Source organism: Stenella coeruleoalba (genome assembly GCF_951394435.1).
Source record: "Stenella coeruleoalba genome assembly, chromosome: 13".
NCBI classification, from domain to species: domain Eukaryota; kingdom Metazoa; phylum Chordata; class Mammalia; order Artiodactyla; family Delphinidae; genus Stenella; species Stenella coeruleoalba.
Genome location: NC_137159.1, coordinates 51,020,048 through 51,295,932, shown reverse-complemented (window position 1 = coordinate 51,295,932; position 275,885 = coordinate 51,020,048). Strand labels below are relative to the sequence as shown.

The window sequence follows — 275,885 nt, the reverse complement described above, 5'->3', positions numbered from 1 at the left end:
TTCTGCTTGGATTGGAAGAAATGAGAAACCGCCTCCTCTCCCATCACCTGCCCACCCCAAACTCCTTGCCAGCATGCAGCAGTGTGGCACCGACCACTTCTTCTTGATCTAACACTCTAGGTTACTGCAGAAGTATAAAATATTCATGCTGAGAAAGGCCTGGGAAGCTTCAGGAAATGCTTCCCAAGGTTTATCTGTGCCAGGGGCTGGAATTCAGGGAGAAAATGAACTGCCTCTCCCTCCTGGGAGCGATGCTGGGAGGAGCAGGACACGGCTCTCAGAGGACTTGATGCCTCCAGAGGGCAGTGATCGGTGGTTCTCCAAAGGAGGGGCTTGGGGAAACCCGGCGGAGGGTCACAGAGAGAGGCTGTGGCCCCTGGGAGAGGGGTCTTCTGAGCCCACATATCCATGCTGACCCCGAGGATCCAGGAGATGAGAGGGAGGTCTCGGCTGCCTCTGAAGGGATTAACCTGCCAGCTGAACGAGGAGGAGGCGAGGATTAAGGGTCGGGGCTCACCAGCTTTCTTTGCTGGTGACCCCTCTGGGGACGGGTCTTGGGCCAGGCCTTCCTAGGAGCAACCCTGTGGAATGGAATCTAGTTCATGACTTTTACAACACGCCAAGGACAGGGCCAGGTGCTGGATATAAAACGCAAACGAAAATGCAGCCCCTGCCCTTTCCTCCGTTGAAAACATGGACCCAGACTATTGAAATACAGATTAGCTCAGTGGTGAAAGACAAACCACACCAAACTAAAACATCCAGCTAGGGAGGAACATCCACGTGGAGGAACGCCAAGCAACTGTTGGAAAACGAGGCACTCCCTCATTTACTCATCTGCAGAGATGTACAAGGACCATGAAGTGGAAAAAGCACTGGACACAACAGTTTGTAGAGCAGAGTCCCATCATGTAAAACCAAAAAAATATGCATGTGGTGTGTGTGTGTGTGTGTGTGTGTGCGCACATGCACATACTTGCCTATGCATACAATATTTCTTGGAAAAATACTCAAGAAAATTCAAATGTCTATCTCTGGGATGGCATTAGGCTGGTGAGGGAAGAGGAGGAGTATTACTTTTCACTTGTACCCTTTTTCATTGCTTGGATATTTTAATTATATACATCTTATCTTAGTCTGTTTGAGCTGCGATAAGAGAACACCCTAGACTGGATGGCTTATAAACAACAGAAATTTATTTCCCACCATTCTGGAGGCCGGAAGTCCAAGATGAAGGCACCAGCAGATTTGGCGTCTGCTGAAAGCCTGCTTCCTGGTTCATAAATGACTGTCTTCTCGGTGTGCCTTCACACGGCAGAAGGGGGAAGGCGGCCCCCTGTGATCTCTTTTATTAAGGGCACTAATCCCATTCATGAAGGCTCCACCCTCATGACATAATTACCTCCTAAAGACCCCACCTCCTGATGCCATCACACTGGAGGTTAGGATTTCTACATGGGAATTTTGAGGGGACACATTCAGTCTATAACACATGTATTACTTTAATAATTTTAAAATAGTTTAAAAAGTTAAAGGAATGTAAAATACAATCACAGAAATATACAGAGAGCACATTTTGGGGGTGCAGAAGTGGGATGTAGAGGAAGTACGAAGCTTTAGAAGAATTTTTCTATGAAATTGAAGGGGTTGGGTGAGAGCTTAAGGTGATGTTGAAGAGGTCGGGCAGGCAATGAAGTTTTAAGAAGTCAGGGGAGGGGAGATGGAATAGGTAACCAACCCATCAAGTAAAAGAATTCTTGAAGGCCCCTAAAGCCACAACTGAATGAGGGCAGCAGATATTTGTAGAAGCATCAATATGCTGGGTTACAGTTAGAGTCATAGGTAAGGACCTGGAATGCTAGGGCTTTTCCCTTTAATCCTTACAACAGCCCTTAGAGATAGGTAGCACTTTTTTTTTTTTTTTTAACAGATGAGAAAACTGAGGCACAGATGAGTAATTTGCTGGTGGGAGGTAAAACTGAGTACCCCACTCAAATATGACTTCAAAACACGTGCTTTTCCCAAAAAGCTCTACAGAGATGCATTGGAACCCTTCCTCTGACCATGTATATGCACAAATCCCCAATAAACAGTGACCTGGCCTCTGCTTCACCACCAGTACTACATGTTCAGGCAGAGTAACTATAAAGGAAGAAACGTTGGGTAGCACTCTAAAGAATACCCTAAGGCCGAGGGAGAAGGACCAAGGAAGAAACAACTTAGGAGGGAGATCTCTTCCCAAGAGAGAGATCCAGACCTAATTTCAACCCACTCAACGGTAGAAAAGTTCTCTGGGTTGCCCAGGTCAGAGCTGGTCTACAGTTGGTGGGAAAGTAGAAGACACTTGCTTCCAGGGTAGAAGTGGGCCAAAGTTTGATGGGTGGGGATGCAGAGGGAGTCAAGGCATCAGGAGCCAACTTAGCAGCAGGGCAGTGTGAGGCCTGGGTTGTATGGTGTCCATGTCAAGAGGGCCATGGGAAGCAACCACCTGGGGTACAGGGCTGAGGCTAGTAGGTGGGTGCACAAGGGAGTTGGGGTGCTGGGAGCCAGTTGCTGGTAGGGTGGCCTCAGGCCTGGGATTCATGTTGTCCACATCAGGAAGACTGTAGCGAGGAGTTACTTGGCTGGGGCCAGTCCTGCAAGCTTGCCGAGGAACTGTGTGCTTTGGACGTGAGGTTGGCAGACATGCAACAAGAGCAAACAAACAAAAACAGAAGCACTGGAACTAGGAGAAAACTCCCTCCTCCTGCAAAGTCCCTCCAGCTTCCTCTACTGGAGGAATTGATTTTTGACAAAGGATCCAAAGAAATTCAATAAGGAAAGGAAACTTTTTCAACGTATTGTACTGAAACAACTGGATAAATATATGGGGGAGAATAAATTTACCACCACACACAAAAATTAATTTGAGCTGGTTTATGGTCCTAAAAAGAAAAGGTTAAAATACAAAGCTTCAAGAAGAAAGCATAGGAGGACTTCCCTGGTGGTGTAGTGGTTAAGAATCCACCTGCCAATGCAGGGAACACAGCTTCGAGCCCTGGTCTGGGAAGATCCCACATGCCGCGGAGCAACTAAGCCCATGCGCCACAACTACTGAGCCCGCATGCCACAACTACTGAAGCCCACGCCCTAGAGCCCATGCTCTGCAACAAGAGAAGCCACTGCAATGAGAAGCCTGCGCACTGCAGCGAAGAGTAACCCCCGCTCGCCCCAACTAGAGAAAGCCCACGCACAGAAACAAAGACCCAATGCAGCCAATAAATAAATAAATAAATAAACAAATAAATTTATAAAAGAAAGAAGAAAGCACAGGAGAAACTCTTCATGATCTTGAGCTAGGCAAAGATTTTTTAGACTGGACTCAGAAAGCAATAACCATAAAGATTGATAAATTGGACTTCATCAAAATTTAAAACACCTGTTTATCAGAAGACACCATTAAGAAAATGAAAAGTCGGAACTTCCCTGGTGGTCCAGTGGTTAGTACTCTGAGCTCCCAATGCAGGGAGTGCGGGTTCAATTAATGGTCGAGGAATTAGGACTCCGCGTGCCACACAGCACAGCCAGAAAACAAAAAAAGAAAAGAAAATGAAAAGGCAAGCCATGGGCTAGGATATGTCTACATCCTACTCTATGTTTGTAACTCATATTCCGCAAAGGATTTGTATCCAGATTGTATAAAAATGTACACATCAATTAAAAAACAATAAATAGTGAAAGAACTTGAACTAACACTTCACAAAGAGAGATGTACAAATGGCCATAAGCACATGAAAAGCTACGTTGCATCATTAATCATCAGAGAAATGCAAATTAAAACCAAATGATGTCTATCATTTCACCACTAGAATGACTAAAACTTAAAAGACTGACAGTAACACTTGTTAGCAAAGATGTAGAGAACTGGAATTCTCATAACTGCTCGTGGGAATGTAAGATGGTATAACCACTTTGGAAAACAGCTTGGAAGTTTCTCATACAGTTAAACACATACCTACTCTATGATCCAACAATTCCACTCCTAGGGATTTACCCAAGATAAATGAAATGTATTTATTTATTTAGCTGCGCCAGGTCTTAGTTGCGGCACGTGGGATCTTCATTGCCGCATGTGGGATCTTCATTGTGACATGCGGGATCTTTAGTTGCAGCATGTGGGCTCTTAGTTGCAGCATACAGGATCTAGTTCCCTGACCAGGGATTGAACCCAGGCCCCCTGCTTTGGGAGCACGGAGTCTTAACTACTGAACCACCAGGGAAGTCCTTATTTATCCAGATTTGTGACCAAATGTTCATAGCTACTTTATTCCTATGAGCTAAAATCTGGAAACAACCAGCTGTCCTCCAACAGATAAACATTAAAAAAAAAAACAAACTGTGGCATGTCCATAAAATGGAATATTATTTAACATTAAAAAGGAACAAAATGTTAATTCAAGCGACAACATGGATAAATCTCAGAAATATTATGTTGAGTAAAAGAAGTTAGAGACAAAAGAGGACATATTGCACGATTCCATTTCTATGAAAGTCTAAAAGAGGCAAAACTAAGCCAGATGATTGAAATCATATCAGTAATTACCTGGAGGGAGTGGTCATAGATTGACCACAAAGAGGCAGGGAATAACTTTCCAGGGTGATAAAGTTCTCTACCTTGATTGGGGTAGTGATGACATGGGACTATGCATTTATCAAAATTCAATGAGTTATATACTTTAAATGCCCATTTCATTTGTAAATTATACCAGAATAAATTTGATTTTATAAAGAAATTTATTGAGCATCTACTAGATGCCAGGTTTGTGAACTGTGAAGAAAGAGTGAACATAAAATAAGTTTTATAGAAAAAAAAAAAGAATGAACAAAGGGGAAGTAGTTGAAGATATACAAGAAAAGGAATAACAGAGAGGGTCCTTAAGGAGAAAGAGGGAAACTTAGAGCCCAGCTGGCTGTGGTCAGCATGGTGGACACTGAGACACAAGAAGGAGGACAATGGAAGGAAGAACTGGTGAGAAACAAGTGGAAGGACTGTGAGGCCATGCCATTGTCCCAGCTGAGCCTGGGAATCTCAAATCTCTGATCTCCCCTAGGGTAGGATTTCTCCAGCATTGCTGGGTAACCTAGTGGAAGGGGCAGGGAGACGGTACAAATTTGGGGGTGTTTAAGAGCACATGGCATGGAAGGGGAAAATGATAAGAGTTGGAGGCATTAAGTAGTTGAAATGATACCCAGGGGCTAAGCTGGGAGGGGAAGGAAGTGAAGCCAGGAGGGGAGCAGTTGGAGAAAATTGAAGACTTGAGGGGCAGGTGGAACAGGTAAGAGGGCTAGAGGCAGTAGGTCAGGGTCAGGCTGGGACTGGAGCTGACGATTTCTGGTCTGCTCCTTTCCTACAGAAAAAACACCTAGGATTTCTTTGGCACTCATCATTTCAGTGAATTCCGCACTTTTATTGAAAACCTATTGTATAGTAGTCCAAACTGTCATGAAAAGGAAGGTGTGTGTAGGTTGTCTCCACCTAGTAGAAGACACATTCTCCTGAGGCTGTGTTCCTACAGAGCTCTGTCTGCCCACCTCGGCAGCATGCCGCACACTGTATTTTTAAATGGAGAGCGTAAATATCTATCCAACAGTAAATTCCTCATACCCTTTAGCAATTTCACTTCTAAGAATTTATTCTTACTGGTGTGCCTGTACACACACAGGCTGTTTGTTTTAATGCCATTTGTAAAGCCATTTGCAACTGTAGGAGGAATAAGGTCACCAGGAGGCTGGTTAGATGAACAAGAGTACTTCCATGTAATGAAATACCATTGCATCCATTACAAGAAAAAGAAAGTTCTTTCAGTATCAATATGAGCTGGTTTCAAATATGTATTGTTTAAAGTGAAAAGGAAAATAAGGTACTGAACAGTTCGTATGATGTTTTATCATTTGTGTAAAAATAAAAGCACATGTACATCTAGAAACTGGACACAAGTCACTCCTGGAACAATTCTGCAGCTGAAGGATGGGAGGAGGACTTACTTTTTACTGTACAGCCTTTGTTCCTTTATGATTTTGTGGTATTTTACCTTTAGAATTTTGAGCATAAGAGAGAAAGAGAGATTGAGAAATGGAAAGAGAGAGAGAGGGAGAGAGAGGGGGGACAGGGAGAGAAATGAGAATATGAATGAATTACTTGTTAGTGTCTGGAGGACAGAGGGAAAGCTCAACATAAAAATGAAGCCCTAATGATGGACTTTTAGGACTTGACGGCCCAGGGCCCCTCAGTAGTCACTGTGCTGCCGACCTTTCAAGCACCCCCCCAGCTCCAAACGACTGCACTTCAGAGGGCCGGCCTCCGGAACTGGGATCCACCGCTTACCTCTGTACAGACACCTCTCCATTACTAAGCTACCTGGCAACCTCACCTGCCCAGAGCACAGCTAAGAAACAGAACATTTTTTTAAATGTCTCTGAAGTGTCACCATAGATGTCACTAAAGCTCATACCTTTTGTTGATCCTCAGTTAGAGCCCATTTCCCTTTGTAGGGACCCACTCAGCCCCCCCAGAGTTGGCTGAGGGGAAGGCAGAAACATCTGTGTGTGTGTGTATATATATATATATATATATATATATATATATATATATATATATATATATACACACACACACACACATATATATATATATATCTCCTCAAAGAAGTGCAGGTCATTTGCCACTTCACATGACTGGATGTCATGAGGGCATCTGGAGTTATCCCACAGCTCAGCCACTGGTGTCTGTAATCAAGGCCCTTGTTTTAGCACAAAGAGATAAATTCTTGTTGGGGTTCTCCGATGGAGAAGACAGACAAGAGCAGTGCATGTCAGGAAGATTTCTATATAAACCTTTTAAAACTCTCTGAGGGTTAAAGGGATAGACTCCATCACCTAGACATCTTGGCTTTTACAGAATGACTCATTCCCCCAAGGTTTCACTTCAGAGCAATGGGAGGGGCAGGGGGAAGGTGTGTCCAATGTTTAGAAGATTATAAAATCACAGAATTCAAATAGACAAAGGAAAAGCAGCAGCAGCTTGTCTCTGTGGGGCTCTTGAATGAGCTCATTAGGGGAGGAGTCTGTCCTGCCCAAGAGGCAGAGGGGCTCAAAAACAGGATCCAAATTCTTGCTCTGCAAAAACCTCTAGATAAACACAGTCACTTAACTCTCTGAGCCTCTGTTTTATCTTCTGTACAATGGGAATAACAATCTCTAAGCTCCCAGTATTACCAAATCATTGTGATGATTTAATTCAACTCAACGCATTTCAACAAGCATCTGTTGAGAATCTACTACAGGCTCTGGCTGCTGCTAGGTAAGCCCTGTAGGGAACAGAAAAATGAATAAAACATAGTCTTTAACTTCAAAGAGCTTGTGATCTGGCAGGTCCAAATTAACTAACATATGGTGTGAGATAACAGAAAATATATGTTGGTCTCTGTTCCCCATTTTTGACACAGAGCTCCTGAAACTCTTGTAATTTCCTGAGTGATAGCAGTGAACTGTGTTCTAATGAGGAGACCCTGCTGGGTGGACTCCTACATGGCTCCTGGATGGAAGGACCAAACCATTATCAGAAGCTTGGAATTTTCAGCCCTGCCTCCCATTCTCTTGAGAAGGGAGAAGGGCTGAAAATGGAGTTATTGGTGGACCATTCGGGTGTGATGAAACCTCTATAAAGATCCCAACTGTATGGTATTTGGATCACTTCCGGGTTGGTGAACCCATGCAGATTGGGGAAGAGAGATGAACCTGGAGAGGGCATGGAAGCTCCACATCTTTTCCCTGTATCTTGCATTATTCGTCTCTTCCATGTGTCTGTTCCTGAGTTATATTCTTTCATAATAAACCAGTAATCTAGTAAGTAAAATGCTTCTCTGAGTTCTGTAAGCCTCTCTAGCAAATTATTAAACCCAAGGAGAGGGTCGTGGAACCTCTGATTTATAGCCAGTCAGTCAGATGTACAGGTAACAACTGATGTCCGAAGTCCAAGGAGGTGGTCATTGGAACCTCCACTCTATAGCCAGTCGGTCAGTAACACTGGTGATAATCTGGGCATGGGGGTGGGTAGTGAGGGGGGGCAGTCTTGTGGGCCTATGGGATCTGATGCCATCTCTAGGTAGATAGTGTCAGAATTGAAGTTGAATTGTAGGACATGCAGGTGGTGTCTCACGAACTGCTTGTTGGTGTGGAAAGACACCCCTCTCCACACATAGAAAATTGGGTCCCGGAACATAATTTACATAGGAAAGTGCTTCAGAAAGGAAACCCTCGTTCACAAAAGAGAAATGTCAATACTTTTTCTGGAAGCTTGGAGTTTGTGGTGACACTCTTAGTAAAGGAGCAGCATAGCATAAAACCAAGTTTAGCAAACAGAGGCCTGGGGGCAGCACCCTGTCCAAGCTCCACCACTCAAGAATCCATCTTTCTTGTAAACCTTTCCAAGGAAGAGATGCATGTCCACCCTCCAAACCAAGAGACCACTTGGTCCTGCTGATCTATCCTCTTAAAGCCTCCGGAATCAGCCCCCTGGCAAAACTGGTGTCCTGCCCACAAGTTGTTCCTATGGATAAGGTCTTAGTGGAACACAGCTATGCCCACTCATATTGTCTGTGGCTGCTTCACACTTTTAACAGCAGGACTGAGTAGTTGGTAAGAGACTGTATGGTGCAAAGAGCCAAAACCATTTTCTCTCTGGCCCTTTACAGTGTGGAAATAAACAAGAGTTAGCCACTATCACCTGTGGTTGGCAGAGACATAAAGGCAGGATGGGAAAAGTTTATGGCGGAAAAGGTACAGGCTTCAGGTGTGTCCTGACTGGAGGCTGCTGGCCTGGGGAAGCTGAAGATGAGAGGCTAGAAGCCGGGGGACCTATGTGACTACTTAGAGGCCCATATTGGCTTCCTCTGCTTGGTCCTAAGTTGGAAGCAGGGACAAAAATTAGGGAAACTGTCAGTTATTAATCAAATCCTAGTTGTTTGGGGCCAGTTGTTGCCAGGGTTGTTTTTTGGCTCCCTGAGCTGGTGGCTATGACAGATGATGTTCTGACGTCCTGCAAGGCTTAAAGATAGCAAGCTGGCTTCCAGGGCTGGTTACTGTAGATAATGGATTGGTTTCCTGGACTGAATGCTGTAGATTATGTGTCTGGGTCCTATTTTTATACAGGGTCTGTCCATTTGCCATTTGTATATTCAGTCTCTCAACAGAAGTTTGCATATTCCAGTGGTGATCATTTTGTAATGTATAAAGATATCAAATCACTATGTTGTATACCTGAAACTAATATAATTTTGTAAGTCAATTATGCTTCAATAAAAGTAAATATATATTTATATATCTTAAAGTTTGCCTATTCCACTATTTACGGTGAAGTGTTTTATTAATTTATTTTATTTTATTTTTTTTTTCATTTTAACATCTTTATTGGAGTATAATTGCTTTACAATGGTATGTTAGTTTCAGCTTCACAACAAAATGAATCAGTTATATATATACATATGTTCCCATGTCTCTTCCCGCTTGCGTCTCCCTCCCTTCTACCCTCCCTATCCCACCCCTCCAGGCGGTCACAAAGCACCGAGCTGATCTCCCTGTGCTATGCGGCTGCTGCCCACTAGCTATCTACCTTACGTTTGGTAGTGTATATATGTCCATGCCTCTCTCTCGCTTTGTCACAGCTTACCCTTCCCCCTCCCCATATCCTCAAGTCCATTCTCTAGTAAGTCTGTGTCTTTATTCCTGTTTCACCCCTAGGTTCTTCATGACATTTTTTTTTCTTAAATTCCATATATATGTGTTAGCATACGGTATTTGTCTCTCTCTTTCTGACTTACTTCACTCTGTATGACAGACTCTAGGTCTATCCACCTCATTACAAATAGCTCAATTTCGTTTCTTTTTATGGCTGAGTAATATTCCATTGTATATATGTGCCACATCTTCTTTATCCATTCATCTGATGATGGACACTTAGGTTGTTACCATCTCTGGGCTATTGTAAATAGAGCTGCAATGAACATTTTGGTACATGACTCTTTTTGAATTTTGGTTTTCTCAGGGTATATGCCCAGTAGTGGGATTGCTGGGTCATATGGTAGTTCTATTTGTAGTTTTTTAAGGAACCTCCATACTGCTCTCCACAGTGGCTGTATCAATTTACATTCCCACCAACAGTGTAAGAGGGTTCCTTTTCTCCACACCCTCTCCAGCATTTATTGTTTCTAGATTTTTTGATGATGGCCATTCTGACTGGTGTGAGATGATATCTCATTGTAGTTTTGATTTGCATTTCTCTAATGATTAATGATGTTGAGCATTCTTTCATGTGTTTGTTGGCAATCTGTATATCTTCTTTGGAAAAATGTCTATTTAGGTCTTCTGCCCATTTTTGGATTGGGTTGTTTGTTTTTTTGTTATTAAGCTGCATGAGCTGCTTATAAATTTTGGAGATTAATCCTTTGTCAGTTGCTTCATTTGCAAATATCTTCTCCCATTCTGAGGGTTGTCTTTTGGTCTTGTTTATGGTTTCCTTTGCTGCGCAAAAGCTTTTAAGTTTCATTAGGTCCCATTTGTTTATTTTTGTTTTTATTTCCATTTCTCTAGGAGGTGGGTCAAAAAGGACCTTGCTGTGATTTATGTCATAGAATGTCCTGCCTATGTTTTCCTCTAAGAGTTTGATAGTTTCTGGCCTTACATTTAGGTCTTTAATCCATTTTGAGCTTATTTTTGTGTATGGTGTTAGGGAGTGATCTAATCTCATACTTTTATATGTAGCTGTCCAGTTTTCCCAGCACCACTTATTGAAGAGGCTGTCCTTTCTCCACTGTACATTCCTGCCTCCTTTATCAAAGATAAGGTGACCATATGTGCGTGGGTTTATCTCTGGGCTTTCTATCTTGTTCCATTGATCTATATTTCTGTTTTTGTGCCAGTACCATACTGTCTTGATTACTGTAGCTTTGTAGTATAGTCTGAAGTCAGGAAGCCTGATTCCTCCAGCTCCATTTTTCGTTCTCAAGATTGCTTTGGCTATTCGGGGTCTTTTGTGTTTCCATACAAATTGTGAAATTTTTTGTTCTAGTTCTGTGAAAAATGCCAGTGGTAGTTTGATAGGGATTGCATTGAATCTGTAGAGTGCTTTGGGTAGTAGAGTCATTTTCACAATGTTGATTCTTCCAATCCAAAAACATGGTATATCTCTCCATCTATTTGTATCATCTTTAATTTCTTTCATCAGTGTCTTATAATTTTCTGCATACAGGTCTTTTGTCTCCTTAGGTAGGTTTATTCCTAGATATTTTATTCTTTTTGTTGCAGTGGTAAATGGGAGTGTTTTCTTGATTTGACTTTCAGATTTTTCATCCTTAGTGTATAGGAATGCCAGAGATTTCTGTGCATTAATTTTGTATCCTGCTACTTTACCGAATTCATTGATTAGCTCTAGTAGTTTTCTGGTAGCATCTTTAGGATTCTCTATGTATAGTATCAAGTCATCTGCAAAGAGTGACAACTTTACTTCTTCTTTTCTGATTTGGATTCCTTTTATTTCCTTTTCTTCTCTGATTGCTGTGGCTAAAACTTCCAAAACTATGTTGAATAAGAGTGGTGAGAGTGGGCAACCTTGTCTTGTTCCTGATCTTAGTGGAAATGCTTTCAGTTTTTCACCATTGAGGACGATGTTGGCTGTGGGTTTGTCATATATGGCCTTTATTATGTTGAGGAAAGTTCCCTCTATGCCAACTTTCTGCAGGGTTTTTATCATAAATGGGTGTTGAATTTTGTCAAAAGCTTTCTCTGCATCTATTGAGATGATCATATGGTTTTTCTCCTTCAATTTGTTAATATGGTGTATCACGTTGATAGATTTGCATATATTGAAGAATCCTTGCATTCCTGGAATAAACCCCACTTGATCATGGTATATGATCCGTTTAATGTGCTGTTGGATTCTGTTTGCTAGTATTTTATTGAGGATTTTTGCATCAATGTTCATCAGTGATATTGGCCTGTAGTTTTCTTTCTTTGTGACATCCTTGTCTGGTTTTGGTATCAGGGTGATGGTGGCCTCGTAGAATGAGTTTGGGAGTGTTCCTCCCTCTGCTATATTTTGGAAGAGTTTGAGAAGGATAGGTGATAGCTCTTCTCTAAATGTTTGATAGAATTCACCTGTGAAGCCATCTGGTCCTGGGCTTTTGCTTGTTGGAAGATTTTTAATCACAGTTTCAATTTCAGTGCTTGTGATTGGTCTGTTCATATTTTCTATTTCTTCCTGATTCAGTCTTGGCAGGTTGTGCCTTTCTAAGAATTTGTCCATTTCTTCCAGGTTGTCCATTTTATTGGCATAGAGTTGCTTGTAGTAATCTCTCATGATCTTTTGTATTTCTGCAGTGTCAGTTGTTACTTCTCCGTTTTCATTTCTAATTCTATTGATTTCAGTCTTCTCCCTTTTTTTCTTGATGAGTCTGGCTAATGGTTTATCAATTTTGTTTATCCTTTCAAAGAATCAGCTTTTAGTTTTATTGATCTTTGCTATCATTTCCTTCATTTCTTTTGCATTTATTTCTGATCTGATCTTTATGATTTCTTTCCTTCTGCTAACTTTGGGGTTTTTTTGTTCTTCTTTCTCTAATTGCTTTAGGTACAAGGTTAGGTTGTTTATTCGACATGTTTCCTGTTTCTTAAGGTAGGATTGTATTGCTATAAACTTCCCTCTTAGAACTGCTTTTGCTGCATCCCATAGATTTTGAGTCTTCGTGTCTCCATTGTCATTTCCTTCTAGGTATTTTTTGATTTCCTCTTTGATTTCTTCAGTGATCACTTCGTTATTAAGTAGTGTATTGTTTAGCCTCCATGTGTTTGTATTTTTACAGATCTTTTCCTGTAATTGATATCTAGTCTCATAGCATTGTGTTCGGAAAAGATACTTGATACAATTTCAATTTTCTTAAATTTACCAAGGCTTGATTTGTGACCCAAGATATGATCTATCCTGGAGAATGTTCCATGAGCACTTGAGAAAAATGTGTATTCTGTTATTTTTGGATGGAATGTCCTATAAATATCAATTAAGTCCATCTTGTTTAATGTATCATTTAAAGCTTGTGTTTCCTTATTTATTGTCATTTTGGATGATATGTCCATTGGTGAAAGTGGGGTGTTAAAGTCCCCTACTATGAATGTGTTACTGTCAATTTCCCCTTTTATGGCTGTTAGTATTTGCCTTATGTATTGAAGTGCTCCTATGTTGGGTGCATAAATATTTACAATTGTTATATCTTCTTCTTGGATCGATCCCTTGATCATTATGTAGTGTCCTTCTTTGTCTCTTCTAATAGTCTTTATTTTAAAGTCTATTTTGTCTGATATGAGAATTGCTACTCCAGCTTTCTTTTGGTTTCCATTTGCATGAAATACCTTTTTCCATCCCCTTACTTTCAGTCTGTATGTGTCTGTAGGGCTGAAGTGGGTCTCTTGTAGACAGCAAATATATGCGTCTTGTTTTTGTATCCATTCAGCCAATCTGTGTCTTTTGGTGGGAGCATATAGTCCATTTACATTTAAGGTAATTATCGATATGTGTGTTCCCATTCCCATTTTCTTAATTGTTTTGGGTTTATTATTGTAGGTCTTTTCCCTCTTTTGTGTTTCTTGCCTAGAGAAGTTCCTTTAGCAGTTGTTGTAGAGCTGGTTTGGTGGTGCTGAACTCTCTCAGCTTTTGCTTGTCTGTAAAGGTTTTAATTTCTCCATCAAGTCTGAATGAGATCCTTGCTGGGTAGAGTAATCTTGGTTGCAGGTTTTTCTCCTTCATCACTTTCAATATGTCCTGCCACTCCCTTCTGGCTTGCAGAGTTTCTGCTGAAAGATCAGCTGTTAACCTTATGGGGATTCCCTTGTGTGTTATTTGTTGTTTCTCCCTTGCTGCTTTTAATATGCTTTCTTTGTGTTTAATTTTTGACAGTTTGATTAATATGTGTCTTGGCATATTTCTCCTTGGATTTATCCTGTATGGGATTCTCTGTGCTTCCTGGACTTGATTAACTATTTCCTTTCCCATATTAGGGAAATTTTCAACTATAATCTCTTCAAATATTTTCTCAGTCCCTTTCTTTTTCTCTTCTTCTTCTGGAACCCCTATAATTCCAATGTTGGTGCGTTTAATGTTGTCCCAGAGGTCTCTGAGACTGTCCTCAGTTCTTTTCATTCTTTTTTCTTTATTCTGCTCTGCATTAGTTATTTCCACTATTTTATCTTCCAGGTCACTTATCCGTTCTTCTGCCTCAGTTATTCTGCTATTGATCCCATCTAGAGTATTTTTCATTTCATTTATTGTGTTGTTCATCATTGTTTGTTTCATCTTTAGTTCTTCTAGGTCCTTGTTAAATGTTTCTTGCATTTTGTCTATTCTATTTCCAAGATTTTGGATCATCTTTACTATCATTATTCTGAATTCTTTTTCAGGTAGACTGCCTATTTCCTCTTCATTTGTTAGGTCTGGTGGGTTTTTATCTTGCTCCTTCATCTGCTGTGTGTTTTTCTGTCTTTTCATTTTGCTTATCCTACTGTGTTTGGGGTCTACTTTTTGCAGGCTGAAGGTTCGTAGTTCCTGTTGTTTTTAGTGTCTGTCCCCAGTGGCTAAGGTTGGTTCAGTGGGTTGTGTAGGCTTCCTGGTGGAGGGGACTGGTGCCTGTGTTCTGGTGGATGAGGCTGGATCTTGTCTCTCTAGTGGGCAGGTCCACGTCTGGTGGTGTGTTTTGGGGTGTCTGTAGACTTATTATGATTTTGGGCAGCCTCTCTGCTAATGGGTGGGGTTGTGTTCCTCTCTTGCTAGTTGTTTGGCATAGGATGTCCAGCACTGTAGCTTGCTGGTCGTTGAGTGAAGCTGGGTGCTGGCGTTGAGATGGAGATCTCTGGGAGATTTTTGCCGTTTGATATTATGTGCAGCTGGGAGGTCTCTTATGGACCAGTGTCCTGAAGTTGGCTCTCCCACCTCAGAGGCACAGCACTGACTCCTGGCTGCAGCACCAAGAGCCTTTCATCCACACGGCTCCTTAATTTGGGATGATTCGTTGTCTATTCATGTATTCCACAGGTGCAGGGTACATCAAGTTGATTGTGGAGCTTTAATCCGCTGCTTCTGAGGCTGCTGGGAGAGATTTCCCTTTCTCTTCTTTGTTCTCACAGCTCCCAGGGGCTCAGCTTTGGATTTGGCGCGTGTAGGTCGCCGGAGGGCGTCTGTTCTTTGCTCAGACAGGACGGGGTTAAAGGAGCCGCTGATTCGGAAGCTCTGGCTCACTCGGCGGGGGGGGGGGGGGGGGGGGGGGGGGGGGGGGGGGGGGGGCGGTGTCACGGAGTGCGGGGCAGGCCTGCGGTGGCAGAGGCCGGTGTGACGTTGCCAGCCTGAGGCGCGCCGTGCGTTCTCCCGGGGGAGTTGTCCCTGGATCCCGGGACCCTGGCAGTGGCGGGCTGCACAGGCTCCCCGGAAGGGGGGTGTGGAGAGTGACCTGTGCTCGCACACAGGCTTCTTGGTGGCGGCAGCAGCGGCCTTAGCGTCTCATACCCGTCTGGGGCCCGCGCTTTCAGCCGCGGCTCGCGCCCGTCTCTGGAGCTCCTTTAAGCAGCGCTCTTAATCCCCTCTCCTCGTGCACCAGGAAACAAAGAGGGAAGAAAAAGTCTCTTGCCTCTTCGGCAGGTCCAGACTTTTCCCCGGACTCCCTCCCGGCTAGCTGTGGCACACTAACCCCCTGCAGGCTGTGTTCACGCCGCCAACCCCAGTCCTCTCCCTGGGATCCGACTGAAGCCGGAGCCTCAGCTCCCAGCCCCGCCCACCCCGGCGGGTGAGCAGAAAAGCCTCTCGAGCTGGTGAGTGCCGGTCGGCCCTGACCCTCTGTGCGGGAATCTCTCCGCTTTGCCCTCCGCACCCCTGTTGCTGTGCTCTCCTCCGCGGCTTCGAAGCTCCCCCCCTCCGCCACCCGTAGTCTCCGCCCGCGAAGGGGCTTCCTAGTGTGTGGACACTTTTCCTCCTTCACAGCTCCCTCCCGCTGGTACTGGACCCGTCCCTATCCTTTTGTCTCTGTTTATTTTTTTCTTTTGCCCTAGCCAGGTACGTGGGGGGTTTCTTGCCTTTTGGGAGGTCTGAGGTCTTCTGCCAGCGTTCAGTAGGTGTAGGAGTTGTTCCACGTGTAGATGTATTTCTGGTGTATCTGTGGGGAGGAAGGTGATCTCCGCGTCTTACTCTTCCGCCATTTTCCCGGAAGTCCCCTAAGGTGAAGTGTTTTAAATGAGTGGGTCCTAGATACTTGGGTAAGTTACTTTAGGTCTCTGTGCCTCAGTTTCCTCATCTATAAATTGGGGATCATGACAGTTCCTCATAGGGTTTTGGAAAAATTAAGTCCACATAAAATACATCCAGCAGAGTGCCCGATACACAATGCATCTCAATGAATATTATTCACTGTATTATAATCATCCCACGAAACTCCTTTAAGGCAAGGTCTGTGCCTTTTGTCCCAATAGTCCCAGCTTCTATCAGAGGGTTTGACACATAGTAGTTATTCGATAAATATATGATAAGTAAATGAGTGAATCATAAGAAACCAGGGATGGAGGGAATCTTGGCCGCCTGTCTCAGAGAGAGGATAATCTCTTTGATTAGTTTATATTTAAAAAGGCCTAAGCTTGGGGACCCCCATTCCCACCCTGAAGCTAAGGGAAACCTGCCCTCTACCCACTCTACCCAGGGAGGCCCAGTGAGGGGGCAGTCTCTAACTCTCGATGGTACTTTGACTTTACTAAATAATTCGGGTGTTTTCTGAATTACCAAAGGCTTTAAACTGCCTCTCTGTCTTTTGGGGAGCCTTCCCACTCCTGCAGTTGGTACTGTGGAAGTGGTATCAGTATTTACAGTCTGACTCAGTAGTTTTCAAGGCTGCCCCGATCCTTCCATTTACTAAGAAACAACAGCCAAGCAAGGTATCTCTTCCCCCTACATCTCTAACCTTGACAGAGCCTGCCCTGCAAGGAAGTGCGGCCTTGGAATCCAGCAGCTGCTGCAGGATCCTCTCCCAACCTCCAGTCCCTCTGCCTGGGAGGAGCACCCTGTCCAAGCTCCACCACCCAAGAATCCATCTTTCTTGTAAACGTTTCCAAGAAAGAGATGCAACTCCACCCTCCAAAACCAAGAGACCACTTGGTCCTGCTGATCTATCCTCCTAAAGCCTCTGGAATCAGTCCCCTCCCCACCAGCCCTTCTGTATTTGCCATGCTTCAGACTCTCATAACTCCTCCCTTGAGCTACAGCAATGTCCTTCTGACCGCAGTCTTCCTCTGCTCCATCGCAGCCCCTCGTCTAGTGAGATGACCCATGTCACATTTCAGTTTGCAGCCCTCCAAAGACTTCCCATCACCTACAGGTTAAAGTCAATACCCTTCAAATGGCATCCATGGCTCTTCCCTGTGCTCTCCTGGCCTGCCTTGTCTCCTACCACTTCTGCCTTGCACTTAACTGCCTAGAGCCGCCGAGCTGTCCAAGGTGGTAGTCACCAGCTTCATGCAGCTCTTTAAATTTTAATTAAAATGGAATCAAATTAAAAATTGAGCTTCTTAGTTGCACTAGCCACATTTCAAGCGTTTAATCACTGGAGGCTGCGAAATGGACAACATAGAGATAGAACGTTTCCATCAACACAGAAAGTTTTACTGGATTCCTCTAGAAAAAGGATCTGTGTTCCTCTGCACACATCATGAGGTTTCACCCTGCCGGGTCTTTGCTCACGCCTCTGCCCAAACACCCACCCTCCCCCCTTTCCACCTGGGTGATTCTTCAAGACTCCGTTCAGGGGTCATTTCCAAGAAGCCTTATTTGAAGCCCTAAGCTAGGGTGAGTGCTGGGCTTCCGAGTTCTTCATGTTAGCTAATGCTTGTCTGACCGCTTACCATTTGCTGACACATCTGTCTCCTCCACGAAACTGTGAGTTCCTCCAGGGCAAAAAGCGTGTCTTCATGGGCCCAGTGTCCCCAGTGCCCGGCATGAAGCAGGTGTCCGTTACTTTTGGCTGAACTCGTATGAACAGAACTCTCAGCAGTGCGTGACCACAGGACAGGATTCAGCTGTGTGTCAGTGAAGACCCTCAGGTAGAAGGAAGTTAGTCAAGAGGAAAGGAGACTTAATGGTTCAGTAATTGGGAAGTTTAGGGGCAGTTCTTACTCCCCACATGACCGGATCCAGGGGCTCAGAGCATGTTATCAGAGCCCTGGCCCCCTTCCCAGCTCTCAGCTCTGTTGATTACCCTCTCTAGGCAAGATGACCACCTTGGTTCTAAATATTCCCAATTTTGTAATCTCCAGGAAGAAAGAAATTCTGTCTCCCAACATCTATCTAGTGGTCTCCAGTAAGATGCTCTTTGGCCTTGCTTGGGTCGTGTGTCTTCCCTGAATGAATCACAGTGGCCTGGAGTAGTTGCCTGACTATATCACCCTGACTCATGTGTTTGTCCTAGGGTAGGGGTGGGATGGGACACAAGGTCATCATGATTGACAGCTCCCCAGGCCACTTGGAAAAGGAGGAAGTCACCCAAAGGAGCCAGAAGAGTGGGGTTGAGAAATGCTGGGAGACAGGAGGGTCAGATGGCTGGGCCGCTCACTCTGGGAGCTGGACTCCCACTTGCTTTCTGCTTCCTTTTGCACTTTCCCCATGTAGACCAGAGCCTTAGGGGAGTCAGCCACGCTCAGGTTTCAAGCCACCTAGTAGCAGCCAGCAAAGGGTCTTGAGTTGAGGTTTCTCTGGCCTGGAAATACATAGTTGATGGAGCGTCTAAGGGCACTGGCCGTATTCTGGGAAGATCCCTTTGTAGAATTCACCAGCTCTGGTCAGTGCCCCACAGGCTGCTGAAACCTTCGTTTTTTTTCCTCCATTAAAAATATTAAGGGATAATTTACATACAGTAAAATTCAGCCTTTTTAGTGTATAGTATTGTGGGTTTTGACGACAGTCATCTATCACAATCAAGATATGGAATAGTTCCATCAGCCACAAAAAAGTCCCTGGGTCCACTTTGTAGTCAACCTTTCCCCCATCCCAGTCCCTGGCAATCATTGATCTGTTTTTCTGTCCCTATAGTTTTGCCTTTCCCCAAATGTCATATAAATGAAAGCATGGAGTATGTAGCCTTGAATCTGGCTTCCTTCACTTAGCATAAGGCAATTGATATTCATCCGTGCTGTTCTGTATATCAATAGTTCATTCCTTTTTATTGCTGAATTTCATTGTACGAATGCATCACATTTAATTTACCTATGCTCTACTTGAGGGCCATTTGGGTTGTTTCCAGTTTGGGGCAATTATGAATAAAGCTGCTATAAACAGATTTTCATTTCTCTTGGGTAAACACCTAGGAGTGGGTTTTCTGGGTTGAATGGTAAATGTTTAATTTTGTACAAAACTGCCAAATTGTTTTCCAAAGAGACTGTATCATTTTGCATTCCTGCTAGCAGTATATGAGCACTCCAGTTGCTTTGCATTTTCACCAGAACTTGGGTTGGTTGGGTTTTTAATTTTAGCCGTTCTAATAGATGTATTCTGTATCTCATTGTGGTTTAAGTATGCATTTCCCTGATCACTAATTAGTTTGAACATTTTTGTATGTGCTTTTTTGCAATCTATGTATCATCTTGGGGAAAGTGTTCAAATATTTCACCCATTTAGTTGAGTTGACTATTTTTATTATTATTGAGTTTTGTGAGTTCTTTATATATTGTAGATTCAGGTCCTTTATGAGATATACGTTTTGCAAACATTCTCTCCCAGTTTGTGGCTTGTCTTTTCATTTTTTCAAGTGTCTTTTGAATAGCAGTTCTTAATTTTGAAGAAACACCAGTTATTACTTTTTTCTTTTATAGGTTATGCTTTTAGTGTCATATCTAAGAAATCTCAGCCTAACCGAAAGCCATAATGTTTTCTCCTAGAAGTTTTACGATTTAAGTTTTACATTTATGTCTATGATCCATTTGGAGTTCATTTTTTATAAGGTATGGAGTATGGATTGAGGTTCTTTTTTTTGCATATTTAATTATTCCAACACCATTCCTTGAAAAGCCCTTCTCCATTGAATTATCTCTGCATCTTTGCCAAAAATCAACTGACCAAATATGTGAGGATCTATCTCTGGACTCTATTCTTTTCCACTGAAGTCTCTCCTTCCTTCTCCACCACACTGTCTTGACTACTGCAGCTTATAGTAAATCTGGAAATCAGGTAATGTGAGTTCTCCAACACTGTTCTTTTTCAGAATTGTTTTGGCTACTCTAGCGCTTTTGCCTGTCCATAAGATTTTAGAATCAGCTTGCCGGCTCCACGTTTCTCTGAGGGGTCCATAGGCTCACAGGGGCTACCTGGTCAGAATCGATACCACTGTTCATGATTTATCACGAGATGGTTCTAGGACAGGGTGATGGTTAGTGGGACCAGACTGCCCGGACACAAATCCTAGCTCCAATTCTTTCTAGAACTTGGGGAAGGTACTTGATATTCCTGTGGTTCAATCTCCTCTTCTGTAGAATGAAGAAAATGGCCATACTTTATTTTATGGGATTTTTGTGAGGATGGCAATAACAGGTGGAATACAAAACAATACCTGGCACTTAGTAACCCCCTGATAAGTGTTAGCTATTATTTATCTTATCTGTACTCCTCTCAGTCTTTCCCCTTCTCTCCACACTCCCGCTAACTTCCCACAGCTGCTGAACTACTGATTTTTCTTTCAAGGACGTTTCTCAGGCTTTTAAACCACTTAATAGTCAGCTTATCACATTGCCATTGCCCTCCGAGAAGTTCAATATATCAGTGTTTGCTGTTTCACCTTAGCTGTTCCTTCTCATTATGGCATTTATAGAAAATCCGCTTTGTGGACCACATGATTTGGCTGGTAGTGAAAGGCCAGGCTGAGCTCTGCCTACTGTGTCCCTAAGGCTGAAGGCCAAGCACAGTTATGACTCCCACACCTGCCAGCAAGCAAGGCCTGTGCCTCTCCTACTGAACTGGTCCATTCTTCCTCCATCAGCCTGGCATATCCCAGGGGCAGGGACTTGATCTCTCTGGTTCTAGCAGGCTCTCCTCAACAGTGGAATCTAATTCCCCTGTAGGACCGGGAGCTGTGCAAGAGTAAAGTCCCAGGGTCTCTGATCTACCAGGGATCCCCAGAAGTAAGCTTACCTTTCCCAGTGGAAAGGCTGGGGGCTATATCTACTCCAGTGCTGAATAACTTTTTTCTAAATATTCTAATAATTTTTACAGTTATAGTTCTAAAATGGATTGCTTTTTCACTGTCTCTTTAAAGGAAGTCACTGAGTATCAGTTAACTTTTCCTTGATAATTCAAGGCCATAATCACATACATCAATGGCTACACTGGAACTGTAGCCAAAATTCGGCCTCTGTACGCTGGTATGGAATTGAATTTCAGAGACAGAGTTATGGGTGAAGCGGAAAAGAATAGCTTTATTGCTTTGCCAGCCAAAGGGGTCACAGCAGGCTAATGCCCTCAAAACTCACTTGAAGGGGTAGTGAGAAGTTTTATAGTAATGATTCAAACAGGAGGGTATGATCAGCTCGTGGACATTCTTTTGATTGGTTGGTGGTGAGGTAATTGGGAGTCAGCATCATCAACCTTCTGGTTCAACCGTCTGGGGTCTAGTGCTTGTGAGAAGTGTGCAGTTAACTTCTTCCACCTGGTGGGGGTTTCAGAATCTGCAAAACAGCTCAAAGATACAGTTGTGTATATCCTTTGAGGGGGAACCAGCACCCTGCCCCGAGGCTGCCCTGTTGTTTCTTGACCGCTCCTCCCTTGTCTCTGCATCACCTCCCTTCCCTGATTAGCAAACTGTTCGAACCTGCCCTTTGGAGCTCAGAAGGTCATAGAGGCTGAATGCAGCACATTTCCTACAAACGAGAAAGGGGAGGGAGGGGACACAGAAAGGTTTTGTGGGCTTCCCTGGTGACGCAGTGGTTAAGAATCCACCTGCCAGTGCAGGGGATGCGGGTTCAAGCCCTGGTCCAGGAAGATCCCACATGAGGCAGAGCAGCTAAGCCCATGTGCCACAACTACTGAAGCCCGTGCACCTGGAGCCCGTGCTCCACAACAAAAGAAGCCACTGCAATGAGAAACCCGCGCACCGCAACGAAGAGTAGGCCCCTCTCACCACAACTAGAAAAAGCCCGCGCACAGCAACGAAGACCCAATGCAGCCAAAAGTGAAGGAAGGAAGGAAGGAAAGGCTTTTGTGCCCGGGAGCCCCACAGGGTCCTGCTCAGTTTCAGGATGTCATGACTTAGGCCATTTGAGGCGCATAGGCTGTTCCCACCCAGTTCTAATGTCTCTCAGACCTTCCCACAGATTAAGTGCATGGGCTCCCGCCTCGATGGTGCTTGCCTGTTTCAGGGCCCATCCCTTTGGTTGTCTAAACTGAGAAATGAACCTGAACACTAGCAATGTTCCATTAGTAATGACAAAAACAATGAGAAAGAGAAAAGCAGCCGCTGGGAGCTGGGAGCTAGCGGGGCACCTGGAGCTGGGCTGTAGTGTCCTGCTGTTGAATGTGACGGCCCCCACGTGGCATCAACACCCAACAAGACCACTGTGGGAGCCGAGTCAGAACAAGACGATGTTGGGGCCCAGGGCAGGCTGCCCCAAAATGTGCCTCAATGGCATAGTGATTATTTTGAATTAAAGTTACCTAAGAAACAGCTAATGCAACAGAGACACCCTGACCCTCCTCTCTGTCTCCCTGGAAGCAGGACATAAACCTTTCATGTGAAAGGTGCACTCCCTGCATCTGGAGGTAGGAGGACACCCTTATCGCCAGAAACGGGGATTACAAGAAGCCTTATGTAAACACCTTGTTACTTCTTCAGCTCACTACCCCAAGTCCAAATTCTGTTTAGTTCTTCACTAATGAAGCCCAAGTTTCTTTGTCCTGTCAATTCCTCACAAATTTATTTTTTTGTCTAAAAAGTATAAAAGCTGCCTTCTTCTGCCACTTCTTAGGTCTCATTTCTTTTTTTTTAAAAATAAATTTATTTATTTATTTAATTTATTTTTGGCTGCATTGGGTCTTCGTTGCTGTGAGCGGGCTTTCTCTAGTTGCGGCGAGCGGGCTTCTCATTGCAGTGGCTTCTCTTGTTGCGGAGCACGGGCTCTAGGCGCCCGGGCTTCAGTAGTTGTGGCACACAGGCTCAGTAGTTGTAGCTCGCAGGCTCTAGAGCACAGGCTCTGTAGTTGTGGCACACGGGCTTCGTTGCTCTGCAGCATGTGGGCTCTTCCTGGACTAGGGCTCGAACCTGCATCCTCTGCATTGGCAGGCAGATTCTTAACCACTGTGCCACCAGGGAAGCCCTTAGGTCTCATTTCTATGAGACCTCCATGCATGTGAATTAAAATTTGTTTCTTTTCCTCCTGTTAGTCTGTCTTGCATCAATTTTATTATTAGTCCAGAACTCAAGATGGGGAGAAGGGGGAAATTTCCCCCTCCCTGACAACATCATGGACTACTCACCCGTCATCATGCCTGAACACAGAACAAACGAGAACATTGTCCAAACCACAAAAGCGACCAAACATCCCTCTTATTTATTTGTCTAATAGGAGTGACGGCTGCTCTCCTACCAATTACAGCTTTAACCTCACTTCATTCCCCTGTCTTCTAGAGAAGAAATATTAAGATTCCCAGCGATAGAATCACCTCCACTTTGTGATACTGCTCAATTCAGAGCAACGCCCTCCTTCTTTGAACTCTCCTCAAAATCACCTGTCACAAGCCCAAATCCTTAATAAGTCCTTAATTCAAAGAGGAGGCTCTCAGTGGAATTAAGGAAGGACAGTAGGGCCGTTGGGAAGTTTTGTGTGTCCCTCAGATCCCAAACCTTTGTAGAAACCTGGTTATGCTTCAAATGTGGGTGAAGAGTTATCCATGAATCTGTTACACGTTTTGGACCAACACAAAAATCCAATTAGGAAAGTGATGTCCCCCTCTTGCCCACCCACCCCTGCCCCACTCCTGACTATCCTGAGAGGGACGTTCTCAGTTCTATTGAATTAAAGAGAAGAAAAAAATTTAACCGCTCAAAAAATTATTGGTAGAACAATGTTTGCCAACAGAGATTGCTTCAATAATGGAGCCCAAAATAGAGTGAACAAATAAAGCTGTCGAGACGTCTGTGGGTTTAGTTTCAGTGAGCATTCCCCACTATTTAGAAGATATAAAAATGATCTTTGCAATGAGCAAGTAGCTTTTTATTTCCGTAGGGAAAGTATTTCTCATCTAAACCATTTCATTTCCTTTATGAAACAGGAAACAAACGTCTCAGTCTTTTGGAAGGTGGTAGCATATTAAAATGCATCTGAGTAGTAATGTGAGGCTATTCGGTCCATCGCAGTTAAAAGTTTGCAATCTGGGCTAATGTTTTAAATGTGAGAAGAGAGAATACATAGTCCAGATAATGTGCTTCATTTCAGTCTTCTGCTCCCAGGGTTAAGAAGGAATGTAGGGCCCTAATTTAATCAGAAGGGAAGCTGGCGTTTCATCTCAAGTTGGAGACGGGAGCGAGTCAGGACCCACGGCAGGGGGCACTGCCCCCCTTCTCCTTCTCTTACGTTCTAAGGAACTCAGTGGATCAGGAAGAAGCCCCAGACCAGAAGCGAAGGGTAATTTTCCATTCGCCTGCAGACTGTATTCCTAGCCGCTGTGCCTCTAGAGTGCCCCGGGTCTGCCTACGAGCAGGAGGAAATAATTGTTTTCTCCAACCTGACAGTGTTTTCTTTTTCATTCCTTATTGAGCCGTCATTAAGTTGTGGAATTCTCTGGGGAAATCACTTTAATCTCTTTGGGGGTGGCTTACAAGCCCCTGAAGGTGATTCAAGTACATCCAGGCAATATTTCATGACTGAATCAGGGAATGAGCTGTTAGAAAAACTCATTTGGTATTTCACGCAGATGGCCCTCTCTCCAGAGGTGGCCCTCCGCTGAACGGCCTCCTGCCACAGGCTGTTCCCCTCTGACTGCCTTCTCAACAGCTGCATTCCCCACTTTTGCTCTCCACTGGCTGACCCCTAGCCCCCCCTACTGTCTCAACTGCTGACTGCCTAAGGCTCTGAGAGACCACAGTGGGAGCCGGAGACCCCTTTCAGGAGGTTCTGCAGTTAAAGACACAAGAAAAACCTTCAGGAATCAAAGTTACTGGGGCTTCCTTGGTGGCTCAGTGGTTAAGAACCTGCCTGCCAACGCAGGGGACGTGGGTTTGAGCCCTCATCCGGGAAGATTCCACATGCTGCGGAGCAACTATGCCCGTGCGCCACAACTACTGAGCCTGCGCTCTAGAGCCCATGTGCCACAACTACTGAGCCCACGTGCCCCAACCACTGAAGTCCACGTGCCTAGAGCCCGTGCTCCCAACAAGAGAAGCCACCACAATGAGAAGCCTGTGCACCACAACGAAGAGTAGCCCCTGCTCGCCACAACTAGAGAAAGCCCACGTGCAGCAATGAAGACCCAACGCAGCCAAAAATAAAATAAAATACACACGTTTATTTAAAAAAAAGAAAAAAGAATCAAAGTTATAGTGTTGGGATCGTAGGGGAAAAAAAGATATCTTTTACTTTCTACCCTTCTTGGTTCTCTGCTGGAGCTCTTGTAACAAAAGACAGATTAACAGGAGAAAGGCATACACATTTATTTAATATAAGTTTTACACGGTGCGGAAGCCCTGGAGCCCTCATAAGGAAATGACCCAAAAAAGCAGAGAGCATTTTGTTGCTAGGTTTCATGAGGAGTGGGAAATCGTGGAAATATGTGATAGGGTATGAGCTAATGTGTTAAGCTGGGGGAAACTTAGCAAGGCCTGTTCAGATTCCTCCCAGTCATCCCCCCGTCTCTGGAGATAAGGATGCTCCTTTCCTCCCAGTACAGGGAGGGCACCTCTCACATGAGGGTTTTATGACCTGCTTCAGGGGAAGGTCAGAGAGTCCTTCCCACAATTGCTCTTTCTCAAATTCCTTCAGCTTAAAATAGTCAATAGGCCAACGCGCCACATTTTGGAGTAGCTTGACCTGAACCGCGTCAGGATTACTGGCAGTGGGGCTGACATTCTGTAGCAGGGGACACTGCTCCAGACATTGGGGCAGTCTTTCTCTCTCTGTCTCTCTCTCTTTGGTTTCTTTTCTCTGCTTCCAATCCTGATGAGCTCACCATTAACTTCCTGGATACACAAGGCTACCAAACACTTCTTTTAAACTTGCAGGTTTCCCACCCAATCTCCACCTTCCAGAAATTTCTTCTACACAGAAGACATTTACTGAACAGAATTGTTAAAAACGCTAGGCTCCCTGCTACAGATTCTGCCAACAGCCAGACTTGACTGTCTTCAGGACTTTTCCTCCTCTCATCTGTGAAATAGGATAATCATGGACTAGCCTGTAGTCCTTATAGGACCATTAATTGGAGGGGGTAATGGGAGCCAGGATATTTCCAGAAGGCGGAGAAAAACTCTTTATAATTTTTTTTCTTTGAGGTCCGAGAGTTTAACTGTATACTCCTGGAAATAATTATTATATACTCTGTTTTCTCAAAGCAATATAATGGCGTCTCTACCTCATTAACTTGACCCAATCAAGGCTCACAGATCATGAGAACTGAAAGGGACCTCAAGGACTTTTTAATTCAGGGGTTCTCAACTGTGGCTGCTCTTATAATCACTGAACTTTTTAAAAAGTACTGAGCCTGGGCCTCACCCCCAGATCTATTATATCAGACTCTCCGGAGGCAGGGCCAGCGCCGCCTTGTCTTAAAACTCCCAAGGTGACTTCAGCGTCCAGCCAGAATCAAGCAACAATGATTTGGTCCAACAGTCTGTACACAAGGAAAAGACAACGTGGGGAGGTGATGTGAGTCAAACCAAAGTCTCACAGGAATGGGATCATGTGGCTTGTGGGTGCTAAATGGAGGCAAAGGTCACCCAAGGACAAGGAGGATAGAGGATTGCAGGAGAGCACTGTCACCATAAGCCATTCAGTCACCCAGTTTTGAACCTGCTGTGTGCCAAGCTCTGGACCAAGTACTGGGGTAAAAGGGTATAAGAATGAATTACTCACAGTGCTCTCAAGGAGCAATCTATTTTCTGATGGATTTCCTCCAATAACTGAAGGAAGGGGAGAGTGGGCATTGTGCTCAAAGATATTCATTGCACTGTTATTTACAATTCATTGCACTGTTATTTACAAGGTGTCCAGTCATAGGAGAATTCTTAAGTAAACACTAGGTTATATCTACCTGGTGCGATATTTTGATGCCTTTAAGCTCAGTTTTCCAAGGAGACTTTAAGATCACAAGGAAGTGTCCTCATTATAAGTGGAAAAAATAAGATATAACCTCATACGTAGGCTATATGTCTATGATTATAGGTTATATGCATAAGTGAAAGGCTAAGAGGAAATGCACCAAAAGTTAACAGGTGCTGGTAACAGGGTGCTTCCTCTTTTTCACTTCTTCCTTTCTTTTCTCTATTTTTTCAATTATTATTATTTTTAAATTTATTTATTTTGGGCTGCGTTGGGTCTTCGTTGCTGCATGCGGGCTTTCTCTAGCTGCGGCGAGTGGGGGGGGCTACTCTTCGTTGCGGTACGCGGCTTCTCATTGCATTGGCTTTTCTTGTTGCGGAGCACGGGCTCTAGGCGTGCGGGCTTTGGTTGTTGCGGCTCATGGGCTCTAGAGTGCAGGCTCAGTAGTTGTGGCGCACGGGCTTAGTTGCTCCGCGGCATGTGGGATCTTCCCGGACCAGGGATCGAACCTGTGTCCCCTGCACTGGCAGGCAGATTCTTACCCACTGAGCCACCAGGGAAGCCCTATTTTTCAATTATTTTTAAATGAGCTGGACCAGGGAGTTGGAACTCACTGGGTGAATGGTAGGGGCCATTCCTTGCCTCTGTAATCTTCAGAGTGCCCTGCAGTTTGTATCTCATCCATGCAGGGATCCTCATCTGTGGGCATGGGCTCAGAGAGACCTGCCAGGGGTCTCCCAGTGGGCTAACTGGAAAGTCAGAGATGGAACCCAAGTCTCCTGCTCTGTAGTCTGGACCTTGGTGGAACCGCACAGTCTGAACACGTGGGCAGGCCTGAGGGGTAGAAGAGAGGCTGTGACGAAGGGAGTGCCCATTCTGAGGGGATGGGCCTGTTCCTGGAGTTTCCTGGGGCTCGCTCCCCATTCCCCTCACTCTCCCACACAGGAACGAAGGCCTGTGGGCAGCAGACCCTACAACCAGATCATGCAGGAAAGGCACCTGTGGGACACTGGCTCCTTGGAATGATCAACAAAACGGTCCTTCAGACCAGTTGTTCTCATCATGGTGAGGCAAACCAGTCCTAGGAGCATCTTGGAGGGGGAACAGCAAAGGCTGGTTGAAGGTGGGTATTTTAATGCCGAGACTTGATTAGAATTGAGTGAGGGGACTTCCCTGGTGGCCCAGTGGTTAAGGATCTGCCTGCCAGTGCAGGGGACACGGGTTCGAGCCCTGGTCTGGGAAGATCCCACTTGCCGTGGAGCTACCAAGCCCGTGTGCCGCAACTACTGAGCCTGCGCTCTAGAGCCCGTGAGCCACAACTACTGAAGCCCATGCACCATAACTACTGAAGCCCACCCGCCTAGAGCCTGTGCTCCGCAACAACAGAAGCCACTGCAATGAGAAGCCCGTGCACCACAATGAAGAGCAGCCCCCGCTCGCCGCAACTAGAGAAAGCCTGCGTGCAGCAACGAAAACCCAACACAGCCAAAAATAAATAAATTTAATAAATTAAAAAAAAAAGAATTGAGTGAGGATTGTACTATAATAGTTTAGGATTGACGGATGTATGACCAGGCCACCCAAGATGGCTGTTCTCTTGCTCTCTGCACATCCCTTGTTCGACCAGTGCCTGCTTCAACTACATCCTACTCACCTGACAGACCTTCCCTCTTAATCACAGAGCCTAATCAGTAAATGCCCATGTACTGGTCCCTGGCCCCAGCTAGTGATTGTTCTAATCTTTAGCTCAGAACTCTCTCCACTATGATAGTGTATCAAAGGAGCCTTGAGTGGCAGGGCCCTCTGCTGGTTTCCCTGGCAACCGATGAGCTAACCTGATGTCATCAATTCCCCCTATAACTGGTAACCTCCCTCTCCCCCCGGGGAGCAGAGACTGCCACCATGTCCTGCCCGCCTACACGGTGGGGTGTGGCTCTAGGACCTTGCTTCGGACGTGTAAGCTCCCCCATCCATGAAACCACTGAATCGGGGTCACTGACTCCAGGCTCTTTCTTCAGTCTCCAGGCTGCGCAAGTACAGAGCTTGCAGGCCTGCGGGGTGCAGCCCAACAATGGACGCAGCAAGGCAAAGGTTTGGAGACAAAGATTTTTAAGACTCTTGGCGAGTAAACTGTCTTTTGATGTTTTTGAACTGTTAAAAGATAAAATAAGGCCTATTAAAAATTTAAGAACTTATTTGAGCAAAATTGATTCCAATTATGCAGCACCAAGCCAGAGTGGTTAGAAGCAAGCACTCCATGGATGGGAGCTGGAGGTGAACTTTTTTTTTAAATTTTTTAACATCTTTATTGGAGTATAATTGCTTTACAATGGTGTGTTAGTTTCTGCTTTATAACAAAGTGAATCAGTTATACATATACATATGTTCCCATATCTCTTCCCTCTGGCGTCTCCCTCCCTCCCACCCTCCCTATCCCACCCCTCCAGGCGGTCACAAAGCGCCGAGCTGATCTCCCTGTGCTATGCGGCTGCTTCCCACTAGCTATCTACCTTACGTTTGGTAGTGTATATATGTCCATGCCTCTCTCTCGTTTTGTCACAGCTTACCCTTCCCCCTCCCCATATCCTCAAGTCCATTCTCTAGTACGTCTGTGTCTTTACTCCTGTCTTACCCCTAGGTTCTTCATGACATTTTTTTTTCTTAAATTCCATATATATGTGTTAGCATACGGTATTTGTCTCTCTCTTTCTGACTTACTTCACTCTGTATGACAGACTCTAGGTCTATCCACCTCACTACAAATAACTCAGTTTCGTTTCTTTTTATGGCTGAGTAATATTCCATTGTATATATGTGCCACATCTTCTTTATCCATTCATCCGATGATGGACACTTAGGTTGTTTCCATCTCCGGGCTATTGTAAATAGAGCTGCAGTGAACATCGTGGTACATGACTCTTTTTGAATTTTGGTTTTCTCAGGGTATATGCCCAATAGTGGGATTGCTGGGTCATATGGTAGTTCTATTTGTAGTTTTTTAAGGAACCTCCATACTGTTCTCCATAGTGGCTGTACCAATTCACATTCCCACCAGCAGTGCAAGAGTGTTCCCTTTTCTCCACACCCTCTCCAGCATTTATTGTTTCTAGATTTTTTGATGATGGCCATTCTGACTGGTGTGAGATGATATCTCATTGTAGTTTTGATTTGCATTTCTCTAATGATTAGTGATGTTGAGCATTCTTTCATGAGTTTGTTGGCAGTCTGTATATCTTCTTTGGAGAAATGTCTATTTAGGTCTTCTGCCCATTTTTGGATTGGGTTGTTTGTTTTTTTGTTATTGAGCTGCATGAGCTGCTTGTAAATTTTGGAGATTAATCCTTTGTCAGTTGCTTCATTTGCAAATATCTTCTCCCATTCTGAGGGTTGTCTTTTGGTCTTGTTTATGGTTTCCTTTGCTGTGCAGAAGCTTTTAAGTTCCATTAGGTCCCATTTGTTTATTTTTGTTTTTATTTCCATTTCTCTAGGAGGTGGGTCAGAAAGGATCTTGCTGTGATTTATGTCATAGAGTGTTCTGCCTATGTTTTCCTCTAAGAGTTTGATAGTTTCTGGCCTTACATTTAGGTCTTTAATCCATTTTGACCTTATTTTTGTGTATGGTGTTAGGGAGTGATCTAATCTCATACTTTTACATGTACCTGTCCAGGAAGCGGACTTTTACAGAGAAAAAAAAAAGAAGCAAAGTAAGGAGTTTACTTATTGGCGTAAAGCCTAGTTAGCTGTGATTGGTTGTCCTTAGGTTTCGGTTTGTGACCGTGAGGCATTTGCAGGCTTAGATTTTGGTTTGCTTGTGTAGAACACCCCCAGCATTAGAGCCGCTTCAGCCTAAGGGTCTCCTTGTCTAATTAATCTAACAGTATTGAAGAGCTGAACAGTTTGATGTTCATTTAAGTCAAAGATTCTCAACCTCGGAACTTTGGACATTTGGGGCTGAATCATTCTTTGTGGTTGTCCTGTGCGTTGCAGGATATTTAACAGTATCCCTGCCTCTACCCACTAGATGCCAGTAGCCTTCCCTACCCAGTTGTGAAAACCAAAAATGTCTCCATGCATTGCCAAATGTATGGGGGGCGTTTAAATGTAAACAAGTCTTTCAGGAAGTTCCTGGAATGAACAACAAAGTTATTTGTAACTTGTATATCTTTGGCAAGTTTCCTATAGTGGTGTTGTAGGGTTGATAAAGACAGTGGAAGAGCTCATGGAGTTAATGTAGTAGACTGTAAGGGGTGGGAGCGTAGATGGTCTCCATTCTCACCCTTAGCCTCCAGCCTCGCCTCTCCTGCCTCTTGCAGTCTCCTGTTGATAGTCAACTTTTAGCTAGAAGATATGACATCTCTGAAGTAAAAAATCAGTAGCTTCTGAGGAATGAAAAGAAAACCTGCTAAGGTTTATTGAGCTCTTACCTGAACACGATAGACTTCATGTAACCCCATGAAGTATCATTACCCATTTTATAGATAAGGAAATCGAGGCTCAGAAAAGCAGAGAATTGCTCCTATCACTCAGTGAACGATGAGGTTGGAATCTGAATGCAAGGGTCTGTCTCCATGCTAGGATGCCAAATCTAGCAATACTATTGTGTGGGACATATTTTTACTCAAAAAGTATTCGTTGTTTATCTGAAATTCAAATTTAATTACGCATCCTGTATTTTATCGGTAACTCTACTTCAATAACACTTCTCTGACCCCATGGGACCAATGCAAGGGGTGTTGGGTGCTGACCACTAAACTGTCGCAGGGGGGACAGACCCAGGAACCCTGGGAGCATTGGCGAGAGAGGAGGTGGGGTGTAAAGCCCGGCCCACCGGTCTCTGCTTTGAGAGCCTAGTGAGGAGTGACCCCTGGTGGCCACGCGGCGCCCTGCAGCCACAGGCAGTCCGGCCCCTGCGCGGAGTATAGGGCTTCAGGGGCAGACATCTGTTCTTAGTTCTGACCTCCCCCGAGAGCTGACATCCACCCAGGGACTGTGGGGAAGGAAGCCAGGCCCAGAGCCACCTAGGAGCTTTTTCAAACCATTCAGTTGGACTGGAAGTTCATTCCCACGCTGGGTCAACCACTCTGTCGCCCCCAGGTGGCTGATCTGCAAAAAGCAGGTCCTTAAGCACCTGAAACTTCAAGGACCAAAGGAAGTGGTACCGAACCAAAGTTGGGTCTGCTTCCCGACGCGCAGCAAAGCCAAGCTCCTGACAGCGGGCTGCGGGGAAGAAAAGTGCAGCACTTATTGTAAAGCTATACGATAGTGCGGGACAGCTAGCGCTCAAAAAGCCTGAACTCCCCTGAACTCCCCGAAGGGTTTCAGGAAAGCATTTTTAAAGGCCAGGTGAGGGAGGCGGGGCTCTCAGGGTGTGTGCAGCTCCTGCACGATTCTCTGATTGGTTGATGGTGAGGTGACTGGGCGGTGTCGTAGGGGTTAATCCTGTGTTATCAATCCTTAGGCTCCAGTAGGCCTGGGGACTATGTGCTCATGGTCATCAGGTAGTTACCGGCTTCCATTTGATGAGGGTTTTCACATTATAAAACAACTCAGGAAATGGGCATCAGATACAATTAACTAGGCACTTCTGAGAGGAGCTAAAGCAGAGAATAGGGGGGAGGGGTCTGTCCCGGGAAGGCCCCCTAGGGTCCTGCTCAGCTTCCGGACTGCTGAGATTTGTGTCCCCCTACCCACTGCTGCCCACAGGGCCTCCTGGGCCCTCTGCCCACTCCAACGTCTGGGGGGTCACATGCAAACTGAGGGCGGCACTGGAAGGGAGGTCATTATTTAAACTAACTTCAGGAGTCCATTCCTAGAGTGGAGTCCCACAAATTACCTTTGTGTAAATCTGCTCGTGAGTAGAAGCCTTTGTTGTTTAAAGGCTCCACGTGGCCGCCTGGGGACTCTTTCCTTCCCCAGATGTTTGCTGTGCCCTAACCTGTGCCAGGCTTTATCAAGTGCTGAAGGTTAAAAACATGATCCACGTGGGGCCCTGCTTTCTCTGGCTGTTGAAGCAACAGGCCTGGACTCAGTCACATAGCTCAGAGAGTGCCACCTGCCCGAGGCCCTAAGGAAATCCCCCTGCTGCCCTTTCCTCTGAGAATCCTTGGGGAGGTGGAGGGGATGTCTCCCCAGGGCCCCTCCTCCGTATAGACCCAACTGACCATTCACACTCTTTTTATGTGTCTTTGGCCCCTAGTGTTACCCAATGAATAGGGTGATTCGGTCCCGCTGCTGCTCGCCACTTTCAAAATCAATTACAAACTCACAAACGTTAGAAGAAAATGTGCCTTTAATCAGAATGCCGGCAACCTGGGGAGACAGTGGACTCAGCGTCCCCTAAAAACCACCTCCAAAGATTCTGCTCAGCCGTGAAAGTTTTAAAAGGAAGCATAGAAGTCATCTCAGTCGATCACTGAGACAGAGGGTCAGAGTCGGCGGCGTCCACCACTGTGTGCAGGCTTGTCGACTCCTCGTGAACACCCTCCGGATGTAATCTTGTTCATAGTTTGGTCACACAGTTTGTTCGGAAGATTACTGAACAAGAAGCTAGGGAACAGATCTGGTCATCTGTTAATTACTTATTCTTCATTTCTACTTCTGTCATCTACGGAAAGAACTGACAAATTAGGCAAGGTATTGTGTGATTAAAAGATCTGAAAGACGTGGTTGGGCCAGAGCTGAGTAGAGCATGGGGATGCCTGGGTTAAAAGTTAGTTACAATATAGCTTTGCTAAAGTGACAGGAAAAGGGGCTTCTCGCTGAGGGCAGTTTCCTGTAAAGAGTTGCTTACACTGAGGCCTCACTGAGTTTGGAAGAGGACTCAGAAGGGCACAGGTGAGATTGCAGCCCTGGTTGACACCTTGACTTCCGACGGGTGAGATCCTGCCCAGGGGACACAGCTATCCTGTACCCAGACTCCTCACAAAAACCGTGAGATAATACATTGGTATTATTTTGAACTGCTAAGGGTGCGGTAATGTTACACAGCAACAGGAAACTAATATAGGCAGTATCTACAGGCTTCATCCTAGCCCTGGGTGCCTCCATTCTGGAACATTCCCACTAACCCCCGGCTTCCTTCATAACCAGGAAGCACAGCTAACTGAACCCACAGAAAGGCCCCCACATTGGATGTGCTGAAAGGGAGGTCCCTTTGAAACTGTACTTCTCCTCGGATGGAACTTGAACCCAGCCACACCGCAGATAGGGACTTGAACCCACGGGATGGGATGTGAACCCATTGTCTTTTTTTTTTAAATCAATTTATTTATTATTTTATTTTTGGCTGCGTTAGGTCTTCGTTGCTGCACGCGGGCTTTCTCTAGTTGCGGCGAGCGGGTGCTACTCTTCATTGTGGTGCACAGGCTTCTCATTGCAGTGGCTTCTCGTTGCGGAGCACGGGCTCTAGGCGCATAGGCTTCCGTAGTTGTGGCTCGCGGGCTCTAGGGCGCAGGCTCAGTAGTTGTGGAGCCCAGGCTTAGTTGCTCTGTGGCATGTGGGATCTTCCCGGACCAGGGCTCGAACCTGTGCCCCTGCACTGGCAGGCGGATTCTTAACCACTGCACCCCCAGGGAAGCCCCCATCGTCTTGTTAATTAAAATCACTCACCTGGTCTGAAACCATAGAACTCATCTCAGAACTTAGTGAAGCTCAGGTTCTTTTGTCTTGGTGCAGAAAGAATTCAGTGAGAGGCAGAGCGTCGGGCAAGAAGTGAGTTATTTATATAGGACGCTTGTGAGAGATACAGGTGGGCAGGCAAGGGAGTGCTGCCCTGAAAGCTAGGTAGGCCACATTTTTATAGTCAAAGGAAAAGTGGGGAAGGGAGAAGACCACCTTCTTCCTCATTCTTGAGTAGACATCAAACTTCCATCATGGGCTTCCCTGGTGGTGGTAGACATCAAACTTCCATCATCAGTTCCTCCTCCACATCAGGCGGGAGAGGTTTTTTGTCCCGACATGGTCAAACTGGGACTTTCATAGCGCTATGGAAATGGGCAAAAAGCAGTAACATATACTAACGTATGGTAAATCATCTCAGGTTTCAGTATAACGTCACCTTTCCCTATGTTTTTATTTTTAGTGTGCACAGCGGAGCATGTCCTAGGAATCATTAACTTACAGACCTCACTGGGCAGGATGCAGGTCTCATTCCACCATCATTTTATTGTTTTGGGGCGTGTCTCATGCTTCTGCTGCACGGTTTTGTTGTTAAGCAAGCCTGCTTTCTTGAGTGATCATTAACTTACAGGGGTCTCCCATACCTTTTTTTACTATTATGATCCCCTAGTAGGATTAACTATTTAATCACCTACTTTGTTCCTTCACTCTGTCCCTATCACCTTAAGTCCAAAGAAATCTGCCATATCTCCTGCCCTGCTCTAGTGTCTAAAATTCACTAATACTCATCTAGCCAACAAATATTTGAGTGCTATATCAGTTACATTGTCCCAATAATGCTGTATTACACAAAAACATAGTGAGCTAAAATAATCATTGTCGCTCATGAGTCTATAGGTTGGCATTTTGGTTTTTGTGGTCTCAGGTGGCTTGATTAAGAGTCTACAGTCAGCTGTGGGTCAGGTGGGTGGCTCTCCTGATCTCAGCTGGCTCCGTGGCACATCTGAGGGTCAGCTGGCTATGAATGGCCTCAGCTAGGCTGATGCAGATCTTCTCTACTTCTTCTCACATCCCTTCAGCAGAAGAGCAGGGAATGTTCTCTTGGCAATGGCAGGACCCAAAAAAGAACAAGCCCAATTGTGCAGGAGGGCAAGTGGAACTGCACGTGTGCTTTTCAAGCCTCTGCTTACAGTCACGTCTGCTAACATCTCATTGGCCAAAGCCACACAGTGAGCCCAGAGGCAAAGTGGGAGGGGCCTACAAAAATACAGGAAGAAAGAAGGACGTTAATGCAATCAGCTTGCCACAAGGGCCGAATATAAACACATTGTTCTGGGTGTTCACTGTACGGTGGTGAACAAGCTTTTAGAGCTTGGGGTACAGTGGAGAAGAAAAGCAATAAATAAATAGAAAGTGTGATTTGTGCTTTGGATGAGAATAGTCAGTAGGACCTACTTTATGTTACTGAAGATCTGAAGGGTGAGAAGGAGCCAGCGATGGAAAGACCAGCCAATGTAGAAGCTCCGAGATGGGTGGCTGAAGTATAGTGAGCAAGGAAAGTGATGGCATAGAATAAGATCGGAGGGAGTTCCCTGGTGGCACAGTGGTTAAGAATCCACCTGCCAATGCAGGGGACATGGGTTCGAGCCCTGGGCCGGGAAGATCCCACATGCCGCGGAGCAACTAAGCCCGTGCACCACAACTACTGAGCCTGCACTCTGGAGCCTGCAAGCCACAACTAATGAGCCCGTGTGCCACAACTACTGAAGCCCACCCGCCTAGAGCCCATGCTCCGCAATAAGAGAAGCCATCACAATAAGAAGCCCGTGCACCACAACGAAGAGTAGCCCCTGCTCGCAGCAACTAGAAAAAGCCCGCGTGCGGCAATGAGGACCCAACACAGCCATAAATTAATTAATTAATTTAAAAAAAGATTGGAGAAGTGACAGGACCAGGGATATGGAGTTTGGATTGTAATCTAAGGGTGATGGGAACTCACTGGAAAGTTCTAATGGGGGAAGGTGACATGATGTGATTTGTGCTTTTTTTTTTTTCTGGCCACACCGCGCAGCATGCGGAATCTTTTTTTTTTTTTTTTTTTTTTTACTATTTATTTATTTGTTTATTTGGCTGCGGCGGATCTCACTTGTGGCATGCAGGATCTTTAGTTGCAGCATGAAAACTCTTACTTGAGGCATGTGGGATCTAGCTCCTTGACCAGGGATCGAACCTGGGCCCCCTGCATTGGGAGCGTGGAGTCTTAGCCACTGGGCCACCAGCGAAGTCCCAGCATGCGGAATCTTAGTTTCCAACTAGGGATCGAACCCTCACCCACTGAGGTGGAAGTGCAGAGTCTTAACCACTGGACCGCCAGGGAAGTCCTGACTTGTGTTTTTAAAAGGTCACTCTGGCTATTGCATGGAGAATGAACGAATGTTAGGGAGATAAGAGCAAAAGCAGGAAGACAAGTTAGCAGGAGGTGTAGGGGTTCAGAATGAACCCCGCCACCCCCAACATGTGTCAGTTTTGCATGAGGATTATTTTGAGCTAAAGGCAATTGAGACCTTGCGGGTTCAAGAGAAAATACTGCCCCTCCCTTAACTACCTAGAAGCATTTAAATTTGGGATTTTTCCCAGAAAATGAGTTATTCCCAGAGATAAATTTTATCTAAGTGGCCCCATCTATATGGCAAGACAAACGTCTAATTACCAAACACTTACTCTGTTTATCATCCTGTGAATGACCCTTCTGTCCTTGGAAGCCCGTATCCCATTCCTTAGCTCAGGATGGAATACAGACCTCATTTTACGTTTCTTGTATGTGGGGTTCCCGTACATATAAAATTAAGTCTGATTTTTTCCTTTTAATCTGTCTCATGTCGATTTAATTCTTAGACAAGCCAGAAGAACCTAGAAGGGTAGGGGAAAGTTTTCTTCATTCTTGACAGAGGATACTAAGAGTAGTAGAGAGATGGGAGGGGACGGTTTGTGCTGTGTTTGGAGTAGAGCTGGCAGAAGTTGCTGAGGCTTTTGGATGTGGAGAGGAGGAGGTATCAGGGTTTCTTTTTTTTAATTAATTTATTTTTGGCTGCGTTGGGTCTTTGTTGCTGCACGCGGGTTTTCTCTAGTTGTGGCGAGCGGGGGCTACTCTTTGTTGAGGTGTGCGGGCTTCTCATTGCGGTAGCTCCTCTTGTGCGGAGCATGGGCTCTAGGAGCGCAGGCTTCAGTAGTTGAGGCACGCGGGCTCAGTAGTTGTGGCTCGTGGGCTCTAGAGCGCAGGCTCAGTAGTTGTGGTGCACCGGCTTAGTTGCTCCATGGCATGTGGGATCTTCCCGGACCAGGGCTTGAACCCGTGTCCCCTACATTGGCAGGTGGATTCTTAACCACTGTGCCACCAGGGAAGCCCCTATCAGGGTTTCCGACTTGAGCAACTGAGTGAACAGAGAGGCGCCACTTGCTAAGATGGAGAATAGGCAGAGAACAGGTTGGAAGGAGGGATCAGGAGTTCAGCTTTCAATATGTTAATTATGAGATGCCCGTGAGACAACCAGGCAGTTGGATATATGGGGCTAGATCTCCAGAAGGAAGTCTTTTGAGGTTGGGTCCTGCAAAGGAGGAAACTGATTGGTTGGGCAGAATTCACGACTTAATGGATTGGTGGGTCCTAGACGCAGGGGTGCTGAAAGAGTCTTAATGAGCCAGCTGTTAGTCTCCATAAGTCATCTACTTTGTTTACAATCTTATCTTTCAGGAGCAGATATTTCCTGGAACAAGCAGCAAAATTATTTTTGCTTGGTCCTAGTATTGTTTAACACAGGGACAGGAAAATACGTTCATTTCAGTTTTAATCAGAAAATTGTCCTCAGGCAAGTGCCTTAAAATAATAATAAAAATAATAATAATAACTACTGGGACTTCCCTGGTGGCGCAGTGGTTAAGAATCCTCCTGCCAATGCAGGGGACACGGGTTTGAGCCCTGGTTTGGGAAGATCCCACATGCCGCGGAGCAACCAAGCCCGTGCGCCACAACTACTGAGCCTGCACTCTAGAGCCCATGAGACACAACTACTGAGCCCGCATGCCACAACTACTGAAGCCCCCATGCCTAGAGCCCGTGCTCCACAACAAGAGAAGCCACCGCAATGAGAAGACCGCGCGCCACAATGAAGAGTAGCCCCCCCGCTCGCCGCAGCTAGAGAAAGCCCGCGCGTAGCAACGAAGACCCAACACAGCCAAAAATAAAAATTAATTAATTAAAATAATAATAATAACTACTATACAGTGCTTACTCTGCTGGCGAGTTCTGAGCACTTTATGGGTATTAATTCATTTAATTCTGACAACAACACAGTAAGAGTACTGTTATTTGCCCCATGTTATAGATGTGCCTATTTTAAACAAAGGTTTATTGACCTGTCTGATGTCACATGGCTGATAAGTGGTAAATCTGGATCCCAGGGTCCAAACTCTTAATCCCTCCCTGGTTTGGCTGATTAACTTCAGTTTCTCCGTATAAACAGTGAGAGGTCAGCCTAGATAAGAGCTCGGTGGGGAGGGGTGGGGAGATGTTAAAAGAAGAATCATTCACGACACTTGTTAAAGATGATAAGGCAGGGACTTCCCTGGTGGTCCAGTGTGTGAGACTCCCTGCTCCCAATGCAGGCGGCCTGGGTTCGATCCCTGGTTGAGGCACTAGATTCCACACGCATGCTGCAACTAAGAAGTCAGCATGCCTCAACTGAAAGATCCCACATGCCACAATGGAAGAGCCTGCGTGCCGCAGCTAAGACCCAGTGCAGACAAAATAAATGAATTAAAAAAAGAAAAGATGATAAGGCAGACTTCACTCAAGAGGGACCTTTACAATGGGGTTTTGTAGTAGGGAAGAGAGATAGTGTTCAGCTCAGAGTATAATAAGGAAAAGTGACAATTTATAGCCAAGGAGCAAGACAGCAGGTCAGGTGATAGAAAAATACTAAGAGGTAGGGTAATTCTTTGCTAAACTGACCTAACAGCATTTTTACTGAAGGCAGGCCAGGGTGAAAAGATATCAAAGGTCAGACCAACAGTGAGGGATTTTCAGTAAACTGACTCAGCAGGAATCTTGCTAAAACTGGACAATGCAGAGATGAACACGAAGCCCAAAAATCAGGGCCTAGTTGAGAAGAGAGTTCAGAGGAACCTGACTTCAGGGTTTGGTCAAGCAGAGAATCAGAAGGAAACACTTGTCCTCTACCATCTTACATTAAGTAAATGGGGCCTGAAAATTAAACTGCCTGAAGACTGAGTAGCAAGAGAAAAACAGAGTTTATTTACGCATGCACTCCCATACACCATGGGAGTGTTCAGTGAGTAAAAGGGGTGGTTAGGCTTTGAGGCTTATATATTGTTGAAAAACAAAATTCAACTGAATAAATTGAAAGATCTTATTGGCTTTACTCAATGATTCATGAATCGGGCAGCACCCCATCGTGGGGACTCAGAGCACGCTGCCCTCAAATATGCCAAAGTGATTATTTTGAATTACAGTTACTTTAAAAATAGCCTGTACAAGAAGGACACTCTGACTTTCCCCTCTGTCTCCCTGAAAACAGGAAATAAATCTCCCATGTAAAAGGTACCCTCCCTGTACCAGGAGGTAGAGAGACATCCTGATCACCAGAGATAGGGAATTTAGGGCCAAGAAGCCTGTGTATGTCTGTTAGCATAATTGATGCTATTTTGGGCCCATAAAACAAAGACAGTTGCTTTTAATTATCCAAATAATTGGTCTGGTCTGCCACCTAAGAGATATCAAATTTTGATTTACCCAACTACATTTTCTTTAATTTTCTTTTTTATATCAGTGAGAAGGTTTCCAAATAAACTGGAAATCGAGCTGTATGTTCTAGAACTCTAGAGTTCAATTTATCATGCCTTCAAAATTTGTGCAAGGCATTCAACAAAAGTCTTCTTTCTGAATGCGCGAGTCAAACCTAGACCACCCTAGGGGCAGAAAAACCCCTCCATTATTGCTTTTATTAGCCCCTGAGTATTAGCCCCCAGTTTTTATTTCATATTGTGTAGAGGCTCAGGTAAACTTATTGGTTTCCTTTAATATTAATTTAATTAATATTGCCTTAGGGGCAGATTTATATGCTCTGTCTTATAATACCAGGCAGGGGAAGCACTCCCTAGTGAGACATAATGTCTGTCTCACAATATAATCAAGCAAAAGAGATGTAACTGTCTTACATAAAGCCCATTCAAATACACTAATTTTTTTTAATAAACTTTTATCTCAATTCTATCAACTATGATACCTTTAAGTTTAGCTTCCATTAGGATCCCACCAACAAATCTTGGTCTTACAAAGAGTCCCAGAAACTTTCCTTTTATCCCCCGACCGTTTTATCTATTTTTGTATTAAAGGCTTTGGGGTCCCCAGTGAGGGATAGAACCAAGGGACTCGGGTCCTTTTCTCAATCTTTAACTCGATTAATTAACCTAACTGTAGCCCCAAGCACTTGCTTGTCAGGGATCTCACTGTAATTTTCTTTCAGCCTTTAACTTATTTTTCCAAACTGGGGTAAATAGAGCAGACTCATTTGGGACCCTTTAATGCTGGGGGGAGAGTAGAGGGTCCCTTTGGCCCTACCAACCTTAGGTAGTTTTGTATCAAAATTTTTTTAAATCCTATCAACATCCATTTTATTTATCCCATTTTTCTTTTGAATTTTATTTTATTTTTTTTATACAGCAGGTTCTCATTAGTTATCCATTTTATACATATTAGTGTACATATGTCAATCCCAATCTCGCAGTTCGTCCCACCACCACCTCCACCCCTCCACCACTTTCCCCCCTTGGTGTCCATACGTTTGTTCTCTACATCTGTGTCTCTATTTCTGCCCTGCAAACCGGTTCTTCTGTACCATTTTTTTGTTTTTTAATTCTAGTTTTATTGTATTGTGAGATGTTTGTTTGTTTTGGGCTGTGTTGGGTCTTTGTTGCTGTGCGTGGGCTTTCTCTAGTTGCGGCGAGTGGGGGCTACTCTTCGTTGCGGTGTGTGGGCTTCTCATCGGAGTGGCTTCTCTTGTTGCGGAGCACAGGCTCTGGGCATGCGGGCTTCAGTAGTTGTGGCTCGTGAGTTCTAGAGCCCAGGCTCAGTTGTGGCACACGGGCTTAGTTGCTCCGCGGCATGTGGGATTTTCCCGGACCAAGGCTTGAACCTGTGTCCCCTGCATTGGAGGCGGATTCTTATCCACTGCACCACCAGGGAAGCCCTGCAAGTTTTAAATGAATGAGTGGGTTTCCCAATGGGACTGCTGCACCGTGTGCAGAATCTGTCTCCACCACTCCCATAAGTTTCTGAGCTGCTTAAGAAAGCCATAACCAGCTAAGAGGAGCCTTGTCTCTTTTCTTCACAACAAAGCTCTCATGTGGTAGCTTCACTTTATCCTGACAAATTCTGTGAAGGTGCTGAATTAAGGAAAGACATCAGGTCAGCCTCCTACCTAATCAGCCAGGCCAAGCCTCCTCAGTATCTTTCAGCTGAGCAAAATCATTCCAGTGTTTTACAGCTGGGGGTAACTGCAGTGTCTTTCAACTAAGCAAATAATAGGTAACTCTTCTATTAAAAAAATTTTTTTAAACACTTTTAATTGAAGTATAGTTGATTTACAATCTTGTGTTAATTTCAGCTATACAGCAAAGTGATTCAGATTATATATATATATATATTCTTTTTCATTATGGTTTCTCATAGGATACTGAATATAGTTCTCTGTGTTATACAGTAGGACCTTGTTGTTGATCCATTCCATATATAATAGCTTACAACTGCTAACCCCAAACTCCCATTCCATCCCTCCCCCAATCCCCCCAACTCTGGCAACCACAAGTCTACTGTCTTTGTTTCTGAGTCTGTTTCTGTTCTGTAGGTAGGTTCATTTGTGTCATATTTTAGATTCCACATATAAGTGATATCATATGGTATTTGTCTTTCTCTTTCTGACTTACTTCACTTGGTATGATAATCTCTAGTTGCATCCATGTTGCTGCAAGTGGCATTATTCCATCCTTTTTATGACTGAGTAGTATTCCACTGTATATATGTACCACATCTTCTTTATCCATTCATCTGTTGATGGACATTTAGGTTGTTTCCATGTCTTGGTTATGGTGAATAGTGCTGCTATGAACACAGGGGTACATATATCTTTTCGGATTAGAGTTTTGTCTGGAGTGGGATTGCTGGATCATATGGTAATTCTATTTTTAGTTTTCTGAGGAATCTCCATACTGTTTTCCACAGTGGCTGTACCAACTTACATTCCCAACAACAGTGTAGGAGGATTCCCTTTTTTCCACATCCTCTCCAGCCTTTGTTATTTGTAGACTTTTTAATGATGGCCATTCTGACTGGTGTGAGGTAGTACCTCATTGTAGTTTTGATTTGCATTTCTCTAATAGTTAGTGATGTTGAGCATCTTTTCATGTGCCTAATGGCCATTTGTATTTCTTCTTTGGAGGAATGTCTATTTAGGTCTTCTGCCCAGTTTTCGATTGGGTTGTTTGATTTTTGTTGTTGAGTTGTATGAGCTGTTTGTATATTTTGGAAATGAAGCCTTTGTGGGTTGCCTCGTTTGCAAACATTTTCTCCCATTCTGTAGGTTGTCTTTTAGTTTTGTTTATGGATTCCTTTGCTGTGCAAAAGCTTATAAGTTTGATTAGGTCCCATTTGTTTATTTTTGTTTTCATCTCTATCGCCTTGGGAGACTGACCTAAGAAAACATTGGTACAATTTATGTATAGGTACCTCTTCTTGAACCTAAGTTCAAGAATGACCTACTCCTCACAGTGAGGAGTTTAACAACCTCTGAATAAACTCAGGATCTTCAACCAGGAGTGGGAGATCAGGTATCAGGGGAGATTCACCCAAATTAATCTGGACTCACTGAGAAGGTGAACAGGCACAAGGGGTCCTGCTGGTACCAAGGCTCCAAAGTTGAGGCAAAGGAGAGAAGTCTGCTCTGGGTCCCTGAATTGTTGCCAACACTGTCAACTTGAAAAAAGCATACAACATTAAGGGCTCTGAGTTGAGTTTATCCAGCATCTTACTAAGGACTATAGCCCAGGAGAAAGCCTCTCAGATAGCTCTGAGAAACTGTTCTGAAGAGGTAAGGGTGGAGCCAGGACATACATAAACCTTTTTTTCCTTTTTGGGGGCTGGGAAAAAGCGTAGTCAAGCATAAGAAGATGACTGCTAATCACAAAGAACAGACTCTCAGGTTAATGGCTTTAGTGCTTTCCTATGTATGGGAAGATGCAAGAGTCTGGGGTAACTGACATTTTCCCTTAGATATGTATATTAACTGTCTAGGGGCTTGTATATCTAAAGCACAGAATGCTTCTTGTTCTCTCCATCCTGGACTCCCTCAGGCACATGGTTGGTGGGCAAAGGCAGTGGCTAATGGCTTCATCCTTGTAGAACTGGAATGGCAGGAAACATCTTTTTCTTTACAGTATTAAGTCTTGGTTTGCTGACGTCAGGGAGGAAGAATTTTTCCTTCTAGGTTCTCTGGCTATCTAAGAACTCAACTGACAGGAGACAGATTAACAGGAGAAAATCAAACAAGTTTAATAACATGTATGCATGGGACAGACCCAGGAAAACTGAGTAACTTACAATGGCTGAAACCACCATGTTCAGCTAATGCCAAAAGAGGATGTTGGGGTAGTGGTTTGGGACTTCAGAGGGGAGGAAGGCAATTCACATGGAGATGGAAAGGCAAGTGTTTGGTAAATAAATGTTTGCTGGGCCCTGCAGAGAAAACAGGACACAGAGTGGACTCTAATCTCTAGGCCCTGCGGATTTTCCCCGACCAAACCTAGCCCATAGTCTTTGCAGATATCTCTGGTGACAGCTCTATTCCAGGGACAGGCCCTCTATCTAAAAAATTTTTAGGCAGTTAGGGGGAAGGTCAAATTTTCTTCCTGAGTCTTTTGGACCTTGATTGTTTTCAGCTTGAAATAATCCACATGCCAAAGAGACATTTGGGGGTGGTAAGTTTTGTCCCCTACACTGATGTGGGGCTTAGCACAAGTGACTCCATTTTTTTTTTTTTTTTTTTGGCCACACCTCATGGCTTGTGGGATCCTAGTTCCCCAACCAGGGATTGAACACGGACCTTCGGCAGTGAAAGCGATGAGTCCCAACCACTGAAGTACCAGGGAATTCCTGTGACTCCATTTTGAGCTGGTTGTTTCTTTTTTAACAATATCGAACTTCGTAGGTGAAGGGAAGAAAAGTATACCACCCTAAAATGTATCTCTCTGGCATATTGATTATTTTAGGCTGATTATTTATAAGAAACAGCAGACAGAGGAAAAGCTCTGAAAACTGAGTAGAAGTTATCCTTTTGTAAGAAACATTTACATTTATAAGGGAAATCTGTATTTGTGATGGTGTCTCCCTCCCTCTACCATGAAGAGGAGGATGACCAAACCTCTAGAAACTGTTAACAATGAAGAAGGCATATACTTAAACCTGCATAACAACCTTACCCTGTTTACTGTGCTTTGCCTGATAACCTTCCATAATTGATCTCCCTGCCCGCCACCATCTTCTTTTGTATTTAGCTGAAGATGTATTTAAGGTGATGGCTTTGTCCCTTTCAGAGACTTAGTTTAAACGAAGTATACATGTTATTAAAGGAAGTATACAGGATATATAGTATAAAGTATACTTTATATAAAGTATATAGTATATATACTTTATATATAAAGATATAAAGTATAAAGGAAGTATACATGTTATTAAACTTTTGTTTTTCTCTTCTTAATCTGTTTTATATCAATTTAGTTACTAGACCAGCCAAAGAACGTAGAAGAGTAGAAGGGAAACCCACCCCTACATAGGGAAAAGGCAGGGATAGGAAAGGCTCCTATGAGAAAACCAGATTTCTTTTGGAAAGACAAATGGGTTTTTAGGAGAGCAAAAGAGAGATAAGAAAGTCTGTGATAATGTTTGTTTATGTAGATACTCCTGGTCTGTCTTCAGGGCCATAAAATTTCCCAGGAGAGGGGATTTATGGTACATTTCCTCTTGGTTTTTCTCCTGGGAGCAGACTCACCCCAAAGAGGGAATTTATGGTAGTCCTCGTTTCTCAGAAGTTCCTGCTTTTAGTAGATGAGAGACACTCTGAGATGGCTTTTGTCTGCATTTATTGAATCTCAAATGTCTTCAGCTTAAAATAATCTTTATACCACGTTTCGGGGTCTGGGTGGGTCCCAACAGGGCTTAGCCAGTTCAATCATTGTTTGGCTCACCATGAAATGGCAAATGACAACCTGAGATGTGTCACAGGACCAAATACATGCCACAGCTGTTGGGGCCAAGACCGTGTATCTCAGATTGGGACTTGAACCCAGGTGGCCGGGACTCAAACCCAGCCAAAACCCAGTCTTCCAACTGAGATCACACACCTGATTTTAGGACTTAATGAAGCTCAGGTTCTTAATGTCTCATCAAAGAAAGAATTCAGTGAGAGACCAAGTGATAGGTAAGAAGTGGATTTATTTAGAGAGAAACACACTCCACAGACTGAGTGTAGGGCCATCTCAGAAGGTGAGAAAGGCACCAGGGTCTGGGGTTGTCAGTTTTTATAGTGGTGGGTAATTTCATAGGCTAATGAGAGGGAGGGGTGTTCCAGCTATTTCGAAAGAAGGGGCGGGGATCTCCAGGAATTGGGCTACTACCTGCTTTCTGACCCTTACTCGCCTTAGAATTGTCATGGAGCCTGTGGGTGTGTCATTTAGCTTGCTGATGTGATACAATTAGTGTATACTGAGGCTCTAAGTTCTAGTGGAAGTCGACTTGTCCACCATTTTGGACCTATTTGGTTCTAATCCGTTTATGTCATGACTTCGGGCTATGTAATCCTTTCAAAGGTTGTGCCCTGCCCCCTTCCCTCCTGTTTCAGGGCCACAGCTCTCAAATCACAGCTTTATATCTGGGAACTTAAGAGGCCATTCTTTGAAACTAAAGCTACCTGATTAGGGGATGGTGTGTTCAGAGGAGGGACTTGGCTGGGCAGGTACTTCAACTGAGCTGGCAAAGGCTTTTTGTGTTACCGAACTCAGGTCCACCTGCTCACCACCTGAAAATCAACACTCAAGAGGCAAGTATTGGTAGAAACTGAAAGTGTTGCTTTTAATCACAAAGCTGACATTCTGGAGAAAAGGTGGACTTGCATCCCAAATCCAGCTCCAAAGATTCTGCTCAGCCCTGAAAGTTTTTAAAGGGAAAAGGGGAAGTAATCTCAGTTAATCAGGGAAATAGGGGCTCAGACTCATTTCCATCTTCCACTGCAAGCAGGCTTGTCGACTCCTAGTCATCTTTCTTTAGATGCTATCTCGTTTACACAGTTTGTGAGATTACTGAAGGGGAACTTAAGGAAGAGATCTGGTCATTGGTTAATTACTTATTCCTCATTTCTATTTCTTCGATCTATGGAAAGAACCAACAGTTTAGGCAAGGTATTGTGTGATCAAAAGATTTGAAAAGTGTGCTTGGGCCAGAGGTGAGTAGAGCATGGGGATGCCTGGTTTAAGGTTAGTTATAATACAGCTCTGCTAAAGTGACAGGACAAAAGAGGTCTCCTGTAAAGAGCTCTCTCCTGCCAAGAGCTGCTTACAAATCCCCACTTGTCAGAACATCATTCCACTTCTATGGGATTAGGGGTGAAGATCCACCTTCCATAATTTCTTCATGCTGACGTAGGGTACTGTATTCTCAGGATGGAAGATGTCAACTTGGGACGGTAGCGTCTCTTTGCTGACAATTTCAGTTGCCCGCTTACATATACGGGCAGAGCAAGCTATAATTATTTTGATGTCCACCACAAAGATATAGATTATTATGAGCAATAGTGTTAATTCCATTCTCTTAAGGCCAGTTCTTGGAATTGTGCGTGCCATAGATCCAGTACTGCTCCAGACGGAGCAGCTTATGTCATGGCTATAGTCTGGTCATCATGCAGTTAGCTTTTCCCTCTGGTGGCAGTTACAGTATTTGTAAAACAACTCAGGAATGTGCATCAGACACTGAACGATGCTGTGACTTTAATGTCCTGATCATTAGCTGCTTGAGCCTGCTCCTTGGTGACTCAGGGAGGCCTGGGAGACTTCAGCTTCTCTACGAACAAGAGGCAGGGGACACGGAGGGGCTTTGTACGTGGCGGGGCAGGGGGCACAGGGCTCTGCTCAGCTCCGTTTGTGTTGGGATTAGCGAAGGAAAAGTGAGCAAGAGCTTTGCAGGGGGCAGAGACAGCATGTGAAAAGGAAGGGACTTATAGGGCACAGATTACATTCTTGGTAACTGTCTTCATCTCATTCCATTCTCCCAATACCCCTGTGAGGTAGATATTAGTCCACCCCATTTATCCGATTGGGAGATCAAGGCTCCAGTGCAAATAATTTACCCAGGCTGCCACCGTTTGTGTGTGAGGTCTCTGGGATTGAGAGCAGGTCTGTATGGCTTCAGGGGAGAAGATGAGGCCAGCACAGAGAAGGCAGAGGGTAGGAATGGCAGTCAGCTGGGAAGGGAGGCTGGGGCCAGACTTGAGAGATCAGAAGCTGAAACCACATTCAGTGCAAAAGGGTTGCTCTAGTCATTAGAAAAGTATCTGGCAATTCTACCTAGGAGGGCTCTGGGAATCAGAGAAATGCCTGGGCTAGTCCTCCCCCTTGGTGGTCTGAGATAACAGGGAAGCTTCCAAGAAAGAGGAATGGTGGGATGGGGGCGGGGAGAGTGCTCCAGGCTGTGTGCAAGGCCTCTGGCCTGTCTCCCCCTCTCTCCAGGTGGTCTAGGCCCCATCCTCCCCAAGCCAGTCACTCAGCCTCCACCATACCTCAGGGCCGTAGGCAATGCACTGACACCTTTGATTTCAGTCCCCTTGCTGCCCGAAAGGCAGGATGCAGCTATTGTCTCCTTCTACCTGGCCACCACCAAGTTCCCCTCCTCCTCATTTCCAAGACTGAGAAAGCAAAAATTAGCAATGAGAAGGAATGAGAAGTTAAAAATGTGCCCTGCCATTCATCCAGCTGGGATAACAAAGATAAAGCCAGTTGCAAAGTTGAACAGGAAACACTATTTCTCTCAAGGACAAGCTGCAGTGGCAGAAGGACTCCTGCTTTCTTACTCACTGAGAAGTCTTTGTCCTCTAAAATCAGAGACCGTCAGAAACTTTGCTGTTTGAAATTTTGTCAGCAGGAATGAAACACCCCATTCTCGCCTGCACGTTCTAACTCACTCTGACACAGAAAAGCGGCTTCTATTTACAACCCAGGTGCACCGCATTAGATAAGGGATTTTTTTTTTTTGGACACACCATGCCACATCTGTCTTAACTTTGTAGTTTCCACCTTTTAGTCTAGGTTTGACTTTACACCCTGCTTTGCTTTGAGCCTATCCAAACATGGCTTCAGGTAAATTTCTCCTAAACTCCACCCTCCCCCAAAGCACATAATTGTAGGTTTTCTTTTGTTTCCTTTGTTTGGTCCCTCCTATGCTATGGAGTCTCCTTCTGTGCAGCTGGCCAAAAAAACCTGACTTTGTCAGACTATAGGCTTGTCCCTGGTGATCAAGGGCTGATTGGGCTAGGACAGGACCTCACAAAACACTCCCTTCCTTTTCCAGATTTGACTTTATCTCCCAAGGCCTAAGACAAAGGCAAGGGCTGTTTGGTCAGCCTGATCCTGAGATGGGCGGAGCGGGAACACAGAGCGCTGCATTCTTCTGGAAAATGTTCAGAGCTTTCTTTATGTAACTGTGTCCCATTAATTGGTGTGCAGGCACTGGACTGAGGGCTTTACAAAGCCATTCCACTCAATCCTCACCACAACCCGATGAAGTAGGTCCTGTTATCATCATTCCCAATTTACAGGTGAAGAAACTGAAGCAAGGAGAGAAGTTAAGTAAATTGCCCAACAAAGTCATACAGTCAGTAAGCAGTTCAGCTGGGATTTGAACACAGGAAGTTTGAATGCAGAACCCTTAACCACTAGGCTGGAGGTTCATAAAACTAAACCCTGGTGCTTTTAATATCTCATCACCTTCTGAGCCAAGCCTCCTAGGCCAAAGGAAATACTTAACAGTTCCATGTATTAAGTTTTATGCCCATACAACTTTTTTTCTTTCTTTCTTTATTTTTGGCTGCATTGGGTCTTCGTTGCTGCGCGCAGCTTTCTCTAGTTGCGGCGAGCGGGGGCTGCTCTTCGTTGCGGTGTGCAGGTTCCTCAATGCAGTGTATGCCTATACAAATTAATAAGCATTTATGTCCTAATAATTTAGTAGCTGTTTGGGGAAAAAATACAGATAAATTAAAAGGAAAAATTATATATATATATATATATATTTTTTGCGGTGCGCGACCCTCTCACTGTTGTGGCCTCTCCCGTTGCGGAGCACAGGCTCCGGACGCGCAGGCTCAGCGGCCATGGCTCACGGGCCCAGCGGCTCCGGGACATGTGGGATCTTCCCGGACCGGGGCACGAACCCGTGTCCCCTGCGTCGGCAGGCGGACTCTCAACCACTGCGCCACCAGGGAAGCCCCTATTTCATTCTTAAATAACCTATACATAGTATTGAAATGTGTGTGCTGGTTGGGCACTGTACAACTTCTCAAACTTTAAAATCAGATTTGGATACCACCACACTCATTCTACATGGTACTCGCTTTTTACCACAGAAAACACCAAAAACTCAGTGTCACAAAGATATGTTGTTGTGGGGACCTACTCAGAATACCAGAGTTTGTATAAAGATTTTAAGCTGAAGACATTTGAGATTCACCAGATGCAGAAAGAAGACTTCTTGGAGTTTACTTTGACTAAAAGAAGCAACTTCTGAGAAATGAGTCTGCCATTAATCCTCTCTCCAGGGGGCATTCCCTGGTGGTACAGTGGTTAGGACTCTGCTTCCACTGCAGGGGGCATAGGTTTGATTCCTGGTCGATCCCACATGCTGTGGGGTGGGGTGGGGTGGGGCGGGACGGGGCGGGGGTGGGGTGGGGGGGTGGGACGGGAGAGAAAATCCTCTCTCCAGGGGAGTTTCACGGCCGTGAAGAAGATAGAAAAAGAACTGGTACCTGCATAATCTATTACCACAAACTTTCTTGTCTTCTAAAAACCCATTTGTCTTTCCTAAATAAACCGATTTGTCCTCACTATAGAAGTTGTTTCTTCCCCCACTCTTTCCCCCAGTAAGTTAGATGTATAAGCTCCCAGTTCTAACCCACCCCTTTGAGTTACTCATGGAGCATGTCTGCATGTATTCGCATTGCATGCAAAAGTAAACTCTTTCTTTTGCTAATCTCTTTTGTCAGCTTAATTTGCAGACACCCAAAACTGAACCTAAGAGGGTAGAGGAAATGCTGTTTTTTTCTTCCCCAACGATATCATTAAAAGAAATGTAGCATGAGTTTGTGTTGAAACTGCGAACTAACTGCAGTTAGCAGTACAATGCCTGACAGGTGTTGTTGAATTTCCCTTGAAACTTAAAAATACCTCATGGTGCCCCTGTGAATTTGCTCTCATTCCCTGGGGTGCCTTGGTGTCCAGTTTGGGAACCATGGTACTAGCCTAAATTCCTATCAAAGTGATCTAACATAATCTATGAGCCCACTGGGACTGGCATATAGTAACTGCTTGTGTTTTCAGCAGTGTCAGGGAGGAAGATATTTTCCTCTACCCTTCTAAATTCTGGCTGGTCTAAGAATTAAGTTGATGTGAGTAAGATTAACAGGAGATAATCCAATAAAAGTAACATGTATACATGGAAGAGGCCCAGGAAAACTGAGTAACTCATCAAAATGGCAGAAATTCTCACCTTAAATACCATGTTCAGCTAAAGACAAAAGAGGATGTTGGGGGTAGTGTTTTGGGACCTCAAAGGGGAGGAAGGCAATGCAAGTGGAGATGGAAAAGCAAATGTTTGGTAAATAAATGTTTGCTAGTCCATGCAGAGGGTGGGACAGAGTGGACTCTGATCTCTAGGCCCTGCTGAGTTTCCCCCACTACACCTAGCCTATATTCTTTGCAGACATCTATGGTAATAGCTCTATTCCAGGAATAGGCCCTTTATCTAAATTCTTTTAGGCAGTTAAGGGGGAGGTAACAAGGAAAATTTTCCAAGTCTTCTGTTTCTTAAAAGTAATCAGGCTAAATTAATCCTCATGTCAAAGAGACACATTTTGGGGTAGAAATTTAGCTCCCCTACAGCAATCTCCATACATCTCTGGATGTATCGGTCTGGTCCACAGCTATATCTGTTGTACCAACATCAGTGCCTGGCACAAAGTAAAAATGCAGTGGAAGGAAGTGTCACATGAGTGGGGAGCACAGGTGCAGAGCACACATGGTTAACTCTTGAGGGGTATTTCACCCTCCCCTATTCATGAGTCATCGCAGGGTGAATGTGTCCAGAATTTTGGATATAAATACCACGGATTCCTGCTCTTCTGGTTCTTTTCCCCCCTAGACTTTATGCTTCCTATTTCCACACTCTTGCTTCTGTAGAGAACAATATAGCTCAATTAGGTTGCTGTTTATTAAATACAGTTTATTCTCAATCTAGCAGTCCGTGTCAGATCAGGTCATTCATCTACTCAAGACCTGCAGTGGCTCCCCAGCTCACTCAGAGTCAAAGCCAAAAGTCCCATAAGGCCTTGGATCATCTGCCCTTGCCTTTCTTCCCTGACCACACGTCCTACCGCTCTCCCACCCCACCCCAGTTCATCCTCCTCCAACCATTCGGGCCACCTTGCTATTCCCAAACTCAAGGTGTTTGCTTTTCACTTAGAGGCTGTTGACCTCTGCCCGGAAGGCTCTGCTCTCAGACATGTGGAAATAGTTAAGACCACCCAAATGAGAACAAGCAAAGGCTGTTTACTCAGACCTTGCTACAGCAAGGGAATCAGCCATCATTATTTGCATTTGGCAGTGAGTTGACAGGCATTGCTACAAGGGCTGTTGTTTGGCTCCCTGGACTGGTTGCTGCAGCTACAGTTGACTTCCTGAGCTCGTTGCTGCAGATTGAAGCCAAATCACAACTTCTGCAGCAACCAGTCCAGAAGACAAAGACCTCTGCAGCAACTGCCCCAGAACTTTCAGGACTTGGTTGATAGCTGGTCAGCTTCTCTCTCTCTCTTTTTTAAATTTTTTGGCTGTGTTGCTCTTCGTTGCTGTGTGCGGGCTTTCGCTAGTTGTGGCGAGCGGGGGCTACTCTGTTGTGGTGCATGGGCTTCTCACTGCGGTGGCTTCTCTTGTTGTGGAGCACGGGCTCTAGGCGTGCGGGCTTCAGTAGTTGTGGCACCCGGGCTTAGTTGCTCCGTGGCATGTGGGATCTTCCTGGACAAGGGCTCGAACCCGTGTCCCCTGCATTGGCAGGCAGATTCTTAACTACTGTGCCATCAGGGAAGTCCCCAGCTTCTCTCTTTTTTTTAATCCCCACTTCCAACTCAGGACCAATCAGAGGAAGCTAAGTATGCTTCCCCAAACCAATCACAGAGGATGCTCTACTTCTAGTTAGCCCACCTCCAGCTACCCCACGGCCAATCACAGCACACCTGATGCCTCTGCTTTTTCACTTTGAAGCTTTCCTACTCCTCTGTCTGCCTTTAAGTCTCTGCCAGACACAAGTGGTGGTAGCAAACTCTAAACAAGTATCTTGTTCTGTTTGTTCCGAGTTGGGTGTTCTTCACACACAGTATGTGCCTTCTGCATGGAGAAGGTTGGGTGACTTTACCTACCGAGGGATTGTGTGTTTGATGATTCTCAGATGTGTGACTTCTTACTCGTTTTACCTGTTTGTGGGAAGCATCTAACGGGCCTCCAAAATTTGGCCCAAAGTTATTATTGTTCTCATTAATGATGAGGAAACAAGTTGAGAGAAGTAAAATTGCTGTTACCTGCCTGGTGAGTTAGGTCAGAGGCCAGGTCTTGAGTTACCCCAAGCACTGGCTCTTAACCTCTGTCTTATAACTGGCTCATTCCCCCTGAGCCTACATTTCCTCTCTGTAAAACAAGAATAATAACATCATATTAAGTTGAATCAAATGAAACAGAATTTTTGTACTTTGAAAAAGTTTGAATACGGAATTCCCTGGTGGTCCAGTGGTTAGGACTCCACGCTCTTACTGTTGAGGGCTCTGGTTCAATCCCTGGTGGGGGAACTAAGATCCCACAAGCCGTGTGGCATGACCAAAAAAAAAAAAAGAGGTCGAATATCGGCAATTTTATACAGTTCAACCTAATATAATGTTGTGAGGATGAAATAAAACTTGTTAAACTGAAGGCAATATAACATTTCTATTAGTAACACAGGACTCCAGAAACACTTCCCAGGATTTAAATTCCTACTCCACCCTTTTCTGGCTGTTCGGTCATGGGCCATCTGACCCATCTGTGCCTCAGTTTCTTCAGCCATAAAAAGGAGATATAAGACAGGTCAACAATGCCTTACTTGCAATTCTGAAATCCAAAAAGCTTTGAAAAACAAGTTTTGTGCAAACTCATTTGGTAGCAAATTTTGACCTGAGCTGACCCGAGGCTATTTATAGTCTATATTTATCCCACTTAGTGTGAAAAAGCATATGTTCTGCTGAAGGAATATTACGTTTGATTTTAGGGTGTTGCCCCAGACTCTCTGAGGGTGTCATGTATTATACTCATGTAGGGAAGGGTATTATTTCAAATACTGCTTCTGAAACAAAGCTGATTTTATTACATGCCTAGCACAGGAGAACGGTGTGGCAGAACACAGCCTCCTGAACAAAGCAAAGAGCTGATCTTTATATGTTCGCACCAAAGCACAGCTGTTGCTGATTGGGGCTGGTTTCTGGGATTCTGGATTCCATACTTACTTATTCACAGTTTGGGATTAGGGCCAAAGAGCTGTCAGTCTTCCAACGTCTTTCTTCAATTTGGAGAACAGGAACTTTTTATTCACACCTTGTGACTTTTCTAAAATATAAAAAATCCTGCATTCTGAGACACACCTGGCCCAAGAAGTTCAGATAAGGAACAGTGGACCTGAAGTACTGATACTTACCTCACAGGTGATTGCGAGGATTTAATGAGTTAATCTATGTGAAATGACTGGATTGCTTCCCGGCAGAGGAAAGCTGTGTGGCTGGCAATTTGTTTTTTAAATCATCAACTCATACTGGGCCAAAAACTTAGCGTTCAGTTGTAAAGTATTTATCAAGTGCCTACTATGTGCAACGCTTTGAGAATACAAAGCGAACAGAAGACTTGATCTGCTGCTGATTTAAGTCTGGATCCTTTTTTTCTTTTCCGGTTCCTTGGGGTAAGCGTTCTAACAGCGGGATTGTTCATGCAGGCTCTGGAAGGCGTTTCTCCGCCAGGGCTTCTTTCTGTGGCCGTTCGGTTTACCCCTTGCACTGCGGCCACTCATGCTTACGCGGTGCACGCACTCGGCACACACCTGCCCCTGCGTGACCGCACCCCCGCGACCGCCAGATTCCCTTCCAAAGAGGAACGCCTTCCCGAGGGGGTCAGCCCCGCAGCAGCGCCCAGCTTCGCTCGGGCCGAGGTGTTCCAGTCCTAACCAGCCCCGGGCCATTCATGCCGCGGGGAGAGGAGGCTGGAGGCGCCAAGGGCAGCTACCCCGCGCGGCGTGCTGGCCCCTCCCCTCCCCACGTCTCCTGGCGCCCGAGGGGGCGGGGCCGGACGCGCGCCGCCCGGGACTCCGCCCGCGAACGGCCTGCCGATTGGCCGATGGGGCCAGTGTTCCTCCGGCGGAGCGCGCCTCCCCCCCGATTTCCCGCCAGCAGGCCCCTCGCGGTACTTGCCGTGCCTCTAGTGGCTCGGTCCGACACAGCGGCTGGGCCTCGGCGACCGTGGCCATGTCGCGACAAAGCACGCTGTACAGCTTCTTCCCCAAGTCTCCAGCCCTGAATAATGCCAGCAAAGACCCGGTCAGGGCCTCAAGTGAAAGCGCCGCCGCCGCTGCCACCGGGGCCTCTCCCCCTTCCCCAGGCGGGGATGCGGCCTGGAGCGAGGCCGGGCCTGGGCCGGGGCCCCTGGCGGGCTCCACTTCGCGGGCCGAGGCGAGGAACCTCAACGGAGGCCTGCGGAAGTCGGCAGCCCCTGCGGTCCCCGCCAGGTAGCGGGGTGTCGGGACGCAGGGAGGTCGCCTCAGGGGCCTGGGGGGTGCGCGGCCAGGCCCTGGGCTCGGAGGAGGTGGTGCAGTGGGGGGAGGCGCAGGGAGCCCAGGGAAGGGAGGCTCGCCTCGGGGGGGTGGCGCTGGAGTGCTCGGCCAGCGCCTGGGCTCGGAGGAGGTGGGGTTGCATATTTGGCTTGAAAGAGCGCAGGGAGCCTTGGGGGTGTAGCTTGTAAACAGGGTAGGAGGAAATCGGCTGTGTACGAAGGGTTGGAGGGGAAGGGAGGACGCGCTTAGTTCGGGGGTAGAGGCGGTCCGTCAGGTGGGGGAGGAGGAGTGGAAGGTGCTCGGGGCAGGGAGGAGAAATGAGAGACGGGAGCGCTAAGGGTGCGGCGGGAAGAGAAAAGAGCTTGCCTGCTCGGCGTGGGGTGCGCTCCCTGGGCGAGGGAGGGGCTGGTGCCTACCCGGGGCGGGGGAGGGGTGGCGGGAAGGAGGAATGCCCGCCGGCCACCTGCAGGTTGTGGGGCGCGGCGTACTGCGAGTGGGACTCCCGGAGGACGTTTCTCCTTCACAGCTGGGACGCTGAATTACCGGTCCAGTAGTCGTTGGAGGAATACGCTCGATGTTTGGCTGAGCGCCTCGGACTCGAAGCCTCTGGCGGGGTGGGTGGGCGGGCCCTCGGCCTGGGTATGGGGGTTGGGGGTGGACGACGAGTTTAGAGCGCGAGGGGTGTGTCCACTCGTAGACGGAGGCGTCTGATTGGTGATAGTAAGGATTGCAGGGGCGGGGGAGCAGCAAGTGCAGGGATCCAGTTGGCTCATCCTGTAGGTAGACAGCATATGCCCCCAAACAGATCAAAGTTTAGGAACAGTGTCGATTTTGACACCTGGAAGTATTGTGCCAGTTGAAAATAATGTTAGTTTAAGGAACAGTGCATCTTTTTTTTGGCCGCCCCCCTCCCCCAGGCTTTTGGGATCTCAGTCCCCGACCAGGGATTGAACCCCGGCCCCAGCAGTGACAGCCAGGAATCCTAACCACTAGACCACCAGGGAACTCCCTGATATAGTGCATCTTTTGCTGGCGATTTCAGGGCAGGTTGGGGCTGTGTAATTTTTCCGGAATTGAGAGTGAGCCTCCAAAGGCCTTGCTCTGACTCTGGGCGGGGACGTAGGGACGCGATTATAGGGAAGCCTGCCCAGAGGTGTCTTCCTCGCCTTCTCGGCAGTTCAGCGCTGTTCCAGGGCTTGGCTGGCCTTTGTTGGAGCAGCGGGCGACATTTTGAAAAGCTCACATTTACTGTATCCCAGGTATTGTATTAGGCATAGTGTGTAATGGTAGCCATTTGAAAGGATGAAGAAATAGTGGTACAGAAAAATAAAGAACGCATTCAGGATAAGAAACTTGAGTAGTTGATTTACAATGTCCTGCGTTTTAGGTGTTACACAGATTTTTCAAAGTCTACGTGGAATTACAGTGTTATTCTCCTTTAAGCGACCCTCTCAAGAAGTTTATGTAGTTGTGTGAAGAGTAGCAGGATATGCCACCCCATAATGTGCCTCTGGCATAGAGGTTATTTTGAACTGATAATTTTTGAGAAACTGGGGGACACTGGAGAAGCTCTGAGAGCTATAGAAGTTACTCTTCTGTAAGGGAAATTTACATTTAAAAAGGAAATCTCCATTTGTAAGGATGTCTCCCTCCCTGTACTAGGAAGAGAAGAGTGACTCTAAATCATCCGAAACTTATTAAATGGAGAAGGCACTGACTGAAATCTGCATAACAACCATACCCTTGTTTTTTGTTCTTTTCCTGGTAACCTCCCTTATCTGTCCCCGCCACCCCACCTTTCTTTTGTCTTTATAAAGCTGCAGATGATGTTTTAAGATGGTGACTCGGGCCATCTCTAGGAGTTAGTTTTCCTTAGTATCTCCCACGTTTATGGGGAGGTATACATGTTAATAAACTTTTGTCTGTCTTTTTCTTGTTAATCTTTTTTTTTTTTTTGCGGTATTTTGGGCCTCTCACCGCCGCGGCCTCTCGCGTTGCACGGGCCCAGCCGCTCAGCGGCATGTGGGATCCTCCCGGACCGGGGCACGAACCCGCGTCCCCTGCATCGGCAGGCGGACTCTTAACCAGTGCGCCACCAGGGAAGCCTCTTGTTAATCTTTTATTACAGGGGCTCTTAGCCAAGAACTCAGAAGGGTAAAGGGGAAAATATTTTTCCTTCCCTACATGTGCATCCTCTGTAACAGACATTTTTCATGGTGAGAGATGCACAATGTGTTAATAATGTTTACTTAAACATGAATTTGATTCTTCCTGCATCCATTCTAAACGGATGGAAGTATTTATTGTATGGTTGTGCTTTATGTGTTGTATAGCATATGCTCTTTGTTTTTTTGAGGTCTGAATTTAGGAGACTTGTAAAAGCATAACATTGTTTACACTTGACCACCTACTATGGGGACTACTTCCAAAGTATTCAGGAAAGATGGGCATTTGATACTAGGCTTCTAAAGAAACTCTCCATTCAGTATATAGATTTGGCTTTCTTTTTTTTCTTAATTTTTGAATTTTACCTTATTTTTGTATACATAGATTTGGCTTTTATTCAACAAATGTTAACGTATCTGCTCTGGCAGGCACAGTATTGGGCATTGTAGATCCTGGATATAACAGTGAATGGGACAAGCAAAAAGGCAATTCTAGAGCAGGAGCAGAGTTGGTGAGCTCCGTGTGCTTTGGGGGGAGGATGGGGTATGTGTGGGTCCGGGTAGGCTTTCAGCTCTCTAGGCTGAGACTAGAGGACAAGAAGAAGTTAGCCAGGCTACTGTGGAGGTGAGGGAGTTTTAGAAGCTGGTGCAGGAAGAGGAAGGTCCTGCAAATTGAGAATGAAGAGGAGGCAGGAGCCTTAGGTATGCAGAGATCCAGTCACCAACAGGCTAATGGGCTACAAAGACATTTGGACTTTTTATGAGGGTCGTTGAACTCTTTAAAAGAAGTTGAGCATCTTTTAATGGTTATTTGTCATTTAGTTTTCTCTTGTGCTCCAGTGTTAAAGTGTTTTGCCTGTTTTTTTTTTCCCCTTAGTTACTTTGTCAGTCAGGTGTGATGCAAAAGTATTTTTCCACTTTTGTTGATGAGAGAAATGAAGGAGTCGAGGTGACATCAGTTTCAATAAATGGCTACAGGATGTATGTTTATGCACTCTAGGCCTGCTTGTCAATACTTTATTTCTTCTGTAGTTTATTAAGACCATAATTGAAAGAGCTGTGAGCAAGGCTTCTGACAACTAAATCTGGGTTTTTTAAGCAAGTCTTAGCTAGTTTATTTTTCACAGTCTCATTTCAGTGATAATTATCTGTTGATTATGAGGGCAGTAAAAAATTTTAAGTGTATGACTTGTACTCATTTATAGGAGTGGTGTGTCAGACATTGACAAGTTTTTTTTTTCCTAAGAGCCTTTAGTTAAAGGTAACTATCTGCCCTAGTTGTAGGTGCCTTTCCTGAGAATTTTCATACAATTAAATCTATAGTAATACATTTTCCAAATAATATCACACCTAATATAATATTATTGTAAGAAAAGTATTCAAGCTTTTAAAAAAGTATCATTGTGGACTCAGTTTCACAGACCTAATTTGATTTAATCGATACTATTAAAACTGGTATTTAAAAAGATGCTGAACTTATACTTTGGTCAGTGGGAGCCTCTTTTAAGCTGGCTTTTATGATTTTTAAAATTATTATTATTTTATTATTATTATTTTTTTGCGGTTTGCGGGCCTCTCCCTGTTGTGGCCTCTCCCGTTGCGGAGCACAGGCTCCGGACGCGCAGGCTCAGCGGCCATGGCTCACGGGCCCAGCCGCTCCGCGGTATGTGGGATCTTCCCCGACCGGGGCACGAACCCGTGTCCCCTGCATTGGCAGGCAGACTCTCAACCACTGTGCCACCAGGGAAGCCCTTTTATGACTTTTTAACATTGCCCTCAGAACTTTTAAAAAATTTTTGGTTGTGTTGGGTCTTGTTGCTGCACGCGGGCTTTCTCTAGTTGCGGAGAGCAGGGGCTACTCTTTGTTGTGTTGCGCGGGCTTCTTATTGCGGTGGCTTCTCTTGTTGCAGAGCACGGGCTCTAGGCGGGTGGGCTTCAGTAGTTGTGGCGCACGGGCTCAGTGGTTGTGTCTCATGGGCTCTAGAGTGCAGGCTCAGTAGTTGCGGCGCATGGGCTTAGGTGCTCCGTGGCATGTGGGATTCCTCCCGGACCAGGGCTCAAACCCGTGTCCCCAGCATCGGCAGGCGGATTCTTAACCACTGCGCCACCAGGGAAGTCCCTGCCCTCAGAACTTTTGAAAACATCTTTTCATTCTGATGAGGATGGTCAATGTCCCTGCTTCTTAAGCTGCTCTCCGAAGAACTCTGGTTTCTTTTAGTATTTTATGTAGACTTCCTTTCTAATAATATTTAGGAAACAGTTTCTGAGGCCAGTTTGGATGATAATTTATTTAGGAAATAGTTTTAGAGGCCAGTTTGGATGATAATTTATTTAGGAAATAGTTTTAGAGGCCAGTTTGGATGATAATTTATATGGTCACTGTAGACCTAATGCGTAAGTGATGGGTGCCATAGTTATGCAAGCTGAAAGAAAGCAAGCCAGGTATGTGGGCAGAGGTACAGGTGGGCAGGTATGATGGGAGCCTTTGTTATTAATTGCTCTGATTACTTCTCTTTTCTCATTAGCTGTTTGAGGGTAGGGGAATTCTGCTCTAATGGTCCACCTTAAGAGGTAGATACAGACACTGATCGTTTGATTTCTAAAGTTGGCTTGAGAGCATGTTTCACGTTTGTGAAACTTGTATTTACATACACAAGTTTTTGTTAGACATACCCAGTCTATCTTTTATTGTTTATAGGAGCAAATTCTAGCAGTACATTGCTATCTACTGATTCTTTTTTAAAAAGTAGATAGCCAAAAATTTTGCCTACAAATTTGGGGCACAACTAGTAATCAACACCAAGGTAATGGGCTGAAGAGAGAGCAAAAATAATGTGATTTTTAAAGCAAAAGCTTAAAGATCTGTTCACCGTATATTTAGCTTAAGTCATTTCTTATTTTTAATTGTATGAAGGCTTTTACACTTGTTTTTCTGAGCTGTCACCTTTTCCTCTTACTTTTTTTTGGTTTTTTTGCGGTATGCGGACCTGTTACTGCTGTGGCCTCTCCCGTTGCGGGGCACAGGCTCCGGACGCGCAGGCCCAGCGGCCATGGCTCACGGGCCCAGCCGCTCCGCGGCCTGTGGGGTCTTCCCAGACCGGGGCACGAACCCACATCCCCTGCATCGGCAGGCAGACGCTCAACCACTGCGCCACCAGGGAAGCCCTCCTCTTACCTTTTTAAAACTGTCTTTAAAATCCCAAGAATATCAAACATTTGAGATATATTGTCATTTTAATTTTTAAATTTATTTTTAATAACTTTATTTTTGGCTGCGTTGGGTCTTTGTTGCTGCATGCAGGCTTTCTCTAGTTCCAGAGAGCGGTGGCTTCTCTTGTTGTGGAGCACAGGCTCTAGGTGTGCGGCTCAGTAGTTGTGGTGCACGGGCTTAATTGCTCTGCCGCAGGTGGGATCTTCCTGGACCAGGGCTTGAACCCGTGTCCCGTGCATTGACAGGTGGATTCTTAAACCGCTGCGCCGCCAGGGAAGTCCCAGCTTGTGGTTTTCTGATACCAGTGTGTGATAGACTTTGTGGTTAAGTGGCTACCTGCCTAAGTTAAGGGAAAGCCTGCTTGACAGTTCCACACGGAGATAAGGGTCTTTGTATCCTGTTAATTAATGGATATGTTAGGAAGGATGAAGCACTTAAGGTAAGAAGTCTGAATGGTGCAGACACAGCTCCCTGTTTGAAGATGAGCCTTGTGGTGTTTGACAGCAATAATTATAAAGTTGTGCTGGTTGCTATAGATTTCTAAGTTGAAAGAAGAATGTACCTTAAAGGCCCTTGATATAAGCACCAGCTGAAGCCACGCTCCTGTTCTGGTTTCTTTTCTAACTGTCCAGCATAGGAATTTCCATATTCACATTTTTTTGAAGAAAGAAATACTTTAATTTTATGATTGGGCCTGATTTTATAAGGTGGCCTCAATTGATGATTCAAAAATGTCTAAAATATTCTTTTTGTAATGTGCTTATTTTACATTTGTAGTTATTCAGCGAAAACCTGTAAGCGGGCTTAGAAAATCTTGGTATATAGTACTTGAGCAGGGTTTATCAGTTGTTGTCCCTCTCCATCACTGAGGGACTCTTGTAGTCTGTCACTGGACACTGCTACCCTCTCCCTCTCCTTTCCCCTCCTCTCCCTTTCTCAGGAAACCTTTAGGGCTAAATCAGCTTTTGTGAAGATTGAATCTCCTGTTGATTCTGCAGGCATTATGTACTCAACTATTTTGGGTACATTAGGCACTTATCTCTTGACTTAAGTTTTTCCATAAAGCTAGATTTTTAGGGTGAGGGTGGGGGTAGTAGTGTGCTATAGGCAGCTTTTGGAGTATTTGGAATACATTGGAGCAAAGTCGATAATATTGAATATAAGCAGCAAATTTACACAGTCGGTATGTTTGGTATTAATACTTTGGGTCAGATCCTGTTCCTATGTAGACCATATTTGTAGTACAGGTGTTACTCATTATAATTTGGATCACAAGTACAATGAGTTTATGTCTTTTTCCTGCTATCAGTAGTCTATCAGAATTCTGCCACAGTTTTTAAACCTTGAATAATTCTGAGATAGTCTCTAACCTTGTTTCTCTTAATAAACATTGTGATATTTGCTTATGTTTTTAAAAATAACTTGAAAATGTTTTTTAAAAAATCATTAATTCTAGAATTTCTGTTCCTGTATATTAATGCCAGAAAATTTCAAAGGAGTCTTAGAGATACCTTCCTTAAAATTGCTTCTTTGTAGGTAATTGCCTTTAATGTAGCTTAACAAAATATTAACCAAATTATGTATTTTCTTTTGGCAACAGTTCTTGTGACTTCTCACCAGGTGATTTGGTTTGGGCCAAGATGGAGGGTTACCCTTGGTGGCCTTGCCTGGTTTACAACCACCCTTTTGATGGAACATTCATCCGTGAGAAAGGAAAGTCTGCCCGAGTTCATGTACAGTTTTTTGATGACAGCCCAACGAGGGGCTGGGTTAGCAGAAGGCTATTAAAGCCATATACAGGTAAAAGATTCACTCTGCAGATTGTGTATGTTTGTGAGAGAGAGAGCATGCACGCACACATGAGTCTGAGTGTTAGTGTCTCCCATACAGTGGAATTAAGCATATTTTACTCAAATAAATTGCAGGAGTGGTGTGGTGAAAGCTTCTAGCATGGGAAAAGGATAAGATGCAGCTGGTCTTAAGCTGCATTTCCGTCCTTCTGAGTGAGTTATAGCAATATCATATCATTAAAGGAAAAATGATTTCATGATTGGATCTCGTGATTTGGACCAAAATGCCATACTCAGACATGAAAAGAGTAAATTAAAGTGTTCCCATCTTAAAGGTTCCAAAAGAAAATAAATGCAGCCAAGATGCACAGAATATAGATCAGTGACATTCTTTAGGACAGATGGAGATGCATGCTACCTGGCCTTCAAAATCCTCACCTTATGAGCACATCTGCATTGAGGTTCACATCAGAAATCAGATTTCTGGAACCTTAACTTTCTCTTCCTAGGCCCGGCCTTATTTATCACAGACATCAGCAGTCCTGCATTTATAGCTTCACTTGGGCTGGGTGCACCCTATCAGTCTCTTGGATTGTACAGTGCATGTACAGTATGACTGCAGGATGCAGTGCCTGAACAGTCCAGCATGTACAGGTTTTTCTCCACTATCTTCAGACTCTCCTGGCTAGGACATTGTTGAACTCAGTGTTTTGGAATCAGAACAATGTTCATTTTCCCAGAAACCTCTAGGAATCATGCCTTTTGGTCATAGTACTCTTCATCCTGCAGGGCAGGGACGGCACACTGAAGAAAGTTAAGTCCACACAGAAATCTGACATGCAGGATGGAAAGAAAATAAGGGAATTTGGTTCAGTCTTCTCCACTAATTTGCTGTATAATCTTATTTTCTGATTCTGTTTGCATATATATAAAATGAGAGAGAGTTGGACCAGATGATAAGTGAGGTCTTTTTCCAGGACTAATTTTGAGATTTTAAACAAAGCTTTGGCAAAAAAGGACTTTAAAAAGAGATCAAAAAAGTTTACATTTATGTTGTAATTATTTTATAAAACCACCCATGTGCATACTGCCCTCTGCCCTTTAAATATCCAGATCATTGCAATACATGTATGTGAATAAATCAGCAAAGAGGCATGCATGAAAAAAAGTAGGCCTTCTTTGGGGGGCATGGTCTTAGAGTTGTAGTTTGCATCAGAGGTTTCGGGGAATGACGATGACACCAGATAGGTGTGTGGGTGGGGTAAGTACAGCTGCAGCAGGTACTTTGGGAAAAGTTCAGAGCTGCTCTTAATGATTTTGATTGTTGCAGTTTGTAGTTTTGGTGCAGCTCTTTAGAGAATTGAGAAATTGCAGCTTTGTTTTAGTCAGCTTATGAACGTTGCTAATTCCATGGAAATTTAGGATGTCCCATCAGTTTTAGTATATAGAAAGAAGGGTGTAATTATAACGTTTGGATCTGTTAGACAAATTCAGGTTCATTTTCCAACTATAGGTATATTCAGGTAGAAGAAGAGAAAAAGACATTCCTAGTTATGCCTCTTGGAAAAGAACTAAAACAATTCTGTATTATTGGTCTTGTGGATAGAAATTTTGCTCAGTGGATGGAAATGTCATTTAATACTATAGCTCTTTGAAATGAAATGAATAAAGGAAAAGTTTTACTTTAAAGTAGAGCAAGACATTTTGATGCTACTGTTTTGAAAAAATTTAACATTACAAGTCTGAACTGGGTTACTGCCCCAAAATGTAGGATTTTTTTTTTTTTTAACATCTTATCTAACTGCCTTGGGAACAAACATTTTTAATATCATTGCTTCATTTAAGTGACAGTGTAGTTTTTGCCTTCCTTAAGTAATGTTTTTTTAAAAAGGGTCTCAAACCCCCTTTAGATCTCATGCCTCACCTAAAGAGGAGGTGTGCCTAGGTGTTTCGGGTCACAGTCCCAGGTCATTATAGAAGAGAGACTAAGTGGTCCTGGGTGACCAACAGTTAAGGCAGCTTAAATGAGGTAAAATAGGTAATTTCAGTTTCACTGGTAGTTTTTCCCTGAAAATTCCTTCCTTGTAGGCTTTATTGATCTATCTGTATCAATCAGAAATAATGGGAGATTAAAAATTATACTTGATTGTTGTCACTCTTGTTCCTTAGGGCAAGTGCTATACATTGAGCCAAATATCCAGCCAACAGTTCCTATTTGTAAATAAATATATATATGTTTTTTAGGTTCGAAGTCAAAGGAAGCCCAGAAAGGGGGTCATTTCTACAGTTCAAAGCCTGAAATTCTCAGAGCAATGCAACGTGCAGATGAAGCCTTGAATAAAGACAAGATTAAGAGGCTTGAATTGGCAGTGTGTGATGAGCCCTCAGAACCAGAGGAGGAAGAAGAGACGGAGGTGGGACAGTGCTAACAGGCGGTTGTTACTTCTGTTAGGAGAGTGATGAAAAAGGGTCAGGGGCATATTAGAGTGGTATTTTCCATGTATCTATTTAGTACTCAAACATGCATACTTCTATACATTCCTGGACTGTAGGTCATGTTATATTATTTAGAATCTCAGCAGCCTAGCACCTCTTTTTACTTAAGTTCTCAAGCCTGCTAGAAAGACACATGCTGTAAAAGGCAGGACCATTTTGGTAACCAGTATAGAGAGCTTAGGGACAGTAAGGACATGGTGATAAAATTGGTCCTGGTGTCTGGTAATAAGCTGCTGTATGAGGGTGTGGAAATTAATATCCAGTTTTATGCTCTAATACTTTTTGTTGTATTTTGGATTGGTAAGAATAGAGGTTGAGTAACCTTGAAATACAACCTTGGTTTCAAATATTAATGGTCACTATTTGAGTGAATTAAATCTTGTTAAGGAAATGAACAAATAATTGGTATATTTAAAACAAACACAGTCATCATTCTCTAATTTAGTAAATTAATGCTGTGTGCTTAAAAAGATTCATCTATAAGTTTGATTTTGTTTTATTCTATTCTAGATGAGATAGGCAATAAGTAAGTTAATATAATGAGTATTTTAAGAGAAATGAAAGAAGAGTTTCTAATCTTATTTTTGAGGTTGAAACCAGAGATCATAACGTTACTCAGATGTTTAGACCTGGATGGTGACTACAGAAATCATTTAGCCTCATACTGCTTTACGTATGAGGGAGGCCCATGATAATATGTGAATGTGCCTTGCCCAAGAAGGTACAGCTGGTTTGTGGAAAGCAAGGACTAGAACTAGGTTGATTTACTGCTTTTTTATACTAAAGAGTTTATAAAATGGTAAACTTCATAACATGTCCAAATATAAGAGGAGAGGTGACCCCGGAAGAAAGATAACAGAAGAAGCCTGAAAGTTTTTTCCACAGCTATGACTGTTAATGAGGACATCGTCTATGGGTATTTGTGCTGTGTGGTCATCCTAAGGACTTCATCAGTATTGAATAGGATAGAACTCTCATGACAGAATCACTTAATCCTGTATTGTGATACTTGTTTTAATGTTAGGTGAAACTGAAATTGATATCCCTTGAGAAAGAAAATAGTTTATTTCTGGAGGTGGGTTCTCTTGATAGATGAAGTTGCAGCATATTGAGAGATTCCACAGCAATATTGTCATTTTCCAAATTTTACTTTGTTTTAAAATACTCTTCTTTGCCTTCCAGGCAGGTGCCACTTACGCATCAGATAAGAGTGAAGAAGAAAATGAAATTGAGAGTGAAGAGGAAGTGAGGCCAAAGGTGCAAGGATCTAGGCGAAGTAGCCGCCAGATAAAAAAGCGAAGGGTCATATCAGACTCTGAGAGTGACATTGGTGGCTCTGATGTGGAATTTAAGCCAGATGCTAAGGAGGAAGGAAGCAGTGATGAAATAAGCAGTGGAGTAGGGGATAGTGACAGTGAAGGCCTGGACAGCCCTGTTAAAGTTGCTCCAAAGAGGAAGAGAATGATAACTGGTAATGGCTCCCTCAAAAGGAAAAGTTCAAGGAAGGAAATGCCCTCGGCCACCAAACGAGCAACTGGCATTTCATCAGAAACCAAGAATACTTTGAGTGCTTTCTCTGCCCCTCAAAATTCGGAATCCCAAGCCCACGTTAGTGGAGGATGTGATGACAGTAGTCGCCCTACCATCTGGTATCATGAAACTTTAGAGTGGCTTAAGGAGGAGAAGAGAAGAGATAAGCACAGGAGGCGACCTGATCACCCTGATTTTGATGCATCCACACTCTATGTGCCTGAGGATTTCCTTAATTCCTGTACTCCTGGGATGAGAAAGTGGTGGCAGATTAAGTCTCAGAACTTTGATCTTGTCATATTTTATAAGGTGGGGAAGTTTTATGAGCTATACCACATGGATGCTCTTACTGGAGTCAGTGAACTAGGGCTGGTATTCATGAAAGGCAACTGGGCCCATTCTGGTTTCCCTGAAATTGCATTTGGCCGATATTCAGATTCCCTGGTCCAGAAGGGCTATAAAGTAGCACGGGTGGAACAGACCGAGACCCCGGAAATGATGGAGGCACGATGCCGAAAGATGGCACATATATCTAAGTATGACAGAGTGGTGAGGAGGGAGATCTGTAGGGTCATTACCAAGGGTACACAGACCTACAGTGTGCTGGAAGGTGACCCCTCAGAGAACTACAGTAAATACCTTCTTAGCGTCAAAGAAAAAGAAGAAGATTCTTCTGGCCACGCTCGAGTGTATGGAGTATGTTTTGTTGATACCTCGCTAGGGAAGTTCTTCATAGGTCAGTTTTCAGATGATCGCCATTGTTCCAGGTTTAGGACGTTAGTGGCACACTATCCTCCAGTACAAGTCTTGTTTGAGAAAGGAAATCTCTCAGTGGAAACTAAGATGATTCTCAAGGGTTCATTGTCCTCTTCTCTTCAGGAAGGTCTGATACCAGGTTCCCAGTTTTGGGATGCAGCCAAAACTTTGAGAACTCTCCTTGAAGAAGGATATTTTACGGACAAGTTAAATGAGGACAGTGGGGTGATGTTACCCCAGGTGCTTAAAGGTATGACCTCAGAGTCTGATTCTGTTGGGTTGACACCGGGAGAGAAGAGTGAATTGGCCCTCTCTGCTCTTGGTGGTTGTGTCTTCTACCTCAAAAAATGCCTTATTGATCAGGAGCTTCTATCAATGGCTAATTTTGAAGAATATATTCCCTTGGATTCTGACACGGTCCGTGCTATAGGACCTGGTGCTGTCTTTGCTAAAGCCAGTCAACGAATGGTGCTAGATGCTGTGACATTAAGCAACTTGGAGATTTTTCTGAATGGAACAAATGGTTCTACTGAAGGGACCCTGTTAGACAAGATTGATACTTGCTATACTCCCTTCGGTAAGCGGCTCCTAAAGCAATGGCTTTGTGCCCCACTCTGTAACCCTTATGTTATCAGTGATCGTCTAGATGCCATAGAAGACCTAATGGTTGTGCCTGACAAAATCTCTGAGGTGGTAGACCTTCTAAAGAAGCTTCCAGACCTTGAGAGGCTACTGAGTAAAATTCATAATGTTGGCTCTCCCCTGAAGAGCCAGAACCACCCAGATAGCAGGGCTATAATGTATGAAGAAACCACATACAGCAAAAAAAAGATTATTGATTTTCTTTCTGCTCTGGAAGGATTCAAAGTACTATGTAAAATTATAGGGGTTATGGAGGAAGTCATTGATGACTTTAAGTCTAAAATCCTTAAGCAGGTCCTTACTCTGCAGGCAAAAAATCCTGAAGGCCGCTTTCCTGATTTGACTTTAGAACTAAACCGATGGGATACAGCCTTTGACCATGAAAAGGCTCGAAAGACTGGACTGATTACTCCCAAGGCAGGATTTGACTCTGATTATGATCAAGCTCTTGCTGACATAAGAGAAAATGAACAGAGCCTCCTGGAATACTTGGAGAAACAGCGTAGTAGAATTGGCTGTAGGACCATAGTCTACTGGGGAATTGGTAGGAATCGTTACCAGTTGGAAATTCCCGAGAATTTCATCACCCGTAATTTGCCAGAAGAATATGAGTTGAAATCTACCAAGAAGGGCTGTAAACGATACTGGACCAAAACAATTGAGAAAAAGTTGGCTAATCTGATAAATGCTGAAGAACGGAGAGATGTATCATTAAAGGACTGCATGCGGCGACTGTTCTATAACTTTGATAAAAATTACAAGGACTGGCAGGCTGCTGTGGAGTGCATCGCAGTGTTGGGTAAGGTTTTCAAGAGGCTTGTTCCTAAAGCTTTGGTTAGTAACGTCCTGTGTTCCAACTGTATATTAAGATTGGAAAGTCCATTGCAAAGTCCTCATTGACTCGTATCCCTAAACTCAAGGGACACGTATATATTTTAATCAAATTTCAGTTGAATTTGTAGTATTCGATAAATGCTGTTTTTTAAGCTATTTTTTGTCACACTAATTTAAAGCTATCCCTTGACCTATCACTCAGTTTTTGTTTATATATATATATATCTATATCTATATATACAGATATAGATATATATATATATACACCCTTGCATTCTTTTTTGTATTTCAGTGAATCTCTTTACATGAACGTTTCAAAAGATTTTAATCCTCCCTTTTTCTTTTAGCCCAAGTTGTCACACTTGCTTTTCTACAGTTGATTTCTAAGAGCCCTGATTTATGTATTTGTAATTTGGTAACCTTTTCAGCTTCATAAGTAATTTCCTTTTTCTTTAAATTTCATGGCCAAGTCATTTGGAGCCTTTGCTTGTTTTACAGTTTTGGGTTTTTTTCTGTTGTAAAAATGCAGCAACCATAGTTTACCCAAATTTGTACAAAACTATTTTAGTCTGAACACAACTGTCCAGAATAAAATGGCATCCTATTCTGTTTTTGAGTGTGTATATCTATCATGGTTTTTGAGTGTGCCACATTACTTAAGCCAATACAGTTTTAAACAGTTTGGTAGGTAATGTAAAATCATCCCTCAGCTCAGGTGTTCAAAATTGGTCAATATATTTTCCTCTTAAGATTTTGCTTATTGTCAGAATATTCTGCTTCTAAGAAGTGTTATAGCTCCATGGTTATATCAAGGAGAGACCACTACAGCATCTCTCTGTTGTATCTTAGCTTTCCTTTGGCATACCTCTGGTTTAGATATTAGAGGACTTAAAATCTACTTTGAGGGGATATTTTCTTGGGCTGAAATTGGAAGTTAATTCTCATTTCAGTACAAGTGCTATAAGACATGTAAAACATTTAGGCTGATGACTTATTTTTGTGCAGTTAAAACAATGTCACTAGAGTGCTTACTTTTAGAAAAAAAGCTGCCATGTCTAAAGGGCAAGTAGAGCATGCCACCTTCACTAAAAACACATTTCTGGAAGACTTATAGAAGTTGGGCCTTTGTGCTTATCAAGAAACCTCAAAAATAATGACGCTTCACTTTTGACCTCTCTTTAACAGATGTCTTACTGTGCCTGGCTAACTACAGTCGAGGGGGTGATGGTCCTATGTGTCGTCCAGTAATTCTGTTGCCAGGAGAAGATACTCCTCCCTTTCTAGACCTTAAAGGATCACGCCACCCCTGCATTACGAAGACTTTTTTTGGTGATGACTTTATTCCAAATGACATTCTAATAGGCTGTGAGGAAGAGGAAGAAAATGGCAAAGCTTACTGTGTGCTTGTTACTGGACCGAATATGGGGGGCAAGTCTACGCTCATGAGACAGGTAAACTTGAAGTTTTGTTACACCAAATTATTTGTAACACTTAAAGAGTGAATATGGTACATATTTAGGCCACCGTTTCCCAAGGAGCATATGATAGAATTCAGTCATTGACTTATTAGGAAGCAAAGGGAAACTCCTTGAGTCATGAAACTAAGAACTGTATTCTTATTGGTCAAATATTGCCTGATGTTAAGGGAAGTATATTAAGAAGGTGAAGGTGGTTTCAGGCCATGAGTTTTTTTATGACCTCTGACTTTGATTGAATCCATTTCCTGTGAAGGCAGAGGTATTCATAATGAATGAAAATTATACAAATGTTTTATGTTTGTTCTTAAATTAGGTTCATTTCTAGGAACCCTTATACAAGAACCATTGCACTTGTTCATACAGGAAAGTGATTCATGACCTCTAGTTAACTGTTGGGAACTGCTTTTAGGGAAAACAATAAATATATTTTTCTGACCATCTGCCAGGGGTTAGCTAGCTACTGAGCTAAATATGATTTAGATTTTAAAGGGTTGTAGAAAAAGAACGATGTGTAACAGACATTGGGCCCTTGACAGAAAATGTTTGCTGACCCCCTAACTCTACTGCACTGTATTATATTTCTGTACAAATTTGCTAACTAGAGAGGAGCAATAGTGTAGTAAGGTGGTTTTCAACCTCCTTTTCATTTTTAAATCAAAAATCATCTAGAGAGCACAACAAAAAAGTACCTGGGAGTTGGGGTGTGTTCATCCTCTGAAACTGATTGTTTGGTCTGGAATTGGTTCTGGGCATCAGTAGTTTTAGGTTGAGAATCACCAGTGTAGTTGGTTAGCATATAGGTGCTGAGGTTTCAAATAAAGCCAGTTAGACCCTAAGCCTCATGCCTTCCTAAGCCTCACTTTTCCTACTTAGGTTTGTGAAGAATTTTTTTAGAGTGCCTGACTACTCCTAGTTAATAAAGATTTATTAGGGCTTATTATCTCTGTCTTCTGGATATACATAGAGATATCTCTATCTGTTCTCTAACACCAGTCATAAAAGACCTTTTTCTCCCTCATTCACAGGCCGGCCTACTGGTTGTAATGGCCCAGATGGGTTGTTATGTACCAGCTGAAGTGTGTAGGCTCACACCAATCGATAGAGTGTTTACTAGACTTGGTGCCTCAGACAGAATAATGTCAGGTGAGTTTTTTCCCCTACCTAAGGCTCTGTTATTTGACAGTTCATTTCTATATTTTAGGTGTTAAACACATCTACCTTTAAATAGGATGCTTTATTTAGTTTTTTCTGGTGTTACGCAAGGCAGAATGCTTTCAGACATTTGAAAGCATTATGCAATTTTTAACATACTAGAAGTAATCTCTTAGTATCATGGTAGTTCATAATAGATTCAAAGGATATGAACCTAAAAGATGAATCTACTGTTACAACAGGATTCTTAAAATGATCACCTATTTGTGATTTTTTTTTTAGGTGAAAGTACATTTTTTGTTGAATTGAGTGAAACTGCCAGTATACTTAAACATGCAACAGCACATTCTCTGGTGCTTGTGGATGAATTAGGTAAGATACTAAAATTTCCAAAACATTAGTACAAAGAATTATTTTTCTGGAAAATGGTCTGAAGGACACATCTCTTAAAGACTATGAATACACTCACCTTCGTCCATAGACCCCACAGTTGGCCCTAAGGTGGCAATTTTACAGGGATAATGAGAATATTTATTGGATAATGAGGCTATTTAAAGAGAACTAAAAGGAAGTTTCTGAAGCGCAGTGGTACTCGAGTAGTATTCCTGAACTCCAAGCAGACCTACTTAGCTAGAGAGGGCCTGTTTACAGAATGCTTTTGGATATACTAAACTGATCTTTAGTACATTTTTTTCCATTCCTTTGTGAGGCATGTCCCTTCGAATATAATATGGCAGATTGTGTAACACATAGTTCATGTATATTTTATTTTCATAGGAAGAGGTACTGCAACATTTGATGGGACAGCAATAGCAAATGCAGTTGTTAAAGAACTTGCTGAGAATATAAAGTGCCGTACATTGTTTTCTACCCACTACCATTCACTGGTTGAAGACTATTCTCAAAACGTTGCGGTGCGCCTAGGACACATGGTATGTACAAGTTGTTTATTCAAAAGTTATGTTTTTGAATGGGTACTTCCGTTGCCAGCATGTAATTTTTCTTTTTTAGGCATGCATGGTAGAAAATGAATGTGAAGATCCCAGCCAGGAGACTATTACCTTCCTGTATAAATTCATTAAAGGAGCCTGTCCTAAAAGCTATGGCTTTAATGCAGCAAGGCTTGCTAATCTTCCAGAGGAGGTTATTCAAAAGGGACATAGAAAAGCAAGAGAATTTGAGAAGATGACTCAGTCACTGCGATTATTTCGGTAATTATAACTGGGTATAATTTTACCATGTAGTTGATTAACAAAACAGTAAAAGGAATGGATGATGCACTGTGAAAAAATGTAAACTAAAACTTTCTTTTAAATTTATTTTAAGGGAAGTTTGTCTGGCTAGTGAAAGCTCGACTGTAGATGCTGAAGCTGTCCGTAAGTTGCTGACTTTGATTGAGGAATTATAGACTACATTGGAAGCTTTGAGTTCACTTTTGACAAAGGTGGTAAATTCAGACAACATTATGATCTAATAAACTTTATTTTTTAAAAATGACCATTTTTCCATTTTCTTTCTAGGAAATTAAACCCTTTTAATTCTTACCTACCTTCTACATAATGGTTATTGAATACTCCACAATATATTAAGTCTAGATGTTATGGTACATGCATACACTTTCAGGCTGTTTATACCCACTGTCACCAATACACATAAATGGGGTGGGGGGGAGCTATGAAACTGTATAGGGCTGTATATATACTTGTCTCAGCTTAATGCGGGAAATTCTTTTAATTTCCAGCAATTTGTCTAAACTGTTCAAAAAAAAACTATGAACAGAGTTCAAATACAGGACTGTTTTGAAGAGACTTTCTAAAGTGTACTTTTAAAACATAGTAGTTTTTACCTTTCACAAAACTGAGTTACAAGAATACTTTTGTTTTACAGTGCATCCCTTCCTAGGAAGTCTCATTAAAACACTCACTTTGTCTAGGGGTGATTTTGAATGCTGCACAGGGAAGGGAAGGAAATATAGTCTTAACTTTTCTTAAAGGATACCAGAAACATTGCTGGATATAATTTAAGATTAGTGTTTTCTCTTTCATAGAAAGAACGTACATACTGGGACATGAGTACAGTTACAGCAAGTCTAGGTGTGCTAACAAAACAGGGCACATTCAAGTACAATAAGATTTTGCTTGAAATTAAAAACAAACTACATGAGATTAAAGCATTAAAATCATATTTCTCAATCTGAATACATGTTAAAAAAAAATCAAAAGAAATGCAGAAGTGCTAGCTCACATTTTTACCATATTACAAAAGCAATTGGTACCCACGTCCATAAAGGCAGCAACAAAGCTGCTTGTCTATTGAAGAGTACTACTGCAAATTGGACTGCATTCAATGCTAGTTGTAAAAACACCAGCTTTTTTCAGAAGTTGGTATCTGTACAAAATTGCAGCTTATTTTCTTCACTTCTGTCCCTTCAAAAGTCTTTACACAGTAATGCTAAAACACCCAGCTTTGAGATCCTGAGTCAATATATTGCCACTTTCTTTTTGGTAGCTTGAGCTTCATAGTGTCAACTGACCTTGTGTATCCATTTTTAATACAGTCTCTTCCTGTAGCATGGGCAAATATTTTAAATCTTCTTCCAAAAAAAAAACGTTTTAAGTTATGATGTTAGAATGGCAGGACTTTTTCTTTAGGGAAGGAATTCAGTTGTGCTGCAATGTATTAGATTCTATAGGTGGAGCAGAGTCATATAGTGTATCTGTATCATGTGTAGGCTCACCAGCTAATGTACAAGGATTAGACAGTGTTCCAGCACCACAGTCACAGAAAAACCTAAAGCAAAATGAAAACCCAAAGATTAGGAAAGTGAGGGGAGGAAAATAATCGGGTAATACAGCAAGCAAGTGTGCTACATACATACCTATCATGTCTAATAAATTCTACATCATGTCCCTGATGGCACTTCTTAATGCAGTTCACACATATGGCATTTCGATCTGTGGTGTTACAAGTGTGACATCTAAAAAGCAAAAGCTTACATTATTTTCCTTGATCATGTTATTCAAAATACTGCAATTTGTTTATCTATTACCCTATGGCCTTTGGCTTATAAAAGAGGCCCCCAATTTTTGTGGCTCTTATCTAGGGACTTTAATGGAATAAGTGAATTTCCTATTTTGTGTCTTCTGAGGAAAACAATTAAGTTCCTATCAAGTCTTCACTGAATCAGTATGGGGGAGGGGAAGTCAAAACCCACTCATGGTGGCTGGGATATAAGGAACACTTAATGACAGCTTTACCTTGAAACTCCTAGGAAAGCAGTATGTTTCACATTTTCAGTGGTATCAGTAGTTACTGCAGTATTACATTTTCCCATATTTTACGGTCTCAAACAGGATCCTCAAAGTAGATTGATCACGTAACTCAATGTGGACAATTAATAAAATTTTCAGTTATATTTTTCCATTAGCAAAAACCCAATTTACTTTCTTAGCTCATACATTTAAGGGAAAGCTAAGTATGTGAGTTCTTGTCAGTTTAGAAAAGTACATCTTACTCTCCCATCTCAAGACTCACAAATAATTTAGAAATATACCTGTAGAAATCATGCATGGGGTAGCTGGTGTAACTTGATATTTTATATAAACATTGGCCTCTACTAACAGCCTTTTCTATGGCGTCTTGATTGTTCATTATTTTGTTATCTGTAATAAAAAAAATAAGAAATTCTAGAGTATAAAGGCTTAAGATAACAAATTACAGGATTATTTTAATAGTTTTTAAGAACTTTAAAAGAGGCTAACCAATGAAGTAAAGAAGTCGGCTAAGAATAGAAATGAATTTTCCTTGTACAAGATACTCCAACTATTTAGGACAAGGTGAAACAAAGCTCTTTCAAAATAGTTCTCTTGAATTGCTGGTTAACTACTATACAGTGACAGAAGGTATTAAGTTACTGAATAACAATGGCTTCTATCATCTTTTCATGGCATATTTAGTGCATTATAGGCAGAACACAGACTCCAACATACCTTTCATTGTCACATTAACACCAGATGCTAAAAATAAGCCTCCAAACCGGTTGTTAAAAATCTGATTGCCTTCTAGTGTTGCAGTTGCATGATTTGTAATTTCAATACCTGAAGCAAAATTTACAAACAGCATATGCATCACTTTATATATAGTTTCTTAAAAGAAACCTGAAATATAGCAAATATAGTGAACTACTTCTTTTACATAAAAAGTATATTAACTGTTAACATCGAAAGAAATAAATGCAAATGTTTATTTGAATTGTTTATAGTAACATTCAGTTCACTTTCCACTGTTGATAATCCTCTGTCCCTGCTAAAGGAATGATAGAGATGGTTTGTAATTTATTTTTATTAATAATGACATTTTAAAATTTCTTTGCAAACTAAGAAGAAGATAGGGCCCAGAAATATGTGTAGGTAGGAGCTAGATGGTTATTTGGAATTATGAAGAGAAATCCTCTTCAGTGGCAAAAAGTTGAAATATATGCATGATACTTGGACTTCACTTACCAAGATCTTTAAAAAAACATTCTGTTTGGCCATTTGTGAGGCCAGAGGGCTTGCATTTATCTGAATTTATTTCTAATGGTAGTACTAGCCTGTTATTTACTCTATGCAATTGATGATTCATAACTACTACTGAACTACAAGAGCAATATTATAAAGTTGGCGTAGAGTGGAAGAATCCAAAACTTGGATTAGGTGCTCTTATAAGCAATTGTTAACAGGCATTCAGCCAACTTCTGCAGCATACTTTTGCACACCTTAGTTATTAAGCAAAAGAGATAATATACCAAGAATCAATTTTATGTACAGAAAACAAGCTACAGGTAACAAAGGAAAATACAAACCTGCAGCAAATCCATCAAATATTCTGTTTTTCCTCAAGACTGGATGACTATTAGTGCTGATGAGAACACCTGCTTGAGCATTCCTGAAAATATCATTTTCTTCAAGGAGACCTATAATAAAATATTTCCCCAGATTAAGGCTAATGCGTATAGCAAATTTTACTAGCCTTTTTGGTGGTATTTAGGTTTTCTTTTAGTTTCTTATTAACTGGATTGTGAAATTCATAGGACTAATTTTTCAACTGAAAAGAAATTTTATTAGTAATTCATAGATATTTAAAGTAGAATTTAACCAAAAATTGCTAAAATTGGCTGGTAACCATTCTAACCAAGAAACTGAAGTTCCATGGTTGCAAGGACCATTTCTAGCTTATGAATCAATCCCTAGTGCCCTGGCACAAAGCTGATTCTTACTGAACACTGCTGAATTAAAATTAATTCCTTTGAAAAATTTTAGAACCTTTGCACTCTCCATGTTTTAGTTCAAGCCCTGATTCTTTCTGGCCCCTATCAGCATTCCTTGATCCATTTCTTTCACTCCAACCTCTCTTCTGCTGTTGTGTTTCCCACCACTCTATCATATCCCTTATCTGTATAAACTATCAGAATAAAGTTTAAAATTAATTTGCTATTTACAAAAAACTCGGGAACTTCCCTGGTGGCACAGTGGTTAAGAATCTGCCTGCCAACGCAGGGGACACAGGTTCCATCCCTGGTCCAGGAAGATCCCACATGCCACAGAGCAACTAAGCCAGAGGGCCACAACTACAGAGCCTGCACTCTAGAGCCTGTGCGCCACAACTACTGAGCCCGTGTGCTGCAACTACTGAAGCCCGCACGCCTAAAGCCGGCGCTCCACAACGAGAGAAGCCACTGCGATGATAAGCCCATGCACCGCAACAAAGAGTAGCCCCCGCTCGCCGCAACCAGAGAAAGCCCGCGCGCAGCAATGGAAGACCCAACACAGCCTGCATGCATGTATGCATGCATAAATAAATTTATAAAAAAGAAAAAAAAATATTCCCCCAACCTGCTCCTCTGTCTCACTATATTACCTACACTCTGAATATGCTATACATTTTTATCCCTAATGCCTTTGGTTTATATTATTTCTTCTTTCTGCAATGTCCTGTACTCTTTCTTCTTAATGACACTTCCTCTGGGAGGTTTTCAGTTTTCCTCCATCAAATTAATTATTAATTCTCTGCTGGCAGGATAACAATGATTAAGAGGGCTGAGGAATGAGACTTCATGCCTTCAAATACTGACTTCACCACTTCCAAACTCTGAATGGGAAAATTACTTACCTTCTCTTTGTCTCAATTTCCTTATCTGTAAAATGGGCATAATAGCACCTACCACATAGGGATGTTGAGGGTTAAATTAGTTAACACATGTAAAAGTACACAGTACTAAATAAGTATTAGTTAATATTACTCCTATAAAATCTACTTATGTATAGTGAATCATATTTAGTTGTGTTCCAGTGTTTCTCTGCTCCCTGAAGACATGAAATATGTTTTTATTTCTGTACATATTTGATCCATCTGTAGTAGTTCACAGTATTGACCTCTAAATTCCCTTTCCCCTAGAAAACACTATTCCAAGACCCTGCCTCTAATCTTTTTTTTTTTTTTTTAATATTTATTTACTTATTTGGCTGCACCAGGTCTTGGTTGCGGCAGGCAGGGTCCTTAGTTATGGCATGTGAACTCTTAGTTGCGTCATGCATGTGGGATTAGTTCCCTGACCAGGGAGCGAACCCAGGCACCCTGCGTTGGGAGCACAGAGTCTTAACCACTGCGCCACCAGGGAAGTCCCCCTGCCTCTAATCTTGCATATGTCCACTATAACCTCCTCAAATGCTATTGCCAAGATGTAGTCCAAACTGTACCGCATATATACAAAGCCTTTTCATTATACTGTATACATAAACAAAGCTTTTTACGATTTGGGCGTTGCCCCCTTTTCCGGCCTCGACTTTCAGTATCTCTTGCCTTACTAAACCACTTTGTTTCCTTCAGACTTTTGCTTACAGTGTGCCACTCTATTAGACTATAAACTTTCTGGATGTAGTACTGTTTTATTCACCATTTTATTTTTAGCATCTGTATCACAGTGTTTGCTACAGTGATGTTCAATTAGTAAGTATGTACATAACAAATGAAAGAATGAAGTAACTATACTTTCTACACTTGGAATGGTCTTCAACCCCCTACCCCCCAACTTACCAGTAAATACTCATTTTTCAAGACACAGCTCAAGATTTTACTCCAGAACCCTTCCCAACACCTTACAAATAAAACCAACCATTCTGTACTGTGTTTCCTCATTATATCTTACAAAGAATCCTATCAGAGATAATGTCACTTACTGAATTGCTAGATTATAAACTCCTTGAGAGTCTATGTCATTAATGGAATCATCATTGTTTGGTGGTAGTAGTAAATTCTGTTGATTAAATCTTGGTATATTAGAGTAATGACTAGCTAACCTTCTATACAAGATATGTATAATGCTAGGTTACTGATGTTTCAGGAATGGTGATAATTTGCATTTGACAGTCTCTCCCAGTCTCTCTTTATGAACAAATTATGCCTTTGCAAGGGGCAGGGACTGTGAACTTTTGCCTCAATGTAAAGTGATTTGACCTTTATGGATACCAAACTGAGCACATATTGGCTTAATTCCATTCTCCAACGAAGACAGTTGTGAACAGGTACAAAGCAATCCTTATTTACTACAGACATTTATATATATTCGCAGACCAATTAATTTTCCACACCTAGTTCTATAACTTGACTTTGAAGTTTATTATAATCATATCACTATTCTGAATAATAAAAGGTCCAGAGAGAGGGTGTAAACAAATTCTGCTACCTTAAAAAAGCCTCGCTAACAAGTGGCACACTCAAGGTGGCTTGAAGGAAAAGGAAAATTCTGTAAACATCTCTCTCCTTTAACTCTAGGCACTAACCCCCTAAACCATCTTGAGACTTGATAAGGAAAAAGACTGTGATTCCCTCATTTATAACACATTAAATGGCAATGTCATTGATCATTAAAGATATGGAAGAATAATGGAAAACTGGGTTTTTTACTAATGCAAAATTAACAACAATACCTCGACCCCCATTAAATATACAGATGCCACCATCTCTTCCATCATGGATTTTATTTCTTCTTAGTGTAGGATTACTATCTGTCTTAATCCAGACTCCAGCCATTGCATTGTCAAATATTTCATTGTCTTCTATACAACCTAGACCTATAAATGCAAAAATTTAGGTTTTGTTATTTAGAAAGTATATTTCTAAAGACTAATAGCACCAAGAAAAAAACATTAAAAGATTAAACATACCAGAATTATAAACTAGAATTCCACCATTTTGTCCTCCCCAGATTTTGTTGCGTCTAATTTTGGGGTTGCTTCCAGTCCTATGGATAGAATAGAAAATAATGCCATTTCAATTGCTTCTACTCCCACATACCATGTTAGATAACAGTAGGAAAACCCACATTAAACATAGTAAGAATTAGCTAAATAATTAAGCATCACCTTCAAGATGCTCTGAGAAGTCTGTCAGTAAAGAAACTGGTTTAATTTTGCTTAATTCTATTTACCACAGAACACACTTAGCTATAGATTATGTTATTACGACAGAGTCTCCTAATATGTAAACTAAACTGAGGAGGTTAGATTAAGTAACTTTTGTTATTATATGCTCCCCTCATATATAAAATAAAGGACTGAATTATATGATCAGGAGTACGACAGTTCCAAACCAAAAACTGTTAATATACAAGAAAGAGGGGTGTAAGAACTATTACTTTTGCGGAAATAGCATAAAAACAGAAGCTCCCATTTAATAAGCCAGGTACAGCATGTCAGGTGCCATTGGCTGCTGTCCTCAGCCAGTCTAAGAAAAGTTATATTCTGACAATTTAAGCCATGCTTAATTGCTTAGCTTTAACTCTTACTGTTTTTCCTAGACACCTGACTACTATACTGGGGTACGCCATGCCTACCTCACATACAACTCCCTCCCCAAAGAAAGCCAAATATGAAAACATTTACCTTATCTGAACCCCTGAATACATATGATTATAGATATCATTGTCCTCTAGTACTCCATGTCCATTGTCATAAAAATAAACACCAACCTAAAATTAAAAAAATAATTTTTCAAATTAAAAAAAGTGTTTACAAAACAATATATTTCCCGAGAGTCTAACATAATCTTACCTGCTTGCCACTGTGTATCCTGTTTCTTCTCAGTACTGGAGTGCTGCCAGTTGTCACCCAGACCCCAGCCAGAGTATTACTGTAGACTTCATTCTCTTCTATTACGCCTTGTCCTTTCTCATGCTAAATAAAAGTTACATTGATTTACAATATGTATCTTGTGTAAACCAAGTAGTTTATAGTGTATTCCCTCTTTTAAGACGGTTGTGACCAAAAAAATCTCAATTTTTGTTTTTTAATCTGAATAAGGAGATAAATGGATAACATTCTTTCACATAGCCTCTACCTAAGTTTAAGCTCTCAGAGTTTTTATACTGTTCTTTATGTGGTTTTGCACTTTTAAATCTTAGAGTAGTAGCATTCAATTTTGTTTAACAAAAGAACTTATTTTATTCTAAGATATATAACAAACTGAAGATCCCTCACTAGGAAGTTAATAGTTATTTTAACTTATCACTGGCGAAATCACTCCAAAACAAGGTTCAAGTTACTAAAAATTTTTTTAGAAGATTTAAGACATGAATATTTCTAGAACTGTGAATAAAAATTAGTCACACCTGGCATTACACAAGGACCTTTCTGAAACTCCTTTACGTTTTCTTACTTGAGTGACAGTTTCAGATACCATGATGACAGGAGACATAGGACTAATACATAGGTTTTTAAACTTTGCAAGATGCTTACATTATGTTTCAATATAAATTCAAATGTTCGGCTTTTTCAGAAGATAAAAATATTCAAGTCTAGTATTATTAATACTCAGTGATATTATGATTTTACTTAATACTTCTGGAAAATTTCAGAGACTCTTATGGTAGTCACATTGGCAAAATCCCAGTGTAACGAATATAACTCAGACTGCCAAGCAGTTGTTGTTATGAGTTCAGCCCATATTGCCAATTATAATTAGAAGCTTTTAAGTCATTCACACACTGGCAGACAGAAAAAGTTGAATATGGCCTACCTAAAGGTAGAGATAATTCTGCCCTCACCCCCTTTTCTACCCTGATTTTGATGAATGAGATTCTAGAACTGTATTCATTAACTTACCACATAAATTCCACCATGCTGGCCATCATGAATTTTGTTATGTCGAACAATTGGACAACTGTTTGTCCTAATCTGAATTCCTGCTAATGCATTGCCTATTTAAAAATAAAAGTTACAATATCAACATATGGAGCCTAATGGAACACAGTAAGAGCACAGTTCTGTGAAATATGTCATATTCAGAAAGATACTTATGATCCATGAGCATTCCAAGACAAAACTAAAGGAACTAGGAGTGTAAAGAAGATGCAGAAGGACTGCAGGCAGTATAGGTATAGTGGTTAAGACCAAAGACTCTACAGCCAGGCTGTTAAGTAACTTTGAAGAAGCTGCTTAACCTCTTGGTGCCTTTGTTTTCCTGATCAGTAAGTGGGGATATTTAATAGTGTCTACTTCACAGGGTTGATGTAAATATTACATGACTTAATTCAGGAAAGGTGCTCAAAAAAGTGCCTGGCACTGAGTAAGCTTTATGTAAGTATTATCCAGTAAGTGTTAGCAAAAGAGGAAGCCCAGGAACATTTCAGTGTCTAGCACATAGATAGCTAATAATTGTTTCCTGAATTAATACCTCAGAAGTTTTAATGAGGAATAAGGGTTTTCCCTTTCTAATTAGTACCGAAGTGTATTAAACTGTCACAGAAATAATTTATTAACTGTTAAACAATGGCGTGAATGTAAGAGAATCATAGATACTCTGTGAGACTAGGGTCTTAAGTTTTATTTTTATCCCTGTTATGTAGAATACTGCTTAGTACTTAGAAGGTACTCAGTAAATGTTTGTTAAGTGAATAAATGTCACAGAATAATCTTTATTGAGAATTTAAAGAAACCGGATCAGTTCTCCTACTCAGAACGTTTCCAAGCGGTCCTTTTGCTAATGTCAGGAACACAGGCCAAGCTCTAAAATTTTATAGAAAACGACATGCTTACCATAAATGTCATTTCCTTCAATAAGGCCTCGTCCATCACCAAAGATGTAAACTCCACCTTGATTTCCATTAAATATAGAATTGCCCCTATAATTATGTGGAAAAAAACCCAAAACACAAAAAAGCATCTATTCAGAAAACTTGCTTGTTTTATACAATAATCGTAAGGCCACTGATGTTTATGTGACCTTAGAAAATTATTTAACTTCTATGGGCCTCAGTTTCTTAATCTATGAAATGAGGGAGTAGGTGATTTCCCTTCCAGTTCTTTCTAAGACTTAAATCTTTGGAAAAGCCACCTAGTATTTGAGACGAAATAGCATTCTTAAAAATTCACCTCGGGCTTCCCTCATGGTGCAGTGGTTGAGAATCTGCCTGCCAATGCAGGGGACACAGGTTTGAGCCCTGGTCTGGGAAGGTCCCACATGCCGCGGAGCAACTAGGCCTGTGAGCCACAACTACTGAGCCTGCACGTCTGGAGCCTGTGCTCCGCAACAAGAGAGGCCGCGATAGTGAGAGGCCCGCGCACCGCGATGAAGAGTGGCCCCGGCTTGCTGCAACTAGAGAAAGCCCTCGCACAGAAACGAAGACCCAACACAGCCAAAAATAAAAATAAATTTAAAAAAAGATTCCACATCTTCCCCCAACGTTGGCAAAAAAAAAAAAAAAATCAACTCAGAAGAGCTAATCCAGGGAGTTCCCTGGTGGTCCAGTGGTTAGGATTCCACGCTTCCACTGCAGGGGGTCTGGATCCGATCCCTGGTCAGGGAACTAGGATCCCACAAGCTGAGCGGTCAAAAAAACAAAACAAAAACAACAACAAAAAACCCAAAACCTATTAAGATTAAAAAAAAAAAAGCTAATCCATTTAAAAGAACTTTTCTTAGCTCATCTATACACATTTGCTGAATAGTAATTAAGATGGCAATCACATAATCAACTTTTATAAAGCTAGTGGAAAAAAATGTGACAAAAATAATTCATGGTCTTTGATTAAATTATAATAGCTCTGTTCTACAGTCTTAGCCAATGCCTTCAAGACTGGATCTGTTTGTTTCCTTACTGTGGCCAGAGGAAGTGGTAGGAACTATTAAAGAAAGGTGACAGCTTGAAGTTTTGACTCTCTGTTATTCTTGGTCTAAGTATCTTTGAGATAATTAATTTCCTGGGTTATTCTATCTGCTGACTCTCAGGGGGAAAAAAAAAGGTCATTCAGATTTCAAGGGAAGATCACAGCCCTATTTACTCATCTATAATGCAGTCTGATGAATTTAAAATAAAAATCACAGCATTTTCAATTTTTCATAAGAAGTATCTTACATGGCTTACATCATGGATAAAAAACAAACAGAACACCTCAAAATAAATGCAATAGCTATGCTCATTCAGATGCACAGACTTTTACTAGGAAAATCTATTTTATAGTAGTCAGGTGTCTAGGAAAAACAGAGTTAAAGCTAAGTACCTTAACTTTTCTTATAGCATGAAACATAAAGTGAAAACATAATTTCCATCCATAATTATATATAAATACCTTATTGTTGGGTCACTATTTGAGGTAATCCATACACCTGCAAAGTTGTTTGCATAGATTTTATTTTCAATGAACTGTCCTCTTCCTTTTTCATGAACATATATTCCTCCAGTCTGCCCATGATGAATTTCACATCGAACCACTGTGGGGTTAGCATAAGCTTTTACTTCAAAGCCTGCTATCCTGTTTCTGTGTATGTTGCAACTTTCAAAGTAACCCTGGAAAATAGAGAAATTAAACCTGTAGGTAAAGCTACTTTCCAAAAAGAAATGACATTAAAAAGTCTTTTTAATGTATACCTCAAAATTATCAGAAATGTTCAAGAGTTAAGAATGAAACAGACAGATATATACTAAATTTCAAATGATACATATTTTAAATGTTTTAGTAAAACAGAGAACTATAAATTCTCTAATTAATGTGAGTATATTCAAACCCAGGAAAGAAAAATAGGGGAAGATTTATCCGATAAATGGACGTAAATACCATTACCAGTAAGAATATATATCCTTCAACAAAAAGTTTATTTAAGTACTAAAGAAAATAAACTCTCATAGCCTTAAAAATGCCCCAAGAAATCAACTTCTAAAAAGTTGACCCAAGGACATAATCAGAGACTACAGAAAAAGACACACAAAATAATGTTCATCTTAGCCCAATAGGGAACTAGCTCAATAAAATGTTGTGAAGGCTTATGTTCATGTTACACATACTATCATGTTAAATGAAAAGAACAGTATATACTTCAAGATAGACTACATTCAGTATGATGTCAATTGTATTTGAAGAAAAACAACTTGAAGGATGAAAAAAGAATATGAGCGTGATTAAATGAGTAGTGGTATTATGGATGCTTATGGTATCCTTTATACTTCTCTAAACTTCTTAAATTTTCTATAACAGATAAATTTACTTATTTTCTAGTGAGGATAAACGTTACTGTAATACTGATATCCTAAATTCTAAGACTCAATCAGACTGAAGGTTAGAGGAAAAAATGAGATAGTTATAAGATGGCACTTCTAAAAGCCATTTCATCCTCCTCGTCTATCTCCTTTCAAAAAGTGAATGTGTTCTCTCTTTAAATTCCCTTTAGCAGTAAGTATTTTCTTATGCTACTTCCAGGTACTGCCTTATACTGTATTTGCCATATCCATTTTTACCTGATCATAAGCTCCTGAAGAGAAAGGACTACACTAACTTCTGGAGCATCTATATAAAACTTTACACATTGTAAGCACTCAAAGTAGGGCTTTTTGCCAAATTCAGTATTAAAACAGGATGTAATTCTGAGTATTCTAATACACTACATAATTAACTCTTTAAGAAAATGGTCCTCTGAGAATAACATTTAGAAGTAGTTTTCAGGTTTCATTTTCCACAAATAAAGTACAAATCACTTATAACTTACCTGTTAACATATAGGTTATAATCTTATTCTTTTAAAAAAAATTGGGGGATTGCATCAAAAATGGCTTCTTAAAATATAAAAAAAGTTTTTTCTTCTTTGATTTTATACCACATAAAAATGGATGGACACCACGTGTATGTATATAGACTACTATGGCAAAACTGAGCATCAAAGAAAGAAAAACAAATTCTAAAAGAGGCTAGGTTGAAAGAGCTTAATGTCAGACTGGAACAATTCAACATTTCTGGTATTTTCATCATTGAGAAGAGAGTGCAACTTGTCTCTCTCTGCCAGGAGTTGCATGACATGTCTGAATGGTAAACTTGGGAAAGAATAAACTGAGTATGCTCAATTCAGCTTCACCCTTTTCCTCATGGAAATGAGCTGCCCTTAGGGAACATGCCTTCTGTTACTACCCCATGAATACCGCCTGTGAAATAAGCCTATTTCATTTTGGGATTCAGTTAAACAGGCTTATTTGGTTCTCATTCTATGTTGTATCTTCCGATTTAACCTCTAAGAGTAATGAAGTTGATATTTCAGCCTCTTCATGCTACTTCATGGCTTTGATTTTTTTTAAAGAAATCCAGTTGGGATTTTTTTTTTTAATTAATTTATTTTATTTATTTATTTTTGGCTGTGTTCGATCTTCACTGCTACACGCGGGCTTTCTCTAGTTGTGGCGAGCAGGGGCTACTCTTCATTGCGGTGCGCGGGCTTCTCACTGTCATGGCTTCTCTTGTTGCAGAGCACAGGCTCTAGGCTCATGGGCTTCAGCAATTGCGGTACACAGGCTCAGTAGTTGTGGCTCGTGGGCTCTAGAGCACAGGCTCAGTAGTTGTGGCACACAGGCTTAGTTGCTCCACGGCGTGTGGGATCTTCCTGGCCCAGGGCTCGAACCCGTGTCCCCTGCATTGGCAGGCCGATTCTTAACCACTGCGCCACAGGGAAGTCCCTTTGATTTCTTAATTTGTTCAGAATGCGGCAGGAAAAGGTATGCTATTTACTGAGCTTCCATGAAGACTGCAGTAACAGGTAGTGTCATGTCCTGGCTATACTAGTTCAACATATAGTACTGCAAGTATACTTCGCTACAGTATACCTACTAAAAAATTTTCAAATGCATGGATGCTCTTTCTCTGTTTTCTTTCTTTTTTTTCTTTTTTGGCCACACTGCACGGCTTGCAGGATCTTAGTTCCCTGACCAGGGACTGAACCCTCGCCCTCAGCAGTGAAAGCGCAGAGTCCTTACCACTGGACCACCAGGGAATGCCCTCTCTGTTTTCTTTAGGTTTCAATTTTGCACACCTAGGAGAGTCAAATAGATCCACAAGTTTACTAAGGCAAACAGCAGTCCCCCTCTCTTCATTTTCCCTTGTCCAGAGGCCCCCATTATAAAATCTGCTCTAATCTGAACTGGTTGCTATGGTCATAGTCACATGGTCATTTTACCATACTGTAATTTAGATTAGAGGTTAAAAATATCCCCTAGTTCCATCAGAGATGGGAGTTTTAATCTGTAGTTTTTGTTTTAAGGTAATTTTCAAGAAAAGAAAGTAGCCAAATTTTTTCGAAAAGAAAAAAAATTTTTTCCTTCATGCTCTTAAAACCAGAAGCCTCTTACATTGCTACAATGGTGATTTTATTACATTCAGAAAGGGAACAACTGATTGACTTATAGTTTTATAATATCAGAAGAAAACCTATCTATTATGGATTAAAGGATTCAGTTAATGTAATTTTGCTTTAAAGCACATTTAATGAAGTGCACCTGTTTTGTTAAGAAATGCCTTTAGTGCAAAATGGTCTAATAATACAGGACTGTTAAGTAGAAAACAGAACTCTACTTTGCCTCTTAAGATGCAAACCACAAAAGCTCCAACACAAATATAGAACTCCAAAGGCACAGACATTCTACCGGACTACCCCATATTATAAAATGATTTATTTCCCTACCAGAAGATACCAGATTGCTAAGAGCTTCTTCTATATTTTAAAATAAGAGGTTGTTAACTTTTCAGCCCAAGCATTTCTAAATCTCTGCCATATACATTACAATAAGTCCTTGAAAATTATCATTCTCTCAAGTTACAAACTTAACACTGATATAAAAATAAAAGGTGAGATTAAGTATTTTTTCATTAAAATTTTTTGAAGAGAAATCTTTATTAAATAAATATTAAAAATATTTATTAAATATAAATAGGGTGAAAGGCATTCAAGAGTTTCTCTTAGAACTCTCCAAATAAAACAAAGAATGAAAAGTAAAGAGAAAAAAATATGCTACCTTCATTGAAATAAATGTCTACAACTCCAAACTATAATCAATCAAACACTTGCCAAATACTGTGATATCTGGATAAGGAAGAATAAGGTGCTGAGAGCAAATGTTACCGTACACCTTTAAGCAAGGTGTTTCCCCAAGTAACTGTTCTTTTTTCTTTTTTAAATAAATTTATTTTATTTATTTATTTTTGGCTGCATTGGATCTTCGTTGCTACGCATGGGCTTTTCTCTAGCTGTGGAGAGCAGGGGCTACTCTTCGTTGCGGTGCACAAGCTCTAGGCGCACGCGCTTCAGTAGTTGTGGCTCGTGGGCTCTAGAGCACAGGCTCAGTAGTTGTGGCACACGGGCTTAGTTGCTCTGCGGCATGTGGGATCTTCCTAGACCAGGACTCGAACCCGTGTCCCTTGCATTGGCAGGCAGATTCCTTTTTTTTTTTAACATCTTTATTGGAGTATAATTGCTTTACAATGGTGTGTTAGTTTCTGCTTTATAACAAAGTGAATCAGTTATACATATACATATGTCCCCATATCTCTTCCCTCTTACGTCTCCCTCCCTCCTTGGCAGGCAGATTCTTAACGACTGCGCCACCAGGGAAGCCCGCAAGTAACTGTTCTAATAAGCAAGCCTAGCCAATGATCTTTTACTAAAGTAGTGAGATCTAGTGTTCCGAACAGAACACAGGAGAGGAAGGAAATACTCTCATAGTAATATTTTCATAAAAATAATTTAGGCACACGAAGTAAATCTGAAGAAGAAACACACTAATGTGCAATTTCTATCACCTAAAACTTGTATTTCCTATCTAAGGGGGACTATCCGAAGTGAAATGAAAGGAGAGGAAAACCATATTTCTACAGAGTCTGTCAACTGTCAATCTATCATGAGTTAAACTCATAAACTTAGAATAAATGTCTCAAAAATTTTATAGCAATTTGGCACTGCTATGATATTTTAATTTTACTTTATGAAAATAACACTCTGTAATAGATTGAACATTAAACAACAAAAAACAAAGAACTGGGGAACTGTAAACACTGATAGAAAAATTACTTTTAGCAGTGAGACTGGCATTGTTACGTAAAAGAAAAAGAAGGAATCCCATCTTTTAAAGAAAGACATATATGCTGAAATATTTACAGATGAAATGATGATGTCTGGGATTTGCTTCAAGATAATTCAGAGTAAAGAAGAAAATAAGCAATGTATGAGGAGGTACAGATGAAACAAAACTGACCATGAGCTGAAAGTTTTTGAACGTGGAGGACGGATATACATGGGAATTCATTATACTATTGTCTCTAATTTTACATATGCTAGAAGGATTCCATAAAACAAAAATACATTAAAGAAATCAGAGATGAAAACCACATTGGAAACAAAACAGAAAAGAGACAAAACTATGTAGACATAGTAAGAGACACAGATTTGAGGAAATCACACAAAATTTAAAGGAAAAGAACAAAGCAATACAGAGCAATGTAAGTAATAGAGAAAATAGCCAAGTTTCTAAAGAAAGGAACATATGGTCAGAAAAACAGTAAAAATTAAAACAACACAACATTAACAACAACATATGGATACTGAAGTAGAAAAGCAAATCCCACCAGAAAGAAAAAAAAAAACCCAGAATGATCTCAGACTTCTGTCACACTCAATTCTAGAAATATAAAAATGACTACACAATTCTGAGGGCAAGAAAGTATAATAAAAAACTGTATACTCAGCCAAGTTAAAAGGTAAATGGTAGGCATTCTCAAGGGGCAAGAACTCAAGCTACAATACCCATAAGGCTTTCTTTTAAAAATAAAATCAAAACAGCTAGATGACAAAATGGCCATACCAAGAATGAGCCAAAATTTTAAAATTCAGGAATGGAAAAACTGTGATAAAAGGACTGAAGGTAAATAAATATAAATATAGACCAATAACTGTAGGAATGTAAATGTTATAAAGCTTTACAAAAGAAAAATAAGAATAAAAATGATGGAGTAGAAATGGGTTGAAATATAAAGTATTTTCATCAGTTTTCAAAGGGGGAGTTCATACTGTATTCAAAGTTTAAACATGCAGTTAACAATGACAAAGTCTAGTCATACCCTTTAAAATTCTAGGTTTGTCTTTTATACTGGGCATGTAATATTTTAACAAAAACATTAATTTCTTTAAAATAAAAAAGTAAAAATTCTTTCATGATTCATTCTTGCCAATACAGGAGTTTAAATTCTAAGTAAGTCATAGACAAGGAAAAGGAAAGACAATTTCAGAGAACAATAAATATAAATATATATAAAGATAGAGAACAGTACAGAAACTAGTTTAAATGTTTATTCTGATGTCCTCTGAAATTCTACAGAAAACAAAGTCAAACTTTAAAAGGTTAACCTTAGTGATGTCATCCTACCAATCATGGGCAGCTGACACAAAGAATACTTGGAATGAAAGAACATTCTACCAAAGGATTTTAAAGGATTGTATCACAATACTAAAACAGATGAGAGAGGCCCAAGATATACTTTTTTTCCATCCTTCCTTTATAAATCTATAATACCTTACAAATCTCTTCATCAATCCTTAATATCTATCTATCTATCTATCTATCTACAGGACTGGCTAAGATTTGCTTTTTAAAAAAGTTATAAAATTTATAAACCTAAATCTATAAAAAGTAAACTGTATTGGGGGGGTGAAGAGTAAATTATTATAATGAATTTTAGTAACTGACCATCAGCATTAGGTCTTTTAAAAATGTGGAAATTTACTCAGGTTAAAGTTATTTTGGTACCTCAAATCATTTGTGAATGAGACCAGAGGCATGCATAAATATGATACTTGAATTGTAGGTAACTCTGGGACAAAGTCTGAAGGCAACACAGGCAAAGAAATATTAGCATAGTATAGTTCCATTACAAAAATACGAGCTCCATTTAGAATTCCACTTAATTATTATTTTTTAATAAATTTATTTATTTTATTTTTGGCTGCACTGGGTCTTCATTGCTGTGCGCGGGCTTTCTCTAGTTGTGGTGAGCAGGGGCTACTCTTCTTTGCGGTGCGCGGGCTTCTCATTGCAGTGGCTTCTCTTGTTTCAGAGCACGGGCTCTAGGCACATGCGCTTCAGTAATTGTGGCACACAGGCTCTAGAGTGCAGGCTCAGTAGTTGTGGCGCACAGGCTTAGTTGCTTTGCAGCATGTGGGATCTTCCCGACCAGGGCTCGAACCCGTGTCCCCTTCATTAGCAGGCAGATTCTTAACCATTGTGCCACCAGGGAAGCCCCCACTTAAGAATTACTGCCAGAACTTCTCTGGTGGTCCAGTGGTTAAGACTCTGTGCTCCCAACGCAGGGGGCACAGGTTCAATTCCTGGTTGGGGAACTAAGATCCTGCATGCCGCACAACGTGACCAAAAAATAAATAAATTAAAAAAAAAAATTTTTAAAAAGAATTACTGCCAATGTGGGCGGCACTCAAAGGGGCGGGGAGGCAAATTCTCAAGACTCCTATGTTTTGATAACCTCCATACCTTTGCCCAGACTCCCCAATTCCCAAACTCCCCTCTTCCCCACTCCTTGGAAAAAAGAGCTACAATTTGCAAAAATATGTCAATTTTTAAATTCTAACTGGAGAAGGGCAAGTGGTCATCTCCACTGTGTTTTCTTATCTACAGGCCCAAACTATAGCCTGAGTTTTAAGTGAACTGTTTTTCTCAGGTTACGGTTACCCCAGGAATATAATAAGCTGGACGGTCTGAAATTATTTACAACTAATCAGAACTTGATAAAAGGGTACTCCTCATGGTCTAGTTCAGTTTTAAAAAAAAGAGCTCTGCATTAGGGTTTTAGACACAAAAAATGGAAATACAAAATTTCCTTCGCTGACAATTTGTAGATGTCAATTCAACGTTCCAAAGTTGCGTGATTAATATCATATAATAGCAATAAAACTTCACCATATCCTTGTTTGTCACCACGTCAAACCTCCTCTCCTAGCTCTGACTTCGTAATAAAAAATGTTGCCAATGCTATACTAGGACTTGAAAATTACTTCAACAAAAATTAGACATTAGGGAATTCCCTGGCGGTCCAGTGGTTAGGACACTGTGCTCTCACTGCCGAGGGCCCGGGTTCAGTCCTTAGTGGGGTAACTGAGATCCCACAAGCTGTGCAGAGCGGCAAAAAAATAAAAATTATAATTAAATGAAAAGAATACCTGAATAGGCACCCAAGAACATTACTTTTGGCCTAAGAGAGCTCAAAAAGTCATGTCTCTATAAAATTGTGTAAAATGACATAGTAGTAACTAAAACATAATATCATCCATATAAAGATGCCTAACTGCATAAGAATTTTAGAACTGATGTATTATCATCACTGTATTTCTTATTAAAGTTCTACCAGTTAAAAAAAATTTAAGAGGAATGAAATGAAGTCAAACTAATGATGAAACTATTGTCTCTCCAAGTGTAGTCTACAACCTGCATTAAACTCACTTATGGTGCTTATCAAAAAACGCATATCCTGGGCCCCGTCCTTAAAAATTCTGATTTATTGTGTCTGGGTGATTTTTATGCACAGTTACATTTGAGAACTACTGGATTAGACCTTACTCCCCTCAAAGATCACATCAATTCCCTAAGGACTCCATCTTCCGTACATATATATAATGTTAGATTCAAGAATTTATAGAATTCATACTGCATACTGACTTTAGAACATAATGCTGAAATCTTTTAAGCCTACACTTTTCAATTCAGCATTTTGGTGATGATAAAATGCTGACACCTATTTGAAATTTTAACTGATATGACGTCAATTTTTCTATTAAGAATAAATGTTCTTACCATGCCATGATCAAATGTGAACACACCAACGTCACGTCCATGATGAATATGATTCCGTCTAATAATTGGGTTTCCATGATTTTTAACCCAAATCCCAGCTAAAGCATTATTGGAGATTTCATTATCTTCGTATATTCCCTACAACAATTAACCAGAAATAAACATCAGTAGAGCTAAAAAAAGAAAAAAGAAAAAAACCCACAAAATTAAAAAATACCTGTGCATGGTCTGTTATATAAAGTCCAACATTTTCACAGTCACTGATGTTACAGTGCTTGATAGTGGGACATGCTCCTTGACCACTAACACATACTGCAGAGCCAACTGTAAGACAAATAATTTATTTAAAAACCTACTGGGCAACACAGTGACTCATTTTATAATAAGACGTAACGGGAACACTAACCTGTACATGTACTTCGGATGATACAGTGATCAATAATAGGGCTACAATTTACTGTAATCTCCAAGCAGTGGTGTGCATTGTGGTGTTGAGCAGATTTGTCATCAGGGTTAAACTGAAAAGTAGAAATTTTGTTTGAAATAAACAACCACTGCCTTAATGATTTCCACATACCTACTTAAAAATTTAAAAATGTCTTACCCTTATTGTCATATATCCAACATAAGCATCCTCGGAACCTTCCATAAAAACGAAGGTTGAATCTCTAGTGTTTTCAATTATAACTTTGTCTGCTACTTTTCCAGGTGCTACGAAGAAAATATTTTAAAGTATATTACCTTTATCAGACAGATAGAATGGACATTTAAAAATTACTTTTTTAATCAGTAAAAATACTCTGCCATAAAACTAATAATTCAGTACTGCCCTTTTTACGGCTTTTAAATTGGGTACATTTTTTGGAGAGGGAACTTTTAAAGAACATTAATATTGAGTAGATAGGACTAATATTCATTTTATCAGATAGATAACTATGTTTCATTGGCCTTCATAAGGCAGTCATACTTAACATGGACATTATCTGAGTACCATTATACACAAATCCATGTATAGTAATACTTCTATTAAGATTCAACTACAAATAGTATTTAATATCAAATGCAATGGCATATTAAAAAGTGGGTTTCTTGTGGAAACCAAATCACAACCAGCAGCACCAGAAAACGAGGCTCAGGGAGAAGAAAGAAAGGGATGATGAGCAGGGAGAGAAAGAGAGAAACTTCTTTATTTAAACTTATTTCCAATACTGGCCTTGATTTGGAAAGTAATGGAAATCAGTAGGCAAAATTTTTCTATACTTTCTCCTACTTTTCTTTGAGGTGGAAATGGGGGAGGGAAGAAAGAGCAGTAAATGCAAATTTCATTAACTAGTAACAATTAACTAGTTATCTTAAAATGGTCTCGTACTACAGTATCCTTAAAAAAATCAGATATACCATAAATCTTCAAATAACTGATCAGTGCTCAACAACTACTACATTTATTCTTAGAAACCTGACCATAAAAACAGCTTTGAAACAGTACAGAAAGTATTTTAAAAGTACATTTGTTTCATTAAAAATACAGCAATAAAAACATTATCCTCTGTATTTTCAAATAAAAGATAAAATTAACCAATATTTTTCTCTAATGATCAATTAAAGCAGCTGGACAAAGTACTGACATCAAGAAATATACACATCCCCCCAAAAAGAAATAGGTACATTTATAATTTCTGAACTCTAAAGTTTTCATTTCCATCATATAAAATATACATGATATTTCCTATTTTTTTCTACAATTAAGATATTATCATGGTTCATCTGGATTTTAAGTAACTAGCATTTTAAAAACCCATCATGTAAATAAAATATTAAAATTCTAATGACAATGCATTTACACGTACCTGCACCAATCATAGTGATTGGAGATTCAATATATATCCATTCATCAGTATATATTCCAGAATGAACGAAGATAAGTCCATCAAAATGAGCTTCTTGTACTCCACCAAGAGCATCTTCAATTGTATCGTAATACTAAAAAAAAAAAAGAAAAAAGTCAGTACAGAACTGTAAGATCATCATTTTAAATATTAGAAAAAGACAAATCAAACATACCAACATATTTTCTCTTCCTTTGTATCTTGCAGGGTTACTGTAGAAATGTTCAGCAAATCCTGGCTTTACATGCGCACCTTTATACTAAAACATCAAAAAAAACAAAAAAACAAATACTGACTACTAACATAAACACTACAGTCTAAATTAATTTAGTACTATATGAATTTCTCATTAATTATCAAAAACAATTATCAGTCCAACAAATTTTCTGTTGCATACTGCAATGTAAAATCTAGAACAGTTTATGACTCAGTAATATCCAGTAAATAGGACATGGTTTTTCAACCTCAGCACTACTGATATTTTGGAACAGATAATTCTTTGTTGTGAGGGCTATCCTCTGTAGGATGTTTAGTAGCATCCCTGGACTCTAACCACCATGTATCAGTAGCAGTCTCTTCTCCAGCTGTGACAACCAAAAATGTCTCCAGACAATGCCAAACATCCCCTGTGGAGCAAAATCACCCTTAGCTGGGAACCATTCGTAAAGGACCATGTGAAAATTAAGCTAAATGTGAAACTTTAAATAACTACTCAACGGTAATAATTTAAATGTAAGTTCAAACAGATCCAGAGAAAGTGTAACTGCTCTCAGGCTACTGATACTTACTGCTACTGTTTAAATGATTAATAAATATGTCAGTAGTGAAAAGAATTGTTGACTTTTTTGTTGGTTGATAAATGTCCACTGACTTGAAACCTATTCTGTTTTTTTTTTTTTTGCGGTGCCATGAGTCTTCTGGGATCTTAGTTCCCTGACCAGGGACTGAACCCAGGCCCTCAGTAGTGAAAGCGTGGAGTCCTAACCACTGGACTGCCAGGGAATTCCCTTGAAACCTATTCTTGAGTTTAAATTTTTAAAAAGGAACTTTTATTTAAAATATATAATATAAATCAGTGTTTTCCATTTATACTTCATACCAACTGCTGGAAACTCTCTTTCCAAGGATTTGGATGTTCATATTCTTCTGGATTAATCTGGTAGAATTTGCCAGGTTCAGGATGCATCATAGGGCGGGTATATTCAAATACTTCCATGTATAATCGTTTCCTGAAGGGGGAAAGGAATGAAGATTTCTTCATAAAATGTCCTTTAAACAACTATAAAAATTATTTGAGGCCTCAAAAACTTCTAGGAATATGAAAAAGCAGAATTTTAAATGTAAAAATAAAATTTTTGTCTAAAACAATGTAACTGCATATAAAACACAGTCCATCCAAAAGAATAAGTGTCAATTCTTTAAAATCTGACTGTTTAGTCAGGCGAAAATAAAAGCCACTCTTACTGTAAAAGCCACATACAGTTTCAATTTTCTTCTTCTTTTTTTTTTTTTTTGCGGTACGCGGGCCTCTCACTGTTGTGGCCTCTCCCGTTGTGCAGCACAAGCTCCGGACGCGCAGGCTCAGCGGCCATGGCTCACGGGCCCAGCTGCTCCGCGGCATGTGCGATCCTCCCGGACCGGGGCACAAACCCGTGTCCCCTGCATCAGCAGGCGGACACTCAACCACTGCGCCCCCAGTTTCAATTTAAAAGGATTATTTTAAATAATGATGAAAAATAATGATGCTGCTTCATTTATGTCCTATCAAGAACCATCAAATCTTAGAAATGGAGTGATAATAACTATTATAACTTCTTGTACAAAGCAAAATGTTTCTTCTTCTGCTCTTCGTTCTTTTTCCTTTCTAACACAAACATAATTTTTTCTTAAATTTAAGGTGTACCTTATTTTTAGCATCATAGAAGTAATACATATAAGCTGTTGTAAAATACAGAAAAGTATAATGATAACCTAAACAGTCTACTGTATTTCCTTACAGTCTTTTTCACTTATAACAGTTGTGACTGTAACACATAAAATTCTGTATTCTGCTTTTTACTTTTTATAACATAGCATATTCCTATGTTATTAAAAACTGTAAAAATCACTGTTAATGACTATATCACAACCCTCTAAGTAGACATTACATTGTTTACTTTTAGTCCCATCCCTTATTGCTAGACTTTTCCATTATTTCTAATTTCCCCCCACTGTTAACTATGCTATTATGAAAAATTTGTAAATAGGGTAAACAAATTTTCAGAAGTGGAATTGCTGGGTCAAAGGGCATGCTTTTCTCTTTTTTTTTGGCTGCATTGGGTCTTTGTTGCTGTGTGCGAGCTTTCTCTAGTTGCAGTGAGTGGGGGCTACTCTTTGTTGCGGTGCACGGGTTTCTCATTGCAGTGGCTTCTCTTGCTGCAGAGCACCGGCTCTAGGCGTGTGGGCTTCAGTAGTTGTGGCTCGCGGCTCTAGAGCACAGGCTCAGTAATTGTGGCACACGGGCTTAGCTGCTCTGCGGCATGTGGGATCTTGCTGGACCAGGGATCGAACCTGTGTCTTCTGAATTGGCAGGCGGATTCTTAACCACTGCGCCACTAGGCAAGTACCAGGGTATGCCTATTTTATGGTTCAAAAATACAAATGTCCAAACTATTTTCCAAAAGTGATATACAAAATCTACAGTCTTACCTAACTATCAGATTTAATTAATTAGCTGTTTTAAATCAGACTTCATACTCTTTCTAAAAAGCAATGGAATGAAAAACTTCTCCCATAATCACTGTTGCTTTTAACTGACAAGTAGCAGAAAAAGTACTTATTTTATTGTTTTAAAAACACTGCTGGGCTTCCCTGGTGGCGCAGTGGTTAAGAATCCGCCTGCCAATGCAGGGGACACGGGTTTGAGCCCTCGTCCGGGGAGATCCCACATGCTGCGGAGCAACTAAGCCCGTGTGCCACAACTACTGGGCCTGCACTCTAGAGCCCGCGAGCCACAACTACTGAAGCTGGTGAACCTAGAGCCCGTGTTCCGCAACAAGAGAAGCCACCACAGTGAGAAGCCTGCACATCACAACAAAGAGCAGCCCCTGCTCGCTGCAACTAGAGAAAGCCTGCACGCAGCAACGAAGACCCAACGCAGCCAAAATAAATAAATAAATTTATAAAAAATATATTACAAAAAACACTGCCTGGACTGACAGCCAACATTTGTGATAAATAGTTAACTTGGAATTTATAAGCATTCTAATTTTCTTCTGACTATTTAATTGTAACCATCAACTCACACTCCAAATTTCCTACCATCTACAGCATTTTGGGCAACAAGTAATATATCTCAAGATAATAAGAAATAAATTTTCACTTACCACAAAATTGGATCATTAGCAAGCTCACTGAAGCGTTTACACACACAAGCTGCTCTACAAAGATCCTGTTCCAGCAAGTAAGAGAAGATTTTTAGAACCACTTCATCTGGCAGTTTCTCCTGAAGATACTGTTCAGCAGGTGCTGCTATAAAGAGATTAACAAACAGAATATAAACAATCTATCATGCTAGCAAAGACTTTCTCATTATTTAAAGAGCACAATTTCCATTTTGTCTAATGAACAGCTTTTATTTTTTGACAATCATTTTATAAGCATTTGCTTTCATAGACGACACACATTTATTTTCTTTTATCTTGACAGTATTCTTTCTTTTAGCTAGCTAGTATGCACCATTTCAAAAACTGGCTACACTAAATATACAAAAAGGATTTTTATACAATTACAATCAGAGATGGAGAAGGTGACGGTTCTCATGTTTATTCTGTAATAATCACTTTCTCAATCTCAAATGTACAAATAAACTACATTTAAGTTGATATTAATTTTTTGGTATCAAAAAATAAAAATTATTTGACCCTATTTCTTAGCTTTCCATAGGAAATACCTGATAGATCTTGAGATTTTCCAGAGACTCTGGCACGCTTTGCACGATGACCAAAGAAGTTTTCTGTGGTTGAAGTTGAAGCACCCTTTAAAAACAAAATGAAAACTAAGCAAATATTTTTACCATAATCATTACATCTAAAAAATGACTGACGGTCCCCTTTCTGTTTGTTTCCTAACAATTCCTTCATTACACACACAAAAAAAGCAGTTACACTGAATTTACCTCCATACTGCTCTTTGTAGGACACGCTGTTCTTTTTGGCAAAAGAGTTTTCCTACGAAGTTGGTATGGACTATTTTGTGCACCAGGACCCGATTCTTCTGCAACCATATCTGCAGGTACATCATCATCTGTTATAAACAAAAACAATATGAAAAATGATACCCATTTTTAAGAAAAAGCTCTATGAATTCAGTAACTTTTTAAAAACTTTATACATTTTTTTGGGGGGAGATACAGTTTTTATACAAAATTCCAGGCAACTGGATAACCATCTGAGAAGTGCTGGATTTCTACTTTATTTCTTACTTCAAAATAAATTCCACAATTGACCATATGCTTAAATACAATATAAATAAATAAAAATCACTAGGAGAAAACAAAATTATTTTTTATAATGTTAAAGTGGAAAAGCTCTTTCAAGGTATGACACAAAATTGGAAGGCATTTAAAAAAAAGGTGAGGAGGATGTTCACTTGATGAGTGAGTGCATGGTTAGAGTCCAAGTGGGGTGAGAAAGGTGTCAAAAGAGAGGGATAGTTCAGTATAGGGTATCAGATACCAAGTAGGATAAAAAGGGCATCCATGCAGAGAGTGGTCTGGCATACAGTGTTGGAGCTCAAGAGGGGTTAAGAAGGAAGTCCATGTGGGGGAAGGTGGCCTGGAATGGAGAGTCAGAGCCAGAGAAGGGAGAGAAGGGCATTGCACAGGAGAGGGGATGGTGGAACTGGAAGCTTGGTAACAAACAACAGAGGGACTGATCAAATGGAAGCCAGGCTTCTGAAAGAGAAGAGAGTTAAAATATTAAAAAAGAGAAAGCTAGAGTAAATCTTACAGTGTTAGACTGGAATTATCAATGTGAACTCATTGTTTTTAAAAGATAGATAGATATAGAAATAGGTATAGTTACAGATGTTTGAAAATGTGTGGATTATACACGCGTATATTCCCTAGCTCTGTTCACTGACAAAGCCTGGAAGCAATGCCACTCCAACAGCAATGAGCATGACTAGCATTTGGATCTTTGCTTCTGAATACTTCTCTATAAAAGGAGTAAGGGCTCCTTGGAGAAATGGCTGATTCTAGGCTGAGGGAAATACAGAATGAGCCTGGAGTATCTTGTGGCAGAAACAAGAAAGTGCTCAGTAATGAGGACATGTCAAAAGAACACTGAAGTCAGCCTGAATGGCCACCCACTAGCAAAATTATGCTGAAGTACCAAAACTCATGACAGTAAAGGGATTATAACCCACTGAATGGACAGCAACCTATAAATTCATCCTACTATAAATGAATAAATGGAAAGTTTGATAAGGAGATGTTTAAAGTACCTCCCCCACAAAATACTGATTAAATAGAAAGGGAAAAACCATTAACAGTAGAGATGCCAATCAGATGCTGTCTTAATTAAGGGATCAAAGTGAACAACATCATTCATAGGACAAACTGAAACCGTGTGTCACCTGATAGCATACAAGATCACAGAATCACTTCTATGATATTCCTGACAAAGATGCATAACCTAAATCTAATTATGAGGAAACATTAGAACAAATTCTTGTTCTAATTTGTTTTGAATAATCTTCAAACTGTCAGTTATGAAAGTCAAGGAAAGCCTGAGGAACTGTTCCAGATTGAAGGATACTGAAAAGAAATGTCAACTCAACGCAACATGTGGTTCTGAACTGGATCCTTTTGCTAAAAAGGTTATTAAGACAACAGTGAAATAATTCATTCAATTAGTGAAACTTGAATGGGGGGTCTAAAGACAGTAACGTGTCAATGTTAACTCTCTGATTTTAATAGGTGTAGTATGGTCATTTAAGGGAATATCTTTGTTTGTAGGAAATGCCCACTGAAGTATTAGGAGGTGACAGGACAAAAGCTGCGAACTTATTCTTGAAGGGTTCAGGGAGAAAAAAAAACACACACTTCTTTGTACTGTACTTCTCAACTCTTTCTTAAGTTTGGATTGTTAAAAATGAACTAATAAATTTGAGTAGTATTTTAACATTTAAAAATTCTGCTTGGAAAATGAAAACCATAAACATAGTCAAAAGAAGCAACACAATTAGGAAAAAATATTTGCAACACATGTCACGAAAGGGTAATTTCCTTATTATATATGAGTGCTACAAATCAATATGGAAAAGGCTAACAATTCAATAGAAAATTGGACCAAGGACACGAACAGACAATTCATAATTTAGGAAATACAAATGAAATACTAATAAAAACTATAATGAGATTTTTTTTATCAAAGCAGATTATCAAAGATCAAAAAGTCTGATCACAGGACTTCCCTGGTGGTGCAGTGGTTAAGAATCTGCCTGCCAATGCAGGGGACATGGGTTCGGGCCCTGGTCCGGAAAGATCCCACATGCCTTGGAGCAACTAAGCCCGTGCGCCACAACTACTGAGCCTGCGTGCCACAACTACTGAAGCCCGCGCACCTAGAGCCCATGCTCCCACAACAAGAGAAGCCACTGCAATGAGAAGCCCGCACACCATAACGAAGAGCAGCCCCGCTCGCTGCAACTAGAGACAGCCCGCATGTAGCAACAAAGACCCAATGCAGCCAAAAATAAAGAAACAAATTTATATACATAAAAAAGTTTGATCACATACTAGTATTATATATCAAAGGATAGTATGAGGCAAAAAACCAGTTCTTAATTGCTTTAAGGAGAGCAATTTGACAATAGCTATTATTACTTAACAATTCCATTTCTGGGAATTGATTCTGCAGCTATATTCACACACATGGGCAAAGTAGTAAGTACCAGGATATTCACTGCAGTACTGTTTATAATACTGCTGGGTAACAATCAAAATGTTCATCAGTAAGTGTTTGTTAAAAAAACTATGGTATAGCTATACTATCGATGTGGCCATTACAAAATATAAAGCAGTTCTATACAGAACAGATAAGGAACTATTTCCAATATACAGGAAGTATAAAACCCAAAATATACAGAACAATGTGTTTAGTATATGTGTGTGTTTCAAGGCAATACATATACATATGCTTATACATGCATATATTTACTAAAATATAAACTCCATGATGGAAGAGAGCCAACTTGAAGAAGCTCCCACTAGCCAAAGATGGGACAATTTGAGCATCAGTAAGGATAACTGAAAAGAACCAAAAGCAATATATTTAAATCTGTGAGTTTATGACACTTAAAAAAAAGGGGGAAAAAGGTTACTTTGAAAGATGCTAGTGAAAAGCAACTCATCGTTTTGAAAACTGCTATACAACAGGAAATAACAAAACATTTACTCTTCCTCTCTTATATAAACTAAACTACCAGGTAACTATTAGATGAGGGGAAGCTTCTTTACAGAAACATTCCAGCAATAAATGAAGAAGAAATAATAAAATTAGAAAAAATTAAAATCTGCAATCTCTAAAGAGTTAATGGATATAACCACTGAGTATCAATAGTTCTAATATCACAAAAAGAAAAACCACCAGATATTATATATGATGAAAGAACACACCACCACCTACAAAATTTTGCCAAAACCATCAAATCTCAAATTGATCAAACCTGTTAAAAATTCTAGAAGATTAAACTATACCAGTTTCTTTGACAAATTATGTGGGAAAAAATGGGGGAAAAATAAGCAAGACTAAAGCATACTGTTTAAAAATGTACACTACAGTATTAAAATTACAAAGAAAAAAGCCAGAAAATGATTATCATAAAAATGCTTTTTGTGGGGAAGGAATGGGGCACATAAAAGGCTTCTGCAGTGGCTGGTAAAGTTCTACTTCTTGATCTATTGGTATTACAATACCAACCTTAACAATAATTCAATAAACTATATATTTATGTGAGCTTCTCTATCTGGCTATATTTTCTGATAATAAAGGTGTTTTTAAAAGATGGGAGGTTTTAACAGTGTATTTAAAAACAGAGGTTTTGTCCCAACCCCAGACCTTGGACAGATAAACTTTTAAAAATCAATCAATAAATCAATTTTTTGGCCATACCCTGCATCATGCCGGATCTTAGTTCCCAACCAGGGATAGAACCCACGCTCCCTGCAGTGGAAGCTTGGAGTCTTAACCACTGGACTGCCAGGGAAGTCCTAGGCAGATAAACATTTTTACACCTAAATACTCTCACTAGTAAAGATGGTAATGCTATCTTACAATTCACTGGGATGCTGAAAGTGTTTAAATAGAATAACATGTGCAAACCACTCAGCAGTATGCCTGGCTCACACTGTGTTCAATAAATGTTTTAACTATTATTATTCCATTTAAATATTATTCAAATGAAACCTGGAAAACCTAGTAAGTTTTCTATGTACTATGCTGTAGTCAGAAAATATAGCCGGTGTTACATGCTTGGGTATTTGTGAGTCATCCCACTGTAGTTTAATATGTGGTTAATTTCTACGTTTCATGTGTGATTGAAAGGAACATCTACATTCTATTTTTTGAGAGTAAAGTTTAAACACATCTAAAATATCAAGTTTGTTAACTGTACTGATCAAATATTCTATGCCTTTACTTTTGTTGGAGGGTGGTGGTAGCAGTGGTCTGATTTATCTGTCAGCTTCTGAAGGAAATGTGCTAAAATTTCCCACTACCTGTAAGTAGTCCATTTTTAGTATGTAAAATTTTGCTTTATATACTTTGACATAATATTACTTGGACATAAAGGTTCAAGATTATTATATCTTCCTAGTGAATTATTCCTTTCCATCATTATGCAATGGCTCTCTTTATCCTTAATAATACTTTTGCCTTTAAAATCTGTTTTTGCCTGATAATATTTTTCTAAGAGCTTTTTGTTTTGTTTTGTATCAGCCTAGCATTTTGCCAATCTTGTATTTTCAACTTTTTAATTTTGGGTCATTATATTTTAGATTTAGTTCTTCTTAACCATTTATTGCTATATTTCTTTCCTTTTCAGCCAAGCAAGAATATCTAATATGCTATTTAATCCATCTAAAGCCAAATTCCAAGATTATATTTTTAATTTCTGAATGTAATTTGATTTTCTTTTTCGAGTCTGTTTCTTTTTCATATTGGCCTGTTACTTCATCATGCTTCATTTCCTTTTTTTATCCTTTTAATCATTTCATACACACTTATTTTATATTCTCATTTAGATTGTTCTATCATTGGTCACTTTAAAAAAATCTATGTACAATTAGGAAAGCTCTTTCAGGTTCTAGGCTGCATGACTGGGTCTCAGAGCTAGCTCTATTTTGAAAAGGCCCAATCTCCATTCTCCACTAAAATTCCACCCCAGACTTCTTAGGACATATATCCAGGACCAAAAGGGGCCTGTACTATTTTATACAGCAGCACCAGTTCCCACTTAAGGTTTTGATTTGATTTCTTTCATACCTGGCACCTGGGAATTTCCTTCTTTTCTTCCTCAGAGTTTAGCTATGCATTTACAGTTTTGCGTTACATTTCTATATGTTTGCAGTGTGTATGCACGTGCGGGTGATACTTCTATCATCTTGGTTTATCATGCAGCTAGTAGTCAGTCAGTTTCTACAACACTCAAAAGAACATGCTCAAACTTTTCATCCTATACAGCCCTCTCTCTAATCCCACTCCTGTTTAAAACCTATACATCTCACTATTACAGATACCCACCCAGACACCACCATCTTTCCTTTTCACCATCAACACAGCAAATAGTAAGGACTGAAAAGTAAGGAATGCAGAGGTAATAACAGGAAAGAGAAGGTGCTTGTTAATTCAGGTGCAAGCTGAAGTTCACACCAAATAAATACATGAAGCTACATGATTTGAATCATGTAATGCCACAGTAACCTCAACTTCTTATTCAGAACACTGTCCTGTTCTAAAGCACTCAAAGCTCAGTTCTAAAGTAACTGTATTAAACTCTTGTGCTGAGATAAAGAATCTGTGCTAAATTCTATACAGCTCTCATAATAAATTACCACTGACTGTTCTGAAAATTACATACAGTGCCAGAAGGTATTTTTACAAAGGGGTCATTCTGAAAAGATCATCTGGCTACTATTTTAAATAAGAAGCAAAAGGAGAAAGCTTAGAAGAAACAAAAACCCAAAACACACACACAAAAAACAATCTCTAGGCACTAGTGTTCTCTTCATCTTTTTTTTTTTTTTTTTTTTTGCGGTATGCGGGCCTCTCACTGTTGTGGCCTCTCCTGTTGCGGAGCACAGGATCCGGACGCGCAGGCTCAGCGGCCATGGCTCACGGGCCTAGCCGCTCCGCGGCATGTGGGATCTTCCCGGACCGGGGCACAAACCCGTGTCCCCTGCATTGGCAGGCGGACTCTCAACCACTGCGCCACCAGGGAAGCCCTCTCTTCATCTTTTGAACTCCTATAGTACTGTATATACACCATATATTCTTTACCTTATTACAGCTGCCTTATCTGTTTTTTACTTTTTTGGCATACACCGTTATTTTCCTAACAAAATTTAAGCTCTGAGGGCAAGGTCCCTATTTTATATTTTTCCTCCATGTTCAGCTTAGTGCCCAATAACGGCTGAATAGATGTTGATTCTTATCCATCAAGAACTCTTTAATTTTACTCAATTCAAGGAGTTTTTCCCAGAAACCATCACTAGTGGTAGACTAAGATGACCTTACATACTACTTTACAGAAAATAAAAAGCCAGACAGGAACTGCTCACTTCTTCCTACCTCCAACTCTGCAAACTCATTTACATGCATATCCATTATTTTTTGTTCCCTCCTGAAATTATGATAGATTTGGCACATATGAAGCGAACAAAAAAATGTTAAATAAATTATACAATAACTAAAGTAAAGATCTATGATAGCTGCCAAACTGTGTCCAATCGGGAACCAAGAAATCATGAAGGACTGGTTATGGTATTGTTCTAACAACAAAGTCTAAAAACAAGACCTCAAAATAATATTTTGTTAAAAATTTTTTAACTTTATAGCCTTTACTTTTACATCTAACATTGGAATACCAGTATTCAAATGTCAAATTGTAATCTAAGACTAATAAAAAATAACTCTCAATACCAAAAATGTTCAATTTCAACCGTAACTAACAGAAAATGTAGTTTTCAATTAGAAAAACAATTAGAAAAAACGTTCTTAACCAGAGATGCCCAATAGAAACAGCATGTGATCCAATTTTCTAGTAGCTATATTAAAAAAAAAAAATCAGTGAAATTAATATAAATCTAACCCACTTATCTAAAATTTATTATCTCAACATGTAATCAATATAAAATTATGAGATATTTTACATTCTCTTTTTTCATACTAAAGCTCTGTATTTTTAATACTTACAGTATGCCTCAAATTCAGATAAGCCATACTTCAAGTGCTCAATAGCCCCATGTGGCTAGTGGGTACCCTAATTGGATAGTACACACACATACATACACAGTTTTATTAAATTCTTATCAGTTCTCTTAAAGGATAAATAGTATCATGCAGTTTAAAGGGATGTTATACCCACATATATACATAATGTCAAAATTTATTTTATAATTTTTAGATTTTACTACAAATCCTATATAAATATACTAGAGTCTTCACTACCAATAGGAACCACAGGGATAAAGGCTTCTGGAGAATAAGCATGCTTATTTAACTAAAAAATAATCTTTGAAATCTCTGATATTAAATAGTACTGAAAATTTATATTAAGATGCACTTCAACAAAAGATGAGACTTAAGTCTATACACCTTAAGCAGAATACCTTAATTTTTACATAGCCTTTTAACTATCTCAAAGATGTACAAAAAATTATACTATTGATTGGCTGGGGTTTAAAGTCTATACACTTTAGGTTTAAAGACTAACCTAAAGATAAAGGGTAGTTTATGGAATTTAATGTCTAGAAGTTTTCCCCCCCACAAATCTATATGAGTTCCACATTACTTACCCATAGCCAGAGATCAGATTGGAAACTTAGGCAAATCTGTGCTAGTAACTGTGTGTTTAGAAACAGCTCCCAGTCTCACAGTGTAAAGAACCACACTTGACAACTGTTTCTAACACAGTTCGGAACTACCACAGCTTTTTTCCAACTACTAAAAAAATCCATGAATAAACTGAAATCAAGAAAAAAATTTATCTTAAATGCATTTTAATTTAAATATTTTACTTAAAACTTAAATATTTTACTTTAAAAACTTAAATATTTTAAGGGAGGGAGCCCAGAAGTAAAGCTATTATAAAAAACTGCTTTTTAAAAGTCTGACTTGACATAATCAGATATTTATAATTGTATTTTATATACTGTTAAAAACTCTAAAAAATTTAACTATTCAGGATACTGCTCTATACTTCCATTAACATATTCAGTTATTATTTATACACATACATACATACACACGCACATAATTCTACTGAATTTTCACCACAACATGAACTATAGGGATTATCTAAGACTGGTCAAAGAAAATATATTTGACCACTGAATAATAGTCTTTAGAAGCCATCTTTGATATTATAAAGAACTACTGAAAACTCAAACAAGGCTTCATTTCAACAGAAAAAATTTAGACCACTCTTCATTCCAAGCTGACATAAAGGATGTTCAACAAATATTTGCTGGTGGCACAGTGGTTAAGAATCTGGCTGCCAATGCAGGGAACACGGGTTCAATCCCTGATCTGGGAAGATCCACATGCCACAGAGCAACTAAGCAACTGAGCCCACATGCCGCAACTACTGAAGCCCATGCTCTGCAACAGAGCAGCCCCTGTTCGCCACAAGTAGAGAAAGCCTGCATGCAACGAAGACCCAACGCAGCCAAAAAAAAAAAAGAATAAATGAATGAATGTGCCGTGCACTACGTGAGGTACTGGTAAAACAGAGCAACCAAACAGAATATTGTACTTACCCTCCAAGAGCTTAGACGAGACATAAATAACTAAGCAGGCAATAATAATACAGTATGTCATACGCTGTAAAAAGGATAAGCAGAAGGTACTATGGGAACACACAAGAATATCTAATCCAATCTTTGTTAGGGTATGATGCTGGGATATTAGTGAAGGTTTCTTGAAGAAGGTCCAAGGTGAGATGATAACTACTGGGAGTTAGTTAAGCAGAAGGAATAGTGAAGACCTGAAGGTGCTCACCTCCAGAAGTCTCAAAGAACTGCACGTTGGTCCATACAGCTGTATCACATAGCAGGGTCCAGATCACGAAGGGTGCTACTAACACTTTAAAGAATTTAGATTTTATCTTGAAGGCCAAGGATAGCCACTAAAGGGCTTTAAATATAGAACAGTGACATGTTCTGATTTGTGTTTTAGGGAGATTACCGGAACAATGTATAGATAGATAATTGGATGACACTGGTGGCAAGAGGCCAATTAGGATACTATGGAGTAGTACAATGGAGAGATGAACATAGCTTGAACTATGGTAATAAAAATGAAAGAACTGAATAGATCTGTGATATATTCACAAGGTAAATTTGCAAAACTTGGTGAATGAATGGATATGGGTGGGGTGGAGGAGAGGATGGTGCCAAGAATAATATTGATTTGGGCAATCCAATGGATGGTGGTGCCATGTACTAATAAGGAAGGAACGTTTGTAGGTAAGACAGGGATGTGGAGGGAAAAAAAAAGGTTTGGATTTTTCTTTTTAATGAGAAAGTTTTCTCTTTTGTTTTGTTTTGCTGCGTTGGGTCTTTGTTGCTGCGCGCAGGCTTTCTCTAGTTGTGGCGAGCACGGGCTATTCTTCGTTCCTGTGTGTGGGTTTCTCTTTGCAGCGGCTTCTCCTGTTGCAGAGCAGGGGCTCTAGGTGTGTGGGCTTCAGTAGTTGCAACACGTGGGCTCAGCAGTTGTGGCTCATGGGCTCTAGAGCGCAGGCTCAGTAGTTGTGGTGCATGGGCTTAGTTGCTCTGCCGCATGCGGGATCTTCGCGGACCAGGGCTTGAACCCGTGTCCCCTGCATTGGCAGGCAGATTCTTAACCACTGTGCCACCAGGGAAGTCCCCAGGTTTGGACTTTGAGTTTTGAGGAAGCTGTGGGACATTCACGTGGAGACTCTCAACAAAACTAAATATATTGATCTCAGGCTCCAGTGAGTGATTTGGGTTGGAGATAAAAAATTAGAGAATTTTGCCACTCTGAAAATATACTCTGGTAGGAGTGAGACTCAGAAAGTGTAGATTAGCTGTCGTTATTTATATATGGTACAATACTGGTGTTTCATGGCAGATGTGTCATCCAACTCTTGAGAATTAGCCATATGATGTAAGTGGATAGTTAGCAATGTCAAAATTATCATTACTGTATATATAAAAATGTATCTGTGGGTCCTGAATTGACAAGAATTCATACTCTAGCTTGATAAAAAATAAAAGAATATCAACTGACAACTACTAATTCAAGGATTAATATCCTTTGGGAGTAGCTTAGCTTTATCTTCATTCTTTCCTGTTACATATCACATTCTGTTCTCCTAAGACATTTTCTCCCACTGCTTTCAGGGAAAGGAGTATTGAATAGCCTCCCTCGCAAATGGAACATTTTAAAACTCTTTCTTCTATTCTCGTATCTTACCTCCAGTTTTGCATTTTCAATATTTCCTAAAGTGACAAAATTCATAAAACACAATCATTCTTTTCTATTTTATCAAACAATAAAAACTATTTTAAAGTAACTTTCATAAATTTTAAGTATTTTTAAAGTTCAATGGAAAATTGAAAATCTGCCATTGAGGGACTTGATCTAGTAGGGAAGCTAGACATGTAAACAAATAACTGAAGCAACGTAATTCAAAAGTATCATTACATCCAAAGTAGAAGCTGATATGACAAGAATATCAAGTGCATCATTAATTCAAGATCAGAATGACCATGGTCCCAAATCAATAATTAAGACAAACCTAATTAAGGCTAACATAAGATTCATATAAGTCATTAATTAAAAGCTATTAATTTTCATCTATTTGCTAGTCACTATGAATATAAAAATCTGCCATTGAGGGACTTGATCTAGTAGGGAAGCTAGACATGTAAACAAATAACTGAAGCAATATAATAAGTGCCATACTAAAAGCACTCAAGGTGTTAGTAAAGTATAAAATAGGACACACAAATCACCACATGCATGCACACAGCTTAAAAGGAAACAATTTAGCCTGTCCCTAGTTTTATTTTCACATGAAATTTAGACAATTTTAGAAATGCCTTGTATTAGTTTAGTTTTATAGAAAAGTAGTAGTGAAAGCCAGGGGAGTAAAGTATGAAGGTCAAAATGAGAATAAGGCTATTATATTCTTACAAGCATTAAATGCTTAACCTTTGTTGTAAATTCACACAACTACTTAAATGAAAGAAGGAAAATGGACCGAGAGACTAAGCATCATCAGTTCTCTTTCTTTCACAGTTCCATAGTTAGACCACAATTCTGAGACTGCATGATTTCTAGCAATATTTTACAGATCAAAAGATCAGATGACAGGGAAGATATTATTAGTGGTCATCTGAGGTCCACAAGGTTCAGTGAAATGCTGAAGGTTAGAAAGCTAGTAAGTGGTAGCAAAATAATTTTTAGCTCAGTGGACTCCAAGTACAATGTTTTTACTTGTTTTCACAAAATGTAACTTGGATGTCTCAAAAAAGCTTATTATATAATCAATACAGATGATGATGATAATGATAGTAAATGGAATAATAATAGTACTATTACAAACTAGCGTACCCAACACTGAAAACTTCCATGTGCAGGCACTATTATTTCAAGTTTTCTATATGAATTAACTAACTGAATCCTTATATCAACTCTTTGAGGAACATATAATTCCTATTTTACAGATGAAAAAACTAGGCACAGAGAGGTTAAACATCTTGCCCAAGGCCACAAAATATTAAGAAGCAGAGGCAGAATGTGAACTCAGCCTAGCTCCAGAGCCCCATACTCTTTACCACTGTGCTATCTAAATACACATTAGTCATGAGAAATACTATTGGATACACTTATCACTAGGAGTGCATTAGCATATAAAAGAATACTATAAATGGAACATATACTTTTGGAAATGTTAAAGAATTTTAAAAAATGAAATCATAATTTTTCATGTCTTATTTTATTTGAAGTGTTAATGAGTTGACTTTATATAAAAATACCACAACATATACATCAGACCCTTTATTTTCATAATGAGTATCTCCTTAGATCTTTTTGTATTGTAAATATCAATAACATTTTGATATTTTATTTTACATGTTAGACGGCATAGCACAATGTTTACGAATACAGGCTCTGGAAAGACTGTTTAGCTCTTTGTTAGAATACTGGCTTAGTGGTTGTGCAATCTTGGACAAGTTCCTTAACCTGTTTGATTTTCAGTGCATCTATAAAATGGAGATAATGGTGCGTACCTCATAAAATTTTTGTGAAGATTAATACTTAACACAGTCCCTGGCAGAGATAACATTCCAATGTTAGCTATTAAAATAATTGAGATGGGATGCTGAAAGTTAGCAAGATGCACTCCAAATATATTTCAGGGCTCCCCTGGTGGCGCAGTGGTTGAGAATCCGCCTGCCGATGCAGGGGACACGGGTTCGTGCCCCGGTCCGGGAAGATCCCACATGCCGCGGAGGGGCTGGGCCCATGAGACATGGCCGCTGAGGTTGTGCGTCCGGAGCCTGTGCTCCGCAACAGGAGAGGCTACAGCAGTGAGAGGCCCGTGTACCACCAAAAAAAAAAAAAAAAAAAAAAAAATATATATATATATATATATATATATATATATATATTTCAAATTCTAGCTAGAGGCCTTTATTATATTATCCAACTCAACCTTCAAAAAAACCTTTAAAATGTAAAAATAATGATTCTTAACACAAAATATTTCTCATGATGAGTGATTAGAATAGTTCTTGACTAGCTGAAAACACAAGGTGAAATCCACAAATGCCAAGGCTGACCACTGATAAAAATGAATACTGATCATTTCATTTTAGGAGGCTATAATATTATTCCAATGATTCTGCCACAAATTTAAAGTATGTGTCACAATTTTTTCCCTAATTATAAAAATGTTCACAGTTGCCAAGATATGGAAGCAACCTAAGTGTCTGACAGATAAATGGATAAAGAAGATATTGTACACACACACACACACACACACACACACACACACACACACACACACACAAATGGAATACTACTCAGCCATAAAAAAGAATGAAATCTTGCCATTTGTAACAACATGGATGGACTTTGAGGGTATTATGCTAAGTGAAATGAGTCAGACAGAGGAAGAAAAATACTGTATGATATCACATATATGTGGAATCTAAAAAATAAAACAAACTAGTGAATATAATAAAAAAGAAACAGACTTAGATACAGAGAAGTAATGGTTACCAGTGGGGAGAGGGAAGGGGGGAGGGGCAAGATAAGGGTGAGGGTTTAAGAGGTATAAACTACTATGCATAAAATAAGCTACAAGGATATACAGTACAACACAGGGAATATAGCCAATATTTTATAATAACTATAAATGGAATATAACCTTTAAAAATTGTGAATCACTATGTTGTACACCTGAAACTTATGTAACATTGTACATCAACTATATCCTAATTTTTAAAAAGTTCACTTAGAAAATGTGAATAAAGAAAAACACAAAAGGAAAAAGTTACTAAAATCTCATCACCCAGAGTTTATTACCATTAATATTTCAGAATATTCAAGTTATTTTTCTCTATACAAATTACATAACTGAAACACTGTACGCACTGTTTGTATTTTGCTTTTTTATTTTCATTATATCATGAGCATATATCATGAACATATAGTTCATGATACAGGTCACAAAATTTCTTTCTGAAACATGTTTTCCAACGGCTACGGAATAAAAATGTTCCATAATTTATGTAATCAGCCCCTTGTTAAATTTATTTAACCAGTCCCCTCTTATTTAAAGTTTCCTTTTTTTTTCTTGGTCATATTTGTGAACTGCTTTAATCATGACAACAATTTACCCTTTCAGGACTGATGATTTTTGACAAAGCTTTATGTCATTCAGAGTCAAACAAGATGACTTACCAAGCTAGGAAGTAATAATAGCTATTAGTTAAATAATAAATAAATAGACTTTTACTAAAGTACCTATTATGAAGCAGGCACGTCATCAACAAACATTATTTCATCATTACTACTATCCTATAAGGTTGATACTACTATTCCCATTTTAGAAATGTGGAAACTGAGGTCTAGAGAGAGTAACTTTCTAGCAGTCAAAAAGTCAGTGTTAGGGCTGGGATTTGATTCAGGAACCCAGTCTTAACTTCTGTTCCATACTACCTTCCTAACAACAACAACAAAATCAATAATACAACCAACAATACCAGCCCAACAACAACAAAGTGCAGCTAACATTTTATCAACATGCCAGGCACTGTGATCACTGTTTTACATACATTATTCTCTATATTCCTATAAAAGAGACCTACTGATTATGAGTCCAACTTGTCTATTTTGTCCTCAGAATATGTTTGTATACCCAGTTGACCCTGGAACACATGGAGTTAGGGGCACTGATCCTCCTTGCAAGGTTGAAAATCTACCTGTAACTTACAGTCGGCCCTCCACATTGGCAGTTCCTGATCTGTGGATTCAACCAACCACAAATCATGTAGTACTGTAGTATTTACTATTAAAAAAAAACCACGTATAAATGTACACATGCAGTTCAAACCTGTTTAAGGGTCAACTGTATGTTTTTATCTTCATGCCTTTATTCACGTGGTCTTCTTGCTTACAATATCCATCTCTTTTGTTTCTACTTACATAAGGTTATAGTTCAGTGTTCTGTCAAGTCCCTCATTCTCTATAAAGCCTTTCCAACTTTCCCATCTCAGACTGCTTTCTGATTGCAACTAATAAAAAGTCAGTCAAGTATAGAGTACTAGAAAGAAAACTCTACTTAGTTGTATGAGTTTGGACAAGCCAATTAACCTCTCTCTATATACCTCAATTCTTTGCCTGCAAAATGAAAAGGGATGGACTAGACCAGCAGTCCTCAAACTTCAGCATCAGAATCATGTGGTGGTCTTGTTAAAACAAGCTCTTGTTGAGCTGTGCCCCCAGTGTTTCTGAATCAGACAGAGGGGAGGGGGATTTAGAATTTACACTGCTAACAAGTTCCCAGGGATACTACTGCTGGGAAAGGGATGACACTTTGAGAACTACTGGGCCCAAACAAAGTCAAGTCCTTGAATGCCAAGGTAAAGGGTTCAGTCTTTATTCTGTTAAGAAAACATGGAAAATTTTAAATGTGTTGTAGCATTTATAAAAACTTTTGTTAAGAGGTGGCTAAAGCAGCAATAGGGCACAATAAAGACTCCTTCAACAATGGCAACAAATCAGAAAGCCCCGGATTAGGGTGGTGGTGGTAAGAATAGGAAAAAAAAAAACCCAAAAAAGCCTCAAAACATATGGCTCAGTCGCTCTTCCCTGCTAATGTTTTTGCCATTATCCACTGGAAAGCTACATGTATACATACTACTATTATCTATAAAACACAACATGAAATCAGGAATCACTTTCTGGCATAGCAAAGTCACTATAATGTAATTGTTAGGGATCTAATGTTCAAGTTACTTTCTAAGTATATTTCAATTCCAAACTTTAAAAAATAAAAACCTAGGGGAAAATGACAGTATAGGTAGACTCATTTTATCTCCAAGACTCCTTAACATTATGAGTAGGGAAATAAAAAGATATAAACCCTTACAACAAAGAGAACAGGATAAAGCCATCAATACACGAGATTTCAATGGATTTCTAGAAGACACAAAAATAAAGGAATGTTGACTAGTGAAGCAAAGTAGAGGAAGCTACTGCCTAGTAAAGCATGTTACAGGCTACAAGGAGGGAACTGTCAAGTTCTCTCAAAACCTCAGAGAAGCTTTGAACTCTGAAAATTCAAGTACAAAACAAAGGACAACAGTGATATGTGGATCTGAAAAACAATGGCATTCACTGCAGATCAGTAAAAGTCAAAGTCTCATCAAACTACCAAATAAGAGTGAAGGTAGAATAAAGAAATTTCCAGACATGCAGAGACTTACAAAGTTTTTCTCCTGTACAGGAACTTACTTGAGGACATATTTCAACTGAAGCAGGGAGTAAACCCAGAAAGGGGAAGACTTGGGATGTAGTAATTAATGAGGTCATCACAGAAAAGCAGCAAAGGGAAGACAGTCTAAGGTAAAGGGTGTGAAGGAGGCCCAAAGAAACTAAGTATAGATTGGTCCAGGGCTCAAAAGAGCTATAGGAATGAAATTTCCTGGAAAAGGGGGAAATTAATAGGTTAGATAGTAGGGAGCTTAGAAAAAATTGAGGACGTGATAAAGGCAATAGGTGAAATATAGAAAAGAATCCATCAGAACAGTTAGGCATGATTTCTTTTGGTGGCCCAAGAATATATCAGGTAGTAGAGAAAGAAACAGAATCTAGCATATGCTTGGCTCGACAGAGAAAATATCCCCGTAAGTATAATAAGATGAACACTTGTTATTTTTCAACTTCTAGAATCAACCTACATACAAATCAATAATATTCCATTCACAATATGATGTTATCAACCTTGATAATGAAAATGTAGAGCCATTAATATTCTCATCTTACAAAGGAGTCTACAGATACTGTCCATAGTTAAGGAAAAATAAAATTAAACTTTAAGTATGTTGTTTAAAGTTATATTGGGATGAGGTGGGTGGAGGGAATGCTGTAAGTAAACCATCATAGCAGAAATCAACAAGCAATGTTTAAATTTGATAGAGACAAAGCAGGATAAGCTTTGAGCAGCCAAAATAAACCTCATGTTATTTATGCACAGAAATTCATCCAATTACTCAAAGTTCACTGCTCAGGATCCATCTATTTTTACTCTGCACACAATTCTCTTAATTAAGGCATCAGATTTCCAAGTCTTCATACATAATTGTGCAGGCCGAACTGTTATTTAAAGACTACAAAATCAGTATATAAATTGTCCCAGTCAACAATGAACATGCCACTTGTTTGGAGAGAAAAGACATACATGGCAATTAATGAGCAAAACAGTGTGTGTGTGTGTGTGTGTGTGTCGCTGTACCAGAGCACCACCATATCACACGAGACAATTAGAGACTATGAATATAAAATAAGATGTTATCTCTGGGGAATTCCCTGGCAGTTCAGTGGTTAGGACTCCGTGCTTCCACTGCAGGGGTCCAGGGTACAAGCCCTGGTTGGGGAACGAAGATCCCGCAAGCCGCGCGGCGGGGGAAAAAATGTTACCTCTGTAGAGCAAATAATTTACATAAAAGAAAAGCAATAAAAATAAAAATAAATGTAGTTCAAAATCATAGGGGAAGATTTCACAGAATGAACAGAGGTTAGGCTTGAGGATAAGATACGGGCAGGCAATGAAACATAAAAAACAAGGTGTTCAGAAAGGAAAAAGGATACTAAAAACACAAGCAAAGATAGGAGTCCAGTGAACCTGTGTTACTCAGGAGCTTTCACGGCAAGACAGGGAGCTGAGAGAAGGAAATCTTGAGGAATGCAGAGGCATTGAATAAAAATGCAAGTGGCAGAGGTAAGAGGATGGAAATATTTTTAAGACAAGCCTATTTCTTACCACCAAAATTACGAGCTGGAAATATAGGAATCATAAGGCAGCTCTAGCAGATTAAAAAAAACCACTCCATTATTTTTGTGCTTTATATGGATAAATATAGAAAAAACATATTCGAATCCACCTACAAGTTTTACTGAAGTAGATGAAATATCACACTAATGAACAGCAGATGGCGCCAAAATATTATTTTTTCCACAACTGCCTTCCCTGGGTCACATAAACGATTAACTGAAATTAAAAACTCTTCATACCAGAACTGAAGAGTTACAAAAAAAAAAAGACAAATTATCCAGGTTTTCATGTGGTATACTAACAGATTGATAATAACAATATCCTGGAGTGTGAATACATACAGAAAAACAAGGTTGCACCAAATGCAAAAAACTTCATCAGTTGTAAACACTTGCTTTTACTAAAAATTTAACTATACTTCTTACAAAGGAGTTACTAGTCCAGAAAAAGTACTGATATCTATAAAACCAAAGGGATTCAGAGCAACATTTTCATAATAAACCTTTAATTAATGGCACTAACGGAACTGATCAGCAATATGGGTAATTTAAAGCTACCCTTCACAGAAATGTATTTCCTTTCTGATTCTAAGATGTGTAAGGGGGAACATTACCACAATAAAATATACCCACCGATCTCAAGATCACCCGGAGTTCAAAGTATTAAAATGTAGACAAAAAAATAAATGGGTAGGTGGGACTCCCCTGGTGGCATAGTGATGAAGAATCCACCTGCCAATGCAGGGAACATGGGTTTGATCCCTGGTCCAGGAAGATTCCACATGCCTCGGAGCAACTAAGCCTGTGTGCCACAACTACTGAGTCTGCGCTCTAGAGCCTGCGAGCCACAACTACTGAGCCCATGTGCCACAACTACTGAAGCCCCTGCGCCTAGAGCCCGTGCTCTGCAACAAGAGAAGCCACCGCAATGAGAAGACCGCGCACTGCAATGAAGAGTAGCCCCCCCCTCGCTGCAACTAGAGAAAGCCTACACGCAGCAACAAAGACCCGATGCAACCAAAAAATAAATATAAATAAATAAATGGGGGATTTGGGGAACAATTGTGTCAACATCAGTGGTTCACTTTTATGATGCATGGGTTATGTTAAGACAAAACTAGTTTGCCCTGATTGGGGTGGGGAGAGAGGGAGGAAAACTTGGCAAGACTTTAATAGGTGCTGGATGACTTACCCAGAGAAAAACACTACATTTTCACAAGCTATATGAATATATAGCTTTCAACCCTTATCCTTAACAATTATTTTACCCTGGAGCCTTAACCAAGGCTAACCAAAACTTTAGGCTCTTCAGCAGAAATCAAGAAGATAAGTTAAACCAAACTGTCCTTTTGTTCCATTGGAAAAAGGAAAAGTATCTTTTTTCCTCCCCCCCCCCCTTTTCTTTGCGGTACGCGGGCCACTCACTGTTGTGGCCTCTCCCGTTGCGGCGGAGCACAGGCTCTGGACGCGCAGGCTCAGCGGCCATGGCTCACAGGCCCAGCCGCTCCGGCGCGCGGCCTGTGGGATCCCGGATCGGGGCACGAACCCGTGTCCCCTGCATCGGCAGGCGGACTCTCAACCACTGCGCCACCAGGGAAGCCCTCCCTATTATTTTTTGAACTGGGAAGTACAGCAGTGCTCAAACTTAGTTGTGCACTGAGTCATCCGCAAACCTTGTAAAAACATATATGTTTTTACTTCTTATGAAGTGGACATTGTAACTGACTTTATAATATCCACTCCACCACATATGAACATGGCTATTTATGGTAATTCCATACTCCTCAAGGGTGAGCAGGCCTGAGCTAATATGGCCTAGTGAGACATAAGAAGCAGCTTGCTTTTTTTTTTTAATTAATTAATTAATTTTTGGCTGTGCTGGGTCTTGGTTGCTGCTCATGGGCTTTCTCTAGTAGTGGCGAGCAGGGGCTACTCTTTGTTGCGGTGCGTGGGTTTCTCACTGCGGTGGCTGCTCTTGTTGCGGAGCACGGGCTCTAGGTGCAGGGGCTTCAGTAGTTGTAGCACACGGGCTCAGTAGTTGTGGCTCGCGGGCTCTGCAGTGCAGGCTCAGTAGTTGTGGCACACGGGCTTAGTTGCTCCGTGGCATGTGGGATCTTCCCGGACCAGGGATCGAACCCATGTCCCCTGCATTGGCAGGCGGATTCTTAACCACTGCGCCACCAGGGAAGTCCCGCAGCTTGCTGTTTTGACTTCTCGGTAAGAGAGGTCCTTCTCTCTTTTCTCCTAGTAGATACTAAGAAGGATAAATGTTGCATTATTATTGTAGGCAGCCATCCTACGTCCTTGAGGGGAACTAACTTGAGACAAAACATCTTGTCATGTAGGATAAGTTTTCTTGTAAGTTTTCATGTAAGCCAGTTTGAGTCAGATTTAAGTTACTCACATCTAAAAGCATCTTGAATTTTGAATAAGCTCCACTGTTCATGATAAACAACGAGGGTTGAAAGCCACCGGACTAGAAAAGTAATAATCTGAAATTCAAAAGGAATTTAACAAACCAGACTGATTTGAAGAACTGGGAAGAAAAGGGGAAAATGAGAATCAAAACCCAATATATGGGGCAACTTCTTCATAGTAAAAATGTATGTGCAAATCTCAAAATATGCACATATGTATGATTTTTTCTTTGGATCATCCTTTAACAGTGATTATCATAGCACCAAGCATACCAATGCTGTTCAATAACTGTAACAAATATAAAATAATTAGTTCAGCATTTACATTAGCTTTACAATGTTATCCCCTTTGCCTTCAAACATGTTTCAATATAGAAAATAAAACCAAAACACCACTGTTAAATTAGCTCAATATGAAACTTGAGCAATATGAAACATTTTAAAATGTCTCAAGTTTAAAATGCTGTAGATCTGTTGACACCATAGGAAAGCCAATGAGCTAATTATTAAATGATAATTTTATTCACACATTTTTGTCAAGAACAATCACTACATAGTTGATTTTATAGACAGTGTTCTGCTCTAAGGCTAATAGAGAACAAAATTAAAGAAAATATACTTTAATTTCCACAAATGTTCTTAAATAGCTCATTTGCATGGCTCTGAAATAATCCAGTTACAGAAAACTTAAGTGAAGCCTATAATCAAATCTTAGGGGTATTAGTTTAATAAAATTGTTCAAAACTAAGGGTCTATGAACAGCTCCTACTTTATGAAGTACCTAAGTAAAAGTTATAACTTTATTTCCAAAGTTTCACACAATTTTCTTTATATCTAGTATTTTGGGATTGTGGTACAAAAATGTTCAAAGGTATTGGCTGACTTTGAGAAATATAGCATCTTCTACGAGAACATAAAGATAAACCTAAAGCTGGATTTATGATTTTGCTTGCTGTTTTGAACAAATCGTAACCAATTTATACACTAGCATATTTGTTGGAATTTTTCATTTATTTAAATTTAGAAGTTGGTAATTTGGTCATGTTTACAAAGGCATGTGACTGTGCTGATCTTCAGTTTATAAGACCACTACCACAACTAAGATGGCTAAACAAAATCCATCTTAAATAAATGTTCCTATTCACTAAATTCAAAAATATTTCTTACGTACTAGTACTACCTCATGAGAAATGACATAAAGATAGTTAGACGGAGATAGAAAGTACCTTTGAACTCCTCATAATCAAAGACAGTGACAGCATATATATTAAATAAGTACCTGGATTTTAATAAATCGTTTATGTAATATATAAGCAACAGGGTCTTCTGTCAAGATTAAAAAAAATCTTATAAAAGGTTAGGTGAATCACTCATATTCACTAGGGAAATGACATGCATATCAATTAGGTGTTTTGACCCACAAGTAGTGGAAGTGAAAAGTAAAAGAGGCAAAGCCTCAAAATTTAATTCTACTTTTTAGATCCCCAAATGAATCTACATATATTATTAATCATACTCTATTTGCTACATGAGACAAGAATGCTCTTTTCTCACTTATTTTGTCAACATTTTAAAGTAAAATATTAAGCTAACACTTTCAGACTTTTCTTCTATATGTACAAACAAAACACTGCGTACTGTTTATTTTAACCTATTCAGAGTACAGTTTTTCTAACCTGTAAATGAACACAAGAATTAATACAGTTTTCTATTGTATAAATTAATAAACCACAGTGTACGGTACATAATAAATGTTCAGTAAATACCTATGAGTAAACGATGACACAAAACTGATTACAATTGTGACAGAAATTTCTGTTACTCCAAATCTGTTCACCTCTTCTGTGACAGACCCTAGATTTTTAGTTGAGCAGATGACCATCTAGAATACAGCCCACATTTCTCAGCCACCCTTACTGTTGAGCTGACCATCTGACTAGGTTTTGGCCAATGGGATATAAGCGTAAGTAGCTTGTATGACTTCTGGGACAGATTCTAAAGGAAAGAAAGAGGGCCCTTCTTTACCCTTTCTGCTTCCTGCTAGGCAGACTGTTGGAACATGAGCAGATATTTTGAACTATAAAGTAACATGTTTATGGATAATGGAATAATAAAATAGGAGCCTAATGTCATGGTGGAGCCTTCATACTGACCTTACATGCTTATCTAGACTTTTACCACATCAGAGAAGAATAAACTTCTATCTTTTTAAACAACTATTGCTTTGGGCTTCCTGTCATTCTGACAAATCTAATTTTAATTAATAATCACACAAAGTAAAAACATTCTCTACATTTGTACAAGAATTTTAAATACATTTAAGACATAGGTGGAAACAACATGGCCTATTAGAATCAAAAGAACTTGTTCAAATCCCAGCTCTGCAATTTAGCGATACGATCTTGGGCAGATTACTTCGCTCCACTAAGCCTGTCTCCACAACTGTAAAATGACAGAAAAATATCTACTTCTTAGAATTATTGTGAGGATTAAATATAATGAAGAAGGGGGAAAATGAGGAAGCAAGAGGAAAACAAATGTCAGCAAAGAGAGCTAAGAAAAATATAAGCTGGGAAAGGGAACTCAAAAGGGTATTTTAAAACTTAAAAATAATGTACAAAGTGGGTTATTCAAACATGTTCTTTATTCCATCTTTTATAACATACATCTATAAAATAAGGGTGTTGTATTACATTATATCTAAGGGTTCTTCCAGCTCTAAAATTATATCACAAAATTATGTGTTATGTCACAAATATCTGTAATTATCTAGCAAGGTTGTTTAAAAACTTTCAGCTCCATGCTACTCTTTTTTTTTTTTTTTTGCGGTACACGGGCCTGTCACTGCTGTGGCCTCTCCCGCTGTGGAGCACAGGCTCCGGACGCGCAGGCTCAGCGGCCATGGCTCACAGGCCTAGCATGTGGGATCTTCCTGGACCGGGGCACAAACACGTGTCCCCTGCATTAGCAGGCGGACTCTCAACCACTGCGCCACCAGGGAAGCCCCTCCATGCTACTGTTGAGATCACACACACACACACACAAACACACACCCATTGATGGCAAGCAGGATTCTCTATGATAAACCTTGATGATCATCTTCTGATTATTTTTATGTACATAACACTGTGCTGACTCTGCAAAATGTTCCATGATCTCTGACATATCTCTTGTGTGTACTCTGAGTTGCAATTTCTAAGAATTCAAGCCTTTGACGACACAACTTACAAATAAAAATCACCCTAGAGACTAAAAACAATCTTCTAATAGTTGCAGCTTACAGATTTTGCTTAACATAGCTGCCTTTAATTAACTGCTTTAACTGATTAATTACATCATTCTTTCTTCACTTTATTGGTACAGTGTTGTATCAGACAGGCTTGCTTAAAAGCTGCAGTAATGAACTCCAAAAATCTCTAGCTTAAAACAACAAAGATTTATTTCTCACTCACTTTACATGCCTATCACTGGTTGGTGAAGAACTCTGCTCTGTATAACTGTTCTCCTCTAGACTTATGGAGCACCCACTCCCTGAAACATTGCTAGTAGCAGGAGCAGCAGCAGAAGGAAAGAGCTCTGGAAGGTCTCATACTGGCAATTAAATGATTGGCCTGGAAGTGACACACTCATTTCCATTCACAACTCTTTGGCTAGAACTGTTCACACGGCCCAATGACAGAGGGGTCAGAAAGTGCCAGATGGCGCAGAGCCAAAAATATTTAGTAAGGAGTATAAATGACTACCCCAAATGCCCAGGCTAATGACACAGAAAGAGGTTAAACAAATGTTTTCTAGTGATACAGATTTGAAAAATTATTAATTTTAATAGTCATATAATCACTTAACAAAACTAAAACTTTAATGAACCCCAGAGAATTCACCAACATTCTTCCTATAGAAACTACCAGACTCCAGGGGAATCAACATCAAATGCTTTGAGTAAGTCAATAAAGAATGGAGGTACATTACATATCTACACATCTGTACCTATACAGGCAGTTATAGATATATACAAACACATATTCTCCTGAAGACAGTACAGTTCAGGGAAAGAGAGACATCAATGCTTGCCCAAATTCAAGGCTTTTAAAAAGGCCATTTAATTTATCCCAATTAGTGTTAGTTTCCCATGCCACTTAGAAAAAACAAAATTTTTAAAAAGACTGCCCATATGAGTCAATAAGTTACCAACGGTTATATATTTAATTTTTTATATACAGCAGGTTCTTATTAGCTACCCATTTTATACACATTAGTGTATATATGTCAATCCCAATCTCCCAATTCATCACACCACCACCCGCCCCCCGCCACTTTACCCCCTGGGTGTCCATACGTTTGTTCTCTATATCTGTGTCTCTATTTCTGCCCTGCAAACTGGTTCATCTGTACCATTTTTCTAGGCTCCACATATATACATTAACACACAATATTTGTTTTTCTCTTTCTGACTTACTTCACACCGTATGACAGTCTCTAGATCCATCAACATCTCTACAAATGACCCAATTTCGTTCCTTTTTATGGCTGAGTAGTATTCCATTGTATATATGTACCACATCTTCTTTACCCATTTGTCTGTCGATGGGCATTTAGGTTGCTTCCATAACCTGGCTATTATAAATAGTGCTGCAATGAACATTGGCGTGCATGTGTCTTTTTGAATTATGGTTTTCTCTGGGAATATGCCCAGTAGTGGGACTGCTGGGTCGTATGGTAAATCTATTTTTAGTTTTTAAGGAACCTCATACTGTTCTCCACAGTGGCTGTATCAATTTACGTTCCCACCAACAGTGCAAGAGGGTTCCCTTTTCTCCACACCCTCTCCAGCATTCCTTGTTTGTAGATTTTCTGATGATGCCCATTCTAACTGGTGTGAGGTGATACTTCCTTGTACTTTTGATTTGCATTTCTCTAATAATTAGTGATGTTGAGCAGCTTTCCATGTACCTCGTGGCCATTTGTATGTCTTCTTTGGAGAAATGTCTATTTAGGTCTTCTGCCCGTTTGTTTTTATAATATTGAGCTGCATGAGCTGTTTTGGAGATTAATCCTTTGTCCATTGATTCGTTTGCAAATATTTTCTCCCATTCTGAGGGATGTCTTTTCGTCTTATTGTTTCCTTTGCTGTGCAAAAGCTTTTAAGTTTCATTAGGTCCCATTTGTTTATTTTTGTTTTTACTTCCATTACTCTAAGAGGTGAATCAAAAGAGATCTTGCTGTGATTCATGTCAAAGAGTGTTCTTCCTATGTTTTCCTCTAAGAGTTTTATAGTGTCCAGTCTTACATTTAGGTCTCTAATCCATTTTGAGTTTATTTTTGTGTATGGTGTTAGGGAGTGTTCTAATTTCATTCTTTTACATGCTGGGTCCAGTTTTGCCAGCACCACTTATTGAAGAGAATGTTTTTTCTCCATTGTTTCCTTTACCTCCTTCTCCTTGCCTCCTTTGTCATAGATTAGTTGACCATAGGTGTGTGGGTTTATCTCTGGGCTTTCTAACCTGTCACATTGATCTATATTTCTGTTTTTGTGCCAGTACCATATTGTCTTGATTACTGTAGCTTTGTAGTATAGTCTGAAGTCAGGGAGTCTGATTCCTCCAGCTCCGTTTCTTTCCCTCAAGACTGCTTTGGCTATTCAGGGTCTTTTGTGTCTCCATACAAATTTTAAGATTTTTTGTTCTAGTTCTGTAAAAAAATGCCAGTGGTAATTTGATAGGGATTGCACTGAATCTGTAGATTGCTTTGGGTAGTATAGTCATTTTCACAATATTGATTCTTCCGATCCAAGAACATGGTATATCTCTCCATCTGTTGGTATCATCTTTAATTTCTTTCATCAGTGTCTTATAGTTTTCTGCATACAGGTCTTTTGTCTCCTTAGGTAGGTTTATTCCTAGGTATCTTATTCTTTTTGTTGCAACGGTAAGTGGGAGTGTTTCCGTAATTTCTCTTTCAGATTTTTCATCATTAGTGTATAGGAATGCAAGAGGTTTCTGGGCATTAATTTTGTATCCTGTAACTTTACCAAATTCATTGATTAGCTCTAGTAGTTTTCTGATGGCATCTTTAGGATTCTCGATGTATACTATCATGTCATCTGCAAACAGTGACAGTTTTACTTCTTCTTTTCCAATCTGGATTCCTTTTATTTCTTTTTCTTCTCTGATTGCCGTGGCTAGGAATTCCAAAACTATGCTGAATAACAGTGGTGAGAGAACATCCTTGTCTTGTTCCTGATCTTAGAGGAAATGCTTTCAGTTTTTCACCACTGAGAATGATGTTTGCTGTGGGTTTGTTGTATATGGCCTTTATTACGTTGAGGTAGTTTCCCTCTATGCCCACTTTCTGGAGAGTTTTTATCATAAATGGGTGTTGAATTTTGTCAAAAGCTTTTCCTGCATCTATTGAGATGATCATATGGTTTTTCTTCTTCAATTTGTTATTATGGTGTATCACATTGATTGATCTGTGTATACTGAAGAATCCTTGCATCCCTGGGATAAATCCCACCTGATGATGGTATATGATCCTTTTAATGTGTTGTTGGATTCTGATTGCTAGTATTTTGTTGAGGATTTTTGCATCTATATTCATCAGTGATACTGGTCTGTAATGTTCTTTTTTTGTAGTATCTTTGTCTGGTTTTGGTATCAGGGTGATGGTGGCCTCATAGAGTGAGTTTGGGAGTATTCCTTCCTCTGCAATATATTGCAAGAGTTTGAGGAGGATAGGTGTTAGCTCTTCTCTAAATGTTTGATACAATTCACCTGTGAAGCCATCTGGTCCTGGAGTTCTGTTTGCTGGAAGATTTTTCATCAGAGTTTCAATTTCATTACTTTTGATTGGTCTGTTCATATTTTCTATTCTTCCTGGTTCAGTCTTGGAAGGTTATACCTTTCTAAGAATTTGTCCATTTCTTCCAGGTTGTCAATTTTATTGGCATAGAGTTGCTTGTAGTTGTCTCTTAGGATGCTCTGTATTTCTGTGGTGTCTGTTGTAACTTCTTTTTCATTTCTAATTTTATTGATTTGAGTACTCTCCCTCTTTTTCTTGATGAGTCTGGCTAATGGTTTATCAATTTTGTTTATCTTCTCAGAGAACTAGCTTTTAGTTTTACTGATCTTTGCTATTGTTTTCTTTGTTTCAATTTCATTTATTTCTGCTCTGATCTTTATGATTTCTTTCCTTCTACTGTTTTTGGGTTTTGTTTGTTCTTCTTTACCTAGTTCCTTTAGGTTTAAGGTTAGATTGTTTATTTGAGATTTTTCTTTTTTCTTGAGGTAGGCTTGTATTGCTATAAACTTCCCTCTTAGAACGGTTTTTGCTGCATTTCATAGGTTTTGGATCATGTTGTTTTCATTGTAATTTGTGTCTAGGTATCTTCTGATGTTCTCTTTGATTTCTTCAGTGATCTCTTGGTTATTCAGTAATGTGTTTAGCCTCCATGTGTTTGCGTTTTTTACGTTTTTAGCCTCCATGTGTTTAGCCTCCATGTGTTTGCGTTTTTTACGTTTTTTTCCCTGTAACTGATTTCTAATCTCATAGCATGGTGACCAGAAAAGATGTGTGATATGATTTCAGTTTTCTTAAATTTACTGAGGCTTGATTTGTGACTCAAGATGTGATCTATCCTGGAGAATGTTCATGTGCACTTGAGAAGAAAGTGTAATCTGCTGTTGTTGTATGGGATATCCTATAAATAACAATTAAGTCTATCTCGTCTACTGTGTCATTTAAAGCTTGTTTGTCCTTATTAATTTACTGTTTGGATGATCTGTCCATTGGTGTAAGTGAGGTGTTAAAGTCCCCCACTATTATTGTGTTACTGTCAATTTCCTCTTTTATAGCTGTTAGCAGTTGCCTTATGTACTGAGGTGCTATGTTGGGTGCATATGTATTTATAATTGTTATATCTTCTTCTTGGATTGATCCCTTGATCATTATGTAGTGTCCTTCCTTGTCTCTTGTAACATTCTTTATTTTAAAGTCTATTTTATCTGATATGAGTGTGGCTACTCCAGCTTTCTTTTGATTTCCATTTGCATGGAATATCTTTTTCCATCCCCTCACTTTCAGTCTGTTTGTGTCCGTAGGTCTGAAGTGGATCTCTTGTAGACAGCATATATATGGGTCTTGTTTTTGTATCCATTCAGTGAGCCTGTGTCTTTTGGTTGGAGCATTTAATCCATTCACGTTTAAGGTAATTATCGATATATATGTTCCTATTATTATTTTCTTAATTGTTATGGGTTTGTTTTTGTAGGTCCTTTTCTTCTCTTGTGTTTCCCACTTAGAGAAGTTCCTTTAGCATTTGGTGTAGAGCTGGTATGGTGGTGCTGAATTCTCTTCGCTTTTGCTTGTCTGTAAAGCTTTTGATTTCTCTGTGGAATCTGAATGAGATCCTTGCTGGGTAGAGTAGTCTTGGGGATAGGTTCTTCCCTTTCATCACTTTAGATATATCGTGTCACTCCCTTCTGGCTTGTAGAGTCTCTGCTGAGAAATCAGCTGCTAACCTTATGGGCGTTCCCTTGTATGTTATTTGATGTCTTTCCCTTGTTGCTTTCAGTAATTTTTCTTTGTCTTTAATTTTTGTCAGTTTGATTACTATGTGTCTCGGTGTGTTTCCCCTTGGGTTTATCCTGTATGGGACTCTCTGCACTTCCTGGACTTAGGAGGCTATTTCCTTTCCCATGTTAGGGAAGTTTTCTACTATAATCTCTTCAAATATTTTCTCGGGTCCTTTTTCTCTCTCTTCTCTTTCTGGGACCCCTGTAATGTGAATATAGTTGCATTTAATGTTGTCCCATAGGTCTCTTAGGCTGTCTTCAATTCTTTTCATTCTTTTTTCTTTATTGTTCTGAGGCAATGAATTCCACCATTCTGTCTTCCAGGTTCCTTATCCGTTCTTCTGTCTCAGTTATTCTACTATTGATTTCTTCTAGTGTATTTTTCATTTCAGTTATTGTATTGTTCATCTCTGTTTGTTTCTTCTTTAATTCCTCTAGGTGTTCGTTCTTTAATTCTTCTAGGTCTTTGTGAAACATTTCTTGCATCTTCTCGATCTTTGCCTTCCAAGGTCCTGGATCATCTTCACTATCATCATTCTGAATTCTTTTCCTGGAAATTTGCCTATCTCCACTTCATTTAGCTGTTTTTCTGAGGTTTTATCTTGTTCCTTCATCTGGTACATAGCCCTCTGCCTTTTCATCTTATCTTTCTCTGTATGTGTTCCACAGACTGCAGGACTGTAGTTCTTCTTGCTTCTGCTGTCTGCCCTCTGCAAGGGTTATATATTTAAATGCCTATAAAGGTTGGAAGTAAAGAAGGGAGTGAAATGAAACACTAAGAAATGGTGGGGCATACAGAGAACTGTGGAGAGTTTATGGCTCATGCAATCCTTACCAAGTGTTAAAACCCTGGCCAACTGTTGCCATATTGGAATTCAAGCCAGTGATATCAGGTGATCTGAAACGTTGAAGGAACCAGAGAATCAAGATTATGTGGAATTTCACATTTAAAATGTTGAAAACCAACTGAATTTATTTTTTAGGAACACTGTTTAGAACAAATAAGACATTCCATTGACCAGATAAGTCTGCTGGCTGCAAATCTGAAACCTCTAGGGTAGGGTGAAGTGAAAATTTTTTTGTGCACACATCTTTCTGGAAGTTGCCCAATTCCTGAGTGTTGTCTTAGGCATCTTAAAAAAAAAAAAAAAACCCTTATTTTATGGGGGTGAGGAAAGAATCTTCAGGTAAACTAGGAGTCTGACAGAACAGGCCTAAAACACATTTTACAATTCTGCTTTTTAAGTTATTTAAAATATATAAATATAAAAATTACCTTAGGAAGCACTTTTAGCAGAAGTTCCTAGTTAAAGCAGTATTTTAATGAAGTCAAGGCAGGAGAGTTTAGTCCTTTTTTAGGGCTTAAACAAAGGGATCCAAAAGGCATATCCAAGAAGATCTCCCAAAATCCACTTAAATAGTTAAGATTTTTCTGAAATAACTGTTGTTCTTCATATACAGTGTTATCCATAAACAAGATGAAAAGACAACCCTCAGAATGGGAGAAAATATTTGCAAATGAAGCAACTGACAAAGGATTAATCTCCAAAATATACAAGCATCTCATGCAGCTCAATATCAAAAAAACAAAGAACCCAATCCCAAAATGGGCAGAAAACCTAAATAGACGCTTCTCTGGAAAAGATATACAGATTGCCAACAAACACATGAAAGAATGCTCAACATCACTAATCAATAGAGAAATGCAAATCAAAACTACAATGAGGTATCACCTCACACTGGTCAGAATGGCCATCATCAAAAGATCTGCAAACAATAAATGCTGGAGAGGGTGTGGAGAAAGGGAACCCTCTTGCACTGTTGGTGGGCATGTAAATTGATACAGCCACTATGGAGAACAATATGGAGGTTCCTCAAAAAACTAAAAATAGAACTACTATATAATCCAGCAATCCCACTATTGGGCATATACCCTGAGAAAACCATAATTCAAAAAGAGTCATGCACCACAATGTTCACTGCAGCTCTATTTACAATAGCCAGGACATAGAAGCAACCTAAGTGTCCACTGATAGATGAATGGATAAAGAAGATGTGGCACATATATACAATGGAATATTACTCAGCCATAAAAAGAAACGAAATTGAGTTATTTGTAGTGAGGTGGATGGACCTAGAGACTGTCATACAGAGTGAAGTAAGTCAAAAAGAGAAAAACAAATACCATATGCTAACACATATATATGGAATCTAAAAAAAAAAACCATAAAATGTTTCTGAAGAATCTAGGGGAAGGACAGGAATAAAGACAAAGACACAGACACAGAGAATGGACTTGGGGACACGGGGAGGGGGAAGGGTAAGCTGGGACAAACAGAGAGTGGCATGGACATATATACACTACCAAATGTAAAATAGATAGCTAGTGGGAAGCAGCCGCATAGCACAGGAAGATCAGCTCGGTGCTTTGTGTCCACCTAAAAGGGTGGGATAGGGAGGGTGGGAGGGAGACTCAAGAGGGAGGGGATATGGGGATATATGTATATGTATAGCTGATTCACTTTGTTATAAAGCAGAAACTAACACACCATTGTAAAGCAATTATACTCCAATAAAGATGTTAAAAAAAAAAAACCCCAAAACAAAGTGCTATACTATGGAACCCTAATACGCCTTACGGTTGTTTTGGGAGTATATAAAATATTTTAATAAAGCTACAGATATTCACCTAATGACTTATAGGGATGCATCTGTGAGATTATCTGGGACTAAAAATAGGTCTTTTTGTGAAATTAATTTATATGGCTTTTGCTTTATTTAGCACTGTGTTCAAATTAAACTTAACTCCCAGGTGTATGCTTATGACAACTTTAAAACTATGCTGAAAACACTGTGCTACAGTATTTAATTAATAAACTAGGGAAACAGCTTTTTTTTCCCTTTAATCCTTCCATGAGAAATAAGTAAAATTGTTCTATGCAAAAAAGAAATTACATATATGGGCAGTCTTTGAATGCCAAGTTTTTAACTAAGAAACACAACTCCCATGTCTTTATATCATTCCCTAGACAGGAATTTCAAACTCTGAAACTTCAACTGATAAAGACAGAGTTATCTGCTTTATCTGCTGGCCAATAAGTCATTTTCAGCAGTTGTCACAATATCTTCTGTACAGGAGTATTTACTTATCTGATTATTTTATTTTTACTATTTTTTTTTGATTATTTTAGAGTAGAGGTCTTCAAATTGTGCTGAGGGAAATGTATTAAAGCAGAACAGAGATGAAAAGAAAGAGACTGAGGGTTTATATTTAATGTGTGGATGAATATTATTAAAAATTATCCCTCTCTGCCCCCTTTACCTGATATCTTGTTTCTTCATAGCATTTACCATATCATCTAATATCATTTGTCTTACACTAGACTTTAAGTTCCACTGAAACAGGACTCTTGGTTTGTACATTGCTACAAACCATTGACAATGCGCCTAGTTTCTGGCAGATGCTCAATATCTGCTCAATGAATATATTAAATATTTTTTTCTCCTTTAATTTGTTAGAAGTGACAGGTTACACTAAGAGGTTTTCTGTAAATAAACAAAGTTTGCATTTCTGGGATTAACCCCACTTGACTGTGATATATTCTTTTGTTAATGTAAATTGAGTTTAACTTGCTAATGTCTTAAGATTTTTGCATCCCTGTTCATAAGATTAAGTTACATCTTTCCTTGTACTGTCATAAGTTGCTTTAGGTATCAAAATAGTTTTATATTATTTAACTAATGTACATAGTACAGATAGATGCTCATGAAATGATCACCCTAATAAGTTTAGTGAACACCCATCATCTCATGTAGGTACAAAAATAAAATTAAAAAAATGTTTTCCTTGTGTTGAAAACTCTCAGGATTTACTCTCTTAGCAACTTTCATATATAAGGTACAGCAATATTCATCAAATTAATCATGTTATACATTGCATCCCTAATACTTATTTGCCTTGTAACTGGAAGTTTGTACCTTTTGACCACATTCATACAATTCCCCATTCCCCCAATCCCTGCCTCTTATAACCATAAATCTCATCTCTTTTTCTTGAAGTTTGCTTGTTTTAAGTATCACTGACCTACAACACTATGTTAGCTTCTGCTACACAGCATAGTGATTTGATATTTCTGTACATAACAAAATGATCACGACGATTACTCTAGTTACCATCTGTCACCATAGAAAGATATTATTATTGACTAAGGATCCTTAAAATTCTTATCTTATCTGTGATTATATTCCTTTCTGTCTTAATATTGCTTATTTGTACCTTTTTCCCTTAATTCCTCTTGTTAGAAATTTGTTTATTGGTCCATATATTGATCTCATTATTTGCCTTTTCATTAATTTCTACTTTATATTCAGTCTTTAAAAAATCAGTATTTTTAAGCTAATGAACATCCATTCACCACACTAGCTGCAACCTACAAGTTCTGATGTGGTGTTTCTGTGTCAGAGTTTCAAATATTTTGTAATTTCATATGTGATATTCTCTTATCTCATAAGCTATCTATATTGTTTTCAAATGTAATTTTTAAAACTCACTGTTGCTGTTCAAAAGTTGTTTAAATATAATTTTTAAACTCATTATTCTTGTTAATTTCTCAATTAAACTGAGGTCCAAGAATATGCCCTATAACACTGACTTCATGAAATCTGATGAAATTTCCATTGTGACTTATACAAATTTTACTTTTGTAACTTGAAATTTGTGTACTGAAAAATAATTCATATGCTCTACTAGTGTGTCTATGTTTATATATGTATACAGGGTTCTGTAACTTTTAAATCAAGCTTGTCAATTGTATTGTTTAATCTTCTATATCCTAAGTTTGTGAGGTATGGTTATAACTGTAGACTTGTCCATTTTTCTGTACTTTTAGGCTTTATATTTTTCTTCATACATTTCAAGGGTATTACTTTATTCTACTCCGTATCTGATTGACAGTGTGCCTAAGTAATGAATTCTAAGGTAGAAATCATTTTTCCTCATAAATGTGAAGACATGATGCTCAGATGTCTTTCAGGTTTGTTTTTGAGAAGTTCAGTGATATTCTGACTGAAGATCATTGGTATGTGAGTCTCCTCCCCTCTCCAGAAGCTTTTAGGTTTTTCTCTTTATCTTTGGATGTCCTGTAATTTCATCATGATATTCCACAATGTGGGCCTTTTATCACTCACTGTCATGAATGCTTGATGAACCCTTCCAATCTGCAAATTCATGTTCTTTATTTTCGAGAAAATTTCTTGAAATATGTTTGAATTACCTCCTCTCAATTTTATGTTTCTGAAACTTCTAGTATTTGAGAGTTGAGCCTCCCAGACTGATAATTCTCTTCTTTTCTTACCCATCTTCCATATTATTGATCTTCTGATTCTAGTTTCTGGGAGACTTCGACTTTAACAATTTTATTTGTATATCTTAAGTTCTATTTGTATTTATTTTACCCTCATTTTCCATTTTCATTCCCCTCCTTATACTAACGCAACTATTCTAAAACGTTTAATATGACTACTGCCAAACACGAATTACATGGTGTGATAAGAGATCATTTTTTCCTCTTTTTAATTTTTTAAATTATTTTTTGAAAATTTCTGAATTGAAGTATAGTTGACTTACAATGCTGTGTTAATTTCTGGTGTACAGAAAAGTGATTCAGTTATACATACATACATACGTACATGTTCTTTTCCATTATGGTTTATTACAGGATACTGAATATAGTTCCCTGTGCTATACAGTAGGACCTTGTTGTTTACCTACTTTATATATAGTAGTTTGTATCTGTTAATCCCAAACTCCTAATTTATCCACCCCCATCGCCTTTCCCCTTTGGGAAACCATAAATTTGTTTTTTATGTCTGTTTTATGTCTGTTTCAGTTTTGTCAATATTAAGTTCATTTGTGTCACAGATTTCACATATAAGTGATAACATATAGTATTTGTCCTTCTCTGACTTACTTCACTTAGTATGATAACCTCTAGGTGTATCCATGTTGCAAATGACATTATTTCATTCCTTTTTTATGGCTGAGTAGTATTCCACTGTGTATATATGCCACATCTTCTTTACCCATTCATCTGTTGATGCACATGCAGGTTGTTTCCAAGTCTTGGTTACTGTAAACAGTGCTTCTATGAACACTGGGGCACATATATCTTTTAGAATTGGAGTGTTCTCCAGATACAGGCCCAGGAGTAGGACTGCTGGATCATATGGTAGTTTCTATTTTTAGTTTTTTAGGGACCCTCCATACTGTTCTCCATAGTGGCTGCACCAATTTACATTCCCACCAATAGTGTAGCAGGGTTCCCTTTTCTCCACACCCTCTCCAGCTTTTGTTATTTGTAGACTTTTTAATGATGGCCATTTTGACTGGTGTGAGATAATACCTCATTGTAGTTTTGATTTGCATTTCTCTAATAATTAGCGATGTTGAGCATCTTTTCACGTGCCTGTTGGCCATCTGTACATCTTCTTTGGAGAAATGTCTGTTTAGGTCTTCTGCCCATTTTTTGATTGGGTTGTTTGTTTTTTTGTTATTGAATTGTATGAGCTGTTTGTATATTTTGGAAATTAAGCCCTTGCTGGCTGCAATGTTTGCAAGCATTTTCTCCCAGTCTGTAGGATGTCTTTTCGTTTCGTTTATGGTTTCCTCTGCTGTGCAAAAGCTTCTAAGTTTGATTAGGTCCCGTTTATTTTTGCTTTTATTTTTATTGCCTTGGGAGACTGACCTAAGAAAACATTGGTACAATTTATGTTGGAGAATGTTTTGCCTATGATCTCTTCTAGGAGTTTTATGGTGTCATGTCTTTTTTAAAAATAAATTAATTAATTTATGGCTGCATTGGGTCTTCACTGCTGCACACAGGCATTTCTCTAGTTGTGGCGAGCACGGGCTACTCTTCGTCGCGGTGCTCAGGCTTCTCTTGTTGTGGAGTACAGGCTCTAGGCGTGTGGGCTTCAGTAGCTGTGGCACGCGGGCTCAGTAGTTATGGGTTGTGGGCTCCAGAGTGCAGGCTCAGTAGTTGTGGCGCACGGGCTTAGTTGCTCTGCGGCGTGCGGGATCCTCCTGGACCAGGGATCAAACCTGTGTTCCCTGCACTGGCAGATGGATTCTTAACCACTGTGCCACCTGGGAAGTCCCTATGGTGTCATGTCTTATATTTAAGTCTTTAAGCCATTTTGAGTTTATTTTCATGTATGATGTGAGGGAGTGTTCTAACTTCACTGACTTACATGCAGCTGTCCAGCTTTCCCAACACCACTTGCTGAAGGTGACAAGGGATCCTGACCACTTTTCTCTTTCACAAGATATCACACTGGCCCATTACATTGGTGATATTACACTGATTGCACCTGGTGAGTAAGAAGTAGCAACTACTCTAGACTTACTGATAAGACATTTACGTACCAGGAAGTGGGAACTAATCCAACAAAAATTCAGGGAACTTTTTCAGTGAAATTTCTATAGGTCCAGTGATGTGGGGCATGTTGAGATATGCCCAAGGTGAAAGATAAGTTGTTGCATCTGGCCCATCCCACAATTAAAAAAAAAGAAAAACAAAAAAGCCCAATGCCTAGTAACACAACACCTTTGGATTCTGGCAGTAACATATTCCTCATTTGGGTGTGTTACTCTGGTCCATTTACTGAGTGACCCCCAAACCTGCTAATTTTGAGTGGGGTCCAGAAAATAGATGGCTCTGCAATAGATCCAAGATGCCGGGTAAGCTGCTCTGATGCAAACCATATGAACCAGCAGATGCAATGGTGCTTGAAATGCCAGTGGCAGGCAAGGATGCTGTTTGGAACTTTTGGCAGGCCCCTATGTAAGAACTGCAGCACAGGCCCTTAGGCATTTGGAGTGAAGCCCCACCATCCTCTGCACCTAAGTATTCTCCTTTAAGAAACAGCTCTTGGCCCACTACTGGGCCTCAGTAGAGACTAAATGCTTAACCATGGGCCATCAGGTTACCATGCGACCTGAGGAGCTGCTCATCATGAACTGGGCATTATCTGACCCACAAAGCCATAAAGTTGGGCATGCATGGCAGCACTCCATCATCAAATGGAAGCTGTACATAGGAGATGGTGCCAAGCAGGTCCTGAAGGCATAAGTAAGCATCCAATATATGGTGCAATTTCTTCTGTAACCAGGACTCAACAGATCTAGGAATCACGGGGTGGAAATGGAAGCAGCGTCACTATTACCCCCAGTGACCCACTAGGAAAATTTTTGCTTCCTGTCCCCATGACCTTATTATGCTCCTTACTGACCTAGAGGTCTTAGTTCCAAAGGAAGGAATGCTTCCCCAGGGAGACATAACAATGATTCCACTGAACTGGAAGTTAAAACTGCCACCTAGACATTTTGTACTCTTCACACTTCTGAACCAACAAGCCAAGAAGGGAGTTACTATGCTGCTGAAATGATTAGACCAAGGAGAAACTGGACTGCCACTCCACAATGGAGGTAAAGAAGAGTATGTCTGGAATACTAGAGATCCCAGGAGCATCACTTAGTATTACTATGCCCTGTCATTAACATCAATAGAAAACAACAATAACCCAATTCAGGCAGGATTACAAATAGCCCAGACCCTTCAGGAATGCAGGTTTTGGGTTACCACACCAGGTAAAGAACGACGACCAGCTGAGTTTCTTGCTGAAGGCAAATGTAATACGAAATGGGTAGTGCACAAAAGTAGTGCACTTTTTTTTTTTTTGTGGTACGCGGGCCTCTCACTGTTATGGCCTCTCCCGTTGTGGAGCACAGGCTCTGGACGCCAGGCTCAGCGGCCATGGCTCACGGGCCCAGCCGCTCCGCGGCATGTGGGATCTTTCCCGACTGGGGCACGAACCCGTGTCCCCTGCATTGGCAGGCAGACTCTCAACCACTGTGCCACCAGGGAAGCCCAAAAGTAGTGCACTTTTGACCATATGACCAGTTACAAAAATGAGGACTCTAACTGTCCTGAGTATTTCTTCCTTATTTTGTTATGAATATTTTGTGTGTGTATAAAGTAAACACCTTTGTTTTTCTTCCCTCTCTTATCCCTTCATCATTCAACAAAAAATATACTGACTTTATGTTACAGTATATAAAGTATATATACAAGTAACATCACAGTATTTAAATTATGAGAAATCAGGGAGAAGAGTAAACGTCATCCAAAAAATTTGTATACTCCTCTGGGGAAAGGATTAGTGTGTTTTTCGTTGCACGCAGGATAGTTGTATCATGTCAGGTAGTAGTATGACCTCGTAATTGTCTTTATTTGGAGACTCAGTATGGTTTAAGGAGATGTCTACAGGTGTCAGTTTGACAAGAGGGGGACTTGCGATGGTTAATTCTAAGTATTAACTTGGAGGGTGTTTTGGACAAGATCAACATTAAATCAGCTAACTGTGTAAGCAGAATGCCCTCCATAATGTTGGTGGGACTCTTCCAATCAACTGAACGTTTGATTAGAACAAAAAGAACAGCCTCACCAAGCAAGAGGGAATTCTCCAGCATACTATCTTTGGACTTCATCTACACCATCTGGTCCCCTGAGTCTGGCTGCTGGCCTTCATACTGAAACTGTACCATCAGCTCTCCTTGATCTCCACCCTGCCAGACGACACTGCAGACTTTGACTTCCCAGACTCCATAATCATGTAGGCCAAGCCTCTAAAATCTCTGAATCTCTCTTCCAGTGTGTGTGTGTGTGTGTGTGTGTGTGTGTGTGTGTGTGTGTGTGTGTGTGTGTGTGTGTGTGTGTGTGTGTGTGTGTGTGTGTGTGTCTCCACTGGTTTTCTCTGCAGAACCCTCATGAATACACACAGATTTTTCATTTACATAAATGTTTTTGTTACTACCTCCTCGTTCTGTTTCTTACATTTTCCACTACTTATTTTTTTTAATTTAATTTATTTATTTTTGGCTGTGTTGGGGCTTCGTTGCTGCACATGGGCTTTTTCTAGTTGTGGCAAGTGGGGGATACTCTTCATTATGGTGCACGGGCTTCAGTAGTTGTGGCTCATGGGCTCTAGGGCGCAGGCTCAGTAGTTGTGGCACAAGGGCTTAGTTGCTCCATAGCATGCAGGATCTTCCCGGACCAGGGATAGAACCCATGTCTCCTGCATTGGCAGGCAGATTCTTTACCACTGCACCACCAGGGAAGTCCCTGTACTTTTTTTTAAAGAAAAAACTATTTTTTTTCTCCTTTAAACTTATCTATCTATCTATCTATCTATCTATCTATCTATCTATCTATTTTGCTGCGTCGGGTCTCAGTTGAGGCACATGAGATCTTTGTTGTGGCATGGGGGATCTTCAGTTGATCCATGCAGGATCTTTAGTTGTGGCATGCAGGATTTTTAGTTGCGGCATACAAACTCTTAGTTGCAGTATGTGGAATCTAGTTCCCTGACCAGGGATGGAACCAGGGCCCCCTCCACTGGGAGTGCAGTGTTTTACCCACTGGAACAGCAGGGAAGTTCCTCCAACTATGTATTATGTGCATGTGTACAACTAATCAATTGCTTCTGATTGCTGTATAAAATGTGTGTATGGGTTGACCTGTGTCCCTTAAAGATATGCTAAAGTTCAAACCTCTGGTACCTGTAAATGTGACCTGATTTGGAAATAGAGTCTTTGTAGATGTAATCAAGTCAAGATGAGGTCAACAGGGTGGGCCCAACTCCAATATGACCCATGTCCTTATAAGAAGAGGAAAACACCATGTAAAAACATATAGGGAGATACTCAAAAACTCAAAATGGATCAAAGACCTAAATGTAAGGCCAGACACTACAAAACTCTTAGAGGAAAACACAGGAAGAACACTCTTTGACATAAATCACATCTTTTTGGATCCATCTCCTATAGTAATGAAAATAAAAACAAAAATAAACAAATGGGATCTATTAAACTTAAAAGCTTCTGCACAGCAAAGGAAACCATAAACAAAAGGAAAAAACCCACAGAATGGGAGAAAATATTTGCAAACGAAGCAACTGAGAAGGGATTAATTCTCCAAAATATACAAACAGCTCATGAAGCTCTATGTCAAAAAAATAAACAACCCCATCAAAAAGTGGGCAGAAGATATAAATAGACATGGTCTAAAAGCACATGAAAAGATGCTCAACATCACTAATTACCAGAGAAATGCAAAGCAAAACTACAATGAGGTATCACCTCACACTGGTCAGAACGGCTATCATCAAAAAGTCTACAAACAATAAATTCTGGAGATGGTGTGGAGAAAAGGGAACCCTCCTACACTGTTTGTGAGAACGTAAATTGGTATAACCACTATGGAGAACAGTATGGAAGTTCCTTAAAAAACTAAAAATAGAACTACCATATGGTCCAGCAATCCCACTCCTGGGCAAATATCCAGAGAAAACCATAATCCGAAAAGATACATGCACCCCCAATGTTCACTGCAGCACTATTTATGATAGCCAAGACATGGAAGCAACCTAAGTGTCCAACGACAGAGAAATGGATAAAGATGTGGTACATACAATGGAATATTACTCAGACATAAAAAATAATGAAATAATGCCATTTGCAGCAACATGGATAGACCTAGAGATTATCATACTAAGTGAAGTAAGTCAGAGAAAAACAAATATCATATGATATTACTCTCATGTGGATTCTAACTTTAAAAAGATACAAATGAACTTATTTACAAAACAGAAACAGACTTACAGATATTGAAAACAAACGTAAGGTTACCAAAGGGAAACATGGGGGTGGAGTGAGAGATAAATCAGAAGCTTGCGACGAACACACACACACACAGACACACACACACACACACTACTATATGTAAGACAGATAACCAACAAGGACCTACTGTATAGCACAAGGAATTCTACTCAATATTTTGTGATAACCTATATTAGAAAAGAATCTAAAAAGAAAGAATATGTGTATAACTGAATCACTTTGCTATACACCTGGAACTAACACAACATTGTAAATTAACTATACTCCAATACACACACATACAAAACCCGACATACAGGGAGAATGCCATGTGACAATGGAGGCAAAGGTTGGAGTGACATACCTGTAAGACAAAGGGTGCCAAGGATAAACAGCCACTACCATAATCTAGCAATGGGTAAGGAGGATTCTACCCAGAGTCATGGAGAGAGCATAATCCTGCTCACATCTTGATTTGGGAATTCTAACCTCCAGAACTGTAAGAAAATAAATTTATTTTAAGCCACCTGGTTTGTAGTACTTGGTACTTGGTTATGGCAGTCCAAGGAAACTAATACAATGTGCATTCACAAATTTCACCTATCTACATTCAGATGGTAAATGGGATACCTAGATTGCCTCTAACTTCCTGCTGCTACAAATAATACTGCAATGAACATCCGTGTACATATCCCCTAGGAAACTCTTACAAAAGTCTACACTCCTATTAACACACTTGGCATTATCCAGTGTAGTAATTTTAGAAAGTCCACAAATGTCTCCCTTCATAAGTGGAGCCTTATTGCTCTCCCCCTAAGTATTGGCTGGACTTAGTGACTTGCCTCTAATGAATAGAAAAGTGATAGTATGCAATTTGGGAGAAGAGATCATAAAAGGTATAGTGGCTTCCTGTCTGCTCCCTCTTAGATCACTTGCTCTGGGGGAAGCCAGATGCCATATATCTTAGCTCAGGCTTATATAACAAAATACTATAAACTGAGTGGCTTATCAACAAAAGAAATTTATTTCTTACAGTTCTGTAGGCTGGAAGTCCAAGATCATAATGTCAGCATAGTTGTGTTCCAGTGAGGACCTTCTTCTGGGTTGCAGATGGCTGACTTCTCTTTGTATTCTTACATGGTGGAAAAAAGAGTGAGCAAACTCTCTGGCCTCTTCTTCTAATCCCAATCATGAGGGCTCCACTCCTGTGAGCTAATCATCTCCCAAAGGCCCCACCACCAAATACCATCACATTGGGGATTAGATTTCAACATATAAGCTTCCAACATATAAACTGGGGGATGGGGGGGCGGGAACACAACACTCAGTCCATAACACCATGTCATTAGGAGCAAGCAGTCTTATGGATCCACTCAAGCAGCCCTGTGGCTAGGCCCATGCAGTAGAGAACTAAGACCTTCTGCCAACAACCAGCAAGAAACTGAGTCTTTCTGCCAACAGCTGTGTGAATGAACCATCCTGGAAGCAAATATTCCAGCCCCAGTCAAGCCTTCAAATGACTGTGCCCTGGGCTGACAGCTTGACTGCAACCTCATGAGAGATGCTGAGCTAGAACCATCCAGCTACAATGCTACCAGATTCCTGATCCTTGGCATCTGTGAGATAATGTTTATTGTTTTAAGATGCTAAATTTGGGGGATAAACTGTTATGAGGAAATAGATAACTAATGCATTCAGTTTTCTAGTTTTGTCCAAATTAATAGGTATAAAGTGACAGCTCATTTGTTTTAATTTACACTTTCTGACAAGTAACTTTGAGCACCTCTTTATAGTCTTATTAGCTTTGGGGTTCCTCCTATAAATTGCCTCTTTAGAAACTGTATGTATTTTTATATTAGGGTGGTTGTCTTTTTCCTTCTGATTTTTAGGAGTTCCTTGCATTTTCTAGATGTTAGATCCCTTGTTAGTTTTACATTTTACAAATATCTTCTCTCATCCTATCATGATGTCCCTTCAATATACAGAACGCTTTAATCCTGATGTAAACAAATTCATTCCACTTTTTGATTTATAAACTGGGGGACGGGGGGCGGGAATGCGCTTTTAAGTTTTGTATACAAAGTCCTTCCCCATTCCTATGTTACAAACAAAACCTGTCATCATTTCCTTCTATTACTTTAGAGTTATATCTTTCACATTTCATATCTGCTCATATTTTAAATTTAGAGCTCATTTTTGCTCTATGATGCTCCTTATTTATAACCTCTAGTTCTGGTTTCACAAAAAGAATAGCTTCTTTTAGCCTTCTGAAGCTGTAACTGTCTTTCAAGTTTTCTTCCTCCCAGTACCACTGCTGCTTCTTCCAAGTCACTTGTTTCCATCTTTCTGCTTTGGCTTCCATCTTTCATGTTACAGGTTCTCCTCAACTGTCTGATAAATCTCCAGCTGTCCATTCATATATTAGAGCTAAGGCATTAAATGCTGTTTAGAAATTCTGTGTGGGGTTATGACTGGTGAGTTTAGTGTAGAGCAGTTGTTCTCAGAGTGTGGTCTAGGGATTCTTGGGAGTCATCAAACAATGACTTTCAAGGAGTCTTAAGGTCAAAACTATCTTCATTATTAATACTGAGACATCATATGCCTTTTCCACTCTTATTTTCTCACAAGTACACAGTGTTTTGCAGAGGCTACATACATGACATGGAATATCACATCTGGTCAAATGCAGAAGCCAATATTAAAATCCAGCCGATTTTTTATTAAGCTGGACATCAGACTTGCAAAAAAGTGAAACAATGCTACATTATGATTTTTGTTTTGGAAAATAGTTATTTTTCATACACGTATATGATGTTAACATATAATGGGTTTATCATTTTTTAAAGGAATATCTAAAAATTTTGTTTAAATTTATAATACAGTAAATAGCTATAACCCACATTTAAAAAAGTTCTTAGGGAGCCCTCAAACCAAAATATTTGAGAACCACTGCTTCAGAGTAATAAGGTAGGAACATAAGTTTCAGTGTCAGTACTGGTCAAGTCTATAATTTTAGACAGGATAGTTTTCCAAGAGAGTACCCTTCTAATCTCTTCCCTGAAGGGCATAAATCTACAAATCAAGGAGTCAAAGAGCGTTACAGCACTGAGATTTTCAACTTTGCATACGCAGACTTACCACTTAATCACCATTTTAGGTTTGATGGCCTCACTTTCACCTGTATCTGGTATATTTTCTCCCATTAACAGCTTTTTGCCTTGATGATAAAGAGGCAAATATCTAATTGTACAGGATGCATGAAGGGAGGTGAAGTCTAACTGCACTTTTTAAGGCCTTAAAACCAGCACTGAGTACTCTGGGTTTCAAGCCTTGTCCTATACTCAGCCTTCACAGATACCATTGCTGCTAATTCCTGAGTCTTTGGGAAGGGGTGGGTGTTGGCATGATTTGGCTTGTCTCTTATAGCTTCCATTCCTGCAGACTTACTTTCAACTTCAGTGGGTATACTAGGTTGGTTACACACCCATTCATTTATTTTTCAGTTTCCAAAATGTTAATTTCTTTTGTCTCTTTTCCCCTTTTCTGTTTTTGAAGGTTTATGTCTTTTAAAAATTATTTTGCTGTAACATCACGGTGCTCTGAGAGGAAACAAAGATAATCCATGGGTTCAATTCACCACATTTCCACCCTACCTGTAATCTATGTTCCTTGGCTTTGAATCTATCTCTTGTATGTAGCAGTTTACTTGATTGGTTTTTAAACACATATTAACACTTAAACACATACATTCCATCCATTAACTGTAATTAACTATATTTCTACTTTTTCTGGTTATCATATTTATTCTTTTTCTTTACTTCGCACCTTCCCCTTTCCGCCTTTTCTCACACTTTAACCTTCAGTATACCATTTCAACCTGGGTACAATGGACTCCTTTAAAAAAAATTTTTTAAGGCCATTTCACAACTAATTCACAGGAGAATTAATGGATAATGAAAAGTAACTTTATTAGAAATTTTAATAAGAATTTAAACATCACAAGACTCTTTGCTCTAAGTAATTTTTTACACACAAACATAAGAGATGAACGAACACTACCACAGGACCTTTTTTTTTTAGCAAAAGGGAATGGTTCATGTTTGTGCTGCAAAATATTCCTATTGAATGACTAACTGGAAGAGAATACCCTATTTCGTTTTGTCCTTAGACATACACCGTGCATTCATCAGAAATATATATTGTGTGTCGGGTTCCCTGGTGGCCTCGTGCTTAGGATTATGGGCTTTCACTGCCGTGGCCCAGGTTCAATCCCTGGTGAGGGAACTGAGATCCTGCAAGCTGCATGCAGTGGCCAAAGAAAAAGAACTATATTGTGTTTTCATCAATTCTTGAGTTTGAAATAATTTGAAATATATTTTCATATAGGATATGATCATCTCAAGTCTCATAATCTGAGATTTCATGTACATGATCAATTTCACTAACACATATGATCAACTTCACTATCGTAGTAGAGTTCAGAGAAGTGATATCCAACAGAACTTTCTGCAATGATGAAAACGTTTTATATCTCTGCAGTCCAATATGGTAGCCATAGTGAAATGAGGCTAACAGTTACATTCTCTCTACATAACCACTTCATGATTAGTGTAACTGAGAAACTAAATTTTAAATTCTATTAATTTTAGTATAAATATGGTAGCCATGTGGCAAGTGGCTACCATATTGGACAACTCAGGTCTAGAGTGCTATTTCTCTTTCTGCACTGATCTTTTTTTGGGGGGAGGGGGGTGGGGGAAGCATGCTTGTGCGATCTTAGTTCCCCGACCAGGGATTGAACCTGGACCCTTAGCATTGAGAGCACGGAGTCCTAACCACTGGACTGCCAGGAAATTCCCTGCACTTATCTTTTGATCTGTATGTCTCCCATCTTCTTTTATACCTTTCTGAAGGAGGATGCAATTCTTGAGCAATGTAATTTAAAAAACCCTGAAAAGTGACTATTGCACTATTGCATCTTCTATTCAGGACATTCCACCATCCTTGCTTTATTATTGTTTTAGTCTATTTTAGCACAGTAGGAAATAATTAATGGTAATGATGAAATCCTAGAATTAAGTAGCAAAATATTTCAAGATACAGGAACAGTAAGATAACCTGACATCCCATAATGTACCTTAGATTTATACAAAGGGTCTGATGGACCCATATGGTAACTGCAAGACAGAATGATATTTTAAAAAACAAGTAAAACTTCTCTGTTCTTTGGAAGATCTTGAAGAAAGAATAAAAGTCATAAAATACCAACCATGATAAGTAGTTAGAACTGCTCAAAAAAGAAAATAAAAAACTAAAATTAGGCCACCTAATCCTGATGGTATACTGAAGGTTAAGCTTTCTTCATTCTCTTATTTTAGTTCCGCTGGCCTGGAAGCCATGGATTTTATTTCTTTTCTTTTCATGGGTACTCCTAAGTTAAAAAAGAAATAAAAGGAGCAGCAGCAGCAAACATGTATTAAGTGCTTATATGTACTAAGTAGTGTTCTAATGGCTTTATATGTATTTCACTTAACCCTCCCTGCAACATTATGAGGAAGTATAACTGTCATTTTCACTTACAGATGAGAAAATTTAGGCACAGGAACATGAAGTAACCTTAATATCATACAGCCAGTGAAGGATAAGCTAGAATTTCATCCGGGTAGTCTGGCTGCAGAGCCACAAAAATAGCTATTTATTTTTGTAAGATGCCCTGAAGTTTGTCGGTATCTCTGTACTCACTTCTTGTGAACAAGATAAGAATAGTAGCATTCTTGACTCAATGTAATCCCCTTTCTTCCAACTTTCTTGTTATTGTCTAGTATTTTGGTCCTACTTTTTAAAATATTATACATATTTACAATCAATACTCAACTTGATTAACATATTTTACCAATTCTTTGCTCACACATATTCTTTTATTCAATTCCTCCCTCTAGTGTACTATTCTTCCTGCTCAACTACATCCTTCAGTTCTTGCATCAAGTTTTCATAAGTGATGAACTCTTAGGGGTCTCATTCTCGCTGATACTTTAGATGGGTACAGAAGTCAAGATTAACAGTTATATCCCCTGTACATTTTGAGGAAAAAGTATCCCAAAAGTATCATTTTCTTCTGGAAATTATTGTTCTGATAAATATACCATTAGTATGAGGCTTTTTTCATCATTTTAAAGAACTCCTTATTTTTTATGTTCTGCAATTTCACTATTGAGCATTTAGAAGTAAATTTTTTAGAGTATTTATCCTGCTAAGCCATTGTTAATTAATGTACACTTTCAATATGGAAACTTAGGTTTTACTTCAATTCTAAAAACTGTCTCATTAAATATTGTTTCTCTACTACTTTATCTAATCTCTCCTAAAATTTCTTTTGGACAGATGTTTAAATATTTCTATCAATCCTCTTAATTTTTTTTTTTTTGCGGTACGCGGGGCTCTCACTGTTGTGGCCTCTCCCATTGTGGAGCACAGGCTCCGGACACGCAGGCTCAGCGGCCATGGCTCACGGGCCCAGCTGCTCCGTGGCACGTGGATCCTCCCGGACCAGGGCACGAACCCGCGTCCCCTGCGTTGGCAGGCGGACTCTCAACCACTGCACCACCAGGGAAGCCCACTCCTCTTAATTTAAAAAAATTTTTCATTTTGCTACCTTCTGGGTGAATTCTTACGTTCCAAGATTATGTGATTATGTTCCAAAGCACTAATCACTTTATTGATTGTATTCAGTATAATACATCTTATCTACTGAGCTTAGTTAAATGATTTCTATAGCGTTCTCTTTTTATATCTGTTAATTGGTATGTATTTAATTTTGGTTTTCTTTTATGGGTATTACTCATTCCTTTATCTCCCTGATGACCTTAAATATATTTAGTTATTTTAAGACTGTTCTTCACAGACTAAGGATTTACTTGAAAGACAAAATCAACTATTCCCCTACTCCAGCACAAAAGGAAACATACTATAAACACTGTACTATGATTTTCTTTTTTCCCACTAAGCAAACAAATCTTGAAGATAATTCTCTATCAGTATACAAAGAGTACTTTCTTTTCTTTTTAGTAAAGATGTTGACCTGTTTTGTTTTTTTTAGGGTTAGCTTTTCTTGTGTGTTTTTGAATTTTTGTTTGCAGGTTTATCACAAGTCAAAGTTGCACGTGTGTGTAGTAGTGGTGGGGGGGTGTGGGATATGTTTATGTGCTTACCTCACCTTAACAGCTTTTCATTTGCCGCCACCTCTCACTCAAGCTTCCCACCCCAGAATGAGGTTTGTAACTGCTACAGATGGCTCTTCCTGGAGATGCAGTCACTACATCATGGGCAGGCTAGCTCAGATTTTATCTAGGAGGTTTCATTGTTTCCTTCCACCACTGTGGATGTGCAATTTACATAAGCCCTATCCCTCAGCAGTGTTCACACAGCCCTTTTCAACTCTTTCTTGACTCAGCCCCCTAGTTTCTTGAGTAGTGAACAAACAAGTACTGTACCTCCCTTATGCAATCTGTCCACCAGTATAGTTTTGGTCTCTATCCTGAAAAAAATGAACTTTCAGAACATCAGCCTGCTTCTAAATCAGATTCAGGTAGACCCACATATTTAGTCCCTACTTAACACATTTTTAAAATTCTTTTAAGTCCAAAGAGGTTAATTTTTATTTTGTTATTAAGCACCAATATATTTTCATTCTGAGAGGCAGTGCCTAACTGAATTCCACAGGGGGTATCTCAATTGTATCCTCAGTAGCCATGTATGAGAAAGCACCATGAATATATTATCCAACTTTTAGGTTTTTGCCTAATAGGTGGACAATGTCATTTTCCTTTGATTTGGATTTCTCTTACTTTGAGGTTAACAACTTCTCATATGCTTACAAGCTATTTGCATTTAATTTTCTGTCAATTATCTATTCACATCTTTGCCCACTTTTTATGAGGTTGCAGGAGCTTTTAAAATTGAGTTTGCAGGCTTCCCTGGTGGTCCAGTGGTTAAGAATCCGCCTGCCAACGCAGGGGACACGGGTTCGAGCCCTTGTCCAGGAAGATCCCACATGCCACGGAGCAACTAAGCCCGTGCACCACAACTACTGAGTCTGTGCTCTAGAGCCCGCGAACCACAACTACTGAAGCCCGTGTGCCTACAGCCCGTTCTCAGCAACAAGGGAAGCCACCGCAATGAGAAGCCCGCACACTGCAATGAAGAGTAGCCCCTGCTCGACACAACTAGAGAAAGCCCACGCAGCAACTAAGACCCAACACAGCCAAAAATAAATTAATTAATTAAAAAAAATTGAGTTTGCAGGGTTTATATATAAGGAAGACCACCCTTTGTGATATGAATTGCAGATAAGTTTTGCTAGTTATTAATCTGTATTCTGATTGTCGTATTATGTTTTTTGGCATTCAGAGTGTTTTTAAAATTGTGGTAAAGAAGACACACAACTTAAAACTTAACATCTTAATCATTTTTTAAGTGTACAGTATAATTGTGCTAACCATATGGATCTTGTTGTGCAACGGATCTCTAGAACTTTTTCATCTTGCAATACTGAAACTCTATAACCACTGAACAACTCCTCCCTTCTCGCTCCCCTTAGCCCCCATTCTGGCAACCACCATTCTGAATTTGACTAGATTAAGATACCTCATATAAGTAGACTTATGCAGTATTTGTGACTGGTTTATTTCATCTAGCATAATCTCCTCAAGGTTTATCCACGTTGTAGCATATGACAGGATTTCCTTTTTTTTTTTTAAGGCTGAACAGTATTTCATTGTATGTATATATCACATTTTTCTTTATCCACTCAGAGACTGCTTTTTTAATGCAGTAAAAATTATCCATTATTTTATGAAGTCTGGATTCAATTTAAAGTCTTCCCCACACCAAAATTATAGAAAGACTTCTTTAATCTTTTCTTCTATTACTTTCATGGCTTTATTTTTCATTGATCCATTTGGTATATGTGTGAAATACAGATCCAAGTTCTTTCATATGACTATCCAGCTGTCCCCAGTTAACTGAACAGTTTATCTTTCCCACAGATTTGAGATGTCACCTTTATGATATTCTTACCTGGACTTCCTATTCTGTTCCACTGATCCATGTGTGTTTGTTGGCTGGTACTGTGCCTGTTTTGTGTATTTTACCTTTATATCTTAATTTCTGGAAAGGTGAGTTCTCCCTCAGTTCTCTTTTTCAGCTCTCCTGGCTATTCTTGCTTATTTTTCCTTGCTAACTTTGGAATCAGCACGTCTAGTTTAAAAAATTAATTTATAAATTACCTCAGTGGGAATTGTTACTATGTTATTCTTCCTATCCAGAAAACATGTCTTTTTATTTGTTCAAGGTTTGTTTTGTGCCTTTCAATTAAATATTTCCTACTACTGACATGTTTCCACTTTTCCTCATAATTTCTGCTTAACCTAGGTTGCTATTTTAGTTGATATACAGATATTTACAACTATTAAACTTTCACTGCACTGTTTAAGAATTCATACTCTTTACCTATTGCTTTTTAGTATGAACTCCACCTTGTATATTAAGATCATGACGCCCCTAAATTCCTTTCACTTTGTCATCTTTTATTTTTTAAATTAATTTTTATCGGAGTATAGTTGCTTTACAATGTTGTGTTAGTTTCTACTGTACAGCAAAATGAATCAGCCATACATATATGTATATCCCCTCCCTTTTGGACTTCCTTCCCATTCAGGCCATGACAGTGCATTAAGTAGAATTTCCTGTGCTATACAGTATGTTCTCATTAGTTATCCATTTTATACTCAATAGTGTATCTGTGTCAATACCAATCTCCCAATTCCTCCCACACCCCATCCCCCTTGGTATCCATACATTTCTTCTCTACGTCTGTGTCTCTATTTCTGCTTTGCAAATAGGATCATCTATACCATTTTTCTAGATTTCACATACATGCGTTAATATACAATATTTGTTTTTCTCTTTCTGACTTACTTCACTCTGTATGACAGTCTCTAGGTCCAACCACACCCCTACAAATGACCCAATTTCATTCCTTTTTATGGCTGAGTAATATGCCATTGTATATATGTACCACATCTTCTTTACCCATTCCTCTGTTGATGGACATTTATGTTGCTTCCACATCCTGTCTATTGTAAATGGTGCTGCTATGAACACTGGGGTGCATGTAACTTTTTTTTTTTAAATAAAGGGAATTTTAAAAAATTAACTAACGAAGTTTATTTTTGGCTGCACTGGGTCTTTGTTACCGCACAGGCTTCCTCTAGTTGCAGCGAGCGGGGGCTACTCTTTGTTGCAGTGCTTGGGCTTCTCACTGTGATGGCTTCTCTTGTTGCGGAGCACGGGCTCTAGGTGTGTGGGCTTCAGTAGTTGTGGTACACGGGCTCAGTAGTTGAAGTTCGTGGGCTTTACAGCACAGGCTCAGTAGTTGTGGCACATGGGCTTAGTTGCCCTGCGGCATGTGAGATCTTCCTGGACCAGGGCTCAAACCCGTGTCCCCTGCACTGGCAGGCGGATTCTTAACCACTGTGCCACCAGGGAAGTCCCTGCATGTATCTTTTTTTCTTTTAATTTTGTTTATTTATTTTTGGCTGTGTTGGGTCTTCGTTTCTGTGCGAGGGCTTTCTCTAGTTGCGGCAAGTGGGGGCCACTCTTCATGGCGGTGCACAGGCCTCTCACTATCGTGGCCTCTCTTGTTGTGGAGCACAGGCTCCAGATGCACAGGCTCAGTAGTTGTGGCTCACGGGCCTAGTTGCTCCGTGGCATGTGGGATCTTCACAGACCAGGGCTCGAACCCGTGTCCCCTGCACTGGCAGGCAGAGTCTCAACCACTGTGCCACCAGGGAAGTCCCTGCATGTATCTTTTTGAATTATGGTTTTCTCTGGGTATATGCCCAGTAGTGGGATTGCTGGGTCATACAGTAGTTCTATTTTTAGTTTTTTAAGGAACCTCCATCTTTTAAAATGTTAACCTTCACAATCATTTTCTTGTAAGTATATACTTTGTATAAGCTACAGAATTCATTTTGCCTCAAATCCAATCGGAAAATCTTCTTTTTAAGGTGAGTTAAGCCTATTTATATTTTTTTTTATATAAAAGATACGCTTGGTTTTAGTACTGCCATGTTTTGTTACATGTGTGGCTGTATATGAATATCCTTTCAACAGAAGATGTTTTCTTTTTGATAGGTTTGTAGTTCTTTCAATATTTAGTAAGGTTTTATTTTTGTTCTAAGGGTTAACTTTCATATTATGACTTAGAATTCCACTAGATTTTTGTATTTTTAAGGTAATACCTATTAGTCCCTTAATAAGAACAATGTTAAACATGTTTCCTCTTCCTCCCCTTACCTAATTCAATCTATAGTATTATCTTTAGCATTTCCTTTGAAGTGTTAAACATGTTTATACTTCTACTTGATTTATGTTCTTTAAATACTGTTTTGACTACCACTAATTACAATGAGGTAATCAATAAACTTCCTTCTCTCAAATTTTATTAGTTTTTATCATTTCTACATCATCAAGGTATATAACATTATGATCTGTCATCATAATCTCCACACTTGTTTTAGGCTTTAGGGTTATTTTTTATATATATATATATCTATATCTATATATATATATATATATAGATATATATATATATATTTTTTTCCCCCAATGGTTACAACCAATCCTTTCCTCAGATGTCTCTCAGCTGGCTGAAGTTTATACTTTAACAGTTTCCTCAAGAAGGGCTCATGTATATACAGTATTCGCTGAGTTCTGTTTATACCTTTCACACTTGATGAATGGCATAACTGGATATGAAATCTTTGGCTCTCACTCTGCTTCCTTATCTTGTAAACGTTGCTCTACCATCTTCTGGTATTGAATGTTCTACAGAAATCTGAGGCCAGCCTAACATCAAACCCTTGTAAAGAACTTTGTAGGGGGGATGAGGAGGGTAGTTGGCTGTCCAAAGGAATCTTTGTTTATCTTTATGACCATTCTGGTCAGTTTTCCCTGGCACAGGTGCCCTTTCAATAGGTACATTTCAGTTCAGCTAGGTTTTAACTGTACGTATAAAAATTTGTTCTATTGCACTGTTTTGGTTTTCTTACATAGGAGTTTTAATTTTAAGTGTGTTGGATCTATTGTCTTTTCTGTCATTTTCTGAAAATTTATCTCACATTTAATCACCTCCTGTTGCCTTCCTTGTCTTTCTTCCCTGAGTTCCTGCATTTCTTATTTGTGTTCTTTTTATTGTAGAAGAACTTTTAAACGTTTTTCCAACTCTAGAAAAGTATGGTTAAATGGTGGGCCACAATTTTCATGTGGCAATATTTTTGTAGCAATATTTTTCTAATCAGGGTCCTTTGTTCTTTGGAAGTTCTGCTGCCATGTCAGCCTCTTTTGTATTTGTCATCAAAAAATAAACTGGATTTTTCCTTAACCAGCTGTTTACATAGCTTCCAGGAATAAGGGTGGGGAGAGGGGGTGTGGAGTGAAGGACAGACGTCACAGTCCAAAGACTCTCTCCTCCTTTGATGCTAGAGAGAATAGGGAGAAAAGTTGGTTCCTGTACATACTGCTCTGTGTAAATGTAGCTCTACCTTTTCTTCTTTTCTGAATCAAACCAGGTATTTCTGTCACCAACCCTGTCATCACAAACAAGAGATTTAGCTTTTGAACTTCAAGGTGAACCCTTAACTTCAATAAATATATTTAAGCTCGCACCTTCTGCTCCTTCTCAAGATACTTTTGATAGCCTTTAAACATAATTTGGAGTCTACATTTTATATCTTTCAGTTCACTGAAAATGAAAGTCGAAGTATTTTTCTTATTTTCTCCTTCTTATTCTTTTTTTTTTGGCAGTACGCCAGCCTCTCACTGTTGTGGCCTCTCCCGTTGCGGAGCACAGGCTCCAGACGCGCAGGCTCAGTGGCCATGGCTCACGGGCCCAGCCACTCCACAGCATGTGGAATCTTCCCGGACCGGGGCACGAACCCACGTCCCCTGAATCAGCAGGTGGACTCTCAACCACTGCGCCACCAGGGAAGCCCTCTCCTTCTTATTCTTAATTTTTATGACTTCTAGAGGGGAAAGATGTAGAATTATGCAGCTATAATCATGCCAGAAGTCTGACTATTAACTATGTGTGCATGTTTAATCTATCACTGTTGTCTTTGGAAAGGTGGGGAATCTCAATGCTGGAACTCATAGGGCCGATCCTGATGATTTCTCCTTACAGTGTAACTTATAATGGAAAAAAATTAGAAGGAACCTGCCTGTCTAACAGTAGAGGAATGATCAAATAAATTCAAGTATACATAAAATACAGCATGCAGCCATTAAAGAATATATACATACATGCATACATATTTATAGCGGGAAAATGATACGCTGAATAATAAGGGAAAATACAAAATTATACACAGTATTATTCCAATGAAAATATATAATGCTGCATGTATTTCTATGTATTATATTTATAGCAAATGAAAAGAAATGTGTAAGTTTTTTCTCTAGTCTGTTTCATTGTTGCTAATTTTCAATTTCTCATTATGCTTGTCTGAATTTTCAAAGTTTTCTTGGGAAATGCATAATTGATTAGTCATTACTCCCTGCTTTCTAAAAGCAGGTAACTGCAGTGCAATTAGTGATCATTTTCATGTAACAAATATTTCCTAGAAATATGTGTTTTTAAAAAGTGATACATGGGAGGGGCTTCCCTGGTGGCACAGTAGTTAAGAATCCGCCTGCCGATTCAGGGGACACGGGTTCGAGCCTGGTCTGGGAAGATCCCACATGCTGCGGAGCAACTAAGCCTGTGAGCTACAACTACTGAGCCTGCGCTCTAGAGCCTGCGAGCCACAACTACTGAAGCCTGCACACCTAGAGCCCGTGCTCTGCAACAAGAGAAGCCACCGCAGTGAGAAGCCTGCTCTCTGCAACTGGAGAAAGCCTGCTTGCAGCAAGAAAGACCCAACACAGCCAAAAATAAAATAAGTAAATTTATATATTAAAAAAAGTGATACATGGGAGATAATAGCATAATATAGTAATTCAAACTTTATTCAGGCTGTTTAATCAGAAAGTCATGGATTCTACTTGGAATAAAGTGATCAATAACTGATGGCTATTAATATTATAACTACTAAATAGTAATTATAATGATTATTATAAAAATTCCTTATGTTGTTTTCCCATGGATATCAAGATAGCTAACTGCTACTTAAGTGCTTTCAAAAACATTTTCTTCTTGTTATGCTTAATATATAAATTCTACATAATTTCTATTGTGTATTACAAGTCCTTTCACTGATATTAGATATCTATTAATAAGGAAAATACATTCTGGTGAGTTTTCAGAAACTTTGTTGCCAAACAGTATTATAAACAAAACATTCAGGGCATGGAACAAGATAAAATGAGCTTACTACATAAAATATTATCAAATCTTTACCAATAATCCTTCACACATTAAGCATAAATGGCCCTACCAACAATTGTAAATGACAGCAAGCACCTGACATTGGGATATAAGTAACTACCAAGAAGGCATGGGGGTAAAAAGGAAGTGATCAAATACGTAAGTCAAACAACCACTGAGTTCAAAATTTTCTAACAGTGTGTGTGTACGTGTATGTATACATACAGGTTAGCAATGTGTATGGTTCATTCAAGAACAGTATGTAGATGAGTCTGTCAAGAGATCATAGAAAAATAGGCAGCCAAAGTGTTAAAGACTGAATTCTGGGCTATAGGATTTAGATTAACCCACAGGTGGTAGAGTAAAGCCTTGAAGACAGTAGAGTGACTAACTCCACTTTAATTTCCTTATTGGAAAAGAAACACCAACATAAAGTAAACTGAGAGATGAACAGAGTATGAGGACAGAGTAAAAAAATCTCTGTCCCGGTAACTCTTCCAAGCCCTTTGTCCAGCCCATTTCCTCTTACTAAGAATGTTATTTTTTCCCTTTCCTCTGTGACATACTTGTTCTTCATGATCTAGTTAAAGTATCCACTTTCTCTGAGAAGTCTTTCCAAACCATTTTAACCGTCAGACTAGTTTCCTTTACGGTGGGATTACTTTTTTAAAACAAATTCGGTACCAGGAACTAGCAAAGTGTTGCAGGTCTATTATATTTCAACAAACAAACAAACTCATAGAAAAAGAGATCAGATTTGTGGTTATTAGAGGTGGGGGGGGGTCGGGAAGGGGGAACTGGATGAAGGTGGTCAAAAGATACAAACTTATAGGTACCAGCGATGTAACATTCAACATGATAAATATAATTAACACTGCTGTATGTTATATATCAAAGTTAACAAAGTAAATCCTAAGGGTTCTCATCACAAGGAAAAACTTTTTTTCTATTTCTTTAATTTTGTAACTATATGAGATGACAGATGTTCACTGAACTTACCGTGGTAATCATTCCATGGTGTATATAAGTCAAATCATTATGCTATACACCTTAAATGTATATAGTGCTGCATGTCAATTATATCTCAATAAAACTGGAAGAAAAATGCAAATATTCTTTTGACTCAGTAACTCACTTTTATGAAACTACTGAAATTGTGACATAAACATATAAAGACATTTGTACAACACTGAAATCCTATAATAGCAAAAAAAGTACCTAAATGTTAATCAATAGAGGTACATTTAATATAAATTGTGGTACATTCACATAACGGACTATTCAACTAAAAAAGAAGGAGGTAACTTTTTATATTGTTATTAAAAAAAAAAAGCTCAAGATATATTTAAGTAAAAAGAAAAATTTACAAATTAACACATACAGTGTGGTTTCTTTTTAATGAAAAAAGTATGTGGGGCTCCCCTGGTGGCACAGTGGTTGAGAATCTGCCTGCCAATGCAGGGGTTCCGGGTTCCAGCCCTGGTCCGGGAAGATCCCACATGCCGTGGAGCAAGTAAGCCTGTGCGCCACAACTACTGAGCCTGTGCTCTAGAGCCCGTGAACCACAACTACTGAGCCCACGTGCCACAACTACTGAAGCCCGCGCCTAGAGCCCATGCTCCGCAACAAGAGAAACCACTGCAATGAGAAGCCCGCGTAACGCAACAAAGAGTAGCCCCCGCTTGCCGCAGAGAAAACCTGCACACAGCAACAAAGGCCCAATGCAGCCAAATAAATAAATAAATCTATTTTTTAAAAAAAGTATGTGTATTTATATACACATGCATTAAACAAACTCAAAAGTAAACACAAACACACACAAACACAATTAACAGTTACCTCTGGTGAGTAGGATAGAGGAAGAGAAAAGAACTGACTTCTTTAAGTTTCATATACTTCTGTATTCATTAATTCATTTAGCAACCGTTTAAAAATTTCTAGAGTGCCAGGCACTCATGATTTATACCACTCACTTGGCACACATTAAATGTCTTTTGAGAGAATATTTCATATTTCCGTTTATCCACTGAGCCATAAACATCTTGAAGGCAAGCTCTTACTTTCCCACAGCAACAACCATAACCATGAATGTTTAGAGATGCACACATACATGTAAAAATATTTTTAAAAAGAAATGAACAGGTTGTCAAATTCATGACAGTGGTTATTTCTGAGAAGGGTCAGAGTGCGGAGGGGAATGGGATGGCAGATAGTTTTTAAAAGAGGATTCAGCTTAATAAGTTATATTTTATCTCTAAATTTTTTTTCATAAAGACTCATATATATTAATTGTTTGTATGTTGGATAGGTGTAAATTTTTTTCTTCCAGTCTTTCATTTGCCTTAAATTTGTTTTTTCACCTTTCTTGCATAGATCTTTCAATTTATTTTGCATAGTCAATTTCCTGATGTTTCTTTAATGACTTTTGGATTTTTTTTGGCCTTGCTTAGGAAAAAGAGTACTTTCTTCTCAGATTTTTAAAAAACACTGAGCTCTTACTAGGAGAACATTATCCTAAGTGAAATAAGCCTGTTACAGAAGGACAAATACTATATGATTCCACTTATATGAAGTACCTAAAATAGTCAAACTCACAGAAGCAGAGAGTAGAATCGTGGCTGCCAAGGGCTAGGGGGAAGGGGAAATGAAGAGTTGCTATTCAATGCGTATAGAGTTTCAGTTATGAAAGATAAATAAGTTCTCGAGATCTGATGTACAACATCTTGCCTATAGTTAACAATACTGTATTGTACGCTTAAAAATTTGTTAGAAGAGTAGATCTCACGCTACATGTTTTTACTACCAAAAAATTTTTTTAATCAAAAATTTTCAGCTCCTTAATCATTTGGAATGTATTTCTTGTTATTGTACAAAGTAGGAAATTAACTGAATGTTTTTCCAAATGAATAATCAATGGTCTCAATACAATTTAGTGAATAGTAAATCACTTCCTTATTGACTGAAATACCACCAGTATCATAAATGGACACTTGAATTCGTAGTGGAAAAAAAAAAAAAAGCTTTACCTCTTCAAAAGCATTAACCAGTTTTTACACATCTGAAATCAGTTACACTGGGAATCAACATATTAATCTATTGTCAAATATGGTTTACCTTACACTGAATAATATCAATATTTATTCCAACCAGTCACAGCCAAAACAAAACAACAACAAAAAAATTAAGTCAACCAATAAAAAACAAGCTAAAATCTTACTTGCATATTCTTTTTAAGTTACTAAGAGAAGTATTCTAAAAAAAATTAATTTTGTTTAGTTCAACTAAGGAATTACAGAGAAGTTTATCAGATCAACAGGTTTAACAAATCACTAAACTGAAAAATGAACAAAATGATAATGAAACTCCAGAAAAAGAACAGATAACACCGGGACTTCCCTGGTGGTGCCGCGGTTAAGAATCCACCTGCCAATGCAGTGGACACAGGTTCGAGCCCTGGTATTGGAAGGTCCCACATGACGCAGAGCAACTAAGCCCATGCGCCACAACTACTGAGCCCGTGTGCCACAACTACTGAGCCCGTGTGCCACAACTACTGAGCCCATGTGCCACAACTGCTGAAGCCTGCACCCTAGAGTCTGTGCTCCACAAGAAGAAAAGCCACCACAATGAGAAGCCTGCCCACCACAAAAAAAGAGTAGCCCCTGCTCACCACAACTAGAGAAAGCCCACACGCAGCATCAAAGACCCAACGCAGCCAAAACATATATAAATAATAAATCTATATTAAAAAAACAGATAACACCATCATCATTGATTGGGAGTAAGGAAACCTGTGTTCTAATTCTAACCTGAGCAAGTGAATAAACCTCAAGAATTGGCACTATGGTTCTATTTCCAACATTCTATAATTTCTAATTTACTATCTCTAAGATAATTTAAATATCTAATAATAATAGCTACCACCAAAGAAAAGTACATAGTCTTTAGTGAGATGTTATTTCCACCAGTATAGATCATCAATCTAATTTAAATTCATTTTCTCTAGCCATCTTCTGAAAATATAGAAAAATAACTGAGGAACATTTTTCTTTTAAGACTTATTTTCAACCATGTGAAAGTAATTCTTTTTTTTTTTTAACTGAAGTATAGTTGATTTACAATGTTGTGCTCGTTTCTGGTGTACAGCAAAGTGATTCAGTTATACATATATATATTCTTTTTCATATTCTTTTCTATTATGGTTTATAACAGGATATAGTTATAAATATATAGTTATAGAATATAGTTCCCTGTGCTCTACAGTAGGACCTTGCTGTTTGTGTATTTTATATATAGTAGTTTGTATCTGCTAAACCTAAACTCCTTATTTATCCCTCCCCACCGTCTTTCCCCTTTGGTACCCATAAAATTGTTTTCTATGTCTGTGAGTCTGTTTCTGTTTTGTAAATAAGCTCATTTGTGTCATACTTCAGATTCCACATATAAGTGATAATATAGGATATTTATCTTTCTCTCTTACTTCACTTAGTATGATAATCTCTAGGTCCATCCATGTTGCTGCAAATGACATTATTTCATTCTTTTTTGTCTGAATAGTATTCCATTGTGTATACATGCCACATCTTCTTTATTTGTGCATCTGCTGATGGGCATTTAGGTGGCTTCCAAGTCTTAGCTATTGAGAATAGTGCTGCTATGAACATTGGGGTGCATGTATCTTTTCCAATTAGAGTTTTCTCTGGATATATGCCCATAAGTGGGATTACTGAATCATATGGCAACTCTATTTTTAGTTTTTTAAGGAACTTCCGTACTGTTTTCCATAGTGGCTGCACCAATTTACATTCCCACCAACAGTGTAGGAAGGTTCCCTTTTCTCCACATCCTCTCCAGCTTTTGTTACTTGTAGACTTTTAAATGATGGCCATTCTGACCGGTGTGAAGTGGTACTTCATTGTAGTTCTGATTTGTATTTCTCTAATAATTAGTGATGTTGAGCACCTTTTCAAGTGCTTGTTGGCCATCTGTATGTCTTCTTTGGAGAAATGCCTATTTAGGTCTTCTCCCCATTTTCTGACTGGCTTGTTTTTTTTTTGTTATTGAGTTTTATGAGCTGTTTGTGTATTTTGGAAATTAAGCCCTGTGGGTCATTTGCAAATATTTTCTCCCAGTCTGTAGGCTGTCTTTTCGTTTTATGGTTTCTTTGGCTGTGCAAAAGCTTCTAAGTTTGATTAGGTCCCATTTATTTATTTTTGCTTTTATTTCTATCACCTTGGGAGACTGACCTAAGAAAACACTGGTACAATTTATGTCAGAGAATGTTTGCCTATGTCCTCTTCTAGGCGTTTTATGGCATCATGCCTTATATTTAAGTCTTTAAGCCATTTTGAGTTTATTTTTGTGCATGATATGAGGGAGTGTTCTAACTTCACTGATGTACATGCAGCTGTCCAGTTTTCCCAACATCACTTTCTGAACAGACTGTCTTTTCTCCATTGTATATTCTTGCCCCCTTTGTTTAAGATTGACTGTAGGTATGTGGATTTATTTCTGGGCTCTCGTTTCTGTTCCACTGATCCATATGTCTGTTTTTGTGCCAATACCACTCTGTTTTGATTACTGTAACTTTGTAGTATTGTCTGATGTCTGGGAGAGTTATGCCTCCAGCTTTGTTCTTTTTCCTCAGGATTGCTTTGGCAATTCTGGGTCCCTTTACAGTTCCCTATAAATTTTAGGATTATTTGTTCTAGTTCTGTGAAAAAGGTCATGGGTAATTTGATAAGGATCACATTAAATCTGTAGACTGCTTTGGGAAGTAGGGCCATTTTAACAAAATTGATTCTTCCAAATGGAGAGTATGAGATATCTTTCCATTTCTTTGAATCATTTTCAATTCCTTTATCAATGTTACATAGTTCTCAGCATAGTTTTTCACCTCCTTGATCAGGTTTATTCCTAATTTTTTTTGATGCAATTTTAAAAGTGACTGTTTTTTTACTTTCCCTGAAAGTTCTTAATTTGCCCTTTAGCTTATTACTCTTTAGAATAACACTTAAGTTTTTCTAATAGACATACCGTTTTTTCAACCATTCCAACATCACTACGACACAACTTCCTGTGTTTACATGCACACACACACTTTAGGATGATTCATTCAACTACAGACCAAATCACTTTCTGCTATAGCTACTTCTGGCTCAACATTTCTAAGCTACTGCTCATTTTTTGGTTATTTCTACAAAGATTAAAGCATGTTTGTTCATTTTTTCTTAACAGACTATTCAAAGTAATTTGATTTCTATTTTTGGTTTTTCAAGTACTCAACCTCATCACATTTAAAACAATTATCAATGAAGTTAATATGCTTGGTCATTTAAATCAGTGATTATGTGAACAAATTTGAGTCCAGGAAAGGAAGGTGAAGGGAAAAAGAAACAACCATTTAGTAAATATCTATTTGCAACTGTCTAGCACTATTTTTACAAGTTGTAGCTTCCATATAATACAACTTAAAGTTCCCCCAACTGTCACAACATCAGTATGACTGCTTCATAAAAGAATAAAGTGTTTTATTTAAACCTGGCTCTGTTGTTCCTGTTCCCTCTTCAGCTACCAAGTCACTACTTCAGAAAAACACTTTAAATATATCTGTAATCAGCTCTTCATAAAACTATGTTGATCACTATCTAGAATCTACATTTTTTAAACCATATTAATAGCCCCTACTTAAAAAAAAAAAAAGCCAAACAGTTCACCTCATTCAATGAAAGTTTTAGTGTATTTTGTAAGAGGAAAATGCTTGTTTTCTCCTGGTTTGGGTTTATAAAGATAATCAGAAGACTAGTCAGGTGAGTGTGAGATAAGTTAATTCCCAATCTAATTACTAAAGTTAACTTCAAAGGCCCCTATTTTTTGAAAGACATTGCCAGGTTCTTATTTATTCCCAAACACATTAGATCCCACAGTCCAAAACTTCTTAGAATATAGTATCTTAGAAGGGGAGGAATGTGGCTTTTTAAAAAACTGATAACGATGAAACAATTTCCCTTAGCAATCCCTGTTTGAACTTAATAAACTGATAGCCATTAATTTCTTCAGAGCTAACACCAGTTTTATGAAAAAAAAAAATAGTCCCCCTGTAAAAAATTATCAAATAGACATGAATCCACACCACCAGGGTACAGAGGAAGTAGCCATCTGTTGTGAACAATAATAAATCTTTTTTCCCCTAACTATGCAGTTCATTTGCACACTTAATTTCCATCTTCCATCATTCAGCCAGGCATGTAATTAAAATATTATTTGTATGTATTTACTACCATAATCTACAGTCAGAAACTTATCCTGGGAAGACAGTATCACTGGCTCAAAGTTCCAAATATCAAATTTTGTTTTTAATTCTGAATTCCTGATCATCAGTTATCCTCATTTCCTATATATGATATTAGCCAATTACTATCCTAAAGTTATAATAAATACAAAACCCCAAAATGTCCATAAATTAATAAGTACTTAAAACACACTTACAGCATTGAAAAATGTAGAGTTTTAAGCTTTTATTCATATCTAAAATGACCCACGTGGGGACTATGTCATCAAACCAAGCAGAATGAGTTCACATCACAATCAGAACTATTAAATTCTTTAAAATAAATACAAACCTCCCTCCTTCCAGATTCCATATACAGTCTTCGAAAAACAAAGAATTATAGAAAGAATTAAAAAAGTCATCTCACCTCCACCATCCTAAGACACTACTGTTAACATTTTACCAAAAAATTTTAGACACTTCACAATATCAAGAGTGCCTATTCCCAGTTTCACTGTGTGTATGTGTGTGTTATCAAAGTATGTCTATGATTGGTATGTAAACTTTACAAACCCTGGACAAGCTCACTACATCCAGATCTCCCAGCTCAGTTTTTCAGCTTTAAAGATTTCAGCTAAGAGGTTCTCAAACCAAGTAATTCAGAAGTAGAGAACAGGTTCCCCATGAGATGTGGCAATAGAGATACTAAGACAGAATCAGAAAAATCTATGAAGGCATCCTGAGAGTTACGACTACTAGGTAATGTGGGATTACAGATGCTATGAAGAACCCGAAAGTGTCGTATTATTTCTGCAGTTGAGCTTAAATTCTAGCAACATAATGTAACTTTAACCTACTCTCAGTTTCTGCATATACGGGCGAAACAATGAATGTAATGAAGAAGGGCAAATACTATGAAAACAAGATGAATGACCCCAACTCTGTGGGTAATTTCCTTCACTAGGCACGTGCTTCTTTCTCAGTTACGTAGAAACGCTATAACTTGGCTTAATGTTTAAGCTGCAACAACTTTCTAAGTGTGGCACAAAGGTAATTCAACCAATGATTAAAGGGTAAAACATAAACCGAAGAGTAGGGAGTCATAACAAAACTTCATCTTAATAGCATTTAACTGAAAACTCTCTAAGAGAGTATGGTCTCAGCAAACAGTCTAAAGATAAGGTTACAAATGAAACTCCAGATACATACACCTACACACACACACACATATTCATTCTTAAAAAAATATGTACCAGAAGACAATGAAAATAATACCAACACGCTTATTTCAAGTCATCTTGATCTCAGATGTTATTTATATTCAGTCTCTAGCTCAACTTTAAGTTCCATCAAAGCAAGAAATATATCTGTATAGTAATACCCAAATTCAGACCTCACTTATTTATACTGGTAACTCAAATGATACAGAAAGAGTTTCAGACCATCTCAAAAGTCAGCTTATTTAAAATCTTCTAATTTAGAAATGAGATTAAGAAACAACTGCAGAAAAAAGAATAAGCCACTTTGAAAAAGCTCAGGCTCCTTATCCCTCCCAAACTTAACAAGCAACATTTACTGACTATGGCTATGGTTAAAAATAATAATTAAAAAAATGTAAAGGAAGGTGACAGTCTTCTCCACACTGCTTGTTGTAGACAAGAAAGAACAACTGTTAGTACTAACACTGGACTGTTAAGTGCTGAAAGAGCAGACATGAAATAATGAAATCTTACTCCTTTGGTATCTGAGGCTACTGTATCATCAGTTTCAAGCAAGTAGTTCTTTAAGAACAGAGCCCATCTGTCAATCTCAGGGAATACTTGTATCACAGGGTATACAAGCTTATAAATCACTAGCACTTCAGCACAATCTTTCACTTCAGGAAGAACTTATCGATGATGCTGGCAGAGGCACTTTTACACCTTCCTATATGAAAGGAACGAAGAGATGTAGACAAGGACTAAAAAAACAACTCTGAGAGCAAAATGTGCCCCAATTTTTCTGTGAAAGTTTTATAATTTATAAATAAGCTGAATGTAAGATAACAAAGGATAATCAATATATGCAGAAAAACAAGAAATAAAATGAAACTGACCAAACAATAGCAAAATATTTTCACAGGAGTTAAAAGGATAAGTTTAAAAAAGTAGTAAGAAACAGGGTTCCAAACAAAAAAGGACAAACAAAATTATGGCAGTAGCAAAAAGAAACAACAGTTTTTGGACTTAAGACTCAGAATTACATATTAAGGTCCACAGTAGTTTTAAAAATCCCTGAATATAAAAAAGATTTCCCCTCTCCTCAAAATAACCCAACCTATGATCTCTGGGGAAAATTAAAGCATATTAAGTTGATGGGTAAACTGCCTAATACCAGACTGTTAAAGGATACATAAGTGGAATTATCAAAAAATTTAAGAAAAACACTAATATTTGAAATAAAATAGTTTCAACAACATAATTATAAGAGGCCATATTCATATCTGTCTTAAAGCTGTTTTATCTTCCATTTCTTGCGAAGTAAATGGAAGTTTTGCCCTTGGAAAAGATAAATATGGCATATGTTGAGGTATAAAACTTAAAGGGAACGTGCATATGTGCTCATGAAGATAAATATAAAATGCTCATAGCAGCACTATTCCTGACAGCCAAATACAGAAACAACTCTATATCCATCAGTTGTAGAATGGATAAATTGCAGTTTATTCATACAATGTAATCTTATTCAGCAACAAGAATGAACTATTGCTACAAGCAACAACATGGATGAAACTGACATACAAATATTAAGCAAAATAAGTCAAACAATCAGGAATACATACTAGATGATTATATTTATTTTTTTTGTATGTTTTTTTTTTTATTATTATTATTTTGCGGTACACGGGCCTCTCACTGTTGTGGCCTCTCCCGTTGCGGAGCACAGGCTCTGGACACGCAGGCCCAGCGGCCATGGCTCACGGGCCCAGCCACTCCGTGGCATGTGGGATCTTCCCAGACCAGAGCACGAACCCGTGTTCCCTGCATCAGCAGGCGGACTCTCAACCACTGTGCCACCAGGGAAGCCCTTATTATTATTTTTTTAAACATCTTTATTGGAGTATAACTGCTTTACAGTGGTGTGTTAGTTTCTGCTTTATAACAAAATGAATCAGCTATACATACACATATATTAGATGATTACATTTAAAGTTCAAAAACAGGTAAAACTAATTCAAGCAGTTAGAAAGATAAGGTTGGGGGTAGTGAGTGGGAAGGCACTGGTGGGGGTGGGGGATACTTCTGGGATGCTGGTAGTTTATTTCTTGATCTAGGTATTACTGATTACACAGATATGTTCACTTTGTGAAAAGTCATCAAGCTGTACATCAGTGATTTGTGTGCACTTGTATACATTCACCAAAACCTTAAGTTGGAAAAAACCAATAGGGTCTTCCCTGGTGGTCCAGTGGTAAAGAATCCGCCATACAATGCAGGGGATGTGGGTTCGATCCCTGGTCAGGGAACTAAGAGCCCACGTGCCCTGGGGCAACTAAGCCTGCGCACCACAACTACTGAGCTTACACGCCTCAACTAGAGAGCCTGCATGCCGAAAACTACAGAGCCCGTGCACCCTGAAGCCCGGGCGCAACAACTAGAGAGAGAAAACCCACATGCCACAACTAGAGAGAGAAGCCCGCGTTCTGCAACTAAAGGTCTCATGTGCCTCAAAGAAGATCCCCCATGCCGCGACTAAGACCCAATGTAGCCAAAAATAAATAAATAAATAAATCTTAAAATAAACTAATAAAAGTTATTTCTACAATTTAAATAACTATATGTAGTTATATATATAGTACACACACATATAGATATATAAAGTTACATATAGACGGTTTCTAATCAAATGACCATTGTTAATGTAAATGACCCATACATACTGTCACTTGTACCTGCTCAAATTCTTTCTCTTTTCTCCAAACCATCAACTCAAAATTACTCTTTTGGGGGGAAGAAAAAGTGAAACTTTAGACAAATTTTAGGTTCAGAAGTAGTCGATTAGGAAAAATAAATATGTAAGGTAAGTGATTCTCACAAAAATCTTCCACTCTCCCCCTCCTCTGATGAGCTCATTTTGCCTCTGAGGGAGCACTCCTACCCAAAAAGTCTTTCTCCAAATTGCTTATTTCTCCTACTTTTACTGAGCTTAAAATATGAAAATTTGACCAAATAATCAGTTTCTTAAAATGTAAATATATTTCAAAGGATTACAAAGATATCAGTCATTCGCACACAACTGTGAATAGCTGTGTCTACGTTTTTAAATTGAGGCATAGTTGATGTACAGTATTATGTAAGTTTCCGGTGTACAACAGTGATTCAAAGTTCTGTGTCTACTTTTAACAAATAACTGTAAATAAGAAATTTCTTCTATATAAAGAAGGAAAATGAGCAATTCCACAATTTCTTTTATAATACAATTGGTTTGCCAAAAATACTAGATTTCAAAATATAGTGTCTTCACCCATCTCCATTTATTTTAAACAAGTCTTGTTTGATCTTCTCTGCCATGATACAAACTTGAGTGACTCCTACTTACCATTGTTGAATTCTACTCACTTCTAATTATCCTTAAAGCCTGTTATTTTTTCTTTTTTCAAAAAAGTAGATCAATTACTAATGACATATATATACACACCAACCCTCAAAACTATAGCAGGTGACTATGCCTTTCCTTTTCCCCACTCCCTTCCTCCTAAGCGTTAGGAGTCTCATAAAGCCATGTGTTCTTACGCATACATATGTATATATGTATACGCATATATACACACATTATATATATATTTATATACTATGGATGCAAGATACAAAATCAATACTTGAGTGCAAAAAGAATTCTCATATCTAAATCCAAGTAGAGTCAGCAAACCAGTAAAGGCTAAACTCATGCAAGTCAGTTATCAACACATGGTACTAAAGAAACCAATGCCAAAGGGTGAATCCACATAGTAGCCAGTTAATTCCACACAAACTTGCAGCAATCAAAGATTCTGACACAACCCAACTCAACCATATGAGTGCTGAGTGTACACTACGGGAAAACTGTGAAACTAAGATTATCACTGTTACCAGAAAAATAATTTTAAAGCACAGTTTCTTACTCCATTTCTATCAGTAGAAATATTTCTAAGCTTTGAGAAAAGAGAAAAGTAGGCTCTCTTCACAAAAAAGATGAATGGCACCTCATCTCTAATGATATGTGAAAGTATACATTAATGTTTTTTGGATTTTTTTGGGGTTTTTTTGGCCACACCACACAGTATGCGGAACTTCCCGGACCAGGGATCGAACCCGTGCCCCCTGCCCTGGAAGCACAGAGTCTTAACCACTGGACCACCAGGGAAGTCCCATTAATGCTTTTTAAGGTTTAGCCACCAGTTGAGGGAATGTTTTCTCCTTTTTTGAACACAGTCATACAATTTTCCATCTGTTAGAAGGGGAGAAAACTTGACAACTAGATTTTTAAAAATTGGGAGAATAAACAACTAACTTAAATGATTTGCATTTGCTTTTAACTACGCTATCTTATTTGGGGTGTTTTAAAATAAAAAAATACACAGCGCATTCATTTTCAAAGTAAAGTAAATATTTTCAATATTTGCCTTCAATTACAATAAATTATGTAAAGGAAGTCACTTAGTTTCATTTTTCTATTTTCTAAGGATTAAGTTTAAGCACATTTTTTGTGTTAACCAAACTTATATAAAAACCCAAAGCTATGCATGTAAAGACACCAAGCTATGGTAAGAAAAGGATATTTAGTCTACAAACCTGTCAAAATTCATACTGAAGTCTAATTTAACTCACATTTTTTTCCTTCCTGAAACAGTCCAGTCTATAACTATGAACTAAAAAATGACTTAACACCCTTTATTCATAACTTATGAGTAATTCAAGGGAAATCTACCCTTCTTTGCACAATGAGTGCTTAGTGATCTCATCAACAAACTGGAAAAACATGTGAGCCAATCAGTGCAATCTCATCTGGAGACAAATCTACATGAGGTAAAATTATGATCAGAAAGCTACTCAGAAAACATGAAACCAAATGATTTAACAATCATTGGCATCGGACTACTGTATCTGCCTCCGACAGAAAAGATGGGATAAGACAGGGGACTGATGTGCTGCAAGGGCTAGGTTATTCCTTTCTGTAAAAGTGATGGAGATATTCTGCCAAATGTATTTCAGTATCTTCCCCTGTTTATGGAAAGACCAGGTGATATAAATCAATTTCGAAATTCTTCTCTGCTACTTACCAAGCGTATTCACTGCTACGTTAACAGCCATCGTAGAGAATTGCTAAGAGGGACAGTATATAAGAAAAGTGTCTGGCACAGACTCTAGTATGTAAGAAGAAACAGAGACACTGTTTATTATTATTCCAAATACCCATTTCTTCCATTTTCTTATTCTTTTTTCAAAGAATATTTCAATTCATTAGATATAAGATTAGTGATTTATAATTGCAAATCAGTTTCTCTGAGATTATACCACATCACCCAGACTGCATTTTGGGATATGACGGAAACTCTTTAGCGACTCATACGCATTTTATCTCTTAGGTTTAGTTTTATAAATGGCTGCTTCAATTCCTTACTATTATTTTTAATATTTAAAAGAGCTGCCATTTATTGAGCATCTACCATATGCTAGGTACTTTACTATCTCTTATCTTTACAATTACTGCTAAGACAAGTGTTACTGTCCCTATTTTAAAGATAATAAAGCAAGGCTCAGAGAGGTTACATTGTTTGCCCCATGTCAAATAGCTCACTACTGGTATAGCTAGGATTAGAACCCACATCTAGCTAGCTCTAACTCTGAGCTCTAGCCATCATACTACCCGCAACTGTCTCATCCCTTATATTTTGCTTCTTTATAATTTTATTTTCAGAGGATAACAACTGCCACTTGGGGGTACCTTGCTTACAACCTCACATATTAAACAGAGTTCTCTGGAAGACAAGAATGTAATTTAAATGACTGATAAATTTGAGAAATGGAAGGTCTAAAACAGAGTACCCTTCAGAGACCAATGGGACAAGATAGATACAAAATAAGGGTAACTTGTTAGGAATAAAAGAGGGAACAATAAGAGACCTCAAGTTGAAATAACTCATTACTATAGACTGTTTATTTTCAAAATTAAAACAAATAGAAGAAAAAGACTGATAAAATACTCACTAGCCTTGAATTCTGCCAAACTTAAGTTCAAGGGTCCTCACTAACTGGGTCTTTGTTGCCTTACCCGGTAGGTCTCCAAGCTGGTTGGCCTTTCCTCAGGTTTGCCAGAATTTCCAGTAATGAAAGAGACAAACAGTATAGGGACAACCCTTAGGCCTTATCAGCAGAACTCTAACAACAGTATTGTCACTATCCCATTTCTATTCCTCAAATAATTTCTAAGTGTTGAGAAACAGGCCACACACACACATGCACACACACATACAGACACAGTTGAGTGGCATCTCTCGTCTAAGGCCATGTAAATATTTTGAAGGTTTAGCCACAAGATGGGAGAGCAGTGACCCACAGTACATAATTCCTAAAAGAGGAAAAATCAGGTTCCTTGTCCAGAACTCTTCTATCTATAAAGGTTGCAGAAGTTCCTCATTCTGTATGCAGTAGGAAGAACCCGAAGGTAAAATAATGGGCTAAAACCCCACAGAAAAGTATAATTAGCACGCATGAATAGAACACTAAGGAGTTTCCTGACTGTTGCATATAATAAATATGTAGCTACATCAGAAATATTTTATGTAATACTATACATACTGAACTACTTCAAAAGTTCACTTAAAAAAAATAAAAAAGACTATAATTCCAGGATAACAGGTGAGATTTTAATCCCACAAATATGGGATTAAAGAGACTGATTACATTTTTACTCTATATAATTATTTCAGACTAGAAGTTAATAGCAAAATCCATTAATATATTGTATTCATTGCATTTCTTGAACTATAAATGATCACAGTTAAAATTTCAGCACTTCAATCTTATGAATTTCCCAATAACTAGAAAATTACACTTATTTTCCAAAACTTCCATATCAAGATTTTCAGAAGTCAAATTCCATCTTTTATGAAAACATAATAAATGAGAAATTAATAGCAGACATAATAATCAATCAATAGACTGATGCCAGGTAGGAGAATTTGGTAGCTGAAGGCAGGTTTAGGAAAGGGACTTTTGAATTTTAAATCACGTGCATTTAATACCTATTCAAAGTAATCAATTTTAACAACTAGAAACTGAAAATGCTCAGAATACATAGCACTTCTGCAGACTTGTAAGCTTTCCTCATACATACTTCTAAAAAAAGACTACCAAATAGATTTCAAGATAAATTCAGCAGAACAAGTTACAAAAACTAAATCCTTTTAGGATTTTAAAAGAAAACGAATATATAAAATCCAACCCCACACTACTTTCAGTTTCACTGAATCTGCAATATATTATCAAAGGGTCCCTATGTGGAACACAAATTATTTTCTACCAGCTTAAAGTGGTATGTGAAATCCTAAACTCAGGATTTTAAATTAACAGCCTAAAAATGCTCATGATTTGTATTCCTTCTTTAGACAGTGGACCATTTCGGGTAAAATGAATGAAGAAAGCATTCCATGAAACACGGAGGCTGATTATTTCTCAATGTGGGGTGTAAGAAAATCTCCCCCAAGCAAGGCTTTGAAAAGTCCTCATAAGATTTCGCTCCATAAGGCTGTTTCTTTCTTCTTTAAACATTGGCCATTTACAAACATTCAAATACAAAGGAGGTGTCAAGGAAGTTTTTAGACTAATTAACATGAGGGCAAAGAAGCAACTAAAAACCAGTTCTGACAGAATTTTTGCTTGAAAAAATACACTATCCTATAACTTTTATTACTATAAAAGCCTTAAGTCCACCCTTTACATGAAATAAGTGATTCTTTTATATAGATTGAAATAACTTAAGTTGCCTTGAAACAGTCTCACTTCAATTCCCTACTTGGAAAGCTGTCTGATGCACTATTATGTAACTCTATCTAAGACTCTAATGCAAGAGTTACATATCCATTAAAAGTTAGTAAAAAGTAAAACATGCACACGCACAACATTAGCTGTAGTTCCTTCATTACCTTGTCAAAATTATGAAACCCAGCATATTTTCAAACAAACAAAAAACCTTTCCTATTTAAACCAGAAATAGTGACACTTTGCATACTCCATAAAACTGTTAAAATGAAAAGCATTCTTCTTGGCTACTAGCTTCTGATCATTATGAGAACTGTACATTTAAAATATAATCAAAACGCCAATTTTCAAAGAATGACATATGTTTTACATAAAACTAGCAAAATCTTTTTTATTTTAGTCTTTTAATTCATCTTAATGTTTCATTCATTTTGAGGCCATTTATTTGCCCTCCAAAAGACCCACAGCATTTTCCCTGAAGGCTAATCAGCAAGTTCTTTCCCCCTCTGTGCCAACATAGAATCTCCAGAACAGTTCCTACCAGCAGCAGCAAAGTAACAACCCTACAGTGAATATGATTTACCATTTGGTTGGGCACATACTGAAATTCTGATTCATGAACATCTTAGTCAGTTTATGGATATCAAAGAAAAGAAAAATGACACTCCAGCATGTGACTGCCAACTACCAAGTCACTTTACTTCAAAAGGAAATAGACTTTAGAAGCTAATAATTTCAAACAAATGAAGAAAAGTGACCAAGATATAAGGACCTCAACTAAGTTTGAAAATACACACAAATCGTGAAAAGGAGATTCAGAATTAACATTTAAAACTACACAATGAGACTAAGTTTGGCTGAAAGGATCTGATCCACTGTTAACGTAAATTAACAAATCAGTACATCTTGGAAAAGCTTACTTCTAGCAATAGAATCCGTATTATGATTTCAATCCAGTGTCACTGTTTTCTCAAAAAATAGTCAACTCTATTACATATAGTACCAATTCTGGAAGGAGACTTGAATATTATTTGAATGGAACACAGGAGAACCCTGATATGCAAATGTAAAGGGAAATGTTGAAACTACAAATATTTTTAATTTACAAAAAAATTATAAATGTATCCAAGAATCATTAAAACACATTACCAATAATGTTGCACAAGACCTCTAACTGGCTTGAAACATCACATTCTTTCAAGCAACATATAGAAAACTGCTTTCACAAGGACTATCTGTAGCAGTGACTAGTGAAAACCCTTTAAACTATTTTTTCAGATTATCATCTCCCTCTTTCATTTGTTAAGTATTTTAATCAAGAACAATAAAACAATTTTTAAGGAAAGAATGTATAATTTTAAAAAAGCATTTAATCTTAATTCCCTTAATCAAAGGAGGTGTGACAACCAACGCACATAAAATTAACCTTAATCCGCCAACGAAAACACGCAAAATGTCTCCTAACAATTCTCCTCCTTAAAACAACCGTATACATAAATACGGTACTGACCTCCACCCCCACTGAGAGCAGCTAATAAAGAGAATAGTTGCATTTGGAGACCAAGGTGCAACACCCCACCTCCTGAACCTCCCCAAATAACCACATCTTCAAAGTAGAACTGAACATTATTTTTGCTAAAGCAAGAATCCAACCCTCCGGAGCCTCAGCCCTTAGACAATGGTGGTTACCAGACAGAGCTGCACAGTTGAGTCCAAATGACACATTTCACTAGGCCTTGGACACAACACACACACACACACACACACACACACACACATACACACACACTCTCTCTCCCGAGGGGCCAGTTCTAAGGAAGGGGCGTTCAAATCCCACTGGGAGATGGAGGAGTAACACAGTGGCCTGGGGGTACGCCGGGGCGGGGGTACAGGCGAGAGGGGTGTAGATAGAGCGGAAGGGTAACTGCACTGCACACGAGGGAGGGGGCTGGAAATGGCCGATGGATTCTACATTTACTTAAAGGTCTTGCTTTAACGGGTCCTTCCCCGGGGTTCTGTAACTAAAGCCAAACTGCGCAGCAAACATCGTGGGGTTGGGAGAAGAGAAGCTGCTCCCCCTACCCCGTGACTTAGGGAGGGGGGCGGGGGGAAACAAGTTCCCCGGCCAACACCACCGACCACTCCGAGTCCCCCTCTCCCCTCCTCCACAGGAAGGGGGAGGCTAACAGAGAAAAGGGGGAAAAACAAGTTCCCCAGCCAGCCCCAACCACCCGATCACTCCCAGCCGCTCCCCCCACCTCCTATTAGAAACGGGAGACCAAACCGTGGAAGACTGCCGAGAAGGGGGAAATCCCACCCTTCGCTCTTCCCCCACCCACCAACAGACTCCTGCGGGGTCCGTGAGCGAGCCGAGAAGCCAGAAGGATGGGTGGGGGGAGAGGGTGCCAAGCCCCCGAAACCAAACAAAGCGCGGCCTGAGCTAGAGCCCGGGCGAGTCGGGAAGCCGCGGCTTTTCCTGCCGGCCGGGGCCCAAGCCGAGCTGACACTGCGGCACCGGGGGACCCGCCTCCGCTCAACCTCCGTCTCCCACCCCCGGGCGCACAGGCCGCCCCCGCCCCGGCTTCCCTTCCCGCGGGTCCCGGTCAGCCGGGCGTCCGACCCGGCGGGCGGCGGGGAGGGAGCGCGGCCTTACCCCGCTCGCCGGCGTTGTTCCGCTCCTGGGGCAGCGGCGGAGGCGGCGGTGGCGGCGGCGGAGGCTGCTGCTGCTGCTGCTGTTGCTGCGGCGGCGGCGGAGGCTGCTGCTGCGGCGGCTGCTGCTGGGGCGGCTGCGGCGGCGGCTGCTGCGGGGGTTGCTGCTGCTGCTGCTGTTGCTGCACCGGGCGCGGCCGCGACACTCGCCTGGGTCTCCGGTTGGCGGCTCGGACGGAGTTCATTTGCCGGGCTGAGGTGGCGGCGTCGGCGGAGGGACACACACACGCACACGCACCGCGAGCTCCGGGGCAGGAGAAGGGGGTGGGGAGAGGGGGGAGGAAGGAAAAGGGGTGAGAGGAAGGGGAGATGGTAAGGGCGGAGGAGCGAGCGAGACCCCGAGTCAAGAGAAAGGCCCGCGGAGACAGACAGAGACCGAGCGAGGCCCGGCGGGCGGGCCTGACGCACGGGGAAGGCCGAGGCCGCCGGGCGGGGCGGCGGCGAGGGACGGAGACAGAAAGACGGGCAGAGCGAGAGAAAGAAAGAAAGGGCGTCCGCCCGCCTGGGGATCCCGAGGCGAAGCGCGGCGTCGGCGGCTGAGGAGACAGACCCCGGTCCCGCCGACTCCCGAGCGGCGTCTCCGGCGGCGGGGGGAGTGGGCGGGCGGGTGAGGAAGGGAGAAGGAGGAGAAGAGAGGGAGAGAAGGGAGGGAGGGAGCAGGGGGCGCCCGGCTCTTTTTTTTTTTTTCCTCTTCCTCCCCCCCACACCCCCTGAAAGAGATTTCTGAGAGGAATTTTTTCTCTCTTTCTTCGGCCTCTTCTCTCTCCTCCCCCCCTTCTCTCCTCGGCGAAGGGGAAATGAGTGTGAAGGGAGGAGATAGGGGGAAAAAGAGGCGTCGTCGTAACTCCTCCTTAAAGGAGCCTTTCCTTCTCCTCCTCAGCCCCGTCGCCGCTGCTTCTGCTGCTGCTCCGTGGCAGGAGGAGCCATTGACACCGCCGGAGCCGCCACTCGCCCAGTCGGTCCCTCCCCGCCGCGGGGCTGGCTAGGGGCGCGGGGGAGGGCCGCGGGGCGTCGGGGGAGGGGCGAATGGGCGGGGAAGTCGAGGGGCGGGGATTCCGGCAAAGCAGCCAATGGAAGGCGCTTATACAACCTTCGGGCCAATGGGGCCTCTGCTCTTATCGCCAAGTCCCTTCCTTCAACGCCCTGTTTCCTCTCTCGGGTTTCCTCCCTCCCCAGCCAAGGAGGGGGGAAGGAGGAGAGGGGGAGTGTGGTGGGGCGGGTGATAATGGGGAGGTATCAGGGCATATAATAGAGCGGGGGTTGGGTGAAGAGAGCGCTAGTGCGTAGCGACGATTCTGGGAGAGGAGGTGCTCGGAGGAAAGGGCGGGGGCTGCTGATGTAATGGGGAGAAGTGATTAATCCTTCGGTTCGCCGTTTCAACCTCGGCACCCCCCGCCCCCCGCTCGATTTTTTAAAGCGGAAAAAAGTAGAGCGAGGTAGCCAATCTTTGTAACTTGGCTTTTTTGTGGTAGGTAGGTCCAAAGTCTGAGCTGTAGGGAGCGCTAGAGATTCTGTGCCCTTTAGTCAAGCTGAGGGTATTTGCAAACCTTGGAGATCCACTTTACCGAGCTTGGAGCTTGGTAACCGAAGTTTGGAGTCGGTTCCTAATCGTAGTCTAAGAGGAGTCACCTAAATCTTGAAAACGTTTTGGTCAATAGGCAATAGACCTTTGGTCAATTTACTTTGGAGACGTGGTCTGTATAATGTTTGGGGAAATAATATGTGAGAAAAGGAGAGAAGTAAATGTGTTGAGGTTGTGTTTAGTTTTCTTTTTTCTTTTTTTTTTTAGATCTCACAAACTCAGAAAAAGAAGAAACCCCAAGGGGAATTACCTTTTGTATCTGTATCTGGTCCCCTCAGCATAATCTCTCCCCAAGGAAAACGTGTTTTTATTCCCTAGCTGCTGTTGAGATGACTGAAAAAGTATCCTTTCTTAATTCTCTCCGCTCTCTTTTGTTTATCACTTTATGGAAATGATAAAACCGGCAGTTTAATGATTCTCTGATTTTCGACCTTTGGGTGATTTCTTTCTCGTTTGAGTTTGATCAGTTGCTGTCTTAGGTTTGAGATGGATGGCTAAGTGGTTACAAAGTACAATAAGGGAAGTAAGGGTGAGGGGGGAAAGTGTGTATTTTGGGAGTGGGGAGAGGGGCAGGGAGAGCCAGTATTATTGTGTAGGGTATTTGAGTTCCGGGTTTGATATGTGCCTCTAGGCAAAATACTTTACCTTTCTAGGTATCAGGGTCCCCTCACCTTTTAATAAGAATTTACTTTGGATTACGCAATCCTGTTTTCAATTTTTTTAATTCTGTAATTTTGAGATGAGCTCTCTTTGGTCCTGAAAATGGAGAAACTTAGATCTAAGTTTCCTTCTCAAGAAAAAGTTTGAGGAGGGAGACTTAGAAAACAACTGAAGAACTGCAGATTTTTATGGTTGTTAGCAAGGTGCAAATGGGTAAAATTTAGATTTGTTTCAAATAACTGTAGGGGAGGAAAGGAAAATTACATGCTATCATACATATTATAAGTGGATCCATAATTCTGATTTTTTCTAAAAATTTACTTTTTTTCCAGAAAGAATTTAGTAGTTCCTTATGTGTATCCATTGCTATGTAAGGTGCTATGGGAGATAGCAAAAAGTAAAATAAAATGCAAAATTTGGGGCTTGTTTGTATTTTGGTATGGCAGAGTTGATTTAGTTAATTCAGATGAAAGAAAGAAATGTACAAATGTATGTACAAAGAAAACATAGCTTATTTTCTGTAATTTTTATCCGTCTTGAGTCCCCACATTATCTGTTTTCTTTTATAGGTAGATGCTGAATCTTACAGATTTTATTTCCCCACCTCCCTCCCATTCCAAGATATATATGGGAGTCGAGGGATGCTGTATAAGGTATACATAGATGGAGTGTCTTTCACGTCTTCGGCATCCTAGATTTCTAAGTTTATTATGACAGTTCTCAGGCATGTGGCAGTAGGATGCCTTATTTTAACAAAACCAGTATATTATGATAATTTTCTGATAGGTGGAAGTAAAGTGTCAGGATAAAGGGAGTGCCTTTTTCTAATTCACACAGTAACTAGTGGGCTGGTAGAAGCCTGAGCGATGGGAAAGCTGACATGACCTCAGGGAAAGGCCCTGGGCCATGCATGCCAGTCCTTGTGTTTTCCTTTGGTATGGAGTGTCTGGTATACTCTGAAAGCAGAACTGTTAGCCTCAGAGATAAAACTGCTCATTTTGTCCTTTTGAGAAGTTGTGCTGCTTTCTTTACTGAAGTCCACACTGCCTTATACACTGCAACCTCTGTACTGACCCCAGGCCTCTGCAGGTCCATTGATCCTCATGATGGTATTCCATCTTCTCACTGAGACATATGGGAACTTCTGGATTCCCAGAATATCCCACGTAGGCCTTGATGAGCCAGGAGCTTTGCTTCAGGCTCATCTGTTGAGCCACCTCCCTCCACCAATGTTGCATTATTCTCCCTATGTCATGTTGAACATCCCATAAGCTGAAAGCAGAGTTCCTGGAAGACTCAGCCTCTCACAGGCATGCCCAGAGAAGCAAACCACTATCCCCATTTTTCTTGAATTACCCTATGTCTATAATATGTGAATACTTCAACTATATACCTCCAATTCTAGTTTTCATGCTGAGAAGGGACAGGAAGTAAGCACACCGGATCTGATTACCTTTTTCTGTCCTTTTTTCCATCATTTTTTAGGGCTGCAAGAGATGGATTTTTCTAACCCAACATTGTAAATCAACTATATTTCAATAAAAACGTTTTAAAAAAGAGGTGGATTTTTATTCTTCTTGTATGACAAGAGCTTTCCTTATGTACCATATCCTCTTCATTCTTGTGATGGCATCTGCTCTGCTCCCTTTTTCAGAGCCGTGATAGCTGATGGAGTGCAACAGAGAAGGTAGTTTAACAATAGTGGAGTATCTATTGGGAGATATTAAATATCCTATCCCCATATCACTGGTTCCTACATATTTTTAGTTTATCTTACAGGATTAAATGTTAGAGACTTCTTTGTGAAGAAGTGTTCAAAACCATCTTAAAATTGTGGAACTTGTTAGAACGGGCCTTGGAGATCATTTAATTCTCATTTTTGTATTTGATAGATTGGGAAACAAATTCAAAGAAATGAGGTGACAGAACCAAATCCCATAACTACTTGGTGGCAAAGTTAATATCTGCACTAGACTTAGTGCCCTTTCCATTCACAGATATTATAGACTCTTAATTCTTCCAGTGAAAGCCTAAAATATTCCGGATGGTTTTAGCCATCGCCAGGTCCACCTGTGTTAGCAGATAATCCTGTCAGTCAGCTGCCACAGAAGTTATGTGTGAGAGAGAAAAAGGGGATTTTTATTTGGGGTAGGAGGCTTCCAGAATGATTTCAATATACACTTAGCATAATTTCAGAGGACTAAACTCCCTCAGGGTTTGCTCTCTCTTCAAGAATATTTGTGTTTGTTTTTTCTCAACTAATTACTGGTGCCTAACAGGTTAGTGTACTTAAAATTATTTGTTTATAAAACCTATCACAATAGGAGTGTGGAAAAAATAAGCCCTTTCATCATTTTAATACCTGGCAGGTGATATTTACTGTGATTTTTAAATGATAATTTTTACCATTTCAAAGATTCAGCTTCCCCTTTCTCTATCATTCCGTCATCTAGTCCTAAGCCATCAGCACTCAGTTACATAAGACACCTGAAAACTGCTCACTCCTTTTATGTCATTTAGGAAATTAGTCTGATCTGAATACCGTTTTCCTGGAGGAATAACCAGCTGTTTAAAATATCCTTGTTAGAGTATGAATGACTTATCTCACTAAGCTGCAAAAATTCATTCTTTAGTACATGCTCAGATAATATTTTATCAGGAAGTGAAAATTAACTTGGAACTAAGGATTTAAATGTAATGTATATGTGGGAAAACCTGGTAAGCATGCAATCAAATGATCCTCATTATAGAGGTTATCTTTAAAAAAAATTATAGAATCTAACTTTAATACCTTTCCCTGTGGAATAATAGAGACGTAGCCCTATTAAAAGAAATTAATTATGTTCAAGATTTAGGATGGGCTGTGATAGACTGTTGTAAATCTTTATTTTTGCTTTTTAAAAGGAGAATCCAATTTCGAAGCATTGAGAGATGACTAGGCCAAACAATAAAAGGGTGTTATATTATGAAAGGACTGGTAAGTGACTGAAGGGTGGGCAGATATGAGTGAAAGACCGTGACGGGGCTCTGCCACTTACTGGCTGTGTGATCTTGGGCAAATTACTTAACCTCTCTGTGCTTCAGTTTCTACATCTGTAAAATGGGTGTGATAATAGTCCTCATTTCATGGAATTGTGAGGATTATAAGATGCTTAGAACAGTGCTTGGTGTGTAGTAGGAGCTCAGTAAACTATTAGCTGTTACTGTCATTGCTGTTGGTATTGATGTTATTTCAGGCCCTACTTGATGATTTTCAAGATTACACAGACGTTATATGTAGGGAAGTAGGTATGGCTCTTGTTATAAGAAAGTATGTCTAGAAAATGAATGATATTAGAAAAATATTTTAAAGGTACAGGGAAGACAACACCAAAAAGAAAGAGTCAGGCAGAGCAACAATAGGTAGAGATCAGGCATGGGCGGAAACTGATGGGAGAAGACCTATGCAGGATTGTCTCCACTCAAGCAATATTTGAACTGAGGATCTTGTGGTAGATGCAGAATATTCTGACATTTTTTCACTATGGGAGCCTCTCAAGAGAGAGTCTATGGAGTATGTCAGGAAGCAAATGCATGGGCCTAGAAAGAGAAAGAAAGGAAGGAAGGGAGGGAGGGAGGGAGGAGGGAAGGAAGCGAAGATAAAAGAATGCAGCTGGAGGTTTATCTGTGTTATTGAAAGAACTGGGCCCATTTAAGTAGTATGTTAAAATTTAAAAACTCAGGCCTCAGGACTTCCCTGGTGGTGCAGTGGTTAAGAATCCATCTTCCAATGCAGGGGACACGGGTTCGATCCCTGGAGCCCACACGCCACAACTAGAGAGAAGCCTGCACGAGGCAATGAAAGATCCCGCGTGCTGCAATGAAGATCCGCAATTAAGTGCCGCAACTAAGACCCAACGCAGCCAAATAAACAAATAAATATTAAAAAAAAAAAGAACAAACCCAGCAACTCAGGCCTCCATGAAAGGAGTAGGAATTATAGAAAGAAATGGAACAGAAGTGGAAAAAGAAATGGCAGAAAGTAATACATGAAATGGCACAAGTCACTCAAGGACTAGAGAATTTGAAAGGTAAAGGAAGAGGGCTTTAGAGGAGCACATGTCAGAGGATATATTAGACCCTCTATGATCCTGAGATTATGGCCTATGCAGGCATCAACAGAAGCTTCAGATTCAGGAATTTGTTGAATGATAATCCAGCTAAGATACATTTCAGGAAAGAGGATCTTGGAAGCAAGGTTAATACACCTAAGGGGTTCTAGAACAGGATACAGTGGCAGCAGCTGTGTCATAAAGTTTAAAAAGACTTGGGGTCCTACTGGAGATGGACAAATACCCTGAGAAGATCAGATAAGCATGGACTGCAGGGATGCCTATTATCAAATGTGCCATGCTGCATTCACTATGGAAAAGGAAGTGGTGTCACTCAACAGAGACCAGGATCAATTTAACACTGGGCTTCCAGGCCAGAAACACCAGATTCAAAAGGGAAATGGAAACAAAAGTGTTCAAAACATGGGAAGGATATCAAGAGAAAGAAAGAAGATTTGGGTGTGATCTAGTAGACACTGAAGATGCTACCACTGTAAACCTCCCCATGTCTCTGTACCCAGTTGGGCCCTTATGCCCATTCTTGAGTTAATCTCTGGCAAGCATGAGGGGATTACTCTTAGGCCAATAAGAATTGCCCCTGAAGCTTCAGATGTGGTCAGCTGGACAGAGGAGATGTGGGTCCCTTTTTGGGAGAAGGAGGAAGATGTTATGTAGAAAGTCAACCCTGTCCTTATTAAAAGCAGCTATGTCCTATGTCACGGTTAACCTCTTGATGGGAAATTTATCCCATCTGAATTTCAATTCACATATAGTAGTTGGAAAACTGACGTGTTCTAATAGGCATCTTGGCATGGCGAAAACCAAAATGATGTTCTCCATTTTTTGTTCCCTGTGCGTTACTCCCCTTCTCCCAGGTAACACTAAGTCTGCTGCAATCTCTAACAAGCAACAGCAACGAGGGTCCATACACTGGGTTCTAGGAATATCATTTTGTTTGCAAAATGCTGTTACCGCAGGAGTCACATTTGCGTTTACATTTATGGGACACAAGATATTCGGGTGGATTACTTCAATTTTGATGGTACTGAAGGTGCTACACCCATGGTAATGGAAGAAGGCTCAGAGCGCAGTGGCTGCTGAGGGAGTCCAAACCCCAAGGCATTTGAGGGAGAATCTTCTGACAGAGACTGAAAAGATCAGGAAACTAGGGAGAAGAGTAATTGCACTTTACGGTCTTTGGAGTTTAATTTACACTAGGAAGAAGAATTCATTTTGGGCTTGACTTTCTGTGGTAATTTAATAATGGGGAGGGCTTCACATTATTCCATTTTCAACCATTCTTTGTTGTTTTATTTGGACGTTTAAAAGTATCTTCTCTGTTGAGCAGTTTTGGACAATATTATTAGGCATAATTTCAGATGGGAAATAAACTAGGGAGTGAATTTTTTTTTGATAGGTAAGAAGTGGATTTATTTAGAGAGAAACACACTCTACAGAGAGTGTGGGCCATCTCAGAAGGTGAGAAAGGCTGGGAGTGAATATTTAGCCTAGGGTACAGGACAGCCCTGAAGCTAAATTGATTAATGACCTGTTATGACCCATTACAGAAACTCTTTGGAGAACTAACTTAGCTGTGCATCTCATTGGTCCCAGGAAGTTACAGTGAGGAGCAGTGGTAGTAAATGAAGGAGCTGCTAATCTCTCCTAGTTGGACAATCCTGGCTGAACTGCGGTTTGATTATTAAGGCCCTTTGTTAAGGAGAGAATAAATAATGGGTTATGCGGGGTGTTGTGTAGCATGTCTCATTGCATTTCTGCCAGAGCTCATGAAGGAGGAAACTTCCATCTAAGCTTCTGCCTCTATCTACCCTCTTATTAGATGTTCCATATGGAAGAAGTGACTAGTCTGGTCAGAGACTCTGGGGACACTTCCCTAGAGGGAGGGATCGTGACACTGAAAGACACTTTCCTTTCGTATGGATCCTAATGCCTGCTATTTCATTTCCTACTCCAGGAGCAGCAGGCTGTTTTGCATATATTTTCTCCATGTAGTAAGCAAATCAAGAGGCGGGGTGGGGGTAAAGGAGTGAGGGTGGACTACTCTGCTAAGGAGGCTTAAACTTCCTCCTTTTCCCTCTTGATTCCTAAGTTCATGGGTCTGGCAGTCCAATCTCATCCTGGCACCTGGTCGGGTAGGTGGACTTAAGCTCAGCTATTAATACCTAAGAACCTGAGTCTTATTCTTATCCTTACTCTTACTCTTCTGGCACTTGAGGAGGTCACAGGACTTAGATTTGGGATTGGAAAAGCAAGAGGCCTCACTTAGATGTCTTGGCCTCCACCCAGCCTTGACTCAAGCTTCACTTTAAGTTGTATACTTCCTGCTTACTAATAAGATGGTTCTGGGGTTCTCATTGGGACATAGTACAGGTGTGCATACTCCCTCAGGTAAGCCAGCCAGAAGAAGAGGTGGGGGTAGGATTTGAGTTTGGTATTCTACTCCAAATTTCTAACACAATTTTTGGGGACAGATGGTTATTTTCTACATTTTAAAGCCATGGACGTGTCTTACAAGAGGTTGTCTAGCTCAGAAATTCCCAAAAGAAAAATGAAGAAAGAATAAGAACTTCAGAAAAGTTAGAACTGTTTTTGTGATATATAAACTAGAAAAAACAAAAACAAAAGAACTTGTAATATTCAGTATATTTTGAGTAAGACTTTGTGGCTATAATTTACCCCTATGCTTGATGAGTAGTAATATTGCTATTCAAGTTCCAGGTGATGTAAAATGAAAGACAATTCCAAATAAGTGGAAATATTGTTATATTCAATGCATGTAATAAATTCTTTATTTTAACCATAACGAGCTATACATTTTATATTAATAGAAAATGAATTTTTTTCTGCCCTCAGCTATTTAAAGAATATTAGCTTGAGGGGGTGCCAGCTTGTTCCTTTTCCCAGGTCTCCCACATGACTTGAGCCAGTCCTTTCTCAGTCTTTCCCTCTATCATGTGTCTAGTGTTGCTTAGTTTGTGCCACCTACAGCCCAGCTCTCAAATTCCATGGGTCTTTCTGAAAAAGATAAGCTATTGTAAGGAATGATGAGGGTGGAGAGGTGGACAAGGGTAAAAACTGCAAAGATAAGTAGACCCACTACATACCTATGAGAATGGCCAAAATGCAGAACACTGTCAGCACCAAATGCTGGGAGGATGTGGAGCAAAAGGAATTTTTATTCATTGCTGGTGGGAACGCAAAATGGTACAGCTTCTTTGAAAGACAGTTTCGCAGTTTTTTACAAAACTAACTATACTCTTACCATATATATGATCCAGCAATCACACTCCTTGGTATTTACCCAAGGGAATTGAAAACTTATGTCCACACAAAAACCTGCACACAGATGTTTATAGCAGCTTTACCCATAATTGACAAAACTTGGAAGCAATCAAGATATCCTTCAGTAGGTGAATGCATAAATACGTGGTATATCCAGGTAATGGAATATTATTCAGCACTAAAAAGAAATGATCTATCAAGCTGTGAAAAGACATAGAAGAACTTTAAATGTACATTAGTCAGTGAAAGAAGCCAATATGGGGACTTCCCTGGTGGTCCAGTGGTTAAGACTCCGTGTTTCTAATGCAGGGGGCATGGGTTCAATCCCTCGTCAGGGAACTAAGATCCCACATGCTGCGCGGTGCAGCCAAAAAGAAAAAAAAAAGCCAATATGAAAAGACTACACACTGTGTGATTCCAACTTTATGACATTCTGAAAAAGTTAAAACTATGGAGATGGCAAGAAGATTAATGGTTGCCAGGAGTTAGGGTGGAGGGAGGGATGAATGGGCAGAGCACATATGATTTTTAGGGCAGTGAAACTACTCTGTATGATACTATGATGGTGGATTCACGTCATTATATATTTGTCCAAACACATAGAATGTGCAATACCAAGAGTGAACCCTAATGTAAACTATGGACTTTGGGTGATAATGATGTGTCAATGTAGGTTCATCACTTGTAACAAATGTATCACTCTGATGGGGAATGTTAATAATGGGGGAGGCTATGCACGTGTGGTGACAGGGGGTAATGGGAACTATCTATACTTTTTGTTCAATTTTGCTGTGAATCCAAAAGTGCTCTAAAGAAGTAAAGTACTAGAAAAAAACGCAAAAAGCAAACTTTTCTTCTAAAGGAGAAAAAAGAATTCAGTTTTCTGTTTTATTTTCCAAAAAAGCTATATTGCCAAACAGATTATCCACACAGATGATGGACATTCACTCTCCAAATGCTGCTCTAGAGAGAAAAGGGTGATAAGCCTCATACATGTGTCAACAATGTCAAATGACATTGGCTCTATGGGGCTCCTGCCACTGTCATTTCTATTTAGTGAATAATTAAGGTCAGCACTTAGATTTATTTATAAAATAACTGTTGAGAAAATGTTAGTGTTTTTGTTTACTACACAGCTGGAGAAGGGGCGTTGGTGTGGAGGTCAAGGTTTGGGGATATGAAAACACTGGGGAGTCTTACCCAATCCATTCTTATAACGTCCCCTCCCCCATTTCAAGACAGCCTCTGACACTAGAAATTTACACTTACGGAAATTGAAAATTAGTGAACTGATCTTTTTGTATAAGTAAAACCCTCCAAGCTACTACTTACCTAGGATCACAAATGAAAGGAGTCAGACTTGAAAACAAACAGATCAACAGATTAAACACCCTCTAGAGTTCTAATAGCCCTAGTTAAAAACCCTTAGTTAAAAAGTGAACAATTAAGAGATACTCATCAAAGGTGGATAGCTTTTAGCATAGAAGCTTGTAATTTGGGGGTGTGGGGGGCTGGGGAACACTACTTGCAATCCATCTTGTCCTAACAAGAAGGTAATAGAGCTCTCCAGTCATTTCGGAACTCATTTAAAGGGCCAGGCTTGTGACACAGATCATCTTTATTATGTGACTTATTTTAACGAATGCTTAACATAAAATTGAGGGTATTTCTGTTTTAAAATATAGTTCGTTATATTCATTAAAGGTCAGAATCCTTTTGGGAAGTAGGCAGGGCAACGATTGCTCACCTACAAACCAGGTTAGGGTGAACAAATACAACCAGATATTCTTGAAGTCTCCACTGATAAGCCCCTTTTCAAACGCTACTTCTTGAACCTAAATGTTTTCCCCTATTCCCTTTGACTCCAACCTCTAGTGTCGTACCTTTGATGACTTGGATTCTGATCTCTTTTTGTTCCTTACCTTGTTTCCTGTTTGCTGAATCTGCTTCTCCCAAGGTCCTAATCTCTATGTTGTGGACCCTGGGCCGGAAATTTGACCAAGATTTCCTGTTTCCTTGCTTGATAATTTATTTTGGCACTGTAATGAAGTAGAAAAAAACATGAACTTTGCAGTCCAGCAGACGTGGGTTTAAATCCTGACTATACCAGTAACTGGTGGTCTGCCTTGGGTAATGCACCTCTCTGAGGATCAGTTTCCTTTTTGGTAAAATGAGGATATCAATGCCCACCTTAAACTATGGTTGTGATTGGAAGTAGATAGTGGAGATGGTTGCACAACATTATGTCACTGAATTGCGCAGTTAAAAATGGTTAAAATGTGATATTTCATGTTATGTATATTTTACCACAATTTTTAAAAAAGAAAAAAACATGGTTGTGAGTATTAGTCTCTGTGGAACCTCCATTACAATGCCTGGCACATAGTGGGCTCTCAACCAGTAACAGCTGTACAGCATAGGATATTTTACGTTGCAAATAACAAAAAAGCACAACTCAAACTGTTTTAAACAATAAAGGAATGTACTGATTCATGAAATTGAAAGTCCAGAGGTAAGGCAGGCTTTTGGGTTAGTTTGTCATTCAGGACCATTTCTCTAGGTCTTCAGTCACTACAGGCTCAGCTGTATCACTAAGGGCTCAGATTCTTTCCATCTTTCCATCTTTCTCTGTCTTCCATAGTGACAGCTTTATCCTAAAGCCAGCAACTCTCATGATCACAAGATGGCTGCAAACAGACCCCAACGTACATGTTCCCTCATCCACACCTAGAGAGAATGATTTCCATCAGTCCAGCAAGTATCCTGATATTCACTTGTTTAAATCTGAAAGATGTGCGTGGGAAGATGGAATGTGGTGGTTGGCTTGAACTAACCAGGGAGTAGGTCAGCTTCTCTGGAAGCACCTGGGCTGCATGGGGAGGGGTGGATTCCTCAAATGAAGATCAAGGTACTGTGGAGGAAAAAAAGCAGGGGTAAGACACTGAGCAGGCAACCAACAAAAGTCCACTTTCGTAGCTATTATCATTATTGGCTTTCTTGGCTCATAGCCCTTGGCTCTTGGCTATTTCTTCAAAAATCATTACAAAAACTAAGAGAGCTCTTATTTTGAGTAAGTGTATTCTTTCTAGCAAAGGAAAATCAATACATATAAAACTAAGTTTAATTTAACTGGGTGTTAGGCATCTGGAACACTAGCAAACAAGCAGCAAAATGCACTGAATGAAAGGGTTTAACAGGAATGAACGTCAGGGAAAGAAAGCAGGAGGGAGCTAAAAAGATGGTGACTTGCCAAAGTGTCAAACCCAGAAGGGCGAGGTTAATTATTGGAGCCAGGTTAGAAGCCATGGCCTGGGTCAGGACAAAGGGGACCAATTAACAAGGGGAGGGGGCATTACCCAAAGCAGAGTTGACAGAAGAAAAATCTGATGGAAACTTGATTTTGACTGCTCTGCCTACACCTTTGCGGCCTCTACCTGCCCATCTATGAGATTCTTCTTTCTCTTTTTGATCCAGTCCCCATCTAATGACTTGCCAATTTCTGCCAATTTTATTTCTGTGCCTTCTGCCAAGAAGGTTCTTCCGTATTCCTTTGCTGTACTTCATCTGGCTAATTCCTGCTCTTTGGTCGAGACTTTACATTCTGGTACACCACTGCTGTCCTACCTCCCACCCCCAAGACACACACCACAGGCTGATTTAAATAATCCTGTTTGGTATCCAACAATACCCATAATCAATACCAAGTAGCCTACTGATTTGTTTCCTTGTCTGGTCTCAATCCCTAATTGCTGTCCCCCCATCACATGAAAGCTTCTGAAGAGCAGGAACTTTACCTTAGTTACCTTTGGTTCCATGACACCCAGAACAGTGCCTGACACATAGTAGGAGCTCAATGGATGAAGGGGGCAATTCCTTTGTTTACCATCTGACATCCTCCTACCCGGGGCTTAAGAAATAGAACAACACATAAAAACCAAAATGTTCTCTACCTAGAAAGGAGGTGGGAATGAGGAAGACAGACGTTAAAGATGTTTTGTAGCAGTCTGTCCCTCTTAGATTTTGGAAGTGCTGAAGACAGATTCAAAACTGCCAAGAAGGTCCAGAATGCCTCTTTTCCTTTTCTAGTCTCCATTTCCAAACACTATTCCTATTCCCAAAATGGTAAAGAATATTTATTTTCCCTATTTAGTCACAGAGCATTCATGATTTTTATGTTGGTTTTTCCAGTTAGAGAATCAGGATGCGATTATTACATGAAAGTGACCATTATATTAGTTCAGACTTACAAACACTAGTTATTGGCATTTACAGAGTGAAGCAATCCACCTGGACTAAATACCAGGTGCTCAGTAAATGTACTGTAATACCTCATTCCTGGTTACAAAGAGCTCATATGACCTTTATGTAGGGAATTTGTTTTCTGTTTATTTTTTCATTCTGAAACAGAGATTCATCTATTATAGGAAAGGAGCCAATTACTGGGTAAATGCAATAACACCTAATGACTATACCCGCTGGTATTTAGTCTCAAAACATTTTGCATTTCTTAGCACATAGAATTAACAATATTTTAATATTCCACTAAAATGAGATTAAATATAATTTTAAATGTTCTAGGAGATAGAATACTCAGCACTGTTTCTCAAGAAGGCTAACTGAAAGGCCCTGCATTGCCTGGTGGTTAGGTTTTGATAATAAGCTAAGGGAAGGAAGTTACAGAAGTGAGGGCTTACCTTAATCACTTTCTATAGTTTTCTGTTTTTTTATGATTATTTGGAAGCAGAGCCAGCCGTAAATTTCCTGATGTAATGTGTCTTTAAGGCCAACCCCTGCCTGACCCTTGATGACTGCTCTCTAGCCCCTTTCTCCCCACTCTTGGTGTCCTTCCTGTTAGGTCCTCATCCTCTCACGCTATGCCTTTATGACCGGAGCTGGGGCCACCATGCTGTTTCTACATAATGACCTACATGTACACCTTTCTCTGGCTCCTGTCACCCCCCACAGCCTCCCATGAGAATTGTAATAACTTTCTTAATTCTAAAGTGCTCTTTCAGAAAATCCTAGTTAAGTGTTTTCTCAATTCCAAGACATACTCCTCACCAACCCCCCACACACACCCATTTCAATGTTTCTGAAATTTGAATTAATTTTACAGTCTTTTTTCTTTTTCTCCTAAAAAAGTGCTTACTACATTTTTGGTCAATCCTAAATCAAAAATGTCTTAGAATTGGAGAGATGTAGTATGAATGTACCTTACTGGAAAGAAGTTTTTTCAAGAGTCTGAAAATATTGCTACATGTGGAGATTTGAGCTATCACACAGTTAATTCAAACAGACGAAGGGCTTTGGGGTAGGAATATATGAATAGTTTAGACAAAACAAACTAATTGTTAGTTGGTTATATGGACTAACTCTCGACCAGATAGTTATCCCCTCACCTTTTTATATTTTCTAGTTTGGGGATTGGATGTAAAGGAAATAGGAAGCTAAATGTCTCCATCATATAAAAGATAGAGGATCTTAAACTTTCTTTCTACACAAGTTGTCCTAAATCCTAATATTTGTATTGAACAAATAACTAGGATTATAAACAGAACTCTGTACAGAATAAACTTGATATGGATGACCAATTATCTCCAACCACCCCTAAGGTTTTCCCTGAAAAGATTGTAACTTGATCTCGTCTATTCTTGCTAGAGAGATGATGGCTGTTTTGGTCACTGGTCTGTGGAGAGGGGAAGAGTGTCAATACAATCATGAATGCATGTGGTTCCTGATTTGGGTAAAATGTTCTGAGATATTTGAGCTCCATTTGTGATGTCCAGCATAATTATACAATGTTTTCCTAAAATATATGGGGAAAGACAATTACAAGTTGAATCAAAGCAGTTATCCCCATCTAAACGCTTAGTTGTTAAAATTAAGAATAAAATGGAAATTTTGAGAACATTCTTGTCCCTAACATTTCTAGTACCCAGGAGTACAAGTAGAGGGCTACATACAATAGGTCTAAATCATTAAAAATTATAAATCAAGCTAAAAATAAATAAATTAAATAATTTAATAAATGTGTTCTATCCACTTTCCTTGACAAAAATTTTTTTTAATGTATAAAGCAATGTGTTTTATATGACTGAAAGTTAAACAGCAAAAATGACTGGACTTAATATTGTGTATTTGCATGTTCTATTGATGGACTGGTGATGTTTGGATGAGGTATAAGATAAAGATGTACATAAGTATAAATTATCATACACTTACTCTATATATTTTATTTTTTTTCAGGAAAATCATTAATTATAATGTTATAATATATTTAATTTGTATTCTGTTGACACTAATAGCAAAATAGACAACTTCTCTTGAATCAATGTATTTAGTTTTTTGTTTAAATTTTTATCATGGAAAAACCCAAATGTTTACAAATGCAAAATATAAAGAATTCCATGTACCTATCATCCAGCTTCAACAAGTATTAACTCTTGGTCACTGTTGGTTTATCTATACTCCCCAACTCTATCCAATTATATTGAAGCAAATCCTAGACATATCACTTTATTCATGAATGCATCAATATGTATCTTTAGAAAAGAGGACATCTTGGGCTTCCCTGGTGGCGCAGTGATTGGGAGTCCGCCTGCCGATGCAGAGAACACGGGTTCGTGCCCCGGTCCGGGAGGATCCCACATGCCGCGGAGCGGCTGGGCCCGTGAGCCATGGCTGCTGGGCTTGCGCGTCCGGAGCTCCGCAACGGGAGAAGCCACAGCAGTAAGAGGCCCGCGTACGGCAAAAAAAAAAAAAAAAAAAAGAGGACATCTTAAAAGTTAACCTTAATACTATTTTCATGTGAAAAATAGTTCCTTAATAGTAGATGTTTTTAAAATTTGGTTCAGTAGAATTGGAGAAATTTTATTCTGCTGAGGCAGTAGCAACTGAAGTTGTCAATAAAATTTCTAAATCAATATTTATATTTGGAAATGAACCATGAATTTTACATATTACGTTCAAACATTTCAATGCGGTTGCAATGATAATCATTATTACAGAAGATAATAGAAATTTTTAATTTTATCATATAAATCCTATCACATGATTTTTTTCACCAGCCGTTAAGCAATATCTATATCCATAAAGTGCTAAGTTCCTCTTCCAAATTTTTAAATGTTGGGATATAATTAAAAAAACAAAAAGAAAAAATGTGGTTCAATTTGTTCAAATCTCTCTTCATAGGAGACTATACCTCACTTAGAATGTTTAGGAAGTAGTATATATATGCGTGTATATACACACACATATAAATTTATATATATTTATACATGTGATTATTATATAGATATATATTTGAATTTGAATGTCTTCATAATCATGCAAACATTTTTATTTCCGTGTTGCAATTTTCTTTTATTTTACTGGATTATCACTTTTGTTGTATGTGTCACATTTAGTATCTTTCTATTTAGGAAAATCATTTTCCCTAAAAAGTTTTTAAGTATTTTAAATTATTCAAAAAGCGAAGTAGGCAAACTTAGATCTGTTTGTATCTTTTGTAAATGTTTGCTAACATCATTAATAGCAAGCAACAGTCAATACCAAATAACTGTGGTTAGCACAAAATAAAAAATATTTTCCGCCATAGACCATAATTCCTTATTTATCTGAGAGGATCTTCTGTTGTTTCACTTAGCTATCCTAGTACAGCTCACTCTCTTGTCTAAATTAAATCTAACTGCTCTAACAGTATTTAAATGGCATCTCCATTTTTAACTCAGAGCGGCTGTGAGGTCAAATTTGATGTGTTTAATCAGGATGATCCATTTTGGCTCAGATCCAGAAAATATTGTATATAATCTCTGAATCACTCCAAAGAATGTTGTTGCTATTGTCAGAGATGAAGCCATATCTTCTAGGCACATGTTGATAGATATTTAATAAACTTGTATGCGTTTGTGTTTATGATATGCAGGGCCCTCTGAAGCAAGGGCTCCTCTTGCTTGAGTCTAATATTGGCATTGCAGACTAATAATAAATGTATGTATTAATACGTTATAATATGAATGTGCTAGATTTTTTGAAGTGCTTCCACATTTATGATGTCTTTTGACCTGCACAATAACCTGTGGAATAGATAGAGCAATTAGAGATGAGAAACAGAAGTCTAGAGAGGTTAAGTGATTTACCTAAAATTACACATCTAATTAGTGGTAGAGCTAAGAGTAGCACCTAGGTCTCCATGCACAGGTCTTTCTGTTGCACTATGTTATACCATGTTGCCTCCTTAATGTTTCTAAAACAAAGAGACCTGGCAGTTGGACAAGTTACATTGCAACACTTTTCATTCCTTAAAACCCTTTGGATTTTAGAAGAGAAAACAAATATAGGACGATAAATGAAAAAAAAGCCATGTGCTCTTTCATATCTGATAAGTCCATGTGGGATCAATATATATTTATTGACCAATGTTTCAGAAACTAGAGATTTCTCTCCTTCCAGGCAAAGGTTCACTTGAGTAATACAGACTAAATCTTTGGAAGGGTGAGGATCATATTCCTTAACCTACACATAAGGTACTAAGGACAGCTCTGAGAACATAAACTTTGGGAACATCTTCTAAGAGCCAGGGATTTTTGGAATGCTACTTCTTAATGCAATATACAGCACCTAGAGGTACAAAACATTAGTACAAAAGTGAATGTAATCCTCTTTTAATCATGCAAGCCAGATTTCCTGCTGATTTTCCTGTACAGTTTGCTCAGGACTGCCTTGGTGCCTCTGCCCTCTGCTCATATAGACCCAAGACTTCAAGTGCTTGATGAAATACTTCTTTAAAAAAAATAAATTTATTTATTTATTTAATTTTGGCTGCTTTGGGCCTTCATTGCTGTGTGTGGGCTTTCTCTAGTTGTGGCAGGCGGGGGCTATTCTTTGTGGCGGTGCCTGGGCTTCTCATTGTGGTGGCTTCTCTTGTTGCGGAGCACGGGCTCTAGGCGCGCAGGCTTCAGTAGTTGCAGCAAGTGGGCTCAGTAGTTGTGGCTCGCAGACACTGGAGCACAGACTCAGTAGTTGTGGTGCACTGGCTTAGTTGTTCCGTAGCATGTGGGATCTTCCCGGACCAGGGCTCAAACCTGTGTTCCCTGCATTGGCAGGCGAATTCTTAACCACTGTGCCACCAGGGAAGTCCTTGAAATCCTTTTTTTCTCTCCAATTCTTAGCACTTTTGAATTTAGGATGCATCTTACGGTCAATAGCATCTTTGATGAAATAGAACATAGTGAGCTGTTAATGATGGTTACCTCTGGTGAGTTCTGTATTGCTTGCACTCTCTACAATAAGAATGTATAATTTTTATAATGAAAACAAATTAAAAAAAATTTTAGACCCCAAATCCTATGTGGTTTATACACCCTATCTCTAATACTTGAAGAATACCAAGGATGCAATAACAGTAATTAACATTTCTAAGGTTTTATATTCATAATGGATTTTGTAAGCCCTTACATGTGAGCAGTAGGCTTGATACTTCTGAGATATTCCTCACAGCAGTCAACTGTGAATTATCCACGATGGAAACACTCCTTAGAGCTCCCTGGTACTCACCATATTGTATTGTTTTTTGTTTTTTTTTATGGTACGCGGGCCTCTCACTGTTGGGGCCTCTCCCGTTGCGGAGCACAGGCTCCGGACGTGCAGGCTCAGCGGCCATGGCTCACGGGCCCAGCCGCTGCGCGGCATGTGGGATCCTCCCAGACCGGGGCACGAACCCACGTCCCCTACATCGGCAAGCAGACTTTCAACCACTGCGCCACCAGGGAAGCCCACCATATTGTATTATAATTGTCTGTTTCTTGGTCATTTTTTCCACCCGGGTGAGAGCTCCTTGAGGGCAAGAACAGTGTCCATTCATTTTTGTGTCTCCAGCGCCTAACACAGAGCCGAGACTATCAAGTTAGTAAAACAAATGATTGAATGAAAGACCTGTACGTACTCAATATTTTTTTTGAGTGTTATTTCCACCTACACAATTTAACAGTTTACCTCTGGAGATGGTAATGATTCTCTGCTAGGATATGACTTGTTCTTTTTTCCTTTGTGGCTGGTGAATGCAGGAAGTGTTGTTTTTTAAAAGTGTCTCTGTATTCTCTCCTCAGGCATATACAGCTTTAGCTTTCTGTTATCAAATTTGTTAATCTACCTAATTCTTGTGTAAGCAGGTAAAGAAAATTACTTTCCAACTTGATACTAAATTAAATATCTTACTGAGACAGGTTGTGAGTAGGGGGAGTTTAAAATATTTTTTCTTATTACTTAAATCAGAAGAAAAAAATTTACCAATGAAAATTTCTCATCTGGTTTCTAAATTATGGTATCATGTTTATATGGAGGAAGTCTATTTGGGAGAATGTTCTCAGTTCCTAAAGCTCAGTAATGAAGGTCTGAGCTTTTTTTTTTTTAATAAAATTTGGTACATGAATAAAAATAAAAATATTTGGCAACTCATGCAGTGGGAGAAAACATGCAAATCATATCTTTGACAAGGGATTTACTTCCAGAATATATAAAGAACACATACAGCTCAATACTATCAAAAACTCAGACAACCCAATTAAAAAATGGGCAAAGGACTTGAATAGACATTTTTCTAAAGAGGATAAAACAGATGGCCAATAGGTACATAAAAAATGCTCAATATCACTAATAGCAGGAAAATACGAATCAAAACCACAATGAGATACCACTTTACAACCATTAGAATGGTTCTTACATACGTATAGTATATAAGAAAATAACAAGTGTTGGTGAGGATGTAAGAGAAATTAGAATGTTTTTGCACTGTTGGTAGGAATGTAAAATGGTGCAGCCTCTGTGGAAAAAAGTATGGAAATCCCTCAAAAAATTAAACATGGAATTACCACATGATCCAAGAATTCCACTACTTGGTGTATACACAGAAGAATTGAAAGGGGGGGACTTGAACAGATTTTTGTACACCAATGTTCATAGCAGCATTATTTACAATAGCCCAAAGGGGGAAACAACCCAAATGTCCACTAACAGATGAATGGATAAACAAAATATGGTTTATATGTACAATGAAATATTATTCAGTCTTAAAAAGGAAGGAGATTCCAATATATGCTACAATATGGATGAACCTTGAAAATGTCTTGCTAAGTAAAATAAGCCAGACATAAAAGGACAAATATTGTGTGATTCACTTGTATCACTATTTAAAGGAGACAAATTCATAGAGACAGAAAATAGACTGGTGGTTGCCAGGGGTGGAGAAGAGGGAGGTATGGGGAGTTATTGTTTAATGGGTAGAGTTTAAATTTTGAGAAGATGAAAAAATTCTGGAGAAGGATTATGTTGATGGCTACACAACATTGTGAATGTACTTAATGCCACTGAACTGTATACCTAAATTGGTTGAAATGGTAAATTATTATATATTTTTATGCATAATATATATTTATATATATAACAACACACAAAAAAACTTGACATTTACTTAGCATTTTTTAAAAAGCACTTTCACTTGCAGTAACCTCACAACAACCTTGAGAGATAGGCAGGGCAGTTATTATTCTCATTTTACAGATAAGGAAATAAACCTTATTTGGTTTAAGTAAATAGCTAAGGGACACAAAACTAATAGGTGTCAGAGTCAGAATTAGGACCCGGAACCCCAGTCCCTTGCTCTTTCTTCTATACCAAACTGCCTTTCACAGAAGTGTTCTTGAACCCTGATAATTGACACTGACATTGAATTCACTGGCAAAGGCCCAACTTTCACTTGGAATGCACATATAAAGCCTGATTCCAAAGAACAGTCTTGAAAGGGCTTTCTGGAGAATGTGGGCAAAACAACAGGCACAGAAATCATTAACAACATGTACCTTTCCCCCATCACAACAATAATATTGTGAAGGGAAAGACAGAAATATGAGAACTGAAGCAACAGTCAGGAAATGCTCAATTGTTAATTTATTATCACAGCTCTGGTTCCTTTCTAAACAATTCTTTTTTTTTTTTTTGCGGTACGCGGGCCTCTCACTGTTGTGGCCTCTCCCGTTGCGGAGCACAGGCCCCGGACGCGCAGGCTCAGCAGCCATGGCTCACGGGCCCAGCCGCTCCGCGTCATGTGGGATCTTCCCGGACAGGGGCACGGACCCGTGTCCCCTGCATCAGCAGGCGGACTCTCAACCACTGCGCCACCAGGGAAGCCCCCTAAACAATTCTTAAGGGGCAATGCCTTGTTAGACTGGGATTTTTATTTTGTCAAATATTCTTTAAAGTTCATTTGTAGGCTGTAAGATAATGCTTGAGAATGTTTTTAGTGTGGTTAAAAGGAGTTTTATAGTTGCCACGTAATATAATTTGACCTGTATCTGATAGCCTCTTTGAAAAATAGTAATGATTAAAAAAAATACAGACGTGAAGAATAACAGACTTTTATTTTACAACTGTGTGTTTGCATTGTTAATTCAGTCCCATTCAATCTTTCCAGTAAATTAATTACTGCTAAGAATCAGAAGGGACCGAAAAAGCAAAAACTGCAGAGGAGTCACAGCCAGCTGTTCTTTAAAAATGGAATGCTGACTTTTATTTTTAAGTATTCAACAAACAGTCCTGAAGCACATTCTCAAGAATCTTAATCATAGGGACTTTCCTCATGGTGCAATGGTTAAGAATCCACCTGCCAATGCAGGGGACAAGGGTTCAAGCCCTGGTCTGGGTAGATCCCACATGCCGCGGAGCAACTAAGCCCATGCGCCACAACTACTGAGCCTGCACTTTAGAGCCTGCGAGCCACAACTACTGAGCCTGTGTGCCACAGCTACTGAAGCCCAGGCACCTAGAGCCCGTGCTCCGCAAGAAGAGAAGCCACCACAATGAGAAGCTCGTGCAACGCAATGAAGAGTAGCCCCCGCTCGCTGCAACTAGAGAAAGCCCGCGCACAGCAATGAAGACCCAACTGCAGCCAAAAATTAAATTAATTAAAATAAATAAAACAAAACAAAACAATGTGAATGTTCTTAATGCCACTGAACTGTACACTTAAAAATTATTTAAAGTAAAAAAGAATCTTAATCATATATTGTTGGTGGACTATGAAGTTTTGTTTTGTGTACTGGAGAAGAAAAATGTCTCATAATATTAATATACTCTAGTGTTTTCAGGTTGTTTTTATGGCAGGATGAGAGCTGAAATTTTGTGGTGGCAAAAAAGTTTGGAAATTTAAAATATAATAATAATTATAGAAAGACACCCCCCCAAAAAATTCAACATTTTAATAGTGATTTCCATGGAATATAGGGGTGATTCTCCACTCCCATGTGACCATACTACTCCTTTTCAGTATTTTCCATATTGTCTACTATGAACATGTCTTATATCTATAGTGGAGTAAAATAAAATTTATTTTAAAATAATGGTAATCTTGCAGGCCAGGTCACTGGGCAGTTGTCTTTTTGATTAAAATTAACTGAAAGGAATCAAAAGTTAAACAATGTGTTCCCTGGCTTTCAAAGGGAAAAATATAATATTAGAAGAGAAGAGTGAGGGCCAATAGAGTTAAGGACTTGGGTTTAAGTTCACCCAACTGGCCAGGAACAGAACAACAAGTAAACCTGAACTGCCCTGCTAGTAGGGAGGTGGTTTAGTGGAGAGGATTGGTAGTTCTACACAGCCTACATTCTGCCTGGTGATTCTGATATACTGGTACACCATATTTATCTATGGTTTGATAAGCTTGTTTGTAATTAAAGAAACTCCTATATCACAGAAATACAGTTCATTGACTCTGAAGCATCTTTTGGATTAATGATTTAAGGTCTTAATTCATGGACTGCAAATGAATCATGGCTGCAACCACAATGAGTTTCCACACGCATTTTGTAAAATTAAAGTATCATTACATCTTATCACCTACGTGTGTGTTTTCACAGTACCTATCACCAAGGATGTCTTACTGGTACATTTGGGACCCCTCCACTCATCTCCAATCGCATTTCAGTTATGGCCTCATTTAGCCTCTTCCTTCTCTTGGTTTAGTTATTGCTAAATCCTGTGATTGTAGGTCTTAGTTTTGATTGTAACTCTCACTTCCTTAAAGTTGGCTGCTAGTTCCCTTTACATGACACATCAGATCAATAACGATATCTACCATTTATTGAGTTCATACCATGTACCAGTCACTTTATACCTAATATTCCTCATCCATGACATAAATTCTGACTACTTCTGCAATTTCATTGTCAACTGTTCCCTGATTGCACCCTATATTGTAACTCAGAAGTCAATAAACTATAGTCCGAGGACTAAATCTGGCCTGCTACCTGTTTTTGTATGGCCTGTGAGCTAAGAATGTTTTTTTACATATTTAAATGGGTGAAAAGAATCAAAAGATGAGTAATACTTTGTGACGCATGAAAATTATGTTAAATTCAACTTCTAGTGTCCATAAATAAATTTTCATTTGAACCCAGCCACTCTCATTCATTTAGGTGTTGTCTATGGCTGCTTTTGTGCTATGATGGCAGAGTTGAGTAGCTGTGACAGAGACCATATGACCCACAAAATATTTATCTAAATATATGTCTAAATGTTTAAAATATTTATCTGGCTCTTTACAGAAAAGTTTGTCAACTCCTGTCTAACTTAACCAAACTACTTTCTGTCCTTACCTTCTTGTCCTCATGTATGTTTTTCCCTCCATCTGGAATGTTTTCTTTTATTTCTTTATTCCTCTTTAGTCCCTTTTATATCCTCATTCTCTCTGGGTGATTTTATCCAAATCCATGGTGTTAAATTCGATCTATATGTTGACAGTGCCCAAATTTATGTCTCCATACCCAACCTCTGTCCTGAACTCCAGACCCAAATATACAACTGTTTGATATCTCTAGTTAGATAGCATAAACGTCTCAAACCAAACATGTTCAGAGTTGAATTCTAGATCTATTCTCCTAAACCAACTCCTTCTAGTCTGCCCCATTTCAGTTGATGGCAACTCCATCTTTGGAGTTGGTCAGGCCAAAAACTTTGGTGCTTTTCTGATTTCTTTCTTTGTCTCGCATTTCACATCCAATGTATCAACAAATCATGTTGGCTCTACCTTCAAAATATATCCAGAATTTGACTATTTCTCGCCTCCCCCCTTGTCACCATGCTGGTCCATACTACCATCTTTCATCTGGACTACTGCAATGACCTCCAGTTGATCTTGTCTGCTCTTGCCCCTGTGATCATTGTCATGCAGTGTCACCTTCTCAGTTCCTTGTTCAGAACTTTCCAATCACTTCCTGTTCAAAGTCGGCCCTCTTTCTCACCGGTTGTCTCTCAAATCTCATTTCCCACTGCTCTTCCTCTCACTCACTCTACTCTAGAGACACTGGCCTTGCTCTTCCTCAAATGATCCAGAGACTTGGCTACTTCAGGACCTTTGTGCTTACTGTTCCCTCTGCCTTATCATCCCATGGTATCCCTAGGGCTTGTTCTTACACTTTTTTTTAGATAGGAAGAGTTGCCTTCTCAGTGAGACCTTCCATGGCGCTCTCATCTACAATTTCAAATTTGCATTTGTGGTTTAATTTTTCTTCCTTAGCACTTTTCACTAGTTAGATAAAGGAGTCATGTATTTACTTGTCTTCATTATTGTCTACACAAGAATGTAAGTTCATGAGGGTAGGGATTTTCATCTGTTTTGTTCAGTACTGTATTCCCAGTACCTAGAACAATGCCTGACACATAGAGAGTGCAGTAAGTATCTGTGGCATGAGTGCATGAATGAAAACTTCCAGCTCAAGGGCCGCTTCCATGAAATCTTACCTGCAGCACCCATCTTGAGTGCTCTAGGTTCTCCTTCCCATTGGCCAGTGAGGATCTATGATTTACTTACTTACAGTGTAGAACAATTGTTTGACACATCTGTTTCCCCTACTAAACTGAGCTTGATTCATTTTTGTATCCCAGGACCTAGCACAGCTCCTGGCACATAACAAATACTCATTAATGTTTCCTAACTGAAAGGATAATTGTTCAACATTTAAAAATATTCCTTACTTTTCAAGAAGATACTTCTCAGAGATCTGTTTAAATAGTGAATGGTACTTAAATTGGAATTTGATTAAAAAACAACAACAACAAAGACTGATTCAGGATCATGCTTGCTTTAGATTCTAAAACCACTGGAGGCAGGCGAAGCTGGGGGTTTCTTGAGGATCCAGAACCATATACCACGTAACACAGGGCATGACACCAGAGGCCTCCTGGTCAGGAATCAAGGTGCAGTGCCTTGCCTGGTGAAGTCCTGGCTACACAGCCTACTTAGGCTATTAGTTAAGACTATTGGTGGGCTTCCCTGATGGTGCAGTGGTTAAGAATCTGCCTGCCAATGCAGGGGACATGGGTTCGAGCCCTGGTCTGGGAAGATCCCACATGCCACGGAGCAACAAAGCCTGTGCGCTACAACTACTGAGCCTGCGCTCTAGAGCCCACAAGCCACAACTACTGAGCCTGCGTGCTGCAACTACTAAAGCCCACATGCCTAGAGCCTGTGCTCTGCAACAAGAGAAGCCACCTCAATGAGAAGCCTGCGTACCACAATGAAGAGTAGCCCCCGCTCGCCACAACTAAAGAAAGCCACAGCAACGAAGATCCAACGCAGCCAAAAATAAATAAAATAAAATAAATTTAGAAAAAGAAAATGCATGGTATTAAAGGAAAAAAAGACTATTGGTGTGTGGAGAAAATCCTTACTCTTATTTGTTTGTTTTCAATCAAGACCTGTAGGACCTGCTAATTGGTGAAGTGGAAAGGATTAATGATCTTTAATCACTATTAGAATAAAAAATGCCCTTATCACTTTCCTGTCTCTAAATAACTTTTTCCATCTGTGTCCAGGAAACACTCACAAGTCAGCTAAGTAAAAATCTTTCAGTTGTTCTTTAAAAACAGGTATTTACCGGGAGATCATTGACTCCAGTCTGGCTCCTGCAGTCAGAGAACATCCATGGGGAGGGGGGGTGCGGGGAGGGGGGAACGCCACCGCAGTAATGGATTTGGAGGCAGGTAGTGGGAGGAGAGAAGCCAGCAAAGAAAGCCTTATCTCAGGCACTTTGGTATTCTAGTCCGTGGCCACTAGTAAAATTAGATTTGGATTAAACATCGTATTTTATCATTTTGCATTCTCTTCCTAGAGGTTAAGGGTACATTTCTTTATTTGAGTCTCATACATGCATGTAAAGTAGTGAAGGCATTATCTCCCATTTAGGGTTTAAAGGTGGAGAAAATGAGGGCAAGAAGTAAAGTGACTTGCCTAGTCAGTGACTGATCAGGACAGGATCTCAGATAGTCGTTCAACACTCTTCCTACTGGCCCTTTCTTCTAAACTATCTCTTGCTTCAAGATTTTTTTTTTTAAATTGCATGCCTGTAGGGACAGAACTAGAAGTGTTTTAGGTTGGCAGTGACATGGAGTGTCTGCTTTGTGCTCAGCACTGAGGTAGATACAAAGAAATAAAAAACAACATTCTGTCCTCAAGCTATTTATAGCTACCTGGGGGAAAGAAAATGTAATAAACAACAAAAACCCCTAATATTGTAAAGTGAAAAACATCAGGTTACAAAAGCATGTATGCTAAACATACTTATAGACTTTTATTCATTTTCAATCATTCCATTTTGCCTAACATATTTATAAGATCTAGAGTGGGAACACTGCTCTACTCAGAGGCATGTGGCTTCTTTACTTTTCTTAACAAATCTAATCTCACACACTCCCACCCTTCCAATTAAAGTTATCTCAGCCTCCTCCAGATTAAATAGTCTCTTGTGGTTTAACAGTCTATTTTGATGTAAAATGCTCTCTATCAGGTAAATATTCATTAATTCAAAGTTCAATTTCCTAACAAGGCTGGTTGTTTCTCTCCTACCCTCTGCCTGGCCAAGATGACATCTATGCATGGGGATGCTCACCCATCCTTATGGCATTGGATGGGGTTTGGTTTCCACTGCAGGACAGCTGGTCTGGTCGTTATACACTAGCTGCTCCTCAACTAATGTCCTGCTAATTTTTGGATTCCCCCTGGGGGAGGTCCCTTCCGCATCACAGTGGAGCCAAGATCGTTTGAGTTTGCCATTCTGCAGCTAGTCACTGTTGTTCTGCTATTGCTTACCCCCTGACCAATACTAGTGTGGGATATCCCTGAGCTGCAATCTCCTCCTAGGTTTTTTTGCTGGGGGCAGGGCAAAGTCTCCTTTGCCTTTCACTTACCACTCAATCTGTCCAACATGCTTTCCCCTCCAGGGATTCAGTCCAGAAAGTAGCAGTCAGAATACACCTGTCTCACTGCCTACTTCCCCTTCCCCTAGTTTCTTCTTTTTTCCTCTGTAATCCTCTGAGCTAAAGTTCCCCTCCCACTTCCCTCCCCCTGCCCCCATAGGTACACTTCCCTCATTCTGAGATTTCTCTATTCCTGGCTTTTAGTAAAACTCTATGATTTAGTTGATTGGCTCTGTCTCTTCTTGTGTTAATGAGAAATACAATCATTTTAAAAATCTTTTTCTCTGTTGTCAAAGTTCAGCTTTCAAAACTTTTAATGTTGGGGCTTCCCTGGTGGTGCAGTGGTTAAGAATCCGCCTGCCGATGCAGGGGACACGGGTTCCAGCCCTGGTCCGGGAAGATCCCACATGCCGTGGAGCAGCTAAGCCCATGTGCCACAACTACTGAGCCTGCGCTCTAGAACCCGCGAGCCACAGCTACTGAAGCCCACGTGCCACAAGTACTGAAGCCCGCGCACCTAGAGCCCGTGCTCGGCGACAAGAGAAGGCACCGCAGTGAGAAGCCTGCGCACCGCAACAAAGAGTAGCCTCCTCTTGCCGCAACTAGAGAAAGCCCGCGTGCAGCAACAAAGACCCAACGCAGCCAAAACTGAAAATAAATAAAATAAATTAATTAAAAAACCCCACAAAACTCTTCATGTCTGATCAGAAATCTTATTTTACAGATAAAAAAACTGAACATTGACTCTTTTTCCACTTTTTGCATTCCTGCTGTAAGAATCCTAATGATTTAGAGAAAAGGATGCTTTGCACAGAATAAGGGGTGGTGACATACAAGGAAGTGTAAAAGAGAAAAACACATTGATATACTTCTAAAATCCTGTTACATAAGCATGGAAAAATATACACCAAAATGTTAATAGTGACACGCTTTGGGTGGTGGTTTTTCTTTTTTTTCTTTTTTTTTTTTTTGCAGTACGCAGGCCTCACTGTTGTGGCCTCTCCCGCTGCGGAGCACAGACTCCGGACGCGCAGGCTCAGCGGCCATGGCTCACGGGCCCAGCCGCTCCGCGGCATGTAGGATCTTCCCGGACCGGGGCAAGAGCCCGTGTCCCCTGCACTGGCAGGCGGACTCTCAACCACTGTGTCACCAGGGAAGGCCTGGGTGGTGGTTTTTCAAGTTATCTTATTCTTTATGTCCTCTCGTATTTTCAGAATTTTAAATAGTGCATATGTATTGTTTTTGTAAACAGAAAAGCCAATAAAAAAATTTCCATTGGGATGGGGGAGAGGTTAAACAGCACAGAACTATACATATAATAAATATCTCAAGACTATGCCCCCAAATTAATTGTCAAATAAGTGATTTAGTCATAATTGTGATGAATCTTTACTGAGTCACATCTTTTCTTTTTTCTTCTTTTTTAAATTGGAATATAATTTATATACCATAAAATCCACTCTTTTAACGTGTGCAACTTAGTGGTTTTAGTATATTCACAAAGTTGTGCAACCATCACAATTATCTAATTCCAAAAACATTTTTATCACCCCTGAAAGAACCTCCATACCCATTAGCAGTCATTCCCCATTCTCCCTTCCCTCAGCCCCTGGAAACCACTGATCTATTTTCTGTTTCTGTGGATTTGCCTGTTCTCAACATTTCATGTAAATAGAACCATACAAAATGTGGCCTTTTGTGTTTGGTTTCTTTCACTTAGCATAATGTTTTCAATGTTCACCCATGTTGAGTCATATTTTTCTTGGTCTCCTTTTCTGAAAAATTTTTCCCTCAGTGTTGCAATGATACTCATACTGGTCCCTCAGCTCTTGCTGTACAGTCCATACAACGCAAAAAAGTCAGACTACCTTTTGTTCCAAAGTTGCATTACCTACTTTTTGGATAGACTCAGTGGTGTAGAAAAATTGATCACAGTTAACCACCAAAAAATTATATTTGACTTTGGAATACATTTTAATATGGGAGTGGAATGGGGGTTGGGGAGGGGGAAAGCAGGGATAGGGTTAGGCTCACTTTTCCTTGGAATCTAAGGTAATATTATTAAAAGCTTATAGAAAAAGTAGCCCAGGGCCTTCCCTGGTGGCTCAGTGGTTAAGAATCTGCCTGCCAATGCAGAGGACGGGGGTTCAAACCCTGGTCCAGGAAGATCCCACATGCCGTGGAGCAACTAAGCCCGTGAGCCACAACTACTGAGCCCGTGTGCCACAGCTACTGAAGCCCGTGTGCCTAGAGCCTGTGCTCCGCAACAAGAGAAGCCACCGCAATGAGAAGCCTGCGCATGGCAACGAAGAGTAGCCCCCTCTTGCCACAACTAAAGAAAGCCCACGTGCAGCAAAGAAGACCCAACACAGCCATAAATACATAAATAAATTTATTAATAAAAAGAAAAAGTAGCCCAAGTATATGTTAATGATTGCAAACAGATTTGACTCTATGTTTTATTGGGAATAATAAACTCTCTCAGGTGGACATTAACAACATTGGATAAAGAAAGTGTGTGTGTGTGTGTGTGTGTGTGTGTGTGTGTGTGTGTGTGTGTGTGTGCATTCCCTTGAGCTTTCTCATTTTACCATATTTGTTAGTACTCCTGAGTACTGGTCATGCCTTCAAGTTGGAATGAAGGCCAAGACTGAGAACCCAATCCTGAAGTTTCCTATAATTGTACAGGATCAAAACAAGGGACACTCTAAGTCAGTAGACTTTAATCTTTTGGGGCTCACAGATTTAGTCCTTTGAATCTCTGGTAAAAGGTAGTCCTTTTTCTTTTTGAATTTTCTTTTATTTATTTTTTATACAGCAGGTTATTAGTTATCTATTTTATACATATTAGTGTATATATGTCAATCCCAATCTCCCAATTCATCCCACCACCACCTCCACCCACCCCCCACCACTTTCCCTCCTTGGTGTCCATACGTTTGTTTCTCTACAACTGTGTCTCTATTTCTTCCCTGCAAACCGGTTCATCTGTACCATTTTTCTAGGTTCCACATATATGCGTTAATATAGGATATTTGTTTTTCTCTTTCTGACTTAACTTCTGACTTACTTCACTTTGTATGACAGTCTCTAGATCCATCCAAGTCTCAACAAATGACCCTATTTCCTTCCTTTTATGGCTGAGTAATATTCCATTGTATATATGTACCACATCTTCTTTATCCATTCGTCTGTCGATGGGCATTTAGGTTGCTTCCATGTCCCAGCTATTGTAAATAGTGCTGCAGTGAACATTGGGGTGACTGTGTCTTTTTTTTTTTTTTTTTTTTGCAGTACGCGGGCCTCTCACTGTTGTGGCCTCTCCCGTTGCGGAGCACAGGCTCCGGACACGCAGGCTCATTGGTCATGGCTCATGGGCCTAGGTGCTCCGCGGCATGTGGGATCTTCCCAGACCGGGGCATGAACCTGTGTCCCCTGCATCAGCAGGCAGACTCTCAACCACTGCGCCACCAGGGAAGCCCGCCTGTGTCTTTATGAATTATGTTTTTCTCTGGGTATATGCCCAGTAGTGGGATTGCTGGGTCGTATGGTAATTCTATTTTTAGTTTTTTAAGGAACCTCCATACTGTTCTCCATAGAGGCTGTATCAATTTACATTCACACCAACAGTGCAAGAGTGTCCCCTTTTCTCCACACCCTCTCCAGCATTTGTTGTTTGTAGATTTTCTGATGATGCCCATTCTAACTGGTGTGAGGTGATACCTCATTGTAGTTTTGATTTGCATTTCTCTAATAATTAGTGATGTTAAGCAGCTTTTCATGTGCTTCTTGGCCATCTGTATGTCTTCTTTGGAGAAATGGGGTAGACCCTTTTCTGAAAACTGTTTCTTATAATTTCTAAAGGTGTGTGAGTCCCTTGAACCATCCAAGGTATTCAGTGTCTTGGTCAGCTCAGGATACTATCACAAAATACCTCAGACTGGGTGGCTTAAACAACAAATATTTATTTCTCATTGTTCTGGAGGCTGGAAAGTCCAAGGTCAAGGTGCGGCAGATTTGGTGTCTGATAAAGGCCTTCTTCCTATTTTGCAGGTGGCCACCATCTTTCTATGTCTGCATATTGGGAGGAGAAAGCTCTCTTGTGTCTCTTCTTATAAGGTCACTAATCCAATCATGAGGGCTCCACTACCATGACCTAATCTAATTCTAACTACTGTACCTCCCAAAGTCTCCATCTCCAAATACCATCCCACTAGGGATTAAAGCTGCAACATATGAATTTTGGAAGGACACAAACATTTAGTCCATACCACAGAGATAGTCCCCAGATTGAGAATATCTGCTCTAGGAAAATCCCCCTCTTTATTACCCACTAGAGTTTCAGCCCCAGGTCCAAATCTTTTTTATTTTTATTTATTGTATTTATTTATTTTTGGTTGCATTGGGTCTTCGTTGCTGTGTATGAACTTTCTCTAGTTGCATCGAGCGGGGGCTACTCTTCGTTGTGGTGTGCGGGCTTCTTATTGCAGTTGCTTCTCTTGTTGCAGAGCATGGGCTCTAGGTGCGCGGGCTTCAGTATTTGTGGCACACGGGCTCAGTAGTTGTGGCTCGCAGACTCTAGAGTGCAGGCTCAGTAGTTGTAGTGCACGGGCTTAGTTACTCCGTGGCACGTGGGATCTTCCTGGACCAGGGATCGAACCCATGTCCGCTGCATTGGCAGGCAGATTCTTAACCACTGCACCACCAGGGAAGTCCCCCAGGTCCCAATCTTATCTCCTGTTCTGATGAACTGGGTGGGACAGAATCACTGTTGAAGACTCTTGGCCCTATAGAGAAGTCTATATGTCTCCTCCTGAATCCTATTCCAGAAGCAGGAAGCACCCCTAGGTGCCTGTTTGGTATACAGCATGCAGATGAGGTAAAGAGGAAGAAGTGAGTGAATAACACAGAGGATAAGAATTTTGACATCACCTCCTTCTATGGTCCCCACATTATGTTCTACATGTATCCTTGATTTCATCCCTGTTCCTCATCAGAGCTTCTGTCCCTTGGGAATGAAAGTAAGGTGGGAAAAAGCATTAGCTCCTTAGCATGGGTTGGAGAAAGGCTCTTGATAATTGGTGGATGCCTCCAACCAGATTCATGAATAAATTGAGGGCAGATTCAGGGTCAGCAAGAAGGAAGTGACTCTGGAGGACAGGAGGAAACATCTGGAAGACATGGACTTGAGCTTGAGCAGCAGATATTTCTCAATGGACAGCTCAAGTCTTTGAACTCTTTTTGTTTGAGAGTTTGGCATAGCTCAAATTAGTTAACTTTTAAAGCATTATGTAAGTTAAGCATTTGTTTGGTGTTGTTGAGAGAAGAGATGAGGGAATTTTCTCAAATAAAAAAAGAGGAAGTGCTCTGTTTTCTTAGTGGCTGTTTTGGTTTGTCCTATTTATATTTAGTCCCTTTTTGCCTTATTTTGGCTTGGCTCCTAGGAGTGGCTGGGTGAGTTTATTATCCCATCTCTTTGGTAATCAAGTTGAAGGATTCTCTTTTCATTCTAGCTCGGAGAAGAATATGCTGGTCCATATCATCTGCAGGAGACTCAGACTGGGACCAAATTACCAACTGACCTGTCCTGACTATTAAGTCATGGGTGAAGCATGAGCAAGACATATCAGGGTTGAAAACTTCTAATGGGCTTTGATGTCAAAAGGTGCTATTTTCAACTACCAGACATTATTTTTAATATAAATAAATATGATATGATGGTGCCTATCAATATAAAATCTCTCTTTAACTCACCCCAAGAGGAGTTGTCAAGGAAAATGGTTATCTACATTTTGCTAAGTTTAAAGATTTTTCTTCAGTCCTCATATTATTTGACCTATCAGTAGTGCCTGGCACAGTTTATCATTACCATCTTCTTCTTTTTAAAAAAAATCAATTAATTAATTAATTTTTGGCTGCGTTGGATCTTCGTTGCTGTGCGCGGGCTTTCTCTACTTGCGGTGAGAGGGGTCTACTCTTCGTTGCGGTGTGTGGGCTTCTCATTGCGGTGGCTTTTCTTGCTGCGGAGCACGAGCTCTATAGGCGTGTAGGCTTCAGTAGTTGTGGCACGTGGGCTCAGTAGTTGTGGCTTGTGGGCTCTAGAGCGCAGCCTCAGTAGTTGTGGTGCACGGGCTTAGTTGCTCCGTGGTACGTGGGATCTTCCTAGACTAGGGCTCGAACCCGTGTCTCCTGCATTGGCAGGTGGATTCTTAACCACTGCGCAACCAGGGAAGTTCCTCATTACCATCTTCTTGAAATACTTTTTGTACTTGACTTTGAGGACATATCCACTTGCCTGGTTTCCTCCTATTTCATAGGTTGTTCCTTTTCTATTTCCTTTATGGTTTCTTCTTATTTTCCCAAGTCTAAACACTTGGTATACTTGTTAAAAATATGGTATCCAGCCCTTTCCCCAAGAAATTCTCATTCCATTGATCTGGGTTGGAGTCTAGGTATTTTTTTTTAAAGATGGTTAATATGATGAATTTTATGTTACATGCATTCTACCACAATTAAAACAATTTTAAAAAAAAGGCTCCTTGGGTGATTTTTTTTAACATCTTTATTGGAGTATAATTGCTTTACAATGTTGTGTTAGTTTCTGCTGTATAACAAAGTGAATCAGCTATACGTATACATATATCCCTATATCCCTTCCCTTTTGCATCTCCCTCCCACCCTCCCTATCCCACCCCTCTAGGTGGTCACAAAGCACCGAGCTGATCTCCCTGCGCTATGTGGCTGCTTCCCACTAGCTATCCTTGGGTGATTCTTATTAGCAGCCTGGACAGAAACTTCTGACTTATCTGTTGACAATACTCAAATTTACATCTCTAGCCTGTATCTCTCCCATGAATGCTAGAATTGTCTATCCCACTTACAGCTTGACATCTCTCCTTGGATGTCAAATAGGCTTCTCAAATTTAACTGGACCAAAAGCAAATTTGTGATTCCCGCATCCTATACCTGCTCCTCCCACAGTCCTCCTCCCAATCCTTGGAGTCATCATTGACTCTTCTCTTCCCCTCACATTCCCCACCCAAACATCAGCAAATCTTGTTGGCTATGTCTTCAAAACATATTCAGAATCTGACAATCGTTTACCACCTCCGTTACTACTAATCTGGTCTAAGCCACCATCATCTCCCACCTGGATTACTTCAGTAGCCTCCTAACTGGTCTCTCTGCCTCTGTCTTTGCCCTTAAGCAGTCTTTGTAAAACTTAAAACAGATGTTATTCCTTTATATCATACCCTCTGATTGACTTCTCATTCAGAACAAAACTCAGTCCTTAAAATATCTCACCAAGCCTACACAATCTGCCCGTCAACTTTTATCTGTCTCATTCCTTACCATGTTCTGCCTTCTCTCTGTGCTGCACTACCCTGGCCACCCTGCCTTGACTAGCATGCTCCAGTCTCAGGACCTTTGCTCTTCCTGCAGCCCCTGAGTCTTCAAGTGGTTAGCTTGTCCAAGGTCACACAGCTAGTAAGTGGCTGAGCTGGGATTCCAACCCACCTCTGGCTCTAAATCTAATGCTCTTACTATTGTACCATGTGGCCTTTCTACTGCCAACAGTATTCATTCAGCCATTCAACAAGTGCTTTTCTAGGTGCTGAGGATAGAATAGCGAACACAACAAAGCACCTAACTTTGTGGCACTTACATTCTAACTGGGGGAGATAAAAAATAAATACATTCAACATACAGTATGTAAGATGGTGTTAAATGCAGTGGAGAAAAATAAAGCAAGGCAAGAGACACAGGAAATGCTGGGCAGGTATTGCTATTTCATTAATCTATTGGTGGTCAGGAAGGCTTCACAATAAAGCAACAATTGCACAGAGACCTGAAGGGAGAAGGAAGTGTGGGAATAAGCCATAGGGATAGAAAAAGGGAAAGTTTCAAGTTACAGGGAAGCCAAAGGAATTCACATTTCCTTTTGATTTAAGTTATTTTCAATGTAACAATTAACGTACTGAAATATTTCTAAAGAACTATGCTCACCTGTGTTTTGAATATTTTTGGAAACGGTATGAATGGATTGCCCTTGCCAGACATGCTGTGACTAAGAAATTGGAACAAGATTGCAACTTTCAGTTTCACTGAAAGTCCCTCTGGCCTCTAGAAGCATATATCAAGTGTGGCTTCTGGAGTCAGATCACATGTAAGAAAACCCTAGCTCTACTATGTGTACTGTTTGTATAATCTAGGACAATTTACTACCCTATTCTAAGCCCCAGTTCCCAAATCTCTAACGTAAGGGTGATCATAGCAGGTGGGTTTTCATCTACTATACACCAATGCTCTGTCTGTTCTGATTGGTTGGCCATATCAGTTGTTAATTATTTTCAATATCATCCTTAGATAAAATTATTTACCTTATGGGAGTCATTGTGATAAGGAAATTAGGTAAGCACTCATCCTTATAATATTTATTATTATTATATTTATCATTATTATTATAGCCTAAATCAAGGGTCAGCAAAATATGACTTGTAGGCCAAACCTAGGCCTTCCATCTTTATAATCTTTGTAAATAAAGTTTTACTGGGACATGGTTATACCCACTTATTTATGTATTGTCTATGGCTGTTTTCACACTACAAAGGCAGAGTTTATTAGCGGAGATGGACTGGTCCTTTCCAGAACAAGTTTGGTGACTCCTGGTCTAAATGGGGATGGAATCCTACTTTACCTTTATCAAAACTTGGTTTAAACAGCTCTGCTTTGTACCAAGATATTAACATTTACAACCAGTTCTTTATAGTCAAGAAAGGAGTTGTGCTTTGCCAAACTTATCAGGACAAGTTGCTAGGGATCTACTTGGAAGTGAAGCAACTTAACTCCCAATCCCAAGATGAGGGTGTTGAGGATAGGGGTCCCCAGTGAGTTCTGAGATCAAATTCCCAGAAATAGAAAGTTACATATGGCCCCATGATGTTCAGGTATGCAATGTTATGTACTAGTCCATCCACTTTCTCTTTTCTTTTTTCCCTCTAGTCTCTTATCCTGGTGTCAGCCTTTTCCTTGCAATACTGGATCAAGGCAGGGGACAGAGCTGTGTTTCCAGGGAAGGCAGAGGGAGGAGACATTTTCTTTGTTAACTTGAGTGGGGCTCAGTGTCAGATTTACTCTTCAAAGCATCTTGATTCTTCAAAAAGTTATTTGAAACTCAGTTTTGTCTTTAGAACCAGTAAGTGCTTCAGGAATTTTAGTCTTTTTAGACAGAGTTAATTGATTTCATTTCATCCCCATTTCTTTAAAAAGTGGACATAGTTCCAAGCCCTTGAATAAATCAGACTTGGTCACAAAGGAAGTCAGGCAGGGGTCAGAATAGAGATCAAAACCCAAAAATACTAGAGGTTTACATACTCTTTTCTGTTCTTCTTTAGTTTGAGTTGATTCTTGTGGGGACTGTGTCTCTGGGAAAGCTGAGGCTGTAACAGTTCTTGGTAATGGTCGCATTTGACTTCAGAAACACACAGCAGAATAAGAGGGAATGGAGCAATAGATGTGTTTAATTGATTAATGCTGAGTGAATACCTACTACGCACAAAGCATTGTGTTCATCTAGGTATTTTATATGGGCTCAAAGAGTTTCTGAACCTACATGCAAAACTGTATTGACTCTGTGTCCATAATTCAACTTTTAAAAAATCATGACTTTAGTGTTTTGAAAAGAGAATCTTGAAACGTTTCTTAGTTCATTCATATTTATTTGGTTTCAGGAGAAGAACAAATGTATTTTCCTCTTATTAAGGATATAATTAACTAAACACCTTTAACCTAGTTTATAAATATTCTTGTAATCTGGGTTTTCTAGGAAAGATCCGATTAGAAATCAGTTGTTTCTCACAGAAGATCAATTGTTTCATAGAAGTTGAGAGTGAGTCAGATGTATGAAAACTTCTCTCATATCGGTAGAAGTGATATGACTTTTGTCTTTGCCTAGATCCAAAGACAAACTAGGTCCAAACACTTGAAGAGCTGACTGGCTGAGCATCTGGGTCAGGGTGAGGTCTTAACACAATCTCTGAAAGCCTTTGGCTCTCTCTGTAGAGCCAGAGCAAGATGACTTCTCAGTCTTGAGGGACTCTGAGTGTGTGACTCCTCCCAGGAGATGCCTCCTTGTCTCCCATTTTCCTAGTCTTTCCCTTTCCAAAATATGGTTTTCAACCCTTACCCCAACTTTATCCTTACCGAGAAAAAGTTCACTTATCTTGTTAGAAAAAGAAAGGAAGGGCTTCCCTGGTGGCGCAGTAGTTGAGAGTCTGCCTGCCGATGCAGGGGACACGGGTTCGTGCCCCGGTCTGGGAAGATCCCACATGCCGCGGAGCGGCTGGGCCTGTGAGCCATGGCCGCTGAGCCTGCGCGTCCGGAGCCTGTGCTCCGCAACGGGAGAGGCAACAACAGTGAGAGGTCTGCGTACCACAAATAAATAAATAAATAAATAAATAAAAAAGAAAAGAAGCATAAAACAAAGGTGTGTTTTTGAAGGGGTGTACGCTAGGCTGCATTGTGCCTGTTTTCTGGTTGCGTGAAAGTTCTTTCTGTACCTTCTCCCCGCTCCTTCCATCTCCCTCCTCAGCCCACCTCAGTTGAGACTGGCTCCCGCCAGAGCATGTAACTTCTTCCTGTCAAAGCTAGCTCTGGAGAGAAGGTAAAGTCATTCGTGCTGAGGTAATAATTAGTATCAACCTTTATGAGTAATCGCATTTTATCCCAGGAAAATCTCATTAAAAGGTGAAACTACAGTATGAACTTTGAGGCTTTAGACAGTAGATGGGGAACTCACCCAAGGGCAGTAGAGCTCCCTCTGTACAGTGAAAACAACAGTCTATAGAGGCTGCAGTTTATTGCAGTTAATCTCAAATATGAGATTGTAGGTGAATACAGGATTATAATTTAATATCATTTTAAGAAGAAGGAAAAAAGCTGTCACCATCTAAACTGGTTTATTCTAGCTTTTTCGAAAGCTAGAGATTTAAAGTCAAACAGGAGAGCCAAAGAAGATAATCATCTTTTAGTGTTTCAGAAGATTTTAATCCCTTTTGGCTTTCCTCCAAGGATATCTGAACAGAACATTAAGTAGCTGAAAAGCAAAAGTTTTCAATGTTTCATAACTGCAATCAGTCTTATGCATTAATTTTGAGGAAGGACAAATTATAAAAAATTAATTATAGTAAGGCAAGCAGCTCTATGGCTCTGCGGGTTTTTCATTTTCTTTTCTCCTTCTTTCTTCTTCTTCTTCTTCTTCTTCTCCTTCTCCTTCTCCTTCTCCTTCTTCTTCTATTTCTTCTTCTTCTTCTTCTATTTCTTCTTCTTCTTCTTCTTCTTCTATTTCTTCTTCTTCTTCTTCTATTTCTTCTTCTTCTTCTCCTTCTTCTTCTTCTTCTTCTTCTCCTTCTCCTCCTCCTCCTCCTCCTCCTCCTCCTCCCCCCTCCCCCTCCCCCTCCTCCTCCTCCTTCTCCTCCTCCTTCTTCTTCTTTTTGTGGGAGGAGATGAGAGATTTTGTTTTAGTTAATGTTTTTGTTTTTAAAATGATGAAACAGAAAATGCTTCCCTGGCCCAGAGCAAACTTTCCCATAAAACTCTCTTTGGGGCTTCCCTGGTGGCGCAGTGGTTGAGAATCTGCCTGCCAATGCAGGGGACACGGGTTCGAGCCCTGGTCTGGGAAGATCCCACATGCCGTGGAGCGGCTGGGCCCGTGAGCCACAATGACTGAGCCTGCACGTCTGGAGCCTGTACTCTGCAACAAGAGAGGCCGCAATAGTAAGAGGCCTGTGCACCGTGATGAAGAGTGGCCCCCGCTTGCTACAACTAGAGAAAGCCCTTGCACAGAAACGAAGACCCAACACAGCCAAAAGTACATAAAAAACAACAACAACAAAATACTCTCTTTGGCCACAGACTAAGTACAACACACATAGTGCCAAGAGGGGTTTTATGGCTTCCCCATTATTCCCCTGCAGACAAAAAAATGAGCACAGGATCAAGATCAATCTAGAATGAAAACCATATTTCCCCCTCATTGGTTGAGCTTCTACTCTCTCTTAATAATCACTACAATGGTTTGTTTTGTCAAAAAGAAATCAAATAACCAAACTACCTTCTTTCTCCTTGTGCTTCCAGAAGAGACAGTAAACACAGGGAATTCTGTGAGCTGATCTGCCATTGCTGCTTTGGTCAGGCATATTTACAAACCTCACTGATTTGGCCAGTAGCTCCCAGGCAGCCTCCTGTGAGCCACAGCGTTGGGACCGTCCTTCTGAAGGCAAAGATAGTGCCCTGTCCAGCAGGCTCTTGATTACGAGTGCTGATCACTTCTGGAGCAGGGTGATCCTGGCTAGCTGTCGGCTTCAGCTCCAGCCCTTGGAACCCAGACCCATCAGCTCCTCATAACACTAACATAGCAATCCTCTCTGCCGACTGGGTCTGTAACCTGCCCAGAGAAATCAGATGAAATAGGGGCAACAGTTTTTTTCTACCAAGGGTAACTGACCCATGCGGATGCAATTCAGGGAAGTAAGCCAATGCTTTCTTGGAATTCTCATTTTCTAATTTTAAGCAGTACTGACTCCCCTCTTTCCCTCCTTGAACCTCATCTTCCTACTCTAGAAAGTAAAGAGGACAACTGATTATATTAAGCAGAAGATATTTGTTTTTGTGTAGTCACACATGCTCCATATTTTGGATATAAATGTCACATTTAAATTTCATGGGGATTGGGGAAAAATTTTGTAAGTGTAAAAATAGTTGGGGGGTGAAAACCACAAAATATCAATAGACTTTAGTTTGTAAGAATTTAACACTACACTATGGCAAGAGAAACTATAAATAAAATCAAAAGTCAAATGACAAATGGGAAGATATTTATATTACATATAACAGGCAAGGATGAACATATTTTATAAGTAAGAAATTTTTACATAGTAATAAGAAAAAATTCCCTAGTATCCCATTATAAAAGTGGGCAAACAAGGCAATCTTGAAAACAAGCTGAAGAACTTAAACTGCCAGATATTCTAGTAATTAAGACATTATTATATTGGTTCAAGAATACACAAACCAATCAACCACTGGAACAGAATGGAGAAAGAGAACCACATATGCATGGTCACCTGATTTATAACAAAGGCAATAAATAATGTAAGGCAGAGGGTAAAAGACGGTTTTTCAATTAAATGGTGCTGAGTGAATTGACAATTTGTATGGAATAAAATGTATCTGAACCCTTACCTCACACCATACACATTAAACAACTCCAGATGGATTCCAAATCTAAATATGAAGGAGAAAAAAAAAACTTTCAGAACATCTTCATGGTCTTGGAATGGGTAAAGATTATTTAAACAGTCACGAAAAGCACTAACCATTAAAGAAAAAATTGATAAATTAACCATATTAAAATTAAAAACTTCTGTTCATGCAAAGATACCATTGAGAAAGTAAAAAGAGAACCCATAGAGTGGGAAAAGATATTTGCATGCATGTATCCAACTTACTGGATAGAAAAAAAAAAAGCAAAAATTTGAACAGATACTTCACAAAAGAGTATATCTAAATGGCTAATAAACATATGAAAAGGCACTCAATATTAGTCGTCAGGAAAACTCAAATTAAAACCACAATGAGATAGTGTTACATACCCACCAGAATGAGGTATCACTTCACACTGGTCAGAATGGCCGTCATCAAAAATTCTACAAAAAGTAAATGCTGGAGAGGGTGTGGAGAAAAGGGAACCCTCTTGCACTGCTGGTGGGAACGTAAATTGATACAGCCACTATGGAGAACAGTATGGAGGTTCCTTAAAAAACTACAAATAGAACTACCATATGACCCAGCAATCCCACTACTGGGCATATACCCTGAGAAAACCATAATTCAAAAAGAGTCATGTACCACAATGTTCACTGCAGCTCTATTTACAATGGCCAGGACATGGAAGCAACCTAAGTGTCCATTGACAGATGAATGGATAAAGAAAATGTGGCACATATATACAATGGAATATTAGCCATAAAAAGAAACGAAACTGAGTTATTTGTAGTAAGATGGATGGACCTAGAATCTGTCATACAAAGTGAAGTAAGTCAGAAAGAGAAAAACAAATACTGTATGCTAACACATATATATGGAATCTAAACAAACAAAAAAAGGTTCTGATGAACCTAGGGGCAGGACAGGAATAAAGACACAGATGTAGAGAATGGACTTGAGGACACGGGGAGTGGGAAGCGTAAGCTGGGACGAAGTGAGAGAGTAGCATTGACATATATACACTACCAAATGTAAAATAGATAGCTAGTGGGAAGCAGCACAGGGAGATCAGCTCGGTGCTTTGTGACCAGCTAGAGGTGTAGGATAGGGAGGGTGGGAGTGAGATGCAAGAGGGAGGGGATATATGTATACATATAGCTGGTTTTCTTTGTTATACAGAAGAAGCTAACACAACATTGTAAAGCAATTATACTCCAATAAAGATGTTAAAAAAAAAACCCCACTAACAATATTAAACATTGGTAAGGATGTGAAGCAACTGTAACTCTTGCACCTTGCTGATGGGATGTAAATTGGTTATGACCACTTCAGAAACAATTTTGACATTATCTATTAAAGTTAAGTATGTGTATACTCAGCAATTCTACTTCTAGGTAACTAACCACAGAAAAGTGGACATGTATTTTCCAAAAGACACGTCAGAGCAGCACTATTCATAATAATGCCAAATAGGAAAATGCCCAAATGCTCATCAATGGATAAATAAATTGTGGTATAGTCACACAATGAACTCTAGCAGCAATAAGAAGAAACAATCTGCAACTGTATGCAACAATATGAATGAATCTCACAAACATGTATTGCGGAAAAGAAATCAGACTCAAAAGAGAGCACACCTTGTGATTTCATTTATATAAACTACAAAAACAGGTGAAAATAATCTTTCTTTTGTTGTGCTAGTGACAGTGTAAATCACGTACTTTGAAAGGTGTTTTGGCAAAATGGCAGAATAGATCAAGAGTCAAAAAGTTTCATGCCCTTTGACTGGCTAAACTCGACCCTAAGGAAAGAATTATAGATGCCCATGTAGATTTACATTAAAAGATATTCATGCTAGAGTTCTTGTAATAATAAAAAGTTGGAAACTGATAAATATCTATAATAGAGATGTAATGAAATAACTGGTATATCTGTATTCATGAACTATTACACAGGCACTAAATATCATGTTTTTGAATAATATTTAATAATATTCAATAGTCATGATTTAATGTAAGGTAAAAACTGTAGAACATTAAACTATTTATATGATGCAGTCCCAATTTTATTGCATATGTATACTCACAAACTTATATATACATACATATGCAAAAGAAGGTAAGAAACATACCACAAGGTCAATAAAGGTCATTGTTGTAAAGTGGAATTAGAGCGTTTACATTTTCTTCTTTTAAGATTTTTCCGTGTTAGTCCCTATGGCTAATATGGTTCTCTCATAGCTTGCAAACGATTACTAAATAGGACTCAATATCTCTTCTGTTCCCCAGGAGGATTCCATTAAGACCAAGTGTTGATTTGTATTCAAGATTTTATAAGAAGACAGAGGAGAGTTTTACACTGTACAGTTCACAACCCTTCATATATTTCCTTCAGGTGTGCCTTGTGATGGCTAATTTTATGTGTCAACTTGACTGGGCCATGGGATGTCCAGATATCCAGTTAACATTATTTCTAGGTGTGTCTGTGAAGGTGTTTCCTGAAGAGATTAGCATTTGAATCCCTAGACTGAATAAAGCAGATTCCCTTTCCAATTATGTAATCTGTTGAGGGTCTGAATAGAACAAAAAGGTGAAGGAAGGGAGAATTTGCTCTCTCTGCCTGACTACTTGAGCTGGACATAGGTAGTCTCCTGCCCTAGCACTGGAAGTTACTCCATTGGCTCTCTGGTTCAGGCCTTTGAACTGTACTAGAAGGTATACCGTCAGTTCTCCTGGTTCTCAGGCCTTTTGACTTGGACTGGAACTACATCACCAGCTTTCCTGGGTCTCCAGCTTACAGATGGCAAATAGGACTTCTCAGCCTCCATAATTGTGTGAGGCAATTCCTCCTAATAAGACTATTTTTATATCTCCTATTGGTTCTGATTTTCTGGAGAACCCTGACTAATATATGCTTCATCTCTCCCTTCTCTCCAGCTACAAGCCAAACAAGGTTTCCTTTTTGTTGTCCTTTCCTGGGTAGCAGTTAGACAAGCTGGTACCTAGATAGGCTGATTTCTGGCTTCCTCAATTCCAGATCTTCCCCATCTCAGGCCTCAGAATCTCTCTCCTTTTTTATACAGAAAAAATTGCTTCTCCAAATATGCATACATCCACCACCAACTCAGCAAAACAAGCAAAAGTTCTTATCAATTTTCAAATTTTCTACAGTAAGTTCATATTACTTTCAGAATCAAAACATTTTGAATTACTCATAGCAACTCATAGCAAATTTCCCAATAGAGGGAAATTTTTCTCTAGGCAGCAACAGTGTTAATGAAAATATGTAATGTGTAAGACCAAGTCTGACTGCTTAAAATTAACCTTAAGGCCAGAAATTCCTCAACTTAAAAACATATGCACATCAGGTACACATTTATCTGATCATTTGAATTATATGTGTAGCAGTTCCCCTTGGTGAGGGCAGAGATTGAAGAATTATTTGTATTAGCATTAGCTTTTTGTAACATTGATCAATAACTAGATGAAACAGTTAATTCTGGACTCAGAGAAAATAGTGGCATGAGCAAGCAAAACAATTAGGTGGTTTGAAACTCATTTCTGCTTAGTTTTTTATTAGCAGCACAATTTTCTTCCTAAATTTAGTCACACTGAACAATGCAGGATGCAGTTGTACCCCATTCATTCACCCATCCACCCAGGAAACTTGTATGCCCTTCTTTTATTTATTTATTTATTTTTTTTTTGCGGTACGCGGGCCTCTCACTGTTGTGGTCTCTCCCGTAGCGGAGCACAGGCTCCAGACGTGCAGGCTCAGCGGCCATGGCTCACGGGGCCAGCCGCTCCGCGGTATGTGGGATCTTCCCGGACCGGGGCACGAACCCGCGTCGCCTACATCGGCAGGCGGACTCTCAACCACTACGCCACCAGGGAAGCCTGTATGCCCTTCTTATATGCCATGCACTATTGTAGGAAGTCGGGTGCAGAAGTAAAAAAGGTGTACAAGGTCTTTCTTTTATGGAGCGTATGGGGAAGAGAGAGTATAACACAGGGGAAATACATATATATATATATATATAGAGAGAGAGAGAGAGAGAGAGAGAGAGAGAGAGAGAGAGAGATTGTCATATATATTTCTATATTCCCTAAATCTTGCTCTCATGGGACTTGCCATCCACTGTAGCAATAGGTTTCAGAGCTTCAGGAGGATGGATACCTGCTTTAAAAAATCATTACTCAGCTCTTTTTCCAGTAAAAAAAAAAATTGTGGTGAAAACCTGGTGTCATGAAAAGATGAAAGACTTTCTAAATTACTTTACACATCAATGACTAACCTGAAGGACTCAGACCATACTATTTCTTTCTTTTTTTATTATTATTTATTTCATCTATTTATTTTTGGCTGCATTGGGTCTTTGTTGCTGCGCTCGGGCTTTCTCTACTTGTGGCAAGTGGGGGCTACTCTTCGTTGTGGTTCCTGGGCTTCTCATTGCAGTGGCTTCTCCTGCTGTGGAACACGGGCTCTAGGCATGCAGGCTCCAGTAGTTGTGGCACGAGGGCTCAGTAGTTGTGGCTCACAGGTTCTGGAGTGCAGGCTCAGCAGATCTGGTGCACAGGCTTAGTTACTCCGCTGCATGTGGAATCTTCCCGGGCCAGGGATTGAATCCGTGTCCCCTGTATTGGCAGGCAGATTCTTAACCACTGCGCCACCAGGGAAGTCCAGACTACACTATTTCTTCCATAATGTGAAGTATACTTCTACCCAAAACTTGCTGCCCTAGGCAAAGAAGCCCAGGGACCATCAGTGCCACCATGCTGGGAGGTAAAGGAGAGGGCTAGGGCTAGGAGCTTCAGCGGACTGGGGAAGAATGGGGGATAGAATAAAGAGAAATTCAGAGGTGGGGAACATTAGCACCAAGAACACATCGTTGTGGTGACGGGGATCCAGTTATGGTCGCCAGCATATCAACCACAATAGTCAGACAGGACTAGATTTTCTTCAGTTGTCTCCAGTTCAGAAAACTGTCTGATTGAATCACTTTACAACCAAGGCCAGTAAGGAGCCAGAACACATCATACGGGTCCCAGTGCCTCCACTGCCATGTGGTCATGTAAGTGATATCCCTCCTCTGTAAGCCAGTTCACCATCTCAGAAGAGAACAGAGGGAGAAAAAAAATATGAAATATTGGACATTTTATCCCCTAAAGAGTGAACATTTACCAAAAGAAGCCTGACTAGGAGAGATTTGGCCCTAACGATTTTTCCCCTTCTTGATCTGACCCTGGAAAAGTGGGCCTGGTTGTGTCCATTGTGCTCCTGATGTCCCCTCTATCACCTTTCCCATGATATGCCCTCTACTCTCAAATTTCCTCTCTTTTCCATCTGACCTCCATTCTTAAGCAAAATTCTCATTTTCTTTTTGCCCTGATGTCAATTAACAGTCAAAAGGAAAAATAGCCAACAAGTTAATCCAAAAGTTTATGAATTCTACTAACATAAAAATTATACATATACCTAAAGGCTGGATCATAGTCAAAACTTAATTGGAGTAAAACTAAAAAATTGTAAGTGGAAAGAAGTAACAGAAATTAAAAATTATTAAGAATCCCATGATAGGGCTTCCCTGGTGGTGCAGTGGTTAAGAATCCGCCTGCCAATGCAGGCGATATGGGTTCGAGCCCTGGTCCGGGAAGATCCCACATGCTGCAGAGCAACTAAGCCTGCGTGCACAACTACTTAGCCTGCGCTCTAGAGCCCACGAGCCACAACTACTGAGCCTGCATGCCACAACTACAGAAGCCCGCACGCCTAGAGCCTGTGCTCTGCAACAAGAGAAGCCACCGCAATGAGAAGCCCGTGAACCACAACGAAGAGTAGCCCCTGCTCGCCACAACTAGAGAAAGCCTGCGTGCAGCAACGAAGACCCAATGCAGCCAAATAAATAAATTAATTAATTAAAAAAAAAAAAAGAAGAATCCCATGATGGAAGTGTTCTAAATCTGGACTGTGGTGATGGTTGCACAACTGAATTAACTAAAACTCATCTAATTTTGTGCTCTCCAATATGGTTGCCACTAGGCATATGTGGCTATTTAAATTTAAATTTATTAAAATTGTATTATGCAGAGGAATAGAATTGAGTGTCCAGAAATAAATCCATAAACCTATGGTCAATTAAATGGTGCCAAGACCTTTCAATAAGGAAAGAATAATCTCTTTAATAAATCATTCTGGGGCAACTGAATAGCCACATGCAAAAGAGTGAAGTTGGATCCCTACCTTACACCACATATGAATATTAACTCAAAGTAAACCAAAGACCTAAATGTAAGGGCTAAAATTATAAAACTCTTAAAAGAAAATATATGAGTAAATCTTTATAACCTTTGCTTTGGCAATAGAGTTTGAGATATGACATCAAAAGTACAAGTAACAAAAGAAAAAATAGATAAATTTGGCATAAAAATTAAAAATGTTTGTGAACAAAAGGACACCATCAAAAGTGAAAAAACAACAAACAGAATGGGAGAAAATATTTGCAAATCATATATTTGATAAGGAATATCTGGAACACATTAAGAATTCTTGCAACTGAATAACAAAAAGACAAACAACCCAATTCCAAAACGGGCAAAGAACCAAATAGACATTTCTCCAAAGATGACATACAACTGGCCAATAAGCACATGAAAGGTGCTCAGCATAATTAGTCACCAGAGAAATGCACATCAGAACCACAATGAGATGCTACTTCACACACACTAGGATAGCTATAATTTAAAAAAAGAAAAGAAAAGAAAAGAACAAGTGTTGATGAGGATGCAGAGAAACTGGAATCATTGTACATTGCTCCTGGGAATGTAAAGTAATAGAGCTGCTGAGGAAAACATGTTGGCAATTTCTTAAAAAAGTTAAACAGAATTATCACATGTCCAAACAATTCCACTCCTAGATATATACCCAAAAGAACTGAAAACAGATATTCAAACAAAAGTTGGCATGAATTTTCATACCAGCACTATTTACAATAACCAAAAGGTGGAAACAACCCAAATGTCCATCAACTGACGAATGGATAAACGAACTGTGGTATATCTATAAAAAAGAATGGAATACTGGCACACGCTGCAACATGGATGAACCTTGAAAACATTATGCTAAGTGAAAGAAGTCAGATATAAAGAGTCACATATTGTATGACTCCATTTATATGAAATATCCAGAATAGGCAAATCTAAAGAGACAGAAAGCAGATTACAGGTTGCTAAAGGGTGGGGGAAGGGGATAGGAGGAGTTACTGCTTTATGGGTGTGGAGTTTTCTTTCGGGGTGATGAAATATTTTGGAACTAGATAGAGATGGTTATGTAACACTGTGAAAATAATAAATGCCAGTGAATTGTACACTTTAAAATGGTTAAAATGGCAAATTTTATATAGCATGAATTTTACCTCAATAAAAAATATTTTTTCTAGGTTACACTAGCCACATTTTGGGTGGCTACTGCTGCTGATTAGACTTTGCTTATCACAGAACATTTCTACCATGTACGAACTCTATTGGAAGTACTGATATAACTGTAAACTTACAATGGGTAGGTTTATGGTATATAAATTGTCCTTCAGTAAACAGGCAGGATCATTTAAAAAAGAAACATTCCCAAGGCAAATATATTTTTAAACCATTTAAAAAAATTGAAGTATAGTTAATTTACAATGTTGTATTAGTTTTAGGTGTACAGCAAAGTGATTCAGTTATATATATAATTGAATATATACATATTCTTTTTCAGATTCTTTTCCATTATAAGTTATTGCAAGATATTGAATATAGTTCCCTGTGCTTTGCAGTAGGTCCTTGTTGTTTATCTATATTATATGTAGTAGTGTGTATACGTTAATCCCAAACTCCTAATTTATCTCTACCCTGCCCCCTGCCAACCCCCCACAACCATATGGTTATGGTTTTGTAACCGTAAGTTTGTTTCCTATGTCTGTGAGTCTGTTTCTGTTTTGTAAATTAGTTCATTTATATCATTTTTTTAGATTCCACTTGTAAGTGATATTGTATGATTGTCTGACTTACTTCACTTAATATGATAATCTCTAGGTCCCTCCATGTTGCTGTAAATGGCAAGATTTCATTCTTTTTTATGGCTGAGTAATATTCCAGTGTGTGTGTGTGTTTATCTATCTATATATATTTTTTAAATTAATTAATTTATTTTTGGCTGTGTTGGATCTTCATTGCTGCACGCGGGCTTTTCTCTATTTGTGGCGAGTGGGGGCTTCTCTTGTTGCCAGTGCACGGGCTTCTCATTGTGGTGGCTTCTCTTGTTGTGGAGCATGTGCTCTAGGCACACAGGTTTCAGTAGTTGTAGGATGAGGGCTCAGTAGTTGTGGCTTGTGGGCTCTGGAGTGCAGGTTCAGTAGTTGTGACACACAGACTTAGTTGGTCTGTAGCATGTGGGATCTTTCTGAACCAGGGCTCGAACCCGTGTCCCCTGCATTGGCAGGAGGATTCTTAACCACTGTGCCACAAGGGAAGTCCAATATTTTTTTATTTTATTTATTTGGTTACTCCAGGTCTTGGTTGTGGCAGGTGTGCTCTGTAGTAGTGGCATTTGTGCTCCTTAGTTGTGGCTCACAAGCTCCTTAGTTGCGGCAGGTGGCTCCTTACTTGTGACATGCAAACTTTTAGTTGCGGGATGCATGTGGGATCTAGTTCCTTGAGCAGGGATTGAATCTGGGACCCCTGCATTGAAAGTGTGGAGTTTTAACCACTGCGCCACCAGGGAAGTCCATATGTGTGTGTGTGTGTGTGTGTGTGTGTGTGTGTGTGTGTGTGTGTATACCACATCTTCTTTATCCATTTATCTGTTGATGAACACTTAGGTTGCTTCCATGTCTTGGCCATTGTAAATAGTGCTGCTATGCATATTGGGGTACGTGTATCTTTTGAGTTAGCATGTTCTCCAGATATAGTCCTAGGAGTGCAGGATCATATAGTAACTCTATTTCTAGTTTTTTAAGGAACCTCCATACTGTTTTCCAGAGTGGTTGCACCAATTTACATTCCCACCAACAGTGTAGAAGGGCTCCCTTTCCTCCATACCCTCTCCAGCATTTATTATTTGTAGACTTTTCAATGATGGCAATTCTGACTGGTGTGAAGTAATACCTCATTGTAGTTTTTTTTTGTTTGTTTTGTTTTTTTGTTTTTTGTGGTACGTGGGTCTCTCACTGTTGTGGCCTCTCCCGTTGCAGAGCACAGGCTCCAGACGTGCAGGCTCAGTGGCCATGGCTCACAGGCCCAGCCGCTCTGCGGCATGTGGGATCCTCCCGGTCCGGGGCACGAACCCGTGTCCCCTGCATTGGTAGGTGGACTCTCAACCACTGTGCAACCAGGGAAGCCCCATCAGTCTCTGTCTTTTAATGGTGTATTTAGATCATTCATATTTAAAATGATTATTGATATAATTGGATTAATATCTACCATATTTGCAACTGTTTTCTAGTCATTGCACTTGTCTCTTGTTTCTTGTCTTCCCCTCTTTTTCTGCCTTCTCTGTTTTTTTTTTTTTCTAGTTAAACAATGATTTTATTGCTTGAGTACATGGACAAATTTATGCAACCAGGGCAGAGGCTGTGGATAACTAGTATCTCCAAATTGCGGGGGGGGTGGCGTGAGGGGAGGACTGGTTTGGTCTTACAGTATTGAGCCAAGCTGTGAATGCAGCTCTTAATCAGAATCAGAAGGAATTTAGCATCTTTATCCTTTCTGTTTCTCTGAAGATGCTTCTGAACAGCAACAACTTTCTTAATTAAATGCTAGAGGTACTCAGGACGATCAGGAGGAAGTCCTTTGGACTTAAGAATTCTCAAGATTTTATTGCCTGTCATAAAACAACACCATGTGAGACTCTCAGGATCACCCTGAGGCAGGCCCTTCTTGGCCAGTTTGTAGATCTGCTCCTTCCTGTTGTCAGAAGTTAACTTCAGCCAGGTGGGATTGCTGCGGTGGTAGGCCAAAGCCGACTGGGACAGGCCCTTCCCAGGGGCCTGCATGCAACCACAAGGGCAGCCAAAAAGAGAGCAAGGGTGGGAGGCAGGAAGCCACCCTGCACACAGGAAGTGACCTCACACAGTCCTGCTTCCTCCCATCCTGCCTTCTCTGTTTTTAATTGAGCATTTTATATTATTCCATTTTCTCTTAGCACATTAATTATACTTCTTTAAAATTTTAAAAAATGCTTGCCCTAGGGTTTGCAATACACATTTACAACCAATTTAAGTCTACTTTATTTTTTAAATTTTTTTAAAAGGATTTTATTTATTTATTTGGCTGCTTTGGGTCTTGGTTGCTGTGTGCGGGTTTTCTCTAGTTGCGGCGAGAGGGGGCTACTCTTCGTTGCGGTGCACGTGCTTCTCATTGCAGTGGCTTCTCTTATTGTGGAGCACAGGTTCTAGGCGTGCGGACTTCAGTAGTTGTGGCTTGTGGGCTCTAGAGAGCAGGCTCAGTAGTTCAGGTGCATGGGCTTAGTTGCTCCACCGCATGTGGGATCTTCCCAGACCGAGGATCAAACCTGTGTTCCCTGCACTGGCAGGTGGATTCTTAACCACTGCACCACCGGGAAGTCCTTAAGTCTATTTTAAAATAACATTGTACTGCTTCATAGGTAGGACAGGTACCTTATAACAGAGTATTCCCAATTTTTCCCTCTTGTCCCTTATAATATTGCTGTCATTCATTTCACTTATTCATAAGGTATAATCAACCAATACATTATTGCTATTGTTATTTTTGAACAATATCTATTACATCAATATCTATTAGATCTAATAGATCTATTAGATCTAATAGCAGTTATCTATTAGATCAATTAAGAATAACAAAAATATAAGATTTTATTTTACTTTCATTGGTTTCTTCTCTAATATTCTTCTTTCTTCAAATGTAGATCTGAGTTTCTGATCTATACATTCTATAGTTCTGTATATATGATCTATATATTCTTCTCTCTGAAGAGCTTCTTTTAACACTCCTTGCAAGGGCAGGATGACTGGTGATAAATTCCCTTGCTTTTCTTTGTCTGAAAAAGTCTTTATTTCTCCTTCACTTTTTAAAAACATTAATTAATTAATTTTTTTTTTTTTTTTTTTTTTTTTTTTGCGGTACGCGGGCCTCTCACTGTTGTGGCCTCTCCCGTTGCAGAGCACAGGCTCCAGACGTGCAGGCTCAGCGGCCATGGCTCACAGGCCCAGCCACTCTGCGGCATGTGGGATCTTCCCAGACCGGGGCACGAACCTGCATCCCCTGCATCGGCAGGCGGACTCTCAACCACTGCACCACCAGGGAAGCCCCCTATTAATTACTTTTTTTATTTTTATTTTATTATTTTTTTATTGGGGTATAGTTGTTTTACAATGTTGTGTTAGTTTCTACTTCTCCTTCACTTTTGAAAGATAATTTCACTGGATACAGTATTCTAGTTTGGTGGCTTTTGGTTTTGGTTCAACACTTTAAATATTTCACTCTATTCTCTTCTCGCTTACATGGTTTTTAAGGAGAAGTCTGATGTAATTCTTATCTTTGTTTCCTATAATTAAGGTGATTTTTTCCTCTAGCTTCTTTCAGGATTTTTTCTTCTAAAGGCAAGTATCAGATTTGTCTAAACAAAAATAAAAAAATTTTATGATCAAGAAAGACAAAGCAAAGTGAATGCCACAATGATAAAGACAAAGGACAGGGGTCTGGCAGAATGGAAGGCCACAGGGTAGGGAAGGTGCCAGGAAGCTTCCAGGACACTGGGCATTGCTGTGTTGGGGCTGGGTGGGACCACAAAGCACTATGGCCTAGCCTGCTTTGGTAATCATGACATTTGATGATGTGGCCTCATATTTTTTGGAGCAAAAGTGGAAGATCCTGGAGATGTAGCAGAAGGAAATATATCAGCAAGTAATGAAGATCCATTACGAGACTCTTGATTCTCTGGGTTATGTTTTTCCCAAGCCAGATTTGATCACTTGGTTGGAATACGGGAGAATGTTATTAATCAGAGACCAGGGGGGAAAAAGAAAGACAAAGGAAAAACTGGAAAAATACTTTCAATGGTGGACAAAGGGTTAATAGTCTTAATATATAAAGAGCTCTTACTAATAAATAAGATGAAGCTAAATGTTGTGAAAGAAAAATAAGCATAGAACAGGAAAAGGAAACTCATAAAAAGAAGAAATTAAAATGGCAAATAAACATAAGTAACAAAAAAATCTTTGGTAACTGAAAATGAAATTAATTCAAAAAGGAGACATATTTTTAACCTTTCAGGATTAGCAAAGATTTGAAAATATTTGTTGCATATGGAGAAAGGGTACTGTCATAATTGATTGATGGCATGTATATTGTTACATTTCTGGCTTGTAATTTAGCAAATTTTATTAAATTCCTCCAAAACATCAACTTCTTTTGATTCAGCAATTTTACTTCCAGGAATTTTTCCTCAGGAAATAATTGAACAAATATACAAAGATGTATGTATAAAGCTGTTTATCATGGTAGTGTTTATAATAGTAAAAAACTGGCAACAGCCTGACTGTTCAAAAAGTGTTTTTTAAAGTTGATTTTAAAAATAAAAGAATGAGAAATCAGAGACAAGAGGGAAAAAAAATAGTTTGAAATAAGCAAACAATCCTTATAATAAAGACTTGTCTTCCTAACTAGCAGCTCCCTTCACAGATAAAGAATGGAAGGGGCAGAGTACAATGTGACATCCTGTACATATGACACCCTTACCTCTCTGAAGACCCAGAAGTTTGCACTCCTGACAAAATGGGGCCTAGCTCCTTGGTTCCACAAACACACATTACCCTCTCCCTTTCTTTACATAACATTACCTATTGTTCCCTTTGATGACTGGAAATGTAGCTCCTCCATTCAATAACATCTAGTTGAGAGAGTGGGAGAATGTCTCCAGGTGCATCAGTCTGACTCTGGGAAAACTGGTAACAGCAGAATGTTGCTTGTCTGGGGAAGGGAGTTGGGAAGGGAAATCAGAGAGTAGAGGAGGTACTCAATAAATCCTTGGACACAGCCAAGGCAGCCAGGATTAGACCTCAGCATGCCGAGTTCTGTCCTGGCCCCCTTTAGTGGAACTGACTACCTACAGAAACAGGGAATAGAAACTCAGGGCAAAGCCTATCTACCTGGAATTTTCTCATATCACTTCTCATTTTGTACTGACTCCACTACTCATGGCTGTCACATTCCCAAATCCTCTGACCTTCATTTATCTGCAGACTTTGGCTCCTAGGCCTCACATCAGGTGCCTGTGGCTATGAAGAACCTTTTCAGGGAAGCCACTCCAGCCTGGCTGGACCAGTTGGCCTCCTGGCATTCCCTCCCCAGCATTAACCAGGGAAACTACAATGTGCCACTCCCATGTTTCTCCCCAGTGTTTGTGGGCCCACATACCCCATCTCAACCTCTCCTCCACCTCAGGATAGAGAGACCAGAAACAAAGGGATACATTTACTAGGTCAAAGAGTGTTAGACTTAGAAGGGATAGTGTTCATCATTTAGCAAAATGAACCTTATTTAAAGTGAAATGACTTGCTTACAGTCACACAGCTAATTCCAATGTAATATGGTACCTGGGTGTCAGGATGGTTCTTTTAATTTTAATTTATTAAAAAATTTAAAGCAATTCCTAAGATTCCATAGGAAAGATGACATTCTATTTGATCTATAAGTACACCCAGGTATGATTCACCCTAAATGGAAATGGACCACAGGACTAGTTCAGGTCTTTGTTCCTCTTATAAGGAGGATGGAAATGTCCCATTTCTTTTTCAAAGCTGTTACATGCTTTTTTGACCCTCCTTTTGGGGAGAATGAAGCAAGTGTAGTGGGGTCCCAGCCTGGAAGCTGATGTCCAGGGTGGCCAGGAGCAGAGAGAGGCAGAATGAAAGCACAAAAACATTTCTGGGAGGACGCTCAGGGTCCAGTCAGCAAAAGCTCCATCTCTTTGTGAAAGGGAAGCAGAACCCATAGGGCAAGGGCCAAGTAGACATAGGAGCAGACTGTGGTTATTGGGGTTGGGAGTTGTGGAGAAGAGGGCTGTGACAGATGTAAAAGGGGATTTGAGGTGAGAAGAGCTAGGGTATAGCTGGATGAATGGGTGAATATGGCTGGAGTACAAACTCCTTCATGGATGCTGACGGAAGGTGTTGGGGGAGCTGACCTAATTAAAAGCTACAAATGGGGAGATGTAGAAAACCACCTAGTTGTGAACCTCCCACCTGCAGTCAGAGAACACAGCAAGACCTGATGACCCAACTGAATGTCTCACAGAGCCCAATATTGTATACAGTTATATAAAGACTTCAAACAGTGAAAACATTCTCCAGACTTCTTCCCGGTACTGTCCTAGCCACAATGCCCTAGAGCGGTGTAGGCACAACTTCCCCCATAATCCCTAAAGCATTGAACATCCCACCATTCTTTCTGACTCAACCATGGAAAATCCGTCCCATTATTTTTCCTGAAACCAGATTCCCTAAATGTCTGTACGACCAGTGTTAATTTACCCTACTCAGACCCCTGGGGTCAGCTTTGCCTTTCTCTTTTTCATTCATTCATTCAGTTAATATTATTTAGCCCTTACTACATCAGGTACACTGTGCAAGGTTCTGGGATACACAGTAGTCAGTAAAACAGGCTGATATTTGTCTCGTGGGATGTACAGTACAGTCAAGCACTCACCAAATCGTATTGATTCCACCTTCATAATGATGGTCATGTTGATTCTTTTCTTTCTACCACCATTCCAGTTCAGTGCTGCAGCACCCTGTACCGGAACTTTTCCGGAAACCTTCTGTCTTTCTCCCTGTTTACATTATTTCCTGCACTCTAATCTATCCTATATTCCACCCATTCCTAAATATGATAGACCATCAGAAACACATGAGGTTTATAAATGTAGATTCCTGGACCTTCGCCCAAACCTACTGAATAAGAAAGGTGGTAGGTCCCAGAATCTCTCTATTTTTTAAAGCTAACTCTAGGATTTTGATGCACAGCCAGGTTTGGGGACCATATCACTACCAAACACAATTCCACTTGGTCAGAATTCTTCAGGAAATCCTCATTGTCTGCAGAATAAACTAAAATATTAGCCTGGCGTTCAACATTCCAATCTATCTATTCCAGTTTTCTTTTACTAAAATTCTCATCTACCTTTAATTATGTGACCTTGAGAAAATCACTGAAATAGGCAAGTACAAAATCAAGGGCACAGTCTTTATTTGTTATCCTGTGCTACAAAAACTTTTCTGCACTAATTTTTTAAAAAATTGAAGTAATAATGTATTTACTTCCCTTTCCAAATGCCGTTTTGGTGGTGAGTTTTGTCCCTCCCTGTCCTTTGTTCCTTTTCTCTCCTGTTTCCCCTTCATTCTGCGAGGTGGTTCTCTTCCTGATCTTTTTCTCATTTAAATAGTCATGCTCACATTTGCTAAAGCAAACTAGTTGATTCTTATGTTGTTAATCACAAAGTATTTACATGTATTTACAATGAACAAACACATGTTCCTTGTAAAAAAATTTTAATAACAAGGAAGAAAAATACAATAAAAAGTGAAAGTGCCCTCTCTCCTTCCACTCTGAGCTTCTCCGCAGAGGTAACCTCTATTAACAGTTCAGTGATGCAAAGCTCTCAAACATTTCTTATATTCCCATTTTCTGTAGGGATTTTGTACCTCCTCTCTGCCTTGGTCCTACCCTCCCAAACTCATCTGTCTCTGTGTTGGCTCAGATCAGGTTTTCTCCCTGGCTTCGGCATTCATCCATGTCTTGCAATCCACCTGAGGACATCCAGGACAATTACTCCTCTCCCTTTACCTTCTTTCTGACTACAAGAAAGAGGCTGACTAGTCACGCACTATTATTTTCCCAACTTCCTCTCAAAAAGTATTTTAATTGCTGTTAAAACTGTTCCTTCTGCTATCACCTATTTTAGGATCCCCTGTTGTTTGGGGGAACATGCCTTTCTGCAGTGCACTTTACCAACAGGCAGAGAAGGTAGCTGACTGCTGAGATGATTTTCTGCATCCTAGAAAGATTCTCCATCACTCTTGTTCCCAAATATTTCCTCTGCCAGCGGCCAAGCTTTGAAATCCTTCCAAAATTTTTTTTTTATAACAGCCTCACTGGGATACAATTCCCATAGCATATCTTTAAATTGTACAGTTCAATGGTTTTTAGTATATTCACAAACTTGTGCAACTATGACTACAATACATTTCAGAACACCTTTGTCATCCCAAAAAGAAACCCCATACCCATTAGCAGCCACACTTCATTTTCTCTCAAACCTCTCCGCCCTAGAAAACCACCGATCAACTTTCTCTCTTTATAGACTTGTGTATTCTGGATATGTGTTTTTTTGGAGACTGGCTTCTTTCAGTTACCATAATGTTTTCAAGGCTTATCCATGCTGTAGCATGTATTAGTACTTCGTTCATTTTTATTGTTGAATAATATTCTCTTGTATGAACAAATCACTTTGTATTTATCCACTCATCAGTTGATGGACATTTGGGTTTTTTCCACTTTTTGGCTACTATGAATAATGCTGCTATGACCATTCACGTACAAGTTTTTATATGGACATATGCTTTCATTACTCATGGATATGTACTTAGGAGTGGAATTGCTGGGTTATATGGTAACACTATGTTTAACATTTTAAGGAACTGTACCAGAGTCCCACCAGTAGTGTTTAAGGGTTCCAATTTCTCCACATTTTTACCAACACTTGTTATTTTCCTTTTTTTTTTTTTTTTTTTTTGGTGGTACGCGGGCCTCTCACTGTTGTGGCCTCTCCCATTGAGGAGCACAGGCTCCGGACGCGCAGGCTCAGTGGCCATGGCTCACGGGCCCAGCCACTCCGCGGCATGTGGGATCTTCCCGGACTGGGGCACGAACCCGTGTCCCCTGCATGGGCAGGCAGACTCTCAATCACTGTGCCACCAGGGAAGCCCTATTTTCCATTTTTTAAGTAGTCATCCCAGTGGGTAGGAAGTGGTATCTCATTGTGATTTTGATTTGCATTTCTCTAATGACTAATGATGTTAAACATCTTTTTATGTGCTATTGGCCATTTTTACATATTGTTTGGAGAAATGTCTATTCAGATCCTTTACCCATTTTAAATTAGGTTATTTTTTTTTTATTATTGAGTTGCAGGATTTCTTTTTGTTTGTTTTGTTTTTGTTTGTTTTTCTTTAAGAGTGTGTATCTAGATACAACTTACTTATCAGATATCTGATTTGCAAAATTTTCTTACATCCTGTCAGTTGTCTTTTTACTTCCTTGATGATGTCCTTTATTAAGGCACACAGGTTTTAAATTTTGATGATGTCCCATTGATCTCTTTTTTTCTCTTGCTGTTTTTGCTTTTGGTGTCATATGAAAGAAATCAATGACAAATCCAAGGTAATGAAGATTTACATCTATTTTAGAGGGCCAAGAAATAAACCCATACACCTATGGTCAATTAATCCTTAACAAAAGTGGCAAGAATATACAATGGAGAAAAGACAGTCTCCTCAGCAAGTGGTGTTGAGAAAGCTGGACAGCCTCACGTAAACTAGTGAAGTTAGAACACTCCCTTACACCATATACAAAAGTAAACTCAAAATCATTTAAAGACCTAAATATAAGATATGACACCATAAAACTCCTAGAAGAGAACATAGGCAAAACATTCTCTAACATAAATTGTAGCAATGTTTTCTTAGATCAGTCTCCCAAGGCAAAAGAAATAAAAGCAAAAATAAACAAATGGGACCTAATCAAACTTAAAAGTTTTTGCACAGCAAAGGAAACTATCAAGAAAACAAAAAGACAACCTACAGAATGGGAGAAAATATTAATGTGAAAGACAAGGGGTTAATTTCCAAAATATACAAACAGCTCATACAACTCAGTATCAAAAAACCAAAAAACCCAATCAGAAAATGGGCAGAAGACCTAAACAGACACTTCTCCAAAGAAGACATACAGCTGGACAACAGGAACATGAAAAGATGCTCAACGTCACTAATTATTACAGAAATGCAAATCAAAACCACAAGGAGGTATCACCTCACACTGGTCAGAATGGTTATCATCAAAATGTCTACAAATAATAAATGCTGGAGAGGGTGTGGAGAAAAGGGAACCATTCTACACTGTTGGTGGGAACATAAATTGGTACAGCCACCATGGAAGTTTATGGAGGTTCATTTAAAAACAAAAAATAGAGCTACCACATGATTCAGCAATGCCACTTCTAGGCATATATCTGAAAAAGACAAAAACTCTAATTTGAAAAGATACATGTACCCCAATATTCATAGCAGCACTATTTACAATAGCCAAGAAATGGAAACAACCTAAGGGTCCATCAACAGAGCAATGGATAAAGAAGATGTGTCATATATATATAATAGAATATTACTCAGGCATAAAAAAGGGTAAAATGTTGCCATTTGCAGCAACATGGATGGACTTAGAGAATATCATACTAAGTGAGGTAAGTCAGACAGAGAAAGACAAATATTATATAATACCACTTATAAAGACAAATATTATATATGGAATCTAAAAAATGATACAAATGACGTTATCTACAAAACAGAAATACACTTGCAGACATAGAAAACAAACTTATGGTTACCAAAGGGGAAAGGGAGGCAGGGAGGGATAAATTAGGAGTATGGGATTAACAGGTACACACTACTATATATAAAATTGGTAAGCAGCAAAGATTTACTGTAATACAGGGAACAATATTCAATATCTTATAATAATCTATAATGGAAAATAATCTGAAAAAAATATATAACTGAATCACTTTGCTGTACATGTGAAACTAACATAATATTGTAAATCAACTATACTTCAATTAAAAAATGATTTACATCTATTTTTTCTTCTAAGAGTTTTAGACTCTTAGTTCTTACATTTAGGTCTTTGATCCACTTTGGGTTAATTTTTATATATGGTGTGAGGTAGGGTTCCACCTTCATTTTTTTGCATGTGGCTATTCAGTTGTCTCAGCATCATTTGTTGAAGAGATTATTTTTCTCCATTGAATTGTCTTGGTACCCTTCCAACAAGTTATAAAGGCAGAACACCATAAAATTCTATATTTTCAGAATTGGAAAGGATATTAGGAATCTGTACTGGTCAGGCTTCTTAGTTGTAGACCATAGAATGCATTTTAGCTATTTTAATTGGGAAGGCATTTATTAAATCTTTGCTGGAAGGAAAAGAGGCAGGAGCTCAAGGTCAGAGGTTCTCAAACTTGGTTGCACATTTAATCACCTGGGAGCTAATGCCCATATTATACCCTGTACCATATATCAGACTGTCTGGAGTAGAACCCAGGCATCAATTAAAAAAAAAATCTCCTCATGTGATTCCAATGCATGGTCAAGATTGAGAATCAGTATTCTAGACTGAGCTCCTAGAAATAACATCTAGAACCACATTGCTGAATTTGCCTGGTGAGGGAGCTGCTGCCATTACAGACCTCAGAACAACACAGCTTCTTCCATAATCTGCAAGCTGCAGCACCACTGACAATCTCAGGTAGTCACCTGTACTAGTACTAGCAAAAATGGCCTCTCAGTGCCCAGGCTGTTTCTTTAGGTAGTTCTTTCTGAATCAAAGTCTCACACAAGTGCGTTTGAATGTTAGAACCTGTCACATGGTCACATCTAGCAGCAAAGAAACCTAGGAAAATTGTTTATTTAGACTTTTCAGTGTGAAGATGGGATTCACAATGTGTAGAACTCTTCAAATATGACGTGAATGTTAAAAAAAGTTTTGGAGTAACCAAGAAAGACAAATGTCTACTACAGGGTCAATTGATTGGTTACAAATCTGGACATGAGTCAGAGACACCTGGAGGAACTTTGCAATAATAAAGATTCTAAGGCCACAACCCTGGAGAAGCTGATTCAATAGGCTTGTGTGGTTTCTGGATTCTGCCAGGTTTGGGACTTTTGAGAGTCCAACCTCCCTCTTCGAATGTTTGCTCGCCAATCAGAAGCATTTCACTTCCAATTTGAGATAAGGCTTAATCTGCGCATGTCTCCAGAGAAGCAACAGAGTGACGCAGACTCACAATAAAGTGTCAAAGACCAAATAGAGCCTTTGGCTAGGATCTTAATCATAGGAATGGTGTGAGGAAAGGGTTCTAGACTGGTGAGTATGAGGGATATGGTATTTCTTGATTCTGCAGGATGACCATTATCCACCCTTGGGAGAACTGTATAGTTTGAAAAGTCATTTTCAATATTTGAAGGCAAATAAAAACAATCCCTTATTATTTTCATAATGAAAACAACTGCAAGTAAAGCTAGGTAAAATTTCCCAGGCTGGTGGGGTTATGTAGAAGGTAATCATTTCTCAGTGGGAGTATGTGTATGTGATTTTTATATTTATCTGAATAAGGCATGTGTTCAAAAAAGTTGGGTAACACTACCCTAAACCATCTGGCCCTTCCTTTTTGGGGAAGAGGTGTGAGTGAATTCAAAGCAAAGTGGGAGGGGAGCCCTCTGATGGCCATGCACTCCAACAGCTGCCCCTTGCACCCAGCAAATGAAGTGCTTCTTCTAAAAGATTATAATTTTAAACTACTCTCTAGAGTCTTCAATGTACATCTTTTAAAAAATACTAGAGCCACCCAGCTCTAGTAGCCCAGGTGACCATCACATCTTATTTAATGTGCTGTATATTCACCATGTCCTGGGTCAGGGCCACTACAAATCACACCTTCCTGGAAAGCACATTGCTTTTTATCAACAGCTTGATTTACAACCAGCAAAAATCCATAGCCTGCTGTGACCCTTCTAAAAAGCCTGCCTTTCACACCTTGTCTTCTTCAGAGGGAATAAAACACCCTCATTTCTTCTATCAGTGCATTGGCTAGAAACACTACCTGGACCGTTTATTTGAGAGAGGCTTGTGTGTAGGGGAAAAGGCCCTGAAGATAGAGAGCTGATCTCACGGTGCAGCCGAGACCAGTATGTAACAGCCTATTCTCTGCAGTGAAAATGGGAATAGGGATTTGTACACATTCATAAAGGCAGCTTAGGCTGGCAGACAGCATATTCTGAACCTTACTCCTTCTTCTAACCTCTCTCCATATGTTTTCATGACCTCATGGCTGTTATGTCATGAGGGTGGGGGTACAGGGAGGGAAGATTGGCCAGAAGAATAAATCAGTTACATATTAAATTTTCTGGAAAAAAGAATCCCTAGCAATTTGATAGGTCCTTGACAATGCCTATTAAACGGAATCTTTTAAGAAAAACGGAGTTACCTACGGTGTGTTGTTTCCTCTGTGTTTGGCTAACTGTGAGTCTGGCAGCTAGCACATAGTTGAAAGGAATCCAAATCAAACTAGATCTCCTCTATCACTCATGGCTGCTTCAGTAAAGCTCACATTATACCCAAAAATCAAGTGTTCATTGCAGAATCAGGGTGCAGGCGGCTTTTCTTTATACAGTCTAAACAGGAGCTGTGATGAATTAACTTTTAATTGCTTGTGATTAAATAGGGAGTCTGGATGAATACTTCCTGGAGCTGGAAGCATGGTGTTGAAGTGGAAAGCAGTTTACTATAGCAGTAGGACAAAGAAAAGGAGAAGCTGTGGCAGCCTGAACACTCCCGACTGTTGCTCTGAGAGCTAGGAGGTTCAGGTGACTTGTGATAGATTCCCGTTCCCTCAGAAGCGGAGGAAAGAAGCTGACACCTCTGGATAAACTTACAACAGCATTATAGCACGTCTCAGGTATAGAAACGCAAACACAGCATTATAGGAGACCCTGTAAAATGTCAGGAAGTATTGATTGGCAAAGACTGAAATGAATGCTAACACTCACATTGGGTAGGATGTAGTGACACAGACATATTCATATAATGCTAGTGGGAATATAAATTGCTACAGTCTTTCTGGAGGGCATTTAAACAGTTTTGTAAAAACTTTAAATGTGCATTTCCTTTGACCCAGAAATTTCATTCTAGGATTTTCTTGAACAACTAAACAAAGATGTATATACAAGGATGTTCCTCCCAGTGTTTTTATAATAGGAAACTACCTAAGTAGAGAATTGTTAAGTACACCATAATGCATCCACACAGAAGCACACTATGTAACCATTACAAATAATGCCCGAAAAGACATCCAGAAAAATGTTAAGAGGGTTCTCTGCTTGGTAAAATTTCAGATTTTTTTTTAAATGAAAGGAAAGGAAACAAATTCAAGAACTACCTGCCCTTCAATAATTGCAAAATAAAGCTGTTTCCTTCTTCAATATTAGGACCCCACCTGTGAGGTACCTATGATTATGGATAAAGAAAGATATTTGCTGCATTTTTCCTATTTAAAAGAGAAGCCTTGTGTAATTAGCTCTCAACCCATAAAGTTTAGAGGACAACGGAGAGGTTTTTTTTTTATATAAATTTATTTATTTTTGGCTGCGTTGGGTCTTCGTTGCTGTGCGCAGGCTTTCTCTAATTGTGGCGAGCGGGGGCTACTCTTCGTTGCGGTGCGTGGGCTTCTTATTGCGGTGGCTTCTCGTCGCAGCTCGGCCTCTAGGCACGCAAGCTTCAGTAGTTGGGGCACGCGGGCTCAGTAGTTGTGGCTCGCGGGCTCTAGAGCGCAGGCTCAGCAGTTGTGGCGCATGGGCTTAGTTGCTCTGTGGCATGTGGGATCTTCCCGAACCTGGGCTCAAACCCGTGTCCCCTGCATTGGCAGGTGGATTCCTAGCCACTGTGCCACCAGGGAACTCCCAATAGAGAGTTTTGTTAAGGGAAAACTTTCTAGAGATTTTGTGTTTATTCATAGAATAAATGTTCATGCAATGAATGAATGAATGAAGTGAATGCTTTGTAGAGATAAAAGAGACAAGAGAAACCATCCAAATTCTCATTCTGCAAATGGGGTGCTTGAAGTCGGCAACTAGAGACTTACATAGCTAGAGGTAGATGTACACACCTGGCAATTGGTAGTGCACCAGTGCACCCAAAAATGCCAAGGTCCATTGTGACTTCACAAGATCAAGAGAGATCTGTGATTTCTCAGGTCCCTTCCACCTCTGGGTCGCCAAGTTCTGTAAGGGCTACTTGGGTGTGATGACTCACTATTGGCAAGATGCTGTTTAAGGCTGTGGTTTAACACGGAGCTACTGATAACCATAGTACTTTATGCATGGGTGGTGTCAATAAATTCTTGGCCACTGGTAATCAGGATGAGGATGTTGTTTCTTCTGCCCTGGGAAGGGACACACTGAGCGTCCTTTACCCCATGTCCAGGCCCCCTGTGACTGTAGTCACTGAAAGTACAGTCAGGGTGAGGTTGTAGTTTGTAGCTTAGAAAGCACAGTTTTCTCTCTCCTGCTAAAGGACCTAGCCCTGGCAAAGTTGTGGGATATGTGGTTTTAGACTCCGTTAGTGTTTTTTTTCAGTGTTCCTCTTCTCCACCTGTTGCTTTTCCTACATCCTTCTCTTCCTAAGTTTGCCAAAAACCTCCTAGGCACCTATCCTATGTCCATCTCAAAGGACCATAAATGGCATTAAATAAATCTATGGTTTCTATACCACATTAAAAAGTGTTTCATTATAGAGCATCTCAAATATACACAAAACTAGCAATAATGCCTATGTCCCCATTACTTGGTCTCATCAATTGTCAACATTTTGCCAGCCTTATTTCAACTATTCCCTCTCTCAACATTTTTTCGGGGGAGTATTTGAAAGTACACCCCAGACATCATATTATTTCCCCTTTAGAATGAATCTCTAGCTGAGAAGGAATTTCTAAAAACACAATCACTATGCTATTAGTTCACAAACGAATTAATAATAATTCCTTAATGTCATCTAATACAAATTCGTGTTCAAGGTTCGCCAATTGTCTCAAAAATGTATTTTTATAGTCAATTTGATTGACTCAGGATCAAAACAAGGTCTGTACATTGCATTTGGTTGGTATATTTCCCAAGTGTTTTAAAAATCTATCTATCTATCTATCTATCTATCTTTGAGGTGAAACTCACCTAACATAAAATTAATCATTTTTTTTAACAGGGTCTTGGGGTCACGAAACCAAGGACATGTAAGTTTATTTTATTTTTTTAATTTTTGGCTGCGAAGCATGTGGTATCTTAGTTCCCCCACCAGGGATCGAACCCGCGCCCTCTGCATTGGCAGTGTGGTGTCTTAACCACTGGACCACCAGGGAAGTCCCTAAAAATTAATCATTTTAAAGCAAACAAATCAGTGGTATTTAGTGCAGCCACAATTTTTTGTAACCACCATCTCTATCTAGTTCTAAAAGATTTTCATCATCCCAAAAGGAAACCCAGAACCCCCTGAAGCAGTTGCTTTCTTTTTCCGCCTCCTATCAGCACCTGGCAACCATCAATCCGCATTCTATTGCTATGAATCTCCTTGTCCTGAATATTTCATAAGATGGAATCATACAACATGTGACCCTTTGTGTCTGACTTTTTTCCCCCTGAGCATAATGTTTTCCAGGTTCATCCATGTTGTGGCACGTGTTAAGTACTTCATTCCTTTTTACGGTCGAATAATATTTCATTGTGTGAATATACCACAATTTGTTTATCCATTCATTTGTTGATGGGCATTTGGGCTGTTTTCATCTTTGGCTATTTTGAACAATGCTGCTGTGAACATGCTTGTGCATGTATCTGTCTGAGTACCAGTTTTCAATTCTTTTGAATATATACCCAGAAGTGTAATCGCTGGGTCGTATAACAAATTTATGCTTAACTTTTTGAGGGACTGCCAAACTGGTTTCACAGGGACTGCACCATTTTGCATTCTCACCAGCAATGTATGAGAGTACCAATTTCTCCACATCTTGCCAACACTTTCTATTTTTTACCTTTTTTATTATAGCCTTCCTAGTGGGTGTGAAGTGGTATCTCATCATGGGTTTGATTTGCTTTTCCCTAATGACTAATGACTTTGAACTTCACTTCATGTGCTTCTAGGCCATTTGTACATCTTACTTGGAAAAATGTCTATGCAAGGCTTTTGTCCATTTTTAAATTGGTTTGTCTTTTTGTTATTATTGTAAATTTAAAAAAATCTAGTATTTTCCCTGCCCCCGACCTCCTTTCCATGCTATGTATTTGTTGAACAAACCAGGTCATTTGTCCTGTAGAACTTCCCTCATTCTGTATTTGGCTATTTTCACATGGTATAATTTAACTGTTTCTCTATCCCCTTATTTCCCGTAAACAGATACTTTGGAACTAGAGGCTTGATTAGATTCATTTTGTTGTAGTTGTTGTTGTTTTGTGGAGATACTTCATATGTGGTCTTATGTCCTTCCTACTGCATTACATGGAGGAGCACATAATGCCTCATTGTCCAGTTTTTAGTTATCCAAACTGTATATTGAGGAACTCTAAGGTTCTGCAGTGTTACTCATGGGGCCTTGCACATGTTTAATTCAAATTTCATTAAAAATATACAATTGACTATTTTTTTTCTGGATTTCTTCAGATTGAAGAGAAAGCCAAGTAGGTAAGCCCCAGTCCTCCACACAGCTTCAGCCAGAGTCACTTTAGTTTTATATATTGGAGTTCTAGGTAAGATTTAATTAGAAAAACACATTAATTTTTAAAAATATGGAATAAAATGAACATGGTAATAAAATGAATCCCTTCTAAAATGTTAGCTGATTGTGTGACCCTTTCCAGAGGTATTTATGTCATAACTGGGGACTTTGGAAGCCAGAAAAGCCTTAAGACTCAATGGAAAAATAAAAAGTTCTTTAATGCAAGTAATGGGTGCATCTGGAGGGAGACAGAGCAGAGTCTTCCTGGTGACCCTTGAATTATACATCATTATAATTATACATTACTGTTGTAATGTCCCCAAATCTAAGGATGCCTCCCATTCATCTATGTTTTTTGCCTCATTAAATGAAAATGGATTTGAATAGAAGCTCACGTTTTAAAAAAAATATTTATTTATTTATTTATATTTATTTTTGGCAGTGTTGGGTCTTTGTTGCTGCGCGCGGGCTTTCTCTAGTTGCGGCGAGCAGGGCTACTCTTTACTGTGGTGTGCGGGCTTCTCATTGTGGTGGCTTCTCTCATTGCGGGGCTCGGGCTCTAGGTGTGGGGCTTCAGTAGTTGTGGCTCGTGGGCCCTAGAGTGCCGGCTCAGTAGTTGTGGTGCACGGGCTTAGCTGCTCCGCGGCATGTGGGATCTTCCCGGACCAGGGCTCGAACCCATGTCCCCTGCATTGGCAAGCGGATTCTTAACCACTGTGCCACCAGGGAAGTCCCTAGAAACTCACATTTTAAAGTCGAGCCTAAAGCTTTATGAGAGGACTATGGTTCAAAATGGAAGGTGTGTGAGGTGGGAATGGCTGAGAATCTGGCAATTGCCCCTGGTGTGGTATATAGATGTCCTTTGGGTGTCTTTTGCCGAAAAGCTCTCTAATTCTGGTCACAAGAAAAAATCCTCCATTTTTCTGACACAGAACATACACATTCTCTGCGATACCTTAAATCACTACCTGATCATCCACCAGATGCTTTTCCTAGCATTCCATTAAAATCGAGCTCCTCTCTATAACTGGATGTTGAACACATCAAGATGATGGATAGCCCATCAGTCCCTTATCCCCAGGATTTTGGAGGCACAGTCTTCAGTCTTCTTGTGGTTAAAAGGAGATTTATGAAACTTTGCCTCAATTCTAGTTTAATCCCCAAGTGTCTTGCTTTTTAATCATCAAAGAATTGTAAAGTCTGCCCTTCACAGAACTAGGAACAGCAGGACGGACACACAGCTGGATCCCATTGCAGGCAGATGGGGAGAGCACTGAGACCACATATTTCCTCTGAGATGAGAAGACTCCAGTTCCGATTATCCTGTTCCTCTGCTCTGTACTATTGTTTCTGGAATAGAAGATCTTGCCAGTAGAACAAATGCTTTAGCTAGAGTCTACTTATGTTATCATTACTATCATCATTATCATCATCATCATCATGCCTATATTCCAAAATAATGTTGGAAAAGAGGGGCAATTACTTCCCCTCTTTACCTTCTGAAGCTGATTTTAAAAGGGCTACAGAAGCAAGGGAAGAAAAGCAGCCAATCCAAGGCTTGGATCAGCTGCTGTCCCTGCAAACTCCAAACTTACTGTAGAAACTCAATGACCTTTCTGATTGCCCTGACAGAATTCTCATGAATTGTCCATGAAGATTTGGATTAAATTTTACCAGCTTTTATCCAAACTGATAAAAAGAATATATATAATAACAGTGATATCTTAGACACAAATGTCAATGTTTACCAACTCCGAAGCCCTTTCCCCAACTAATAGGTTTCAGGGTGATGATTGCAAGCCAAGGACAGAGGTACTGTTGGAAGGAAGGTTGAACCCAGTCACACACAGAAAATGAAGCTGCACAAGAGGCCTTCGAGAGGGCCTCCTCCCTGTTCATCAGGCCACATCCCTTTTGGTATAGAAACCATACCTGTATGTATGGGTTTAGATATAAAATGTTCATTATGGTGAACACCTGGAGAGAACCTAAATGCTCAACAGTGGGAAGATAGGGAAGTATAACTGTATTTTGAAACATTAAAAGATGCTGCATAAAATTGATTGATGTGGGAAGATGCTCATGATAAATTAGTTGAAAAATAAGACGGGAAATTTTACATATTTATAATTTTTCTTTTTAGTTTTGGATATTTTTAGTCTTGAAGGAATTATGTGTGCTTTATTTGGGAGGAGAAGGGAGGTTCTATTCTAAGTCTTTTTGTATATTTGCATGGATTGGCTTAGCGGATTAGCTCCCTGTGGAAGGCAGAGACATCTTGGACCAATGGGAATAGACAGAGAGTGAAAATGTTTCAACTTGTGAAGAAGAGAGGAAGGACAGGCCTAGACGACCTTGGAGTGGCCTGAGTACTGCCTGAGAAAAGGGGTAGGTGGCAGATGGACCAGTGAATAGAATAAATGAAGGCTTGATTTGATGTACCAGACTCCAAGCTTTGAGCTATTCACAGTTTGGTTACATACCACCAACATGAGTGTGAGTGGAATAATGTCAGGGCCCAGCCCTGACATAAGGTGGGATAGGAGTGATGTTGTAATGTTTCTGGTTTTTGTTGTTATCATTTTAGCCTTTTAATCTTCTTTCTTTACCTGCATGGTTCTGAGTGAGGAGACTTGACAGTCCTCTGCATATCCCAGGAGTGAGATTTTAAACATCAGTTTGACAGAAAAAAATGGGTTCATGTAGACAGAGGATGATGATGGGGACACCAAACATATGGATCTTCTTTTCAAGTGGCAGCTCACCGCCCTAAATGCACTGCCCCAGGTAGAAACACAGGTTAAGATTCAGAGGCTAACATCAAAGATACGGTGCTTTTTTTCTACAGGTTAAAAAGCAACTTGCGGTGTTACTGCAAATATATCTGAAAGGTGTTGGCAACTTCAAAGGAATTCATTAGGAGATTTCCCCACTAAAGCTCCTGGAAGTTTACTAAATGCATAAAGGTGCTTTTATAAAAGTAGGACCAGGAGGCATTTTAGTACAGACCTCCGATTAGGTAACTGGAGGAGAGTTGTGTTAAAGGTCAGGAATGGAGAGCAGTTTCTTGTGATGCGTCTACTGGGGCAAAGTTCCTAACCCTTTTCATCTGTTTCCTCTTCTTTAAAATGGTAGTAATAATACCCAAGCTTACAGAGGCATTGAGAGGATTAAATAATATTGTTTGTGTACAATATTATTGTTCAATATTATTGAACAATATTATTGGAATTAAATAATGTTAATTCTTTTATAGGTAAAACAAAATGCTCAAAATTAACATCTGAATCAAAATCTGCAATATTTGCTTTGGAAGGATTCTAGGTTCTTCCCAAGTGAATCATACCTAACAGACAAGCCATGGGAGAGGAAGGTAAACTCAACCCACTCCTTGAGATTCAGAAAGAACATAATGGTGGGATGTTGAAGGAAGGAGGTTGTTGGAAGGTCAGAATTTGAATAAGAATTGAAAGAAATAGTCTCTTATCCCCCTAGTGTTCAAATGATCTCACTTGGTCTTAAGAAGTGAAACATATAGGGCCTGGTAAAATTTTGAAGCTTTCTGAAAAGTTGCTCAAAAAAGATAAGAAAAAAGGGAACAGTCATTTTTGGACAGATGAAGTGATGTGCACACACTCACTATTGAATCCTGGACAGAAGATCCACCACGATTACAATCTAGCTTCCAGTCCAGAGGCCAGGTCAGCCAAATATTTTATTCATGCTTTTTAAAACTCAGTGGCAAGTACATAAAAATGTCTACAACCCAGATGAGGTTGTTAAATTCTTTCTTAAGAACAGACAGAAAGGAGAAGTGATTTACTGGAGCATGTTGCTGGGTTTGTTTTTATTTTGGTTTTTGCTCTTCTAATCCCCAAGCCCATAGCAGCCCGTCTAGTTGAATCTTGATTTGTTTTGTCTCATATGAATGTGAACATCCATCCTCCCAGCAGAAATGGTAAATAGCTGTACACATCTATGTCATGAAGTGGTCATAAATAACAATCATTTATAGGGCTGGTGGGAGGGCAAACTTTGGGCTTAGAGAACTGCCTGCAGCTACACTGTTCTATGAAGTTTTCTGTAACTAAAGGAGCAAAAATATTGTTCTTTGTTACTGTTGTTTAAAATTATTATTTTAAAATAATACATACATACACATAGTAAAATAAAAAAGAAATTGATATGTTAAAGAATGGTATTAAGTGAAAAAGCTCTATGTCTGCCACAGTGGTAACCACTTAAATGTGATCAGTTTTAGGCTACACAAATCATGCACAAACATGTTCTTGTAAAAATTGTAAACCACGCAGATAAAGCTAGAGTCCTTCTTGACTATCACCCCAATTACATTCCCCTCCTCAGAAGTCACCACCATTGTTAACAGTGGTGGGTTTCCTCTCAGGTCTTTATAATCTTTATTGGTATGCTTATTTTGAACAAATGGTATACTGCATTTATTACCCAACCACTTGTTTTCTTTGACTTAATAATATATCTTGACATTCTTCCATGTCCATGCATATATGTCTATTTCACTTCTTTAAACTGTAGTGTAATATCACTCTGCCATAATTTATTTATGCACAGTGGACACTTAGATATTTCACTATTGCAACACAGGGCTGCACTGAGCTTCATTGTCCCTACTACCTGGTACATGTATGGAAGTGTTTCACTAGAATACATGGGAAGTATCCATTTTTAGCCATTTCCATTTTAAGTTCTTCTGTTTTTCACCATGATCATTCAAAATTATATGCTAATCACTTATTTTCTGATTTACCAAGTTTAGATTTTATCAATTGACTCCTTACTATGAAAGAAAGATGGAGAATTTAGTTCACTTTTATAATCTTTCACTTCCTTTCTACTCCCAAGTTTTGTTAGTTATATTTTTATCATCGGCTCTTCTATTGATTACTTTTACAACTTTATATAACACACCTCAATGTCTAGTTCTTTTTTAAATAACTTTAGACCATATCTTTCGATTCCCTATCGGGAACATATTAGCACTTCTTCTTCATCCTCCTCTCCTCTCCTCCCAACTTCTGTCAGCTACAGTATTACTTTTATCTTGTCCAGGTTTATAGTCTTTACATTCTATTCTGCAACTGTACAATCCTCCATGGTTTCTCTGTCAACTGATTCTAAAAACTGGAGACATTTTGACAATGTCTTAATATTATGACTCTTTAAATAATATTCTTGATATACCCAAATGTCATTGAACCCTTGGAGAAGGAGCAGAACTGTTCAAAGAAAACTGCTCGGGGGAGAGGGGGAAGATGGCGAAGAGTAAGACGCAGAGATCACCTTCCTCCCCGCAGATACATCAGAAATACATCTACATGTGGAACAACTCCTACAGAACACCTACTGAACGCTGGCAGAAGACCTCAGACCTCCCAAAAGGCAAGAAACTCCCCACGTACCTGGGTAGGGCAAAAGTAAAAAGAATAAACAGAGACAAAAGAATAGGGATGGGACCTGCACCAGTGGGAGGGAGTCGTGAAGGAGGAAAGGCTTCCACACACTAGGAAGCCCCTTCGCTGGCAGAGACTGCAGGTGGCGGAGGGGGAAGCTTCAGAGCCGCGGAGGAGAGCGCAGCAACAGGGGTGCGGAGGGCAAAGCGGAGAGATTCCCGCACGGAGGATCGGTGCCGACCAGCACTCACCAGCCCAAGAGGCTTGTCTGCTCACCCGACGGCGCGGGCGGGGCTGGGAGCTGAGGCTCGGGCTTCGGTCAGAGTGCAGGGAGAGGACTGGGGTTGGCGCCGTGAACACAGCCTGCAGGGGGTTAGTGCGCCACGGCTAGCCGGAAGGGAGTCCGGGAAAAAGTGTGTACCTGCCGAAGAGGCAAGAGACTTTTTCTTCCCTCTTTGTTTCCTGGTGCGAGAGGAGAGGGGATTAAGAGCGCTGCTTAAAGGAGCTCCAGAGACGGACGCGGGACGCGGCTAAAAGCGCGGACCCCAGAGACGGGCATGAGACGCTAAGGCTGCTGCTGCCGCCACCAAGAAGCCTGTGTGCGAGCACAGGTCACTATCCACAACCTTCTTCCGGGGAGCCTGTGCAGCCCGCCACTGCCAGGGTCCCGGGATCCAGGGACAACTTTGCTGGGAGAACACACTGCGCCTCAGGCTGGTGCAACATCACGCTGGCCTCTGCCGCCGCAGGCTCGCCCCGCACTCCGTACCCCTCCCTCCTCCCGGCCTGAGTGAGCCAGAGCCCCCGAATCAGCTGCTCCTTTAACCCCTTCCTGTCTGAGAGAAGAACAGACGCCCTCTGGCGACCTACATGCAGAGGCGAGGCCAAATCCAAAGCTGAACCCCGGGAGCTGTGAGAACAAAGAAGAGAAAGGAAAATCTCTCCCAGCAGCCTCAGGGGCAGCGGATTAAATCTCCACAATCAACTTGATGTAACCTGCACCTGTGGAATACCTGAATAGACAACGAATCATCCCAAATTGAGGAGGTGAACTTTGAGAGCAAGATTTATTCTTTTTTCCCCTTTTCCTCTTTTTGTGAGTGTGTATGTGTATGCTTCTGTGTGAGATTTTGTCTGTATAGCTTTGCTTTCACCATTTGTCCTAGGGTTCTATCTGTCCATTTTTTTTGTTGTTGTTTTTACACTAAAAAATTTTTTTTCTTAATAATTTTTTTTATTTTAATAACTTTATTTTATTTTACCTTACTTTTATTTTCTTTTATCCCCTTCCTTCCTCCCTTCCTTCCTTTCTTTCTTTCCTTTTCTTTCTTTCTTTTTCTCCCTTTTATTCTGAGCCGTGTGGATGAAACGCTCTTAGTGCTGCAGCCAGGAGTCAGTGCTGTGCCTCTGAGGTGGGAGAGCCAACATCAGAACATTGGTCCACAAGAGACCTCCCAGCTCCACGTAATATCAAACGGTGAGAATCTCCCAGAGATCTCCATCTCAACACCAACACCCAGCTTCACTCAATGACCAGCAAGCTACAGTGCTGGACACCCTATGCCAAACAACTAGCAAGACAGGAACACAACCCCACCCATTAGCAGAGAGGCTGCCTAAAATCATAATAAGTCCACAGACACCCCAAAACACACCACCAGACGTGGACCTGCCCACCAGAAAGACAAGATCCAGCCTCATCCACCAGAACGCAGGCACTAGTCCCCTCCACCAGGAAGCCTACACAACCCACTGAACCAACCTTAGCCACTGGGGACAGACACCAAAAACAACGGGAACTACGAACCTGCAGCCTGCAAAAAGGAGACCCCAAACACAGTAAGATAAGCAAAATGAGAAGACAGAAAAACACACAGCAGATGAAGGAGCAAGATAAAAACCCACCAGACCTAACAAATGAAGAGGAAATAGGCAGTCTACCTGAAAAAGAATTCAGAATAATGATAGTAAAGATGATCCAAAATCTTGGAAACAGAATAGACAAAATGCAAGAAACATTTAACAAGGACCTAGAAGAACTAAAGATGAAACAAGCAATGATGAACAACACAATAAATGAAATTAAAAATACTCTAGAAGGGATCAATAGCAGAATAACTGAGGCAAAAGAACGGATAAGTGACCTGGAAGATAAAATAGTGGAAATAACTACTGCAAAGCAGAATAAAGAAAAAAGAATGAAAAGAACTGAGGACAGTCTCAGAGACCTCTGGGACAACATTAAACGCACCAACATTCGAATTACAGGGGTTCCAGAAGAAGAAGAGAAAAAGAAAGGGACTGAGAAAATATTTGAAGAGATTATAGTTGAAAACTTCCCTAACATGGGAAAGGAAATACTTAATAAAGCCCAGGAAGCACAGAGAGTCCCATACAGGATAAATCCAAGGAGAAACATGCCAAAACACATATTAATCAAACTGTCAAAAATTAAATACAAAGAAAACATATTAAAAGCAGCAACGGAAAAACAACAAATAACACACAAGGGAATCCCCATAAGGTTACCAGCTGATCTTTCAGCAGAAACTCTGCAAGCCAGAAGGGACTGGCAGGACATATTTAAAGTGATGAAGGAGAAAAACCTACAACCAAGATTACTCTACATCAAGGATCTCATTCAGACTTGATGGAGAAATTAAAACCTTTACAGACAAGCAAAAGCTGAGAGAGTTCAGCACCACCAAACCAGACCTACAACAAATGCTAAAGGATCTTCTCTAGGCAAGAAACACAAGAGAAGGAAAAGACCTACAATAACAAACCCAAAACAATTAAGAAAATGGGAATAGGAACATACATATCAATAATTACCTTAAATGTAAATGGATTAAATGCTCCCACCAAAAGACACAGACTGGCTGAATGGATACAAAAACAAGACCCATATATATGCTGTCTACAAGAGACCCACTTCAGACCTAGAAACACATACAGACTGAAAGTGAGGGGATGGAAAAAGATATTCCATGGAAATAGAAACCAAAAGAAAGCTGGAGTAGCAATTCTCATATCAGACAAAATAGACTTTAAAATAAAGACTATTAGAAGAGACAAAGAAGGACACTACATAATGATCAAGGGATCGATCCAAGAAGAAGATATAACAATTGTAAATATTTATGCACCCAACATAGGAGCACCTCAATACATAAGGCAAATGCTAACAGCCATAAAAGGGGAAATCTACAGTAACACAATCATAGTAGGGGACTTTAACATCCCACTTTCACCAATGGACAGATCATCCAAAATGACAATAAATAAGGAAACACAAGCTTTAAATGATACATTAAACAAGATGGACTTCATTGATATATATAGGACATTCCACCCAAAAACAACAGAATACACATTTTTCTCAAGTGCTCATGGAACATTCTCCAGGATAGATCATATCTTGGGTCACAAATTAAGCTTTGGTAAATTTAAGAAAATTGAAATTGTATCAAGTATCTTTTCCAACCACAACGCTATGAGACTAGATATCAAATACAGGAAAATATCTGTAAAAAATACAAACACATGGAGGCTAAACAACACACTACTTAATAACGAAGTGATCACTGAAGAAATAAAAAAATACATAGAAACAAATGACAATGGAGACACGACGACCCAAAACCTATGGGATGCAGCAAAAGCAGTTCTAAGAGGGAAGTTTATAGCAATACAATCCTACCTTAAGAAACAGGAAACATGTCGAATAAACAACCTAACCTTGCACCTAAAACAATTAGAGAAAGAAGAACAAAAAACCCGCAAAGTTAGCAGAAGGAAAGAAATCATAAAGATCAGATCAGAAATAAATGAAAAAGAAATGAAGGAAACGATAGCAAAGATCAACAAAACTAAAAGCTGCTTCTTAGAGAAGATAAACAAAATTGATAAACCATTAGCCAGACTCATCAAGAAAAAAGGGAGAAGACTCAAATCAATAGAATTAGAAATGAAAACGGAGAAGTAACAACTGACACTGCAGAAATACAAAAGATCATGAGAGATTACTACAAGCAACTCTATGCCAATAAAATGGACAACCTGAAAGAAATGGACAACTTCTTAGAAATGCACAACCTACCAAGACTGAATCAGGAAGAAATAGAAAATATGAACAGACCAATCACAAGCACTGAAATTGAAACTGTGATTAAAAATCTTCCAGCAAACAAAAGCCCAGGACCAGATGGCTTCACAGGTGAATTCTATCAAACATTTAGAGAAGAGCTAACACCTACCCTTCTCAAACTCTTCCAAAATATAGCAGAGGGAGGGACACTCCCAAACTCATTCTATGAGGCCACCATCACCCTGATACCAAAACCAGACAAAGATGTCACAAAGAAAGAAAACTACAGGCCAATATCACTGATGAACATTGATGCAAAAATCCTCAACAAAATACTAGCAAACAGAATCCAACAGCACATTAAAAGGATCATACACCATGATCAAGTGGGGTTTATTCCAGGAATGCAAGGATTCTTCAGTATATGCAAGTCAATCAATGTGATACACCATAATAACAAATTGAAGGCAAAAAACCATATGGTCATCTCAATAGATGCAGATAAAGCTTATGACAAAATTCAACACCCATTTAGGATAAAAAACCCTCCAGAAAGTAGGCATAGAGGGAACTTTCCTCAGCATAATAAAGGCCATATATGACAAACCCACAGCCAACATCGTCCTCAATGGTGAAAAATTGAAAGCATTTCCACTAAGATCAGGAACAAGACAAGGTTGCCCAGTCTCACCACTCTTATTCAACATAGTTTTGGAAGTTTTAGCCACAGCAATCAGAGAAGAAAAGGAAATACAAGGAATCCAAATCGGAAGAGAATAGGTAAAGCTGTCACTGTTGGCAGATGACATGATAATATACATAGAGAATCCTAAAGATGCTACCAGAAAACTACTAGAGCTAATGAATGAATTCGGTAAAGTAGCAGGATACAAAATTAATGCACAGAAATCTCTGGCATTCCTATACACTAATGATGAAAAATCTGAAAGTGAAATCAAGAAAACACTCCCATTTACCACTGCAACAAAAAGAATAAAATATCTAGGAATAAACCTACCTAAGGAGACAAAAGACCTATACGCAGAAAATTATAAGACACTGATGAAAGAAATTAAATATGATACAAATAGATGGAGAGATATACCATGTTTTTGGATTGAAAGAATCAACATTGTGAAAATGACTCTACTACCCAAAGCAATCGACATATTCAATGCAATTCCTATCAAACTACCGCTGGCATTTTTCACAGAACTAGAACAAAAAATTTCACAATTTGTACGGAAACACAAATGACCCTGAATCGCCAAAGCAATCTTGAGAATGAACAACAGAGCTGGAGGAATCAGGCTCCCTGACTTCAGACTATACTACAAAGCTACAGTAATCAAGACAGTATGGTACTGGCACAAAAACAGAAAGATTAATGTGCCAGTATGGTACTGGCACAAAAACAGAAAGATCAACAGGATAGAAAGCCCAGAGATAAACCCACACACATATGGTCACCTTATCTTTAATAAAGGAGGCAGGAATGTACAGTGGAGAAAGGACAGCCTCTTCAATAAGTGGTGCTGGGAAAACTGGACAGGTACACGTAAAAGTATGAGATTAGATCACTCCCTAACACCATACACAAAAATAAGCTCAAAATGGATTAAAGACCTAAATGTAAGTCCAGAAACTATCAAACTCTTATAGGAAAACATAGGCAGAACACTCTATGATATAAATCACAGCAAGATCCTTTTTGACCCACCTCTTAGAGAAATGGAAATAAAAACAAAAATAAACAAATGGGACCTAATGAAACTGCAAAGCTTTTGCACAGCAAAGGAAACCATAAACAAGACCAAAAGACAACCCTCAGAATGGGAGAAAATATTTGCAAATGAAGCAACTGACAAAGGATTAATCTCCAAAATTTACAAGCAGCTCATGCAGCTCAATAACAAAAAAACAAACAACCCAATCCAAAAATGGGCAGAAGACCTAAATAGACATTTCTCCAAAGAAGATATACAGACTGCCAACAAACACATGAAAGAATGCTCAACATCATTAATCATTAGAGAAATGCAAATCAAAACTACAATGAGATATCATCTCACACCAGTCAGAATGGCCATCATCAAAAAATCTAGAAACAATAAATGCTGGAGAGGGTGTGGAGAAAAGGGAACACTCTTGCACTGCTGGTGGGAATGTGAATTGGTACAGCCACTATGGAGAACAGTATGGAGGTTCCTTAAAAAACTATAAATAGAACTACCATATGACCCAGCAATCCCACTAGTGGGCATATACCCTGAGAAAACCATAATTCAAAAAGAGTCATGTACCAAAATGTTCATTGCAGCTCTATTTACAGTAGCCAGGAGATGGAAACAACGTAAGTGTCCATCATCGGATGAATGGATGAAGAAGATGTGGCACATATATACAATGGAATATTACTCAGCCATAAAAAGAAACGAAATTGAGCTATTTGTAATGAGGTGGATGGACCTAGAGTCTGTCATACAGAGTGAAGTAAGTCAGAAAGAGAGAGACAAATACCGTATGCTAACACATATATATGGAATTTAAGAAAAAATAATGTCATGAAGAACCTAAGGGTAAGACAGCAATAAAGACACAGACCTACTAGAGAATGGACTTGAGGATATGAGGAGGGGGAAGGGTAAGCTGTGACAAAGTAAGAGAGTGGCATGGACATATATACACTACCAAACGTAAAATAGATAGCTAGGGGGAAGCAGCCGCATAGCACAGGGAGATCAGCTCGGTGCTTTGTGACCACCTAGAGGGGTGGGATAGGGAGGGTGGGAGGGAGGGAGATGCAAGAGGGAAGAGATATGGGAACATATGTATATGTATAACTGATTCACTTTGTTATAAAGCAGAAACTAACACACCCTTGTAAAGCAATTATAGTCCAATAAAGATGTAAAAAAGAAAAGAAAAGAAAACTGCTCATGCGTCAAGGTGAAGTTTTTTTTTTTCTTTTACTTAATTAATTAATCTTATTTTTGGCTGTGTTGGGTCTTCGTTGCTGCACGTGGGCTTCCTCTAGTTGCGGCAAACGGGGGCTACTCTTTGTTGTGGTGCACGGGTTTCTCATTGCAGTAGCTTCTCTTGTTGTGGAGCACGGTCTGTAGGCGTGCGGGCTTCAGTAGTTGTAGCACGTGGGCTCAGCAGTTGTGGCTCATGGTCTCTAGAGCGCAGGCTCAGTAGTTGTGGCGCACGGGCTTAGTTGCTCGGTGCCATGTGGGATCGTCCCGAATTAGGGCTTGAACCCATGTCCCCTGACTTGGCAGGCGGATTCTTAACCACTGCCCCACCAGGGAAGTCCCTCAAGGTCAAGTTTATTACATTTTCTTACCCTCCATCATATGCTGGAAATCTTGTTTAGTTTGCTTCATAGATGGAGCATAACTTTCTAAGAAAGTTCTTCTACTTCTGACATTTCTAATTTTCCTTTCTTCCTTCCTTTTTCTCCTCCATTATTTATTATCCATCTCTGCCTTCATCCTTTATGTGCATTTGGGGCTCTATTTTACCTGTAAATAAGGTCTTATCCACTTTTCATTTTCCAGAAAGTCATCAAATTCTCTGGTCCCTCTCTCTTGTTCTCTTCTGTAGATCTTTACTCTTGTTTTAGTGAGAGTTTGGAGGAAGGGAGTTGAAATATATCAGTTCAGACATCTATCTCAAACCAGACAAAGCAGGAATTTTTAAAAAATTTCCTTCAAACTCCACTGTTCCTTTGAAGGCATTTTCAACATATGGATGCCAGTTTCAACAAACTAGGCAACTCTTAGTTTTCTAATTAGCCAGAGATAGGTGAGAGTAGTTAATTACCCAAATCATAAAACCAAACCCTAACATTTGTCAGAAATGGTGTTCATCACTGACTCTGTTAAAAGGCACCTAGTCTATAAGCTTGACCTCTACATCGTATCTGTCAGTCTTGGCTAAGAAGGGGAGGGACTGAAGACTCAGTGTCCTTGGCAGTGCTACAGGGCTAGGCTTTTTAATGGCTCATCCTTTTTCGGTGCTGTCCCAGAGAATTGGCACTGCCAGTAGCCCAGGGAAAAGCAGGATAACAAAGTGGGTAAAAATTTGGGATCCAGGGATTCTGACACTTTATAGCTGTGTGATTCTTTTAGTACTTCATTTCTTAAGCTTCAACTTCCTTATCTACAAGGCAGGGGTGATAATAGTGACCCCCTCATAGGATTGTTATTGGAGTTAGACGAGGTAATACATATAAAGCACTTGGTGCCAACACACAGTAAGCATCCAATAAATGTCAGCTATTTTTATAATGAACCTTGCATTCTGTATATGTACTGTCCTCTGTGGGAAATTTCAGAGGAAAGAGGGAATGTGGTTCCCACCTTTGTGGAGTTCCTGGACTAAGGAAGGGCCAATATTTTCACTCTGTAGTGCTTCACATATGGCAAGAGTTTAATGGATATCTGTTGGATAAATAACTGAATAACCTTTGGTCCTGATGGAAGACATGGCTCCTCCTCTCAGGGAATACTCAGATAAAGAGAAATAAGATACATATTATATAAACAAGTACTGAGTATCCACTCATATGGTAATTCATTCAACCAATATTTGATACTCATTGGCTATATGAAGAAATTATATTAGGACATTTAACAAGATACAGCTCCTTCTTCAAGAGGTTTAAAGCTTAGTAGATAAGATTTGTACACAGAGCTAAATACATTAGAGTGAGGGTATTACTGACCAACTGGGACAAGGCAATTTTCAAGTTGCCTCATTCCCATGTCCAAGTCCTCTCTCCCCTCCCTGGTTACCATCCATCTCTCATGTGTCTGTGGCAATGTTTATTTCCAAGGTAATAATAAAAAAAATCATGTGGACTGTGTCTAAAAAAAAAAAATGGAGATAGGTACATAGCTCCCTAACTGCCCGAATAAACCCATAGATTTAATCTCCCTGAAGTCAAATGAGCTTTCCAGAGCAACACATTGTTCCCACCGACTTTCTAACCCTAGCCATTCATGGACTTCTCTCTGTGATCGAAACCCTTCACCACATTAGTCATCTTATAAGTACATACCTACAGGGAAGTTGGAAAAATCTTTTACTTGCAAATTCCATATTACCTCACACTCAGTGTGTTATATTTCTGGAGGTAGAGAATGAAGTGGAGGAAAAAATATTGAAACTAGACAAACATGAGTTCAAATCTCATCTTCTTAGATGAGTGACTCTTGGACAAGTTAATTTAAGCTCTCTGAGTCTCAATATCCTCTTATAAAATGAAAATAATAGTGCTGTGTCAAAGACTGTTAGTTTTTTCCCCCAAATCCAGCCTATCCTTTACCATAGTGATAGAATTTTTAGCTGGTCATGAGGTTGCCTAGATAGAACAAGTCTTCTGTGGCCATGTGAATAAATTCTGGTTAAAGGGATGCTGGTGGAAGCAATGTGTAGGTAAGTGTTTAACTAGCTCTACACCAAGCCCCCCCCACACACTCACTCACAAAGTGTTACATATAAGCACATACATTTATTATTAATTTTAATAATATTAAAGACATAATTTGCAAATAATAATAGAGTATTCAGTACTGTATCATAAGCTCTTTATAGCCAATTGAATATTACAGGGTGCTTTGGTTGATTGTTGCTGAACTCTTATATCTGTATGCAACCTATGATTGCAGTTCAACCATGATTTGACAAATGGAGTTCCATTCCAATTCACTCTTTTCCCAATAAATTTATTGTCATTAAATCTGAAATGTGATCTACTATTAAACTATTTTTATCCTTATATAAACTATACTCATTAAATTGAAATATCTTTCAATTTTAGCACTACATATTTCAGAACCTCATCATCTGTCAATGAAGTAAGTGACTATTGTGCTGAATTGCATAATAGTTTTCAAATACTGGAAGAATATTTCCTTAATGTTCTGTGCTATTCATAATGTGATGGCCACAGACACACCACACTTTTAGTTTATTCTGCATTTTTGTATTTTTCTTAATTACTTTCTTAAGTTTAGACAAGTAACAAAATAATAAATCAAACTCTGAATTGTAGCATTTCCATGATGTAAATATTCTCATCATGGCTGAGTTCAAACTCCAGCATGAGGTCACTGAACACAGATTTGGGAAGAAATATGCAGTGTTTTCACTATGTAAATGTGATAGATAAAATTTTATATGTTATGGTTATTTGGAATTCTTTGAATTGTCTCTTTATATTTTCTTACCACTCTTACCATCGGGTTTTCTATCTCTCTCTCTTTCTTACTTGTAAGATCTCTTTGTATGTTATCTGTCATATCTATCGTCTCTCACTAGAACGTAAGTTCCATGAATACAGGAATATCGTATACACAAATAACAAAATAATAAATCAAACCCTGGCTTGTAGCATTTGCTAAATGTTTTATTCAACACGGCATCCGGTAGTACCTATTGCATAAAAGGTGTTCAAATGAATGTTTATTAAGTGAATGAATGTGTTGCAAATATTTCCCCAGACTACAATTTTTCTTTTTATTTTATTTATGCTTATTATTTTCTGCCTTTTCATTTACTGAGTCTGAGTTTTCTGTCCTATTTAAGAATGCCTCTCTCATCCCAAGGTTGATTATTCTCCTAAGTTTTTCTAAAAGTTTTATTTTTTTGGTTACATTTAAATCTGGAATCCATCTGGAATTTATTTTTGTATATGACATGCATTTCTTCCAGATGGCCAGCCTACTGTGCCTCTTCTGTAAATAAATTATTTTTCTTTACTAAACTGAAATTCTACCTTTGTGGTACATTAAGTTCCTATGTATTCTGGACTCAATTTCCGATATTCTAATTTGTTTCATTATGCATATTTCTGGACATTTATCATACTCTTTGATACAATGACTTTATAGTAATTATAATAACAGAGCACAGTTGTAGTATTCACTATATACTGTTCTAAGCAATTTAGATTTAATCTTCACAAAACCCCTTTCAGGTAGGTACTGTTAACATCCTTATTTCAAACATGCTCTGTGTCTCATCACCAGTAAGTAGCAGAGCCTGGGTTTGAAACCAGGAAGTATAGCTCCAGAGCCCATGTTCTTAAACATTAGGTCAAACTGCCCATTACTGCAACTCTTCTTTTTAAAAATAAACTTTTTAGCTATTTTCGGTACTTATTCTTCTATAGTCTTCTTTAAAATAACTTTATTCAGTTCCCAAACAAAATCAAAACCCCTTTTTGGGATTCTAATTAGAATTGCATTAACTTTATATAATAATTCTGGAACGTATATGTTTTTATGACTTGTCTTCCCATTTAGGAACATGATAAATTTCTCTGTCTGTTCAGGTCTTATTTCATGTATCCTTCATTAAGATTTTATAGTTTCCCTTAAATAGGTCCTGTACCTTGTAAAATTTATCCCAAGTATTTTATAAGTTTTGTCATTGTTGTGAATGAAATGTTTTCTCCCACTGTTGAAAGTAAAGAGAAAAACCTTTTGATTTTTTTTGAATTTTATTTAATTTATTTTTTTTATATAGCAGGTTCTTATTAGTTATCTATTTTATATATATTAGTGTATGTATGTCAATCCCAATCTCCCAATTCATCCCACCCCCACCCCCACCACCCCACCGCTTTCCCCCCGTGGTGCCCATACGTTTGTTCTCTATATCTGTGTCTCTATTTCTGCCCTACAAACCAGTTCATCTGTACCATTTTTCTAGGTTCCACATATATGCGTTAATATACAATATTTGTTTTTCTCTTTCTGACTTACTTCATTTGTAGAGATCCATTCACGTCTCTACAAATGACCCAATTTCATTCCTTTTTATGGCTGAGTAATATTCCATTGTATATATGTACCACATCTTCTTTATCCATTCATCTGTTGATGGGCATTTAGGTTGCTTCCATAACCTGGCTATTGTAAATGCTGCAATGAACATTGGAGTGCATGTGTCTTTCTGAATTATGGTTTTCTCTGGGTATATGCCCAGTAGTGGGATTGCTGGGTCATATGGCAACTCTAATTTTAGTTTTTTAAGGAACCTCCATACTGTTCTCCATAGTGGCTGTATCAATTTACATTGCCACCAACAGTGTAAGAGGGTTCCCTTTTCTCCACACCCTCTCCAGCATTTGTTGTTTGTAGATTTTCTGATGATGCCCATTCTAACTGGTGTGAGGTGATACCTCATTGTAGTATTGATTTGTATTTCACTAATAATTAGTAATGTTGAGCAGTTTTTCATGTGCTTCTTGGCCATCTGTATGTCTTCTGTGGAGAAATGTCTATTTAGGTCTTCTGCCCATTTTTGGATTGGGTTGTTTGTTTTTTTAATATTGAGCTGCATGAGCTGTTTATATATTTTGGAGATTAATCCTTTGTCTGATGATTCATTTGCAAAAATTTTCTCCCATTTTGAGGGTTGCCTTTTCATCTTGTTTGTAGTTTCCTTTGCTTTGCAAAAGCTTTGAAGTTTCATTAGGTCCCATTTGTTTATTTTTGCTTTTATTTCCATTACTCTAGGAGGTGGATCAAAAAAGAGCCTACTGTGATTTATGTCAAAGAGTGTTCTTCCTATGTTTTCATCTAAGAGTTTCATAGTGTCCAGTCTTACATTTAGGTCTCTAATCCATTTTGAGTTTTTTTTGTGTATGGTGTTAGGGAGTGTTCTAATTTCATTCTTTTACATGTAGCTGTCCAGTTTTCCCAGCACCACTTACTAAAGAGACTGTCTTTTCTCCATTGTATATCCTTGACTCCTTTGTCATAGATTAGTTGGCTATAGGTGCGTGGGTTTATCTCTGGGCTTTCTATCTTGTTCCATTGATCTATATTTCTGTTTTTGTGCCATACTGTCTTGATTACTGTAGCTTTGTAGTATAGTCTGAAGTCAGGGAGTCTGATTCCTCTAGCTCCGTTTTTTTTCCCTCAAGATTGCTTTAGCTATTCAGAGTCTTTTGTGTTTCCATACAAATTTTAAGATTTTTTGTTCTAGTTCTGTAAAAACTGCCATGGGTGATTTGATAGGGATTGCGTTGAATCTGTAGATTGCTTTGGGTATTATAGTCATTTTCACAATATTGATTCTTCCAATCCAAGAACATGGTATATCTCTCCATCTGTGTGTGTCATGTTTGATTTCTTTCATCAGTGTCTTATAGTTTTCTGAGTACAGGTCTTTTGTCTCCTTAGGTAGGTTTATTCCTAGGTATTTTATTCTTTTTGTTGCAATGGTAAATGGGAGTGTTTCCTTAATTTCTCTTTCTGATCTTTCATTGTTAGTGTATAGGAATGCAAGAGATTTCTGTGCACTAATTTTGTATCCTGTAGCTTTACCAAATTCATTGATTAGCTCTAGTAGTTTTCTTGTAGCATCTTTAGGATTCTTGACATATAGTATCATGTCATCTGCTAACAGTGACAGTTTTACTTCTTCTTTTTCAATTTGTATTCCTTTTTTTCTTTTTCTTCTCTGATTGCCGTGGCTAGGACTTCCAAAACTATGTTGAATAGGGGTGAGAGTGGACATCCTTGTCTTGTTCCTGATCTTAGAGGAAATGCTTTCAGTTTTTCACCATTGAGAATGATGTTTGCTGTGGGTTTGTCATATATGGCCTTTATTAGGTTCAGGTAGTTTCCCTCTATGCCCACTTTCTGGAGAGTTTTTATCATAAATGCATGTTGAATTTTGTCAAAAGTTTTTCTGCATCTATTGAGATGATCATATGGTTTTTATTCTTCAATTTGTTAATATGGTGTATCACATTGATTGATTTGTGTATATTGAAGAATCCTTGCAACCCTGGGATAAATCCCACTTGATCATGGTATATGATCCTTTTAATGTGTTGTTGGATTCTGATTGCTAGTATTTTGTTGAGGATTTTTGCATCTATATTCATCAGTTATACTGGTCTGTAATGTTCTTTTTTTGTAGTATCTTTGTCTGGTTTTGGTATCAGGGTGATGGTGGCCTCATAGAGTGAGTTTGGGAGTGTTCACTCCTCTGCAATTTTTTTTTTTTTTTTTTGTGGCACGCGGGCCTCTCACTGTTGTGGCGTCTCCCATTGCGGAGCACAGGCTCCGGACGCGCAGGCCTAGTGGCCATGGCTCATGGGCCCAGCCGCTCCGCAGCATGTGGGATCTTCCCAGACCGGGGCACGAACCTCTGTCCCCTGCATCGGCAGGCGGACTCTCAACCACTGCGCCACCAGGGAAGCCCTCCTCTGCAATTTTTTGCAAGACTTTGAGGAGGATAGGTGTTAGCTCTTCTCTAAATGTTTGATAGAATTCACCTGTGAACACATCTGGTCCTGGAGTTCTGTTTGTTGGAGGATTTTTCATCACAGTTTCAATTTCATTACTTTTGATTGGTCTGTTCATATTTTCTATTTCTTCCTGGTTCAGTCTTGGAAGGTTATAACTTTCTAAGAATTTGTCCATTTCTTCCAGGTTGTGCATTTTACTGGCATAGAGTTGTTCATAGTAGTCTCTTAGGATGCTTTGTTTTTCTGCAGTGTCTGTTGTAACTTCTCCTTTTTCATTTCTAACTTTATTGATTTGAGTCCTCTTGCTCTTTTTCTTGATGAGTCTGGGTAATGGTTTATCAATTTTGTTTATCTTCTCAGAGAGCTAGCTTTTAGTTTTATTGATCTTTGCTTTGTTTTCTTTGTTTCTATTTCATTTATTTCTGCTCTGATCTTTATGATTTCTCTCCTTCTATTAACTTTGTGTTTTGTTTGTTCTTTATCTAGTTCCTTTAGGTGTAAGGTTAGGTTGTTCATTTGAGATATTTTTTCTTTCTTGAGGTAGGCTTGTATTGTTATAAACTTCCCTCTTAGAACTGATTTTCTGCATCCCATAGGTTTTGGATCATCGTGTTCTCATTGTAATTTGTCTGTAGGTATTTTTTGATTTCCTCTTCGATTTCTTCAGTGATCTCCTGGTTATTTAGTAGTGTATTGTTTAGCCTCCATGTGTTTGTGCTTTTTACTTTTTTTTCCCTTTTAATTGATTTCTAATCTCATACATTGTTGTTGGAAAAGGTGCTTGATATGATTTCAGCTTTCTTAAATTTACCAAGGCTTGATTTGTGACCCAAGATGTGATCTATCCCGGAGAATGTTCCATGTGCACTTGAGAAGAAAGTGTAATCTGCTGTTTTGGGATGGAATGTCCTATAAATATCAATTAAATCAATCTTGTCTGTTCTGTCATTTAAAGCTTGTGTTTCCTTATTAATTTTTTGTCTGGATGATTTGTCCATTGGTGTAAGTGAGGTGTTAAAGTCCCCCACTATTATTGTGTAGCAGTGGCCTTATGTATTGAGGTGTTCCTATGTTGGGTGCATATATATTTATAATTGTTATGTCTTCTTCTTGGATTGATCCCTTGATCATTATGTAGTGTCCTTCCTTGTCTCTTGTAACATTCTTTATTTTAAAGTCTATTATATCTGATATGAGTATTGCTACTCCAGCTTTCTTTTGGTTTCCATTTGCATGGAATATCTTTTTCCATCCCCTCACTTTCAGTCTGTATGTGTCCCTAGGTCTGAAGTGGATCTCTTATAGACAGCATATATATGGGTCTTGTTTTTGTATCCATTCAGCAAGCCTGTGTCTTTTGGTTGGAGCATTTAATCCATTCACATTTAAGGTAATTATTTATAAGGATGTTCCTATCACAATTTCCTTAATTGTTATGGGTTTGTTTTTGTAGGTCCTTTTCTTCTCTTGTGTTTCCCACTTAGAGAAGTTCCTTTAGCATTTGGTGTAGAGCTGGTTTGGTGGTGCTGAATTCTCTTCGCTTTTGCTTGTCTGTAAAGCTTTTGATTTCTCCGTCGAATCTGAATGAGATTCTCACGGGGTAGAGTAATCTTTGTTGTGGGTTCTTCCCTTTCATCACTTTAAATGTATCGGGCCATTCCCTTCTGGCTTGTAGAGTTTTTGCTGAGAAATCAGCTGTTAACCTTATGGGAGTTCCTTTGTATGTTATTTGGAATTTTTCCCTTGTTGCTTTCAATAATTTTTCTTTGTCTCTAATTTTTGTCAATTTGATTACTATGTGTCTCAGTGTGTTTCTCCTTGGTTTATCTCGCCTGGGACTCTCTGCACTTCCTGGACTTGGGTGGCTATTTCCTTTCCCATGTTAAGGAAGTTTTTGACTATAATCTCTTCAAATATTTTCTCGGGTCCTTTCTCTCTCTCTTTTCCTTGTGGGACCCCTGTAATGCGAATGTTGTTGCATTTAATGTTGTCCCAGAGGTCTCTTAGGCTGTCTTCATTTCTTTTCATTCTTTTTTCTTTATTCTGTTCCACGTCAGTGAATTCCACCATTCTGTCTTCCAGGTCACTTATCCGTTATTCTGCCTCAGTTATTCTGCTATTGAATTCTTCTAGTGTATTTTTCATTTCAGTTATTGTTCAAGCAGAATATTGTTCAACTCTGCTTATTTGTTCTTTAATTCCTGTAGGTGTTTTTTCTTTAATTCTCCTAGGTCTTTGTGAAACATTTCTTGCATCTTCTCGATCTTTGCCTCCATTCTGTTTCTGAGGTCCTGAATCATCTTCACTATCATTATTCTGAATTGTTTTTCTAGAAGGTTGCCTATCTCCACTTCATTTAGTTGTTTTTCTGGGGTTTTATCTTGTTCCTTCATCTGGTACAAACTCCTCTGCCTTTTCATTTTGTCTATCTTTCTGTGAATGTGGTTTTCCTTCCACAGGCTGCAGAATTGTAGTTCTTCTTGCTTCTGCTGTCTGCCCTCTTATGGATGAGGCTATCTAAGAGGCTGTGCAAGCTTCCTGATGGGAGGGACTGGTTGTGGGTAGAGCTGGGTGTTGCTCTGGTGTGCAGAGCTCAGTAAAACTTTAATCTGCTTGTCTACTGATGGGTGGGGCTGGGTTCCCTCCCTGTTGCTTGTTTGGCCTGAGGCGACCTAGCACTGGAGCCTACCTGGCTCTTTGGTGGGGCTAATGGCAGACTCTGGGAGGGCTCACGCCAAGAAGTACTTCTCAGAACTTCTGCTGCCAGTGTCCTTGTCCCCATGGTGAGCCACAGCCAACCCCTGTCTCTGCAGGAGACCCTCCAACACTAGCAGGTAAGTCTGGTTCAGTCTCCTATGGGGTCACTGCTCCTCCCCCAGGTCCCGATGCACACACTACTTTGTGTGTGCCTTCCAAGAGTGGAGTCTCTGTTTCCCCCAGTCCTGTCAAAGTCCTGCAATCAAATCCCGCTAGCTATCAAAGTCTGATTCTCTAGGAATTCCTCCTCCCATTGCCAGACCCATAGGTTGGGAAGCCTGATGTGGGGCTGAGAACCTTCACTCCAGTGGGTGGACTTCTGTGGTATAAGTGTTCTCCAGTTTGTGAGTCACCCACCTAGCAGTTAATGGGATTTGATTTTATTGTGATTGCACCCCTCCTACTCTCTCATTTCGGCTTCTCCTTGGTCTTTGGATGTGGGGTATCTTTTTTGGTGAGTTCCAATGTCTTCCTGTTGATGACTGTTCAGCAGTTAGTTGTGATTTTGGTGCTGTCACAAGAGGGAGTGAGCGCATGTCCTTCTACTCTGCCATCTTGAACCAATCTGCCTATTGAGTTTTTGATGAGTGTGTGTGTGTATGTATATATGTATATTTCAGTCACTGGATCAAATTCTTTCATTAATTCTGGGGGTTTTTTTGATCACGAGTTTTCTAGGAACACAATTATGTCACTTGCGATCTGAGATAATATTGCTCTTTCATATGATAGTCAGCCCTGTCTATCCACAGGTTCCACATTTGTGGATTCAACCAACTTCAGATCAAAAATATTCAGGAAAAGATATTCCAGAAAGTTCCAAAAAGCAAAACTTGAATTTGCCACACACTGGCAACTATTTAGATAGCATTTGCATTGTATTTACAACTATTTACATAGCATTTAGAATGTATTAGATATTACAAGTAATTGAGAGATGAGTTAAAGTATACGGGAAGAGGGAGGATGTGTGTTGGTTATATGCAAATACTACACCATTTTATATAAAGGACTTGAGCATCCTTGGATTTTGGTATCCCAAGGGGGTCCTGGAGCCAATCTCCTGAGGATACCCAGGAATGATTGTATTCCTTCCTTAGTATTATAGGATAGTCTAGGCTTTTCTTGTACGTTTCTTACTGCAGACCTGGAATCATCCATTTCTCTAAGAAACACAGGTTTCTTTTAGTGAGAAATGGTATTTCAAGACCACATTTTTGAGTACTAGATTAGTACATTGCTTCTAGGCCTTAGTTTAGTACATTGTTTCTAGGCCTTCTCAGTGGACAACACTGAGTAGTATATATGTCTAAATCTATATTTGTATTTTCTAAGGTAAAATACCTCATGAGTTTACAGTGATATTTTCAATTCAAATTCGGGCCTACAGGTTTTTATTTAGCTTCTTCTATATTACAATTGTATCTCCTTTCTTCCATACTATGAATCTTCGTTCTCAAGGGAACTGGGGATGATAGAAGTAGAACCTCTCTTGACTCCTCATTTGTTTTATCATATGTATCACACACACCATAGTCTCAGTTAAACAATACTATGTACTGAGAATAACTACAATTTTTTTTTGCATTATGCTCTCCCTATTCTCCCTCATCTTTTTTTTTATCATTGTGCTATATCTATATTGCCTAAGAGTGTAAGCATTATACACTAGACTCTCTTCCTTTTAACCTTCATTTAGCCTTAGTTCTATTAAAATTATATATTCTATATATTTTTTTGATTATTTATTTATTTATTTTGGCTGCAGCAGGTCTTAGTTGCAGCACACAGGATCTTTGTTGTGGCATTCGTAATGTTTAGTTGTGGCACGTGGACTTCTTATTTGAAGCAGGTATGCGAGATCTAGCTCCCTGACCAGGGATTTAATCTGGGCCCCTGCATTGGGAGTGCAGAGTCTTACCCACTGGACCACCAGGGAAGTCCCTTTAATGTTCACTAATAGTCCTTATGTCAATGTCTTTCTAGTTCTTTCAATTGTTTGAAGTTCATTCTCTAGTAGATTCCTTAGGAAGGGCTCACGGGTACAATATTCCCTGAATTCTTGCATATTGATAATCATATATCTGTTACACTTGAAAGTCAATTTTTCTGAATATAAAATCCTTGGCCTATATTTTGTCTTTTTCAGTATCTTAAATATCTTACTTCCCTTTCTTCTGTTATATGGTGGTGGTTTTGAAAAGTTTGATGCTAATTTAATTTTCTTAACCTTACACATCACTTACTGTTTTGGCTTAGATGACCAGAGCGTGTTTTCTTTCTTCCTGTTTATACAATTCTAGAAGAAGTTTTTGTTTTGTTTGTTTTGAGTTGATATTCTCAGAAACAGATATGTTCCATAGTTTCAAATCTTTTTTTTTTTTTCAATTCGGGAAAGTTTTCTTCAATTAGTTTTTAAATATTTCTTCTGTTCTCTTGCTATGGTTTTCTTCCCTAGAACCTATATTGTCTATATGTTGGATCTTCATTGTCTGTCTTTAATATATGTCACATTCTCTCAAATCCTTTTTATCTCTCCATTTATCTTTTATTTTAAAAAAATTTAAAAATATTTTCCTCTTCTTCACCTTCTGTTCCTCTCAAGGCATAATCTACTGTGTTTATTGGTTTGTTGGCTCTAGGTCAGTCTTCAATTTTGAAGTTATTTTTTCTTTCTCTTTTTTCTTCTTTTGTTTTTGCCACGTCACACAACATTTGGGATATTAGTTCTCAGACCAGGGATCGAACCCATGCCCCCTGCAGTGGAAGCGTGGAGTCCTTAACCACTGGACTGCCAGTGAATTTTCTTTTCTTTCTTTTCTGAGCTCTGTCACCTCATTTCTGATTTTTTCTAAGTTTGATTTATATTATTTTTTCAAATATTATATTATTTTCTTGATGTCCCTTAGCTCATTTTTCAAATAGTTTTGACAGTTTTGATATGCTCTGTGAGCATATCTGAGTGCTTTCATTGTCTATAAAATGGACTTCAATGTGTGGTTCAAGACCTTTTTAGACACACTGAAAGGTAAAAGCTATTTCTATTTTCATGATATTATGAAGATGTTATTTCTCTCTTTCACTATGTTGACATTAGCACTGATAGTTCAAAGCAAGGATAGGTAAAATTGCTAGCATTTTATCATGAGTCAAAGCAGCGGCACCAAAATGTACTAGTAGTCATTTTAAATACATTTAAAAAAAGCCAGTTTCACTTAAGAATGTTCTTGATTAAACAGGAAAAAATATTAATTTTATTAAATCTTGTCCCTTGAGTACACATTTTTTTTTAATGTTCTGTGTGTGTCAAAATGGGAAGTACACAGAAAACACTAGCTGCATACTAAAGTGTGAGGTTGTTTCCAGGAAAAGTATTATGATTGTTTGAATTGCTAACTGAACTAATAAATTTCTTTTAAAAATTGGAACACCATCTTTACTTGAAAGAATGACTCACAGGTAAACTGTGATTATTCAGAATTGGGTGTCTTGTAGACATATTTTGAATATGAACTAAATAAGGCTGAAACTTCAAGGAAAATAACCAACAGTATTTGTTGCCAATGATAAAATTTGAGTTTTCAAGTGAAAACTTTAATTTTGGAAAACTTATATTTGCCACTGGCTTTACAGTTTCCTAATGCTTAAATACTTTTCAGGTGAGATTGGTGGTGAGATTTACAAGTATGACTTTTTGCTATTGTTTAGTGAGTGTGTCAACCTTTGGAGGATCCACATAATTCAATGAACTGATGGTAATCAAATGATCAATGTATTGTTACAAAGTTACATGTGGGTAAAAGAGTCATTCAAAAATCAATCATGCCAAAGAAATCTTGAGAAAAAAGAACAAAGCTGGAGGTAACACAACAACTTCATCCTATACTACAAAGCTACAGTAATCAAAACAGCATGGTACGGGCACAAAAACAGACACATAAATCAATAGAGCAGAATACAGAGTCCAGAAAAAACCCACCCATTTATAATCAATTAATCTACAACAAAGGAGGCAAGAATATACAGTAGAGAAAAGACAGCTTCTTCAATAACTGGTGTGGGAAAACTGGATAGCTATATGTAAAATAATAAAATAGAATTTTTTTCACACCATATACAAAAAGCACCCCTCAAAATTTAGGATTAAAGACCCAAATTTAAGATCTGAAAACATAGAACTCCTAGAAGAGAACATAGGCGGAACACTCTTTGACACAGCAATATTTTTTTGGCTCTGTGTCCTAAGGAAAAAGAAACAAAAGCAAAAATAAACAAATGGGACCTAATTAAACTTAAAAGCTTTTGCACAGCAAGGGAAACCACTGACAAAATGAAAAGACAACCTACTGAATGGGAGAAAATATTTGTAAATAATATGACCAATAAGGCGTTAATATCCAAAATATATAAACAGCTCATACAACTCAATATAGAAAAAACAAACAACTTGATTAAAAAAATAGGCAGAAGACCTGAATAGAGATTTCTCCCAAGAAGACATACAGATGCCCAACAGGCACATGAAAAAATGCTCAACATCACTAACAGAGAAATGCAAATCAAAACCACAATTAGATATCACCTCACATCTGTCAAAATGACTATCATCAAAAAGTCTGCAAATAACAAATGCTGGCAAGGATGTGGAGAAAAGGGAACCTTCCTACACTGTTGGTGGGAATGTAAATTGGTGCAGCCACTATGGAAAACAGTATGAAATTTCCTCAAAAAACTAAAAATAGAACTACCATATGATTCATCAATCCACTCCTGGGTATGTATCCAAAGAAAATGAAAACATTTAATTTGAAAAGATTCATAAACTCCAATGTTCATAGCAGCATTATTTATAATAGCAAAGATATGGAAGTGATCTAAGTGTCCATCAACAGATGAATGGATAAAGAAGATGCGGCATATACATACATACATACATATATATATATATATATATATATATATATATATATATATACACACACATACACACACACACACACACACACACACACACACACACTGGAATACTACTCAACCATAAAAAAGAATGAAATAATGCCATTTGCAACAACATGGATGGACCTATAGGGTGTTATGCTTACTGAACTAAGTCAGACAGAGAAAGACAAATAGTCTATGTTATCACTTGTATGTGTGACCTAAAAAATAAAACAAATGAATGTATGTAATAAAGCAGAAACAAAACAGACTCACAGATATAGAGAACAAACTAGTGGTTACCAGTGGGGAGAGTGAAGTGGGGAGGGGCAAGATAGGGGTATGGGATTAAGAGATATAAAATATTATGTATAAAATAAGCAACAAGGATATATTGTACAGTGTAGGGAAATATCACCATTATTTTGTAATAACTTTTAATGGAGTATAATCTATAAAATATTGAATCACTATGTTGTACACCTGAAACCAATATAATATTGTAAATCAACCCTACTTTAATAAAAAATTAAAAAACAAAAACAAAAAACAAAGATAAACCAATAGATTTAATAGAACAGAATTTGAAAAGTTCACTGACAGGGTTTCATATTCCGTGTTGCAACTAACCTTCCAGCAATTATCACTTGTGAAGGTTTGGTGTAATATCAAAGAAGAATATGCACAATTATCTGAAAAAAGTTATTAATATACTTCTTTCTTTTCCAACTACATATCTGTTTAAGACCAGGTTTTTTTTTTTTTCCATGTATTTCAACTAAAATAGCACACCACATCAGATGGAATGTGGAAGCAGATATGAGAATCTGGCTGTCTTCTGTGAAGCCCACCAGTAAAGAGATCTGTACATATGTAAAACAATGCTATTCTTCTCATTAAATTAATTTTTTTTTGTTTGGAAAAATGTGGTGATTTTTCATAAATATGTTATTAATGTTAACATATAATGGGTGCATTATTATTTTTAAATGAATTAATACATATTTAAAATATTGCTTAGTTTTAATTTTGAATAGGATAAATATCAAATGATATAACCCACATAAGCAAAAGCTTTTGGGGAGTCCTCACCATTTTTTAAGAGTATAGAGGGATGCTGAGAACAAATGTTTGAGAAGCAATGGGCCAAGGGGTTGTTATTCTGTATCTTATTCTTTTTTATCGTATAATAACTTGGTGTGGGATTTGACATCAACCTTTAGTATTATTCATTTTTAAAAGTGAAACCAGTTTTCCTGAACTTTTGGAAGGAGGCATGGTTCTGGGTAACTTCACAGAGTTCTCTCTTGTGTTTCATGTGGCTTTAAAAAATGTGGTAGCTTGTTCTCTGAGATTTCCTGGCTCTGTAGCCTTACCTGCACTTGTTCTGGACCTTCGTTTTCCTTTCTCCTCTGTTGACCCCATCTTGCTCAATTTTGATTCTAGTTTCAGCAGTTTTTCCTCAGTGTGAGGATTGTCCTGGAAGGGAGCCCTAATATGTTCATAGGGGTCAGATTGTTCCAGCTTCTAAAGTTCCTTCCATGAGCCCATGGCACTCTCCTGCTTTTTGATTAGGCAAAACTCTTAGTTTCACCTGCTCCTCTTTAACTGTCCTTCTATACTTTCCAGTAAATATCTGTTGACCATTTTGAGGTCATCTGTTTTCATATCTATCAGATGCTCCATTGCTTCCCTCTGCTTTCTCCTACGCAAGGTCTATAATATCGTGCAGGTTATATGCTTCTTAATGGTTTGTCCTCACCTGCTTGTATTTTGGGACTTGTGTGGGTACCCTGTCAACAAGTTTCATTGTATTGATACTACGTTTTATCCATGCCTGGGTTTCTAATTTTGCTATCTATTGCACTGTTTTTAAGTTGGGGTTCAGAGAGATTAAAGAATTACACTGCAACCACTATCAACACGTAGGAGAAATATTTTCTCTCTTTTATTTACCTCCACACAATTATTAGTTGCTGTTTCCAATCCCTTTGGAGCTGGAGTGTGCCCAAAGGATGGAGAGAAAAGATGAGTTGAAAGTTCAGTTTTGACAGATACTGTTATAAGCTGGCTTCACATTCCCTAGGCCTGTTTTATTTTGTTTTTCCTCTCATGGTCACTTGTGTAATTTTTTAAGTTTTCCAGCTGAGTCCTTCTGACAGCAAATCTAGTGATATGGACAATGAAGTCTATGCAGCCTCTGTATCCTTTGTCTCTAGTTTTCCGTTACACCCTCTCTGTTTGTTTCTGGTAACCCTCTCAAACTGTGCTCTTGGCAATAATCAAAAAAGCTGATTCTCTCTCCCTCAAGGCTTATGTCTGGTCCAAGAGAAGAGATTCTCACCCTCTGTTCCATCAAACACTGGAGGGCAGCTCAATTCAATAGAGCTGCCTATGTTATGCCACTGGAGCAGCTAATCACTTGCCCATGAGATTTCTTAGATGGGACTAAGACCCCAGACAGTTGTGCCCTTCTCCCTCATTCCCAACCCCTCCCAACAATAGAAGGGAACACAAGACAAGCTCTTTGGGCCATCTGAGTGAAATCTCTAGGACTAAATTTGGGATTAGGAGGTAACATTCCTCTCTTCTTTGGTGGAGAAGGAGGGTAGGAATCACAGTTCAGCTATTTCCAAAAAGCCTCCTGACAAATTTCTCTCTTTAGTTTTCCAAATTTTGTGCCCTCAAAGTGGGTGAAAGCTTAAAAAGTTATTAATAATTTATTGCTTTTTGCCTTGTAAATTCTGCACATACTTTAGTCCTTCTTTTGAAATACAGAATGTAGAGTCTGATCATCTTGCAGCTTGAGGTGAAACTTCAATTTTAATGTAGTGTTACATTTTAATAGGAAAACATTCATTTCCTCTATATTCTCAAGTTATAGCTATAGAGTTCAATTTAATATTCGCTTACAATATTTTCCTATAATATCTCCTTTCTTATTCCCAATCTTGTGGTTCTCTTTTCTATATTTTTCCCTTCATTAGGTTTGACAGAGATTTACCCATTTTATTGGTTCTTTTCAAATATTAAACTTTGAGGGTTTATTTACATTTCTGTAACTTTTTTTCCATTTCAATAATCTCAGTCTTTTCTTTATTATGTTTCATTATTTTCTTTTGGTTTCCTTGTTCTTTTACTACTTTCTTAAACGTAAATTCATTTATTTTTGGTACTCAGGCTATATATTTTCCTCAGAGTACAGTTTTAGCTGTGACTCATTGGTTTTCTTATAAAGTAATCTCTTTTTAAAATTTTCTATATAATTTGTAATTTCAGATTTAATTTTCTCTTTGATCAGTAAAATTTCGTATAAAAATTAATGGAATATGAAATAAAAGCAATGGAGATAAGCAAAGACAACAAGAAGTGAATCTGAGCCCCCAAATTTCAGATCATACACAAAGCAATAATTCACTAAATGGAAGAGGTAAATTTTGAAGACAAGTAATGAACAAACTTTTGGATTGTTTGACAATCCAATTAATGAAAATGATAAAATCATACAAACATACTGGAAAGGGATTTGTATTACTTTGTGATTTGGCAGAAAATACTGGACAAAAAATAATTATATAAATTCATGTAAGCTTTACAATGAGAGCATTGATGACAAACTGGTTAATGATTATCATCAATTCAAAGAGGATTTAAGGTTAATCACTGAACAAGAAAAATTGAAATGACCTGAAATCTCTATAGAGATTCGACAACAATCCTACAAAGTTATGTGACACCACCACTAACACATTTAATGCTGAAGGAAATTTTCTAAACCATCATTAATAAAAACAAATTTTGATCAACCATGCTAGGGGAATAACTGAATTATCTTTCTATTTTCTTTATGGAAAATAATATTATAAAATTATTGTCATATGAAGAGGAAATCAAAGAATATACAGCCAAAATATTATAGAGGAGTGTCAGGCAGTTAATAAACATACTATAATGTTATTTTTCTATATTTTCTAACATTTGCAGAATGTATTCGCTTTTAAACATTTCTCCTTTTATTCTAAATAAATATTTGTTATATTTATTTTATAATTTTATATATATATATAGTTAATGCCCTTTCCCCTCCCCTCCCCAAATTTATATGCTTTAGGCCTCGCAAAACTTGTTTGCCCAGAATTGGACTAATTTCAGTTGTCCTGCTTCTCATTCAGGTACATTCTACTTATGCCAGATTACTTCTTAAGGGCAGTAGTGATTATGCTGTCCACATACTATGTGGGACGGGTTTTCCAAGGGATCTAAGACTGAAGGTAACACCAATTTCCAGGTTTCTTAGTGTGCTCCCAAGCATTATCTAGAAAAGATGAAATGCAAAATGGTTTCAGGGACACTTGGCAGCCATTTGGAATGCTGAAATCAAACTGAATCACTACCTTGCTCCTTGCATGCAGTATGTTCCAGATGGATCAAAGATTGAAACATGAAAAATGAAGTCATAAAATACATAGGAGAATTCCTATACAATATCAATGTGGGAAAAGGCTTTTTAAGTTTGATACAAATCCCAGAGGCTACAGAAGAAAGAATTGCTACGTTTTAATGAATAAAAATGAAAAAAAATTCTGCTTGCAAAGAAATAATAAAGTCAAAAGACAAGCGACAAATTGAGAAAAAAGCTGTTTATAACACATATCCCACAGAGTTTATTTCCTTAATATAAAAAGAGTTCCTACACATTAATAAGAAAAAGGATCAATAGCCTAATAGAAAAATAGGCAAAGGGTATTAACAGATAATTTATAGAAAAAGAAATACAGACGACTTGTGAACATATGAAAAGTTGTTCAATCACCTTTAAAATAAGAGAAACACAAATTAAAACTGACAATCAGATTGGCAAAGATCCAAAAGTTTTTTAACACCTTGTGTAGGTGAAGATATTAGGAAGCAGGAAATTGATGGTGCAAGTGTAAATTGGTACAACTTCTAGAAAGGGCAGATTAAATTAGACACAGCAACTTCATTTCTAGAAGTTAATCATATAGATATGTCAAATTTGTAAATTGTTACAAGTAGAAAGACATTCACTGTAGTATTTTTTCTAATAGCAAAATGTTGGAAGCAACCTGTCTATCAAAATGGACTGGTTAAGTACTGTGCAGCCGTAAAAACAAGAAAGCAGCTCTATGCAGACATGAAACCATCTTAAAGACACATCATTAAAAATGTAATGTTCAGGGCTTCCCTGGTGGCGCAGTGGTTGGGAGTCCGCCTGCCGATGCAGGGGATGCGGGTTCGGGCCCTGGTCCGGGAAGATCCCACATGCTGCAGAGCAACTAAGCCCGTGCGCCACAACTACTGAGCCTGCGCTCTAGAGCCCGCGTGCCACAACTACTGAAGCCTGTGCACCTAGAGATTGTGCTCCTCAGAAAGAGAAGCCACTGCAGTGAGAAATCTGTGCACTGCAACGAAGAGTAGCCTCCGCTCGCCACAACTAGAGAAAGCCTGCTCATAGCAACAAAGACTCAATGCAGCCAAAAATAAATAAATAAAATAAATAAATTTATTTTAAAAAATGTAATTTGCAGGGCGGGATACTGATATTTAAATGGATATATTCAATGCTTATGTTTTCATGGAATATCTCTTAAAGATACTGGTTGGTTGGGTTGCCTCTAAGTAGAGAAGTAGGATGTGCGTGGGTAGGTGGGTGGAAGACTTACTTTCATTACAAATCCTTTTGCCCTTTTTGAATGTTCTTCCATGTACATATCTTATCTATTAAAATGCTGCAATTATTTATTAAAAATAAGAGATGTCCTATAACTAGGCTAGTGAATATCTGAGCATTGGTAGTTCTTTCCCGAAAAGGACATTATTGGGTACATGGAGGAAAAGCAAGGTAGTCCAAGGCTTAAATATAAGGTTATCCTCTGGGAATAAGATTATCACTCTAACAGTGATCTATGAATGGTTGCCGAAAAGTTTCTGAACTATCCAAATCCAAGTCAGGGTCTAACCTCAGGAGAACCCAAAAATCTAAAGTCGAAGCCTATTTAGCTGTATTGCAGTTATCTGTTCCAAGGAAGACTGATCTGATAGATGGGACCTGGTCAGCATGAGGTCTAGAAAAGGGAGGCCAAAGAGTAGAATTTGACAATATTCATCTAGTACTTACTAAGGGAGAAGATGTTCTCTGGAGTGTATGGTTGTATATTTTAGTTTTCCTATAAAACTAGTAACTGTCCTTTAAATGATCTTTGAGTAGTGGCTAAGAACATGGCCTTTGAAGATAAACAGACCTGGGTTCAAATATGGTTCTTTTTTATCATCTGGGTGATTTTAGGAAAATGCCAATTCTCTGAGCCTCAGTTCATGTACAGGTAAAATGGAGATAATAATTGTTACCTGAATACTGCTGTGGATTAAAGAAAATAACTGAAAAAGTCCAGTACAGTGGCCAGTATGTAGTTGGTGCTCACTGAATAGTAACTATTATTTTCATTTACCTGCCTTTATAATCTCTAAAACTTAAGGTCCTGAAGATCGATTAACAATTGAAACAAATAAAATGGAGTCAAATGTATAGGATATTGTCATTAACAAGATAAACATAGCCTTCTAGACAGGGTCTCTCAGAAGCTTAGAGAGGCTCCAGGACATTTCTCTCTCCCTTTTGTTCGTTTATTTATTTATTTTTTGAGGCTCTTGGTATATATAAAATAAATGAAAAATTCCAAAACTGGGTTTCAAAAATTGTTTTAAATGCTGTTTATGTTAAATGTAGTGAAATGTATTATTCACATAATAATAATATTTGAAACATTAATGTACAGTGCAACTCAGGCAGGACATGTGGTAGATGAAAGTTTTACGATGAACGTCTTCCTCTTCTGGTCACTGTGCATCTCTGGGACTGGATGGATGACCTCCTTTGATGAGAACATCAAACATCTGTAGTTGAAGCTCTTCATGAATGTGAGAACCAGCCAAATGGCTGTCCTGAATCCCCAGCCCCAGTGAAAGGCCCTGTTCTAAGGAGTAGGCAGAACAGGCAGGCAAACCCCTCTAATGGGCTGCAAAAGACAGACACATTTCTCTCTTCCAGTTGCTCAGCGTTTCTAACTTGCCAATGACAAAAGCCAGCGTTTGTGTCTTGTGTCTTCATCTCAGCTGGCGTGACAGTCTTTAACACTAATCTGGGCAGGCTGCCATATTTGGAGACCTGGATAATACCCTTGTAACGCAGGGAAAACTCACTTCACTCACATTTCCCTGTATCATGGGGAGCCGCTTCAGGCCAGTTTAAATCAAGAAATGATACAGTTAAAAGACTTTTTAAGAATCAGGAAATAGCTCCTAAGTGGGGTCTTCAGTTGGATACCAAAGAGAAATGGCCCATTTTCTCCCTGGTTGAGTGAGCTTTTGCTGCTGACCTATAAATTCTACAGTATTTCAAAGTTACTGGCTGGGAAATTAATGGAAACTGAGCTGGGAATTTTTTCTTTCTTACTCTTATGTGTGATGCCTTATTTAAAATAATTCAGACTCAAAGTGAATTTCTAGCAAATGGTGCTCTGGCTGCTATTGAATTTACTGATGATGAATCCATGATCCCCGCTTTTTATGTATGATATCGCTGATGTGGTGATTTTTTTTTTTTTAAAGCTCCACGGTGAGACTTTCTTAAAATTCACCTCTTCCATTTGCTCCATAGTGCTATCAGGGATTTCAGGCTAAGATACTATTTAGCAAGTTAATTTACCATGTTGAGATTTTACAACAAAGTTTTGCAAAACCATTAAGTAAGCCATACTTATTTCTTATATATTGGGATTTTTTGATGTGCTAAGATTTTATATAAATTTTTATTTATCTTGATGAAAGTCAGATAAATAAATGTTCCTATTGTGCCTAATAACTCAACTCCTTGCTTTCACAAGGCCAGAGCAAGGCTGAAAGGAAATTCATCTCAAAGCTATTAAGAAAAGCCAGATAGAAAGGGAGCATAAAAATAAAATGAGCTATGCTGAAAGGGCCAGACCCTCTTCCAGACTGCTCTACATCATCTCATACCCAGATGCAACAAAGATTTAGAGTTCTAAACAGAACTCAAAAATAGAAAGAAATGATGTGGGATGGTCTGAGAAAGGGATCAATCTATCCTGTGTTCACAGGAGACACAGGGAGAAAAAGAAATTATTTGGCAAAAAAGTCTCAACAGATTAAACCAGAAATAACATGTCCCACCCCCAAACTGCCACCATGGTCCCCATTTGAATACACCTCAAAAGCAGCCCTTGTTTCCACTGCTCAGTTTCCTGCCCAGGCTTGCAAGGGGACAAAACAAAGGAAGTGAAGAAACCACCTGGGTGCCTCCTCCCTGGTACTCAGGGGATTGGTTGGTTCTAACTTCTAAGTTGTCACTGAAGCCCCTGGTGGCCAGACTATGAAAAAATTCTGACCAGTGATTTGGACCTTGAGGGTTTCCTCTAATAACCCACGTTCAGTGACTTTTAAAGTTCC

The 275,885-nt window shown here is 39.5% G+C and overlaps 2 protein-coding genes across 4 annotated transcripts; one reads left to right on the top strand and one right to left on the bottom strand.

Annotated features, from left to right (window-relative positions):
- The first annotated feature begins 55,358 nt into the window (after positions 1 to 55,358).
- Positions 55,359 to 73,727, top strand: MSH6 (mutS homolog 6). The gene is made up of 10 exons (XM_079940639.1): positions 55,359 to 56,131; positions 63,153 to 63,352; positions 65,587 to 65,756; positions 67,021 to 69,565; positions 70,786 to 71,051; positions 72,104 to 72,221; positions 72,513 to 72,602; positions 73,008 to 73,162; positions 73,242 to 73,441; positions 73,557 to 73,727. Exons 1-10 carry the CDS (start codon positions 55,419 to 55,421, stop codon positions 73,636 to 73,638), a joined length of 4,539 nt encoding a protein of 1,512 aa, XP_079796765.1. The 5' UTR covers positions 55,359 to 55,418; the 3' UTR covers positions 73,639 to 73,727.
- On the bottom strand, positions 73,710 to 173,343 carry FBXO11 (F-box protein 11; the record flags this gene model as incomplete). 3 transcript variants are annotated; one of them, XM_079940642.1, is made up of 23 exons in its annotated part: positions 73,710 to 75,020; positions 75,109 to 75,207; positions 75,784 to 75,892; positions 76,220 to 76,327; positions 77,074 to 77,184; positions 80,198 to 80,341; positions 80,435 to 80,511; positions 81,152 to 81,237; positions 81,320 to 81,442; positions 82,370 to 82,464; positions 83,303 to 83,388; positions 84,836 to 85,053; positions 93,373 to 93,510; positions 93,590 to 93,696; positions 93,779 to 93,890; positions 93,977 to 94,083; positions 95,220 to 95,352; positions 95,434 to 95,517; positions 96,358 to 96,487; positions 98,624 to 98,765; positions 99,190 to 99,274; positions 99,415 to 99,542; positions 173,103 to 173,343. In XM_079940642.1, 23 exons carry the CDS (start codon positions 173,341 to 173,343, stop codon positions 74,891 to 74,893), a joined length of 2,793 nt encoding a protein of 930 aa, XP_079796768.1. In that variant the 3' UTR covers positions 73,710 to 74,890. The 3 variants fall into 3 exon arrangements, with proteins under 3 accessions (XP_079796768.1, XP_079796767.1, XP_079796769.1); XM_079940641.1 differs by having other exon boundaries at positions 73,711 to 75,020; positions 98,624 to 98,768; XM_079940643.1 differs by lacking the exon at positions 173,103 to 173,343 and adding an exon at positions 106,715 to 106,733 and having other exon boundaries at positions 73,713 to 75,020; positions 98,624 to 98,768.
- Positions 173,344 to 275,885: the final 102,542 nt, after the last annotated feature.

Coding starts and splice junctions, on each gene's coding strand:
- MSH6 (XM_079940639.1), top strand. CDS start 55,419: ATGCTTACGCGGTGCACGCACTCGGCACACACCTGCCCCTGCGTGACC. Junction 56,132..63,152: donor GCCCCTGCGGTCCCCGCCAG/GTAGCGGGGTGT, acceptor TTTTGGCAACAG/TTCTTGTGACTTCTCACCAG. Junction 72,603..73,007: donor GGTGCTTGTGGATGAATTAG/GTAAGATACTAA, acceptor TTATTTTCATAG/GAAGAGGTACTGCAACATTT.